At 44.0% G+C, this 243,793-nt stretch overlaps 1 protein-coding gene across 1 annotated transcript; it reads left to right on the forward strand.

Moving 5' to 3' along the window:
- Positions 1-49,383: 49,383 nt before the first annotated feature.
- On the forward strand, positions 49,384-243,379 carry SVIL (supervillin). Its single transcript, XM_066386805.1, has 39 exons — positions 49,384-49,403; positions 51,101-51,240; positions 125,046-125,103; positions 131,561-131,652; positions 149,367-149,424; positions 149,557-149,708; positions 152,503-153,163; positions 169,444-169,524; positions 172,138-173,034; positions 173,420-173,590; positions 174,257-174,291; positions 174,847-174,908; positions 175,210-175,349; positions 177,398-177,493; positions 179,976-180,219; positions 180,656-181,226; positions 182,008-182,233; positions 190,222-190,357; positions 205,374-205,521; positions 210,952-211,041; positions 211,133-211,219; positions 212,505-212,682; positions 215,447-215,619; positions 217,251-217,406; positions 218,540-218,676; positions 219,261-219,408; positions 219,536-219,681; positions 220,918-221,093; positions 224,541-224,685; positions 225,068-225,344; positions 228,862-229,013; positions 231,325-231,430; positions 232,310-232,517; positions 233,996-234,129; positions 236,705-236,860; positions 238,378-238,521; positions 240,119-240,243; positions 242,176-242,331; positions 242,429-243,379. Exons 1-39 carry the CDS (start codon positions 49,393-49,395, stop codon positions 242,513-242,515), a joined length of 6,960 nt encoding a protein of 2,319 aa, XP_066242902.1. The 5' UTR covers positions 49,384-49,392; the 3' UTR covers positions 242,516-243,379.
- Positions 243,380-243,793: the final 414 nt, after the last annotated feature.

Below are 243,793 nucleotides of genomic sequence, written 5' to 3' on the forward strand. Positions count from 1 at the left end.
TAACAAAGAATGTAAAGGACCTATATAATGAAAACTATAAACCATTGTTAAGGGAAATCGAAAAAGATATAATGAGATGGAAGAATATTCTTTGTTCTTGGTTAGGAAGAATAAATATAATCAAGATGGCCATATTACCCAAAGCAATATACAAATTTAATGCAATTCCCATCAAAATTCCAATGACATTTTTTAAAGAAATAGAGCAAAAAATCATCAGATTTATATGGAAGTATAAAAAAACCCCGAATAGCCAAAGCAATCCTAAAGAAAAAGAATGAAGCTGGGGGCATTACAATACCTGACTTCAAACTCTATTATAGGGCCACGACAATCAAAACAGCATGGTATTGGCAGAAAAATAGACACTCAGACCAATGGAACAGAATAGAAAACCCAGAAATAAAACCACATATATATGGTCAAATAATTTTTGATAAAGGGGCCAAGAACACACAATGGAGAAAAGAAAGCCTCTTCAATAAATGGTGCTGGGAAAACTGGAAAGCCACATGCAGAAGAATGAAACTGGACTACAGTTTGTCCCCCTGTACTAAAATTAACTCAAAATGGATCAAAGATCTAAACATAAGACCTGAAACAATAAAGTACATAGAAGAAGACATAGGTACTAAACTCATGGACCTGGGTTTTAAAGAGCATTTTATGAATTTGACTCCAAAGGCAAGAGAAGTGAAGGCAAAAATTAATGAATGGGACTACATCAGACTAAGAATTTTTTGCTCAGCAAGAGAAACTGATAACAAAATAAAGAGACAGCCAACTAAATAGGAAATGATATTTTCAAACAACAGCTCAGATAAGGGCCTAATATCCAAAATATACAAAGAACTCATAAAACTCAACAACAAACAAACAAACAATAAAAAAATGGGAAGAGGACATGAACAGACACTTCTCCCAGGAAGAAATACAAATGGCCAACAGATATATGAAAAGATGCTCATCTTCATTAGTCATTAGAGCAATGCAAATCAAAACTGTAATGAGATACCACCTCACACCTGTTAGATTAGCTATTATTAACAAGACAGGTAATAGTAAATGTTGGAGAGGCTGTGGAGAAAAAGGAACCCTCATCCACTGTTGGTGGGAATGTAAAGTAGTACAACCATTATGGAAGAAAGTATGGTGGTTCCTCAAAAAAGTGAAAATAGAACTACCTTATGACCCAGCAATCCCTCTACTGTGTATATACCCCAAAAACTCAGAAACATTGATACGTAAAGACACATGCACCCCCATGTTCATTGCAGCATTGTTCACAGTGGCCAGGACATGGAAACAACCAAAAAGCCCGTCAATAGATGACTGGATAAAGAAGATGTGGCACATATACACTATGAAATACTACTCAGCCATAAGAAATGATGACATCGGATCATTTACAGCAAAATGGTGGGATCTTGATAACATTATATGAAGTGAAATAAGTAAATCAGAAAAAAACAGAAACTGCATTATTCCATACGTAGGTGGGACATAAAAGTGAGACTAAGAGACATTGATAAGAGTGTGGTGGTTACGGGGGGGAGGGAGGAGAGGGAGAGGGAAAGGGGGAGGGGGAGGAGCACAAAGAAAACTAGATAGAAAGTGACAGAGGAAAATCTGACTTTGGGTGATGGGTATGCAACATAATTGAACGACAAGATAACTTGGACTTGTTATCTTTGAATATATGTATCCTGATTTATTGATGTCACCCCATTAAAAAAATAAAATTATTAAAAAAAATAAAATAAAACATCGTTCAGACTTAAATGTAAAAAATAAAATAAAATAAAATAAAATAAAATAAAGCCTTGTGCTTTTATGACACTATAAGAACTTTCATTATCTAAGTGAATGTTAGACATTCCAGAATACTAAGTATTTTTGTATAATAAATGTATCAAACATAGGAAAACTCAGTCAACTTGATTGTTCTTAGGTGAAGTTCAGACCATGAGTTATACAGAACCACAGAGAACTGCAGATGCTTGAATTAATCACAATATGCAAATAAGCAACTATTAAGACCTTTATGAAGATTTTTTTCCCATGGTTTTGTTCAAATAAAATAGGATATTAAATTGGACATTTAATTACTTAATTCAGTAATTAATAACTTAATTCATGGTTAAATACATGATTATACTTTCACACTTTTAAAATAATTGAAACAAATATAGCCAGTTTTAATTTTTTTAACCTTTCTTTTTATTTTGTATGAAATAAAATGTTAAATGCATTATTTTTTAATGAGAGGCCAAATGAAAACATGGGGTTCCCTATTATTTCATATTCTGGACCAAAGTGCCTGCTTCTAAAATGTATACTTGGCTTGAAATGATATAAATAGCATTCAAATTACTGATTATACTTCTAAAAACACTTTAAACATTCTACAGTAGGTCCTTGTTATCCAAGAATAATTAGAACCAGAAAGGGGCCATTTAAAGTAAATCCACTTAAGTGGGACCAAAATTTCATAATATAATGAAAAAAAAAAAAAAAAGCTTGGGGATTTCATCTTGCAAAAATAAAAAGGACAAAAAAATTATAAAAATATATTTATTTTAGTTCATATGTAACAAAATTTAGATGATCATTTGAGCATGGCTCTCTTGAAATGAGAAATGCAAAAATCAAATGTTGATTGTTTTTGTGAAGAGTAAACTTTTGGACAAAATTGTGTGATTGTACAGAATTTTTTAAAATCCCATTTGACATTTACATCAAATCTTCAAGATGGTCAATTTTACACTAAGAGTTGAGGTCTTAATCGTTTTTATTTGGGCCTTTTGCATTCTTGGACATTAAGCCCCATATGTATTGAAATCTCCACCTTGCCACCAACTTAACATTTTTTTCTTAAATCATTGTTTCCTCATCCAACTGCTCAGTTCCTATTTGCCATTGTTTTAGCTGTTACTGGGCACATTCCCTACTGTCATTTTGGGTAACCTCATAAAGTTTGGTATTTGGGGGGAATATTTGCAACTTCGCTTTGCAGTGGATATGCGCCCAGGACTAACAGCTTTAGGTGTGGATGCTGATAGTGGACTAGGGCAGAATTCAAGTGGGAATTCAAGTCCTAAAATGGTTGGTTATGAAGGAATAGCTTAGTGTTCTGAAGGCACGCTTCCCTGGAGCAACTCCGGATTGTGTAGGGATTTGGGTCACGACTTCCTGGACAGCCAGGATGCCCTGACTTATTTGCATGGCTCCAGTGCAGTGAGCTCTGTAGGAAACAGGACAGACCCGAGTGCAGAGAGCCTTGTGATGGTCTCAGTTCCCCTGGTGAGCGAGCTGTGTGATCAAGGGCAAGTCACATCATTTGTTCTGGTAAAAATTCATTAATTTGTAGAGCAAAAGTTGAGCTCAAGTCCCTTCTAGTCACAACATTCTGTGACTGGATACTTTAAGCCTGGCAAGAGCTGTATGCTGCCTGTTTTCATAGAATCCTAGAATTTAATAGTCATCAGCCAACTCCTTCTTTTAGTTTTATATACACACATCCATACACACATACATATATTTATAATTTTAATAGTTACATTCATACTTTTGTTAAAGTTAAATTTTGCTCTTTTCAATGGTGTTATCTCTTTTGTTTTTCTATTTACTGTAATCTTAATAGCTTTCTCTTTTTCACATTTAGCTGTTCTAATGGCTGCTCAATACTTCATTTAGTCCATGTGTTTTAATATATTTAAATATGTGTTGACCAGTGTATCCTGGCAACAAATCATCTCTGTAGTTTAGAGTTTTGGGGAATTTGGGGGGCCATGTTACTATGGACATCTCTGTCAATAGACAGCTCTGTCTAAAAAGTGTCTCCCGTGTGGCACAGTTCTGGGGGCACTTTGGTGCTTCTGCACCTATGCTGCTGCTGTAAACAGGAAGAACCAGATTCAGGCAAGCGTCTGGTTGTGCAAAGCAGGGACAAGGACAAGGAATGCTGCACAACATTGTGTTTGCTGCTGCCACGCAGGGCCAATCCTGGGGAGCCTGGGTTCTGGGTGGCATCTTTAGGTGCCCGGATGCCCCTGCATGGCATACTTAGTGTCTGATTACTGGGCAAGGGTGGGGACTGGTGGCTCCTGAAGTCGCACTCAGTCTGGTCCAGAGAACAGAACCAGAGGGGTGGTCATCTGAAGGAGCAGATGTGTGCCCAGCTGCCAAACCGCTACAGACTGAATGGGCTCATCTTACGTTATTAAACACTGCAGCACTTTCCATTTTAACTCACCACCTTTGACATTTTCAGCGCATCCTTGGGGAATAATAGTTTGTGCATCCATGATAATTGAATCTGCTATCTGCTACCTCTTCTCAAAATAAAGGAAGCTTGAAACTAATACAAAATAATATTGTATAATTGAAAAATGTAAAGAAAAAAAGATAAAGGAAGCATACTTGACAGATTTTCCTTCCTACTTGTAATATCTGCTTTGGTCAGGGTATGTGGTCACTTCCTCTGCATATGTGGGTGATCTGTTTACAATGCTTGTTTGACATAACTTGCCACAGTACTGAGGTGGTTATTGGGCAAGAAAGAGAACTATGCTTTGGTGAAATTGGAGAACCTCATTGTTTACAGTGGCTAATGGCAATGTTTCAAGTGAAGTCAGGTTAAAGTAGACTCAATCAAAGGCCATTTTAGTCATGATATAAATGGCCAACTAGAAGCACTAAAGAATTATAAAAATTGCATGTCAATTCCAAATTTCACTGTGCTAGGTCATAGGGAATGAAGATTACTGAGAAAGTAAGATGAAGTTCAATATTTTGAGAGGTTAACTTAAACACAGCTTTGAAAGTTTCATCTTACAATTTTTTAATCTTTTTTTTTTTTTTTTTTCAGATTCTAGCTACATTGACGACTGGTTGTTTTCTAAAACTAGAGAAGAAGCCAGCCCATGAATGATAGTGACTTCTTCCTGAGTTTCGAATAATAGACTAACAGGTAATTATCGATGATTTCAGAATGTGTTTGTAAGACTGTGGTAGAGGCTGGCGACCATCGCAAGAAACAGAAACCCAAGAGTCTGGATGTTTTCTCCCACCAACCAGTAACTGGCACCATTCTGATTTAGTTATGTGTTTAAAAAAACAAACCATAGCATGTTCTTCTTCTAGAAGCTTTTTCAGATGAGTGTGCCTGAGGATTAAGGTGTGACCCAGCTCAGCAGCTCTCTTCCAGTTTTTAGACCACATCCCTGGTCAGGTCTCCCCTGCCTGTTCTGTGTGGCATGTAAGAATCCAAGACCTAAGTTACAGAAAGACAACTACAGTGTATGGATGCGTTTTTAAAATTTTTATTTATAGATTTAGTGAGAGAGGAAAGGAGTAGGAAAGAGAGAGAGAGAGAAAGAGAGAGAGAAAGGAACATCGATATGTTCCTGTATGTCCCCTGACTGGGGACTGAGCCTGCAACCTCTGTGCTTCGGGACAGTGCTCTAACCAACGGAACTATCCGGCCAGGGTGGGAGGACTTACTTGAATGACACATAAATTTGGTAAAACTTAAGAACCAGAGAGAAAAAAACAACTGCTTCACTGCTTTTCCCAGCCCACGACACCGTGGCCTCGCAGCGCCACCAGGTGTTTCTCCGGCTGGACTCCCAGCGCAGCCCCTCCCCCGCCAGGTGTTTCTCCGGCTGGACTCCCAGCGCAGCTCCTCTCCCGCCAGCGGCCGCGGTCTGGTTCTCTCCAGGTCAGAATTTTTTATGTGGATGCCCTCATTCTCCTGTTTCCAGAATTCTTAGCCAAGAGGTCAGGTCTCAGAAACAACTGTTTCTGAGAAAGATTATCTTTCTAAAATCTAGCAACAATATTTTGTTTTTAGAGACAATGGCAATTCCTGCTCACCATGCTCAGAGTAGCAGTTTATTTTCCCCTCTTCTCTAAGAGCTCTCCTTCACGACTGGATTCAGCCTAAAAGAAACCATATTTAAATTCCTATGGATATACTTTTTTAGCCGCATTGGTCCCAGGGCCAGTTGGCTGAGGATGTCAAGAAACATCATGAGAATTTTGAAACCTCTGGCAGTCTAATGAGCAGGTTTCTTTGCCTGGAGAATGATGTCCCTGGATGGAGTTATTTCTATAGAAACCAGATACCTGTCTGACCAGATTATTGCTGAAGGGGAGTCTGACTGCCTGGGGAAGAAGGTTCTCTGGGTCTGTTTCATCCCAAAGGAATTCTGCAGTTTCTTAATTGATGGCCCATAGGGAGCAAAGTTTAGTTCTCTCCCTACACGCGCGCGCGCGCGCGCGCGCACACACACACACACACACACACACACACACGCTTAAAAAATTAGGCAAAGATAGGTAGATTTTTGCCCTTGTAATTTCTGGTGCATCTATCATGCTTTGGGGATGACTTTCTTGGTACTCTCATTCCCAAGCACATTTCTTGAGTGGCTTCCCCTTAGCCTTCATGACCTTGGAGGGCTGTCCAGAGAGAATATTTTTGTGGACACACTTCTGTGCCAATTTGGTGCCCAGAGGGTGCTCCCAGGCAGCTGTCTGAAGCATGTGTGCATCTGGCTAGATTGGGACAGAGAAGACAACCCCGAGCTGATTATACACCTGGCTGTTGGGATCTTATCTTGGCCTTTGAACCCCGCCCTGTCTGCCACCCTGGAACCCCTCCTGTCTGCCTCCCACAGCCAAGTCTCCCGTTTACCATTCCTTGGAGACAGCAGTGGCATCGACGTTAAACTTGAGATAAAGCACCATGTACTAACTATTCCTGAAAATGTCTAAATGTCCCATGACCATCCCCAGAGGTAATATAAACTTGAGACTATAAAGGTGTATTTAAGTTTGAACCAAGTTTTTATGCTCCCATTTCTCATGATGCCTCCCTTATTTTGGCAGGAAGTACTTTCTCCTCCTTTCTTCTAAATGCAGCATCATGTGGTCCTTACCTTATGTCCTTGGTTTGGTTTCTTTTATTAACTGTGTATGAAGAAGGTGTGTCCTCACATTAATAGTATGTCAGCTCCACAAGGCAAAGAATTTCTGTTGTGCTTGCTACCTTATGCCAAGTAAGTAGAATAGTGTTTGGTGCACAGTAGGTGCTCAGTGACCATTTACTTAATGAGGTCATGAATGCATCTCCTGGACCAAACCAAAAGTTCCCTGAGGACAGGACCAGTCCCTTCCGTAGTGAATTCCTTGCTAGGCTGATACAGCAGCTTCTCCCTTCACTGACCTCAGGTCTGTGGGATGTGATAACACACATTGGTCCCCTTTCTCAGAAGGGCTGAGGAAGTGGTGTGTTGCACTGTCACTAGATGGGATACTACAGGTTAAGCTATGCCTGTCTGCTATTTAAAGCATAAAAGATTCTTTCCAAGATGTTTAAAGATGAGATGTGGGAGGGACACAAAGAGCCAGCAGCTGTGTCCATGCAGGACTTTCTAACTTTGTGTGCACCAGCCCCTCCCAGGAAGCCTCCCTGATGGGCTGCAGTGGGATGGCAGGGGGGCAGGGAGGCCAGAAGGGTGTGTCCTGGTGTCACAGTGAGGCTTCCCCTCTCCTTAGGTCTGAGAGGAAGTGTGTGGTAAGCCACATGGAGGCAGAATGTCTGTTTGCGCAGGGGCTGAGGTGGACTCTTGGTGGCCCCTTCAGCCTGTCCTTGAAGCTCTACCTTCATTGAAACAAATGCCTGAGCATAGAGGAGCCTGTGGCCATGAGCCTGCTTTGATATGGAGCAGGTACGAAATCTGGCTGACAGGAGTTCATGTCTAATCTGATGATCTAACAGTACCTTGGAGAAGGTGCCCTGAAGGTAAGTTTTGGTCTTTAGGCTCTCCCTCCCAGGCGATTAGAGGGAGCAGGGCGGTGGCCAGGTTTTCTCAGAACCTCTATGCTAAGCGGGATCTGGAAAGGAAATTTTAGGTACAAGGACTCTAAGACACAATGATAGTTGTCTTTTTGTCAGCTGATGGATAATTTTGAGACAGTCATGAGATATTAATTTAATGAAACCATGGGCTTATGCTCCTTCCTCTCCTCTCTCCCTCTTTGTCTCATGCACACACACACACACACACACACACACACACACACCCCATTCTGACTGTACAAAGTACTATGCCTGTGCATGTCAGGTTGTGTGCTGAGGTAGCTGGAGCTACCTCCTCACTCCAGGTGCTTAAGAGGTTCTCATTCTGTGTCACACGATTGCTGCCAGCTCCTCCCACCTCCCCTGCCTCCAACTCTGCCCAGTTCCTTTCTCCGTGCCTGCACCCTCCCAATTTACAGTCAGAACCCTGCTCCCTTCATGCCAATGGCAAGTGCAAGCTTTCCTGTCCCTCCTGCATGGAGACTCCCCTCATTCCAGCCGTGTAGTGACCATACTTCCCTCGGGTCCCTCCCTCCCTCCCTATCACAGCTGGTGGGCCAGCCCAGCAGGTAAGGTCTAGCATGCTGGCTGAGTTGGGTGCCTCATCTGGACCTACCTTCGCCCTCCCTCCCTGTTGCCTTGCCCTTCTTGATATGGCACTGTGCTGTCAACTTTCCTAAACACAGGAGGACTTGTTATAGCCTAAATACAGTATGTCCGTAAAGTCATGGTACACTTTTGACCGGTCACAGGAAAGCAACAAAACATGATAGAAATGTGAAATCTGCACCAAATAAAAAGAAAACCCTCCCAGTTTCTGTAGGATGATGTGGCAGCATGTGCGCATGCGCAGATGATGACATAACACCATGTATACAGCGGAGCAGCCCACGGCCATGCCAGTCGAGATGTGGACGGTACAGAGGAAAGTTCAGTGTGTTCTGTGGCTTGCTAAATTTGAATCTGTGACCAAAGTGCAACGTGAATATTGGTGCGTTTATAATGAAGCACCACCACATAGGAATAACATTACTCGGTGGGATAAGCAGTTGAAGGAAACCGGCAGTTTGGTGGAGAAACCCCGTTCTGGTAGGCCATCAGTCAGTGACGAGTCTGTAGAGGCTATACGGGATAGCTACCTAAGGAGCCCTAAAAAATCTGTGCGTGAGCCCACATCGAACTGCACTGAATAGGTATGAAACTGGGAGAGTTTTCCTTTTACTTGGTGCAGATTTCACATTTCTATTGTCTTTTGTTGCTCTCCTGTGACTGGTCAAAGTGCACCATGACTTTATAGACACACTGTATGATGTCTGAGCCTGGCACACAGGGCCCTTCTGGTGTGGGCTTCCGCACCTGTCCCGTTGTACCGCGTTCTGGTCGTGCATTAGTACTACCACTTGCTGAAATGTCAAATGTCAGGCTGTTTCAACATGTGGCCTTGCACGTGCTGCTTCCGCTTTCTGGAATGCCTTTCCCCTCCTTCTCAACGGGCTAAAGATGACTGATTTCTAACAATGTCATTTTGGTGCCTCTTCAAAGAAGCTATCTGTGTCCACTGCACCTGTTGGAGAGGGGGCCTGTCCTGGACCCCAGGACAAAACTCATGTTAGAGCCTGTCCTACCATGTGGTTTAGATGTTCATTTCCAGCTAAGTGGATGGCTGTAAAGGCAGGACTGTATCCTCTGCCTCTGTCACTGCACCTTATACATAGGTGTTTTAGAAAATGAGCCCTGGCCAGTTGGCTCAGTGGCAGAGCGTCGGCCGGGTGTGTGGAAGTCCTGGGTTCAATTCCCAGTCAGGGCACACAGGAGAAGCAATCATCTGCTTCCCTATCCCCTCTTCTTCCCATACCACAGCCATGGCTCGAGTGGTTCGAGAAAGTTGATCCTGGGCACAATTCTCAATGTAGGTAATTTTAATTTTACAAACAGGCTGCTAGGAGAAGACTCCTGCAAGGAGATGGCCATGCATTCAACCTCAGTCAACAACCCCCTTCCAACTAGAATGCCAGAGGGGAGCCATGGAGGAGCAGAGGACTAGGAGGGACTGGGGTGCCATGGTCACCAAACTCTTGAGGCTCCTACTATGGGTAATCATTTCTGTTTGGACAAAAGCTTGTTCTCCACACTCAATCTTATTTTGCTACACTGTGTTGGACATAACTGCAGGGAACAGTCTTATAACTTGCCTCTGACACACGACTGTCACTCACACATGCAGAGCTCCGGCAAGACTCAAGATCAGCTGTCTTCCCAGTAAGGTGGGCTGTGGTTTCACTGCTTGGATCTGTCCCAGACTAATGACTTTCTCAAGATGTTAATCCATTTGTCGCAAGCCTTCTTCACCCATCACCAAGGTGGTCTCCTTGCATGCCCATTTTTGGGTTCTCTGGGTGAACATAGAATAGTAAGACATGATGGATGCAAAGGCATCGAATAGGAATGGCCTTCTCTTCACCTGGAAGTGAAAGACCAGTGCTCCCACAAAATGCAGTGTTCCTCTCTTTCCTTGTGGAGCTGGGGAGGTTGGCAATAAATAGCCAATGAAACTGTGCTCAGGTGTCACTCATCGTTGCACTAATAGCATATGGGGCTGGGCAAGGCCTGCTTCTCCTGATAAAATTTTTTCTTTGGTTTGGGGATATTTTAGTTCAGAGCCAACAAGGGAGCAAGAGAAATGGAAATCTTCCTTCAGTTCCCACCTCTCTGACATAGAAGCATTTACAGGGTGCAATGTGAACACACCTTCCAGCATCTGTGTTCCCAGGCCAGGGGTAGCAGTCGAGTTGAGGGGAAAAGGGAAGAGGGAGAATTAGTGGAAAAGGACATTGGGTGTCTGGAACAGTCATTTGGAGACTCTTTCTTTCCTTAAATTTAATTTTTTGTTTGTTTGAAATTTTGAAAGTGATCACAATAAACTAGCAGTTATTAAACACCTAGATGATCAAGGTATTTTACAAACCTTTTTTTGTCACCTTTGTTCCTAAGGTAAATGATCCCCCGCTAGAGGATGGATGGGTCTAACTGACAGGGGAAGAACTCTTATACAAGTGGCTGGGGCTGATTAACAGATGCTCCAGGACCCAGGGTCAGAGCTGTGTGCCGACAGGGAAGGGAGCTGGACAGTCGGTTCCCTGCAGCCACATGGGCGCTAAGTCCTAGATGTGTGACAGCTGCAATGGAGCACCCTATGTGGCCGAAGGCTGTTGTCACAAGGAGAAGAGCTGGCTCCCAGTTCCTGCAAGCCTGGATCCCTCTGTTGCAAGAGCTGGCTGCTCTTGTCCCCTGAGGTGTGACATCTCAGGGTCCAGAATGACTTCCCTTTCCCTGCTGCAGCCCACCACTCTGCGAAGCTCTTACCTTTGACAAGAGGAAATCTTGACAAGGCTCTGTGTGAACTCTCAGAGCACATCTTATCCTATTGTCATGGTCAGAGACTGCTTAGTCTTTGGTTAGCTGCCTAGTAATCACTAACTATCTGTGTTTAGCAAGTTACTTTGCTCTCTAGGAATCTGTATCACATACATGCGTGTGCACACATACACACACGCCTATTCTCTGAACTTTATAAACAGACGAACAAACTAACATAAGTATGTTTAGCTAACACAGCAACAGAACATAGTTGAATAAATCTTTAGTATCATTAACAAGTCTTTGTGCAACACAGGCAACAGAGGTTTATCCTTTGTTAGACCAGCAAGATGGAGGAGAGGCATGGTGTCCCCTAATTTGGAGTAAGGCAAGAGGAAAGTCGTTAGTTTTATTGTTAGAAAAGCTAAGGCCATGGATAGACTATGGTTCGATGATGAGGAAGTGGCCACTTCCCGGAGTGGAGCTCGTAGAAAAACACAGGTGGCATGCCCCTGTGAGGCACTGGTGACTATGTGGGTGAGAGGGACATGCAGGTTCTAGGCTTCATGCAGGGCCACACATGTGACTGGGCTCATTGACATGATTGCTACACAGATACGTGTGGCAGGAAGAATCATGGCTCCCTGAAGCATCACTGTTCACGTCCTTATCCTCAGCAGTTGTGAATATGTTAGGTTACATGGCAGATAGGATTTGCTAGTCAGCAGACCTTGAGGTGGGCTGGTTATCCTGGGTAATCCAGTTGGGTTCAGTGTAAACATAAGGACCCCCTGAAGTTGTCAGGGTCCAACCACAACAAGTATATTCCAGGGTCCCGAATGGGAAAAGGTATGGAATTGAAATAAGTGATAGACAGGGACTTAAAGATAGATAGATAGATGATAGATAGATAGATAGATAGATAGATAGATAGATAGATAGATAGATGAGTTCAGGAGAATGTCACGGCAAATAGTTTCTACTGTTCCTTAGCTGTAAAGCCCGCGCTCCCAGAAGCACACCCACTTTTATTCATAGAACAAAATGTGGTCTATCAGCAATTCAATTAAGTTTCCAAGGCAACTCAAAGACAACCCCCACCATACCATCCAAATCTACTTTACACTAATAAGAAACTAGCTTCCAGCCTCCTCCAGAGAACATGGGTGAGACAAATGAGAATCAGGTGTAGCTCCCTGTCAACCAGGCAAATGAGGTGGGGTTTGGGCCCAGCACCTCTGTCCAGATTGCAAAAATATTCTGTTTATTTATTTGGTCTCCAACATATCCCCCCTTTTTATTTTTATTTTTTAAAACTTCAATTCTTGTGCTGTGATTCATGCTCATCTGAATTCCCATGTTACGATTTGGAGGAGACTGGAAAACTATAAAGTAAACAACAAAATTGAAATAACCAGTGCTAACAGATACTATAACAAGTATCCTAATACAATTAAGTAATTAAAGCTTATTAGATTATCAAGCAAAGTCTTAACTAATACAAAAGGATCTATAATAAAATTCTTACAGTCTTAAATGTCCTTAACATGTTAATGAACTTTCACCAAGTCCATGTTGACACCATCATCACTTCATAGTATTTGTAAATGTAACCCAACCCCACTTCAGTCTGAGAACTGTCCCAAGGAGTAGGAGTCACACACATTCAGGAAAAGTCCACAAGGCACTGGAGTTGTGGTCACATTTCCACACTTTGCAGCTAGAGTCCAAGTCCCAATGACCACTGCTTCTAGCTGGTAACAATTGAGATAGACTGGTAAAGCCATCTGCAGCACGTATGGAGACAGAGCTTCTGTTTTAGAGATGAACCCAGGGTGCCTTTCCCTGGAGCTCTGCAACCGTAGCATGGTGAAGAGAACCTTAGGATACACTGTGCTGGGTGGCAGAGGTAAATTCGTCTAAATTAGGAACAGGTCTGAGCCTAAAATAGGCATGGGGCATTAAGGCAGGAGGAATAAAGGAAACACTATATATTAAACAAAGCAGCAGAAAATAAAGACTATCAACACCCACAGAGATCTTTGAGGGATGAATAAAAATCCACATATTTAGGCAAGGCATAGTAAGTGGCCCTCATGTCCACAAGAAATGAGATCAGATTACCTGCTACTTGGAAGAAATACCCAGGCTCATCCACGGTACATGAGATGGTGCCAACGGCTCTGGATACCTTTTAACCTTCAGTGGCAAGTCCCAACAGGCTGGGCAAGGTCAGGTTACAGATAGCTGGAGCAGGGCTGGAAGAGACTGAACCCTCCCTTAGAGGAGTGAGAGGGCAGCTTACCTTCCAGTGTCCCACAGCAAAGGTATGGCCCTGGTGGGGTCAGAGAAGCCTGGCAGGCTTTAGCTCAATCACCTCCTTTCCACTCTTGAAGCAGGGCCCCAGTGAGTCCTATGAGGCCCCTTTGGAAAGTTGGAGCCTTTAAGGGTGTGTGCCAAGAGCTGGTATTTTTTCTGATCTCTTTTGGGCTTTGTCTGCCTTTTCTTTTCCTCTTGGTCATTACAGACCTTAAAAGCCAAGCTCAGAAGATCTTGCTGAGGGTTTTGAGGGTCCACATCCACCTATATAAACTTTTTCTGTATATCTGGAACTATTTAGAAAAAGACAAAACAGTGTTACTAGCTGGATCAAATAAAAGAGGGTAGAAGTTTGCAAAAGAGAGGTTTGGCATCTCCTGTACATCAGCATTCAAAAGAAATTCTTTAAAGTTAATAGATTTGCAGAAGTTCCAGGACATGACTCCCCCCTCTTTTTTTATATATATTATTTACAATTGACCCTTAAGCATTTGTTGAGTACACTCCACAACACCTTGACCTCAAAAACTGCAAGAAATACCCATCTCAATACCAATGTCCAACAAAACACAGCAAATGCACTTTCAGGTAGCATTCCCATATCCATCAAAACACTTCTACCCAATCAATCAACAGGCAATTCAAAGAGAAAAAAATAATAATTTACACCTTTGTTAAGCAGATCCACCCTGCTTCAAGCTTTGCAGCTGCAGCAACTTTAGCTTGGAACAGTTTGGCTAAATTAGGAAGTCTTTAGGATCTACATTTCATTTTATCCAAATTTCAATGAGCACGCTTTACTTGTTCCAATTAAAGTTTTAAATTTGTAGGGATGATATTTTTACAATATTAGCTCAGGCATTTCCAATTTTTTGCATGCATAAACTTAATTCAGGCCTTGAAGACAGACACATTTAGACATTAAACAAAGACTTCACATACAATTATACAAATCAAGAAACCCGGGATTTTAGAGGTTAGAATGTGGCCTGTTTGATCTTACATAGGGATGTTTTAATAGCAACGTGGTAAGGATGAATACTAAACAGAAATCTCTCTTGAAAAATCTCAATTCAGCCGTATGAGGTTTTTGTTTAGGCACATCCAAACAGGCTCCCCCTCCACCCTCTGTCCAGGCACAGAACAGGAAAGAAATGAAATGATCTAATAATACAACTTTAAGAAGCATCTCAGTCTTCTAATTATTCTCAACAGAAAAAGGGATGAAAGCATAGTAAAATAAGTCTTATACAATTGTTCTTGTAAAGTGAGTCTCTCATTCAGAATCATGGTGTCTCACCAATCGTTCAGGAATCCACCAGGGAGCCTCAGCAGACCTAGGAAAACACACACACATATCCTTGGCCCCATAAGAGAACAGGGTCTGGCCCTTGTCAGATTCCTGTGAGTGGTCCCTCCATCACACTTCAGGGAAGGCTTTTCTTGTAGGATTCCAGAGTCTCTCGGCTACTGAAATACCCTGTACATCAGTATTCAAAAAATTTAAAATGAAAAGAGCATGAGAAAGAAGATTTGCAGGAGTTCAAGGGTATAATTCCTGTTTTTTTATTTTTTCTAATTGATTTTTAAATGTTTGATTTGCACGTTCTACAATGCCTTGACCCTGGGGATTGTAAGGAATTCCCGTCTTTAGGTCAATTCCAAAAGTCTGACAAAATGTAGTAAATGCTTTTCCTACATATGCAGGAGCATTGTCAGTTTTAATAATTTTAGGAAGTCCAATAATAGAAAATGCATACAGACAATGAGCTATAACATGCTTAGCAGCCTCTTCTGTTCTGGCAGAGGTTACTATAAATCCAGAATAAGTATCCACTGTAACGTGGACAAAGGACTGTTTGCCAGATAAAGGTATATGAGTAACATCCATTTGCCAAAGTTGTCCCAGTAGGAGTCCTCGAGGGTTAATTCCAAATGAAGGGACAGATTGTAGTATAGGACACCTTGGACAGCATTTACCAATCTGCTGTGCTGCCTCCTGAGAAAGTTGAAACTGTTTATGCAGGGCTGCAGCGTTCTGGTGATGAATAGTATGAGACTGAATTGCTTGATCTGTTATGGTTGCTCCAATAATTTTATTTTGGGTAGCTTGATCAACAAGGGCATTCCCTTGTGCTAAAGCTCCAGGGAGCATGGAGTGAGCTCGAATATGTCCTATAAAACATGGAGCTCTATGTTGACGTAAAAGTCTTTGAAGAAGGAGAAATTGTTGAAATTGTGCCTCATCGGCAGTTGTCCCTAAGACAGCAGTGTCCATAGTGGAAACAACCATAAGTAAATATTTGCTGTCTGTGTACAGATTAAAGGAGGAACATGGTAAATGCTGAAAAGCCATAATAATGGCATGTAATTCTACTCTTGGAGCTGATTTTAAGGTGACTGTTTCAGTATAAACTTGTCCATCGATTATTAAGCCTGCTATTCCTGAGCTGGACCCATCAGTAAAGACTGTAGGTGCTTCAGGAATGGGCTTATTAACAGTTGTTTTAGGAAAGACAAATGTAGTAATTAATGAAAATTGAACTATTTTATCAGCAGGGTAGTGAGAATCGATTTGGCCTGTAAAATTTGCAAAAGCATTTTGCCATTTTGTGTAAGTTTCCCAGAGCCATTGTTGTTGAGCCTTTGAAAAAGGAACAACAATAATTTGAGGTTCATAACCTATAAGCTGTAAGAGTCACCTACACCCCTTGATAATCAAGGACAAGACAAAATCAAAATACTGAGATAAAACTTTCTTAGGGGTAACAGCTAAATGAATCCATTCAATAGTACCTGAAGCTTGGCACAATAGTCCCGTTGGAGTGTAATTTGAGGGACACATTAGAAAGCAATTGGTTCTTCAGGATTTATGCATTTTAGTTGTGCTTGTTGCAAAGCTTTTTCTACAAGCTTTAAAGCTTGCTGTCCTGCAGGTGTAAGTAGTCGAGGAGATGCTGGTTTTTCAAATGATCTGTTCTGATTTCTAATTTTTGTGGACGAATTTGTTGTCCCTCAATAATTTGCCCTAAATAAGAGAAAGGCAAAGATTGTTGTATCTTTTCAGGAGCTATATAAAGTCCTGATTCTTTCAAAGAATGTTTTAGTTGTTGCAAAATAGTCAGCACAGTATCTTTATCTGGAAGAGCAATATGAATATCATTTATATAATGAATTATGTACGCCTTAGGGTGCTGCCTTCCTACTGGAGAGATAGCTTGAGCAACATATTTTTGGCACAAGGTGGGACTGTTAGCCATACCTTGAGGCAAAACTCTGGATATTAAGTGAAGGAACACTGAATGGAAAATGCTTGCCATCATGAGGGCTTAAAGGAATAGTAAAAAAAACAATCCTTCAAGTGAATAACTACAAGGTGATAATTCCATGGAACGGCAGTAGGAGAAGGGAGTCCTAGCTGGAGAGGACCCATAATTTCCATAGTCTTATTTATTGCTCTCAAATCTTGTAATAGCCTCCAGTTTCCTGATTTCTTTTTAATGACAAATATAGGTGTATTTCATGGGCTATTAGAAGGTTCAATGTGCCCAAGCTGTAACTGCTCTTGTACCAATTGAGCAGCTGCCCTAAATTTCTCCTAAGAAAGGGGCCATTGGTCTATTCATACAGGATTATCTGATTTCCAAGTAATTGGGTCTGCACAATGCATTATTGGGGTAGCAGGAGCTACCAAGGCCCCTATGTTAAATTTTGATATCCTAATCCACTCCTTCTGGTATTAGGTGCCACTTTTATGGGGGTGAGAATTCCCTGCTGTTCTTTTCCTAATCGCTTTGTGGGCAAAAATCCCTGATCAAGCATTTGAACACTGACTAAGCTATTAGGATTGATAACCAACACTCCCATATTTTTCAAAACATCTCTACCCCACAAATAAACTGGCAATCCAGGGAGCACATAAGGCTGAAAAAAATCCAGAATGACCTTCTTTATCTTCCCATTTTAAAAAAACTAGAGCTTTGTTGAGGGGATTTGCTCTGCCCTATACCTTGTAATTCTGTGGCTGCTGCATGAGTGGGCCAGGAAGGAGGCCATTGTAGCTTAGCAATAACAGATACACCAGCTCCAGTATCTAAAAGTCCTTTAAATTTATGCCCTTGTATTGTTACTTCCATTTCAGGGCATTCATGACCTATTTTTTGAACCCAATAGGCAGCACCAGTGGAGCGAAATTCTCGATTCTTTCAGGGTCCCTTTTGCAGGGTTTGGCCTTGTCTTAAAGGAGGTAAATGGATTAATTGAGCAATTTTCATATCAGGGGAGATAGTGACTATATTCCTCAGAGTGTGAGCCATTACTTTAACTTCCCCTGTATAATCTGAATCTATTACTCCAGGGAGAATAAAAAATTCTCTTATAGTTAAACTACTTCTGCCTAATAAGAGTCCTACTGTGTTACTGGGAAGTGGCCCCAAAATTCCAGTGGGTATGGCTTGAGGTCCCATCCCTGGAGTTAACACGAAGTGGGAGGTGGGACTGAGGTCCAGTCCTGCACCGCCTGTTGTTGCCCGGGATAGTTGGGCATGTTTGGCCTGCTGGAATCAGAATTTGCTGAGGAAACACCCACATCGCCCCAGTTGTTTGATGGGGCCGGGGAGGGCCCCATTGTCCGTTTCCCTGGCCTTTGGTAGTATATTTAGATTTACACTGAGAGGGGAATGCTTCTCCACCGCCCTCTGGGTCTGCCCCGCCCATCGCCGCCTGGTGTCCCGACATGTCCCGCGGTGGCTTGCGCTCCTAAGAGGGGACTATGGTGGCCCGCGTGGCGGCCACTCAGGCGCAAGGCGGCAGTAGCCTCCGCGGCTCCTCTGAATCCTTTGCCCTTCGGCATTAATCTAGACCTATACTCGTTTGCCCAGTGTTTCCCTCTCCTACAACGTGGGCAGAGGTCCGGAGCCTTAAGGGCTGGCCGTCCTTGAGGGAGAGGCCAAGACTGATATCCAGGGGGAGCAGGGCAGTTTCTAGCAAAATGTCCCACACCCCCGCACTGGAAACAAGATCCACGGGCAAAAGCACTTCCCCAACTTTCCTTCCTTTGCTTGTTCTGCTTTTATTAAAGTATCATCCTGGAAATCTCTCCCTGAAGTCTGTGGCAAAAGCAAGACCTGCATTTATGAAGTCCTAACATCAGCGCATGTTCTGATATAGTCCTCTGTATCTCCCTTCTTGTGGTGAGGCTGAAGTGCAGCCTGACAAGCCGAATTAGCATTTTCATAGGCTATTTTATCAAAATCTTTCCTACATTTTCATCCTCTACTATTCTTTCAACTGCTTAAATTAGCCATGAAACAAATTCTTGATATTGCTCATCTGAACCTTGTCTAATTTTTCCAAATTCTTACGTTTTGGCCCCTGAAGTAGGCAGGCATTTCCATGCCTTTGTGGCTATCTGATTAATTATATTATAAATAGTTAGTTGAATCGATTTGCCATATGAAGATATTGTTCTTCTCCAGTTAATATATCTACAGTAAAAACAACCTCCTCTTGCTGATTTTTCTCATCCTGCTCCATGGCCTTTTCATAAAAGTCTGATTTCCATAGCAAATAATCACCCCCTGAGAGACAGGCAAGAGCAATAGCCTTCCAGTCATTAGGCGGAAGAGTCTTTGCACTAATAGTATCTAATAAACCAAGTGTAAAAGGGGCAGTAGGCCCACACTGAGCACAAGAAAGTTTAAGCTCTTTCAGAGTTTTAAAAGGTATAGGTTCATGCTTTCTCACTAGTTTCCTCTTATTGTTTTGTCTTTCTACAACAGGAAAACAGGCAAAGCTGTTTATTGTTTCCCCTATATTTTGAGCCTGTTCTACAGATTGTTGGAGAGGGGATTTTCCAGATTTTGAGCTATAGACTGTGGAATCAGCCCAATAAGGGAACGGAGGAGCAGAGGGTTGAATGTAGGAAGGAGCCAAGGGCGGTGGAGGTCCTGCGGTTAAGGCAGCCATAGCCTCAAAAATTTTATTGCCTGAGTCTTGCTTAGACTCCAGGTTGTTCCCACATTCACATCTCTCCGCTTCCGGCTCACCCTGATACTCTTTCTCATATGGAAACATTTCTACGAGAAACTCCCTTATTTTTGATCCTAGCACTCCCATATTTATTTGTCTCTCGAATTATTTCTTATTATAATTTCTCACCAAACTCTACTTTAAAGCTTAACTCTTTAAAAGCTTTATACTTAATTTGTATGCACACTTCTGTAGAGTTCCACTACCTTTCCTCTCCCTTTTTCAATGACCACACGTATGGGCACCAATTGTCGGGGTCCAACCACAACAAGTATATTCCAGGGTCCTATAGATAGATAGATAGATAGATAGATAGATAGATAGATAGATAGATAGATGGGTTCAGGAGGACGCCACGGCTAATAGTCTCTACTGTTCCTTAGCCGTAAAGCCCGTGCTCCCAGAAGCACATCCACTTTTATTCATAGAAAAATTGTGGTCCATCAGCAATTCAATTAAGTTTCCAAGCAACTCAAAAACAACCCCCACCATACCATCCAAATTTACTTTACACTAATAAGAAACTAGCTTCCAGCCTCCTCTGGAGAACACGGGTGAGACAAATGAGAATCAGGTGTAGCTCCCTGTCAACCAGGCAAATGAGGTGGGGTTTGGGCCCAGCACCTCTGTCCAGATTGCAGAAATACCCTGTTTATTTATTCAGTCCCCAACATGAAGTGAAGGATAGAGATGGCAGAGTCTGTGTCAGAGTGAGGCTGTGTGATAGTCTCTCAACATTTGTTGCTTTGAAAATGAAAGAATGGGCCATTGGCCAAGGTGTGCAGGTGAGCTCTAGAAGCTGGAGAAGGGAAGGAAATGGATTCTCCCCTAGAGCCCTGGAGGAAAGGAACTAGCCCTGCCAACACCTTGATTTTTAACCCCACGAGACTGCTTTCAGACTTCCAGTCTCTAGAACACTAAGATAAAAAATTTGTGTTGTTTTAAGCCACCAAGTGTGTAGTGATTTGTTCTAGCAACAATAGGAAATAATCCAATAAGGAAACCTGTCTCTGTTTTGGACACATAAAACCCTCTTAGTTATTTATGGTATACAGTGCAATGGAAAATTTATGGAATATAAATAATTCAAGGAAGAGTTTTGTGAAAATTAATTCTAAGATTTCTCCAAGCTCCTTTATGTTACTAGAGAGAGGGCAGGATCTTCACTTCTTGACTCTCACATCCTCACTGCCTAGTTCAATGCCTGACTCGTTTTTAAATGAGTGGATCTCTTTTAACTAAATCCATGAAAAACCAAAACAACTATCTTTTCAGAGAGCTTATTTTATAATGTATCACTATTATTAGAAATATTAAGTTCAAGCTCTTGTCATCGACAAGGAATATCCCACTTTACACTGTCACTCAAAGACGAGAGGTTTGGTTAGAGAAGTTGTTTTTTTCAGTTGTGGGATTTAAACAAGAGTCATTATTGCTTCTTTGGGTTCTAGGAACTTCCTTGTACCTGCACATGGTTGGAGTATTAACTTGCCCTTTGCCTGTTCAGTAACACTTCTGTAATATGTACCAAGGTGTCACCTTAAATCAGTAACCAGAAATTGCTCACTATTTGTGGAACTCAGTTTGGGAAGCCTGGTGTTATTTACTAATATTAATAATCTTTGCATGACATATTTTAGAATTAAGAATATTTCTAGTGTTGATTTATTATTTCTTCACTCACTCATTCTCTGAAAACATCTCTGCTAGGACCTTGGTATTTGGAGGCACTGGAGAAATGAAGGGAAGTGAGCTCTGGCACTTTCTGGGACGAGCCCCCAGTCTAGGTGGGAAGGAAGACAAGTGGGTGGGTGATGAGAACATGGAGAAGCTGGTTCAAGTAAATGGTGCTGCCAAGGGGAGGGAACATCCTGCTCTTCAGACAGGAAGGACCCTCAAACCAGGGACCAGTGGACCAGAAGCAGCATGGCTGGTAGAAGAAAGTTCATACAGTATTGACTGCTACTGAATCTCAGGCACTGTGCTGGGCACTTGGGAAAATAACTCTGTCATTTAATTTTTACCTTGAGGAAAATTATATTCTCATTAGGTCATTTTTCAAAACCATATGGAGTGGGATTTATATTATCTTAGAAGTCATGGGTTTATAAAGCAGAGGTGGGCAGACCTCTTCTGGAAAGAATGAGGATTAATATTTTAGGCTTTGTGGGCTGTATGGTCTCAGTCACAACTATTCAACTCCACCACCACAGTGTGAAAATAGCCATAGATAATATGGAAACAACTGAGCATGGCTGTGTTCCAATAAAACTTTATTGATAATAGGCAGTGGCTGGGTCTGGCCCAAAGGCTGCCATTTGCTGACTCCTGTTCTTTTTTTCCCTCTTCTTTTACAAGTGAGAGGAGGGGAGATAAACAGATTCCTGCATGTTTCTGGACCGGGCTTTACCCGGCAACCCCTATCTGGGGCCATGCTGGCAACCAAGCTATTTTTGGCACCTGAGGTGGAGGCTCAAGTCATCCTCAGCACCCAGGGCTGATGCAGTGGAACCAATTGGGCCAGGGGCTGTGGGAGGGGAAGAGAGACAGTAAGAGAAAGGGGAGGAGGAGGGGTGGAGAAGCAGATTGTCACTTCTCCTGTGTGCCCTGACCAGAAGTCACACCTGGATATCCACACACCTGGCCAGTGCTCCACCACTGAGCCAACTGGCCAAGGCCTGCTGACTCCTGTTCTAAAATGGCAATTACCCTACCATTTTTGCTTCGGAATATTTCTGGAGAGGGCACTGATATGTTTTATTTGCTTCTCAAGGGTTCAGTGACAGCTTCAGCATGGGCTAGAGACTCTCACCAAGAAACAACAGCAGATAAGATGAACCCTTTGAGTAGTACAAACGTTCATGTTCATCCTTGTGCCTCCTGATCATCCAGAGTATGATCGATTTATTTTAAAAATGTGTAAGACAACGTTAAAAAAGGCAAATGTATGTTCTTCTTGTTTCCATAAATTGGTTGTCAAATAAACATGATTTTAAGTTAATAAAACTGTAACTGAAACTAATCACATTTTTTGAAAAAAAAACCTCACTCTCGGGGGTCAGCGAGCATGAAAAACCTCACTGCTCGAAGGTTTAATGGTGGATGTTCAAACTGACCCAGTATTCTAACCTTTTACATCATTGTGATTAATATTTAGCAGGCCTCTGAGAATCCAGATAGAATACATCTTTAGGTCATTATAGATGAGTCTGAAGAGAGAAAACCACACTAATTTGATCTTGGCAAAGGATTTGACATTGTGAGAATCTGTCTGTGCTTTAAGATTAAAATAGAAAGAAAGAAAGAGAAGATTTGTCTGGGAAACCCTGGGGGAAGAATCAGGTAACATTCTGACCTGAGGACGTGGGCAGGGCCTGGGGGCGAAGCCCACTGCTTAGTCTCTGGGGAACTGCAGGAACCTCTGGTGCATGTCATGCTGAGGGCTGTGGGAGAGGAAGCCCCAAGCCCAGATGAAAAAGCAGAACACATCTTGACATCTTAAAGCAACAAGCCAAAAAATTCTGTCTGCCACAGCCAACACTGTGGGGAAAGTCACTAACTTCAGAGAGTTGGGTAAGGAGTCCAGAGCAGTGGTTTTCAACTTTTTTCATCTCCTGACACAATGAACTAATTACAAAATTCTGCGGCACACAAAAAATATTTTTTGCTGATCTGACAAAAAAAATAGGTATAATTTTGATTCATTCACACTGGATGACTGTTGTTGTTTTTGGTGTTGTCCTTTTTTTTTTTAATTCGACAAGCTAAGGGACAAGAGGTAGTGCATGTTTTAGTTTGTGTGTGTGGGGGGGACACAGGAGTGCCTGCTGTGACACCAGTTGAAAATCACTGTTTTTGAGAGAAACTGAATTCTTTGAACAGATCTTTCCAAGGGTATATCCTAAGAGATAGAGAATGGTAGGGAATAACCGTGAAAGGTTTTCAGAAATGTTACAGAAGGAAACATTGGGAAGCTGTTCATGTCACCTGTTCTGACCCTTTTTTCTCTCAGCTAACAGTGGGAGCTGGATGAGTATGGCTACTTTGGAGAGCTAATTCCTGTCATGCAAAATTTAGGAAAAATAGAAAACAGACTAAGTTTAGGAGATGGTCTCAAGTTTGTATGGTTCGAACGGGACTGAAACATTTTCTCACCAACAGGAATTGATTAAAAGTGATGTCTGTGGCTATTGTCTCAGGAGGTCCCTGTGTCTGGCATCCCAAAACGCTTGATCTAGTTCCCCACCAAGCTCTGTGCTGTTGCTCTTATGAATTGGAGTGCGGAGGTACAGGAGGACAAGACAGAAAATGTGGGAGTTGATAATCTTCCTGAAAGACATTGTGTGTATTAGCAGGCTATAGTTATTCCAATCAAAACAATTTAAACTTTTTCATGTGTTTTGCATACTGGGCATGATGAGTCTTGTCTTGGATAAAACTGATGTGATTTTGGAACATGCACAAAGTCTCATCATTTGGAGGCTGAGCTTTGCCGTCTGTCCTGCTACTGCACCTCACTCTGACTAGCAGGCATCAAATTTGATCCTGCTGTCCATTTGTGTGGGTGTTTTCCTGGCCTCTTTCTAGGGTAGATGCAGCTTCATAAAACTCAGAAAGGGCTTCCTCAACATAGACCTCTTAAGGCAGCTGAAGAAAATAATCGGTGAAGCAGATAAATGCTTTTCTGTGGATTATGTCAGGCAAACAGTGTTTATACAAAAGGCTTGAACACATAAACCAATCGAAGAGTCTGATTTGACTCCTCTTTTACCCATCAGACAAAGCTTTTGTACATGGTACATTTAGAAAAGACTATTCACGTTCAGCACTCTGGCTGACAGTCTTTTCCTTTAGCCTGGGTTAAGTAAAGGGAATCTTCAAAGCATTGTTGAAATACTGGAGGAAGCTTTGAAGCTTTTATTAGCTTCACTGGAAACCTTTGTTTCCTGGGAAGTTCACTCATGGAGTGTACAGTCTCTTCCAGAACCCTTTTCCTTAGTTGCAGGTAGTAAGTGACCTAGTCAGTGGGGTGCTATGGTAAGGTAAACTCAGTGTCTACGCTGGTTCTGAGTCAACTGTTTCCTTTATCTTAATTCACCTATCTCTCTGATAGCAACATTATATACTCTTTCTGGTGACTCAGATGGTGGCTGTTAAATATGGAACTAACTGCTCCCCCTCGGCACCTTTCATCTCACTCAATGACACCATCACATGCCCAGTTGTCCTGTCCAACCATCTATCTCCTCCACTGTCACCACCCAACCTAGGGCTTACTGTCACCACCCAACCTAGGGCTTACTGTCTGCTTTGATGGTTGTGGTGGCCTCATAGCAAGTTCTCTGCTGTTTCCTGTCTGCTTCCACATCTGGCTACCCTCAAAGTCTATTTTCCTCGGAAAACTAGAGTGATTCTTTAGAACTAAATCAAGATTATGTCATTCCCTTGCCTGCACCCCACAGTGGCTCTGGTGACTCAGACTGAACCCAAAGTCCTTCTTTGGCACAGGGCCTACATGATCTGTGCTCAGCCATTTTTGACCAGCACTCCAAGCACTCTCCCCTGCCCTCACTCCCTCCAGCCACACTGTCCACCTGGCTAGTCCCCTGGACATATCAGCCACAATTCCATCTTAGACTTGCCCTGGCTGGTTGGCCCAGCAGTAAAGTGTTGGCCTGGCGTGTGGAAGTCCTGGGTCTGATTCCCGGTCAGGGCACACAGGAGAAGCACCATCTGCTTCTCCACCTCTACTCCTCCTTTCCCATAGCCATTGCTTGAATGGTTCAAACAAGTTGGTCCTGGGTGTTGAGGATGGCTCCATGGCCTTGCCTCAGGTGCTAAAATAGCTCAGTTACCCTGTAATGGAATAGTGACCCCAGATGCGCTGAGCATCACCCAGTAGGGGGCTTGCTAGGTGGATCTCAGTTGGGGCACATGCCTGAGTCTGTTTCTGCCTCTCACTTAATAAAAAAAAGACGAGGATTCACTGGATCTTATTTCCTCTTCCTAGAGACACTCCCTTCAGGTCCGCACCGGCGTTCTTCCCCAGTTCTCCCAGGTCTGTGCTCAAATGCTCCCTCTTCCAACCACTTGATCTAAAATAGAAGTGCCCCTCCCCAATTCTCTTAACCCTGTTTTTCCTTCCTAGCTCTAATTAGCTGACATTCAGTCTGTTATTGACTGATCAGTTTATTTGTTCATTCATTTATTTATAACTTGTCTACCACTTCAAAGACAATGTGAACTCCACAATGATGGGGACTTTGGCGTATCACTGTATGTCTTTGTGCTAGGAACACGTAACTAATCAAGATGTCCCTGCTGGGTTTCTAATAAGGCAGAGAACCAGAACCATCCCCACTGGTTTTGGTCTGCATGTAGAGACCAAATCTTTGTGCGGTTACGGTGTTCAATAGTATATATGTTTTTAAAAATATTTCCTACCCTACTAAAGGTTTTCCATTCAATAGTCAAAGTTTGTCTTAGATTAAGTTCCCTAAGGACTTCAGCGGTGACCTGGGTTTACCTTTAATGTAAGGATCACAGTAACTGAATTACTTGGCAATTTAATGGTTTTACAGTGCTGATCTGTGTAGACAGACAGACATTGAAACCTGCTTGCCTTCTTTCCTTGGTGATTAGCAGGCACATTTTTAGCACCAGAAGAAACAGCCACATACTTATCTATTTTTAAAGTAGGAGATTTCCCATAATTATCTCAACACTCAGAGGTTACTTTAAAGAATTTTATATAACTAAAGGAGTTTTTTCTAGCAAGTTCTCTGCTGTTTCCTTCTGCTTCCACATCTGGCTACCCCCAAAGTCTATTTTCCTTGGAAAACTAGAGTGATTCTTTAGAACTAAATCAAGATTATGTCATTCCCTTACCTGCAACCCACAGTGGCTCTGGTGAGCAACCAATAGTCTTCCTACAAATTCTGTATGAGAGAAATTGGAGGTTGGAGATGGTAAAGGAAGTTGGATAAATGGTTTGAAGAACCTTGCAGAAGATAAAATAGCCCCATTCCATGAAATAATTTTGGGAGCATAATTGCTCTGAGCTGCTTTTAAAAAGTCAGGTGTATTGATATATAATTTACATGCAGTAAAGTTCAGTCTTTTAAAGAGTGTACAGCTGTGCATTTTGTTAAGTGCATACAATTTGTAACCACCATAATCAATACATAGATTTCTGTCACCTGACCACATTTTTTATGCCCCTTGGTAATCAGTTCTTCCATTCAACCTTTGGCTACTGCTGACCTGTTTTCTATCCTTAGAGTTTTTCCTTTTCCAAAATGTCATATAAATGGAATCAAACAGTATATAGCTTTTTGAATCTTACTGAGATTATTGCACTTGAAATACACTTGGGCAGCATGTTATCAATAGCTTGTTCCTTTTTGTTGCTGTGTAGTATTCCATTGCACAGATATGATGTTTGCTTATCCATTCACCAGCTGATGGATATTTGGGTTGTTTTTAGTTTATGGTGATTATGAATAAAGCTATTGTGACACATTTTTTGTGGGAACATATGTTTTAATTTTTTCTTGAATAAATACCTATGGGTGGGGTTGCTGAGTCATACAGTGAGTATATATTTAACTTTATTTTAAAAATGGCCACACTTACTTCCAGTGTACCCATGCTATTTTCTGTCCTACCCATAAGATTTGAGTTCCGCGCGCTGCTTTTAACCCCCCAGTACTAATGTCCAGAACACTTTTCCTCCCAGAAGTGAACCACGGGATTTCTCTGTCCCCTTCGTCCATCAGTTTGGTGTTCCAATCTCTTATACAGTATTTGGATCTTTAAATTACTTTTATTTAAAAGTCTTTTAGCCCTTCCCTATTGCCTGAGTTTCTGTTTCCTGTCTTTGCATATAATAGAGTTCACAAGTGTTTGACTTGCTTGCAATGAACTAAATTAAACTGAAGTGGAGGGTAGTGACAGCCCAGGGTGGGATTCTGCTGCGAGTGTAGCAGGCTCAGTGGCTTCTGTGCCAGCTGGCTGAGCCCTACGCCAGGGCTGGGGAGAGATCCTAGTATTTCTCATTAGCAGTGGGATACCATACCGGATTTTCATAGAGGTGAAGATTCATTTTGCCTTGGGCGGAGAAATCAGAAAAAAATCTGTGATTGCTCAAAGATACATAGATTTACCTTGGAGATACTAACTATGAAGTGTGTAGACTTGTGAACAGATTTTCTCTGGAGCTAAATGCTGCTACTAACCACCTGCATGACCTTGGCCAACCTCTCTATGCCTTAGTTTCTTCATCTGTAGAATGGGGATAATAATAGTAGCTATGGCCTTGGCTGGTTGGCTCAGTGGTAGAGTGTCAACCCAGCATGTGGAAGTCCCAGGTTTGATTTCTGGTCAGGGCACACAGGAGAAGAGACCATCTGCTTGTCTCCCCTCCCTCTTCTCTCTCTCTCTCTCTTCCTCTCCTACAGCCATGACTCTATGGATTCGAGCACGTTGGCCCCAGGCACTGAGGATGACTCAAACCTCCACCTTATGTACTAGAAATAGCTCAGTTGAAAGCATGGCCCCAGTTGGACAGGTCACTGGCCTCAGATGGGAGTTGCCAGATGAATCCCAGTCGGGCCACATGCAGGAGTCTGTCTATCTCCCCTCCTCTCACTTAAAAAAAAAAAGTAGTTAGTAGTGGTGATTAAGTGATTAATATGTGCATCATGCTTAGAACAGCCTGGAACTATTAAGTGATATATGAGTGTTAATTGCTGCTGCTATTGTTATTAACTAAACTTTATTCCCAATAAAATGTGGTTTTCATGCATTTGTCTCACTTTCACAACTGCCAGGAATTATCTACCTATTCAAAGAATGACTAACATTCAGTTTGCAGTGAGAACCGGAATTTGATGGCATTACCTAGAATAATGTCCTGTTTCTGATTGTCCTCAGATGCATGTGTTTATACACACACATGTTGACTTGAGTCACATGATCAACTGACATCGGTTCTTGGGTCTAGCTGGCTTATTTCTCTGATCTTGGACGCTCAGGAGGCAGTTGTGATTTCTGGGGGACACCGTCCTCCTCCTCTGTCCCTGCTTCTTCCATCTGCAGGGTTAAATTCACCATAGTTTGGTCACTACATCAGGGTTAGAAGTTTGGGCACAAGATTTTTAAGCATCGCTCTCTATCTCCTTCGTTTTTTTGTTTTTGTCTCTATACAAAAAATGGTTATCTTTTAGCATGGCTTAGCGACTTTTTTTTGACATTTCTTTTCAGTGGCCATGTCTCCAGGGACCAGATATGGCTCGGCTTTCCCATCGGGAGCTGTGATATGTGAAAGTCCAGTCAAGTTGTCCCTGTTTGGAGGCACCACCCCTGGCTAGAGCATGGGGTCCCAGGGAATGGTGAGCATGAGTACAGCCAGCACACAGGTCCATCTGTACCCCTCAGGGACCAGGTGGGCTTGCCCATGTGAGCACTGGCACTGACACAGGGCTGCTTCATTCATGCATGCCAGACTTATCAGGGGAGTAAAGAAGTTTATGTTGTTCTGAGCATTGTCTGCAGGCTAGCTCAGGTTTCACACATGCCCGGTTACTTTCGATGCTCTGAAAGCTGGGACTTAGAAAATGTAAAGTTGTGAGATGTACTACTGAATTTATAGCAGCCTTTCAGTTTGTCCTTCTGTAATGCCGGTGGCCAAGGCCAGGCAGGTCCACACTGGATTCAGGCAGATGGTAGAGAAATGGTGTTGGGCCATTCCATTTAATAAGATCTCACAATGTAGGATGAGCACACAGGCAAGGGGAAACCTCTTCTCCAGCACACAACCAGCAAGAATGACTCTTCACAGTGGCGACAGGCAATCCACCATCCACAAGCTCCCATCTCTCTCTGAATGCAAACACCCTTAGCCTTACCTAGGCCATACACACGTGGCTCAGCCACACTCCCATGCACCAGTCAGGCAAAGTGCTTGCAGCTGGTAACCATGCAGCAAGCCTAACACAGCTGACCCACACCTACTAAACATGGTGTAAGGTATTTTTCCCTGCTGAGAAGGAAGGAAGGGGCTGGGGCCACAAAATGTGGAATAACAAAAAGCTTTATTGAGTACAGAGCACACATCCCGCCTGACGAGGTTCCCTGGCCCCGAGGAAAGATGAAGGCCAGGGAAGTCGCAAGGATTAAACTGCATGGGAGATATTTAAAGGGTCCCTAGGGTGGTTGAGCTAATATGATGTGGTGAAATCTCACTGGCTGGCAGACGGTCGCTGTTTTCCATAGGGTTCCTGGGAAGTTTCTTTTGGTGCCCTTGGTTGTGGGCGGTCCTAGCCAAAGTTCCCGGGCCTGAGCTTTCCCCATTATCCACCGACCTTACACATGGAACTACTGGAATGGGGGAGGGGAGGGTCACAAGAAAGTTATAACATTACAGAGGAGCTCCTTGTACTTGAAGGAGTTGTGGTCCACCTGTAACATGCAACCAGAGACATTACTTAAAAGGAGAGAAAGGAGGTGAGAGGGACCCAGAGGCAGGCAGGACCCATCACTCCCTGACCTGTCAGGAGGGCTGAGAAGCGCAGTGTGCAAGAGTGAACTCCAGCCCTCTGTTCTTATCAAGTGCAGCTTGTGAATCTATAGGATTTTTATTTGGTATTTGTTATTCAGCTAGGAAAAAGAGCAAGGCCTAGCATACTAATCTGAGTTTTGTGAATATACGCACATGTGAAGCCAGTAAAGAGCAATAGGAAAGATTTGTCATCAGCAAGTGCTGAGCTGCATGGATCAACCCTGGCTAGGAAGCAAAAGAGGGACCAGGATGCCATGAGTGCTGCGAGCCCACTGCTACCCCTGGGGCACCACCTGCCTCTGGCTGAGGACATAGAGAATGTTCCATTCTGCGAAGAGTCTTCTGTCTCTTTTTCTTAGGGTAGCCATACATTTTGAGTGCACCCTGAATTGCCTGTAAGAACACACTTCTGGCCAGTTGGGTCAGTGGTAGAGTGTCAGCCTGGCATGTAGAAGTCCCAGGTCTGATTCCTGGTCAGGGCACACAGGAAAAATGACCATCTGCTTCTTCACCTTTCCCCCTCTCCTTCTTTCTCTCTTTCTCTCCCACAGCCATGGCTCAAGTGGTTTGAGCAAGTTGGCCCCTGGTGCTGAGGATGGATCTATGGCCTCACCACAGGTGCTAAAATAACTCAGTTGCCGAGCAAAAGAGCTGCAGCCCCAGGTGGGCAGAGCATCAACCAGTAGGGGGCTTGCTGGGTGGATTCCGGTTGGGGCACAAGTGGGAGTCTGTCTCTCTGTCTACTGCCTCTCACTTATTTAAAAAACAACAACAAAACACATTCCTGTGGTAGAGTTCATACTTGCTGAAGTTTAAAGACACCTGGAGGAAGTCATGGTGCTCCTTGAGGCACCTATGTCCAAGTGTTGCATTCTGTTCCTCTGTCTTGCAGCCTAGAACATTATGTGTTTGGGTATCGTGTATACTAATATATGTGTGTGTGTAATATATGTATGTATATATACATCAGTGTACTATCATCCCCCTTACCCACAGTTTCACTCTCTGTGTCAGTTATCTGCAGTCAACTGCAGTCCAAAAATATTAAATAGAAAATTTTAGAAATCAACAGTTTATGTAAGTCCTGAATTGTGTGCTGCTATTCATTCTTAGGGTTGTGATGAAATCTCATGCCATCTCACGTAGACCCACCCAGGACATGAATCATACTGTTGTCTGACGTCTCCACGCTGTCCACCCATGAGTCAGCAGCCATCGTGGTTGTCAGACTGTCCTGGTATCACAGTGTTTCTAATCAAGTAACACTTATTTTACTTAATACAGTGACCTGAAAGTGCAAAGTAGTTTAAACTGTAACAGAGGTGTGTATATGCAGGAAAACACACAGTATATACAAAGTTCAGTACTACTTGCAGTTTCAGGTATTCACTAGGGGTCTTAGAGCATACCCCCTGCAGATAGGAAAGGACTACAAGGTTGCTAAATATAAAGTTGGCTCTTTCTGTATGTTTTAGTTTAGGCTGCTATAACAAAATATTACAAACTGGGTGGCTTAAACAACACACATTCATTTCTTACAGTAGTTGAAATGGGGAGGTCCAACATCAAGGTACTGGCAGATTGAGTTACCAGTGAGGACTCACTTCATAGTTTGCAAACAGCTGCCTCCTGGCTGTGTTCTCACACCATACAGAGCAGAGAGAAGAAGCAAGCTCTCTGTGTCTCTTCTTTTAAGGGCACTAATCCTGTCATGAGGGCTCCACTTCATGACTTATTTACCTCCCAAAGGCCCCACCTCCTAATGCCATTAGGGGTTAGGATTTCAACAAATGAATTTGGTGGGGGGCACAAACATTCAGTCCATAACACTGTATTTGGATGCTATAAACAATATAAAATCATATTTACAAGCTCCTATCTCTATCAAACACCAAACTGAGTTTTCCACCAATGTCAGCTTGCTACTCCGTTATTCATTTGTGGTTGCTATCAGGCAAGTAATAAGAGGCACCACCAAGTTTGAAAAGAAAATGATGAGCAAGCTTAACATCGAGAATTCTGCCCATTAACTTAATTTTTCCACCTGTGAATTTGGATAATACTCATATCCTTTGAATTTGGAAGCAGAAGACCTCCTAGGGTTTTTGAAGAAACAATTCAAAAATGTTCAAAAAACTGACTTCCTTCTAAAGACCTATGCTGTAATGCAGTGTATGGGAAGCTCACCCAGCAGTGGCATAAAGCCCATACAATGAGACCTGTGTCCCCATCAGAAGATATCCCCAAGGACAGAGGGTGGGGTGTTTCTGGATCTCACCAGGGAGAGTGGTGGTGCTTAATTTAGCTCCCTCTCCTTCATGTGTCCCCACATCAGTTGCTATTTTGATGATGAGCATCTTCCTGCAGCTGGTGGTGTGCTGATTGCCAGAGCCATCGGGGGGTGGGGGCGGGGTGATAAGCTGTCCCTGTCACTCTTTCAGCATCAACGTGTTGAGCACAGGACTCGTGCCTATGAAATAATAAAATCATACAATACAAGATAAGAGTCCTGCTTACAAAAACCCAGTTTTGTTTTAGAGAAAAAAATATATACACATGAGATACAGATAACCCTTAAGACAAGTGAAGGCAAAAAGGTCATTACACAGTCAAATTGTACATTGATATGCACATTAATCTCTGACTTAGTGAAGACTATTGACATTTAGTTAGTAAAAAATGTAGTGTTTAGGAAAATATTCCCTGTTCTGTGGGTATTATGCTAATGTGTAAAAATATCACAATCATAATAGTCCAGGGTCACAGAATATCCTATAAATTTCTTCACAAATAAAATGGGCTGGTGTTAGTACTCTTAAAATATTCTATTATTTGTTTTATTTCAAGCTTTCTTTACTCCCCCCAGCATTAAAATGAAGCCTCGGCTGTTTAGCGTGTCACTGAGAGCTGTCCTTCTCTCTTTCCAAAGGCATTGCAGTGGGCCCAGTGACCTTGGAAGGCATTGCGGTGGGCCCAGTGACCTTGGAAGGGCTCTCCCACTGGCCCTGCCACCCTAGCCCCTACCTCACCTTCCTAGTGCGGTCATTGCTCCTTTGCCTCTAACCTTGGCTCCTACACATGACAGATAGTCACTAACAGTTTTTCCATGAAATTGTGTGGCCCTAGCCTCAATGTGAGCAGAGTGGCACCTTGGGCACCAGTATAGTAAGCATATGACAAGAGGTGGGGGTAGAGCGAATGGGGTTGTCCCCACACTGTGCGGGCATGCCAGGTCTGTGGCTATTGTGTGTTTCTAGTCATTAGACACCTTCTAATAGGTACATGGTTGTGATGCTTTGAAGGCACTTTATTGTTTTTTTACAACTGCTCAAATAAAAATAATAGTTTCTGTTGACTGATTGATTGATATGGTTAGTCCAACCCTGGATGGTTGAGAATTAACTGTAGTGGTTATTTATAATCCGATGTTTGGCACGGATTCACGAGAGAGAAAGGTCCCCGAGGAAGAGATTAGGCAGTCAGGGAAGGCCACATAGAAATTTGGAGGTGTCTGAGCTCATTCCTGAAAAACATCTTGAGACATATATGAGGGTAGGGAGGAAACGCCCATGGCTCTGGGAGTCCGTGCTCACGGCTCTGGGAAAACATCTTGGAGAACTTTCTTTCCTTGCTCTCGGCGTCTCGGGAGAGAGAGGCAGGAAGCAGAGGCCTGCAGGGTAAGTGAGGCATCACAGGCTAAGTTAGGCCTTGCCAGGTAAGTCCGGTCTTGTGGAGCCTCGTCCTGACGGTCTGAAATGAAGTTCCTTTGGATTCCTGCTGGAGGGGGCCCAAGACCCTGCTAAGTGCTCTGGACCTAAAGCCACTTGATACTGTAGTTGTTGAGAGCACTGGACTGGCTCTTCACTGTGGGCACCTTCATGGGCACCTCCTGTCCAGCCTAAGTCGTCTGGAGCATGAAGGTAAAAGTGTATCTTTCTCTGGCATGTGTCTTCCCTCCAGATGCAGTTGGTTGGGAATCAGTCACAAAGTTGTGTCAGGGTTTTTGCATCGGGATTGGTCATTGTCTGAAAGTCAAGCTTAAGTTTATTTTTTTACCTGGAAGAAATGCTTAAGAAAGGTGGAGAGAGGCCTGGAGAGACAGGACCAGGTAGGTCTCCTGGGTCTGACCCTGAGGGGTGCAGCTCTTCCTGCCTCATGAGCCATATTGATTCTTTTTTTCCTAATGTCCTGTGTTTCTCGAGGTTTTCCTGCTTTTTTACATGTTTAACTTGTTTACTAAATTTCAAACTATCACTTAATTTGGACCCTTTCTTGCTGTGATCTTGCTCTTTTCTTTTCTCAATGTATCTTGAGTGTGACAAAGCTGAATTCTTGTTTTGTTTTTCTCTAAATAACTATTCTGAAGTTTTACCATCTAGACCAGGGGTCAGGAACCTATGGCTCGTGAGCCAGATGTGGCTCTTTGATGGCTGCATCTGGCTTGCAGACAAATCTTTAGTAAAAAAATTAATAACATTAAAAATATAAAACATTCTCATGTATTACAATCCATTCATTTCCTACCGCTCATGTTCATGGTTGCGGGTGGCTGGAGCCAATCACAGCTGTCCTCCGGGACAACACCAAATTTTTATTGGATAAAGTGTAATGTACATGGGTCATTGTGAGGTCAGGAAGTAAACTTCCCTCCTTTTAATCAAGTAGTCAGCTAGCTGATTGCAGAAACCCTTTTGACGAAGAAGATGGCTAAAAGAAAAAAAGATGATGAGTATTGTACTTTTCAGCATGAATGGACAGAGGAATTTGCCTTTGTGGAGAGAGCAGGTTCTGCATGTGTCTAATATGCAATGATAAAATTGCATTGATGAAACGGTCAAATATAAAGCGGCACTTCAACACATGCCATACTACATTTGCATCGAAATATCCAGTGGGAGACAGCAGGAAGAAAGCATGTCAAGAGCTACTGTGCAGAGTGCAAACTAGTCAGCAGCAACTCCATGTTTGGACCCAACAAGGTGACTGGAATTTGGCTAGCTTTGCTGGTGCTTTAGCAATTGTGAGAAACGGAAAGCCATTCACAGATGGGGAGTATGCCAAAACATTCAGGCTTGATATTGCCAATGAACTTTTTGACGACTTTTCAGATAAAGACAAGATAATCAAACAAATGAAAGACATGCCTCTGTCGGCAAGAACTGTTCATGATTGTACCATCATGATGGCAAATCAAATTGAGGCAACACAAGTGAAGGACATAAATGCAGCACCATTCTTTTCTCATTCTTTGGCTGAGTCAACAGACATAAGCCATTTATCCCAGTACAGCATGATTGCAAGGTATGCTGTCGGTGACACACTACGTGAGGAAAGTCTTGCTGTTTTGCCTATGAAAGAGACAACAAGAGGGGAGGATTTATTCAAGTCTTTCACTGAGTTCATTAAAGAAAAAAATCTACCGATGGATAAACTTATTTCGGTGTGTACTGATGGTGCTCCGTGCATGGTGGGGAGAAACAGAGGATTCGTAGTGCTTCTTCATGAACATGAAAAGAGACCCATCCTAAGTTTTCACTGCATCCTACATCAGGAGGCACTTTGTTCTCAGATGTGTGGCAAGCAGCTTGGTGAAGTGATGTTGCTGGTCATTCGGGTGGTCAACTTTATTGTTGCCCGAGCTTTAAATGATCACCAGTTTAAAACACTGCTGGATGAAGTTGGGAATAATTATCCTGGTCTGCTTCTGCACAGCAGTGTGCATTTGTTGTCAAGAGGGAAGGTGCTCAGCCATTTCACGGTTTGTCTGAGTGAAATCCGGACTTTTCTTGAAATGAAAAATGTTGAGCATCCTGAGTTAGCTAACACTGAGTGGCTCCTGAAGTTCTACTATCTCGTGGACATGACTGAACATCTGAACCAGCTCCATGTGAAAATGCAAGGCGTTGGAAATACAGTCTTATCCCTCCAATAAGCAGTGTTCACATTTGAAAACAAGCTGGAACTCTTTATCACGGACATTGAAACAGATTGTTTACTACACTTTGAAAAACTGGGAGAGTTTAAAGATGCATGCACAGCAAGTGACTCTGCTCAACATCTTGATCTCCAGCAGGTAGCAGGCTTCACATCTAATCTACTGCAGTCATTCGAAGCGTGCTTTGGAGAATTTCATGAGTCACTCGTCTTTTTAAGTTCATCACCCCTCCACACGAGTGTGCAGTGGACAGCGCCAACTTGAGTTACATCCCCGGTGTCTCCGTCAGAGATTTTGAGCTACAAGCTGCTGACCTGAGGCCTCAGACATGTGGGTGAATAAGTTCAAGTCACTGAATGAAGATTTGGAATGACTTGCACGACAGCAAGCAGAGTTGGCGAGCAAACACAAGTGGGGAGAGATGAAAAACTTCAACCCGCGGACCGGCTGATTGTCAAAACTTGGAACACTCTTCCCGTCACATACCACACACTGCAGCATGTGAGTATTGCTTCACTGACAATGTTTGGCTCTACGTATGCATGTGATCAGTTTTTCTCATATCTAAAGAACGTTAATACCAATCTATGATCACGTTTAACCGATGGAAGTCTTAACACCTGCATGAAGCTTAACCTCACCACGTATCAACCAGAGTACAAAGCCATCAGCAAAACCAAGCAGCACCAGAAGTCGCATTAATGGTAAGAAGTACTTTATTCATCATTGGTTAGCAACAACATAACAACGTTATTAAAAAGAATTCAGAGACTTATTGTGCTTTAAAAGTGTTGGTCTTACATAAAATGCACTCATTTACTTGTATTTAGTGTTAAACCTATTGTATGGCTCTCAGGGAATTACATTTTAAAATATGTGGTGTTCATGGCTCTGTCAGCCAAAAAGCTTCCTGATCCCTGATCTTGAGACTGAGATTTTTCCTTTGTCTTTGGGCAAACCAGATTTCTTGAACTAACGCTTCAGGTACAGGCCTTTCAGATTCCTTCTGTACCCTTGGGCTCTTGATCTCCACTGTAGATCTTCCTTCTGACAGACGAGAGAGTGGTATGGATTCCTCCTCTGCCCTTGCCACTGGCTTCTTGTGGTTCTCTTAGCATTTTCTCCTTCTGAAGAATTTCTTTCTTCTTTCTTTTGTGGCCAGTACAGAGAGAGAGTCCCCTTTTCCAAAGCCGAAAAATTCTTCCCCAGTTTAGTATCCTGAGGAGCCTGAGAGGAAACAGAGGCTTAAATTGGTCTAGTCTTGCTCACAAGGCTGCAAAGCTTTTTAGCAATAAACAGATTTATGGGGGAGGAGGAAAGAGGACTTTATTTTTGGCACAGAAAGCAACCTACTTAAACCCAAGAGTTTGTCTATGTTTACCACAGCCACCTATGTGGTTTCCCGTTGTGAGTCGTGAGTTCATGAATTTCACCAGGCAGTGGTGAGGATACTGTTTCTTTGTTTTGAGTGAACTTCAAATGAGTCAACTCCTCTGTGGCCTCTTCACACCATGCACCAATGTCCTTATAAGATGCTTCAGCTGGGGCTCCTGGGGAAGAACCCCACTCTTGCAGTAAAGGTAAGACAGGCTCTGACACTGTATCTCCCATTTGCTTCTAAAAACCGAGAACTAGTCCCATTTGTGGTCTGTACAATGCTGGCGTGTCACTGGCTGCCACCAGGTGTCCCCAAACTACGGCCCGCGGGCCGCATGCAGCCCCCTAAGGCCATTTATCCGGGCCCCCGCTGCACTTCCGGAAGGGACACCTCTTTCATTGGTGGTCAGTGAGTGGAGCACTGTATGTGGTGGCCCTCCAGCAGTCTGAGGGACAGTGAACTGGCCCCCTGTGTAAAAAGTTTGGGGAACCCTGCATCATAGCCCATGTGCATGAGCAGACTGATTCCTTAAATGACTTTTTCAAAAGGTAATACAAGGAAGTTCTGAACAGACATCAAGAGGACATAGCAGGGTGTGCCTCAGTAGCTTAAAATAAAATATTTCCGGCTCTGGCCAATTGGCTCAGTGGTAGAGCGTCGGCCTGGCGTGCGGAGGTCCCGGGTTCGATTCCCGGCCAGGGCACACAGGTGAGGCGCCCATCTGCTTCTCCACCCCTCCCCCTCTCCTTCCTCTCTGTCTCTCTCTTCCCCTCCAGCAGCCGAGGCTCCACTGGAGCAAGGGTGGCCCGGGCACTGGGGATGGCTCCTCGGCCTCTGCCCCGGGTGCTAGAGTGGCTCTGGTCACAGCGGAGCGACGCCCCGGAGGGGCAGAGCATCGCCCCCTGGTGGGCGTGCTGGGTGGATCCCAGTTGGGCGCATGCGGAAGTCTGTCTGACTGTCTCTCCCTGTTTCTGGCTTCAGAGAAGTGCAGAAAGAAAAAAAAAATTTCCCCAAATCACCCCTAACCACTAACCAACTAACCCACTAATGTACCCGAGGGGCTTCCTCTCTTGGGGCCCTCCAGGCTGGAGCCTCGCTTGTGTTCATTAGTGCCCCTGTCTCAGGCTGAGTCACCAGGATTCCACATAGGCAGTCAGCTATTGGGGGTGAAAGGAACGAGTCTACTGCCATGTGAGTTGCCCTGTGTCCAGACTACTCGCCATTAGGAAAATCACACGAGTAAATGTGTGTTTGTATTAGCACTGATCCATTGCACTTCCAGTACGAGTGAGGTTCTCCTTCATATCCCACCTTGGAGGAGAATGAATGCTGAAGATTGTGTTGCTCTGGAATTAATGGCATGACGAGGTTCCAACCCAGTCACTCTCCGCGCCCTGGGCCATTACTCTAGTGTCCTAAATTTTGTATCCACTGTTTCTCTTCTAAGGAATGGGGTTTTTGTCGGTTCCTCATGGCCATACATGAGGAGTTCTAACACTTGGTTTTCTCGAGTCTCTTTGTTACAGCGCGTCTCTTCCTCAAGCCCCTGATTTGGATCTGATGTAAATGTGTTCTAGAAAGTACTCACATTTATTCAAGATAACTCGTGTCTTCAGAACAACTATGTAAAATTTCAGTTACCACAGAACCCTTAGAGCTTTAGAGAATCATTACAAAGAAATGATTTTATTCACTGAGTTTAAGATGGAGAAAATAAATACTTTTTTTCCCTTTATTATTAATTTTAATGGGGTGACATTGATTAATTAGGGTACATAGATTCAGAGAAAACATCTCCAGGTTATTTTGACATTTGATTATGTTGTATACCCACCATCCAAAGTCAAAATGTCTTCCATCACCTTCTATCTGGTTTTCTTTGAGCCCCTCCCCTACCTTCACCCCCTCCCTCTCCTCCTTTACCCCCCCCCCCTGTAACCACCACACTCTTGTCCATGTCCCTGAGTCTCATTTTTTCTGTCCCACCTATGTATGAAATCATATAGTTTTTAGTTTTTTCTGATTTACTTATTTCACTCAGTATAATGTTATCAAGGTCCATCCATGTTGTTGTAAATGATCCGATGTCATCGTTTCTTATGGCTGAGTAGTATTCCGTAGTGTATATGTGCCACATCTTCTTTATCCAGTCTTCTATTGAAGGGCTTTTTGGTTGTTTTCATGTCTTGGCCACTGTGAACAATGCTGTGATAAACATGGGGCTGCATGTGTTTTTACATACCAGTGTGTTTGAGTTTGGGGGGTATATACCCAGTAGAGAGGGTCATATGGTAGTTCTATTAATTTTTTGAGGAACCACCATACTTTCTTCCGTAATGGTTGTACTACTTTACATTCCCACCAACAGTGGATGAGTTCCTTTTTCTCCACAGCCTAACACTTGTTATTACCTGTCTTGTTGATAATAGCTAATCTAACAGGTGTGAGGTGGTATCTCATTGCAGTTTTGATTTGCATTTCTCTAATAGCTAATGAAGATGAGCATCTTTTCATATATCTGTTGGCCATTTGTATTTCTTCCTGGGAGAAGTGTCTGTTCATGTCCTCTTCCCATTTTTTTATTGGATTGTTTGTTTGTTTGTTGTTGAGTTTTATGAGTTCTTTGTATATTTTGGATATTAGGCCCTTATCTGTGCTGTTGTTTGAAAATATCATTTCCCATTTAGTTGGCTGTCTGTTTTGTTGTCAGTATCTCTTGCTGTGCAAAAGCTTCTTAGTCTGATGTAGTCCCATTCATTTATCTTTGCCTTCATTTCCTTGCCTTTGGAGTCAAATTCAAAAAGTGTTCTTTATGGCCAAGGTTCATGAGTTTAGTACCTATGTTTTCTTCTATGTAATTTATTGTTTCAGGTCTTTGATTCATTTTGAATTAATTTTAGTACAAGGGGACAAACTGTAGTCGAGTTTCATTCTTTTGCATGTGGCTTTCCAGTTTTCCCAGAACCATTTATTGAAGAGGCTTTCTTTTCTCCATTGTGTGTTGTTGGCCCCTTTATCAAAGATTATTTGACCATATACATGAGGTTTTATTTCTGGGCTCTCTATTCTGTTCCACTGGTCTGAGTGTCTATTTTTCTGCTAATACCATGCTGTTTTGATTATCGTGGGTCTATAATATAATTTGAAGTCAGGTATTGAATGCCCCCAGCTTCATTCTTTTTCCTTAGGATTACTTTGGTTATTTGGGGGTTTTTAAAGTTCATATAAACCTGATGATTTTTTGTTCCATTTCTTTAAAAAATGACATTGGAATTTTGATGAGAATTGCATTAAATTTGTATATCGCTTTGGGTAACAAGTGTCCGTCAGAGGACAAGTGGATTAAAAAGCTTTGGTACATATATACTATGGAATACTACTCAGCCATAAAAAATGATGACATCGGATCATTTACAATAACATGGATGGACCTTGATAACATTATACGGAGTGAAATAAGTAAATCAGAAAAAAAACTAAGAACTATATGAATCCATACATAGAAGGTACATAAAAATGAGTCTCAGAGACATGAACAAGATTGTGATGGCAACAGGGGTGGGGGGTGGGGGGAGGGGGGATGGGGTGAAGAAGGAGAGAGGGGTTGGGGGAGGGAAGGGGCACAAAGAAAACCAGATAGAAGGTGACAGAAGATAATTTAACTTTGGGGGAGTGGTATACAGCACAATCAAATGTCAAAATAATCTAGAGATGTTTTCTCTCAACATATGTACCCTGATTTATCAATGTCACTGCATTAAGTTTAATAAAAAAAAAAAATTTGTTTTGAGAAAATACAATGAAAATTCTATTGTGCTAAGTGAACAAAAACTACATAGAACGGAGGGCCTGCGTTGAGAGGAAGTGACAAAGAGACAAAAAACGAGGTAAAAACCCACAAAATGCCACAAGGAAAAAATTGAATCAAGAATAAAATAATTTCTTTGTAAATGATGTTCGAATGAAAGAAAAAGTGAAAGAGAAAAGAAGTAAAAGAGAAAAAATAATACAGTGAAAAATAAAAATTCTCTTGTATTAAATGGAACAAAAACTATGTAGAATGGAGAGCCGGAGTTGGGGGGAAATGATAGTGATAAAAGTGAAGTAAAAAGCACACAAAATGCCACAAAGAAAAAATTTGAATTCAGAATGAAAATTTGTTTGTGAATAAGGATCGAATGAGAGAAAAAGTGAAAGAGATAAGAAGAAACAAAGAGAGAGAGAAAAAAAAAAGAAGAAAAAAAAAGTTAAGGTTTTTGGAATGTAACCCTCATAGAAAAAAACAAGAATGGAAAATATAAAACCTATTGGTAATAAAGTTCAAAATGAAAAGGAAAGAATAAAACAGAAAGAGGATAAAATGACCAAGGTCGAAGAATAAAAGGATTAAAAATACAAGAAAAAAATGGAAAAAGTTATAAAGACTGTGGATTTTTTCTGGTTTTGAGATGTTATCTTCTTTTTCTTTTTTCTCTCTCTTTTTGGCTGGTGGTGCTTTACCCCAGGTTCTGCCTCTGTGTCACTCTTAGGCAGAGATTTGTAGTTGATGTGTTGCTGTGGTGATGACATAAACTAGGCCTCAGTCCCGTTGGTAGGCGGGGCTTGTTAGTGTTTGCAGGCTCCCACAATGGGGGAGTTTGTTTTCCCAGTGCCTCTTCCCATGTCTTTTCTTCCTGAGCCACAGCCTGGGGACCCAGCTGTGATGTTGCCCCAGCCATTGCTTGGAGAGCAGGAGGCTCTAAGAGCTGCCAACTCCCCCCTCTATTCCTGCTCAAAGCCAGGTTCTGGGTAAGGCTTTGTCAGCCAGAGCTACCAATGTAATCAGGCAGGGCTGGGAGCCGATTGCATTTCAGGTGTCTTTCTATGAGCCTCCGTGCATGTCTAGTGTGCCTCAGCACTCTGCGGGTCTACTCTCCCCAGGCTTTTTGCATTTTGTAACCTGTATCGGCTGGCGGGAAGATGCCCCAGTCACTGCCTGCAGAGCAAGAGGTCCTAAAAGCTGTCAAGTCCCTCTTCCAGGTTCGCTCAAAGCACAGCTCTGGGTAAGAAGGCTTTGTCAACCACAGCCACCAGCTTAAGCAGGCAGGGGAGTGAGCTGACTTCTGGTCAGGCTCCTTTCTAAGGTTCCCCAGGTATGTCTAGTTAAATTTGCCTCAGCACTCTGCAGGTATGCTCTCCATAGGCTTCTCCCTTGTTGGGGAGCTTACAGCCCAGCCCACCCAACTTCTGCAGTGTTCTCTAAGGTCTGTTCTGTGGGAATGTGCTTTTTAACCTGTATCAACTGGCAGGAAGTTGCCCCAGCCACTGCCTGCAGAGCAAGAGGCCCTAAGTACTATCACATACCCCCTCTGGGTCTGTTTAAATCGCAGCCCTGGGAAAGAAGGCTTTGTCAGCCAGAGCCGCCAGTGTAAGCAGGCCGGGCAGTGAGAAGGCTATTGGTCAGGCTCCTTTCTAAGGGTTCCAGGGTATGTCTAGTTTGCCTCAGTGTTCTGCAGGTCTGCTCTCCAGAGGCTGCCTGCTCCAGCAAGCTGCCTGCACGCCTTACCCCCACCACTTCCTCAGCTCTCCTCCGTGGGAATGTGCTTTGTAAGCCTGTATGGCTGGTGGAGGTGCTGTGCCCAGACAGGTCCAGGTGTAGGGAAGCCAGCTGTTGCACACTTCCCGTGTGCTGTTGGTTGGGGAAGCCGAGATTATATAGAAACTCTGGCTACAGACCACACAGAAGGCCACTGCTGACAGTCTTTGACCTGGCCCCTCCATCCAGGAATGTGGGCATCCTCACCCAAAGTGCCAGGTGGAACCATGGAGCCACTCACAAACCGCCCGCGATTGCATACCAGGAAACCGGGAGTGAACTGCAGGCAACCCACTTGGCCACCTATTCTGGGGTCTGCTTCTGGTGCTAGCTCCGTGTCAGCGATCTTAGGCTGAGCCGCCTGAACACTCGCTTCTTCCCTCTTCCCTATCCCTCCCTTCCTCTCAGTTCCAAGTGAAAGCAGCCCTTCCTCAGGTCAGTGAGGGAAGTGGAATACTCCATTCTCTGTCTTATTTCCTTCAAAGTGGATTGTATATTCAGCCACCTTTTCGCCCAATCATACCTTTGTTTGGTGTATGTGTATTTCAGATGCTCCTGGGATTATTTTTCTGTCTCTAGTTGTTGAATTTGTTGAAATTTCAGGGAGAGGTATCAGGAGCACCCCTCACGGTGCCATTTCTCTAATGTCACTCCAAATATATATACTTTTAAATTATTCTGTCATGAAGTAGAAGGAGATGCTCTAACCTCTGCCTGTCATCTGTAGTTGCCGATGTAAATAAGTAATTGAAAGGGAGAAAGCTCTTTAGAAGCAGAAAATTAATCACAGCAGTGCATCATGCTTTGCTCATACACATGGTCATCTTGGATTATTTGATATTTTCTCTTTTTAGATTTTAAAGTAGAAATTTTCTTTCTCCTTTTTCAGAGGGAGTTCAAGAAGGCTGAAAAAGCTGGGATGAAGATTTTGAAGTCATTCTGCATCTGAAGCCATGATTTAAATATCGGCACTACGGTGAGTACTTAGAGAAGACATGCAACAGTTTTCCGGTTAACACATCATTGGTTGTTTTTTTTTCACCTTCAGTCTGAGCATAGTTAAATGTATGTTAAGAAGAGTAAATGTGAATCATATTCAGCAACCCAGAGCTGTGAGGAAATGAACGCTACCTCTCTGATTGTGTTTTTTGTTTTCTTTTTTGTTCTTTAACTGAGCCGTGGCCGTGAGAGACCTTTCAGGGACTCTAAGTGAGACTTTCTAAATGAGGGCAGATTCAGCAGCAGGAAGGGGCGCGGAAGCTTCTTTCCAGGAATGGTTCCTTCTGACCGCTGCTCTGGGGCAGTGGTTTTCAGAGTGTGTTGCCTACGTTATTATGCAGTGGGTACAGGGCTGGGAAGATAGGTCTGTGCTCAAAGAAGTTTGGAAAGCATGGGGTTAAACTTAAACAGTCTTCCTTACTGAAGGATCTCAAAAATGAATGAGCCTTGTGAATCTCCAAGGGTGTGTGTTATCACCAGTGTTTATCAGAGTTCTCTTCAACTCTCTTCTCATGGGGCATCTTGAGACCAGTGCTCTATTTTTTCATTAAACAAATTATTGAACATCAGCCATGTATGGTGTTAGGATTCTAAAAAATACAACAATAAATGAAGTTGATGATGTCTGTGTATAGATAGTAAATAAAGTGGTAAGAAGTATGCAATTTTTAAAAAAATTTTTATTGATTGATTGATTTAGAGAGGAAGGGGGGAGAGAGAAACATCAGTTTATTGTTCCACTTATTTATGCATTCATTGGTTGATTCTTTTTTTTAAATTTTTTAAAATTTATTGATTTTAGCAAGAGAGGAAGGGAAAGAAAGAGACAGGAACATTCATCTGTTCCTGTATGTGCCCTGCCTGAGGATCAAACCAGCCACCTCCGTACTTCGGGATAGGCGCTACAGCCAACCAAGCTCTCCAGCTAGGGCCGGTGGTTGATTCTTGTATGTGGTCTGACAGGGTTTGAACCAGCAACCTTGGTGTATTGGGACTGGTGCTCTAACCTAGCATTTTTCAACTGCCAGTCTGCAGATAGTCTTCACACAACATCAGTGTGGTTAACTCTTTCACAGACTGGCACAATGTGACTAGCAGTCTGGCACTGTCCACGGACTGGATTGGCAGCTGAAAAATACTTCTGAGCTACCTGACCAGGGCATGATAACATATTTAAGAGAATGGTCTGGGGAGCTAGGGAGCCTGGGTCTGCCACTTATAAATTGCATGACCTTGAACAAGACAGTTGACCTCTCTCTTAATTTCTACATCTGTAAATTGGCAATAATGGCACCTACCTAGTAAGGTGGTTGTGAAGATTAAATTAATGAAAAACATGTTAGTAACTCTTACACAAGTGTTATCCAAAGGCATGCTTACAATAACAATGGCTGAGTGCTTTGAAGGTCATATGATAGACCGACTGGGGAAGAGACAGTGGAGGATGGGGACTTTTGAATCTGATGGTCTAGGACTGCCCAGAAGAAGAGCCCTATAAACATGAGAAATACTGACCTATAGAGATAGCACAAAGAGGTCTACACAGGGACACACAAGTGCAAAGGTCTATATTTTTTGCAGAGAAAGCATTTGACAAAATCCAATAGCTCTTCATGATACTAAAGAAAAAAAAAAACCTCAAGACTAAACAACAGCAACAAACTAGGAATGAAGGAAACTTCTTTAACCTAAGAGATCTGTGAAAACCCACAACTTACATCACACTTAATTTTGAAGGGCAGAAAACTGTCCCCTGAAGCTCAGGAGCAAGATGAAGGTGTTCAGTCATCACAGCTCTTCAGTGTGGTGCTGAGCAGGCCTAGCCAGGGCTCTTAAGAAGGACTATGGAATCAGAAATTTCTAGATTGGAAAGGAGGAAGTAAAACTGTATTTGCAGTTGACATGATCTTGTATATGGAAAACCCATCACATTGTTAGAACTAGTAAATAGGTTCCGAAAGGTTGCAGGATACAAATAGGAATTGTAGTGCTATACACTTACAGTGAACCTTTGAGAGGATTAAGAAAATAATTTCTTTACAATAACATAAAAAATAACAGTTCTTAGGAATAAATATAATCAAAGAAGTGTAAAACTTATAGTCTTAAAACTACAAAACATCATTTTAAGAAATTTAGGAAAATCTAAACAAGTATAAAAACATTCTATGTTTATTTACCAAAAAAGACTTACTGTTGTTCAAATGACAGGATTTCCCAACTAATCTATAGATTCAATATAACCTGTATCAAAACCTCAGGTGGATTCTTTGCACAAATTGAAGCACTAATCCTAAAATTTAGACAGAAATTTAAGGGATCTAGAATAGTTCAGACTATCTTGAAAAAGAGCAAAATTGGAAGACTCAAAACTTAACACAAAGTTACAGTAACCAAGACAGTGGGTACTGTCATAAGGATAGGCATACAGATCTTTGGAACAGAATTAGTAGACCAGAAATAAAATCATACATTTATGATAATTGATTTTTTTACAAATGTTCCAAGACAATTCAATGGGAAAAGAACAGACTCTTCAACAGATGGTTCAGGGACCAGTGGATGTCCACATAGAGAAGAATGAAGTTGGACCCCTACATCACACTATGCACAAAAATGATCTCACAATGGATCACAGGCCTAAGTGTAAGAGCTAAAACTGTGAAACCCTTGGAAAACAACATGGGGGTTAATCTCCATCCCTTTTGCTCAGGCAGTGATTTTTAGTTATAACACCAAAAGCACAAGTAACAAAAGAGAAATAGGTAAGTTAGACTTCAACAAACTTAAAAACTGTTGTGTGTCAAAAGGCATTCTCAAGAGAGGGAAAAGAACCCATAGAATAGAAGAAAATATTCGCGAATCATATAATCTGATAAGAAACGTGTGTCTAGGATATATCAAGAAACCTTACAACTCAACTGTGAAAAGATAAGCCAATTTTAAAATAAGCAAAGTTCTGAATAGACATTTCTTCCCAGAAGATATGCAAATGACCAATTAGTACCTGAGAAGATGTTCAATATCAGAGAAATGCAAATAAAAACTGAAGTGAGATACTGTTTTATTCCACTGTGAAAGACAGATTGTAACAAGTGTTGATGAGGTTATAGAGAAGCCAGAGCTCTCATACCCTGCGAGCGGAAATCAAAATCTTCCCAAAGAAGCTGACTTTGGGAAACAGTCTGGCAGTTCCTCATGCGGGGAATCACAAAGGTACTTTATGACCCAGCATATCTGCTCTTAGATATATACCCAAGAGAAATGAAAACTTATATCTACAAAAATTGAAATGGTCATAGTGTTGTTATTATTATTATTATTATTATTATTATTATTATTTTGTAACAGACAGAGAGAGGAACAGATAGGAACAGACAGACAGGAAGGGAGAGAGATGAAAAGCATCAACTCTTTGTTGCAGCTCCTTGGTTGTTCATTGGTTGCTTTCCCATATGTGCCTTGACCAGGGAGGGGGCTACAGCAGACTGAGTGATCCCTTGCTCAAACCAGCAACCTTGGGCTCAAGCCAGTGACCTTAGGCTTCAAGCTAGCGACTCATGGCCTCAAGCCAGTGACCATGGGGTCATGTCTGTGATCTCACACTCAAGCCAGCAACCCCATGCTCAAGCTGGTGAGCCCGTGCTCAAGCCAGAGGAGCCATGCTCAAGCCAGCAACCTCAGAGTTTTGAGCCCGGATCCTCTGCATCCCAGTCCAAAGCTCTATCCACTGTGCCACCACCTGGTCAGGCCATAGCAGTATTATTTTAATAATCAAAGAATGGAAATAACCCCAGTGATCATTTGATGAATGGACTAATAAAGTATTGTATATCTGTATGACAAGATATTTTTTGGCTATAAGAAGGAATGGAAAATTAATGCATGGCACAATGTTGATGAATCCTGAAAATATGCTAAATAAAAGAAGCCAGACACAAGAGACCACATATTTTATGATTCCATTTATATGAAATTTCTGGAGCAGGTTAATCTGCCACAGAGACAGAAAGTAGATTAATGGTTGCCCTAGGACTGGAGTGTTAGGGGGAAATTGAAAGTGACTGCTAATGGGTACGGTAGATGGTTTCTTTTTGGGGGTGATGAAAATGTCTAAAATTACTTTGTTAATAATGATACAATTCTATGAATGTATTAAAAACCATTGAATTGTATGTTTTAAGTTGGTGCAGTGTATGGCATATAAATTATATAGCAATGCAGCTGTTGTATGCACAGAACAGGAGATGCTTTGCAGTTGTAACTATCAGCAGTTGGTAGATGAACCATGGGAGCGAAGACAAGGGAGGAGTTAACACTGACCCTTACATTTTGGCCATGGCAACTTCTGAGGAGAGAAAGGCTGGGAGACGTTTTTGGGTTTTGTGTGTGTGTGTGTGTGGGGGGGTTTAAACAGGGAGGGCCAGCTTTGAAAATTCTGTGTGGACACATTAAGTTTGAGTGTCTGTTAAATATCCAGTTAGAGATTTTAAGTGGACAGTTGCATGTACATCTGGAACTCAGAGGGACCATATCGACTGGAGATCAAATTAGGCGATAGGTAAATCCATAATAGGCAAGGATGGAAATGGGGAGAGAGAGGAGGAGAGACCCAGAGGATGAGGGGATGAGAGGGAGCAAGGCTCAGGGGAAGGAAGGGGAGGACCACAAAGGAGGCAGGCGGGGCAGCAGCCAGGGAGGAAGCAGAGGGGAGAGTGCTGGGCCCCTGAGCCCAGACTTGAGAAGGAGGGAGGAGCCCACAGAGCTGGCATGATTGAGAGGTCAGTGAGAGGAGGACACAAGTGTCCTTTGGAACTGCCAAGGTAGATGGTGCTTATGGTTTTGGTCAGAGTAGTTCAGCAGTGAGACTCCAGGACTGAGTGGGTTGAAGGAAGAATGTGAAGTGCTGAAGCCGAGAGCTAGGCAACAGGTGCCAATTGTTCTGGGACCCTTTCCTGCTCTGCTGAAACTCCAGCGCCCTCCCTTCTGTGGAGCCAGCTCTCAGGGCAGAGCCTGCATCTGGGGAGCTTCGACTTGTAGGCAGGGTGGGGCAGGAGGGTAGTGTGGGGCTGGGGTGAGGGAAGGGTTCATTCTTTGCTTTGTTCTCTAATAGTTTTTATTTTCTTCTGTTATTTTGATTGGGAGAAAGCTAAAAGCCGGATTTTACTAATGTGCTTTTACAAAGTTTCAGTGGAATTGTTTGAAAATCTTCATTTAAAATCAGAATTAAGGGAAAAGACATCTCATGCTTTCAGATACAGGCTTTATAAAGCCGAGTCCTGGTTGTACATTTGTCACCACATCTCTGCAGACATCAGCAGAACCCAGTGTTTGGACAGCCCAGACTATAGTGGGTCCAGAACCAAGGTGGATGGGAATGAGGTAACATTCTCAAAAGGATCATGTGCAAATGCATTTCACAAACCTCAGAAGCTTGTGACCATGCCTCTTAACATTGGCATTAGCACAGTCTTTCCTACCCTTCTTTATTAAGTTAGAGTGTGTGGAAACAGCTTTTACAGATACATGTTCCTTGAAGTAACAATCCAGACTGCTACTTCCAGGCATCCCCAAACTACGGCCCGCGGGCCGCAATGCGGCCCCCTGAGGCCATTTATCCAGCCCCCATTGCACTTCTGGAAGGGGCACCTCTTTCACTGGTGGTCAGTGAGAGGACCACTGTATTTGGCAGCCCTCCAATGGTCTGAGGGACAGTGAACTGGCCCCCTGTGTAAAAAGTTTGGAGACCCCTGATAGGCTATGAAGCCCATTTGATGTTTTGGGCAAAAGTCATGTTTTGAGCATGTGTTAGTTGACTGCTCCTTTTGTATGAGTTCAGTCAGTGTGGGTTTTTTTGTTTGTGTGTGCGTGTGCACATGCATGCATACAGACGTATGCAGACACGTGCACACAGTTTGGTGAGTGATTTCTAAAGTTATATCAGTGTTTTAGCTCAAATTTTTACTCCATCTTATATGGCATATAAGTGGCCTATCATAAAAAAAGTATTTTTCTTTTTTTGTATTTTTCTGAAGCTGGAAACGGGGAGGCAGTCAGATGGACTCCCGCATGCGCCCGACCGGGATCCACCTGGCACGCCCACCAGGGGGTGATGCTCTGCCTATCTGCAGCATCGCTCTGCCGCAATCAGAGCCATTCTAGCGCCTGACGCAGAGGCCATGGAGCCATCCTCAGCGCCCCGGGCAAATTTTGCTCCAATGGAGCCTTGGCTGCGGGAGGGGAAGAGAGAGACAGAGAGGAAGGAGAGGGGGAGGGGTGGAGAAGCAGATGGGTGCTTCTCCTGTGTGCCCTGGCCAGGAATCGAACCCGGGACTCCTGCAGGCCAGGCCAACGCTCTACCACTGAGCCAACTGGCCAGGGCCTCATAAAAACAGTATTTTTAAAATCTACTGTTAGGGCACAAGATTAGAAAACATCTTTGTTTTGAAGCCATGGTTACAGTCCCCTTATACGGATTTTTCTTGTGTGTGTGTGTTTTAATAAAAGATTATATGATTGTTGTTCAGTTGTGTTTTATTTTATATGGAAGGGACATGCATTTGTGGACTTTGAGGGAAGAACTTTCCAGTGTTACTTTCATTACAACATTCTTGCTCTGAACAAAGCATCCTAACTTGTCCAAGAGCACAGATCCGCAGGGTGTTAAATTTGTTATCATGAGAAAGCAATGTCTGTGGTATGTCCTGTTTGGTTAGAAGCCAGACTGTCATCCACAAGAAAATCACTAGCTTTAAAAAAAAAATGCTCTGACTTTAGAGTCCTGCTTTTTACAGCTGTCCTCTTCCCTCGGTTTAAAGATTTTACTAACTTCTGGCCACTTCCAATCTTGGGAGAATGAGAGTGGCTATCTGGAGGAATCATTTGAATCTCAACCTGTTATTTTGCCTGCAGGGCCTCTGCTCACAAGTAAGTGCTTTTGAGAGAATCCTCCGAGGAACCCTCTGACCAGGGCAGGGCAAGTTCAGTGCCGGTGTCCCCTGATGGTTTCAGAGGTGTGGGCTGCATTAAGCAGGTGCTACTGGCCACATTCCAGATCTTTTTTTTTTTTTTTTGCTCAGGGCAGTTCTGTGCAAGCAGCTTTGTTTCTCCAAAGCTGTGTTGTTGGTCTTGGGGCGCGGCCAGGCTTCTACTGTGGGTGCTGTGCTGCTGTGTCACCGACCTCAGGCCCCAAAGCCTGAACGTGGCTTCCTCAGACCAGGTAAGTTTGTCGGAAGCAGGCAGCTAGCGTACCTAACAGGGATGCTTGTGAGGCTGGGGGGTGGGGGGGAGCCTTCGGGCAGATCACGTTGCGATGCAGGCGTCCTGGTGACCTGAGGAGGTGAACAGAAGAGTGCAGGTAGGGACTTCTGGTGATTCTGAACTGGTTCCATGTGGCAGCACTTAGGAACCTGGTTCGTGTCTTGCGAGCTGGTGGGGGGTCTCGTGTCTCCGTTTGGGAGGTGTGTGGTGATGATCTTGGGGTGTTAATAGTGTACTTAGTGTAGAGCATTCCAACTAAAAATGCCAATAATTTGACTTTTTAAGTAAAAATACAGTTTTATTTTTTGAACTGGCTGTCCTGCTACCAAAACCCTACTACCATCCAACTCTTTAAATAGGAAAAGCCAGCACAGAGAGCTCCGTAGGGAATCTCCCTCTGTGTGCTTTTATCAATTCCCATGTAAGATATGGGCTGTGTTTATAATAAAGTTTACCATCCAATGGGAGATAGTGTTATAAAGTACCGCACCTCAGATTCTGAAAGGCACTGTACCTCATTTCATCAAGTTCACAGAGAGACACCCAGTCCAGGTGAATTTTGAAGAGTTTTATTAGAGGAGGAGATTTATTAATATGCTAGCTGCATATGGTTGACACGGGGCATCTGCAGGCCCAAATCGTGCAGTCCTAAAAATAGTTCAGGGGCTGCTTATATACCCTTGATCACACGTGGGCGGGGGAGAATATGACATCATGGCATGGGCTGACAACATTTGTTTAGGGCAGTGGTCCCCAACCTTTTTGAGCCACGGACCAGTTTAATGTCAGAAAATATTTTCATGGACCGGCCTTTAGGGCGGGATGGATAAATGTATCATGTGACCGAGACAAGCGTCAAGAGTGAGTCTTAGACGGATGTCACAGGGAGAATCTGGTCAGTTTTTAAAAATAAAACATCGTTCAGACTTAAATATAAATAAAACAGAAATAATGTAAGTTATTTATTCTTTCTCTGCAGACCAGTACCAAATGGCCCATGGACTGGCTGGTACCAGTCCATGGCCCGGGGGTTGGGGACCACTGGTTTAGGGGATACACAGAAACATTAAGACTTTTGGCCCTGGCCGGTTGGCTCGGTGGTAGAGCGTTGGCCTGGCGTGCGGAAGTCCAGGGTTCGATTCCCGACCAGGGCACACAGGAGAGGCACCCATCTGCTTCTCTACCCCTCCCCCTCTCCTTCCTCTCTGTCTCTCTCTTCCCCTCCCGCAGCCGAGGCTCCATTGGAGCAAAAGATGGCCCAGGAGCTGGGGATGGCTCCTTGGCCTCTGCCCCAGGCGCTAGAGTGGCTCTGGTCGCGACAGAGCGACGCCCCGGATGGGCAGAACATCGCCCCCTGGTGAGCGTGCCGGGTGGATCCCAGTTGGGCGCATGCGGGAGTCTGTCTGACTGCCTCCCCGTTTCCAGCTTCAGAAAAATACAAAAAAAATAAATAAATTAAAAAAAAAAAGACTTTCAAGGTAACACAATCAAAGATGTGTACAAATCTTTCAGAGTTTGTCTTCCCTCACTGGCCTAGAGGTATTTTACCCTCAAGATTCCAGGAAGGGGGAGGAACTACAGTCAATGCAAGGTGGTATGTAAATTCTGCCTCCTATTGAAAGAGAAGTTTCTAGGTTAACCTTTATTTTAGATTTAAAACTGAATGACCCATTGTTCTTGCAAGCCAGAAACTTCTACATTCTTCTCCCTCCCCTTCTTAAAGGAGAGACAGGACAGGAAAGCCTGACCTTTCCTCCCAGAATATCAATATTAATTTTCAGCTTTTTGGTACCTTACAACAATAGAAGCCATGAAAAATACAAATACATCTTTGAAATTCTCCATTCCTTACCTGTTCCCAGTCTCTCTTACACACATACACATACACACACACACAGACACGTGTTTGCATGAAAAATGGGTAGCAGATATCTTGCAGGGCAAACTGAAGGTATAATGCAACCAAATAAGAGGTTGCCTATAATTTGGAACAACTCTTAACTTTTTATTTCACTTTCATTTGTATACTTTTACTAATTCTCTTTGCCGGGTTTAGGCTTTTTAAGCATTCTTTGGCCCTGGGAGAGGGAGTTGTATAACCATAAAACTTGAGAATCCTGGCCCTGGAATAAATGTTCCTTTAAAAACCCCAAGGACAGAAAATTGAATGCAGCTGTGAGAAAGAAAAGGGGGGGAAGGAGCCAAGGGACGGTTTGGCCCTGAGGGCGCCCTGACCGGCTGGCCTGAGGGTACCGTCCTCAGGGTACCAGGGCTGTGGTTTCTGGGGGGTGCTTTGGTGGTCTTTTTGAAAGTTGCAGGAAAAGACCAGAACTGGGTGTTTCTGTGATGTGGTTAAGAGAACATTCTGAGTGGGTTTGTTTTTCATTGTCCTGCTTGTCCTGTGCATATTCTATTGTTTCCCCTGATTATACAGTTCCTCCTTAGACAGAAGCTTCAGAGCTGAAGCGGTTTCTACTGGTGAGAAGATAGAAGGGGAATTTTAGCCCCTAATTCCTCCTCCACTGCCCTCATTGTCACAGAATCTCTCAGAATAGACAGTTGGAAAGTGTGGTCCTGGGAACACGGCATTGCTCCTCCTGGCTTCTGCTCCCCTAGGATGCCAACTTCTCTGGTGCTGGCCTGGGGGCGGCACTGTTTGGTTGGCAGCTCACAGGGAGCCATCAGTGGGGACCTGAGCCTCGGTGCAGCCTAGGATTCATCATTTTGCTCTGTGTCAGACCATGTAATGATGATTCATACTTTTTCCTTGGCAAGATTAGATTACTGTAATTTTCATATCCTGGACCATGCACTAGGGATTCTAGTTAATACTTGTTGGTATAGAGAGCAGTGTCATGTTTCTGGGCAAAAGGGACTGAACTTGCCCACTTGGACATCGTGAGAAAACGTTTAGAGCCAGCCTGTTGTAACCCTGCGTTCAGGTTTACCCCGTCAGTTAGCTGACCTCAGAGGCTGCCGGCAGAGCCGCTGCGTGGGGGGTGTGCACTTGCATTGGCATCCAGGCTTAGATCAGAGTGTATGAGGTTTGCAAGGGAGTCTTAACGCTGAAATTAGGCACTGCTAGTGAGGACTCCAGAGGTCCTGGGAAGGAAGGAAGATAGTTCTGACTGTGGGCTGCTGTCACAGATTGCAGGGTGCTGGGAACAATGACAGTGCAAGTAGCCTTTGTAAAATCTCTGTGTTTTGGGGGCCGTCCCTGTGAAATTGGTATTATTAATTCTGTTCTTCCAACAAATATTAAATGAACACTTCCTAGGTCCTAGGTGCAATTCTGAGAACTAGAGTTTAACAGACATCTCCAGAACAGGACAAAAATCTCTTATCTTGGTGGAAAGTGTGTTGGGGGCGGCAAGGAAAGCCTCAGCAGGAGTGAGGAGGGCAGGAAGAATGGGGTGCGTGGAACGCCTCCTCGTGTGAGGGTGTGTTTGCCTGTCTGTTTCAGGTCCTTCCTCTGACACGATGCACACGACCCACTGATCTCACACTCTTCGCAGGGAGTTCTTCCTGTGTGCTGACAAAGCGCAGGCTGGGGCAAGGACAGAGGCAGCTGCGGGGGCCCCGAGGGGCCTGTCTGCTCTGCACGGGTCTGTGTTAGGGGGACACTAAGGGGAGATCGAGCGCTTACTGTCTTTCTAAAGTTCTCACTTCGGAACACCTTATGTTAAGGTACTTTTTCTCTCTTGGGATCCTCCTGTCTCTAGTTCCTTTTTTTCTTCCTCCTCATTCTCTCTGGTGAATTTTTCTTTGGTGAATTTGAGATGATGAGCTGCATTTCTCCCCAGAATTACAGACTCTCAAGCTTTGTTTTCAGAACGGGGTGGGACTATGGGGTCTTTATCTAGATAATGTGATTTTTTGGTCTCTAGGCTGAAACCAAGTTTTCACCTGATGTGGAGAGAATGAGAAATATAAGAAATGAAGTAGATGTTTCAGAAAGTTAAACTTAATGAGTTGAATCCTGTGTCTTCCCATTTATTTCCTTTGCTTAAACTTTTTAGTTCTTAGTGTCTTCCACTATCTACCCCCGAAATGACTCTTCCTCCCAAGCGCAGCCCCCCCCCCCGCCCTGCGCCCCCCCCCCCCCGTTGACTCCACCCCCTACTTCATTCTCCCACATGGGGGTTTCCTGACAGTGCTCTTCTCTATTTTGTAGTCCCTGCCCCAAAACAAGAGCTGCTGCCCACCCCGTAGGGTAGGAAGCCAACATTTGTGCTGCCAGGAAGCTGGGTTTTAGGATCCCTACTTGGAGCCACAAGTACATTCTAAGCTATAACACACAGTGGTTCAGTTTTATAGAATTATTGGTACTGTGGTTCCACTTTATTAGAGGTTTACCAGGCTTTTGTGGATTGGCCCAAGTGTGCAGCCCTCACTTGTAACTGTTTCTGGAGGAAAATGAGAATGAACTTGACATGGGGTCCTACTGAGCTGGGGAGTGCATGTACTGTGCCTCCAGCCAAGGGTGGGGCTTCCAGGTGTGGAGGCGGGAGAACGCGGTCACCAGAATAGCTGCCCAGGCCCTCCCTGTTCCAGCACGTCTCTGGGTCGTCTCTGGGTCTGGGCGTTGCTCTGGCTTCTCCTTCGTAATGTGGTGCAGATGTTTGCCTTCTTGTGTGCTCCTTAAGAAACAACATAGGTTCTCAAATTTCCCATTTCCTCTTGGTGTTTGAGATCAGCCGAGGAAACCGCTTATGTTGCAAAGCCTTGTGCCCACAACAGCATGGACAGGAAAGAGCCTCAGGAGTCTTCTGTAGGGTGGGGCGTCCTCCCTCCACCCACTGCATTGCTGAACTACTCGAGAACTTCATGGTTCTGCCATTCCATGCGGTGAATGGACAAAAATCCCTTATTTTTAGATATATGGTGGCCTCAATGGATCATGTCATTCTTCGTGCATCTCCGATTACTCTCAAGACTCTGAGCCTGGTGGCCAGGAATGTGACGTTGGCCCAGCTGTGCAGCAGCCCACATCACTGCGGCCAGGACTCATAAACACGGTCCGGGCTCCCCCCTTGGCAAACTAACATTTCATCTTGACCATGGGGTCAGCAGTTCTTTCATGCTGAGCATTGCTACACACCCATGTTCTTGAAGCAGCCACAGAGAAAGAATTGGCTTGCTCATTTGTTGTTCAAGCCAGTGACCTACACATGACCTTGGAGCTTGAAAGATAGTCATCTAAAGCCAGTGAAGTTCTTCCTATACTTTGAGAGAAACAGAGAAACAGACTCATTGTTTGGTTGGTTTTGATTATCAAGGGTGGTGGGGGGGGGGGGGAGATTTGTTGGTTGAAAAATATTGTTAACCAAAAATAATATCCCTTCTTTTTTGCTTAAAAAAATCTACCCCCAAATATAAGTACTTGTCCATGATGCAAAAGACTGCAATCTCAAATTCACTGTGGTGTGTCAGTGTGGGTATTAGGAGACTGAGGACCAGCTCTCTTTACTTATAGATGTCACAATTCTAAGATCATGGAAAATGAAATGATTCCACGTCTGGTCCTGTGAGAGCAGAAGTTTGGACATAACGCCTACAGGTCCTGCTTGCCAAGTCTTTTCATCCACTGGAAATGAGCAGCTTAAAAAAATACTTGGAATGATTACTCAAGTCCATTGCCATTTATGAAGCAGAACTTTTCAGAAGGCAGAGAAGCTATACAGAAAGCTTTGCTGGCTTGCTGTCCCTGCACTGATAGGCCAGTGCCCGGACATCATCCTTTCTGGAAATGGATACCATATTTCCCCGTGTATAAGACGCTCCCATGTATATAACATACACTTTAATTCGGGGGCCTGAAATTTGGAAAAAAAAAAAAGTGTTATATAAAGTTATTGAACTTAAGTTTTATTCATCATAAAATTCATATAACTCCTCATCACTGTCAAAACTCCCATCCATTAGCTTGTCCTCCTCTGTGTCTGATGATGAATCACTGACTTCAACAATAAGCACAAAAACAAGCGCAAAAAAGCGAGAAATTCAAGTAAAAAAATCTACAACCACTGTGTAAGACTCACCCAGTTTTTAGACCCCACATTTTTTGAAAAATGGTGCATCTTATCCATGGGGCACTTCACAGGGGGCAATACAGAAGGCAAGACTGCTGTCCCAAAGCACTTGCCAGCCAGGTCTTTTTACTTTCTGCCCGTGAACTCAAGAACCAACTTGTCACTCTTATCACTCTCTAGTTTTTTTTTGGGGGGGGAGTAATAACTGATTATTGATTGGTCAAACCTGAAAAGAAAGAGAATTCTGTTGCTGAATTAAAATTAGACTACAAGAACTAACTGCAAGGTGTGTCCATCTTTGTGTACAAACCCTAAGACCTTTGCCACATGGCAGACCTACCTGGCCAGGTCACGTGGATACAGAGGCAAGGCACAGGCCCCGGCTTCTGGACAGCGACAGAATGGAGGCTGAATATCGTAGACCATGTCGGGACGGCTTCATAGGAGAAATAATGTCAATGGAGCCTCGCAGAACAATGAGGGGATTTCTAAGTGCAAAGGGAGGAAAGAGTACAGCTTGCACATGGCAGCCACGGTGACTGTATTTTCTCATAGTCACCTGCTGGGGGGGGAGCAGCAGGCTGTGCAGCTGAAGAGGTAGGCAGGGGGTAGGTCAGAGGCCAGGGGCTTCGGGTTGTACCCAGCAGGCCGGGTGTTCTCAGCTCTCTGGTTTCCACCAGCTCGTGTACACTGGATGTGCCACACACCCTGGGTGTGTCCACATGCGATGTTTGTAATAAAGTGAGACACTAAAATTCCTTGTAACATCTCACAACTATTAGTGAGACATCTGTAAAGTAAGTCACTGCAGATCTGGTCTAGATGAGATCATCTCTGGGTTACATGCCGTTTCTTGAGAATTTATTTGTAACCTGATCCGTCTTTCTTGTACTGATGAATACCTAAATGCAAGACGGTGAAAGTGACTCTTTTACACAGACATTCTTATGTTGACTGTCCAAGAACATTTAATTCAAGAAGTTTATCCAGAGGCTTTCATCACTGGGGAATGACCGGCTGCCTGGCCCTGGGGGCCAGGGGATTGCTGCTGGAGCGGCTGCCCAGGTTGGGGTTGGGAATGATACACTGGGTTGGGCTGGGTAGAAGGCATTGCGAAAGCAGTGGAGAGGATGGATTCGGGGAGGTGTTGGGGTGTGAGGGACAATTGCAGTGGGAACATGATGAGAAGTGCAAGTAGTGGGGACAGCTAAGCTTCAGGCAGCAAGACTTGGTGACAGTTGGGATGGGGGTGATGAGCCCGAGAGAGGCTGTGGTCAGCCAGGTAAACCAGGGCACATGTCATGATGGGAGAGGATGGGGGTAGCATCATTTGTCTTGAGTCGCATGTTCCTGTGGAAGAGCTGGTATTCTGAACCCCAGAGAATGACCACCTTCCTGAATTCTGCCTCAGGTGAGGCGGAACCCAATCTGGAGGGAGGTAGAGCGAGAAGAGTAGCTGCCAGGGTCAGAGTCCTGGCGAATAGACATTTGAGGGAGATGAAAGGAAGAAGGGGCCAGGGACCAACTGAGGATGGTAGGGGTCAGCAAGACGAGGAGAGAGGCAAGAGATGTTTCAAAAGAGCATGTCCTGTGGAGGTGGAGGTGGTCTGAAAGGGTCAGATGCTTTGCAGGGCCAAATCCACTCAGAGAGCCTGTGGTTGGGGGTAGCAGTTTCTGAGTGTGAAGAAGCTGGAATCAAATCAGAAAACTGATAGGGGAGCAAAAGGGGGCTGAGGAGGGGAGACACTGGTTGTGGAAGATTAGTGCTGATAAAAAGCTGCAGTACATTTGCACAATGGACATGAAAAAGAAGGAAATCTTACCCTTTGTGACAGCCTGGATGGACCTGGAAATTATTATGCTAAGTGAAATAAGTCACTAAGAGAAAGTTAAGTGCTATATGATTTCACTTATATGTGGAATCTAATCAACAAAATAAACAAAATAGAAACAGACTCATAGATACAAAAAACAGCCTGACAGCTATGAGAGGGGAGGGGCTTTAGGGGCGGGGTAAAAAAAGGTGAAGGGATTAAGCAAAACAAAACAAACAAACAAGCACTCTAGACACAAAGTGTGGTGATTACCAGAGGGAGGGTTGGGGGGTAGAAGAGGGTAAACGGGGATCAGTGGTGATGGAGGGAGACTTGACTTGGGGTGGTGAGCACACAATTCAATATACAGATGATGTGTTATAGAACTGTACCCCTGGAAACCTGTATAATTTTACTAACTAATGTCACCCAATAAATTCAATTAAAAAAAAGAGAGATTCAAGGCAGACAAGCACTTGAAGGGGCTGGGCTAAAGGAGCTTGGAGTAGGGCTGAGAGGGGCTGAGCATGCTCTTGAGCTTGGAGTTCTGCTGTTCTTCAGAAGCAGGAGCAAAGCTTTGCCTCTGCTGTGCACTCCAGGGCATGCTCAGAGCTCTTCTAACATGTAAGTCCTGTGGAAGTAAGTCTGGCCCTCAGGCGGCACAGGTCAAGATTCGGTCGAGGTTTGATGGAATCTGAGAGGATAAGCCCCTGAAGCACTCTCAGTTGGCCCATCCTACCACCTCAGAGGCTGAACTTTTGTCTTTCCATTTATAAGACTTAAAAACTGCAAGACTTCTGGAGTTCAAACACTTGTTTTCTATAATATTTATAGTAGCATCATATTTGAGATGGCCCAGGCCCTCTCTTAAAGAGTTATTTTCTTGTTATTTTTCAACTGTAGGCCAGGTTTTGAAAATTAATCATCTTGGGCCATGGATTGAATTCCTGGAACATGGTAGAATCCCGCTCTATCTTTAGAGACACCCTGGGTACTAGAGGTGCTCTTTTAAGTGCCCATATCACCTGCCAAATAAACATTTTTTTTTATTGAAAAACAATCCTTGCATTTCTTATTCTGTATCAAATACTTTACTTTGGATCCATGACTTCCTTGTGGAAACATTTCAATTGGAATTTCTTAAGATGGCCCTGATGACAAGAAAATCTCTTTCGATTTATTGAAAGTATAATTATGATAAGTAGCCCATTTACAAATGGGTTACATTTGGAAGTTTCATTTGAAGTAGGGTTTTCTTTAATGTCTAAGTTTTTAATTTTGAGATAATTATAGGTTCAAATGCAGTTGTAAGAAGTAATGCAGAGAAAGTCTGTGCATCTTTTAATCATTCCCCCCACCCTCCCTCTACCCCCAATGGTAACATCTTTCAAAACTATAAAGCAATACTAGTAGCAGGACATCGGCGTTGAGACAGTCAGTAGAGCAGAGGAAAAAGTTCCAGAACAAGGTGCTCATCACCCACATCCCTAACTGATTACACTACTGTGCGCCTCATCTCTGCAGCTTGTCATCTGGGGAAAGTCCTATGGATGGAGTCACAGAGCATCTAACTTTCACAGAGCACGCCTTTCTTTCACCCAAGGTGACGCCCTAGGTACTCGTGCCGGCTGGCGATCAAGTTCCTTTCCTTTTACTGCTGAGTAGTACTCCATGGTATGGAGGCACCCTGTTCAGTAATGTATTCATTTATTATCGGGGTAGTTTCCAGGCCTGGGCTACTACAAATGAAGCTACTATGAACGTTTGTATTTAGGTTTTCATTTCTCTGGAGAGACTCTCTAGGGGTGCAGTTGCTGGGCCCTACGCTAGTTTGGTTTGGCAAGCGTAGGGGCACTGCCAGGCCACTTCCGAGAGGCGCTGTGCTGTGTGGTGTTTCCACAGCACTGGGGGAGGGGGCCAGTTTCTGTGCTGCGTGGTGTTTCCACCAGCACTGTGGGAGGGGGCCAGTTTCTCCTCGCCACTTTCGTAGTATCACTATTTTTTGTTTACCATTCAAATAGGTGTGTAGGGATGTCTCACTGTGGTTTTAGTTTTCATTTCTCTAATGTCTGATGATGCGGAATATCTTTTTATGTGCTTATTTGCCACCTGTGTCTTTTTTTAAAATTAATTGTCTCTTTATTTCTTTTGCCCATTTTCTAATTGAATAGTTTTTTGTTTTGTTTTTTTTTTTGCTGTTGAATTTTGAGAATTCATATATTCTAGATTGTTGGGCAAACAAGTTTATAACAAATGTTTTTTAGGTTTGCTCGCTTGTATTGACTGGGTCGCGGAGTGTGTGTGTAGTCTGTGGAAGGCTGCCGGTGCTGGTCCTCAGGGCGGCAGATAGCAAATTGCAGATTGCTTTTTAGCTTGAGAAGGGCTATTGTTTGCTGTTGTTTGCTGGAGAAGGGTTTTTTTCTCAAGCTTGTTTTGCTGGACAGTCTGCAGAGAAAATGAGAGAGAGCTGAGAGGAGTCCAGAGAATGAGTCCTGGGTATGGAACCAGAGACCGAGTCAGGGTTTGGGAGCCCTGAGAGAAAGGGAAGCAGTCTTCCCTGCCTGTTTGCTGGTCCACCTCTACGAGACTTTAATAAACGATACGGCCCACCATCCTCTGGCTCCACAGTTCCTTTACCATCTGCCCGAATCCAGTGGGAACCTGCATGTCCATGGCAGCAGCCATTGGCCTTACACTAGATACTTGTTGTTTTTCAGATGTATAATTTAAAATATTTTCTCCTACTCTATAGCATGCTTTTTGTTTTTATTTTTCTTTCTTTTCCCCTTGAGATACAAAGACAGAAAGAAAAAGAGACAGGAAGGGAGTGAGAGGAGAAGCATCAACTCGCAGTTGTGGCACTTTACTTATTCATTGATTGCTTCTCAAAATGCCTTGACCACCACTGCTCCACCACTGATCAGACTCTGTAGCATGTCTTTTCATCCTCTTAACAGGGTTTTTCCCAAAGTTGAAGTTTTACATTTTGTTCTGTTTTTTCCTAAAAGTTTTATAGCTTTATATTTTACATTTAATTTCTTCATCCATTTTGCTTAATTTTTATAAAAGGTGTGAGGATCACCTGACCAGACAGTGGCGCAGTGGATAAAGCATTGGACTGGGACACAGAGGACCCAGGTTCGAAGCCCCGAGGTCTCCAACTTGAGCGTGGGCTCATCTGGTTTGAGCAAGGCTCACCAGTTTGAGCCCAAGGTCGCTGGCTTGAGCAAGGGGTCACTTGCTCTGCTGTAGCCCCCCAGCCAAGGCACATATGAGAAAGTAATCAACAACTAAGGTGCTGCAACAAATAATTGATGCTTCTCATCTCTCTCTTCCTGTCTGTCTGTCCCTATCTGTCCCTCTCTCTGTCTCTGTCACACACACACGCACACACACACACACACAAGTATGATGATCAGGTAACGTTGTTGTTTTTGTTTGTTTGTTTGTTTTTTGCCAACGGCTGTCCAATTGTTTCAGCACCATTTGTGGAAAAGGCACCTTTTTTCAAAAATCATTTGGGAATATTTGTGTTGATCTATTTCTGGGTTTTCTAATCTATCATTGAAGCTACACAGTAGAGCTCCATATGGATAGATTGATTACTCTTACTTTATTTACGTCTTCTTTGCTATCTCTTATCAGTATTTTATAATTTACAACATACAGATCCTTTGTGAATTCATATCTAAGTGTTTTATTTTCTTGTTGTGTTTTCAGTTTTGGTTTCCACATATTCATTGTTGTTATAAAATAGGAGGTAAAGAGGCATGAATGTAGTTACCCTTAGAAATAAATACCATAAAAAAGATATGGCTCCTGGATTAATTAGTTCACAAAAGGCAGATTAAAATTTGTACCAATGCTACCATAATGAACAGTGACTAGAGAGAATAGTAAATTATCATATTGTTACAGTATTAAGAATGTGAAATAATTATCAAGTGTCTTGGAAATGTCCAAGTTGAGTCTAAGTCTGGTTCTCACTTTAATTCTCATTCATAATAGATGATTTTTCATTTTCTTTGTGGTAATACCATGCAGATTTCTCTCTTGCACATCAGGTCTGATTACTGTCATTTTTTGGAGAAACATGAGCATAACAAGAGTTTGCTGAGTTTGTCAGATGGCAGAAAAATCGAAGAAAGTATTTAACAGATTGCACAGGTAGAATTAACTGAGATTAGAACAAAGACAAAAAGAAAAGGCATACAAAACAAGCATCCATGAAGAATTATTGTTAGACTCTAGTGGATTCATCTAGACCAGCTTGGTTGCTACAGGGAGCAGTGAGCCACAACTTAAAAGGCATCCAAAAGTTAGATGTTCATTTTTATGGGAATGAATCATTTTTTTGGAAAACAACTGCATTGTTTCAGTACAGTAATAGCGATTCATTTTCTCCTCCTCTCTTTTCTTAAAAGACCCTGTGGTCAGCTGTTTTACATAAGTTTTGGTTTATTGTTATGCTGCTTTGCCCCAGAGGAGTTTCAATCAGCTTGCATAAATATATTAAACCAGACAAAATAAAATTTAAAAAATGGCTGAAAGGCAAAATTGGTCAAAGGGAAAATAAGATGAAGGCCAGGACTGAGGCTGGGTGGGAAGCAGAAGCCAGGCTGTGAAGTTCTTGTCTGTCACCTTGACATGAGGATGAAATTTGGCTTGAGCAAGTTGTTTTTAACCCTTGCACAGAACAGGCAGGAAGCTGGTGCTTGATTCTCACAGCTGTCTCCGGTGCCTGCTGTCTTTTCACCTGGCCCAGGACTGTCTGTTTAGGGGGAGGCATTGTCCTGTGGGCTTAGTTCAGAGCAGGAATCTGGATCCCGCTTTATGAGGCCTCTGGTGCCTGCTACAGCTGGGGGTCTTGGAGGGACACCGGAAGACACCCCCCCCCCCCCCAGGCCTCGCAGCAGGACGCACAGCTCTGCTGCTACCCGGAGTCTGGCTTTGTGGTTTGTAGTGAATTTAGGACGAACAACTGAGACCTTCTTTTATTCTGCCTAACAACAAGGACACCTACAATTGTAAGTATTTTTGTAAGCAGAGTAGTCATTTAGTTTTAAGATCAAAAACACACATATAGCTTTTTAAGAAGTGTATACGCTTGATAGATTTTTTTGTTTGTTTAGTTTTTTTTCTTTTCTTTCCTTCTTTTTTTTTAAGTGAAGGTTTTTCTGGTTTATGAGTTGAGTGACCCGAGATCTACATATATGAGGACAGATCTGTGAGTTCGGAGCTTTGTCTTTGGTTGTGTTAGAGGAAGTACTCCCAGCACCATTCTTTCCTCTGGTGACTCCTTTTCTACAATGACTGGAAGTGGGAAGGAACCCACAGGTGCCTGCGGAACTCTAAACTTGTAAAGAGACCCGTGCCATTCTAGCATGCCATTTCCTGTGTACATACATGTATTTACACATGTGTGTTAGTTTGTGTGTGTTCAGATTTGGAGCTTTATCAGTGATGATTTGTTTTGGATTTTTTGTGTGATTTTTTGGTTTGTTTTTAACCCAGAAACGGGAGTTAGAAATGTATGTCTATCCCCTGCTGTACTGCTGAGCCTGTTCAGTAGATAGAGGTTGCATTTTTTTATTTCTTATATGAGAAGCCAAAAGACAGTGTGAACCAAGTCATTACTTTTGAGGTAGCTGCTGGCCAGGTCTGTTGCAGCAACAGCTGATGGGCTCTTCTGAGTGCCAGGAGCTATTTTGGTCAATTAGCTGGGATCAGGGCTTCTCCAGTTCAGGCCATAAAAGGCCCGTCCCCTGTGAGCTGCCCCACTGCCTCCGGCTGCGAGTCCTCCCAGGCTGCAGGGTCCTCGGGTTTCACCTGGATTCGCCCAGTAATGGATGGCCATAGCAAGGCTGGGTCAGGAGAGTTCAGTGGCAAGGACACCGGGGGACTGGCCACTTCAAAGAAAAGACTCTTTTTAATAATATTTTGGCGATCTTGTTTCCGAGAAACTTTTGGGATGTCGCCTTCTCCTGTGTCCTGCAGTTGGCACCCAGTCACCCTGTGGAGAGCACCGTTCTAAATTTATCCCCTTCTGAATCATCACCTCGAATAGATAGTTGCACTTGCCTGGTTTGTGCTGCGATATTTGGTTTCCTACAGTGTTTCTTGGCCTGGCTTTTGATATTTTACTTTTTTGTTTAGAATTTGAAAGTAGCATTCATTGAAAGGAGGAGACCCAAAGGAAATACTTGGCGGACACCCAAACCCAGATCTGAGGATATATCGTGTTTTGCTTTATTTATTATTTTCAATTAGAAAAATAAGGAAATGCAGTTTGATTGCCCCCACCACCACCACCACCACCACCACCACCACCATCTTTAATGTAGAGGAGCAAGGATTATACAGAAACTCGAGTAAGTGAAGCCTCTTCCTGTAAGTCTCTCTGTGCCGTCCGTCTGACATGATTCCAGAGCTGGCATGACTTCAGCCACCGTGGTGCTCTGCAGGGTCCTAGGGAGTAGACTTGCTCCACTAGGTTCTGGTGGGCATGGTTTTGGGGTTTGGAATGATTGGTATTTTGTTGTCGTTATTTTTTCTTAAAAACAAAGGAACTTACTTTCTAGAACGGAGAAGTTTATACTAACAATTTGATTCATATTGTTTTCTAATGACATTCTGTCTAAATGCTAGTGCTTGAGCCTTGGAATGACAAGTGTGTTCACAAAAGTCTCCAGTGATTATGCCTCAGGTCTGGGGGTGGGGGACAGAGAGGCATGTTCGGTTTTGTTGCTATTGCTAATACCTCTGGAAGTAGAACTAACCAGTGAGCCTGTCAGGCAGTTTGTGTTTTGAGGGTTCCTTACCTCTGTACTATGATTCTTCAAGTTTGAAAGATAGAACCTCTGATGTTTCAGAATTTTTTTTTTAATTTTGCTTTCCCTTCTATATTTTGGACTGCATTTCTAAATTACTCAAGAAGAAAAATGCTGTAGTAACCTTTTTAAGCCCTAGAGAGCCGTGGTCTCTGTAATTTAGCCTGGTGATTCGCCTTTGCTAACAAATTTCAGTGAGCTGCAGGAGATTATGGCTTATTTGACATATCATATTTCTCTTAAAAAAAAAAAAAAAGAGATTGTTTTCTTATACTGAATCAAATGGACCGGAAGGAGCAGCAATTATTTTTATCAGGTAGAAAAACAGAATATTTATAGACATGAGCTTCTTGATGAACACTGACTGCTCTGGCTCTCAGCCCAGGGCAGGACCACAACTGTAGAATGTGGAGATGCTTGGGGGTGTTTCTAGTTCTAACAACTATAACCAGGGCTGGCATTTGGGTGAAGGTGGTTAAGAATTGTACATGCCCTGTAATGTGCAACAGTCTTACATCACAAAAGCCATTGCCCTAGCCAAAATGCTGGTGGACTTCCCTGCTGAGAAAATGCTAGAGTGTAACTGCCCCCAGCAGTGGGCTGGAGGTATCCTGCTGCCTCTTCTTACCGAACTGGGGGGGTGGCACTGGAGAAGCCAAGCAGTTGTGTGCCCTGCCAGAGTGGGTCACCCCTGTCACTCCTCTGAAAAAGAGAGGAGGTAACACTAACAGGCAGAGAGAGTCCTCAGGAAAATGCTTTTTTGAAATTAGTCTGTCTTGTGCCAGGAGCGTATTTTCAAAGAAAAATTTAGTGAAGGCGCCTAGCGCACATTATTGCGTCCAGCACACCCAGGCATCTCTGCTTGTCCTTTGAGACATGCTGTTGCCTGGTCACCTCAACCCTGGAAGATTGTGAATTGCAATTAGACTGAACATCTTTGGCAATGCCCGGGGTCATTAGAAATTCTACAGTTGAAAAAAGAAAAGGTGGCATTCAGGGTCATGGGTTCAAGGCTTCATGGAGAGGTGTGGGGCTAGGAAAGCAGTGGCCTTTTTTTTTATTTTGGGGACATAGGAAGTCCTCTTCTTACCCTGGGGCTGCCTGGGCTTTCTGAGCATTCACTGGAATTTTATGTTAACACACATGTTTCGGAGGCCTCCCTGGGGTCAGGAGTGTTCTCCCATCTGGAGTTCTTGCCGTTCAGCTCTTCATTGTTCTGTAATTGAACCAGAAACTATGTTTGTCACCTCGACTCCTCTTTCTATTGGCCACCAAGGCCACTAGGTCTATCTCTGAAGTGATGCTCCTGCCTGCTACCTCCTCCTGAGCCTCCTTGTCCCTTACCCAGCTGGTCCTTTGAGACATTGCCCTGAATTGGTCGTTTTGCCCCCGGTTTCTCTGCCGTTCAGTTCATCCTCAGAATGACCTTCCTACCAAAGATCTGAGCACATCACTCCGCCAAAGCCAAACCCTGTGGCTTCCCACTGATTAAAGACTGAAGCTCAACTCCTTAGCCTCCCTCCCGGGGTCTTTGATGCCACTGTTTCTGCTGGCTCTTCTCCCTGAAGTGTTCTACCTCCCTGGAAAGACTGCATACAGATGCAACCTTCCCAGAAGCTTCCTCTGACCTTCTGCCTCTGGGCTCCTGGGTCCCTAGCACTGTGTCCTGGTGCTCAAAGAGGCACCTAGATCCCTGCCCTCTTGTGACCTCCAGTTCTAGCCTAGTGCCTGCCGCCCAATACCCGCTGCCCAGTGAGTGGGCGCTCCACGAATGTGCATTGATTGAATTGGACTACATTGGTATGTCTTGTGGGTTCTTCTTATCAAAATTTAACTGTACTTGATAAAATGATTCTGCCAGCATTATATACAGTATTATTCACTGCAGAAGTGGGTGTTCTGTGTTACAAGTTATGTTACCTCCCCCATATATAATAACATGAGCAGAACATTGGTCTTACTGTTACAAGCCTGTTGGGGTTTATGTATGTGTGCTCCCACCAATACAGGAAATTAAGGTATATTCAATAATGAAGTCGGCCACTTCATTATTGGAGCCTTGCCTAAGATGAAGAAACTCCTCCAGTGGTGTGGTTTGACTTGTATACTTTCCCCAAGCACTCAATTTTACCCTTCAGGTGAAACACCTCAGAGTGGTTTGCTTTGCTGACCCCAGAAGGGATGCCTAGCACCTTGATGTCTGTCTAGAGAGCTTGGTCTCACTTTCTGATGGCTCTCCCTATTATGGGAGATTTCAAAAGAGGAATGTGTTTGGCCCTGGCCGGTTGGCTCAGCGGTAGAGCGTCGGCCTGGCGTGCGGGGGACCCGGGTTCGATTCCCGGCCAGGGCACATAGGAGAAGCGCCCATTTGCTTCTCCATCCCCCCTCCTTCCTCTCTGTCTCTCTCTTCCCCTCCTGCAGCCAAGGTTCCATTGGAGCAAAGATGGCCCGGGCGCTGGGGATGGCTCCTTGGCCTCTGCCCCAGGCGCTAGAGTGGCTCTGGTCGTGGCAGAGCGATGCCCGGGAGGGGCAGAGCATCGCCCCCTGGTGGGCAGAGCGTGGCCCCTGGTGGGCGTGCTGGGTGGATCCTGGTCGGGTGCATGAGGGAGTCTGTCTCACTGTCTCTCCCCGTTTCCAGCTTCAGGAAAAAAAAAAAAAAGAGGAATGTGTTTCGGTTTGTAACATGGTTATTCTCTTCTGAAAGTTGATCCTTTAATCCCAAACTAGTTCATAACCTATTTCTAACTGGCTTTTGTGTCAACATCGTCAGGGAAAGAGCTTTAATTGTTGCTTTAGGACCACTGAATGACTCGTGTCACAGCCCTGGATTCACCTCAGCAAATTCAATACCTCTTGTCAGTGTAGCATACCTACGTGCAGGTCTCCAGGTTGGATGCCTTCAGGTGGAACTGAGGTGTGTTTCCTGCCCTTGATGAACTCCTTCCCTACATAGACATGGCGAAGCTCTTATACAAGTAGGTTGGAAAGGATGGACAGTAATAACATACCACCTAAGATTACTGCTGAGCTCTCTACCTGAATTAGCATATTTAATTTTTTACGGTGGCCCCTGAGAAATATTACTATCATTATTCCCATTTTAGAGAAGACAAAATCAGAGCTTAGAAAAGCTCTCCCAAGGGCACATGCCATGGGGTCAGGGTAGAGCTGGGTTTGAACCCAGATATATCAGACTTCGGTTCCCATATTTATAGCCACTGCTTTAAGCCAGTGCTTCTCACACTGTAATAGGCATCACCCGCAGTCTTGTTAATGTGTGGATGCTGATTCCGTAGATCTAGGTAGGACCAGAGATCAGCAACCAAGCCCCCATGGTACTGAGTCCTCTGGTCCAAGGACTGACTTTGAGTAGCACTGTTTGACTCCCTTGCAGAATCACCAGGGGGTGAGAACCAGGTCAGGTGGGGATCTGAGGGCTTCTCGGGGGTGGAGGTGGCCTAGCGCTCTGTTCCTTTGTGCTTGTCATGCTGTCCTTCCCTGCTCTGCCCACACAGTTATTCCCTGTCTCTCTTATGGCCACTTTCTGCCTTTCTCCTGGCTCTTCCTCCTCATGTTGAAAACATGCTCAGGTTTCCTCCATCCTAAATACAGCTTCCTTTGACCTCACGCTATCAACTATTTCTTTCACTGTCCATTCTCTCCTTAATACCCACAGCTCTTTGGGCACTGTTCTCCGGATCTCCCTTTCCTTTGACCTCCCTGAGCTCTACCTCTGAGTGCCTCTTTGTGAGGGCTCCATCTCAGGCAAAGGTTGGCGTGCTCTGGTCTCCGTCTTGACCGACCATGGGCTGTGAAGCAACCTTGTCACCTTATTTTCTGAAATTGTCTCTTCTCTTGTCAGTCCTCCCTCAGGGTCCATGTTAAGATAAAAATTCTTCTTTTATATTTATAAATTAAATTTAATGAAGTGATATTGATCAACAAGAGTATATAGATTTCAAATAAATATTTCTATAGCGGTTGAATTGTTGATTGTTTTGTGCTCATCACGCAAAGTCAAATAATTTTCTGATACCATATATTTGTCCCTCTTTCCTCTCCTCCCCCCAAGATAGACATGCTTGTGCTGCTTTTTATGCTGGGAATTAAATGTCCTGTCCATTTCAGATGGAATATACTCACTTGGGCTTTATAGCTCATTTCCTTTTTTTAAAATTAGGCCCTGGCCAGTTGGCTCAGTGTTAGAGTGTTGGACTGGTGTGTGGGTGTCCCGGGTATGATAATTTAGAAGTTGTTCACTTCTTACTAGCTGTGCTAGGATTTGTATCTTATATAATCAGTACTGATAGAAGAATAATGCATAAAAAATTAGTTTCTAAGTGATGACCTAAACGGCTTTTATAAATAATGCACCCATAATTTGTGGGCTGTGTTTTGATTAATCAGAGATCTCTTGTTTCTTTCTGGATTTTCAGTTACCTCCAGAGTATGGAAAGTTGACAAATAATGTAGGCTTAGACATAAACTGCCATTAAATAGAAAAATTATATTGATATATTGATATTTTTAAGCCCTCATTTTTTCATACTTTCTGAAAAAATATATATCCAATTTTATCTCATTTTAACCAAAAACTTAAAATATACACATGTTGCATTTGCACATTCAACTAAAGCAAAGAAGGTACTCCAGCCAAAAACTCAATTAGGTAAGCAGTTAGTTTTCATAGTGAAAAATATATTAAGTTAAGAAGTATGTAAGTTATGAAAAGTAAAATAACCTTTGAAAAGTTTTAGTACCATTTTTATATACAGATTTTCTTGGGAAAAATATTTTTTAAATTTACTGTATACAAGGACAGTCACAAAATTCAGCTATATTCATTTACTTTGTAATAGTTCATTCTTTTAACAGCTGCTATTATGAAACCCAAGAACAAATTACATTTTAATGTCTGTTATCTTTTTTTGCAAGTATGGCTTTCGGTTCCTAATGCAGTTAATGACTCTAAGTGTGAGCCAGGTTAGAGAGAAAAACAATGTGGGCATGTTAAGGTGTGTGGCTCTCCAAATTATGCTCAGAATCCTAATTTCCACCAGATGTTCACTTTAGCCACACACACGTAATCATTTGGCTTTATGATTTCATACATTTTTGATTGAAAGTGTTGAATATTTTAAAATTTCATGAGTAGATAAATATTGTTGTGCTGTAGTTGACTAGCATGAGTAAGCTTCATGTAATGTGTAAGTACCCCAGCATGGGGTCCTCCCATTTGAGAGGGAATTTATTTATTTGGATTTGTATCAGTTCTCTTTTCTGGAGGCTTCAGCGAGCTTTCAGGCAGCTAATAGTTCTTAAATATTTTAGAAGAGAATTGCGGTAAGAAGGTGGAGTGAATGGGGAACCCAGGGAGGAAAGTAATGTGAAAGCCAGGAGAGCACACAAGCTTTGTGCTCTACCCGCGGGACCCCTCTCAGGGCTTTCTCCCAGGAAGTGTTTTCCCTGCTCTCCATGGGGGAGGAACTTGGAAATGGAAGGTATTTGACCTTGAGGCGTGTTTGGGCAATGGAAAAGAGGACACTGGAGCAGCCCTGATCTTACTTATTACCCAGCTGTATGACCTTGGGTAAGTTCTTAACCTCTCTGAGCCTCATTTATTAAAATGAGTGTTGGGCTGATGATGGCTTTCTAAGGCCCCTTCTACTTATTTGAACTCTGTAATCCCAAGATTTTGAAGCCTGAAAACATTCTGACCTTCCTGGAGATGGAGACCCTGTATCTGGAAGGTGGTGGTTCAGGTGGGAGCAGGAACAAGTTAGAGATGTCTCGAGCAAGAACACACATATATATTCTAAAATGCCCTACAGCACTAGGACTTTCTGGCTTCCGGGAAGTGTGTATAGCCACTGCCTCCTTCTCCATCGTCTTCATCACCATCCTTGATTTTCAGTTCTTTATTTTTGGAAGTGTCTGCCATCTCTTCAGACTAAGCTCTCATTTCTTTTGTGTTTTTTTAAATAATTAAATTTTCTTTTCTCAAACCTGATTTATTCTTATCTTCTTTGGGCTTTTGCTTTTTCTTCTGATTCCTGAGACAAAATTTTTCTGCTCACTCAGCCCCCACCCAAGTTGCTCACTGTTAGGCATTCATTTTTTATCAGCAGTTATTTTATGGCATGGCTGTGGGGAAGGAACAGTGGAAAACAAAATCTCTGTTCCCGTGCCACTGAGTTCTAATGGATCACACAAAGTGTGCTGACTGATCTCTGCCTCTTCAAGCTCTGTCCGTGACGTGTTTAAATGAAAGAGCTGGAAACCCCTGCCGTGGTTCCTAACTCAAAGAAGGTGCTTCTCAGGTTTAGTATCTACCTTCTGTTTGCATTTTCTACCTCCCAAAACTCTCTCCTCCCCTATAATTTATACTGATAGAGTTCAGTATAAAAAAATATCTATTGAGTTTAGGCAGATACAGGCTAGAGGCGCGTCTCTTTTCTTCAGTCCGTGTTCTCTGCACTGTCTGTCACACAGTGCTGTCCATAAAATGTCCATTCGTGGCCAAGGCAAAGGTTGATGCTAATATCATTCAACCAGGATGTTCCAGAAATATCATTTAATCAACCTGGACTTCTGTCTTACTTTTCAGACGTTGTTTCCCTCGCAGCTTTTATTACAAAAGCTAGCATAAATTTAAAAATAAAGGTAGTTTTACCCAAAGACTTTGAAGTGAGTTTAGAAAGGGCTTAGTCACATCAGCTAAACTAGTGTGTATCACAGTAGTGCAAGAGAAGCTGTTTTACAACAGAAACTTTGGAATTTCTGTGTTTTTTTTTAAAAGATGATTTATCTGGTCACCTCTACTCCTGGTGAAGTTCAATTTATTCAGACTAGTATTTTAGCTGCCTTCCTGCCTACATTGTATGCTATTTTTACATTTAATCTTGCACAAGTTGTGGCGAGCATGCCTGGTTGACAAGGCTGTAAACATTCCAACATTCATCCTTCACAAGATAATTATTTCATTAAAAGTAAATTACACTTTATTCAGCAGCTCCAGATAAAAATAGCAATTAGATGGTAAATGGATGCTCTCAGATTTGAGGAGAACAAATTACCTTGGTTTTTAATGGAGAAGGTTTGGTGAGCTGAGAGTTTTCTGAGTAGTATGCTGTACATAATTCTTATGCACAGTATCTCTTTGGCTAATGTGAGAGAGAGCTGCTGATGCTTTCTATAATTAATGAGCTCAAATTTAAAAAAGAAATAAAAAAAGACTGACAGGTAGATACCATAGGGCATTGTGAAGATGAAATTGTTATTGCAGGGAAATTGTGTTTCAGAATACCACTGTAAAAATGACTTTGTTGAACATATAATTTTAAACAGGTTTGTAAACAGACTTTAGAAAGTTAGAAGATCTCCCAACAACTATATGAAAAATATTCCTTTATTTGAAAACTCATTTAATGGAAGAGAAGACCTTTTGTTTTCAGATTGTTTCTTAAAGGGGCTATGTCCCCCAAAATATTAAGAACAAACACTTAACTTTTTTGTTTGTGTCAGAGAGAGACAGATAGGGACAGACAGGAAGAGGGAGAGATGAGAAGCATCAATTCTTCATTGTGGCACCTTAGTTGTTCATTGATTGCTTCTCTTATGTGCCTTGACCAGGGGGCTACAGCAGAGCAAATGACCCCTTGCTCAAGCCAGCGACCTTGGGCTCAAGCTAGTGAGCTTTGCTCAAACCAGATGAGCCCATGTTCAAGTCAGCGACCTCGAGGTTTCGAACCTGGGTCCTCTGCATCCTAGTCCAATTCTCTATCCCCTGCACCACCGCCTGGTCAGGCAACACTTAACTTTTTGTCTTTGGAGACTAAAGTCTCGGTGTGAATATTTGTATAGAAGTGAGATCTTAGAAGTATCTGGAGGTCTTTAGGTGATGCCATCTGGAGTACACAGCTATGTGGTGTCATATCTGCCCACTGAAACACAGTGTGGACCACTCTCTGGTGCGGTTATCACTGTTCAGTCTGTGTTGATGAAAACACTGTCTAGTAGTTGGTGCTATTCTATAGGGTAACCAGGTGTCTGTTGAGCACTTAAAAATGTGGCTGGTGCAACTGAGGAATTGAACTTTAACTTGACTACGCAGACAATGCAGGTGCAGAGGAAATGGGTGTGCATCTTATGCATCTGCTGATATGAGCTGGAGAACCAGGGTGTATCACTTGCTGACATGTCCCTGTAAGTTGTGAGTCTTTGATTGCGAGGAAAAGAGAACAAGATGTACCTTTCAAATGGAATTGAAGCTTAGAGGAAACTTTTCTGTGCCTTCTCCAACCCTCCCAACTATCCTCAACTACACACCCCCAGTGCAAGCATGTACACATGCACACACACACACAAACACACACACATGTGCACTTTGTGGCCCTGAGCACATTAAATATTCATTTCCACACTCTGAATTTTATATGCAAAGACCCTTATTCTGCAGTCTGACTATAGCTAGCTCTGGAGTCGAATCCCTGAGGCTGCTCTCTGAGGCGGCACTTGCTTAGTGATCAGTGTGGGTGTAGGAAGTGCTGGGACCACGGAGGGTGTGGGGCATGTTGTATCCCATGTTGCTAGCGTGTGCTTTGGCAGTTTCACTGTCCTTTTCCTAAGTTGTGTCTTAGTTTCAGGCCATAAGGTTGTGTGAGAAATTAGTTTTAATGATGTGCTTGTTTTTGCTTTTAACTTTTTCACACTTCTGGATACAAACTAAGGATGTCCTTTGAGAAAAGGGTCCAGAGGTGAATTAAGGTCGGTTGAGGCCCCAGGTGCAGAAGAAAATATTAGGCCCCTTAAAAAAAGGAGAGAGACAGGGACAATAAAAATACATGTTAACCATATTTTTAAATAAATAAAAAATATTATGTACTATTAATGTTAACATAGCACATATGAAACCAAACTTGGTGTCATTAGAAAAAAGTGTAAAGTTTGGGTTTTGCGGGGCCCTTCAGAAGTCGGGGCCCAGGATGCGTGCCCAGAGTTCCCGCTGTTAAATTCACCTTTGACAGGATCATGATATGTGTGTCATTAGGAGACAGTGTTGTGATGGCGGCTTGTGGGAGGTCTTGTACTTACCAAGCAAACCATACAAAACACTTGTTGGTTCCTCACTCATGCCTGTCATTTTTGAGTTCCTATTATGGCTACTAATGAGTACTTTGCCCTGAATGTCTGCAGATGGCCAGCCTTTGACAGTTTAGAATGTGGAGGGGGACATTACGATGCGGGCTCAGAGAAGCCCTGTGAACCTGCACAAGCCATTTAACCTCTTATCTGAAAAGCCACCTGTTGACCCACCATTTCTAAGGTTCCTTGTGCTCTGAAGCCTCTGACTTCCATGTGTGTGTTCTGATTTTCCCCAGAACCTTTATTATTAGAATGAACCACTAACAGAAGAGAATGGGAACTCTTGGGTGTTGCAGGATCTGTAGGGCTGGAGGATGTGTTAGGTCAATAAGGGGACAATGAATGTCCATGGGTCCACAGCCCCGGTGGCTGGTGGGTTGTCCTTTGGAGGCCTGGTGAATTGCTTTTGAGGCACTCGTGGATCCCTCTGCACCTGGGCTCCGACCACAGTGGCAGCCCCGTCCCTAGGTGCCATGGCCTTCCCCACTCTGCCTTTGTGTGAGATCCTCCTTGGTCTGGAGTGCCCTTCCTGCCGGCCTGTTTAGCCTACCAGCCGCAGAGAACTTGAGGCCATCACCAGGGAACCTCCTCGGGATTAAGCTGCCCTTCTGTCACCCTCCTGTAGCCACTGGCTAGTCTGAACAGGCCCAGGAAAGAACGGATCCTAACATCTGGAATGACACAGGAGGCCAGATCACCTCCACTGCATATCTTGTCACATCAAGTCAGCATTCCCTAGGGTGAGTGTTCACAAGGGCAACCTGTTTCTTAAAAGAACGTGGTAAGCCATTCCTGAACAGAATAAAGAGGTAGGTCTGTTTCCTCACTTCTCCTGTTTTAACCCATGCGTCACGTCTGGATGAATAAGAGTGGTTAATTGGATTAGATGACTGTATATCAGAAACAATTCAGTTCAGCCGTTGAGTTGAATGGGTGTTTTGAAAATAACCAACACAGTTGACTCTCCGAGTTAGCACCTGACCTTCTTTGGTTTGTCAGAGGGGTGGGTGAATATTTAGGGACAATATAAGGAGAGTCAGCCTCCTCCTCTGCCTCTACTACCCTCTTCTCTCCTTTTCTTCTCTCCCTTCCTCCCTCTCCCCTTCTCTCCCTTCCATCTTCCCTTCCTTCCTTCCTTCCTTCCTTCCTTCCTTCCTTCCTTCCTTCCTTCCTTCCTTCCTTCCTTCCTTCCTTCCTTCCTTCCTCTCTTTATTCCATGTTCATCTCCTTACCTCCTGTTTTCTATTTCTTCTATTTTCTCATATTTTCTCTTCTCTTGCTGCCTCTCCTCTTTCGTCTTCAGCTGATAAGTCAAGATATCAGTAATCTAGCCACGGAAATCTGTAAGTTCTACTGATTTATTTCTACATATATTTCTACATATATATATGTATAATACACTGCTCACAAAAACTACAGGATATTTTATCACTTCATTTTCTAAAAACTCCCTTTACACAGTTCTGATAGCTTTTGTAATGCTGAAGACACCTAGAAATGATCTTTTAAAAATTACTGTACCATTCTGAAACTGACTCTGACTCTTAAGCATTGTTATAATGTTGCAGAAAGAGATTCTCCTTTTTCATTAGCTGAATTATCTTTCCTCCACAGGTATCTATGTTTATGGTATATATACTATATATGTACATGGGAATAGATGTAAATAACAACCCTCAAAAGATCTACTCATTTTTTAAATGCCGTTCTCCAGGAGTGATGAGAAACTGGGTGCATGACGTCTGGGTTAATTTGAGGAGAGCAAACATTCAAACCCAGCCTACGCTCGGCTTCAGTGTTGGCTAACTGGAATGTAAAATTAGAACCGTGGTCATGATTTGGCTGTTCTGCTTTTCCAAAGGAAACCATATCGTGTTGTATGCGTGTGTGCTGGCCTCTAAAGATAGATACTGAGGGGAGGAGATGCACCTCTCCCTCCTCGTCCGTGCCGTGCGTGGGAGCGGTGGCCTTTGTGACTGGTGGCGGCGGGGAGGGTCCCTCTCCCGAGGGGGGCACAACACCACGATGGCTGCACTCGGTTCATCTTCAGTCAGAGCTCTTCTGTTTTCAAAGCTCACTGCTAAAGAGTAAACACTCTTAACCCCGACTGTAAACATTTGTCAGAGGTCTGGTTAGTTTGAGTTTTCACAGAGCGAAACCATTTTGGCAGAGGAGTCTTTGAAAATTGACAGCCCAGCAAATAACACAAAAATCCCTTGTGTTTTTCCTTACACAACACAGGCATCGCCTGGGGCCCACTATCCGTTTGAAAACGTGTCTTCTCTTATATTAAAAATCTCCTGGAATATGTATTATGAAGCAAATGAAGGACATAAAACAATGTAGGCATGGGTGACCTAGAGAAAGATTCTGTGCCTGTTTCTTCTGTTGGTCCTTAGGGATTCACAGAGGATCATTAATTTCAGCGTTTCCTTTTAGGTTCTAGAACCTTAGGTCACAACCATTGTTTATCCTCTGATTGATCATCTTTCATTGGGGGATATGACCATTGTCATTCTGGCTACTTGGGTGACAGCAAAGCCACCTGGATCTTGAGTTGTCATTATCAGCACGAATCTCCTCTCCCCACCCCTGTTTGTTTATGGAGCCTTCAAGCCCTCAGTCAGCCCCTTCACGTGTCCGCTAGCCACCTCTGTAACCCAGAAGGGAAGCGGCAATAGAAGGTTTAGGGCAGAGACTGTTGACTGTGAAAAGACCTAATGGTTTTCTGGTATCTGCCCGGACTATTGTATCCGCACAGTTGCATGTGACTAAAACCAAGGCATCTGGGTCTGTCAGTGGCTGAGAACGTCCAGACTGTGCCAGGCACTGTGGGTTCATGCAAGCAGAGCTGAGGAGGGCGTGGGTCCGACCTGGCTTTGACCTGCGCTTTGTGCAGCCACTGACTCAATAGTTCTGCTGAGGCCTGAGGCTCTGCCTCTTCTCTAGGTAGGATCTTGTTTGCCAAGGACTTGCAAATAGCCGATCACAATTAGAAGAGATTGTTTTCCTGTCCATGGCCGGATGGACGTGAAGTAAATCTTGAATTTGACAAACTATCCAGAAATTCCTCCTTCCTAAGAATTATGTGTTCAGGTCTTGATTTTTAATCTGAACTGTGTGCAGCTGTTGGGGTTTGGGCTTATTAGAGCGCTTTTTGTAAAATCAAATTTATTAAACATTCTCAGGCTCTGGCCAGGTAGCTGAGTTGGTTAGAGCATTGTCCTGACATACCAGGGTTGTGGGTTCAATCCCCAGTCAGGGCACTATAAGAGACAACCAGTGAATGCATAAATAAGTGGAACAACAAATTGATGTTTCTTATTCTCTCCCTTCCTCTCTCTCTCTAAAATCAATAAATTAAAAAAAATTAAACCCTGGCTAGATGGCTCAGTTGGTTATAGCATTGTCCCAAAGCACAGAGGTTGTGGGTTTGATCCCTTATCAGGGCACATATAGGAACAGATTGATGTTCCTGTCTCTTTCTCTCTCTCTCCATTCTTCTCTTGCTAAAATCAATAAGTAATTTATTTTTTAAGTGAGAGGAGAAAGAGAGACAGACTCCCACGTGCGCCCAGACCAGGAATCACCTGGCAATCCTATCTTGGGATGATGCTCAAATCATCCGAGCTATTTTTAGCACCAGAAGCTGATCTGACACACTCAGACTAACTGAGCTATTATCAAGCCCAAGGCCACATGTGAACCAACCGAGCCACTGGCTGTGGGAGGGAAAGAGGGAGGGGAGAATGGGGAGAGAGCAGGTGGTTGCTTCTCTTGTGTGATATCCATACACTGGGCTGACACTCTGTCCACTGAGCCAACTGGTCAGGGCCAAATATTTTTAAAAAACTTAAAAAGGAAAGAGAATTCTCCTATCCTGCAGAAGACTGGATTAACGAGCCTCCCATGAGGACATTCCTCCCATGTGGTTTTTGTGAGCCCCTCAGAAGCCATCTTATGTCTCTCTGGATGCTGCCCACAATCATTGTATCACGTGACTGGAGGTGACAAGGACAGTTCTGTGCCATGACATTGACTGTGTTTTGGGGCTTGAAAACCCAAGGATGTTAATCTTGGCCAGATGGTGAAATATTTAAGCAGACAGCAATCTTCTAAATCAGATATCCTCGTTTGCTATCAGGTTTAGCCCATTTAGTCAGGCCCCACACAGACACTGATTGAGGACAAGTCTACTCGGCCCGAGGAGCACACCTGAGGGCACAGGAGCCTCCTGCCATCGTCTCCTAGGAGGGTCTCTCCAAGGAATCTCTAAAATGGGTTTACTTTCACATACCTCAAGGAGACTTTTTAGATGAGTGTATTGAATTTTTCTTTTCTTTTCTTTTGTGTGAGTGTGTGTTTGTGTATTTGTGTATTTTTCTTAATTGAGAAGCAGGAAGGCAGACAGACAGACTACCGCATGCACTGGACTGGGATCCACCCGGCATGCCCACTAGGGGGCAAAGCTCTGCCCATCTGGGGTGTTGCTCCATTGCAACCGGAGCCATTCTAGCACCTGAGGCAGAGGCCATGGAGCCATCCTCAGTGCCCGGGCCAACTTTGCTCCAATGGAGCCTTGGCTGCGGGAGGGGAAGAAAGAGACAGAGAGGAAGGAGAGGGGGAGGGGTGGAGAAGCAGATGGGCCCTTCTCCTTTGTGCCTTGACCAGAAATTGAACCCGCTACATCCACATGCTTGGCCGATGTTTTACCACTGAGCCAACTGGCCAGGGTGAGTAGATAGAATTTCTTAATGTGAATTTACTTGTTCTCTAGTTGACTTAGATTTAAATAGCCTGACAGTAGCATGGAGAACATGTACATGCATGTGTGTGCATGCACACACACACACACACACACACACACACACACATCTGTGGAGGAGCTTGGCACATGACAGAATATTCTAGTGCTGACCAGCACTCTGTCCTCTGTGTGGACCTGGCCCAGGTGGAAGAATAGCATGTAGGTGTACTCAGGCTGCACTCTGTACTGGGTTATTTTAGGATTGGGCAAAAGAATTGACTAATCTATTATCTGAAACTTAAAATAAAATTTATTGCTCTTAAGAGAAATACACGACCTGTTATGCACTTTGCATAAAAGCAGTCAGTGCAGAATCATAAATCCTGATGTCAAAATAACACGTGTTCCATGTGAGGATATAGATGAGATCTGTCTTGAATATCAATTTATTTTAGATTTTTTTTTTATTTTGGAACAATTTGCTCATATATACCATGATTGCTTGAACTCTAAGGTGATATTTAGCACTTCTAACCATTACTGCCCCAATAACAGGTACACAGAAGGTATTCGATAAACAGTTGTAGAGTGAAGAAATCAATGAATGGAACATACACACACACACACACACACACACACACACACACACACACACACACGAGTTCAAAGTACAAGGAGCGGAAAGCATATTGGATGCCCTTGTCTGACAAGCTCCATAGTGAAAATCTGCTTTGTAAATTTCATTCAACCTTTCTCTGGAAGGAAGGTAATTGTTTTTGTTTAAAACAGTTTCATTTGTATACTGCAAGTGACAAGTGAGGAGTGACCAGTTTAAGCTTGTAACAAAATGAATAATAACCACAGAAGGCACTGCCAAGTAAAATGAAATTAAGTTTGGCATCTAATCCAGTGCCAGTTTTGAGTTAACCTTGTGTATTTGATGGGGAGAAGACGTTAAGTAATATGCCACTTAACTTCTTAATGTAACCATGAGAATTAGGATAATTTTAAAGGGTTTGAAAACAAGGTGGCAGATGTCTAGAGAATGGTTTAGTTAAATCTGAATCAAATGAGATAAAAATCATTGTGATATGATAGCTTTTTTAAATAGCTATTTAAAAACTGGGTATTTTTTTAAAGTAGATGCTGTCTTGTACCTTAAAAAGTTTGCTAACAAAATTCACTTGTTTGAAAGTTCAAACCTCACATCTGACTTGAAGTTCTTTCTGTGGCACCTGGAGCCAGGCTGTATGGGTACAAATTCCAACAGTTGTCATTGCCATTGTGTTAGTCTGGACAGGTAACTCGCCTCTGCCTCAATTTCCTCATCTGTAAAATGGGAATGATAATGGGACATGGCACAGAAGCTTGGTCAGAGGATTAAATGGGCTGACACGGGTTGAACACTTAGAGCAGCCCCTGCGGGGTGACCATGTTTGCTGACACTATCATTATTAATCCTCCTGAGGGCAAGGGTTTGCAGGTTTTGATGTTTGCCTCAAGCTGTAAGGATTTTCTGTAACTAAATTTTTTTATTGCAATGTTTCCTATAACTTTGGTATTAAAAATAGATGGTTTGAGGCTGTTATTTTCTTGAAAGCTAGGGAAATGATTTAAGAGAGCTTGGGAAGTGATTTAATACCCTTTAGTATAAAACATTGATTGAAAATGTTATTTTAGTAACAGTAATAGAAAATGACTACTTCTGATGCCTGAGTCATACTGACGCCACATTCCTGAGGAGGGTATATCTCAGTCCACCTCAGGCCACCAGCGTTCTGGGGCTGGGGCACACGGAGAAAGCTTTGGTCAAATCTCTTAGACATTCCACAAGGGGCAAGGAAAAATTTTCAACTTATGGGGGTTGGGTGGGTTTTTGGAACTCATATGTAAAATGGCTATCTGGATTTTAGTATCCTTTGGTGGGTTTCTTTAAAAAAAAAAAACCTAAAAGAAGAAAATATACTTCAGGTTCAGAAGTCAAATTGTCAATGAATATCTTCATTTTATTCCTCTAAAAGAAATTCTGGGTTAATTGAAATAAAATATTTCAGCTAAAGTTATATTGTCGTCAGTTTGAAATAGATGATAATTCATCAAGGTGATTGTTTTTTAAAACTGAATGATCATTAAAATTGTTTGACAAATGGCTTTAAATCATTTGTTGGATGCTACCTCGACATATTTGCTGATAATTAGAAGGCAGGAATTGTAATCCTTCTTCAAGTGATTCTGCTGTACAATATGGTGGGTGTCACCATGGAGACCCTCTGGGCCTCTCCCTCTGAAGCATCCAGCCATCAGCAGTGGAACTTTGATAACATTATTCTAGTGAGCTGTATAGGTAGGACATAGTGTGACTAGGAAAATCACTTACTAAGGATTGAAGGATATTTAAAAGCTTTCTGTGTTTCTTTCTTCCTTCCTTCCTTCCTTCCTTCCTTCCTTCCTTCCTTCCTTCCTTCCTTCCTTCCTTCCTTCCTTCCTTCCTTCCTTCCTTCCTTCCTTCCTTTTTTTTTCTTTCTTTCTTTCTTTCTTTCTTTCTTTCTTTCTTTCTTTCTTTCTTTCTTTCTTTCTTTCTTTCTTCCTTCCTTCCTTCCTTCCTTTCTTTCTTTCTTTCTTTCTTTCTTTCTTTCTTTCTTTCTTTCTTTCTTTCTTTCTTTCTCTCTTTCTCTCTTTCTCTTTCTCTTTCTCTCTTTCTTTCTTCTCTTTTTCATTCATCTATTCATTCATTCATTTTTCCAAAGCTAGAAGCAGGGAGACAGACAGACTCCTGTATGCATTCGATCGGGATCCACCTAGCATGCCCACCAGGGGGCGATGCTCTGCCCATCTGGGCTGTTGCTTTGCTACAGCTGGAGCCATTCTAGTGCCTGAGGTGGAGGCCATGGAGCCATCCTCAGTGCCCGGGCCAACTTTGCTCCAATGGAGCCTTGGCTGCAGGAAGGGAAGAGAGAGACAAAGAGAAAGGAGAGGGGAAAGGGTGGAGAAGCAGATAGGCGCTTCTCCTGTGTGCCCTGACTGGGGATCGAACCCGGGACTTCCACACACCGGGTGACGCTCTACCACTGAGCCAACCAGCCAGGGCTTTTTTTTCTTTAACTGTGTAACATCTTTTAGAAAAATCATATTCAAAATCCAAGAGCCCTCTTGATTTCCTCTTCCTATTTTTACTGGATCCAAAGCTCAGTGCCATTTCTTTGAATATGGAATATTTGTTGAACTGCACAGTGCACGGGCAGAGTCCATGGGGCAGAAAGCTCTGCTCCCAACCCCTGAGTTTTCACGAGTCAGGAAACCATGGCTCAGTTTGCACGTGATCCAACTACACCTCGGCTCAGCCCACCAACTCTGTCACCGCTTTCTTGTCTAATATGAAGAACGCCCAGTTGTAAGACCAGTGACCATTGCTGTTGTGGCCATGCAGGTTCACATTGGATTCGGGCAGACAGTAAAAAAACTATGGAGCCAGAAAATGGTGGGCTATTCCTTATTAAAATCTTATAATGCCCCAGCTGTAGGCAGCTGCCTAGGTTGCCTTGTACCTAGGCAAGTGTTACACTGCTGGGAGAAGCTGGTTGGCATTCTGGGCCTGGTTCATGCCAACTCTGTTGTTAACTATACCAGGATGCCAGCATAATTGCAAAAAAAAAAAATCTCATAATGACAGACGAGCAAACAGGGAAGACCACCCCCCTTTCTCCCATCTCAGGACCCCACTGGTCTCAGCACTCCCTCGCCAAAGAGGCCAGATGGAAATCAGGGCTCCCAAGCCCCAACTCAGTCTCTGGTTCCATAACCTGGACTCATTCCCCAGACTCACCCTCCGGACTCTCTCTGCTCTCTCTAGATTCTCTCTAGCAAAACAGTCTGGGGTGGGGGGACCTTCTCCAGCAAACAACAGCAAACTGACCCCTCCCAATCAGAAAGGCAATGCGCAATTTGCAATCTGCCACCCTGAGGACAAGCCTCCCTTAATGGCAGATGAGCAAACAGGCAGGGTTCCAAAGCCCCTTGGCATTCCAGAATCACAGGCCCCCACCAGCCTCAGCACACCCCAGCCAAACAGCCTGGGCCAAAATCTCAGGGCTCCCTTAGCGCGCTCTCTCTCTCTCTCTCTCTCTCTCTCTCTCTCTCTCTCTCCAGCAAAACAGGCTGGGGGAAAATTTACCCAACACCGCTCAGTCTATTAGCAATACATGAGAAGGGAAAGGAGGAGGAAGAGTGCTTTCAAAAGGTTTCCCTGAGAATAGCAGGAACAAAGGGATTATGTTTCTGTTGGCCATTAAGAACCTGCAGCCTGCTGTTACTGTCCATGAGTCCCCAGGTTCCTGGGGACCTTTGTTCGATTGACCTCACCACTCTGCTGGCACACACGAGGCCCGCGAGGTCCAGGCAGAGTCTCTTGTTACTTGTAATGGGAAGGGTTGAGAATTGATATTTTCTGAGATAGCGGAGGAGGTGAGCTGTGCCCACAGCTGGGCTGCCGCCTAGGAAAGGTAGAACACTTCTAGAGAAAAACCAGCCAACAGACTTCATGCCACTCCTGCTAGGCGGTTGGGAGTCTCCTGGAGCCTAACGTCCATGGAGTGGTAGATTCTCCTCCTGGTTGCTGGCATGGTCCCTTTTCCTTATAATCCAGGTTAACTTTGAACCTTTAGGCTGTTCCAAATGTAAGGGTCCCAGTCACCTTGAAGGAGTTACTCTATATTCTGCTGGTCATAACCACAAATTCTAAGTACTGTTTTTCCCCATGTATGAGACACACCCTTTTTTTAAAAAATTTGGGGTCTAAAAACTGGATGCGTTTTATATAGTGGTTGTGGAGTTTTTACTTGCATTTCTCTCTTTTTCATGATTGTTGTCTTTGCACTCATTGTTTAATGATGAATAATAAAACTTGAGTTTAATAACTTTATGTAGTACATTTTTTTTTCAAATTTCGGGCCCCAAAGTTATGCTGTGTCTTATACATGGGAGCATCTTACACATGGGGAAATACGGTTGTTGCTTTGCTTCTGAGAGAATCCTTTCCTTCACTGCAAAGTACTAGAGGGCTGAGGACTCGCTGCTTTGTAGCCTTCCTAACCGAGGCCTGCCCTACCTCTGCACACACTTGAATTCAAGGCTTCTCTTGACATTGGTTTCCTCCCTGCTCTTCCCCAGAATATCCTAGGATGTTATAAATGCAAGTTAACTTTTATTTTATTTTATTGGTTGATTGATTTTAGAGAGAGAAGAAAGGAGAGAAAAACATCAATTTGTTGTTCCACTTATTCATGTATTCATTGGTTGATTCTTGTGTGTTCCCTGACTGGGGAGCCAACATTGTCCCTGGAGTAATGGAACGTGTTCTAACCAATTGAGCTACACGGGCAGGGCAAGTGAATTTTATTTTAAATAAAGGTGGCATTTGAACCATCGTATGTCATAGGGACACACCTTCCAAAGCTAAAAGGAGATGCTTATCATATCCTGTTCTGGCTTGGGAGCAGATGTGGATGAGTAACCACTTGACAGTTCATGAAGGCTGGCTCCTGAGATGACCTGGAGCTGTGCTGCACCCATGCCCAGCCCTTACATTTAAAGCAGATAAAGCCTTTAAAAACAGGAGCTTTTGAGTACTTCTTGACATTTAAAAAAAAGGTGAAAGAGATATACACTAAAGACTGGAAAAAATTATCCTTCTCACTGAAAAGAAGCAAACCAAGAATTACGGTGAGGGATTTAGGAGAGGCCAGGGAAAACTGTCGGGTCGTAGAGACTGTCACTAGTGCAATCACGACCTAGGAAGGAGAAGGGAACATTCTTCTCGGGCACTTAGTGTCATATAAGTGTTACCTATTATCCAAAGAGGCAGAAAGAAAGCAAGATGTTATGTATGGAAACAGCAGAGTAACTGTAGAGAAATCTAATATGCAGGCAAATAAGAGAGGGCTGACTCCTGGCTGCACAGTGACTCCTGCGTGCACCAGTTTTTATGAACAAGTAGTGCAGTGCATTGGGTACTGCAGAGGCTCCTGGGCAGCCCAGAAGCTCCAGTGAGCATGCACACATCAGCACAAGTGGGTAAACGTTGATGAGGTGTAGGGGTTGAGGAGCAGGAGACTGGTTGAGTCCGGGAAGACATCATGGATGTAAAGGATGGGTGAGACTTAGATAAGTGGAAGGATGGAGGGGGAACCACAGATGAAGGTGTAATAAATGCACTCTGGGCACTGGAAAGCCTTGAATGACAAGATAAGTAGTGTGTGCTTTTTTGGCCATAGGAAACTATGGAAGTTTTGATGGGAGGAATGCTCATGGCCAGTGAAGGATGAGGTGGAGGGACAGGCGCTGAGAAGGCAGTTAGGGAGTGACTGTGATTGTGCACATCTCCAATGGCAGCAGGAAAAGAAAGGGGGAGGGGGCAGAGGGCTTGAGGGAAGACTTGCCCAGGGTGCTGCAGAGATCTGACACTGGGACACTGTGGGACGCAGTGGAACGAATCCCTCAGGTTCCCCAGGGAGCCACAGGACACACCTGAGATAAAGGCCAGGCTGCTCCAACTTCAGAGTGGTGAGCTTACTCCTTCCTCAGGGTCCACCCCACAGAGGTCAGTCAGGGTCAGCAGGATCGCAGGCCGAGCCCGAGCCCGGTACCCTGGGTACGAGAAGGGTTTTGTGGAGGGGGAACTGACAGCCACCCTCCTCTCGCAGACTACCTTGCCATTCCTCTTCCAGTGGAGAAGCTGTTTCTGCCCAGGCTGGAAGTCTATGGGTGGTGATGAGTGAGGTGTGGGGCTCCAAGCCGGCAGGAGGGCGGCGGGGAGGGGGAATCTGGAGCTCAGAGGACCGCAGACCCAGGCTATGCTGTGGCTGCAGAGGGTCATTACCCGTTTCCCCGGGAATCTGAAAGCATCTCCCACCAGAGGCCTGTCATGCAGCACAGCTCATCACAGCAAACTGTTTGGGGCATATTAGAGGAAGTTTAGCTTCTGCCAAAGCTCAACAGAAGATAAGGGAGCTCTTGGCTCCAGAGTTTCTCTGCTTACTCCAGACTCCCAGCCCGTCGGCCCTCCTCGTGGAGGGACAGGATGAGGACTGGAAGGCTGTGGCTTGGTTTGACTTGCTCCTAGCTCAGCTTCAGGGGTGTGGCCTGGTTGTCACAGATGGGGATCACCTGCCTCTGAACTTCTAGAACAGGGGTCGGGAACCTATGGCTCGCGAGCCAGATGTGGCTCTTTTGATGGCTGCATTTGACTCGCAGACAAATCTTTAATAAAAATAATAATAACGTTAAAAATATAAAACATTCTCATGTATTACAATTCATTCATTTCCTACCACTCATGTTCATGGTTGCGGGTGGCTGGAGCCAATCACCGCTGTCCTCCGGGACAACACCAAATTTTTATTGGATAATGCGTAATGTGTGTGGGTCGCTGTATGCTCTCACGGAATTACATTTTAAAATATGTGGTGTTCATGGCTCTCTCAGCCAAAAAGTTTCCCAACCCCTGATCTAGAAGCAAAGAACAAGAACCTGAACACTGTCAAAAGCCCTAATTCCAAACTTAACTGTTTGAAAGCTGTAGAGGAAAAGACCACCTTTATTAAAGCAACAAAACATGAAACACCAAGGGATTGCTTAATGTCAAGTATGTAAAATCTGTGTGTGGACAATGTGAAATATGCCTAAAGAATACAAAGAAGTTTTAAAAGTGGGAAGGTATCCATCATAATCTATATCCACCTTCATAAAGACCATGAACATACCAATTCTTCCTAAGTTAATTCATTAAACCTAACATATTCTCAATAAAATTACAACTGTTAAGAAAACAGAAATGTAGGCAAGTTGTTTCTGAAGTTCATATGCATAAATAAACAAGGACTGTTGCTTCAGAAAGCCTTTGTAAAGCCCATTGTTAAAGCCCTACTTGTTAAAAGGCGGTGCTGGCATGGGAATAAACAGGGACAGTGGGACCGGTTAGAAAACCAGAAAGAGTCCAAGTTTATATTGGAATAAGTAAAAGAAATGGGGAAAAGTGCCTTTTAAAATCAATGGGGAAGTGGGTGACTAAATGTTAAGACAACAAGGTAACCACATGGAACAGTAAATAAATTGTACCATACACCAAGGATAAATTTCTAGTAGATCAATGTTTAAATAGACTTCTGGTCAAATGCATGACAGGTAAATGTGGAACTTGCTTCCTCCAACAACCACATCAAAATTACAACTAAAGGACTGAACAGCCATCACTCAGAACCGCCTGAAATCTTGCTGAATGTAAGTCCTACAACTAGGGAATTAATCCACATCAAGACTGGTAGGAGGAGCAGAGATGCAGAACGGGCAGGTCCCACACCCACATGGTTGATAAAAATCAAGGGGCCATCTCCACTGTCAAGGTTTCCCTCGAGAAGTGAAGGGCCCCAACCCCACAGCAGGACCTCCATCCAGCTCAGGATTCCAGTGCTGGGAAGAGAAAAGCCTTTATAACTTCTGACTATAGAAACCAGCAGGGATTATGGCTGAATGAGACAGAGGCTGCTGGAATCCCAGGCATTCTTCTTAAAGGGTCCTCACACAGACTTACTCGAATTCACTCCCTCTGAGCTCCAGTGCTGGGGCAGCTGCTCAAAAGGCACCAGGGACATATGGGGAAGAACTGACTTGTCTGACATCAAGACAAGAGTTGGCGGGGAGGGGAGCGCTTTCTCCCAGGCAGACATGCTGGCAGAGTCCATTGTTCCTTTGATGAGTTCTCCCCCACAGAACCACAGAACCAGCAAGCAGGTGACATATCTGAGTCTCCATCAACCTGGCTAGCACTGTTTGCCCTGCCCGGATGATTCCCTGAGACCCTACCCCTACCCAATTTTCAGGCCCACCCAAGCTGCTTCCAGTGACTTTTCCATACAAGTGGCCTCTCTTGGCTAATGCTTCATGTTTTACTAAAGATACTCAAGCAAACAGAATCTGGCCTCAGTGAGCCCTGTACTTTTTGCAAAGCGGCTCCAGGCGCAACACTAGCAACAGCTAGCCTTGGTTTGCAGCTTGGCTTTGCCTGGGGACCTCCCAGCCAAGCAGAAGTAGCAGACATCAGGAGATGGCTTTGTAGCTCATGTCAAGCAGCCCTGGGAAAAACACAGGTGGCAGCTGACCTTGGCCAGTACCTCCCAGGAGGCCCCAAATTCAGTGTACCCAGTGGACAGCTTCAGATCAAGTCACCTAACCACCTCCACAACCAACACACTCAAGGGGCCATCTCAGTGGCACCATAGCCCCGCCAAATTAAGTACTACTCAGTGGGTTGGCCCCTGCACAGCTGATCCTCCATGGTGGTTAGAAGTTGGTGGTAGGTTGTGGCCAATCCTCATAGCTTATCGGCCTGGGGAGTAAATCCCTCCCACTGATGTGCCAATAGTATCAAGGTTCAACTACAAGAGGAGGGTGTACAAGGGGATGTCCCTTGGATTTCAAGCTTGGTGATAAGGGAGGCTGTATACCACTGGACCATACAGACACCTACTCCATTAGGCCACTCTGCGCCACCTGGGAGATGTAGCAGCTCTACCTAATGCATAGAAACAAACAGTGCAACTACTAGAATGAGGAGAAAATAAAAGTTGTCCCAAATAAAAGCAAAAAACAAAACTCCAGAAAATGAACTAAACAAAATGAAGACAAGCCGTCTACTAGATGCAGAGCTCTAAACACTGGTTATAAGGATGCTCAAGGAACTTAGTGAGAAGTTCAACAGCATAAAAAAGAACCAATCAGAAATGAAGGCTAATTGAAATGAATAATTTACATGGAATCAATAGTAGAGTAGATGAAGCTGAAAATTAAATTAGCAATTTGGAATTAAGGAAGCAAAAAACACCCAATCAGAACAGCATAAAGAAAAGAAAATCCCATCCCTAAAAATGAGGATAATGTAAGGAACCTCTGGGACAACTTCAAGTGTTCCAACATTCCCATCACAAGGGTGTCAGAAAGAGAAGAAAGAGCAAGAAATTGAAAGCCTGTTTGAAAAAAACAATGACAGAAGACTTCCATGACCTGGTGAAGGAAACAGACATACAAATTCAGGAAGCACAGAGTCCCAAAAAGATGAACCCAAAGAGGCCTATGCCAGGACACAGTATAATTAAAATGCAAAAGGTTAAAGACAAAGAGAGACTCTTTAAAGCAGCAAGAGAGAAGCAGTTAACTGCCTATAAGGGAGCTACCATAAGACTGTCAGCTGATTCTCCACAGAAACACTGAATGCCAGAAGGAGTCAACAAGAAATATTCAAAGTGATGAAAAGCAAGGACCAACAACGAAAATTGTTCTACAGCAAAACTATCATTTACCATGGGTCCCCAAACTTTTTACACAGGGGGCCAGTTAACTGGCCCTCAGACTGTTGAAGGGCCGCCACATACAGTGCTCCTCTCACTGACCACCAATGAAAGAGGTGCCCCTTCCGGAAGTGCGGTGAGGGCCGGATAAATGGCCTCAGGGGGCCGCATGCGGCCTGTGGGGCCATAGTTTGGGGATGCCTGATTTAGACTCTAAGGACAGATTAAGACCTTCCCAGATAAGGGAAAGCTAATGGAGTCTGTCACCACTAAACCAGTATTATATGAAATGTTAAAGAGTCTTCTTTAAGACAAAGAAGAAAAAAAGATTAAAAAATATATGAACAATAAAATATCAATAAATACATATCTATCAACAATCAAATCTGAAAAACAAAATAAATGAATAAGAAGAACAGAAACAAATTCATAGATACAGAGAACATTTTGATGATTGACAGATGGAAGGGGCAGTTAGGGAGGTGGGTAAAAAAAGATGAAGCAATTAAAAAGTAAATTGGTTAGAGAATAATCATGGGAATATAAAGTATTGCATAGGGAATATAGTCAATAATATATTAATAACTGTATGGTGTCAGATGGGTGCAAGATTGATCAAAAGGGTTACTTAGTAAGTTATATAGTGTTGAATCACTGGGGTGTACACCTGAAACTAATATAATACTGTATGTCCACTGTACTTGAAAAATAAAAATAATTAAAAATGTAAAACAAGAAAAAATAAACAGGCTCTCTCTAAATAAGCACTCTGATATCTATCTTGCCAAAAAAAAAAGTTTGAGTAGTTAAATGTTTAAAACATTAACATACTTCCTGACCAGGCAGTGGCACAGCATATAGAGCATCGGACTGGGACTTGGAGGACCCAGGTTCGAAATCCCAAGGCCATTGGCTCGAACGTGGGCTCATCCATCTTGAGCACAGGCTAATCCGGCTTGAGCACGGGTTCACCAGCTTAAGTGTAGTATTGCGGGTTTGAGCATGGGATTCATAGACATGACCCCATGGTCACTAGCTTGAGCAAGGGTTCATCAAGGCACATGTGAGAAAGCAATCGATAAACAACTAAGGAGACAAAATGAAGAAATGATGCTTCTCATTTCTCTCCCTTCCTGCCTGTCTGTCCCTATCTGTCCCTCTCTCTCTCTCTCTCTCTGACACACACACACACACACACACACACACACACACACACACACACACACCACGTTTGAATACAGACATATCCTGATTTGAACAAATCAACTGTATAGACATTTTTTAGGAGATAGAAAGAAACAAAATGTAGATTAAGTGTTATATGATACCAAATAACACTTTAATTTGGTGTATTTGATAGCAGCATGATGGGTAAACAAGGAAATGTTTGTCGTGTTTTTAAGTGCATACTGAAATATGTATATAAGGATAAAATGACTTGGTAGCTTGGGTGTGCTTTAGAATAATTCTGTAGCTAGAAAAGAGATAGAAGAAGCAAGTTGACAAAACCCTGTTGAACATAGTGTTTGTTCTAGCATCATCTCTATTTTGTGTGAGTTTACTATTTTTTTTTTTGAAATAAAAAAATAAATAACAGAATAAAACATGGGGCGAATTCCTTTATAGCTGTGGGTTTACAGACCTTTCCAACTGATTTACAATCCAAAAGAAAAAAAATATTGATAAAAATCAACTATATTTAAAAAAAATGCTTTCACAGCTGAGGGGAGGAAAACAAGAAAGAAAAAGGAAAACTATAAAAACTATTCATAACTCACATTAAAGATATATGGCTAAAAATTAATATGTACTCTTCTAGAAATCTTACAAAGAATAATAAATACAGTAGCGTGGCAGAGTATTGAAACCAATGGCGCACACACACACACAAAAGGAAATTTAAATGAATCTAAAACACGTGAGAAGATGACCAGCCTCATTCATAGAAAGAGAAATGAATGTGGGCTGTGACGTGGAGAGCCCACAGCAGCTTCGTCTGTCATCCACTCCGACTGCGGAGACCAGACTGTGGGAGCAAGAGCGGTCACCAATGGGATGGCAGGCAGGAGTCTGTGAGGAGCAGTTGGCCAGTTTTCATCAAAATCTTCTCAGATATGCTGACAGCTCCAAGGTTATGCTCTGAAGCTTTGTGTGAACTAGCCAGGGATCAGCCATGTTGATGCCCACCAGGAGGGAACTCTGCAGCTCTGACCCAGTGAGGCTGCTGTCTGCTTGCCTACATGGCCACATCCTCAAAGGACATGCTAAGTGATCTTTATATTTGTGTATAAAAAAGGAAATAGGCATTTATTTGTATTTGCTCAGAGAAAGAAGTCCTGTAGCGACAAACAAGAGGAGTTACTGGTGACGAGGTGCTGAGGGGAAGACTGCACAGTCTCACTCTGAACCTTCTACTTTTCCGCTTCCACAGGATGTCATGCATCAAGGAATTACCCACCTTATGCTGGATTTTAAAAGCCTGTACTGTAGGCACCGTCCACAGGGAGTCCCCCTTTGCAGACCACCGCTGACTTTGTGTATCATGTCTATTTCGCAGGAGAATTTTATATGAATTGAGTGAAAAATCCAAAAATAACAGGTCATTTGAGAAGAGGCACCTCAGGTGCTCATTAAATGTGCTTTCAATCAGTGCTTTGTCTGGGAATGTGTTCTGACCAGCCCTGTGCGGATACTTGGATGAAGTAAGATGCTGTGACTCTTGAAGGGACACTCCTCCTCGATCACTCCTCTGTCATTCTGTCACCTTCCCATCTGGCCAGCTGCTCCATTAACTGGACATACCAAGTATGTTTAAGAACTACAGGTGAAGACATGAGGTGAATGGTCTGACTCTGAATTTTTTTTTTTTTTTTTTTTGGTGACAGAGACAGAGAGAGTCAGAGAGAGGGACAGACAGGGACAGACAGACAAGAAAGGAGAGAGATGAGGAGCATCAATTCTTCGTTGTGGCACCTTAGTTGTTCATTGATTGCTTTCTCGTATGTGCCTTGACTGGGGGCTACAGAAGACTGAGTGACCCCTTGCTTGAGCCAGCGACCTTGGGTCCAAGCTGGTGAGCTTTGCTCAAACCAGATGAGCCTGCGCTCAAGCTGACGACCTCGGGGTCTCGAACCTGGGTCCTCTACATCCCAGTCTGACACTCCACTGCGCCACTGCCTGGTCAGGCTTTCTCCCTTCTTGTCTGTCTGTCCCTATCTGTTTCTCTCTCTGGCTCTGTCTCTGTCAAAAAAAAAAAAAAGCCACATGATGTATACATCTTTCTTCTTAGAAGACATGATCCTATCAGCATGTGTTTTCTATTCATGAATGGAAGCATTTGTTTTCTTTCAAAAAAAAGTCATTCAGGTGAGGAACACTTACCTGCCACAGCCATTTTATGGAACAGCATACTCTGTCTGGGCTTGGAGCTGGCAGGGAAGTCGAGGCAGGCATGCCAGCGGTGTGAGATCATGTACCATGTTACCATGTCAGGAGCCCTTCATTGAACAGCCCACAGTGTTCTTGTTTATAAATTATTGCAGAATAATCAAAATTGTGGTGGCATGAACAGCATTTCTTCTGTAAGTGATTTGGATTGCTAACAGCTCCATAAATTGTTATAAGCAAAAAGACTGCAGTAAAGGGCACAACTAACTCTATCACGTGGATACCAAACACTGCCCTGGTTTAGAGCGGAGGGATATTTACCATGATGCCAAAAGGGAGTGAACTGGTAGAAAGAGAAACAATGAGAAGAGTGGAGCAAACTGAATAATGGTTCGAGTGAGGGTCACATGTACAGGGGATAGATTAGAAGGGAGTCTGTGTGATGGGAAGAAGGAGGTGGACAGAGAGGAAAAGGAGAGAGGGAAGTTGTTGGGAACAGCAGATGCTGCTGCCCAGCAGTGGTATCTAGAGACACCTTCACTGAGACATGGCAGCTGTGAGAGTCCTCGATCCTTGAAACCACCTCCTACCCTTCCCTGTTAGGGAGAAAATTGGCCCAACAGGTACATGGCTAGAAAAACCCCACAGAGCTGGGCTTTGTACTTCTGTCTGTCTCTGGAACACAGTGTCTGAGCTGCTCTTTGCATTTTCTGAGGTATGTCACTGGTCACCAGCCCCTACATTAGAACCCAAAGCAGTAGGCTCGATCCTGAAACGTACTTCACCCCCTCCCAAAACTGGGGCTCGAGTGGCTGGGTGCTGGGGAGAAATGTTGCCCACAGCTCTACTGGCCTGAACACAGCTCCTCTTTAAGAGAAATGCATGTGGACACAACACCCTCTACTAATGGTTGAGAGCTGAGCATTCTTTTCATGGATAAAGCATAGCACATTTTGGTCTTCAAAGTCTCTGTTAGCGCCAACTCTGGACTTTGGTAAATTGAAGTGTGCATGGCTTTTAGATTAAAACATGGCATGGAGCGTTCTGGAAAACAAAGTAAAGAAATAAAACTCCGGGGGGATTTTTATTTTTTTATGCCTTTCTCTGGGAACTGATTTATGTGGGTATTGTTAGCTGTTTTCCTTGGATGACATACTTGTATAATTGCAGTAACATGTTTCTAAGATGCAGGGGGTGAAAACCACAACAAGATGGAAACCTCTCAAGCAAGCTCATGAGTAATGTATATTGACTGAGAGAAATGAGCCAAGAGAAAGGATTTTCAAGAAGGAATAGCACAGACCTCAGGGGAGTGTGCCTGTGTCCTGGGGTTGCATTATCTGATTTCTGGAAGGACGTAGCTCACCATCTGGGGATTGGAAATGAGCTGGAACATAATCGTCATACGTGTTGGTGTACTTTGGGTCAGTCAGTCATTCTAACAGTAATCCTCTACAAAAGGGGTCCCGTGTAGGGAGGCCTGGAAGGGGCTTGCAGATGCAGGCAGCCCTCATGTTAGTTAGGATGATCTTTTGTTGTCTACTTTCCCTGATTCACTGGGAACTTGTTTGGTTATGTTTATCATCCTTTGACCCCGTAATGTTTAAGAGGGGCTGTAAGGCCGGTGACCGTGGCCATGCAGGTTTGCACTGAGTTTAGGCAGACAGTAAAGGAACTGTGGAGCCAAAGAGTGGTAGGCCATTCCCTTTGTTAGAGTCTCGCAAAGGCGGACGAGCAAGCAGGCAGAGAAGACCGCTTCTCCCTCTCTCTTAGGACTCACCAGCAGAACCGGCCAGTGTGGTGGAATAAGTGGGGGGGAAACGCCCCTTCCTCAGCAAACAATAACAAACAATCGCCCCTCCCAAGCTGGAAGGCAATCCACAATTTGCAGTCTGCCCCCCAGAGGGCAGTCACCCGCACACAGCCTTACATAGACTATACATGGTGCTGCCCAGTGCTCATGCACCAGTCAGCCAAAGTACAAGGCACGCAAGCCTAACACACTTGTTACACACTTGTTTGCCCAACGGGTCCTTCCCCACCCACCCCAAACTCTGGGACTGATCAAATGGGAATTATATATTCTCTAATCATATTGGTTTAAATGTACCTCCAGGCAATCAAGTTAACTGTGTCAATGATGTTAGTGTTTTAAAAAAACAAACCATGAGTCTCACTGTCCCAGTAGAGCCCGAGCTCTACATCTATCAGGCATCCCTGATTCGACTTCCCTGTGCAGTGGGACACTCCTGCTTATCAGCAGCGCTGGCAGCCTCTTCGAGACTACTCTTGAGGCGGCTATGAGAATGCTACTGATAAGTGCCGAGACCAATTGCCACCGGAGGAGAGACATGACCGACACACAAATTAGTTGCAAGAATCACACAGGCAGTTTATTACGGATCCTTTTGGCATGCCTCGGTACAGTTTAAGGCAGGGGTCAGGAACCTATGGCTCGCGGGCCAGATGTGGCTCTTTTGATGGCTGCATCTGGCTCACAGACAAATCTTTAATAAAAAAAAATAATAACGTTAAAAATATAAAACATTCTCATGTATTACAATTCATTCATTTCCTACTACTCATGTTCATGGTTGCGGGTGGCTGGAGCCAATCACAGCTGTCCTCTGGGACAACACCAAATTTTTATTGCATAATGCATAATGTATACGGGTCATTGTGAGGTCAAGAAGTAAACTTCCCTCCTTTTAATCAAGTAGTCAGCTAGCTAATTGCAGAAACCCTTTTGACGAAGAAGATAGCTAAAAGAAAAAAAGATAAGAAGTATTGTACTTTTCAGCAGGAATGGACAGAGGAATTTGCCTTTGTGAAGAGAGCAGGTTCTGCAGTGTGTCTAATAAGCAATGATAAAATTGCATCAATGAAACGGTCAAATATAAAGCAGCGCTTTGACACACACCATACTACATTTGCATCGAAATATCCAGTGGGAGACAGCAGGAAGAAAGCATGTCAAGACTACTGTGCAGAGTGCAAGCTAGTCAGCAGCAACTCCGTGTTTGGACCCAACAAGGTGACTGGAATTCGGCTAGCTTTGCTGGTGCTTTAGCAATTGTGAGAAACGGAAAGCCATTCACAGATGGGGAGCATGCCAAAACAAACATTCATGCTTGATGTTGCCAATGAACTTTTTGACGACTTTTCGGATAGAGACAAGATAATCAAACGAATGAAAGACATGCCTCTGTCGGCAAGAACTGTTCACGATCGTACCATCATGATGGCAAATCAAATTGAGGCAACACAAGTGAAGGACATACATGCAGCACCATTCTTTTCTCTCGCTTTGGATGAGTCAACAGACAGACATAAGCCATTTATCCCAGTTCAGCGTGATTGCAAGGTATACTGTCGGTGACACACTACGTGAGGAAAATCTTGCTATTTTACCTATGAAAGAGACAACAAGAGGGGAGGATTTATTCAAGTCTTTCACTGAGTTCGCTAAAGGAAAAAATCTACCGATGCATAAACTTATTTCGGTGTGTACTGATGGTGCTCCGTGCATGGTGGGGAGAAACAGAGGATTCGTAGTGCTTCTTCCTGAACATGAAAAGAGACCCATCCTAAGTTTTCACTGCATCCTACATCAGGAGGCGCTTGGTGCTCAGATGTGTGGTGAGCAGCTTGGTGAGGTGATGTTGCTGGTCATTCGGGTGGTCAACTTTATTGTTGCCCGAGCTTTAAATGATCACCAGTTTAAAACACTGCTGGATGAAGTTGGGAATAATTATCCTGGTCTGCTTCTGCACAGCAGTGTGAGTTGGTTGTCAAGAGGGAAGGTGCTCAGCCATTTCACAGCTTGTTTGAGCAAAATCTGGACTTTTCTTGAAATGAAAAATGTCAAGCATCCTGAGTTAGCTAACACTGAGTGGCTCCTGAAGTTCTACTATCTTGTGGACATGACTGAACATCTGAACCAGCTCCATGTGAAATGCAAGGTGTTGGAAATACAGTCTTATCCCTTCAACAAGCAGTATTTGCATTTGAAAACAAGCTGGAACTCTTCATCTCGGACATTGAAACAGGTCGTTTACTACACTTTGAAAAACTGGGAGAGTTTAAAGATGCATGCACAGGAAGTGACCCTGCTCAACATCTTGATCTCCAGCAGCTAGCGGGCTTCACACCTAATCTCCTGCAGTCATTCAAAGTGTGCTTTGGAGAATTTCGTGAGTGCACTCGTCTTTTTAAGTTCATCACCCATCCACACGAGTGTGCAGTGGACAGCGCTGACCTGAGTTACATCCCCGGTGTCTCCATCAGAGATTTTGAACTACAAGCTGCTGACCTGAGGCCTCAGACATGTGGGTGAATAAGTTCAAGTCACTGAATGAAGATTTGGAAAGACTTGCATGACAGCAAGCAGAGCAAACACAAGTGGGGAGGAATGAAAAAAGTTCAACCTGCGGACCAGCTGATTGTCAAAACTTGAACACACTTCCCGTCACATACCACACACTGCAGCGTGTGAGTATTGCTGTACTGACAATGTCTGGCTCTACGTATGCATGTGAGCAGTCTTTCTCACATCTAAAGAATGTTAAGACCAACTTACGATCACGTTTAATGGATGGAAGTCTCAACGCCTGCATGAAGCTTAACCTCACCACATATCAACCAGACTACAAAACCATCAGCAAAACCATGCAGCACCAGAAGTCGCATTAATGGTAAGAAGTACTTTATTCATCATTGGTTAGCAACAGCATAACAATGTTATTAAAAAGAATTCAGAGACTTATTGTACTTTAAAAGTGTTGGTCTTACATAAAATGCATACATTTACTTATATTTGGTGTTAAAGATACTGTATGGCTCTCATGGAATTACATTTTAAAATATGTGGCATTCATGGCTCTCTCAGCCAAAAAGGTTCCTGACACCTGGTTTAAGGGGTCCCCGTCAGTGTGCTCCTCTTGGCTGTTCTTGGTCAGAGCTGCGTGGAGACAGTCCATCAACCATCAACGTTGGAGTCTGGGTGACTACAGCAGCAGGGGGGCCCTTAGCTTTAGTACCTTTTCTGGCCAGTGCCTTCTAACAGGGGTCAATCTACAAGATTATCACCTCAAACCACCTTTTTGGGAGTTTCTCCCAGGGAGCCCCTTTTATGTTTATCTACTAAAGTGTTCATCAAGCCACTTTTAAAGATGTTCCTAGGGAAGCCTCCTGTCTACCTCAACCCATAGAGTTATGACAGCAAGCCTCTTCTTATCTATATATAACTTCACACACCCACTAACTGGGCCCTACATGAAAGGCAGAGTCCATTTATTATATCTGTAAACACTATATTAATTCCTATCCAGATGGCATAACTTTATTTTCCTTAATTGCTTTTAATAATATATCCTAATTATTTTTATATATATTCCATATTTTTCTATATTTCTATATATTTAATTACTATAACATTATATTACTGCAACATTCACAGCCTCAACTTTGCTCTTCATGCCAGCTTAGCCAGCCTGTGCAGTCCTCCATCAAATGGGGAACCATGGTTTTCACCCCAGGCTACACCCTGAATCACCAGGAAAGCACTAACAGGATTCCCTGGCCCCGGTCTTCCTGGAGAACCTGGGGTGTGCCTGGGGTGTGGGGAGGCTGCAGGGTTTCCTGGGAGAGCCCACCATTCAGCTACAATGGAGAACAGCTAAGCCCGAGGAATCCCAAAGCCCTCTCCAGCCCTAAAGGTCATTCTTACAGCAGGTCCCAGATGAATTTGCCTTCCTCTTGCTGGTTGGTAGTCTGTGTCTTATGTATGTACTAAGGACCAAAATTCATTGAAATTTTTCAGTGATTTGTTGTAAGAATCTCATCTAGCCCAAAATACTAAAGAGTAGAGTGCCTTTTTTTTTTTTTTTCTGTGTGTAGCATATTTTATCAATTCATTCATGGGCTTTGTGTAAATGACCTCAGCTTCTTCTATTCAGAATTGCAAACAACCCAGAAGAGGGCTCTAACAATACTCTATTTGGTACATACTTGAAGGACTTCTTTTCACATTTACTGTGAATCACATTCATCCGGTGGGCATCTCACGAGAAATGAAATCTTGTCTGTGTTGACTATCTAGAAACTGATTTTGTTACTTTTGCTTCCCACTGGAAGACTCCAGAAATTTTTTAAAACAAGAGTGAACAACAATAACAAAGTAGAAAAAAAATAAAAGAAAGGAAAAAGATTCTGTGATTCAGAATTTGCTTCTAAATTGTTCAGGCAAAAGGAGAAAAAACAGCTGTTCCCCTGTGCATGTGCCCGGAGGTCCAAGTCAGGCTGAGGAGTTAACTGGGGTCCTGGAGTCCACCATGGGACCCCAGCGGCTTCCGGGGGCCCAAGTTCAGTGTCTCATCCCTGACTTGCTCTTGCTCAAACTAGTTCCTGCAGTGATGAAATATTCCTGTTATGGAACACTTTTTTTTTCCTTTGCCAAATCAGTGGGATCAGATATTTCTGATGCTGAACAGAATGACATAATGGCTTGCAAGGTTCATCCACACCCTTGCAGTAATAAAAAATAAAATAACTGAGCTTCTGGTGGGAGAGAGCTGTGAGAGGCTATTTTATGTGCAGGAAGATGCCCGAGGCAGCTGTAGATAGCATTGTTTTTGTCGCATTTTGGCTCTGGACTGGTGTGTGCATTAGCTCATGTTCCAAATCTGTTGCCCAAAGAATGTAGCAAGAATTTTGTTTCCATCTTCTCTCTCTCCCTTCACCATTTCTTTAGCCAGCGTCTACACAGCCCACATCACCAAGGCTAGAAAACAGCAGTTCTGAATAAAGCCCAACAGGCTTTTCTCATGACTCATGAGAAGACAGAGGCGCTTACCCCCAGGCCCCGGGCCCTGGGCATATGCTTCTGGGCTCTGTGCCCTACCTGCCCTTTAGGGCAGTTGCTGCTTTCACAATGACATCTGCAACCCTCTGCTGTCACTGGAGAGGGGGAAGAGAGAGCCTGGGGCAGCCACGGGCTCAAACTTGAACTTATAGTTCAGATTGCTTCTCTTTGCCTTTCAAGGCTCAGACGGGGAGTCCGGGGTTTGGTGCCACTTTGTGGGGGGGAGCCAGACAGCCCTCCTCAGTGCCATGCCCTCTTGGGCAGGTGAAGCACTTGTTTTCCTTATCTCTCCCTGGCCCGGCCTTGCGTTGAGCCTCTTCAAAGGTCAGTGTCCTCATCTATGCAATGGGGCAGGGTGACTCACCTTTCTGGCAACAGGAGCGCACAAAGCCACACTGACCAGAGTACTTTGTAAGTTATCAAACACTGCACTGTGTCCATTTTTGTGAAGACAGAGCATAGTTGTGAAAGCACTTTGCATGCAGCTGAAGGCGTTGTTAAGTAGAGAGTGAGAATTAATGACTGATGCTCACTGTGTGCACTGCTGCACTCGGCACTGGGGAGAGCGGGTTCTCCACGAGAGAGGATAGGGTGGCGGAGAGTGCAGCAGAGGGTAGGGAGACCCCTCTGGCTGCAGCCTGATGCCCATCAGCTGGGGCACCATTTCCCATGCCCCTTAGCTGCTCTGTGGCTGGTGGCTTGCTGAAATGCTCTCCCAAGGAACTCTGCATCCAAAGGGGAAGGAATTTTCAAAAGACCAATGCAGGTGGGTGCACGGGAGCAGAGCCCTCCTGGCACAGCCAGGTTCTCGGGGAAGGAGGCGTCCCCACTAGGGCAGGCACCTGGGGCGCTACCCACGTCAGACCTGAAACCTGCTGCCTCAGCCAGCATGACCGTGAAAATGTGGCTGCACCCCCAAAGGAATCATCAGGAAGGCGTACAGATAGCCTACTGCAAAGGAGAAGACAGTCATCAATGATACATCTGATAGGGGTTAATATCCAAAATTTATAAAGAACACACACCAAAAGAACAGAATCCAATTAAAAATATTGGCAGAGGACCCAAATAGACACTTCTCCAAAGAGGACATAGAGATGGCAAATAGACGTATAAAAAGATGCTCAATGTCACTAATCATCAGAAAAATGCAAATTAAAACCACAATGAGCTATCACCTCACATCTGTCAGAATGGCTATCATCATTAAATCAACGAACAAGTGTTGGCAAGGATGTGGAAAAAGGGAACCCTTGTGCACTGTTGGTGAGAATGCAGACTCATGAAGCCACTGTGGAAAGCAGTATGGAGTTAGCTCAAAAGATTAAAAATGGAACTGCCTTATGACCCAGCAAATCTACTTGTGGGAATGTATCGGAAGAAATCCAAAACACTAATTTGAAAGAACATACACACCCCTAGTCCACTGCAGTGTTATTTATAATAGACAAGATTTGGAAGCTGCCGAAGTGCCCATCAGTAGATGAGTGGATAAAAAAGCCATGGTGCAAGCCCTGGCCAGTTGGCTCAGCAGTACAGTGTTGGCCCGACATGTGGAAGTCCCGGGTTCGATTCCCGGTCAGGGCACACAGGAGAAGCACCCATTTGCTTCTCCACCCTACCCCCTCTCCTTTCTCTTTATCTCTTTCTTCCCCTCCCACATTCAAGGCTCCATTGGAGCAAAGTTGGCCCAGGACTGAGGATGGCTCCATGGCCTCTGCCTCAGGCGCTAGAATGGCTCCTGCCACAACGGAGCAACGCCCCAGATGGACAGAGCATCGCCCCCTGGTGGGTATGCTGTGTGGATCCCAAACAGGTGCATGCGGGAGTCTGACTGCCTCTCCGCTTCTAACTTCGGAAAAATACAACAACAAAAAAGCTGTGGTACATTTACAAATGGAATACTACATGGCTATAAAAAAGGAGGAAGTCCTGCCTGACCAGGCGGTGGTGCAGTGGATAGAGCATCAGACTGAGACATGGAAGACCCAGGTTCCAAGTTGCAGGCTTGAGCGTGGGCTCATCTGGTTTGAGCGCAGGGTCATTGGCTTGAGCGTGGGATTGTAGACATGACGCCATGGTTGTTGGCTTGAGCCCAAGGTCATTGGCTTGAGCAAGGGGTCACTGCTCTGCTGTGCCACCCCCCATCAAGGCACATGTGAGAAAGCAATCAATAAACAAGCAATCAACAAACAACTAAGATGCCACATCAAAGAATTGATGCTTCCCATCTCTCTCCCTTCCTGTCGGTCTGTCCCTCTCGCTGACTCTCTCTGTCTCTGTCAAAGAAAAAGAAAAGAAAAAAAAGAAGAAGGAAATCTTACCTTTTGTGATAGCATGGATGGACGTGGAGATCATTATGCTAAGTGAAATCAGATAGTTAGAGAAAGACAAGCACCATATGATTTCACTTATATGTGGAATCTAATGAACAAAATTAACTAACAGGCAAAATAGAGACAGACTTACAGATAAAGAAAACAGACTGACAGCTGTCAGAGGGAAGGGGATTTGGAGGCTGGGTGAAAAAGGTGAACGGATTAAGCAAAAACAAACAAACAAAACAAGCCTCTTAGACACAGAGAACAGTATGGTGATTACCAGAGGAAAGAAGAGGGTGGGGAACATAGAAGAGGGTCAAAGGGGTAAATGGTGATTGAAGCAGACTCGACTCGGGGAGGTGAACACACAATACAATACAGGCAGTCCCTGGGTTACTAATGAGGTAAGTTCTGTGGATTGGAAAATAGTTAAGTATTTACATGCACAGAAAGGTAAAAATGAATAATATGTTAAGGCAAACATCTGTCTAAGTTGCAGTTAATAGGTAAATGTTTGTAACCCTGTATACAGATGATGTATTATATAATTGTACACCTGAAACCTATGTAATATTATTAACCAATGTCACCCCGATAAATTCAATAAAAAATAAAAAGAAAGAAAGACATGGTTATGAACAGTGCAGAAAAGGAAGTTCTGGAATGGTCCCTGACCAAGGCTTGTGGAGTGATGCACCCACGGGCTTTGCAGCCACAGCACAGTAAGCACAGCTACTGGTTCCCCCGTGGCCACAACCCATCCAGAGTTAAGGCCAGAGGTAGTGCGTGTGGAAAGCAGGGGAAGGCAGCTTCCTGACGTGGGGACTGCATCTGCACACCACCGCTGGTGGCCCGGCACCCTCATCCTGCACTGAGGGCCATGGGGTGGGGCGTAGCCAACCGCACAGATCCACCAGGCATTCGGAGGGTGTGCGGGTGCGGAGCTGGGTGAGGGCGGGACAGAAAAGCCCTGACGTGAAGAGCAAGATGAGCTCTGCAGGCCTTCTCTCTTTGCAGTCTCTACTTCTGTCTTGAAACAGTGAGTTTCAAAGCTTGGCCCACTGAAAAGATATTTTGTTCTGTTTCTATATTACTCTGTTCTTTCCCCATTAAGAAACTGGTTAGCAGAATGAATGGAATTTGCTTTCTTTGCTACTCAACCGAGTGTTGCTCATGTGCTCCAGTGTCACCTTCCTTTATAGATAACAGTGCCCTTGCCGTGGCAGGGGTGCTCCGTGTGCATGGGCTGAGGGCAGCCTTCCCTGCGTGTGTCTCTCCTGTGGGAGGCACAGGAATGGCAGGGGTGCTCTGTGTGCATGGGCTGAGGGCAGCCTCCCTGCGTGTGTGTCTCCGTGTGCATGGGCTGAGAGCAGCCTTCCTGCGTGTGTGTCTCCGTGTGCATGGGCTGAGGGCAGCCTCCCTGCGTGTGTCTCTCCTGTGGGAGGCACAGGAACGGCAGGGGTGCTCCGTGTGCATGGGCTGAGGGCAGCCTCCCTGCGTGTGTCTCCTGTGGGAGGCACAGGAATGGCAGGGGTGCTCCGTGTGCATGGGCTGAGAGCAGCCTTCCTGCGTGTGTGTCTCCGTGTGCATGGGCTGAGGGCAGCCTCCCTGCGTGTGTCTCCTGTGGGAGGCACAGGAATAGCAGGGTGCTCCGTGTGCATGGGCTGAGGGCAGCCTCCCTGCGTGTGTCTCCTGTGGGAGGCACAGGAACGGCAGGGGTGCTCCGTGTGCATGGGCTAAGGGCAGCCTCCCTGCGTGTGTCTCCTGTGGGAGGCACAGGAATGGCAGGGGTGCTCCGTGTGCATGGGCTGAGGGCAGCCTTCCTGCGTGTGTCTCCTGTGGGAGGCACAGGGGAATCCCCGATTCCCAGAAAACCTATGTAGATGGGACTTTCCATTCCTGGTTCAGCAAATACGGACAGCAGAGGCATACTAAGGAGATGTGAAAGGGCCCTCCACCTTTAGGCCCCTCCCCTCTTAATCTTCTAGAAGCTTCTTAGCAGAGGCTAGACAAGAAAACAACCAAACTTTCTAGAACTGGGTATATATTAAAATAAAAAGGCTTCTTGAATCTCTGATAAGGTTTGGAGTTAATACATATAACCACATACTATCTTTTAAAAAAACCAAGAAACTATAGGATTTATGTAATATATATATTGATTATATCTTACTACATGATTGGTGTTAAATATTAATAAAATTTGACACTAAAATATGGGTGAGCAAAAGTAGGTTTACACTTGTTCTTCTGGAAAAAGACACGCTGTTTATAATTATTACATAGCCTTATTAACTCAAAAGACTATCAGAATGGCAGCCCTGTGTTGTGTTGCTAATTGGGAAAGTTTTGTAATGCATCATTCTTTTCCTTAGAGAGTTTGGGCTGGAGGTGAATTGCCCAAGCTCTGTGAACCTCTCTGAGCAATAAAGGAAGCGGGGAAGGAGGGAGGAGCAGGCGTGTGACAGATGTGGGTTTCCATAACCATCCGTCAGAGTTGAGTGGAGACAACCTGGTTTCTGATGGAACAGGTAACCTTGACCTGGAAACTTCCTGGAGGGCAAGGAGGGCATGAGAAATGTCCTCAAGTTCCACAACTGAAACATTTAGGGAGCTTAGGGAACAGCAACCTGTATTCCTGTGTGAAGTTTTCAGAGTAAGTTAGAGCCTGCCAAGAACTCGGGAACAGTTTATGCCTTGTTCGTACTTTTAAGTAGTTGAAAATTTTTAATGAAATATTGCATTAAATACAGTATTAGTATAAAGTTACAGAACTTTTTTTTCACATATGCTCTCTAACTATACAAATATTAACATGGCTGCTATCAAAAATTTTAGGCATAACACAGAGATTAGGGCCACAATCTTTAAGGCATGTTGAAACCTGGATTACCATATTTTATAACTTTCAATGTGACCTTGATTATCCAAAATCCTCCTTTTGTTTAAACATTCAGTACTATATAATAAATCAATAAATGAGACTTTAAAAAAATACAACACTGAGTTAAATTTTTTTGAGTTAAAATTAAACATATTCCCACCACCCTTTTATAGCCCTAAAAAAATAAAGAAGAATGTAAGTAGAATGAACTTTTACCTAGGCTTTGGCCATGAAAGAAACATTTAGATAAGTTATTTGAATTTTGTTTCGACTTGTAATAAACACAGAGATATTGCTTGAAAATCAACAAGACTTTTCTAAGAGAACATTGTTTCTAACAAAGCTCACTTTGCATATTTTAACAGTGGTTGTGAATGTTCGCTGTTAATTTGGATCATATTAGGTCTTGCCAAATGCCACCTGCCCTTTCTTGCATAACTCAGAGAGCCTGTATCTATGGTCCCCTTAACGTTTAAATTGATCACAAGGAGCCCTTGCAATTAACTGGAAGACTCTTGGCAGTAAGAAACTGTGTGAACAGCACCTTGGTGGTTTAGGTGGAATTTTAATTTTGGAATTATAGTCAAGCGTAACCTATGTGTATTCAGCTTTTGTGAGTTTATGCTCCTCAGAGAATCGCTTGCCTCTTGTGAAATATCCAAGTGGCTTCATTTCCATATTTGAAGATACATATGTTGAAAATGGAGTATGTGGATATCACAAACACTTAAAAGCATTCATGTTGTTTTCAAGAAACCTCTTAACATGCATTAAGCATAAGTGTAGTATCTAGGGCTGTGTAAAGTAGCAGAGATAGTGAATGCAGGTAGGCACCCTGCCCTTCCTCCCTCCAGCACTTGGATCCCCCATCCCTTGTAGGACTGGAAGAACCCTTCTCAGCATGGACCTCCAGGCAGCCATGGTCAGCTGTCCAAGCTGACACCCATGTTGTATCCCATGTGCCATCCTGTAGACTGACATGCAATAAGAATTCACATACATGTTTAGGAAACATTAGTTCTTCCCCTGCCAGGTTAAAAGAAGCAAAGGAGTAAAACAATAAATAGCGTTCTTCTACCTTATGACCCAGCAATCCCTCTACTGGGTATATACCCCAAAACCTCAGAAACATTGATACGTGAAGACACATGTAGCCCCATGTTCATTGCAGCACTGTTCACAGTGGCCAAGACATGGAAACAACCAAAAAGCCCTTCAATAGAAGACTGGATAAAGAAGATGTGGCACATATACACTATGGAATACTACTCAGCCATAAGAAATGATGACATCAGATCATTTACAGCAAAATGGTGGGATCTTGATAACATTATAAGGAGTGAAATAAGTAAATCAGAAAAAAACAAGAAATACATGATTCCATACATTGGTGGAACATAAAAATGAGACTAAGAGACATGGACAAGTGTGTGGTGGTTACCAGGGGTGGGGGGAGGGAGGACAGGGGGAGAGTTAGGGGGAGGGGGAGGGGCACAGAGAACTAGATAGAGGGTGGCGAAGGACAATCTGACTTTGGGCGAGGGGTATGCAACATAATTTAATGACAAGGTAACCTAGACATGTTTTCTTTGAATATATGTACCCTGATTTATTAATGTCATCCCATTACCATTAATAAAAATTTATTTAAAAAATAAATAAATAAATAAATAAATAAATAATAAATAGCGTTCTGTAACTTAGGAATTTATTATGTTGTCGTATGTGAGATTCTGAGTAGAATGTTCACACCATTGAAAGGTTTATATAGAAAAGAGTACATTATTGTGGTACATTATTGCATTAATTATATATATAGGTCTATGACTTTTTTATGAGACTGACTCACTTTTATAACTATCAATATTTTAGTTTATAATATGGACAACTAAAACCAGCAAAAACCCTTTTATTTAGCTGATAATAAAGCCTCCTCAGTTTGGGTTCCATGAGTACTTATGGGCCATGGTTATTTTATTGAACAGATACTTTTTGAGGGCCGGGGTGGGGGGAAGTGACAACAGACAAGGAGTTGAAGAGAGAAGCCTTCAATACAAAATCACTAGCATTTCCAGAATGTTTGGTATTGCACTCATATATTATACATGTCACCTGCATTAAAATAAAGGGCCACTGGCATGTGGACATTATACTATACCTTTGTTTTAGTCATGAATGACTAGAATGGAATTTGCTGCAACCTCAGATTCCCATTGTCTCCCAGCCCCAGAACCGGGTTTGGCTTATAGATTTCTCAATACATATTTGTGGAAGTAAATAAATGAAAATTATTTGCTAACATTTAAGCCCTTACATATCTCAGAGATATTAAAATGGCTATAAACAAGAACATCTTGATATGAGGATTTCTATTAAGAGTGGCGTTTGTAAAACTGACTTTGTAAAGTGCATCAGTTCCTCTCGGCCACTAGGGGACAACCTAGTGCAGTTGAGGAATCAGGTTTTCAATGACTTCTTTTCAAAAGAAAAGTTAGTGGTTGAGCTGATACTCTCAGACGTGGGTCACTGTGGCCAGGCTACACCAGTACTGCAAGAGGAGGTTTAAAGCTAACTCAGCACATTCTGAGCTTAACACAAGTAAAGCATGTGTCCAGGTTAAAAATAAGTCTATAAACATAGCCTGATAATGTGCTTAAAAATACAACATTATATAAATAGGCAGCAAATGAAGATTTAGCTCTTAATTATTTTTTTCTTTTTCTTTTTTTCTTTCTTTTTTTTTTTTTTTTTACAGAGACAGAGAGAGAGTCAGAGAGATAGATAGATAGATAGATAGATAGATAGATAGATAGATAGATAGATAGATAGGGACAGACAGATAGGAATGGAGAGAGATGAGAGGCATCAATCATCAGTTTTTTGTTGTGGCACTTTAGTTGTTCATTAATTGTTTTCTCATATGTGCCTTGACCAGGGGGCTACAGCAGACCGAGTAACCCCTTGCTCAAGCCAGTGACCTTGGGTCCAAGCTGGTGAGCTTTTTGCTCAAACCAGATGAGCCCATGCTCAAGCTGGCGACCTTGGGGTCTCGAACCTGGGTCCTCTGCATCCCAGTCTGACGCTCTATCCACTGAGCCATGCCTGGTCAGGCTAGCTCTTACATATTTCAAAATCACTTTCTGCCACCTGATCAAATAGCATGTAGAGTCTAATAGATAAAAAGGTGTCATGTCTATTTTTTGTGTGTGTGTATGTGACAGAAAGAGGAACAGATATGGACAGACAGGAAGGGAGAGAGATGAGAAGCATCAATTCTTTGTTGCGGCTCCTTAGTTGTTCACTGATTGCTTTTTCATATGTGCCTTGAATGGGGAGCTACAGCAGACCTTGGGCTTCAAGCCAGCGACCTTTGGGCTCAAACCACCAACCATGGGGTCATGTCTATGATCCCACACTCAAGCCGGCAACCCCTTGCTCAAGCTGGTGAACCCACGCTCAAACCGGCAACCTCGGAGTTTTGAACCTGAGTCCTCTGCGTCCCAGTCTGACTCTCTGTGCACTGCACCACCACCTGATCAGGCTGTCATGTCTATTTTAAAAAGAACACTCTTCCCTCTTGCAAACAGGGGAAAATCTGATAAACAAATTCATTCTGCCTGTGGTTGGAATGGTTTTCATTTCAGGGAGAAAACGCCATGGTTCTGGTTCTGCCGAGTGGATGCTGACTAAATATATACCTTCAACACCAGGGTCAGTTGCATGTTTAATGTAATCAAGTTATGAATAGTTCTCTTGTGTTGGAACCTGTTGGACAGCCTAGCTTAGAGTAGAGATGCCAATGGAGGGCAAGTTCGGGAAGGTCTTTATTGTTCAGGGAAGAGCTACAGGGAATAAAAGAGAGAAGTTGCCTTTTACATCATCGACTTAAGATTACAGCTTTGTAGCCTTTGCTGATTATTTGAGAAATAAATTCCTTTTTTTTCACTGTCTTCAGTTTACAGCAGCTAACATCCTGAGGTTTGTCCCGTAGGGACTGCACAGGGGTCCAAGTCACCCTGGAATGCCATGCTGCCCTTTGCAGCAGGCTCCTCCGCCGTGGCAGACAGGGCCTGCCGGGAGACAGTGTGGTCACCTCCTGTTCTCTTTCTGACCTCTTCTCTGGTGGAAGTGCTAATTAGAAATCAGACAGCCCCAAACACTGACAGTTAGAGATGAGAAGGGAATAAAAGTGTTTCCATGCTCGCTAGCATAGCCACAAATAATGGGAAATGCGTTGCTTGGGAGTCGGATGAACAGAGCCAGCTGGTTCAGTGGCTGTGGGCAGCAGCTGCCCTGCGGACTCCTCTGCTTTCTGAGGGGCCCAGAGCAACCCGACACCCGCCAGAGCCTGGCCACACCTGTCGGCCACCTGTGGTCGCCTTCCTCTTTGCCTAATTTAGAGCTTGAAAAGGCCAATTCTAGTGGGTTATCCTTAGAGCAGAGGTTGTGAGGACAAAGGCCTGTTGGGGCGCTAAGGGGGTTGTTACTTTTTGAAACTCCGCTTTCTAAGGCTTTTTTCACAGGCAGCTTTGGTTTGAAGTAGCCCATGTTTCTCACCTTCTCTTTGCCAGATAGGAGTTTCTGAACACCAGGCTATCAGGGAACCCCTAGGGAATGAGTAGGTTAAACCTACGCAGTGCACACTGAAAATTGGTCTAATATTTACATGCCCACCATGTTAACAGGGACCAAGCATTCAGTTTTCATACCTCCTGTTTCAGACCCACCAAGCTCCATTCCTCTGAGAAGCAAAAAACGGCTGTCACGTGATAAATGTTGGGGCTCTGAGAAATGGCGAAGGGGTGATCTCTTAACACACACACACACACACACACACACACACACACACACACACACACAAGTTCACGCTGAACACTAGCCCAGAAGGAAAGGTGAAATAAGGAGGCTGTCAGACTAGTTTCTGCTTGCTGTAACACATATTTTGGCTGTCTATTTGCCCATGTGACTCGGAACTCGTAGTTTGGTGGGTACTGTCCTCAAAGGCTTGCTTCTTTTTGCCCCCCCCCCCACCTCCCACCCCCTGGCTCAGCATCACTGTCCACTACTGAAACTGAAACTGGAAATACAGGTAGTGCTCACAACTCTGCGGACAGGTATCAGGTTTTGGTGGAGCAGTGGGCAGGATGCCTTGTGAATGACAGGTGGTTGGTCCAAAGCTAAAAGGGCATGTGTGTGCTGATGACTGCTCTGCAGTTACTCACTAGGGCTCTACTCTTTTCCTTATATGTGTAGTAGCCCAAGGAGCCCAGGGCGGGGAGCGTCTCCAAGCCCAGACCACCACAGAATGAAAATTATGCGTGTTTGTAGTCAATCAAGAAGCGTGGTTTGGCCAACGTCTCAGCCTTTCTTATTTGAATACAGCTTATTTTTCACGAGCACGTACTCATTTTCTGAACTGCTTAGGATTGTTTCTGCACCTGACCCAGTTGACTCCCTTTTAATGATCGAGGACATGGCGATCTATTTGGAGACAGTCGGTGGCTGTTTTTGAAGTGTGTATGTGTGTGGGGGGCTCAGCAATTCAGGGTGCAGGCTGTTCTCTGAGGGAGCTGGGGAAGGGGCTGGAGAAGGGGCTGGAGAAGGCCTAGGAATCAGAGGCCACATTCCACCTGCATGGCACAGCTTCCTGCTGACCACAGCTGAAGGCCAGTGACTTTAACCCTGCAAGAGGACCCTACCTCCTGGCTGGCCCCTTTGTGGAATTTATTATTATGTAAATAGAGTAACAGTGCAGGCCTTGTAAGAGCTTTTGGCACAGGGTAACCCTTTGTCTGCCAAAAAGGTAGGCTCTTGGCTTTGCTCGCCAGCCCAGTCCAGGCCAGTGAACAGCGGGTGACCTATAAGCCAGCCAGTCAACTTGCACATTGCCTTATTAGGTAGGCCGAAGAGGCTGGCGTCTGGGGACAGCCCCGTAGTGCCACAGCAGCAGTGGGCTCTGGTCCTGTAAGGAGTCCTAGAGCCCAAACCCTGGAGATGTGGTCTAGTACTGCTCAATTAACTCTCATACCCTGTAGGGGCAGGAATATGTACTCTCCTTGGCACACATACTGTCTGGTATGAATGAAGAGCAGGAGGGGACCTCCCCAAGGACCGATGGCATATCGCATTTTCCTAGGGTTTCACCTACTGAACAGCATGTTCCATCACGTCCTGTTCCAGGGCTTATTCTGTGGGGTAAGGGCTTCAGCAGGAAATGGTTAATGGTTCCTTTTAATCCACACTGGTTTTGGAGATTCTTAGAATCTTGTTTGTGCGTGACAGTACTGTCTCGCTCTTGCTGAGGTCACGTGTGAAAGGTGGCTCCTGCTTGCTGCCCGTCACCACACGTAGCAGGTCCGCTCCCTCCAGAAGTCCTGTGGAAGCGAAGAGCACCTGCTCGGTGAGAGCAGGCTGGCTCCCAGCGCTGGGAGGTGCGCCTCTGTCCTGGACTTGCTGTGGTGAGACAGGATGTCTGAGGGGCTGGTGTCTAGGTGTCTGTTTTGACCTTGTCATTCATCTTCTTTTAGTTGAGATGTGTCTGCTCCCTGTGGTTCAGGGAAAGGGTAAATTTACTGTTGCCCTCCTTCTGAAGCCCTTAAAAGTCTGTTGTCATCCCTGTTGAGTTCTTGGGTCCCCAAGGCACAGGCTGTGCCTTGGAAACTTGTTCTTATCACATGACCTTGTGACCGGCACAGAACGGGACTTGTTCACTTGGTGTTGAGTGGCCCTGGGACTTTACAGGACCCCTGAAACTTGATACAAGGCTTCTTGGCCAATCTTTTCTCTTAAAGTGACAAGATTAGCTGTGTGTCCAGATCTAGAGGGAGCAGAGACAAGCCTGGTAATGAGGATATTTTCTCTGTGTGTCACAAAGACATTAGGAGCAGAGAAGGGGCTTCTGGTTGAAGCATAAAGTAGATGTCCCTGCATTTGAAGGCACCAAAGTCAACCACATTGTAATTCCCAAGTCCGTTCCTTGAACTTTTTAACACCTTAGTTACGTTGAACTAGGAAGTCAGAATTCTAGCAGGTAGGTAGGCAATCCAGTTTTCTGATTTAATGTTTAAGTATGCCTGTAGCTTTAATGATACAAAATTGATTTTTTTTTTTTTTTTTTTTTTTTCTGAAGCTGGAAACGGGAAGAGACAGTCAGACAGACTCCAGCATGTGCCTGACCGGGATCCACCTGGCACGCCCACCAGGGGCGACGCTCTGCCCACCAGGGGGCGATGCTCTGCCCCTCTGGGGTGTCGCTCTGTTGCGACCAGAGCTACTCTAGCACCTGGGGCAGAGGCCAAGGAGCCATCCCCAGCACCCGGGCCATCTTTGCTCCAGTGGAGCCTCGGCTGCGGGAGGGGAAGAGAGAGACAGAGAGGAAGGAGAGGGGGAGGGGTGGAGAAGCAGATGGGTGCTTCTCCTATGTGCCCTGGCTGGGAATCGAACCCGGGTCCCCCGCACGCCAGGCCGACGCTCTACTGCTGAGCCAATCGGCCAGGGCCACAAGATTGATTTTTGAGGAATAGTCATAGCTTCTGGAAAGTTAAAAACACTTTTGCTTTTTTTTTTTTTTAAATATGAGTAGGGGGAGATAGAGAGACAGACTCCTGCACATGCCTTGACCAGGATCCAACTGGTCAGAGCTGATGCTCTGACCATTTGGTGACATGCTTGCAACTGAGCATTTTTAGTACCTGAGTCAGAGGCTTGATGGAGCCATCCTCAGTGCTGAGGGCCAACTTGCTCAAATCAATTGAATCATGGCTGCAGGAGAAGAGAGAGAGAGAGAGAACAAAGAGGGAAGGGGAAGGAGGGAAAAGCAGATGATTGCCTCTCCTATGTGACCTGACTGGGAATCAAACTGGGAACTTCCACATGCTAGGCTGATGCTCTATCCACTGAGCAAACCAGCCAGGACAAACTTTTGCATTTTTAAGAGGAGGAAAATGATGACCACTGATTCCAGTGGATGATGCTGTTTTCATTGGTGGTGTTTGAGTCTTCTTTAATTACTTCAATAAGGGATTAGCTCCAGTGAAGCAATAATGAATAGTTCATGCCAAATAAGCATGAATGTAAAAAGTCACATGATAACTTATATTTGTTTAGGACACAACAGTTTGCATTTTCATCTGCATGCGTTGTCATTAGCTCATAGCATCAGGTATTTTGAAGGTCAGAGGAGAGGGGAGAAGAGAAACGTTCTCTGTTCTCAGCAGGAGGGTCTAGCTGCACTCACAGTGTGATTCAGCTCTGCCTGTGTTCCCGTTTGGTTCCCCAGCTCAAGGGAACTCTCTCTCATGTTACCCAGGGAGAATGTGTCCTACAAGGAAGACACAAACAAGGTAAAAGGAAGAAGCAGGGATACTTCAAAAGGGTCAGCAATCACAAGGTGGAAAAGGACCGTGGCACTGTGTACAAATCTCCATCCTTCATCTGTGAGGTGATCTCCTCATCTAGACAGTGAACCCACGGAAGGTGGGACTCTTCCAGAATACCGATCTCCCTGATGTCCTACCTCTAGTCGCTGCTCCGCAAATCCGGTGTCCGTGGCAGGGATGGGTCTGGAGGCGGAGTGACTGCACACTGCAGGGCTGGGTGGAACCCGTGGCATTTGTCTTTTGCATAGTGGGTTCATGTACACAACTGAGTATCTAACTATTATAAAAGTGTTATGCCAATAACAAAAAGTGTCAGCCTCCAGTTCTCGTCTCCTCCCAATGCTGATTCTTCCCGGTGCCTGACATCCTCTCGGCAGTTAATATGTGTCAGCGCTTTAGGTGGCTGCACTGGGATGGCTGGCCAATCACGTCTGATAATGGAGACTCGCAGCCAGTTAGCGTTGGTCAGCCATGGACCACGCTGAGGGATCACAGCAATGAGTTTATTTATTTTCTTTTAAATAAGTTGGCTTTTATAAGCTTGTCATTCTGCTGTCTACAGTCCCACATAGGAGACATGCAAGACTCATGCTAGGAAATTGGGAAATAACTTGCACTTCCATATTTCCAAGAACGTGTTCTGCCTGCAGCACAGGACCACACACAGTGGTGGGTGTCAGGTTGGTGGCAGGGTGGCGGCAGGGGAACCTGAGGTCTCTTTCCGTTGGCCTTCTGGGGCAGCTCCCACGCTTCTGCAAGGCAGATCAGCCTCCTTTTGCTGGAGGCTCTTTGTTGCCCCTCCCCATCTCTGAATGGTCTATCTGGTCCCCTCTCAATTCCCTATGATTATGGCCCACCACTGAAGCTCATATCTCCTCAAAGCATAGCTCTTACTCCATTTCTCATGCTTACGTCCCCTCTTTCTACTGATATGTCCAGCGTGTCCAATCCAGTCACAATTTTCACAACTTGGCTGTCCAATCACCTTGTCCTGAAGATTTCCTTTATCAGACTGACCCACCTGGCTATCTCTCCTGCATTTGCACGGGCATACCACTGTCAATGGTGTGCAGTCATGGTTGTGAGCTGTGGAGCATTTCTTACGTGCCTGGGGTCGGGGACATTCGTTTTTCCCTTGCGCCCATGTGACGTTGAGAGGGGCCCAAAGTTTGATGTCTTCGACCTTATATCAGATGTTAAATGTACTCATCAGTACAAATCTATCATGAGTCATTTCAACAAGCAGAATGTGTCTTTGAGTTCTTTGTCCTAACTTCTCATGCCACTGCTCTGAGCACACAGCCTGTTCTCCTGTGTGCTTTACGGTGGTTACTGCCCGTTGTGAAAGCTGGCAGAATGCATCCAATCCCACCAACCCTCCTCCCCCTCTCTGATCGATCAGCAAACACATTGGGAACCTCTTCTGAGACCCTAGTAAGGTCTGAGGCACCAGTTCTGTAACCGTGTGGGAACATTAGAGATGTTGGGATCGCACGCTGCTGAACTGCTCTTGGGTTTCTGTACTGATGCTGTTGTTGAGGTTGCCGTTGATGTTTTTATGAAGATGCCCTTCTGAGGAGAAGGAGGCCCATAAATAATATATTCAATACTCTCTCCTTTAAATCATCCATGGTATAACTCCAGAACAGCTATCAGGTACCAACGCTCATTTTATATATTTACATGGCTGCCATATGGATTTTTTAACTCATAAAAATCCTCATATCTGATGACTCAGTATTTCCTAGCATTCAATTCATGTAAAAACCATCACTCAGTGAGCGTCGAATGACTGGAGTTGGCAGGGAACTCCTCAGACCTCCCAGATAATGGTAATGGTGCCAGCTCCATTCCTGCTGTCTGGGTTCCCCTCAGTGAGGGGGCCCTTGGGTCCTCCGCTCTGAAGATACAGAGTTCTGAGCCTTACAATGCTCTAGGATTCAGCTTCAGAGTTTATAGAGCAAACACCCGGGTGTATATATATTTATTTGTCAAATCATTGTTTAAGGACCTATTGTGTGTTGGTGTTGTAGCAGGTGTGAGAATTTCATCCCTTTTTAAGGATGAATAATATTTCATTGTATGCGTATCTCAGTGTATGTTTTGAACATAGAATTATCCTGCCTCTTCCTTACCCCTTGCCCTGAGAAGCAGCTGACCAGCCTGTCTTTTCCCAAACTACCTGGATTATGTTCCCCAAGAATCATTAGCTTTACATTCAGAGTCACCCAGGAATTAAATGATTGGAGATAATTTTCACTACAAACTTTAACCTTGCCTGTTTGAACATGTATTTTAAAGATAATAGGTTTTTGGGGAGATTGCAGTCAGCCTTTTCTTTTTTGTGACACAGAGAGAGAGAGAGACAGATAGGGACAGAGAGACAGGAAGGGAGAAAGATGAGAAGCATCAATTCTTCATTGCGGCTCCTTAGTTTTTATTGATTGCTTTCTTGTATGTGCCTTGACTGGGGGGAGGGCTATTGCAGAGCAAGTGACCCCTTGCTCAAGCCAGCAACCTTGGGCTTAAGCCAGCGACCTTGAGCTTCAAGCCAGTGACCTTTGGGCTCAAACCATTAACCATGGGGTCATGTCTTTGATCCTGCGCTCAAGCCAGCAACCTTGGGGTTTCGAACCTGGGTCCTCTATGTCCCAGTCCAATGCTCTATCCACTGTGCCACTGCCTGGTCAGGCAGTCAGCCTTTTCTTTAAAAAGCACTTTTGAGGCCCTGGCCAGTTGCTCAATAAATAGAGCATAAGCCTGGTGTATGATTGGCCTGGGTTTGATTCCTGGTCAGGGCACACAGTAGAAGTGACCATCTACTTCTCCACCTCCCTCCCTCCCCCTTCTTTCCTCTTCTCCTCCTGCAGCAGTGGCTCGATTGGTTAGAGTGGATAGCTCCCTTGGAGTGCATCAACCTCAGGCACTAAAAATAGCTTGGTATTCGAGCATCAGCCCCAGTTAGGGTTGCCAGGTAGTTCCCTATTTGGGCACATGCGGGAAACTGCTTATCTCTCCTACTCTCACCTAAAAAATTAAAAATTAAATAAGTTAAAAAATAAAAAGAACTTTATTTGTGACTGGCATGGCTCTTTCAACACAGCCTATAAAGACATACCTGTGAGTCATAGTATGTCTTCTTGAAAGTGCTTTTGCCTTTTCACTTCTCCCTCCACCCATGGCCTGCTTTAAGTTATCTTGCATAGTAATGCAACACAGAATTTTATTTGCAGACCTGTCCTAACTATCACCACTGCCCAGAACTCACTGGGCCTTTCACAAGGCGTGCAGGCGAGAACTACACTCCAACGAGGGACCCAGAATGTTTGAGGAATGTGGGTGTGATACAAGGGAAATAAAAAGCTCTCCATGGCCCCCGCTGCTGGGATTACATCATGTCAGGCAGTTCTGCCCCAGATTAAGAGTCTCCACAAATAAAATCCCCCTGAGAAAACGAAAATATTATCTGCAGCTGCTGCTGGCATACGAAATACTTCTTTATGAGGCCATAAAAATACATCCTTCACTTCGGAATTTCAATCCAGCCATCCTTAGTCTATAGTGGCTAACAGCAGATTTCATTAACGTTGCTCTGTGGCCCTTCTTTAGAAATGCACCAGTAACTCACAGCGGCATGCATTCAGACAGCTGTGAGTCATGATGCCACCATGCCTGGTACTTTGCACCTCCATTCCAGCCAGTCGTCCTGTAGACTGGGAGCATGCAGGTACTGTGTGGGGAGCATAGCCAGGAGATGCAGGACTATGCCGTGTGGCCTCAGCAGGTGTGCGTGGACCCTGTGGCCCATGTCTCTCTTTATCATGCCAGGTTAAGTAATGCGGTCCCCTCCATCTTTCTTTTTAATTAAGTGAGAGGTGGGTAAGCAGAAAGACAGACTCCCACATGCTCCCTGACCAGGATCCACCTGGCAAGCCCTCTACTGGGCAATGCTCTGCCCACGTGGGGCCATTGCTCTGTTGCTTGGCAACCGACCAACTTGCTCTAACCAATTAAGTCATGGCCACAAGAATGGAAGAGAGAAAGAGAGAAGGAGGAGGGTGGGTGGAGAAGCAGATGGTCATTTTTTTTTGAGAACCCTGACCAGAAATCGAACCCAGGACATTCACATGCTGGGCTGATGCTCTACCACAAGCCAACCAGCCAGGGCCATGCTCCCTTTTCTCAAGAGTGCTTCCACATTCCTTTCTCTCATTTCATTGTGTCCTCACCTGCATATTCACTTCTTTGATTTTATTGGGGCTGGTCAGGGAAAGGTGGTTTTGCCAGTGGAAACACATTTCAAGTGGTCCTTCTTGGCTTGTGTAATTATCACCTGCAAGCTCAGTCTTCTGGCCTGCACACAAGGACAGTGGTAATATTTCCTGCAGGCTCGGTGAGGACTACATGAGTTTCATGCTCTGGAGCACTGAACATCGTGCCCACCCCCGCTGGTGTGTCAGTGAGAGTCCCCACCTCCCCTCTTCTGTACCACACACACCAAGCGCAGCAGGGAAAGGGCTAGCTGTCTCCCTCCCCACTGGCTTTGTTTCCACTTTCTTCTCTGTGACAGCGACCCCAGAGCGTGCCTGCCCTCGTGATGGTGGTGGGGGTGGGGTGAGTGTCACCAGCCAGAACAGTTAGTAGGGCAGGCCTCTCATTGTCGCCTCCATGTGACAAGCCGCAGATGTGCACTGCGCACTGCTCCCTCTGTGAGGGTGTGACACCTTGATCCTGGGTCATAACCCTTGGCTTTTGACCTTGGCAGTGTAGGAGGTGATCCTTCTTCCCCGGATCAGTTGCTCTGGTTTTTTTTGTTCCCTCCCATCCTGGGAAATTCTAACATCTTCTCGTTTCTTCCAACACACACAAATATTTATGTTCTACTTCATGGCTTCACATTTTAGAGAAAAAACAAGCAAACACAAGGCTTTAGTGGGAATCTCCAGTTAAGAAGGACTGGTAATGCTTTTCCTCTGTGCTGCTGATTGAAGAAATAGAATTGGCTTATTAAAGGTACACTATAATTTAAAATAAATAAAAACTAAACTAAACTGAAGAGCTTGGCTGAGGACGAAGAAGAGTAGAGGAGACTGCATGGCTTGTCTGCTTGAGTGACTCATTCATTCTGTCATTCCTCCAGGCTGTGTCTCACACACACACACACACACACACACACCCCACTCTGAGCCAGGCACTGCGCGGGCGTTGACCCCAGGGCTGAATCTCAGGTGTTGCCCTTAGAGATCTGTGATCCTTAGTGAGGAGGTAGGGGACGTTTTTGGGCAGGAACGTTTTGGTTTGATGAGCCACAGAGGAAGCACAGAGAGAGAAGGAAAGGTGTTTTTCCTTCTTGACCATCAAGCCATATTTAAATCTGTCCACCTTGTGTCATAATTGATAGGTAGAGCAAGGCATCCTAGTAAAATACTGTTGCCAACTTAACGAGGATATCCAAATTCTTTTTTATTCCATACTGGAATGTCAGCTTAAAAATTTAAGTTAGAGTTAATCCTTCATAATTCAAAGAAGCATTTTCATTCACTTAGGATAATTCTAATTGAGAATTCTAGGAACAGAGTCATTTTCAGAGACATAAATTGTGATGCACAAGTGATACTCTGTTTTTGTTTTTATTTTTTACTGTTTTTATAAAAGGTTATTTATGAGCATACTACTATTTATCTCACCTGATTATTCATCTCTAGAGTCAGCTGCTGCCATGATGTCCTCCCCTCCCACCTCCTCCCAACACCTCCCTCTTCCTCTGTGTTCCCAGTTAGCCCGGGCCTCTCATCCAGGTTTCTCCCACAGTGTCATCAGCAGCACGTCGGTGTTCCTTGCTGAGTTTCCTGTGACTGTTCGATTTGCCCTGTTTCTTCCCACTTGATAAGAGTTGGAGTGGTCAGCAGCACAGAGAAAGCACAGTGTCACCCTGGCCCCTGCAGCTCCTCGCTGACGTGCCCTCTGTGGACGTGCCTGCATTCCTTCAGCATGTCATTCTTCCTTTTCAAGTCATTTGTTTGTAGCTTAGAAATTAGTTCAGGTCAATATGGTTTGAAAGCAGAATATAAAATCATTTCAAATCATTTTTGTAGTGTGATCTCTAGCTTTTAGAGAAGATGGTTCCATTACTTTGTACAGTTATTCAGCAAACATTCACTGTAGGCCTGCTATGCACCAACTAAAGTTCAGTACTAAAGATGCAAAGATGGACATACGCAGGGTCCCCTGCCTCCTGGTGGGGGCATGTGAGGGCCAATCATGTTCTTGATGTCACCTCCCCAGGACCCGATGGCTGCATCCCTAACCGAGCGACGCCCAAGAGTAAGTTTCTCCTCTAGTCCTGTGTCTCTTCATCTTGTTAGATTCTCTTTAATGTCCCCTTGAGCACTAAGGGTCAATATCTAATTATTGTACATTTTTCTTGGAATTGCATGATCACAGCATGGTTCTACCAGCTACAGGTTGCACTTAAAATAAACAAGGGGGCTCCAGGGTGACTGGTTCTGCAGGAAGGAGCTTGGAAGTCACTGCCCCATCCTAACACATAAAAAGCTGAACAGACTAAAAAATCAACTCTTCTTGAGTCCATGGGGTGGGGGGACACAGGGCACAATACTGGACATACAAGCCCATACAAGGAGTGGTGGCTTCTCAGTGCAGAAACTCACAAGCAATACAAGAGAGCAAAGGCTGTCTCTTTAACCAATGGTGCTGAAACAGCTGGGCACCCAGGGGCAGACAAAGGAATCCAGACCTGGCCTTACCCCTTTCACGATAATGAACTCAGAATCGATCTTGAGCCTAAATGTAAAACACAAAAATATTAAAGTCCAGGTGATGGTGTAGAGGAATCCTGGAGTGCCTTGTGTCTGGCCATGACTGTTTAGGTGTGGTGCCAAAATCATGATTCGCAAAAGAAATAACCGATAAGCTGAACTTCATTAAAATAATGTTCTGCAAAAACAATACCAAGAGAAGTGGAAAAGCCACACACAGACTGGGAAAATATTTGCAGAGGACACATCTGTTATGTAAAATGCACAAAGATTCCTTAAAACTCAACAGTCAGAAAACAAACAACCCGAGACAAATGGGCCAAAGGCGTAAACAGACCCCCTCACCAAACAAGATATACAGACGACAAATAATCATATGAAAAGATGCTCCCCATCATGTGTCACCAGGAAATGCAAATCAAAACCATGATGAGACACCACTGCACACACATTAGAATGGCAAAAACCCAGAACGTTGACATCACCAAATTCTGGAGAGGGTGTGGAGCCGCAGTGCTCTCGTTCATTGCTGGTGGGGATGCAGAATACTACAGCCACTTGGGGAAACAGTGTGGCAGTGTCTTACAAAATGATACACACTCTATGACCCGGCCATTGTGCTCCTTGATACCCACAGAGTTTGAAAACGGATAGCTACTGAAGAACCTGCATGAGAATATTCATACCAGCTTTATTCATAGATTGCCAAAACCTCAAAGCAGGTGAACAGATAAACGAACTGTGGCCCAGCCAGACAACGGAACAGTATTCAGCACTCAAAAGAAACTGAGCCGTGTCCGGCTATGAAAAGACATGGAGGGATCTTAAATGCATATAACTGAGTGAAAGGAGGCAACCTGAAAAAGCGACATACTGTAAGGTTCTAGCTCCATGACATTCTGGAAGAGACCAAACTATGGAGTCATGAAAAAGATCGGGGAGTACTTCGATGAAGGCAGTGCACAGGGGATTTTTACGGCAATGAAAATAGTCTGTAAGATGATGTAAAGGTGGATACATGTCATTATGTGTTTGTCCAAACCCAGGGAGAGTAGAGCACCAACAGGGGCCTGAAGGCATAAACTGGGTCGTGGGTGTGTCATGTGGGTTCATCCTTGGTGAGCTATGTCCAAGGACATAACCAATACAAGGGAGCGAAGGTTGTCTCTTTAACCAGTGGTGCTGAAACTCACTACTCTGGTGAGTGATGTTGATGGGGGAGGGCTCTGCATGTGGGGCGCAGGGAGCACTCAGTTCCCTGAGAAACAAGGTCAGACGAGAGAGTCTCTGTGCCTTCCCCTTGGGAAGCAAACGGGACTGAAACCTGCCCTGAGAACATCAAGCCTCTTTTTTGAGAGATGGTAATGAAATACACAAAGGGCAGTCAAACAGAGAGTGCTTCATTTAAGAGCTTCTGCCTCAAATTTAAATTTCTGAGCCTCTCATACAATCTGCTTTTCTCTTTCCCCATAATTCCATTCATATGTTGTTCATCAACGTGAACTTTGGGGTTTTGGCTCCCAGTTAGGTAAAATATTTCATTTAACCTAGCAGAACCCACTCCAAGCAGCCTGGGAGTAGTTAGGCAGCCTCCCTCCTTCCCAGAACATCGAGAGGCTGTGTGTGTGTTTGTGTGTGTTTGTGTGTGTGTGTGTGTGTGTGTTTTGCTTGTTAGGCAGCCTCCCTCCCTCCCAGAACATCGAGAGGCTGTGTGTGTGTGTGTGTGTGTGTGTGTGTGTGTGTGTGTGTGTGTGTGTGTGTTTTGCTTGTTAGGCAGCCTCCCTCCCTCCCAGAACATCGAGAGGCTGTGTGTGTGTGTGTGTGTGTGTGTGTGTGTGTGTGTGTGTATGTATGTGCCTATTCCAGGAGCCAGTGTGCCCCAGCCTCCACCAGCCTGATTCCCGCTCACAGCCTGACAGCCGCAGCCTGTCGCCATGCCTTCACGATGCTCTCAAGGACAAGGACGCGGGGGCATGATTGCGCTTGCCCAGCTCTGGGAGCAATCTCATCCCAGAGCTGGTGAGACGGCCACGGGCTACTGCTGGCAGGTGGAGAATCACGGTAGAGTAGGCTCTGTGGCCAGGCTTCCCATGTGTGACCATGATCAGGAATCCAGGGTTTTCCGCCTATCTAGGAGCACTCAAGTTCCCTGAGAAACAAGGTAAGACGAGAGAGATCGTAAATGGGCTTCTGTGCGTCTTTTTTTTTTTTTTCCTGAAGCTAGAAACGGGGAGAGACAGTCAGACAGACTCCCGCATGCGCCCAACCGGGATCCACCCGGCACGCCCACCAGGGGGCGACGCTCTGCCCACCAGGGGGCGACGCTCTGCCCACCAGGAGGTGATGCTCTGCCCCTCCGGGGCGTCGCTCTGTTGCTACCAGAGCCACTCCAGCGCCTGGGGCAGAGGCCAAGGAGCCATCCCCAGCGCCCGGGCCATCTTTGCTCCAATGGAGCCTTGGCTGCGGGAGGGGAAGAGAGAGACAGAGAGGAAGGAGAGGGGGAGGGGTGGAGAAGCAAATGGGCGCTTCTCCTGTGTGCCCTGGCCGGGAATCGAACCGGGAGTTCTGCACGCCAGGCCGACGCTCTACCACTGAGCCAACCGGCCAGGGCCTTCTGTGCGTCTTTTATAAAATAAAGAATGCCTTCCAGTTCCCCTTGTCTTCCCTGCCTCCAGTTAGCTCTGCTGTTTTCCCAGAAGGCACTGTAACTAAATTGAGCTTATAAATGAGCTTACCTTGGGATTGCTGAAAAACGTGATTTTTTTTTCTTTCTCTGTTATAACTTAAAGATATTACAAAACCACAAAAGCCTTCCTGTAGGGGAAAAAAAAGTCAGTTCAGTTGGAATGCCCAAACTTTGGATCAAGTTCTGAACTTTAGCTAAACTATTTTTCTAAACCCAGTGCTATATATTAAATTATTTCCAGTAGGCGGTGGTGAGTGTCTTTTTATTAAATCTTCATAGGGAGCAGTTTGGAACAAAGTGTTGTCTTTTTCTTTCTTTTTTTTTTTTTTAGAGGCTTTCTTTGCAGCACAGGCAAATCTGTGCTCTCGATTTAACCGCTGAAGGGGTGTCACAAATTCAGGACTCTGACCGTGTGCAAATGAAGCAAGCGCTGAGGTTGTTTTGAATGTCACATGTGAAATTCAGCCACAGTATAGAAAAGTATATTCTAACACAAATGCACTGTTAGGTAGTGATTGGGATCCTTCAGGCCTCAGTAATTCTCTTCTGTAGTATGTGATAGCTTTTCAACTGAGTGCTCATTGTAAAACATATATATATAACAGGGTATTTCTATAATCAGGATAAAAGCAGTATACTTTTCATTTTCTCCTATTCCTCTAGTTGGTCAGACTTTCCAAATTCTAGGATACTGAATATATTTTGATGGATAATGACATGTCAGCATGTGGTGTGTTTTGTACCTCCTCTTCCTTGGGCTTCTGACCCCAAACATTAACCAGAGAAAGGCATGTCCTTGCGGAAGGTTTCTCTAAGTGTCTACCTGTGGCTTTCTTGGTGGACAGATGATTTCTCTGCCCAAAGCTGCAACACTGATGACTTGCCACCAGACCAGTGATAACTGCACGCGGTTTTGATTAACTGGTTCGCTTGGATGTGTGCTTTTGCTGTGTGGGATTGTTCCCAACTGGCATTGCGTAGCATCTATGTTGTCTTCACAAGTAAATGAGTGGTTTATTTGATGTGTTGTTATTATTTAGGATTCAGTGAGGGCAGTAAAAACATAGCAGAAGCATTCCCCAGCTTTCCTCAGCCCCTTCCCAAGCCTCCTCCCCACACAGCCTTTAAAAGCATCTCAAATATTCCAGACGGTGATGACCTTTCTGGTTACCTTGGCCAAAATTTAAAACATTTTTTCTCCTGAGTATAAGTGTATAACTGTTACTCTTGTAGCTATATGAATTTAAATGATAGCATTTAAATATGTGATTTTTTTTACCCTCAGATTATGTTGAGATTCTTTTACTAGAGAAAACCAAGCAAATCTCGCCTGTGTAAAATGTGTATTGTTGAGTTTGTTCTTAGAAGGTGTCATTTTTTTTTTATTCATTATTCTTGTCTGGTTAATGGTTTTCTTTTTCTTAAATGATACATTTAAGAGGAGTTTAAAGAATTTTCTTTCACATTGAGTTTTTTTTTAACTGTGTAGTTTTCTCAATCTTTCTTTCTTTCTTTCTTTCTTTCTTTCTTTCTTTCTTTCTTTCTTTCTTTCCTTCTTCTTAGATTTCAACAAGAAAAACTTATGCTTTATTGGATTCCCATGTCAAAGAAAAGTTCCAAGGTAAAGTGCTCTTCACTCAAGGACTTTTGTTTTGCAGATTTGTAGTGGCTTTTAAATTTATTTCCAAAATTTCCAATTTATGCATGTAAGTGTTTGTCAGTATATGTTCTCTCCAGAGTTTGATTTGTGAAAATAGAAACTCATTAGCCAGCTCATTTCACAGCACGTTCAGCCAGCAAAGATTCTTTCTCATGCACTTAATACTGTTTACAGAACCGCAAACTCATGAAGAGCTTTTATCTTGTTTTTCTCATACCTGCCTCTAAGCATGGGATGTCCTTTTGCAATCAGTCCATCAAGTCAGGGAGCTTTTGATGTTTTAAGAAAGGATTTAGAACAGCTCCAAAAGGAGAAATGCACCCCCATGTTTGTGGCAGCATTGTTCACAATAGCGAAGATCTGGAAACAGCCCAAGTGTCCGTCAGAGGACGAGTGGATTAAAAAGCTTTGGTACATATATACTATGGAATACTACTCAGCCATAAGAAATGATGACATTGGATTATTTACAACAACATGGATAGACCTTGATAACATTATACTGAGCGAAAGAAGTAAATCAGAAAAAACTAAGAACTATATGATTCCATACATAGGTGGGACATAAAGATGAGACTCAGAGACATGAACAAGAATGTGATGGCAACAGGGGTGGGGGGTGGGGGGAGGGGGGATGGGGTGAAGAAGGAGAGAGGAGTTGGGGGAGGGGAGGGGCACAAAGAAAACCAGATAGAAGGTGACAGAAGACAATTTAACTTTGGGGGAGGGGTATACAGCACAAATGTCAAAATAATCTAGAGATATTTTCTCTCAACATATGTACCCTGATTTATCAATGTCACTGCATTAAATTTAATAAATAAATTTTTTTAAAAAAGAAAGGATTTAGGCTTATTTCTCCTTCTTTTCTCCCTTTCACTTTCCTTCCATTCTTTCCTCCCTCCATACCTCCACCCATCTGTCTACCTGACTTCATCCCTGCACTTTTAACCTTTCTGCATTTCAGTTCCTTTGGCTATAGGATATTATAGGTACTAATTAAACTTACCTAATATGCTAAAACTCCATGGTACATAATCCCTGATATAAGATAATGTAAAAGTTAGAGTTTGTGCCAAACAAGATAGCTGTATCTCAGGTGCTTCTTAGCTTATCCCTCACACACAGGCATGGATCTCAACCTACCTTTCCTTAAGCTAAGGGACCCCTAACTCCACTCAGATGTTCTTGTTCCTAATGTTTATGTATGATACTATTTCTTTACTTTAAAAGGTTTGCATTTCTATAGCATTGGAATACACAGTTGTCTGCCTTCTGTCCTCACCGGGCTAAACCTGGCTTTGCACTGGAAAATGTCAGGATTGATCTTGTGAACATAGGAGAGGGGCTATCACCTCGATGAATTTCATTCACATTTCAGTATCAGGTAAACTAGAGCAGTGATGAGCCAGGGTCATCAGGAAGGTTGTTTCATTTGACTCATGAAATCTTCTTTTTCTAGTGCTTGACACAGTTTCCCCTACTTCTTGTCTTTGCCATGTTTTGGACAGGATCTAAGGCTTCTGTTTTAGTCTGTTCAGACTTCTGTGACATATACCGCATAGCTTACAAATACCAGAACTTTGCTCCTCACAGTTCTGGAGGCTGGAGTCTGAAATCAGGGTGTCAGCACGGTGGGGGGAGGCCCTCCTCCAGGTTGTCAACTGCTGATGTCTTGTAGCCTCACTTGACAGAATAGTATAGGAGACTGTCTGGGTCTCGTAAGGGCACCACTCTCATTCATGAGGGCTCCATTCTTGTGACCTAATCATCTTCCAAAGGCCCATCTCCTAATATCATTCCTTGAGGAATTAGGATTTCAACAGATGGATTGAGAGTGAGACACAGATATTCAGACCACAGCAGCTTAGTTCCCAGTATGTCCCTAGCAAGTTGGTTTAGCTCTAATGGCAAAGAAAAGGGAATACGTGGGAAGGGAGACAGGAAGTTATTGCTCATTCAAGGATAAGAAAAGCAGACAATGTGAAGGTCAGACACTTCCATGGAGAGAGGCTCAGAGAAGCATAGACTTTCTAACATGGTGGGCATTATCCCCCGTGCACCTGTGAGAATGACAGCCTCCTTGCCGTTGTGCTGCGTGTAGAATGGGCTGCAGATACCAGAGCCTGCCTCCTTCAAAGAAATCGAAGCAACCAGGCACCAGAGGTGAAAATGTGAAGTAATGGGTTTTGGATTCCCATATCTTGTCATTTAAACTTCAGTAAGGGCGTAAGGAGATTGCAGAAGAGTTATTGTAATAGCAGGTCCCACATTTTCTAAAAGATAGAAGGTAATGACAGCAGAATAGCCTGCTCTCACTTCAACAAAATTTCTCCTTGTTGCTACTGCTGGACATTTAAGTAGGTTAATGGGACACATTAAAAAATATATCATGGAAACTGGTGGCAAGCTCAGGTTATTGAAGCAGAGTGAGAAAATGAGTCATGAAGAGGGAGCTCTATTTCAGAGGAAATGGAGATAGATAAAAATGTAAAAGGTTCCTCTTAATATTAGAAACTTTTAAAATTATAATTAAAAAATGAAAACTAGAACTTACTTTAGTTCTATATGGGGATATGGTTTTATACTGAAATATGGGACCATTTGGTTGAGCTATGGAATCCACTGAGGCCTGCGAAGGTGGTCCGGGCAGAGCCCCTTCTCCCAGAGGGGACGACCCTAGGGAAGAGTGGGGTGTGGCATCAGGGACTTAGTGCTCAGCTGAGCAACTGAGTCTGGAGTGGGCCAGCAGCAATGCCACTCCTGTTCCTCTGACTCAGGAAAGGGAGGGGAGGCTGCTGTTAGGGCGCTGTTGGGCGTGTGTGTTCACCAGCCATCAGATGATCAGAAAGAGCTACTTGTTCAGAAGTGGTTCAGAATCCTTTAGTGGCATGTTTTACCTGCATTTACCCTGCTGACTTTACCCTTGGATATAAAAAATCCAGAAAAGAGGCATGACTTTTTTCTTTTTTTTTTTAAGTAAGAGGAGAGGAGATACATAGATAGATTCATGCATGCCTGACCAGGAGATACCCAGCAACCCCCGTCTGGGGCTGATGCTCAAATCAACTGAGCTATCCTCAGTGCCTAGAGCCGACACTTGGACCAACTGAGCCATTGGCTGCAAGAGGGGAAGAGAGAGAGAAGAGAGAAAGGAAGGGGATGAGAAGCAGATGGTTGCTGCTGTGTGCCCTGACCAGGAATTGAACCCGGACGTCTGCATGCTGGGCCGATGCTCTATCCACTGAAATGACTAGCCATGGCCAAGATACGACTTTTTTCAAAATATGGTTTCATAATGATTTGAGGGGTCTTACCTCAGTTACAGCTTTTGTTACATGAGTCAGAGCCACCCCTTCTAAGCCATTCTCCTCTATCTTTCTACCTGCTCATCTGCTTCATCAGATGTTACCAGACCTTTAGTTGGAATAAGAATGAGGGAGATGATAGAAGCAAGAACAAGATGTAAAGGCAGCCACGTGATTCCAATAATAAAAGTTTACCTTCAAGGTGGAGACTTACATATAGAATGACTTTATAAACATATGCAGATATGCTGATTTCACTCACACATGTGAGGTGAGCCAAGGTAATAGGAGAGGTGTCTTCCCAATCATGTATTCTAAAGATGAAGGAAGGAAATGAAGGAAGGAAGGGAAGGAGGGAGGAAAGAAGCTTATAACTGACATTATTAAATATATGCCCTTCTAATTATTCTCGGTATTTAAAATTCTGTGTGCCCCTATCACACCAATAGTGTGTAAAATGTAGATGTAAAATGCTTCCAAGTATGCTGTAGCATACATTGAAAGTGTTTTGTTGTAGTCATTCATTCATTCATCCAACACATTTTTATTGATTTCTAAAACTACTGTTACGAACCAGTTATTTTAATGAAAACAGACACTTGTGATATGTCCTACAAGTAGAAATAAGGGTACAGTGCGAGAGAATAACCCCGGGATGCATAATGTGGATTCGGTGCCAGGTGGGACAGGCACCAGGTCAGAGGGTCTTCCCTGAGGAAATGGCCATCGGCGGAGGATGCAGCCAGGTTGGACAGACTGCGACACTGGAGAGGCGACAATGTTTACAGTGAGCCCGTTGCAGAGGTCTGAATCATGTTCCTAATAGTGCTCCACTTTTTTTTGCTTTCCAGCCAACTGTGAAAGGCTGTTGTGTTATTGGTGCTGACACTATTTGCAGCCTGTTTCAAGAACGTAGAGTGAGCATGGAGCCAGGGGCTGGCGGGTGACGATTTGTGAACTCCACTCTAAATGTTCGGCGGAATCTTTAACTTGGGGGTGATTTCTTAGTCTTCATTAGTGGCTTTATGATAAGCAGGATAAAATAAAGAGGGGAAATAGAAACATATAGATGTTTGTTTTTGAAAATAATGAGATAATATTTGCCCCCCCAAGTCAATGGCTTAAGAAGCTGAATATTTCAGGGATTGAATCATTTTCATGTACTTTTTTTTTCCACTGAGATTTTCAGTTTCCCAAACAAAGTACAGACCTTAATGAAGATGTCTAACAATTGGTTAGTCCATTAAAATAGCATGTTGTTCCTTAAGTAGGCTCATTTCTGTGGTTATTTAATTTGTTAGGTTTAAACTAACTCATGCACCTGAAAGGAGTCATTACTGCATTACAACTCACTGTTCAAAAGTCTGTGCTAATTCTATGTATCTGACCTAAGCAGGAGCCCAAGTCTCTTTTTAAGCCATCTGGAGCATGGTTTACAAATACGACTTATTTCAAGACATTTTATTAAATTATATGAATGCACAGCACTCCTATTTGTGAATAAAAGCCATACCACACTCAAACAATGATGAAGGCTTCAGAACCTGGTTCTAGGAAGATGGGATGTTGTGCCCCACTGTGGAATGCATGCAGGTTCCTGGACATTTGATTTTTATATGGGAGAGAAGTCATCCAGGTGACCCATGTATGCAGGATGCACAGCGTCCTCCTCCATCTACTCTCAGGCCCCTGTGAAGGATACCCTATAGAGCAGGAACACAGGTGGAGGACCAATAAATACATAAGGAATGTCAGCTTGGCACTGAGTGCATTTTTAGGCCGATTGCTCACCTCTCTGAAGCTGATCGGATCACTAGGGAACACTAGTTTTCCATTTTCCTAGGTGTGTTTTCTTCCTCCGAGGCAGCAGCACCAGCATGCCCAACCCCAGGTGCGTTCCCATGGAGGACCGTGAGGTTGTGGGTACAGCAGTCCTGGGGCTGCAGCTGCCACCAAGTTAGAGCAGGGGCTAAATTTGTATCTCATGTACCCTTCTTGCAAATCGATGTCCTTGGGCAAGTCATTTAGCTGTTTCCCAGCATGTAAACTAAGGCTGACCATCGTTGTGGCGGTGTGCCGGGGCCAGCGCATGGTGCCTGCACAGCCACGGTGCGTCTGTGCCAGGGTCTGCGCTCAGTGAGTCCTGTGGGCGCCTGAAAAGAGGCCATAGTGGGGTATTTACACAGCCAGGCATAGTGCACAGTGGGTGACTTGGGATGGAGTAGAGGTGCACAGAGGGCAGGAGGCAGTTGTTAAACATCTACTGAAGCAGCACTGGTTCCTGCCGCACAGCATCTGGTGAGGATGAATGAGTTGAAGCACCTCCCTCCTTTAGCACAGCAGGGAGGATGTAGCAAATGCTCTGTCTCTTTACTTGTGTCCTTTGTCTTTTCCTCTGTGGTTCTTCCCAGACACATTTTTATGAGGCTATTAGACCTATTCTCCTTGCTTTGACTTCTTGGTTGTTACTGTAATGTAATTTTAGAATAGGAAAGCATGTACATCACCTAAACCAGTTGCTGGGTTTCTGAGAAAGAAGGTGTAGCCCAGAGAAGTCATGTGGTAATCCACACCGAAGCTGCTGTTGGTGACTAGACCAAGGTGGTGCCACCCTGTGCCATGCCGCCTGCCTCAACAAAGGAAATGATTCAGTTTGCCTGAGCTGTGATGGCAGTAGATCAAGTGTAGACCTGGGATGCTGAGGTCACCGGTTTGTAACCCCGGGCTTGCCCGGTCAAGGCACATACAAGAAGCAACTATTACGAATTGATGCTTCCCACTCTTCCTCCCTTCTCTCTCTCTCTCTCTCTCTCTTCTCTCTAAAATCAGTAAATAAAAATCAAAAAAAGAAAAAGAAAAAATGATCAGTTGTATCAAAATATCATATTAGCATGACTAGGTTACCAATAAATTCCCACAAATAAAACTTTTTACTTATGACCTATATATGCATATTTAAGTATATATAACAGTAGCATAATTTTTATGTTTGTACATTGTTTTACTTAGTGTCATGTATCTAAATTATATCATCTATGTTGATTTACATAGTATCATAGATCTTGATCATGTCTTGACTTTTAACATTTTATTAATGGAGAAATTTTTAGCTTTCAGAAGGAGTTCTTGCTTGAAGATAAAGAACAACTTGCTAACTGCAAAAGAAGTGTTGATGCTAAGCTTTTAACTGCACTTCCTAAAGGTAAGACTTTTTCTAAGTGGTTGACCGGCATCCTGGGCACATAACTCTTGTGATATGTGGTTTCCTTTGAGAACTCTTTAACTAACTTCCAAGCTTCTATTTTCCTTTGGGTCCCTTTCTGCTTCATCCAAGGATGCACCTCAATTAAAGCGCTTCTGTTCTTGCATTTTTTAATGGTATTTATTTTTATTTGTTAAATTTCTATTATTATTTTATTGTGTTAACATGGATTCAAGTGTCTCACTCAATATAACTCCCCTACCCCCCCACCCTCATGTCCCCCATAACACCCCTTTTGCACCCGTCCCCCAAACTCCCTCCCCTCTTCCCTCTAGGATTTGTGGTCCTGTTATCTGTACATATGTGTTATGTATATATACTTTCACTAATCTCTTCACCTTCTCTGATGCCATCCCCTCATCCCCCTTCCCTCTGACAGCTGTCCCTCTGCTCCCTGTGACCCCGCCTCTGCCTCTATTCCATCCCTCAGTTCACGTTCTTCATTAGATTCCACATATAAGTGAGATCATACGATATTTGTCTTTCTCTGCCTGACTTATTGCATTTAGCATAATAATCTCCAGGTCAATCCATGCTGTTGCAAAAGGTAAGATTTTCTTCTTTTTCATGGCCATGTAAAAGCTTTTTAATTCACTTGTCCACTGATGGATACTTGAGCTGTTTACAGATCTTGGCTATTGTAAACAATGCCACAGTAAACATGAGAATGCATAACTTCTTTTGAATCAGAGATTTGGTAATCTTAAGATATAATATGTTCCTAAAAGTGGGATAGCTGGGTCAAAAAGCAGTTTCATTTTTAATTTTTTAAGGCAATGCCATACTGTTTTCCACAGTGACTGTACAAGTCTGATTCCCACCAGCAGTGCAGGAGGGCTCCTTTTTCTCCACATCCTCGCCAGCACTTATTGTGTGTTGATTTGTTAATGAGCACCATTCTGACAGGTGTGAGATAATATCTCATTGTAATTTTAATTTGCATTTCTCTGATGATTAGTGACATTGAACATTTTTTCAATATACCTATTGGCCATCTGTATGTCCACTTTGGAGAAGTTCTATTCAGTTCTTTTGCCTATTTTTTAATTGGATTATTTACCTTCCTGGTGTTGAGTTTTAGAAGTTCTTTATAAATTTTGGTTATTAACCCCTTATCAGACATATTGGCGATTATGTTCTCCCATCATGTAGGTTGTCTTTTTATTTTGTTAATGGTGTCTTTTGCTGTGCAAAAGCTTTTTAGTTTGATATAGTCCCATTTGTTTATTTTGTCCTTTATTTCACTTGCCCGTGGAGATAAATTGGCAAAAATATTGCTATAAGAGATATTGGACAGTTTATTGCCTATGTTTTCTTTCCATATGTTTATGGTTTTGTGACTTACACATTTAAGTCTTTTATCCATTTTGAGTTTATTTTTGTGAATGGTGTAAGTTGGTCATCTAGTTTCATTTTTTTGCATGTAACTATTCAATTTCCCAACACCATTTATTAATAAGACTGTCTTTGCTCCACTGTATGCTGTTACTTTATTTGTCAAATATCAATTGACCATAAAAGCGTGGGTGGATTCCTTGTTCTGTTCCATTAGTCTGTATGTGTATTCTTATGCCAGTACCTAGCTGTTTTGATTGCTATGGCCTTGTAGTATAACTTGATATCAGGAAATGTGATATCTCCCACTTTATTCTTCATTTTTAAGATTGCTGAGGCTATTCATGTTCTTTTTTGGTTCCATATAAGTTTTTTGGAATATTTCTTCTATATCTTTGAAGTATGCCATTGGTATTTTAATAGCAATTACATTAAATTTATAGACTGCTTTAGATAATATAGTATAGACATTTTTATGATGTTTATTGTTCCTATCCATGAACATGGTATATGCTTCCACTTGTTTGTATCTTCTTTGATTTCTTTTTTCAATGTCTTATAATTTTCCGAGTACAAATCTTTTACCTCCTTGGTTAAATTCATTCCTACATACTTTGTTTTTGTTGTTGTTGTGACAGTGAAGGGGATTGTTTCCTTAATTTCTCTTTCAGACAGTTTATTGTTGGTGTATAATATGCCACTGATTTCTGAATATCAATTTTATATCCTGCCACCTTGCTGAATTCATTTATCAGGTCTAGTAGTTTTTTGACTGAGACTTTAGGGTTTTCTATGTACAGTATCATGTCATCAGCAAAGAATGATAGTTTTATTTCTTATTTTCCAATTTGGATGCCTTTTATTTCTTTTTCTTGTCTGATTGCTGTGGCTAGGACTTCCAGAACTAGGTTGAATAAGAGTGGTGAAAGGGGGCACACCTGCTCTGTTCCTGATCTTAAGGGAATTGCTTTTAATTTTTGCTTGTTGGCTGTCAGTTTGTCATAGATGACCTTTATCATGTTGAGGTATGTTCCCTATATTCCCACGTTGCTGAGAGTTTTGATTAAAAATGGGTGCTGGATTTTATCAAATGCATTTTCTGAATCTAATGATATAATCATGTGATTTTTATTCTTCTTTTGTTTATGTGATGAGTCACATTTATTGATCTGCAAAATTTGTACCAGCCTTGCCTCCCTGGAATAAATTTCACTTGTTCATGATGTATGATTTTTTTAATATATTGCTGGATCTGGTTTGCTAATGTTTTATTGAGAATTTTAGCATCTAAGTTCATCAGGGATATTGGCCTATAGTTTTCTTTCTTTGTAGTGTCTTTACCTGTTTTGGAGTGAGGATCATGCTTGCCTCATAAAAGGACCTTGGAAGTCTTCCCTCATCTTGAATATTTTGAACTAGCTTGAAAAGAATAGATGTTAGTTCTTTGAATGTTTGGTAAAATTTGCCTGTGAAACCATCCAGTCCAGAACTTTTGCTTGCTGAGAGTTTTTTGATAACTGTTTCAATTTCATTTGTTGTAATCGGTCTGTTTAGGTTTTCTGATTCTTCCAGAATGAGTTTTGGAAAATTGTTGGTTTGTAGGAATTCATCCATTTCACCTAGGTTGTTCAATTTTTTGGCATATAGATCTTCATAGTATTTTCTTACAATCTTTTGTATTTCTGCTGTGTCACTTGTTACTTCTTTACTCTCATTTCTAATTTTATTTATTTGAGTCCTCTCTCTTTTTTTCCTGATGAATCTGGTTAATGGTTCGTCAATCTTGTTTACCTTTCCAAAGAACCAGCTCTTGGTTTCATTGATCTTTTGTATTGTTTTTTTAGACTCTATGTCATTTATTTTCACTCTAATCTTTATTATTTCCTTCCTTCTACTTCCTTTGGGCTTTATTTGTTGTTCTTTTTCTAGTTCTTTCTTTTTTTCTTTCTAGTTCTTTTAAATGCAGGGTTAAGTTGTTTACTTGACCTTTTTCTTTCTTCTTAAGGTATGCCTGTAATGCTCTGAACTTCCTTCTCAGGACTGCTTTTGCTGTGTCCCATAAATTTTGAGTTGCTGTATGTTCATTTTCATTTGTTTCAAGGAAATTTTTTATTTCTTCCTTTATCTCATTAACCCGTTCATTATTTAATAACATGCTATTTAGCCTCCAAATGTTTGAATATTTTTTAGTTTTTCTATTGTAGTTGATTTCTAGTTTCATGCCATTGTGTTTAGAGAAGATGCTTGATATGATTTCAGTCTTTTTAAAGTTATTGAGACTTGTTTTGTGTCCTAACATGTGGTCCCTCCTAAAGAATGTACCATGAGTACTTGAAAGGAATGTATATTCTGCTGCTTTGGAGTGAAAGGTTCTGAAGATATAAATTAAATCCAGTTGATCTAGTATGTCATTTAAGCTTCTGTTTCTCCATTAATTTTCTGTCTGGAGGATCTATACATTGATGTTAGTGGAGTATTAAAATCCCCTACTACTATTATAGTATTGCTGTCGATATCCCCCTTTATATCCATCAAAATCGGCTTTATATATTTAGGAACTCCTATATTAGGCATATAAATATTTACAATGGTTATATCCTTCTGTTTGATTGCTCCCTTTATCATTACATAGTGACCTTCTTGATCCCTTACTATAGCCTTTGTTTTAAAGGCTATTTTGTCAGAGATAAGTGTTGTTACCCCAGCTTTCTTTTCATTTTCATTTGCATGAAATACTTTTTTCCATCTCTTCACTTTCAGTCTATGTGTATCTTTTATTCGGCAGTGGGTCTCTTGTAGGCAGTATATGTATTGGTCCTGTTTTCTTAGCCATGCAGCTACCCTATGTTTTTTTGTTTGTTTGTTTGTTTGTTTGTTCTTTTACAGAGACAGAGAGAGCCAGAGAGAGGGATATATAGGGACAGACAGACAGGAATGGAGAGAGATGAGAAGCATCAATTATTAGTTTTTCATTGCAATACCTAGTTGTTCATTGATTGCTCTCTCATATGTGCCCTGATTGTGGGGCTACAGCAGACTGAGTAACCCCTTGCTTGAACCAGCAACCTTGGGTCCAAGCTGGTGAGCTTTGCTCAAACCAGATGAACCCGTGCTCAAGCTGGCAACCTCAGGGTCTCGAACTTGGGTCCTCCACATCCCAGTCCAATGCTCTATCCACTGTGCCACCACCTGGTCAGGCTACCCTATGTCTTTTGATTGGAGCATTTAATCCATTTACATTTAAGGTTATTATTTACATTTAAGGATATGTACTTATTTATTGCCATTTTATTCTTTAAATCTATAATCCTCTTTTTCTCAAATTTTTTTTCCTTTTCTCTTTTTACAGCAGGTCCCTTAACATTTTTTTGCAGTACTGGTTTGCTTGTAATAAATTCATTGAGTCTTAGTCTGTGAAGCTTTTTATTTCTCCTTCAATTTTTAACAATAGCATTGCTGAATCAAATAGTCTTGGTTATAGGTTCTTGTTTTGCATCACTTTGACTATTTCTTGCCATTCCTTTTTGGTCTCAAGTGTTTCTGTTGAGAAGTCAGATGTCATCTCTATGGGGGCTCCACTGTAAGTAATTAACTGCTTTTCTCTTTCAACTTTTAGTATTCTTTCTTTGTCTCTTAACTTTGGCTTTTCAATTGTGATGTGTCTTGGTGTAAGCTTCCTTGGGTTTCTCTTTAATGGGACTCTCTGTTCCTCTTGAACTTGTTTGACTTTTTCCTTTATCAATCTAGGGAAACTTTCAACTATGATTTCTTCAAACAGGTTCTCTATACCTTGTTCATTCTCTTCTCCTTCAGGAACCCCTATGATGCAGATGTTGCTTCTCTTTATGTTGTCACAGAGGTCTCTTAGAGTTTCCTCAGTCTTTTTGAGCCTCTTTTCCTTTTGCTGTTCTGCTTCTATGCTTCTGTTTATCTTGTCCTCTAATCACTGATTCCATCCTCTGCTTCATCCAGTCTGCTGTTGATTCCTTCTAATGCAGTCTTCATTTCTGATATTGTATTTGTCATTTCTGACTGATTCTTTTTTATGATTCAATGTCCTTTTTGAACTTGGCTATGTCTTTATTTAGGTGCTCATTATGTCCTTCTTGGTTGCTCTAAGATTCTTGAGCATCCTAAAATTTATTATTTTAAACTCTGCATCTGGTAGTTTGGTTACTTCCATTTTATTTAGTTCTTTTTTGGGGGATTTCTCTTGTTGATTCACTTGAGTCACATTTCTTTGCCCATTTTTTCTGTGTATTAGGTAGCACTGTTTGATTTTGAAATTTGTGTGTTATATTTATGAGGAAGTTGGGCTTGGTGGTAGTGCCCTCCAGGCCACCTTGTTCTAGGAATGCTTTTGGAGGGTACTATTTTCCTTCTTGTTTTATGTGAGTATTGAATGCAGTTGGTTCTTCCATGGATATGTTTATTCCTTCAGGCTGGCTGGCTTTAAGGGTCATTGATCATGTATATTATAAATTGTGCAATGTCTGTCCTATGGGGAGTATTTATTGTCCACAGTGTATGGCACCTACTAGACTCCTCTTTGGGTTGTGCTGCTGTGTAGCTAGCTGAGTCTAAGGTTGGTGCTGTCTGCCACCCACTACCAGTTGTGCTGCTTCTGGATCTTCTTGTGTTGGCATTAGCCATTGTTTGTAATCCACTGTAGGCTACCTGTTGGCAGCTACTACTCTTTTCACTGTGTCTGCGTTTTCTGTGCCTGGGTAGTGTGGGAGGGGCCAACCTATGTATAAGGATCAGCTTCATTCCACTTAGAGATGACAGCAGCTCCGTAAAAGCCCTAAGCTCTGTAAGATTTGTCTCCACTTTTGAGCTGCTTCACCTCCTCTTGCAGCTGCCTGGTCTTCCCACAGAGTCTTCTTTAGAAAGATTGTTGTGTGGGCTCAGACTGGCCTCACCCAACCAAGCCCTCTACAGGTTGCAATCTTGTTGGGTTAGGGCAGCTAAGGTTGATAATATGACATTAGTGGGACTCACTACATCAGGGGTCTCTTGGTCAGGAGCTCAGTACAGGGAATGTAGCCCCTAATCCAGAGCTTAATTCCTCAGCCACTGCTGGTTACTCAAATTTTATTTCTCCTCATCAAGGTAAGCAGCGGGCTCAGATTGAGGCCAACAGTCCCCTCTGCTGAAGTTCTTACAGCTGATGAGACCCTGGTCTTAGGGAGAAAGACTGAGATTGTCCTTTCCTGGGATTGACTCTTCCCCCCTAGAAAGTGGCTAAGCCCCTCAACCAAATCCAACGATAGGCTCACAGGGACCCATACTTTAAATCTCCATGTTCCAAACCTCTCTCCCTTCCCCCTGTGGAATCTTGCCCATTGGGGCAGGATATCCAGCACCCAGGCCAGGTGACTGTAAAGCTCCACCCGATCCAATGCACATGAGCTGCTGTGCTCATGCTCATCACAAAAAGCGGAACTCACCTCAGCTGGGCCGGGTGTGAGGTGCTTTTCCTTAGGATTCCACTCTAGCAAGGGTTGTTAAATCCTGAACCAATGCTCTCCACAGCTGGCTGCTGGATGTGCCTGCCCTGGGCCTCCCTGGCAGGAACCTGATGCAGACCAGTGGAAGACACTGCCCATGAGTGGCCCTCAGCAACCTTCTTGGAGCTACAAACAATCCAGAGTTTGTGGCTGCCTCTGCTGGGCCCAGGTGCTCATGGAAATACCAAGCTGCCCACCTAGGCTGGCTTTTACCCACACTGAACCTGGGAGGATGTCCACTTAGAAAGTCAAAGTTCCCCGAGTCCTGCCTCCTGCATCCTCTGTCTGCTGGCTGCTTGTTGGGCTCGAACACTGAATAAACCTCTGCTAGAGTCTAGAGCCTGGAGCAATTCAGAGATTAGGAAGGGTGATGGGTGTGGCTTCACCCCTCAGCCCCAGCTGTCAGTCTGTCCAAACTTTTTTACAGATCTCAGTAGGATGTGGTCCCTGAGACCCAGGGGTGTGGTCTGCCCACTGTACAAGAGTTTCTACTGAGTCTTCTGTGAGGTGGAAACACCAGTCCTAGTCTTGGAAATGTGTGGGGGAAAGCTCCAGCCTCTGTACCAGAAAACTGAGTCACTGATGCGCCCACTGCTTCTTGGCTTCTCAGCATGACCCATTCTTCATGACTGGGGCAGGAGTGACTCCTGAAGGTGGAGCCATTGCTTTTCCCCAGGCTGATGCTGCTAAGATGGGACTGCTCCACCCAAGAAAGATGGCGACTGCAGTATTGGAGAATGACTCAGCACAGGGGTTCCGGTGGCCATCTCCCACAGTGTCACTCCCTGGGTCTCCAAATTTACACTCTCCTTATGCAACTTTAGTCCTCTCAGCTCTCCCTCTGCCTGAGCCCCTGGTACATGGCTGTGAATAAGATTTTCTGTGTGGGCCCTTTAAGACAATCTGCATCTCCGAGAGCTCCCTCTTTTTCTCGCAGACAGAAACCCAGCTCTTCTCACATCCACATGCTGTGTGGGTGCCTTTTCTAGGCTTGGGGTTCTAGGCTGGGATGCCAGACCTGGGGCTGAGGACCCACACCTCTCAGACGAGAGTACCTCCAGACCCTTAGCCGCCGCTCACTCCTGGGAGCGGGACAGCCCTTTCCTCATCTCTGCCCTTCCTACCAGTCTCTGTGTGGCTTCTTCTGTGATCCGTGGTTATAGATTCCTCTTTGTTGAGTCCAAATTTGGTTTTTCAAGATGATTGTTATTAAATTAAGTTGTAATCCAATTTGGTCCTGGGAGGTTGTAGTTGGAATGTCCGCCTACTTCGTCACCATCTTGGAATCCAATCTGTTCTTGTATTTTTAATCCTCACCTTTCTACATGTTCTTTCCCTTGCATTTTAGGCATTCTCAGGTTTTCGGTGGAGGCTGGATTGGGAGGGTGGTTCCTAGAATCAGCCTTCCCTGTCTCTCCCAGGATTCCCCCTCTCCCAGGTCACCAACTTCTGCTCAAAGGCACAATTCTCCCCCTCTCATGCCTCCCCATCCCTCCAGCCTTTTGAAGGTTTCCAGAGTCATGGCATCCACACCAAATGTCTTGTAGCTCCCCACTGGGCCCCATACTGCACCAGAGCAGACTGGCTCCTCATCCCTCTCTTCTTTCCTGAGTAGGCACTAGTGTGGTTGATGAATTAGTGTTTTATTGGTAATGATGCACATGCAGTAAAATATCTATATATTTTTATCTGCTATCTGCCAAGGATCCCTAGTTCTGCCTGGGAAAGGAACAAACATTCCCTGATCCATTTCCCTATTCACCATGACACTAGCACAGGGCAGTGCCAGCCCACAGACTGCTCTAACCCAAGTGAGCTGTGTAACCTTTGCTTCAAAAGAAACAGGTTTGGTGCAAGGTCAGATTGTTTTTCCACTCAGGAAAAAAAAAAAAAAACAAAAAAAAACACCTCACAAGATCAAGCTCAAAAGAAATTAGACCAGATTGCTCTGGACAGATAGTTTGGTTGGTTGGAACATCATCCCAATACACAAAGATGGCGGGTTTGATCCCTAGTCTGAGTACATCCAGGAACAGATGGATGTTTCTGTCTCTCTCTCTTTCTCCCTTCCTCTCTCTCTAAAATCAATAAATAAATTAAAACAAATTATACCAGAAAAAAAAATTCCTTGTAATAGAAATTGAAAGTGTAAAAGGCCTATTGGTGAATTGAGATGCACCCTAAGGAGCTGAGTGGACGATGCACCTGGACATAATCTGATAAAGCTGAACACCTGAGGGTCCCGGCTGGGGTTTGTCCTGGTGGAGGAAACGGAAACAGGGCCATTTTGTCAAGAATTTACAAAAGTGTCAGATGAAATATAGGCTTACTCCCTGTTGATCCAGAGGCTAAACCTGCTATTAATGTGTAGAATTACAAGGAGGTAGGTGAGGTTTCCTATGAGAAAGAAAATTCCAGTAATTTGTAGAACTGAAAGGTGAAATGGACTTCACCATGATCTATCTCACCAGCTCTCCTTATTAAGGGGAAAGGAAGGTCACATGGCCACAGACTCGAGCACAGAACAGAGGCTGTGCAGGGTTGCCACCCAGATGGTGGTGTGGACCAGGGGTGGAAGGGCAGGGTCCTTTTAAGTTTTAAGACTTTGTAAAATACAAAGAAACTCTGTTAAATCTGACCCAAATTTAAAATCTATGAAGATGACTGGAACAAAGGAGAAGACTGAACAGATTGATTTTAGAAATGGCTTAGAGGATTTGACTGATTAGGCAAAGTTCTACAGAGTACAAGTTGTCTTTCTACCTATCGAAGCCTCCCTCTTCATCTCTACCCCACTTCTTTTTCTTTAAATGGCATAGATAATTTTAGGATAAAAAAAATTAAAAACAATATGAGCTGCTAATTTCCTAAAGGTTCAACAATTTGTAACTTTATAGATAACACAATTTTAAAACACATAAACTTATTAAGCCATTTTATTAGAAATTTTACTATAATTGGTCATAAAAACATGATTTTCATTTACCAAAGAGGATGACTTCATGTACTAACCAGATTTATATTTCTAAATTAACAAGGTCTCTAAATCATGCTTAGAAAGTGACAGAGCCCTGCCTCCCCTGAGTCTCATCCGAGTTCCCATGTACTTCACCGTGTCTATGACATGGGCAGGTGTCTTTGGAAAGATCCATTATTATAGGAAAGCCTCAGTTTCTCCGTCTTCACAGATTTGTGAATGATTCTATCAGCTTTTGGCAATAGGATATTAAAAATAGAAATTGATCATGACTGTTTTAATGGCAGAGTTTTAAATTTGTTTAGAAATTTCTTTCTCTTCATTTAATGAGAGATTTGAAATTGAGCATTAGATTGATCATTGCTTTTCCTCCCAGGGACTTCCTCTAACAGTGTGTCACAAACAGGTAATCTAGGGATTTAAAACCTTTACCTGTGTGAAAACTATATTAAAATATATTTTTTATTTAAGAATAATGAAATGGACCAAATATATTACTTTACTTTTTTTATTTTAAGACTTTATTATTTTATTTTAATTTAATTTATTATTATTATCTTTTTTAAAGAAGTGAGATGTGGGGAGGTAGGGAGGCAGAGACAGACTCCCACATGCACCCTGACTGGGATCCATGCAGCAAGCCCCCTCTAGGGCTATGCTCTGCCCATCAGGGGCTGCTGCTCTGTTGTTCAGCAACTGTGCTATTTCAGCACCTGAGGTAAGGCCATGGAGCCATCCTCAGTTCCTGGGGCCAACTTGCTCAAACCATTTGAGCCATGGCTGTGGGAGGAGAAGAAAGAGAGAGAGAGAGAGGTGGAGAAGCAGATGGTCACTTCTCTTGTGTGCCCTGTTGGGGAATTGAACCCAAGACTTCTACATGCTTGGCTGAAGCTCTTCTGTTGAGCCAACTGGCTAGAGCATATTTATTGATTTTAGATACAGGAGAGAGAGAAAGGTGTGGAGGAGGAGCAGGAAGCATCAACTCGTAGTAGTTGCTTCTCATTCGTGCCTTGACAGGGCAAGCCTAGGGTTTCGATCCAGTGACTTCAGTGTTCCAGGTTGACCCTATCCACTGCACCACCACAGGTCAGCCTACTCTACTTTTTAAAATAGCTTTATTGAGCTATATTTCTTTTTCTTCTTTTTTCATTTTGAAATTAAATTTAGTGAGGTGACATTGGTCAATAAGAGTACCTGGGTTTCAGATGAGGAGATCTATTTCATCCCATTTAATTCATCCATTTAAAGGATACAGTTTCAGGGGCATTCACAGGTTGTACCTCCATCACCACAGTCAATTTTAGAACAGTTTCATCACCCAAAGAGAAACCCCACACTTTGTAGCTATCACCCCTCCCCCTTATCCCTCTAATTTTGCAATCACTTATTTTATATGCTGCTTGTCTTTACATTAGTGTAAAGTTGAAGTGCTCCCTCCTGGGGCAGAGGAAGGTCCGTACACAGAGCTTCGGGCTCTGGCTGTGCTCTGAGGCTGTCAGATGCAGGGGGAAGGAGATGCATTCTTGGCAGCCCCTGCCACTCAGGTTGCCATACAAGGTTCTGTGTACTCAGGTCTGGAGGGCTGAACTCAACAATAACTTTACCAGAAAGCCTATTTCTCAAAACTATTGGAAGAAATTATGTCTCCCAAGAAAAGTACCTGGCAGTAAGTATTAAGTATTATGACAAAGCAATCTAGGCAGTTAAATAATTTTATGAAGTATCATAGCCTGATGTCAAACCTTCTCAACCTGTCTTACTTGGAAAATAACAAACAAATTCCCACTGGAAATAACTAAATAGATTCATAAAGTACATATTGCTCCAACAAGGGCCATAGACTACAATATGGATATGATAAAGGGATAATTTAGTGCATGTCTAAGTCTTCTTTGAAAACAAAGTAGAAAATTTATTGCAACAAAAGTTAGGTCTGGATTACTGTTAATCAGCATTACCCTTTTCTTAACCATTTATGAATTATATACATTGTGACACAACATACAATCAATTGAATTAGGGCTATGTAATATAATGTTAAAAACATTCTTAATCCATATTCTTAGGAAATATACGGTAAAGAATTTAGAGACAAAGGTTCATAAAAATTAATATGTAAACACATGTGCACATGTTTTTTTGCACATGTTTTTACACACATACATACAGAATATACATATGAAGAGAGAAAAAAGATGACCAAATGTCATAAAATGTTAACCTATTATGAAGGACATTGTTTAACTTTTCTATAAGTCTGAAGTTATATAAAAATTTTAAAGGAAAGAATAGTTCTTTTGGTAGGTCATAAACAATATAAGCTATGCTCAAGACTATTATTAATCAGAAGATAACTGTGGTAGAATTGTAGGGAGTCTTTATAAATGACAACATAGATTTCCACACCGAGGAAGTATCAGCTTTTTCTCAATGTTTTATGATAAACCTGATCAAACTTCAGTGAGAGGAGCTAATGAGGACTCCAAGTGCCCATAGGATGATTTTTTATTTGTTTGTTTGTTTGTTTGTTTTTCCTGAAAGGAATGAAAAAACCACACACTAGCAATTCAAATAAATGACCTTTTCTTTTATACAGCTGAAGTGTTTTCCACGGGATAGATACACTAGCACAATTATGTTACAGGTTGTTTTACTGATTTTACTTTTAACTTACAGACTTGGGGAAAGGAAGCCAAATTCAAGGTGTGTGTTACTTGTTTTTGTCTTGTACGTCCTTTCTTCTCTAATCTCATATCTATAGGAACAAGGCAAATGTTGATAATTAAAAATATATTTGTAAGAAATAATGGACTGAGGTCATTTACTGGAGGTTCTTTTTTTGTGAAATGTTCACTATACATTTTCACTAAGAATCAATAAGCTCACCAATACATTTAAAGTACAATTTGCCATATGGCCTCGCTGCATGTCTCAGCACATGATCAGAGAGGACGGGAAAATGTCAGGCTAGAAATAGTTATGAGTTTGAGTCTAGGCTTGATTGAAGTGTTGGATTTCTCGGTGCTGGGATCAATGATTCTCACCCAAGGCAGGACCATTTCAAGGGGGCTTTAGAAACACATACAACTGTTTTTGTGTCACAGCATGTGGGGACAGTTTGGCAGTTAGTAGGAGAGCCAGGGCTATTCAGCAGCCTACAGTGCAAGGCTCCCAACAAACAAATCGCCCAGTCAGAAGGTCATGAGTGCCCCTACGGGGTCTGTGATCCACTCCAGAGCCAGCCTTCTGTGGGTCTGCGACCCTGAGGAGCTGCCCCTCTGTGCCTGCTAAGTGGCATCCTGAGACTCCTTACACCCAGCAGTGAATGGCTGATGGCACTGTGCTCACTGGTGCATTGTCCAGCTGGTTCTGTCCAGAAAGCAACAAAGATTCCTATGTACAGTAGGATGATGTGGCTTTCGTGTCCCACCCCTCTCTTTCCTGTCACTGCCCAGACTTCTTGGGATTCAGTTTCTGTGATGAACTATGTTCTGACCATCAGCCTTTTCCCTCCTCTTACTGTCTTGTTCCTGGTAGGACACTGAAACAGGGTAGTGTCAACCATAAAGAAAGTACAGTTGTGCTGTGGGTGGGACATCTGTCTACATAGTCTGTCTCACTGTTAGTTGATTTTTTCTTCTATGTAGAATATGGTGGGGGAAGGATTCAGGAAGCAACTTGTTGCTTTGCTTTTTCACTGGACTGCTGAAGTCTCTTTTTGTCTTCAGTTGCATGATTTTTATAGAAAAATTGAAAATTTAATGTCATGAAAATAATTTTCAGAGTCTTAAATTAGGACAAAAATAGTGTATCTTAACTGTTCCCAAAGAAAGTCACATGCCATTCTGTGAGTGTAGCATTAATATTTTGTCATCAGCCAGTCACATGTACTTCGACTGCTATCACAAAATACTGCCACCTGGGGGGCCTGTAAACAGCAACATTTTGCTTCTCATTGTTCTGGAGGCTGGAGGTCCGATCAGGGTGCAGCCCGGTTGGGTGCTGATGAGGACCTCTTGTCAAGGTTGTAGACGGTCTGGCTGTTTCCTGCCATGGTGGTAGGAGAGAGAGCACTCTCTGTGGCCTCTTTTATAAGAGCACTAATTCTAATCATGAGTCCAGAGCCTAATGACTTCCCAAAGGTTCATGCCCTAACACCATCACTTTGGGGAATAGAATTCAATACATGAAGTTATGGGGGGCAGGCATAAACAATAAGACTGCAGCATACCTACCTGAAGTAATTTGGGGGGAAGCAAAGGTAAGTGTCATGCGTGTGTCGCTGTGCTACTCAGGACCCTGAGAAATACTCTCTTTCTCAGTGATGGGTTAGAGGCATGGACTGAACACACAGCCGTCAGAGCACTCGGAATGTGGTTTCAATGGCTTCTTGAGCAGTCTTCTGAAAAAATATAGCTCCATCCTCCACTTTAGGGATTTAAATAAATAATTGATACTATTTGGCTTATAGCATTCTTGGAAATATTTTCAAAATATTAATTTAATGGCTCCCCGCCATTAAAGTTTTATCCCCATAATCTGGCTGGAGCTCACTTGCTAACTGGGAAGCTGTGATTCGCCAAGCTTCCCTGAAAGGTGTTAGGAAAGGTGCACTGGCATCATTACACTCCTGTCTTCTAGACAGGAATGGGATTGACAGGTCAGGGCACACACATGTCCGCCTTTCACTACTCTGCTTCCTGAGAAGGCCTGGGGAGAGACAGATTCTCTTGAAGCCAACAACAAAAGTCAACCTGACTTAAACTTTAAAGTGGCTATCATTTAAAAAATAAAAAAACAAACCAGGCTTGTATGTCTGAACATAAAGGGTAGTATAAAAGCTGTGTGTGTGGGGGGGGGGGGGGGTGACTTATTACTAAAAATGACCACTTCAGAAAAACCCAAAAGAACAAAAAACAAAACACCAAAAAAAAAACAAGTAGAAATTGAAGCAGCTGAAAATTAAATTCCAAACATTCATATTCCTCTTTTGAGTTTCTCTGACTCAGCTTTTCTAAAAGTTATGGGCCCCAAAGCTGTCACTGACTCCTCCTTCCCACCCCTACCTGGGACCTCAATGGGAGCCACTCAGAGCAGCTGTCATGAATTCCCATGACCTGGGGGGTGAGGGGGCGACCAAAAGAGAGATCTTTATTCTACACAAAATTGGGTAATTTCTCCAGGAAACAATTATTTGACATCTTAGTAATATCCTCGTAGTCAGTATCACATGAGACCCTCCTGACATCAGCGGAACAGTTGTTGGGTCATTCGGTGTTGCTAGGAGAATCACAATACTGTATTTCCATATGTATAAGATGCACCTTAATTTTGGGGCCTGAAATTTGAAAAAAAAGTGTATTACATAAAGTTATTGAACTCAAGTTTATTCATCATAAAATTCATACAACTCCTCATCACTGTCAAAACTCCCATCCATTAGCTTGTCTCCATCTGTGTCTGATGATGAATCACTGTCTTCATTTCATATATTGCTTCGTCCTCAGTTCCATCTATGGCATTTGAAATGCCACACTTCTTAAATGACTTGACAACGATCTCAATCTTGATATTATCTCAGGATCTTTTCACCCAGGTACAAAATTCTCCTATAGTTGGTTTCTTTACTCATCCTGCTGATGTCAAATTGTCCCCAGAAGACGTCATCCATTGGTTCCATTTGTCTCTCATGGAAGCTTTGAAGGGTTTGTTAATGCTGACATCAAGTGGTTGGAGCTGGGATGTCAAGCCTCCAGGTATGATGGCAAGTTTTGTTTTTTGCTCTGCCACTGCAAGGACTGTTATGTGTGTCTTCTTTGTGTTTTTTGTTATGTGTGCCCTGAACTGATCAAGCACCAATAGGGCAGATTTGTGTAAGAGCCCACCTGGTCTCCTCCAGACTTTCTCAAACCAGATCTTCATCCCATCCAGACCCATCCAACCCTTGTCATGAACGTGGACAATACTCCTTGAGGAATGTCTTCTTTTGGCATTGTTTTGCATTTGAAAATCAGCATAGAGTCTGCTTGGTTCCGTCGGCACAACAAGCTAGAACAACTGTATAATGGCTCTTTTCATGTCCACTTGTCTTCACAGTTACAGTTTTCATCCCCTTCTTATCAACAGTTCTGTTACTTGGGACATCAAATTGAAGGGGGACTTTGTCCATATTTGCAATCTGTCCCAACTAAAACTGCTGATGTGTCTTCTGACATTGAATGACAAAACAATGAAATTCAAGGACCTTCTGCTCACAGCTTTCAGGCATCTTTTGGGCAAGTCTGGTGCATGTACGCATGCTTAGTCCATTCTGTTTCATGAACCTGAAGCACCAATTGTGTCCTCCTTTGAGATCTTTGACTTCTTTTTCATCAGCAATTCTTCTTGCCTCATGCTGAACCATCTTTGTGGACACAGGAATTCCAATTGCCCTTTGCTCTTCAATCCATATCTTCAGTTCCCTCTCTAAATCAGGCCATTTTGCTGACTTGCCTCTCATGGCCTTCTTCTGCCGTGGCGTTTTCAGTAGGGTTTCTTCTTCCCACAGCCAGTCTCAGATTGTGTTCAGCAGCAGCATTTCCATTCACTTTTGCAAACTGGACCACTTTTAACTTGAATTCAGCATGGTACAAATATCTTTTCTGAGCCATTCCTGGGCAGAATGTGGCAAAACGTAACCTACTGTAATATACCGGTAACAATTGTGAAGCAATGAGTGCAAAGACAAGCAGCATGAAAAAGAAAATGCAAGTTAAAAAATCTACAACAAAGAGTGCAAAAACAAGCACAAAAAACTGGGGAAATGCAAGTGAAAAGAAATCTGCAACCCACTGAATAAGGCACACCCAGTTTTTAGACCCCAAAGTTTTTTGTGGTTTTTTTAAATTTTTTATTTATTTATTCATTTTTTTAGAGAGGAGAGAGAGTTAGAATGAGAGAGAGAGAGAGAGAGAGAGAGAAAGGGGGAGGAGCAGGAAGCATCAACTCTCATATGTGCCTTGACCAGGCAAGCCCAGGGTTTTGAACCGGTGACCTCAGTGTTCCAGGTCAATGCTTTATCCACTGCGCCACCACAGTTCAGGCTAGACCCCAAAGTTTTTGAAGAAAAAAGAGTGCATCTTATACATGAACAAATATGATAATTAATTTTTGTAGCATGTACCTAAATTATGTCACGAAATCATGTGTTAACATCTCCTCTGGTGAAAGCCTGTAGGAGACGCTGAGGAGCTGTATTCATGTACACGCTGCCTTAGGCATCCCGGGAAACACAGTTTAGGTAGTGACTGATACCGACAGGGTAAATGACAGGGTGAAACAGGGATGCTGTGTCCTGGCTGTCGTAGTTTGCCAGTGGCATGTGGGGGATGGGGAGGTGGGGAGGGCGTAGTATTAGGCTCTACTGTTGCAAATGTCAGTGAAAAGCTGAAAATATTTTCTAAATCAGTAACAGTTAAAAATAATTACTGAGAGTTCTGCTTGCTAGGGAGATCTTACTGGTCCATCCTCTCCTGCCTCTTCTGGATGAACTAAAACTTGCTCCTGTCACACTGTTTTTTATGCTCATGGTTTTACTTCTCAGCTCAGCCTATGCTGTGTGTTTGTGTGCACACACACCTCTCATCTGTGTGTGTGCACACTTCTCACCGGGCACCTGCCTTTCTCACTAGAAGACAATCACCATCCAGGAAAGCAGGACCTGTGTCAGTTTTGTGTGGCATGGGGAACCGGGAACAGAAATAATTCAATAAATGTATGTTGCATGAATGAGAAAAATAAATGGACGGCTAGTAAATGCTGGATTGTCTTTTTATTCTTTGACTTTGTTTTAGTTGCAGAATTAAGAAAAGTCTTTGAACCAAAGAAGAAAGAATTTTTAGACATGAAAAGGTAAGTTCCATGTTGCATGAAGGTAACTTCCATGTTGCATGTAACTAGCAAGCAGAAGAGCTCGGCAAAACAGCGTATTGTTCTCCCTCGGACTTGATTGCTGGTGCATAGTTTTTTGGTTGTCTTGCACAGAAAAGAAAGAATTGCCAGGCGCTTAGAAGGAATTGAAGCAGATGCCCAGCCCATCCTCCTGCAGAGCTGCCCGGGGTTGGTGACCCACCGGCTGCTGGAGGAAGACACACCCAGATACAGACGAGCCTCGGACCCTGCCAGCCCCCACACTGGTGAGCACACCTGGTGGCCCATCCTCATGCGGCTGCCAGAGCTGTTCCACATAACTTTTTTTATCTCATGATATGAGAAAGTGAGATACTCCATGAAAGTGAATTGTGCAGATGTGATTATTTATGATTAGACATATGTTTGTTAAAAATTTCAGCCACACATTCGTGTTAGCTCTGTCCTGCCTCACAGGTGGTCCTCCGGGACCACAACAGTGGCACACTGTATGGTGATGGACGAGTAGACATTTCTCCTCCTAACCTGGGAAGGAACTGGGTCTCTCTCTTCATACCCACAGGGCCCTCCATAGGGCCTGCTTGTGGTCAGAGGTCCTCAGGAGAAGTTAGTTTGGAAAAGGACAGAATAAGACATATTTAAACAAAATGCCCAAGTGCCCAGGACAGGGCATAGCTGTTCTTGGGAAGAAATCTTAGGGCAGAGCTAAAGCTTGAACAGATTAGGCTTCTCATTCTATGTGTTTATATAACAAACATTCTATTTAAGTTACTTTGATATGTAATTTTAAATGTATTGCATATATATTTTCATATTGAACAGGATGTCAGGTGGTACTTAGCTGGTCCTTGATTGCTCACTCATTGTTGGCGTGAGCAATCACATATTCAACTTGACCTTGAGAGAAGGTGACACATTCAGGGCTCTTCTGTCCACCCCGGGCCCTAGTTCTATAGCTCTACGATGCTGCTTTTTATGCCCAGTAGCTCCTAGTTTCTTCCTCAGAAAGGGCTGTTGATCTCACTTCATGATACTATTGGCTTGCTTATCTCCATAGTTCCTAATCTTTTATGGCAAGAGAACTAGAGAGCTAAGATTTTAAAATTACATACACAGAGAATCAAGAATAGACAAAGTACCAAGTTGATAGCCAGAAATAAACTCTAGTGCACATAAAATGTTAATCTATATATTATATAATCATTTAAGTATCATATGTTAATGAGAAAAAGAGTTAATAACATGGTCTTAGAAGAACGGGTTGTTGTGTGGTGGGGGAAGGAACACATTTTCCTTCTTACTTCTACTGAACACAAAATACGTTCCAATTCATTAAGTGATTAATTTTAATAAAATTAAAAACATGAAAATGTAAGTGAGTGCATAATTCAAGTTGCAAAGAAAAGGACTTTCAGAACTCAGAAACAGCTGTTAAAACTACAAATGACCAGGTCAGTTGTCTGGACTGCACACCAATTAACATCTGTACTCCACAGAAAATCTTACAGGTAGATCTCACAAGAAAATTAAACAAGCAGGTTTGAAAAAAAATATTTAAAGATAAAGACTCATGTCCCTATAAATGTTTACAAAACCAGTAAAAATGACATTAACAAATTAATAGAATATAGTACAGTAAGCTTGACCAGATATTTCAGAGAAGGAAGAGATAATATAAATGGCTAGTAAAGAATTCAAAAATGTATTTATTCTCTTCTAGTAATTGGAGGAAATTTTTTAAATTGACACAATGTTTACAAGAGAACGTGTTTTGCAGATTCATGTGTGTAAACTGGCACAGACTTTATGGAAATTAATTTGACAGCCCAGTGTGTATCTTCTTTTTTTAAATGAGAGGAGAGGAGATAGTGAGACACACTCCTGCATGCGCCCCAACCAGGATCCACCTGGAAACCCCTATCTGGGGCTGGGGCTCGAATCAGCCAAGTTATCCTCAGCGTCTGAGGCCATGCTGAAACCAGTTGAGCCACTGGCTGTGATAGGAGAAGAGAGTTAGAAGGGGGAGAGGAAGGGAGAAAGAATCAGCCGTCATTTCTCTTGTGTGCCCTGACTGGGGAGCCCAGGACGTTAGCACACAGAGCCAATGCTTTATCTGCTGAGCCAACCGACCAGGGCCAGGGTGTCTTGAAATGATGCACCTGCTTATGAACAACTTTACAAGTCTATCGTGATAGTAATCAGAAAAATCAGACTGATTAAACGTTAGAAACAACCTAAATGCCCAGTAATAGGGAAAGGGTTATTGTAAATTAATTATGGAATGCCTGCTGGAAAGAATGTTATCTTCAAAATAAGATTTCCAAATACCTGTATAAGAAAATGTTTTATATAGAACAAATTATTTTATATAGAAAATAATAAAGAAGAAATCAGTTATACAAAAGACCAGAAGAACTATATAGAAATGTTAGGTAAATTACCAATATATTTATTATTGATTATTATAAATTAGTGACTACTGGAGATTTGGGGCTTTAACTTCTTATATTTTCATGGTGATCATTTTCTCCATCAAGTGCGTGTGCTATAACTGGAGAGACCCACTTCTGTTTAATGCACACACACAGCAACAACCTGGAGAATACTGACACAGGCCGTTATTGTAATGGTTGCTATCGGGCCCCATGAAACCACAGTCCCTCACTTGTCTGCTCACAGCAATTTGAATATCTGTTATCTTTTCCTAGAGGACCCTAAACTCATCCTCTGGCCTCACACATGAAATAGTAAATTCAGAAACAAACAAACAAAAAAAGTGAATCCCAAAGGGGAACTCAGCTGTGGGCCAGGACCAAGGAGCCCTCAGGAGTGAGGGACAGCTTTAGTGCAGCCAAGCTCTCCACAGCATGCAGAGCCATAGTACGCTCCCCGCCTGCCTGTGTGTCACCACAGGTCTTGCTTCTCCAGCATTCCTAACTGCACCTCCGTGAGACACTGTCCCTCACCACCTGTGCGCTCAAGTGTGTATTGTGCACAGAACTGAGTATCACCAATGTGTCTTTACTGAAATCTGTGTCTGTTACCCATATAATTTTGTAGGCCGGTCAAATGAAGAGGAAGAAACTTCTGATTCTTCTTTGGAAAAGCAGATGCAACCAAAACACTGTGCAGAGACCTCAGGTGTCCATGGTGAGTTGTCCTACAGCTCAGGCATCATGGACACCCAGGGTCTGGAGTCCAAAGCGGAAAGGATCGCAAGGTACAAAGCAGAGAGGAGGCGGCAACTGGCAGAAAAATATGGGCTCACCCTGGATTCCGAGGCGGACTCCGAACCGCTGCTTCGCTATACCAAGTCCAGGAGAGAGCCTGACACTGCTGAGAAGAGGGGAGGGAAGAGTGACAGGCCGGCGGAGCCCAGCAGAGACCTCAGCTCTTCATACTCCAGGACCGAGATCCCAGGGCTCAGGACCTGCGTGGCCGAGTCCCAGGACTATGCCCTGCACACCGGGGATGTGTCCAATACAGACATGCTACTCAACATGGAAAACCAAAGACGAGGTCAGGAGCCAAGTGCCACCCACAACATACCCCCCACTGTTGAGAGTTCCTCATCCTTCTCATTCTCCGGGCAAGATTGCTCCTTCAGTGAAGTGCCAAGGTCCCCAAAGCAAATGCACAGCATGTCCCTCTCCTCACCTGGGCAGCCAGCCTCTCCAAGCCACTCTGGTGACCCACCACTCCCCGCTGAAGCTCGGCCCAGGTAAGCGCTCGGCCCTCACTGGGCACCATTAATGTGGAAGCACCGCAGTCACCTCGGCCTCAAGGTGTCTTAGAGTTGGGTGTTGGCATTCCGGGGAGTCTGGGCTCACTGCAGAAATAACAGGACATGAGTTTTTAAATTCTACAATCTCGAAACAGGTTCTATGAAAGCAGGAAGTCAGTTGTGGGGGTTTTTTTTGCTATTTTTTTTTAATAAAATAAACTGAACAGGCACCATGGGGACACTTTCATGGGTGCCTTGTTTTATGACTTTCTTTTCACTATTTCTCATCTGCCTTTTAACAGTTGTCTTTTTTATTATTATTATTTGTTCTTCCATAATTATCTATAAGACTTTTTAGTGATTGCTGGTATTGTTATTTAAAATCCTAAAGCAGAAGGACCACCACTAACCAGTGGAAGGGGCGCAGTTTAGGGTATGAGGTGTAACTACAATATATACTGACTATTACTGTAACATAGTTATGTAAGTATAACAACACACTAAGGAAATGGCTGTTTACAAGAATGCCTTATTCAATAGATCAGCCATTAAGAATGTAATGAATCAACCAAGGACAAGAACAGCTCTCATCTGCAAAAATCAGAGAAAAAGTCAAATACCAGAAGAGAATATACTGTATTTCCCCATAGAAAAGATGCACCTTTTCCGAAAAATTTTGGGGTCTTAAAACTGGGTGTGTCTTATATAGTGGTTGTAGATATTTTTTACTTGTGTTTCCTGCTTTTTCACGCTAGTTTTTACACTCATTGTTGAAGATAGTGATTCGTCATCAGACACAGATGAGGACAAGCTAATGGATGGGAGCTTTGATAGTGATAAGAAGTTGTATGAATTTCATGATGAATAAAACTTGAGTTCAATAACTTTATGTAATACATTTTTTTTCCAAATTTCAGGCCCCAAAATTAAGGTGCGTCTTATACATGGGAGTGTCTTATACATGGGGAATTACAGTGTGATATTTCTTTCTAAATTAAAACTAAATTTAATTTAAATTAAAATGCTAAATTTAAATTAAATGTAATTTTCTAAATTTAAATTAAATGTTACATTTTAATTTTTTTTAAGTAAGAGGAGGGGAGACAGGGAGACTCCCTCATGCGCCCTGACCAGGATTCACCAGGCAACCCCCTTCTGGGGCTGATGCTCAAATTAACCAAGTTATTTTTAGTGCCTGAGGCCGATGCTTACACCAACCAGGGTATCCTTAGTATCCGGGGCTGATGCTGGAACCAATTGAGCCACTGGCTTTGAGAGAGGAAGAGAGAGATAAGGGGGAGACAAAGGGAGAGAGAAGCAGATGGTCACTTCTCTTTGTGCCCTAACCAGGGATTGAACCCGAGATGTCCACACTCTAGGCCAGCGGTTCTCAACCTTTGGGTTGCGACCCCGGCGGGGTCGAACGACCAAAACACAGGGGTCACCTAAAGCCATCGGAAAATACATATAAACACAGGCCACCGCAACCCACAGGTTGAGAACCACTGCTCTAGGCCAATATTCTGTTCACTGAGAGAACCTGCCAGGGCCACATTTCTAAATTTAAATTAAATTTAAATATTTAAATGTAAATTTAAAAAGTGTAATGACCATATTTAAAATGTAATTTACTTAAACATCCTGCTTGAAGGTGTGGGATAATTATCTACATCCATAACTAAGTGAATTTTTTGGCTCAAACAAGCATTAACTTCACAGGTGAACCTAAGATCAAGCAAATTTATTCTGAAGAAAAAAGATGTTGAAAAATATAGATCATTTTAGTTCTTGAAGTTTATTGAGCCAAAGATCTGTCTTGACTCAATCATCCACACTAAAATATTTAGAGACATCAGCTTCTAAGAGAAATACTATAAATCCTGAGACTGCATTTTGAAGGTCTTTGGTTAGCCTTTGGACTTTACTTGATATTTAAGGACTGTGACCTGTTGTCTCACATTTGAAAAGAAAGCCTGTTGTTAGGAAAGTTGCGTTTCATAGTAGAAACAGTGTTCTTGGCTTAATCTCTATCAAAGAAAATTTTTCATGTGCTCTGTGAGTAGAACAAAGAAACTTGATGTTCCAATTTAGAAAGAAAGCAATTTACAATTACCTGGGTTGAAAAATAATGAGGAATCTAATTTTGGGTTGCCGTATTATAAAAATGGTTTAGGCTGCGATCACGTCGTCTAGGTTAGTCATCTAGATCGGTGGTCCCCAGCCCCCGGGCCATGGACTAGTACCGGTCCGTGGGCCATTTAGTACCGGTCCGCAGAGAAAGAATAAATAACTTACATTATTTCCATTTTATTTATATTTAAGTCTGAACAATGTTTTATTTTTTTTTAAATGACCAGATTCCCTCTGTTACATCCATTTAAGACTCACTCTTGACGCTTGTTTCGGTCATGTGATACATTTATCCGTCCCACCCTAAAGGCCGGTCTGTGAAAATATTTTCTGACATTAAACCGGTTTATGGCCCAAAAAAAGGTTGAGGACCACTAATCTAGATCACATATAATAGATTCTCAGTGGTATTTTGAATCAGTTATAATAATAATTAAAACTTGGTTGCATACTTCAGGTAAAAAGATAGGATATTTAATAATTTTGTGGAAATTGTAAAGGATTTCTTGAGGAGGCACATGCTTTATTTTTTTTTAACCATTCAAGGCATACAATTCTGTGTAATAGAAGCAAAGAAATACAAACCATTTTGTATACACTATATAGACAGGAAGTACCTGTCAATCTATATGAGTTATGTTTACATGAAAAAGAATAGAAAATAACGTGTGACAAGAATGACATTAAAAACGATTCAGAAAAACAGCAGGCTTAAAGGACACACTAGATCAACTCGATTTAATAGATATCTTCAGAACCTTTCACCCTAAAGCAGCAGAATATACATTCTTTTCAAGTGCTGATGGTACATTCTCTAGGATAGACCACATGTTAGGGCACAAAAGTGGTCTCAACAAATTTAAGAAGATTGAAATCATATCGAGCACTTTCTCTGATCACAATGGCATGAAACTAGAAATCAACCACAACAGAAAAACTGAAAAAATACTCAAACACTTGGAAACTAAATAGCATGTTATTAAATAATAAATGGGTTACCAATGAGATCAAAGAAGACATAAAAAAATTCCTAGAAATGAACAATAACGAGCATACATCAACTCAAAATTTGTGTAACACAGCAAAAGCAGTACTGAGAGGAAAGTTCATAGCACTGCAAGCATACCTTAAGAAGCTAGAAAAAGCTCAAATAAACAACATGACTCTGCATCTAAAAGACCTAGAAAAAGAACAGCAAATAAAGCCCAGAGATAGTAGATGGAAGGAAATAATAAAGATCAGAGCAGAACTAAATGACATAGAAGCTAAGAAACAATACAGAGGATCAATGAAACCAGAAGCTGGTTCTTTGAAAAGGTAAATAAGATTGATGAACCTTTAACCAGACTCACCAAGAAAAAAAGAGAGAGGACTCAAATAAATAAAATTAGAAATGAGAGTGGAGAAATAACAACTGACACAACAGAAATACAAAATATTGTAAGAAAATACTATGAAGAACTGTACGCCAAAAAACTAGACAACCTAGATAAAATGGACAAATTCCTTGAAACATATAATCTTCCAAAAATTAATCTGGAAGAATCAGAAAACCTAAACAGACCAATTACAACAAATGAGATTGAAACAGTTATCAAAAAACTCCCAAAAAAGAAAGGTCCTGGGCCTGATGGCTTCACAAGTGAATTCTACCAAATATTCAAAGAAGAACTAACTCCTATCCTTCTCAAGCTATTTCAAAAAATTCAAGAGGAAGGAAGACTTCCAAGCTCCTTTTATGAGGCGAGTATAATTCTGATTCCAAAACCAGGCAAAGATGACATAAATAAAGAAAATTATAGGCCAATATCCCTGATGAATTTAGATGCTAAAATCCTCAACAAAATATTAGCAAACCGGATCCAACAATATATGAAAAAAATCATACACCATGATCAAGTGGGATTTATTCTTGGGAGTCAAGGCTGGTACAATATTTGCAAATCTATCAATGTTATTCATCACATAAACAAAAGGAAGGAGAAAAACCACATGATAATTTCAATAGATGCAGAAAAAGCATTTGATAAAATCCAGCACCCATTCATGATCAAAACTCTCAGCAAAGTGGGAATACAGGGAACATACCTCAATATGATAAAGGCCATCTATGACAAACCCACAGCCAACATCATAGTCAATGGGCAAAAATGAAAAGCAATCCCCTTAAGATCAGGAACAAGGCATGGGTGCCCCCTTTCACCATTCTTATTCAACATAGTTCTGGAGGTCCTAGCCACAGCAATCAGACAAGAAAAAGAAATAAAAGGCATTCAAATTGGAAAAGAAGAAGTAAAACTATCATTATTTGCAGATGATATGATATTCTATATAGAAAACCCTAAAGTCTCAGTCAAAAAAAACCTGGACCTGATAGATGAATTCAGCAAGGTGGCAGAATATTAAATTAATACTCAGAAATTAGAGGCATTTTTATACACTAACAATGAACTGTCAGAAAGAGAAATTAAAGAAGCAATCCCCTTCACCATTGCAACCAAAAAAATAAAGTACCTAGGAATAAATTTAACCAGGGAGATTAAAGATTTGTACTCGGAAAATTATAAAACATTCATAAAAGAAATCAGGGAAGATACAAACAAGTGGAAGCATGTACCTGCTCATGGTTAGGAAGAATAAACATCATTAAAATGTCTATATTACCCAAAGCAATTTATAAATTCAGTGCAATACCGATTAAAATACCAATGACTTACTTCAAAAATATAGAACACATATTCCAAAAATTCATATGGAACCAAAAGAGAACACAAATAGCCTCAGCAATCTTGAAAAGGAAGAATAAAGTGGGAGGTTTCACATTTCTGGATATCAAATTATACTACAAGGCCATTGTACTCAAAACAGCCTGGTACTGGCATAAGAACAGGCATATAGATCAATGGAACAGAACTGAGAATCCAGAAATAAACCCACACTTTTATGGACAACTGATATTTGACAAAGGAGGTAAGAGAATACATTGGAGTAAAGACAGCCTCTTCAACAAATGGTGTTGGGAAAATTGGACAGATTCCTGCAAAAAAATGAAACTAGACCACCAACTTACACCATGCACAAAAATAAACTCAAAATGTACAAAAGACTTAAATGTAAGCAGTAAAAGCATAAGCATCTTAGAAGAAACCATAGGCAGTAAGCTCTCTGACATCTCTCGCAGCAATATATTGGTCGATTTATCTCCACGGGCAAATGAAATAAAAGACACAATAAACAAATGGGACTATATCAAACTAAAAAGCTTTTGCACAGCTAAAGACAATAAGAACAGAATAAAAAGACAAACTGCACAATGGGAGAATATATTTGACAATACGTCTGATAAGGGGTTAATAACCAAAATTTATAAAGAACTTGTAAAACTCAATACCAGGAAGACAAACAATCCAATCAAGAAATGGGCGAAAGAAATGAATAGACACTTCTCCAAAGAGGACATACAGATGGCCAATAGGCATATAAAAAAATGCTCAACATCACTAATCATTAGAGAAATGCAAATTAAAACCACAAAGAGATATCATCTCACACCAGTCAGAATGGCACTCATCAACAAAACAACACAGAATAAGTGCTGGCGAGGATGTGGAGAAAAGGGAACCCTCCTGCACTGCTGATGGGAATGCAGACTGGTGCAGCCACTGTGGAAAACAGTGTGGAGATTCCTCAAAAATTAAAAATCAAACTGCCTTTTGACTCAGCTATACCACTTTTAGGAATATACCTCAAGAACACCATAGCACTGTTTGAAAAGAAGAAATGCACCCCCATGTTTATGGCAGCATTGTTCACAATAGCAAATATCTGGAAACAGCCCAAGTGTCCGTCAGTGGACAAGTGGATTAAAAAGCTTTGGTACATATGTACTATGGAATATTACTCAGCCATAGGAAATGATGACATCGGATCATTTACAACAACATGGATGGGCCTTGATAACATTATACTTAGCGAAATAGTTAAATGAGAAAAAACTAAGAACTATATGATTTTATATATAGGTGGGATATAAAAATGAGACTCAGAGACATGGACAAGAGTGTGGACTTATGGGGTGGGGGGAGGAGAGGGAGGGGGTTGGGGGAGGGAAGAGGCACAAAGAAAACCTGTGACGAAAGACAATTGGACTTTGGGTGATGGGAATGCTGCATAATCAAATGTTAAAATAACGTAGAGATATTTTCTCTGAACATATGTACCCTGATTTATCAATGTCACCCCATTAAAATTAATTAAAAAAAAAAGACTCCTGGCCAAAAAAAAAACCAAAACAAAACACGATTTAGATTTATTTTGTACTAACACCATTTGTTCATGTAGTAAAGATCAATTTTAGAAGATCACCATTCTGCTAGATGTCTTCTCTCTAGTGCCAGTAATTCGAGTGTTAAAAAGTCACTGTTACCCGATTTCCATTTGTGGGGAAGAAAGACAAAAATATACGTTGTGAACTAAACTCTAACCAAATAAACATCAGTTACCCAACAACCATGAGTGAAAATAAGATGTCACCCGATATGGGAATTAGGCAACAGAAGAGTTGAAGAAGATAAAGGAAGGACAGAAAATCGTCTACATATAACAAAATAATAGCATGCTTCACTGTGGTTCTTCCTGTCATTGACATAGAAAGTTTCTCTCCCTGCTCTACTGTACCAATCACCCAACACACTGCCAGGATATTTGGTTGTTATCTCTGAATTAGCTCATTGCTTTCCCATCGTTTTATTTCGAGCTCACTAGCAGGAGGCCATTATTGTGTCATTAATTACATATGAACACATCCTCATGAATATACAATTACAAGACTGCCTACAGTAGCCTGAAAGTTCAAATACGAGCCAGATGTCCAGTGCTCTTGTTTATACGTCTCATGGACACTGACACATGTCCACACGGAGCCATTGTCAGTTCCTGTACTTCACTGTGTGACGCTGTTTGCAGGCATTGTAAGTTCAAGAACAGCTGTTAGGGCAATATGTAGCTGAGTGAAAAGGTTTATTTTAGAATCATTTAAAGTTCAGTTTATTAATAAAGTAGATATATATTATGTTTGTACAGGATGGGGCAAATTAAGTTGTGAGTACTCAAAACACACAGTTTATTCTTGTGTTAGTGTTTTCTCATTGTCTTGTCATTTTCCATGGGAACAATTGTACACCTACTTTTGTGACACCCTGTAGGTGTGTGGGTGACAAGGTGTTTAGCTCAGAAATCCTGTTACTTGCCTGGGAATCAGACAAACACATTGCTCTGAAGCAAGTTAAAAATACATATAGTAACAGAATAGAGTGTGAGACACCTCCCACCCTCCACTCCCCAGTCCCTCCAAGGCTTGCGAACTTGGAATTCAGAGGTTGTCTTTTCTGGAGAGGAAGGGTTACTAATATGAACCTATCTTTGTGAAGTCAGCCACCTGTGAATTTTAGAATAAAATTAAAAGTCATTCAGGTGCCTATGGATTATTCAAATGTTTAAAAATTAGAGCTTCTGCTATTGGTAGAATTCCTGAATCAAAGCTCTTATTGAATTTGCTACTTTGTGCCCCTCTCGTTATTAAAAGAATAAAAATAAAATGCACTGTGTTTCGGTGGCTCTATGAGTGGAGACACTGTGCCCAAGCTCACGGCTGCTGTTCCTGAGTAGCCACTGTGACCCCTACTCTTGGTGAGGTATGTGACTGACAGAGGAGAGTGACATTTAACTGTGTAGCTGTAATCTGCTCTCGAAAACCCTCCTTCATGCATTTTCATTACTTTGCTGCCATCCTCAGCACTCCTTCTCCCACTGAACTAATCATAAAGTCAGCGACCAGGAAATGGCCATGGTGGTTGCATGTAGCACCAACACTGAAATTTGACCCGGGACGGCTGCCATTGGTAACGGATGGTTTGAAAAGGCTCCCCATACCACTGGATAGCTGTGGATTTGTCAGGAGCATAGAACAGGGCACCCTCCGGAAGGAACTTTTTCTGTCACCCCAGGACGTGCAGACTGGGCCACCCAAGAAGGGATGGGACCTGTGCTGCGTTCTTGTAGTTTATTTCTGATTGCATGTTTCTCCTTATGAGAGGTGTGATTCTAAACACTGTCCCCAGAGCCTTAAACTCATCGTTATAACTGTTCATTTCCTGCTTCCCTGCACTGGCAGAAATGTCTGCAGTGGTGATGCTGGAGGGAGGTGACTGCTTCTTGCCCATCAACACCACTACCTCTGCCTGTCTCTCTGGGGACAGGTTCCACGTTCCAGTGGAATGTCCCGAGAGACAGATGCCTGAGGGTCCACTCTCCAAAAGGGAGACCTCAAGGTCTCTTCCGGTGTTGGGGTGGAGCCCTTTCCCCTCCCACCCCCTGTGCACTGATATCTGTGGTCCCTGCCCTGCTCTCCAAGCTCTGACGGTTGCCATAGGCTCCACCCGCTCTCATTTCCTTTTCATTTTATCCTCTTCTCGCTGGCAAGCATCGTTTCTGTTCATTGAATTCAGTGTGAACCTCCCACCCCAAAATACTTACCGCTATATCCTGAAAGTGCACATCTGCCAGATTTTAAACGTAGGCTCCTGCCCGTGCAGGAAACCCTGCCCATTCCGGTGCCTGTGCCTGTGCCCTCCACACAAGCAACTCTAGCAGATAAACTGCTTTTGATGAGATCTGAGATTAATAGCCATTTTTCTTAAGCTGAATCATGTTTTATAATGAGGAGCTGTTACATAATTAGAGCCGGATACCCACAAGGTGAAACTAATTTTACTGTGCTGGACTGGACCTCACTTTGGTAGCCAGGAAGCACTGTTTTTGTCTATTGACTCTTCGGGGTTTAGGGAGTGAAAGTGTATCATTATGTACTGAGACAGGAACCAAGAGCAACTCCTGTCCTCTATGACAACCGAGGGTGAGTTCTTATTTCCTGGTAATATAATTCTCTGCCAGCTCGTTGCCACATCATAAGAAAGGGCTCTGTTACACCCAAAGCACCGTCTCCCCACTCCGTCATCCCCAGTAACCCTACAGTCCTCTCCCAGGGAAGGGCAGCCTCTGCCCTATGGGGTGTTAACTCCCCCTAAGACTCCTACTAAATAGATACTAGATATGAAAGAATTTTTAGTTCTTGGAACCAGAAATAATCCCAAAGATTATTTACTTTAAAAATCTGTTTACCCCTGGCTAGCTGGCTCAGTGATAGAGCATCAGCTCAGCGTGTGGAAGTCCTGGGTTCAATTCCCAGCCAGGGCACAAAGAAGAAGCGCCCATCTGCTTCTTTACCCTCCTCCTTCTCCTTTCTCTCTATCTCTTTCTTCCCCTCCCGTAGCCAAGGCTCCATTGGCAAAGTTGGCCCGGGACTGAGGATGGCTCCATGGCCTCCGCCTTAGGTGCTAGAATGGCTCCGGTTGCAACGGAACAACACCTCAGATGGGTGGAACATTGTCTCCTGGTGGGCATGCCGGTGGATCCCAGTCCAGCATATGTGGGAGTCTGTCTCTCTGCCTCCCCACTTCTCACTTCAGAAAAAAATCTGTTTCCTACATGAAGAGTCTAAAGATGAAAGCACTACGTAACTAGAGTGAAACCATATGGCTACTTTGACGAAACTGAACCCATTATCCATTGTCCATTTGCTCATTTACGTTCCCTGCATCCATCAGTCCTTTCCAGTATATTCTGTTCTTATTGTTTTTGTCAGTTCTCATTTCCATCACAGTGGAAAGAGAGTTTGCTGTCTTTGCCCTTTGAAGGTTAGAAATTTTAGGGAGGAAGATCCAAGGGTATTATAAAAACAGTTTATATTGATTTACAGAAGGTATTAAATAGCTTAACCCTCAGAAACAAAATGAGAACTTGTAGGCCAGGAGGATTCCACCTCAGTACCATCTATCCATATCTTGTAGGTGTTGATTTATATGTTAATTTCAGCTCTGAGGTAGTTTTGAAGAAAATTATATTGAGCCATTGAACCTTCTGTGTGCCAATCATTGCTTCTATATCGGCACATCATATTTTTTAAGTGTGGGAAATATATAGCTCCAACACTGGGGTAATGAAGGTTCTAGATGCCAAGGTTGGGTGCCATGAGGACACCAAATAGTGTATTATTTCTTCCTCCTTGGAGAAGTGATAATAATTAATTGAACCAAGTCCTTAAGAATGTGGTGAGTTCGCATGACCGGAGAGGTGGTTGCTGCAGGCACAAAGGCAGAGATGTCTACTATAGACCTAAAAGGAAGGGGATGGATGAGGCTGACAACCAGGTGGGGACCAGTCCCTGAAGGCCTCAGATGACATGTCGAGGCATTTGGCCTTTGCCTTGTGGACCATTGGAAGTGCCTGAAGGATTCTAGAGCGAAGGTGATTGGTTATGTATTTTAGAAAAATCGCTCTGCAGGAGTGTGGAAGCTTGGTCTGAAGGAGAACTGATTCCAGTTCTTGCAATTACCCAGAAATGGGATAATGAAGTCTCTGGGTCCAAGTTAAGCTTTGCTGTTAACTTGGTCTTATCTGGCATTTCAGTAGATAATCTGGAAGTACTGATGGTAGGGTGATCGGATTTCTGGAAGAGGAGTTGTGCATAAAGAGAGAGGCACAGGAGAGATGGAGCAGGAAGAGAGGTAGGGGGAAAGGCCAGAGAGAGAAGAGGGAACAATTTCTCCAAAACAATACCAGAAATTAATTTTGTACTTTTATGCAGAGATGTGGTTTTGCATCTGGGTGTGAGCACCCCTGGAGCACGCTGCAGTGTTATAGTCAAGCCGTGCTCCACACTGGTAAGCCCAGCCCAAAACTTCCACCGTGTTGCATAGTTTGGGGATGTCTCCGAAAGAGCTAGGTCAGCTCTGCACTCTGAATCACCATTTTTGGGAGCCAAGCACCTTTTAATCAATTTTCCAAAGGAAGAATTTAGCTTCTTTCCCAATACCCACTCTGGGCTCTCCTCAGTGCTTAGCTCAGGTTTCTCAGTCTCTGGGCTTTGGGAGAAAGTCTGAAGGAAAGAAAAAAAAGATCCACCACAGAATTTGTGGAATTGGCCGTGTGTGGTCCACACTTTACTGACTTTTCATTTATTAATTTGTTTTGTTTTTAAAGGATGGAAAAATATATTTGAATGTAAATATCTCATTAACTGCCCTAAATTTCTGTGTCAAAATAAAACTTTAAACTGTGACTCTTGTCTAGATCAGTTATGAAGGTAGGCTGAGTAACAGATTTTAGAAGGCTTAAGTTTTTTTAATATTATTTTCATTGAGGTATAGTTTACGTAAATTCCCCCTTCTTAGTAGAATTCTGTGCATTTTGACAAAGATGTAAAGCTGTGTAACTATCACTACAATTAAGACAGAGAACAGCTCTATCAGCCCCAAATTCCCTTGTATTGACCCTGCCTTTGCAGTTGACACTGCCCACCCCCAGACCCTGACAACCAGCAACCCATTTTCTGTGCTATAGTTTTAGATTTTTAATACATAATGTTAACTATGTTAACACTAATGTTTCTCCTATGGTTAGGAGAAACATTAGTGTTAACTGTTTATAATCTTAAATGGTTGCAATTTAAATTTACAAGTAGTTTATACAGAGTTGATATTTTTATTTCAGCTGTCCTCATGAATTTTCAAAACCCAAGTCAGGTGTACACGCTGAAATGATTTTCCATGATGCTGGCGTTACTGATCTCACAGCCAATGTGCATGAATGTTAATTGATCAACAGATGACGTTTAGCGATTGTGATGTTGAAGCCTACAAAGTGCCTAAGGAAGTGGGACTTCATTTCGTGCATCAGGGGTCATGGCACATCGTTATTTTGTTCTGCTTGAGGAGCAGGGCTGCTGAGAGGTCTGTCCAGCTGAACTGAAATGTCCCCTTAGTCCTCAGAGCATTTGCTGTTCTCCCACATAATGTCCAGTCTCACCTGTTCTGGGTTCATTCCTCCCATACCCTTTCTCTTTTCCAGATGGGTAAGTCTTGCACATGTCCTCTGGTATAGATTGCTTTGGTGGGAGAAGGAGACACAAATTCAGTCCACTCGCCAAGTCTGGGCCCCAGCATCCCCCTTCTACTCTCAACCCCTGGAGCACACGAGCACTGGCTCCTCAGCTGCATCCTTACTCACCAAAGCCAGGACACTTAGAGGCCCAGACAGCGTAGGCTTGTATCCCCTAACACTGGTTTCAGTCCACACTTTCAGTAACAGACTTGTGATTCTTGGGCTGTTAGTATACAGGGGACCTTTTTGGGACCTTCCTTTCTTCACCTATAAAATGAGGATGAAAACTGTTGTGGGGATTATCCACTCCCCAAACACTTAGTGAGACCTACTGTTTGCCGTTCACTGTTCTGGGTGCTGATGATGCAACAGCCTGTTTTTTTCCCAAGAAGTGTATGTGACCTGGCGGGTGTGAGACAATAAATCAGCATGTCACATGGTTGGTGTGCTAGGTGCTATGAAGGAAGTTCAAGCAAGTCAGCAAAGGCAGAGGGAGAAAGGTAGGAGTTGCTACTTGCTAGAAAGTGGCTAGCAAGGTCCCTCTGAGAAGACGGAGGTTAAACAGAGCCCTGTGTAAAGTGAGGAAGCGAGCCATGCACCCGGTGTGGGTACCATGCGTGGATGTGTGAAGAGGTCCCAGTCACTAGCAAGGCAAGAGCATGGGCTGGAGGATGAGATGGGAATGAGATGTGTGGGCACGTGAGGCAGATCTGGAAGGACCTGCAGCCATCGTGGGGGCTTTGGCGTTTGCTCTACATTAAGCCATATAAAGATCTTGAAAAGAAAGAAGACAGGTCTGCCTTCCATTTTACATAATTCCCCTGGTTGCTAAGCTGAAAATAGACTGCTGGTGGGCAAGCATGAAAACAGGTAGGATAATTAGGAGGTCATCTCAGTGATCTAGGTAGGAGATGGCGGTGACTTGAATCCAAAGGATAGCAGCAGAGACAATGAAAAGACGTTATATTTGGAAGGTAATGCTAGGATTTGCTGATGACTTAGATGTGAGGTATGAGAGAAAGAGATGAGAGTCAAAAGTGACCTCAAGTTTTTGGTCAGGGCACCTCACAGCAGGAGTGGCCATTTGCTGAAGGAGGGATGGCCTCAGGACGAGTGAAACTTGCAGGGAAAGGAAGAGTTTGTTGTTTAGACATGTGAAAGTGAAGATGTCTGCCAGATATCCCAGTGCAAATGTCAAGTCGCCAGTTGGATCCAGGAGTCTGAGTTCAAGGGGGAGATTGGAGTGGAGGTGAAGGTTGGAAGGTGGTTGGCGTGCAGTGAACTCTGGATGAGGTCCTAGAGGCTGAGGCTGCTGGAGGAGAAGGAACAGAGAGAGCAGATGCCCTAAGCTGAGGGACACGGGTGGTGGAGGAGCTATAGAAGACAGGTGACAACAGTATCTAATGCTGTGTGGAGGCGAGTAAGGAAAGGATCAGGAAGTGCCCACACTCTGCAGAATGGTGGATAGGAGTGCCCAGGATAGCCTTGTTGACTTCAACTGTTAGCTTTTCAGTGAATTTAGGTCTCTCCCCACCACCTTGTCTTTATTTTCTGGTTTGGATGACAAAAAACCTCACCCAAATAAATGCCTTAGCCAACCTCAAAGACCCTGAAAGCGTTACTTGGAGAAATACTGTTCTAAATCCTCCTGCTTTTAAATTTACTTGAGACAAACTGACTTACTTGGGACAATGTCTGTAACATCTCTTTAACATATAAAAACAGTAATTCATAAATAGTGCCATGCTCTGTTGTCTATGAAGAAGGAAGAGGAGGAGACCAGCATTTTGAAGGGTTTATGATGTTCTCAGCACAGTACCTTTACCTATCTTATTTCTCATCAAATAATTTGTGGGCTCTATGAAATGTCAAAATTTGAGTATCCCGTCCCATGGTAGTAGTTACTTGGTTTTTTGCCCAGTTCCTTATCTAAGTTGTAATGATTATACGGAGCCCAGAAAGTCCTCATGTCTATGATTTCCATTTTACAAAACGCTGACTAAACATAGTCTTAACTCTCCTAATAATTTTTTTTTTATGGTGAGGCTAATCAAGTTTTATTTTTCTCAATGGAGGTCATATTCAGCAAGTTGTTGAGCACTTCACAATTTACAAAGTACTCTATTATTCAAAAAGCTCTTGAGCCTTAAAATAACTCTGTGATGTAGGCATATTGATTATTTAAACTTGATTTTCAAAAGCAAGTATCCACTAGTTCCTCTTCTTCCTCTATATTCCGTGCAGTGTTGCATTGTGTCCTTTCTTAGCTGTACACAATATGCCTGATGATTTCTATGTTTATCTAAATGTTAAGAAATTAGACCCTTAATAGTTGGAAATAAGATGGCGTCCCATACATCTGAATTGTTTATTGGCTACAGGCTAAACCTATGTTAATACTGGAAATGGGATGGTGGAGTGGATAGGCTTGGGTGTAGAAAGCTGGGGGTATATTACTGGAGAAACAGAAGTTTAAGCCTGACTGTGACAGATGTTAGTGGTCACAGACAGATTCTTGCTTTTCAATGCAAACTATAAAGCAATTTTAGAAAATTCAGAGAATTTTATTGTATTATCATTCTATTCTTTTGGAAATTGCTTTGCTCTAAAAATGTGTTTGCTGCCTGGTATTGAAGAATTCTTGCAGATAGGTTGGTAAGCATTTTAACTCACATGTAGAATTTTCCTTTTTTGTTTTTTTCTTTCTACATTGTAAAAAGATGTGAGTCAGTATTTTCCTCTTGTGTTTGCTTTCCATAGTTACCACTTAGTTGTCCTTGCCTAAGATTTTTCTCTGAAATACCTTCAGCCTGGCATAGGTATAACCGATCTTTGAACAACATGGCGGTTAGGGACACTACATTTAACTTGACTTCCCAAAAAGGTAACTACAGTCATCCCTTGGTATCTGCAGGGGATTGGTTCCAGGACCCCGCCCAAAGGAGACCAAAATCCACGGAAGCTCAAGTCCCTTATATAAAAGGGCATTAAGCAACACACACAGTCAGCCCTCCACATCCACAGTTTGTTCACTCCACAGATGGGACACCTAGGGGTACAGAGGGTCAACTGTATATTTACTGAAAAAAATCCACATATAAGTGGACCTGTGCCTTTTAAACCCACATTGTTCAAGGGTCAGATATACTTTGTCATATTCAACTTTGTTGTATATTCTGTTGCATATTGAGGAATGAATGTGTAAAAAAATATTGTATCTTGCCTAGTATGTTATAAGCTTTTTAATGGCTGGTGGATGCCTGATTCACCTCTATTACTTCTCAGAGCTTAGCTTAGCACCTTATGCATGGTAGGAACTCAATCAACATTTGTCGAACACACCGAGTTAGTATTGGTAGCTGTTGTGTCAGTGGCATTATTCAGTGATAAATATGTATAATATAATAGCAGTTAAAGATGCGATCTCATTGACTTTTTTTTTCTTACCTTTGTTTGATGTATATTGGACACTATTTTTATATTTAGCTACTTACCAATGTGCTTTAACAAAACTCATGGGTGATAAATTGCCTTATATTTTTAATACAGCTTTTTACAAGAGAATTGACTAATATTTGAGGGCCAACTGTGACTATTACAGATTTGTAATATTTTCAAATTACCTGAAAATTTCTATGTTTGTTGGCTTTAGATATGTTTATCTCTATCTCTTGATTTTAGTAGTGAATCAGATGTCCTGGGAATTCCATGGTGTGAATATAAACACCAGGGCAGAATGTGCTTATATATTTCAAAACCCAAGATTATGCTTTACTTAACAAAAATGAGCCTTTAGGTTTTAAATTATCATCAATTTTCTACAATTGCCTTAGTTTGAGTTTTGGTTTATGCTGACAAGCAAGAACCTGTCTATAACTACATTTGTACAGTTTGCAGTGACCATTGGAATCTGTCACAACCGGACTTGAACTTCTGTCTCTCCAGTCATCGAACCCCCATCTTCCTACACCCAAACCCATCATCCCTCTCCCTGTCTCCAGTATTACAGCAGGTTCTCCCGTAGCCAATAAACAGTTCAGTCTTATGGGATGCCATTTTATTTCCATCTATAAAGGGGTCAAATTTTTGTGTATATGTTGAGATTTTAATAGATATTTTCTGAAGCTTTTTTTTCTTGTACACAATAGTACAGGGAAACTGAAACATGAGTGGTTTCTCCAGAAAGATTCTGAAGGGGACACACCATCACTTATCAACTGGCCTTCCAGGTAGACCCAGTGGCAAGCCTTGGCTGCTGTGTGTTGAGTGCTTGCCCCCCCCCTGCCTCCTTGCCCACCCTGCCGGTCTGCACACCACCCACAGCCTAGTCTCCTCTTTCTAACAGCAGAGTGTTTACAAACTGTGTGTTCAAAGCGGACTGCTGGACATCACTGCCTGAGTCTTTGCTTTTCTCCTTCAACTGTCCTGACCCCCTCTAATGGCATTTCCTTTTATCCTCTTTTTGAAAATCTTTTGAGCTCTTGCATTTCTCTTCTCTCGAAAACTGGCACGTGCCATGCTCCCCACCCTTGGGCTGCTCCCAGCACAGGCCTGCGAGCCGACTGTGTCAGTCTGATCAGCACCCCTCTACCAGGCACGTCTGGCCTTTGTGTTCTTGTGTCTCCTCATCTGGAATCCAGTGGTTAGTTTTCAATATTTTAAAAGACGTTTTCTGGAGCTTTTTTTTCTTGTACACAATAGTACAGGGAAACTGAAACATGAGTGGTTTCTCCAGAAAGATTCCAAAGGGGACACACTGTCACTTGGAGGGCCTGTGGTTTTAAAAGCAGACAACCTCCCCCACCCCTATCATTTCATTTTTCAGGTTGAGGGCAGGGAGAGGCGGAAGGGTAAGAATGAGTAAGTAGTTGGCAGGACAAAGCAGCCATCTATTGAGTTCCTAGCAGTCACTTTGTTCTCCCGCAGAGGACAATGTGTAGATTGTCTCGGATTAGAAGGACACATTCCACAAGGGAAGTTGAACTGCACTTCAGTCTTCTTTTGATGAACAAAAGCTTGTAAATATAAAAATGCCCAACCCTGGCTAGTGAAAATAACAACTCAGAATCCGTTTTTCCCCCTAAATTGTTCATAGTGACTGCCCTTCATGTGTGCCTTTGATTTTCCTTTAATGAAGTTTACATAGATACCCTGTGTCTTATGTTGAAAAACATGTGGGAGTTTATATCAAATTTAGCCGGGACATTGGTCACTTAAAGAAATAGTCTCTTCCAAAGAAATAAGTATCAGAAATAACTAGTTTTGCTGACTAATATTAAATAAATAAAGGTTTTACATTTCCCAAGAAAAATCACTTTTCCCACACCAGAGACATTCTTCTTGTTTTATTATTCCCAGTTAGTAATCCATTCCTAAGCAGTTTCAATGATTTCCCCTTTCTCAATCAGGTACAGCATCTTAAAAAATAAGAAGAAGAACTAGCTAGGACTATGAAAGCCATGTGCTTTGCAAACATCACATTACATTTTGTCATTATTCTTTCCATTTAAAAGATACAGCGACTAAGCAGAAAGTTGCCTGAGTCCAACCATAGAACAGTGAGGCTTGTTTTTGGGGTTGTTTTTTTTTTTGTATTTTTTTCCAAAGTCAGAAGCGGGGAGGCAGTCAGACAGACTCCCTCATGCGCCCAACCAGGATCCACCTTATGCCCACCAGGGGGTGATGCTCTTCCCATGTGGGGCTTTGTTCCATTGTGGCCAGAGCCATTCTGGCGCCTGAGGCAGAAGCCATGGAGCCATCCTCAGCACCCGGGCCGACTCTGTTCCAATGGAGCCTTGGCTGCGGGAGGGGAAGAGAGAGACAGAGAGGAAGCAGAGGGGGGAGGGGGGAGAAGCAGATGGGCGCTTCTCCTGTGTGCCCTGGCCAGGAACCAAACCTGGGACTTCCACACACTGAGCCGATGCACTACTGCTGAGCCAACCAGCCAGGGCCTGAGGCTGGCTTTGAGCAGATATCTCCCAGGACCCCTGGCCAGAGCTCTTGGCTACTTTGCTTCTGCAGTAATTAGAAAAATAGACACTTGGCTTTTTAAAATGGATTTCAGCTTTGCTCTCAGATACTTAAATAGCTCCAGAAACAAATAGAGCAGTCTCTTTGTCACGTTGCTTTTTAACAACAGCCTAGGAGGAATTGCTATGCCACAGGAGAGAACCTGTTTCTTTCTGTTATTTCTATGCTCAAATCTATTTTCTCTAACATTCTTCTGGGTGCTACAGTTGCTCATGGTGATGATGTTCAGACTGGTGATGTGTCTTCTGAGTTGATGAGTGATGAATGCCGTCTGCATTGAATGTTATGTATTTGAAAGAGGTGATTATTTGTTGTGTCTTGAGTCCAATAAAAATAAATAAATCATCATGACTGCTCTTACACAGTTCAAGGAGATGATGAAATTACACTAGGCGAAGGCCTGCCTGGAAGCCACCCCACAGCCCCGTGCTAGGCCTGCACCTGTGGGAGCCCCCCTCCCGCTCACAGCAGTGGCACCCGGGGGTCGTGCACACCTCTGATGTATGTCCAGGGCGTTGCTGTGGCTTCTGGGTGTTTGTTCAGTCTGAAGGCAACAGTTCGCTCCCAGGACAGCCTCCGACCGCTCAGCTCTGCAGAGGGTGCCGGGAATTCTGCAGCCCCCTCCCAGCACATCAATGCACCTTTGGAAACTCATTCGAAACCATCCCTCTCGCAGGCAGTGGGTTTCTGACATTGAACACCCAAAATGCTTTCCCCCCCATAGTCCTCTGGTGACCCATGACGCACGCATGCTGCCTTCCCACTAAGTGGTTACCGTACTTCACAACTTACACCCTTTTTCTTTCTTCAAGAGTTAAAGTTAGAGAGAGATTGGTGAAAGAGGAGAGTGCACACAGCAGCCCTGACCTGGCAGCAGAGTCCTTAACTCGGAGGGGACATCAGTCTGGGCCGGCGCGTCCCCTGTCCTTTCATCCCGAGCACTCGGCCTCGGACAGGGTCCCCAGCCAGGCAGCTGGCCCTGCCCAACAGCCGAGCCGTGGCTATGTCCAGCCAGCGGACTCCGTGCACACCGCGCTGCTGGCGACCTCAGATACCCCAGAGAGCATGTCCGAGTGCAGCTGGGCAGAGTTGGCCACCCAGCACATCACAACACCTCCCGCTGTGAAGGCTCTTGAAGGTGAGAGGAGGGTGGCCCCCGTTCTCCATATTTACGAGCCCCGAGCAGAAGAAGATATGCCCCTCACAGAAGCACTTGAGCAAAGCAGGATAGCCCTCTCGGCTTTGAAGGACGGAGAGCTCCAGAGAAGCCATGAAAACCACACTGGAAATGAGGACTTGGGTCAGCCGGCTATTGGTACCATCATCTTGGACCATCAGAAGGAGCCAGAAAGCCTGGCCCACGCACATCAAGTTCAGCATCAGTTTCCTGAGAGAATGGGCAGGAGCGAAATGGTTTTATATGTTCAGAGCCAGCCTGTGTCCCAAGATGCCGGAGTGACAGGTCACCACAAAGAAGCACCTAGGAGGAAGCACAAGGTCCTCACCCGCTCCCTGTCTGACTACACAGGCCCCCCTCAGCTCCAGGCCCCACAGGGTAAGGACCCAGCCGCAAAGCGAGAACCCGAGCAGCCAGGTCCCAAAGCGGAGGGGCCCCACACGGACGTGAGCATGCTGGACACCAAGGTCTCCGTGGCCCAGCTCCGAAATGCATTTCTGGAGTCTGCCCGTGCGAGCAAGATACCTGAACTGTAGGTGATGTTTCCAACATCCTCCCGATGTGTCACTTGCACGTCCTTGGCAGAATTATTCACTTCTCAACTTGTGTTGTGTTCTGCATTGAGTCATGGTTAAGCTTAGCTCACAAGTATGCAGGGCAGACCATAGAGGACATGGCCCCAGAACTACCATTCTGCTTCGCCTACTAATGGGGAGCTGGAGGATTGGGTCTCTGGAATGCCCCACCTCCTTTTCATGCATGGGACGGGCATGCAGCGGGATTTGGTGGTACCTGTGCCTTGATTCACTGAGATGCATAAACCTTTACTCTATTCTCTCTCTCCTTCTCTCCCTCTCTCTCTCTCTCTGTCCCCCCCTTCTTCCCTGCTGAATCCTCTTTCCTGATGATTCTAATAGCCAATCACGGCTTGAGAGGCCAACCAAGGGAGGTGGCTTGCCTACCAGTGTGGAATGGGAGAGAGGGTCCCGGAAACCACGACGCTATTTTTCTCCTGGTGAAAATAGGAAAACTTCTGAGAGATTTAGAACTCAACCTGTAACCTCAGCAGAACGAAAGGAATCGGATAGGTAGGCACCTGTGTGTCAGGAAACCCAGGGAGCTCATCCAGGGGTTTCGCCACAGGGACAGTCCTGATGCTAGTTAAGTGGCGTGTGCAGGTTCTATAATTTCTCCCATCTCATCCATAAGCATTTCTGTTTGGCTTCTGTAAATGTATTTTTAAAGAATGTCGTCCATGACAACAGTATCCCAAGACACTGCTCTGAATTGCACTCAGACTGGAAGAAGTAAGGAATGTTTTTTAATTTTTTAAGCCCTTGTTATATTAGAATCCAAATTGAGTATTCACCTGATTATACAGTGAAAATAAATGAGGGATACTTATTTTATAAATGTCTGCCTACTTGTTGCATCTGAGTTTTATACGATCACTCGATCATCTCTAGACACAATAAGGGTTGTCTAAGAAATTGTCATTGGCCGTGCTCATTAAGTCATACTGGATGCTGGCTTGTCTCTACAAAAGTGCGCACTCGGCTGGTCTGTGTGCATATGTATGCTCTGGTGTCTGTTAACTGGACGTGTGTATTCACAACTAGAATTGCCATCAAGGTGATAGTCTTTAAGAAAGTTTACTTGCATTTTAATTTCACTTTTAATATGATATTTGATATGGCTCCTCTACTCCCGCCAGCTAATCTTTTGTCATTATTATTTGCTACTGTCTTTCCTAGGTCACCATCAAATTCAGAAATGCCAACTGCTGAGGGCAAGTATCTGTTTCCCTTTCGCTTTTTTATCCTCTCACCCAGATGAGATTTAAATAAGATTTTTTGCTTTTGGAGAATGAGATTATCATGCATATCTATTTCTGCAGGCTTCCTTTCTGTGAATATAATAAAACCAAACTAGAGTTTTCAGATGATCTTTCCCTTATTTTTGAGTTAGAGAATTGCTATGTGATAATAATATAACAACAGATTTAACCAAAGAAGCAGGTTTTTCTTATTACTGCTGCTATTGAACGATAAAAAAGAGACATTTCTTTACCCCCACACACACACCAAAAAACCATTAAATATCAATTTGTCAAATAGCACAGTAGAAAATTATGGTCTAGACAGAATTTTGTTTGATCAATTGCAATGGAAATGAACACCTTTCGCTGAGCAGAAGAATAGGTTCCTCACAAGGGAGCCGATTGTACTTTTTAGTATGTCTGTTCTTCTAGTCAAAGGATTTCTAGGCCAGCCATGGGAAACTTGTTAGAATCTTTACCTACGCTTGCTAATGATGTCCAGCTTTTATCTGTGGCTTTTTACAGATGAAGGAAAGGTGGATGAACGAGCCAAGTTGAGTGTTGCTGCCAAGAGGCTGCTTTTCAGGGTAAGACATTCTGTTGTATTTGAGTGGGCACTGTCACCTCTTAAGGGAGGTATCCACTGCTCTGGCCTGTGTCTTGCACCTGAGCCCTCTGCACCCACCTCGCTCTGGGCCACCTGTGGTTCTCCTCAGACCCTTGGTTGTTGCAACCACCAGCTGACCCAGCAGCGTGTTGGCTTCCCGTAATGATTCGAACCTCACGGACTGTTCCCTGGGGGGTAGCATGAGGGAACAGAGTAGAGACATTTTGCTGCCCCAAGATTTTTTCCTCAAATTCATGAGGATTTTATGTTTTTGATCTCAGGAAATGGAAAAATTGTTTGATGACAAAAATGTCCCAAAACGATGTTCAAGAAATGCGGCCGTGGAGCAAAGGCTGCGGCGTCTGCAAGATAGGTCCCACACACAGCCCGTGACCACCGAGGAGGTGGTCATTGCAGCCACGTGAGTCTCCCTTCTGCCCTCTGGGCTCTGGGCAATGTCTTCTTTAATTAAAAAAGGAAAAGACCTTTCTTTAAAGACTTTTAAATAAAGTGAGGTGATTGGGAGAGGGTTTAGTCAGAAGCCATAGAGAAGTTGGTATTTAGGGATTTTTCTTACTGGGGTCTCTCTGAACCTCATAATGGGATGTGTTATCTAGTGTATCTACTAGAAAAGCCTGTGGAGGAAATTTGTAATTTGTCTCTGCTTTTCTATTTATTTATTTATTTACTTACTTATTTATTTAGTGAGAGGCAGGGAGGCAGAGACAGACTCCCACATGCACCTTGACCAGGATCCACCTGACAAGTGCCTCCCAGGTGACACTCCGCCTGGCTGGGCTGCAGCTCTGATGCTTGGCAACTGAACTATTTTAGCACCTGAGGCTAAAGTCATGGAGCCATCCTCAGTACCCAGGACCAACTTTGCTTGAACCATTGGAACCATGGCTGTGGGAGGAAAAGAGAGACAGAGAAATGGGGAAAGGGGTGGAGAAGCAGATGGTTGCTTCTCCTGTGTGCCCTGACCAGGAATTGAACCTGGGACTTCCACACGCTGGCCGATGCTCTACCTCTGAGCCAACTGGCCAAGGCCTTTTTTTTTTAAATCTTTTTTACACTGGAAAATCTCCAACACGAAAGTAGATGGGTTATATAATGAACCTCATGTACCCTCACCCAGTCTTCACAAGCATCAGCTTCTGCTGCTCCTGAGTCCCATCCCACTTCCCCTTTCCTTGCACATTATTTTCAGGCAAACCCCCAATATCTTTTCTCTCACAAATATTTTAGTATATATCTTGAAAAGTGAAGGGTTCTTTTTGTTTTTAAATAACCAAACATTTTTAAAAATTAATTGGAAGGTTGATAACTTTTCAAGCTATAGAGGAAGTGATTTTTGGAGCACTATTCTAATATATTCAGCGTGGATTTACCAAAGTCATTCATTCAGGGATAATTATTTCCATCAAATGGAAATTTGTATTAGGATTTTTTAAAAATTGTTTTGTGCTTCCCCTGGACACACACACATGCATCACACTTGGTGTTAACTCCCTGAGGTGTTTATGTCACAACGCACACCTGTTTGATCACTTGCCTTCACATCCTTCCTCAGCTATTTCTCAACATTTTGGTATATATGTGGATAAATATATCTTATAACCTATTAGAACTTGAAACAAATCAGTTTTCTTTTTCATTTAAATTTTTATTTTTGAGGGGCTATTGTAAAATACTATGCAGCTACCCATGGTAACAGTAAATATAAGCAAAACAGTAAATATTAGCAAAAATTATCACATTGTAAGGCTTGCTGGGTCTACTTTGATGTGCCTCTAGATAATAGGAGGGCATGGATTCTTTAAAAAAAAAAATCAGAAAAACATTCTAAAAATGAGCATAATCTACTGATAGCCTGGCAGTTGACATCACTTTCTTTTGAGATTACTTTTTTTTATTGATTTTAATTCATTATGTTTACATAGATTCTAGTGTCCCCCTGAATGCACCCCCACCCCTATGTTCCCCTCAACATCCCCCTGCCCCCTTCCCCCAACGCCCTCCTCCCTTTTCTCCAGGATTGGCTTTTCTGCTCTCTATAACGCTGTGTTATGTGTATATAATTTCACCAGTCTCTTTCCAATGATCAGTGTGAACTGAGGAACAGAGTTGAGGCAGAGGCAGAATCAAAGGGACCAGAGGGAAAGCGGACAGAGGGAAAGGGGTGATAGGATGGGATCAGAGAAAAGAAAGGGAATGAAATTACTTCTTTAAACCAGGACATTTCTTCTGAAGGTAGCCTGTTCTTATTGCACTTACTTTGAGTCGTGTCTGTCTGTTATTTCCTAAGTTTGTTACTGCTTTTCAAGTTCTTTTGTGATCCTCTCAAAGTAATGAGCAAATGATGTTGAAATGTTTGATTTCACGTTTCTGGATGGGAAACTGTGCTTTCCTTAATGCTTCTTTCCTTTTCTCCTTATGAATGTTCCTTCTTTGGCTATTGCTTTAAAGTGAACCTCTCCCTGCTTCCTGCTCTGTGGCCACCCACCCTGTAATGACGAGACTTCCTAGTCCCACTGTAGCTAGGAGCACTGTGCAGCCCACCAGGTACTGGACAGCACCAGCAGCATGCGGCCCAAGGGCAAAGGGGCTAGACAGCAGATGGAGCCTTAGAGCCTTGAATGCCTTTTGTTTGTTTGACAAACAAGTCAGTGCAATGAGTTATTCCAGGAATGTGTGCCATAGTTTTTATCACAGTGCAAGATAACTTCATGTGAACTGCATGGAAAACATTTCATCTACCTGCCTCTGTGACGTGTTGGAACTAGGATCACACTAACTCGTCCATTTGTTTTGTTTTGTTTCATAAACATATCCATTCCTAAGAAATGTCCTTCTTCAGCCTAAAACACTAGCACTTAATAAAGATGAATAGAAAAATGGGAGTTAATGTAAATATTGAAATTCTGATAATACTCAGCTGTTGTTTTTTTAATGTGTAGAGACAGGTAGATGTTAAAAACAACCCTGTCTGTTTCAAATGTATAGACAATGCCATCATATTTGGGGTTAAGATATTAACAATGTATCATGTCTAAAAGATGTTTCATTATTGTGTTTTAAAATTTTGTCCTCAGGCATGTAAATACCCCATCAATGTTACTATTATGGGCCAAAACATAAAGGTGAAAAATAGGAATAAAAGAAGTAACAGGACAGTGCAGAAATAAAATTGGCACAAGCCGGAAGCTGAGACTTCGTTGGGGCAGGAGGGTGAAGTCAGCATCCCTGTTCACCTGTTGACCTTAGGGAAGACACCAAACAAGACAGGGTTGCTGTCTTCAGTACATACCCGGGAACTCCAACTCCGCTCGTTTTTCCGAGACAGTGTGTGCAGTGGGGATTGACAGGAGTCGGGGTGGAATAGACCTTTGCTGGAGTTGAGAATTGGATTGCCAGTGTCAGCAAGGGCCTTCTGAGGAGCCCCTGTGGCCATAGAACTGGAAGTCTGCTCTGCCGGAGAGCTGAAGGGACTTACCACTGTCTGAAAGGTCCTTTACTTTTCAAGTTGCTGGGAATTACAAATTTAAGTGCCTTAAAAAAATAATAATAAAAGCTGGCACCTGTGAGAGAAAGTGCTAGAGATAAGGAGTGAAAGGTTCTTTCTAACTAACCCATATGCACCCGTTTGCATTCCTACCAACAGTGCACCACAGTTTCCTTTTTTGCACACTGGTAGAACCACTGTGGAAAGCAGTATGGAATTATCTCTAAAACTTAAAAATGGAACTGTGTTATGACCCAGCAATTCTCCTGAGAATATATCCAAAGAAACCTAAAACACTAATTTGAAAGACTATGTGCACTACATGTTCACTGCAGCGTTATTTAAAATAGTCAAGATCTTAGAGCAGCCTAAGTGTCCATCAGTGGATGAGTAGATAAAAAAGCTGTGGCACGTTTATACACTGAAATACTATGCAGCCATAAAAAAAGAAAGAAATCTTACCCTTTGTGACAGCATGGATGGACCTGGAGATTATTATGCTAAGTGAAATAAGCCAGAGAAAGACAAGTGCCATATGATTTCACTCATAAATGGAATCTAATAAAATAAACTAACAAGCAAAATAAAGACAGACTCATAGATACAGAGAACAGCCTGACAGCTGTCAGACAGGAGGGGTCTGGGGGCTGGGTGAAAAAGTGAAAGGATTAAGCAAAGAAAAAATAAAACTCATAGACACAAAGTTAAAAAAAAATTAAACCATTTGTGTTTAGCAAGTGAAAATCAAAACCCAGTGTTGTGAATAACGTTGTTGAAAGCATGATTATCCTATTTCAGGTGTCGGGAACCTATGGCTCGTGAGCCAGATGTGGCTCTTTTGATGCCTGCATCTGGCTCGCAGACAAATCTTTAATAAAAATAATAATAACGTTAAAAATATAAAACATTCTCATGTATACAATCCATTCATTTCCTACTGCTCATGTTCATGGTTGCGGGTGGCTGGAGCCAATCACAGCTGTCCTCCGGGACAACACCAAATTTTTATTGGATAATGCGTAACGTATACGGGTCGTTTTATGGCTCTCACAGAATTACATTTTAAAATATGTGGCGTTCATGGCTCTCTCAGCCAAAAAGGTTCCTGACCCCTGTCCTATTTGCTAATTATATAAAATGAAAAGACCTTCTGAACTACATTTTTAGGTAATGTCTAAATATGCCATAAGTGATGCCTGAAGACTCTTTTTCGCTTAATAATTGATGCTAACTATAACTTTTCTCTCTAAAATAAACTATGTCCAAGCTGACTTTAATTTCTTTTTTAAATAGGAAATTCAGGCTTTTACAGAGCTTTAAAAAACTTGCTCTTTGTGAAATTGATAAGGCTAGTGTACCTAAGTGCCTCTGCTTGTCACTGTGTCCTTTAAGAGCTAAACAATTGCTTGCACCTGTTCTAACTGTATGTGGGCAAAAAATAGAGCCTTTTCAAAACTGACATTCAGGAAGAAAAGTAACATACAAAGTTAGTGGTGGGCTTGTGTTTGTTTTTATCTGTTACTAACTTTCCCTGCCTTTCAGATTACAGGCGTCTGCTCACCAAAAGGCGTTAGCCAGAGACCAGGCAAATGAGGGCAAAGATTCTGCTGAACAAGGTGAACCTGATTCCTCCACACTAAGCCTGGCAGAGAAGTTGGCCTTGTTTAACAAATTGTCCCAGCCAGTCTCAAAAGCTATTTCTACCCGAAACAGAATAGACACGAGACAGAGGAGAATGAATGCTCGCTATCAGACTCAGCCGGTCACCCTCGGAGAGGTGGAACAGGTGGGTGCGCATGCCGCTGTCGCACTGCAGTCTTCCAGTGTGTGCTTAGAGATGGGGCGCTGGGATCGCTCAGGCTAGTGGCCTAATGAAGGCAATCAATGTGTTACTGTGCTGCCTGTGGATGACTCAGTAATGGCTTCACTCCTAAGTCACCACACCAAGTATGTGTCTCTTTTCTTGCTGGCATAATCTGCTTGCTGAAATCACCTGGATGGAAAGCATCTGTCATGGAGAGAAAAATAGGACACACGGTGTGCTGTTCACCCTGACGATCTGACTAATGAGACACTGGATAACCTTGTCTAGGATTGGTTTCCCACAAGACAGCAGTGAAATTGCACCAAATGTATATTTTAGTCTAGGTCAACCCATACACTGGGACTGACAGAGCCAGTATTTTTAATCAACTCTCTCCTTTGTTACTGTGTCCTCCCAGGTGCAGAGTGGAAAGCTCATTCCCTTCTCACCCACTGTTAACACGTCCACGTCCACCATGGCATCTACAGTCTCTCCAATGTACGCAGGGGGACTTCGGACAAAGCCGTCTGTGAATGACAGCACCAGTGAGAGGGACTATAAGTTTCCTTCTTTGGTGGAAAATCCAGACTCCACAGTTAGAAGCATTCTGAAGTCTGCAGCCTGGCAGCCTTCAGTAGAGGACAGCGGGAGCAAAGGCATGTCAAGAGAGTTTGCAGAGACAGAAGTCAAGAGAGCCTTGACAGGTAGAGATGGTGGTGTTAAAAAGTACGGGTCCGTGGAGGAAGCAGAGCCATCCTACCCCATCCTCAGCCGAGTCCAAGAAGGAGACAGACATAAAGAACCTAAATATACCGTTCCAAGAAGAGGGAGCCTGGAGCCAGCTCAGGCTCCTGTCACCCACCTTGGTGATGAGGAGTTTGCCACTGCTAAAAGCGTGGCCCAGGGGAGCAGACACTTGAAGGACAGGCAGCCCTTTGAAGAGAAGGTGGATGTGGAGAATGTCACTAAGAGGAAGTTTTCGCTGAGAGGTGAGTTGCTGCTGCTCCTCAAGTCTTAGAAACCAGCTGGGTTTTTAGTTTATGTATGGTTGTTGGTAGAAATTATGAAGGCAGTTTATAACCAGCACTAGTTAACAGTTTACTGTGAACCCTACTCTGCCCCAGATTTCTCTTCCTCTTTAATTTGACTTTCAAGTGGATTATCAACTTTTCAGCAGTAAAAAAAGAAAGAAAGAAAGAAAGAAAAAGAAAAGAAAACCTGAAGCTCTTCCTTCTTGATAAGGGTGTTTGATGACTGGTCACATTAAAGCCTTGTAAACTGCCAGCTCTGCTGGCCCCTTTTGGAGCCAGTGACCCCGAATGCCCCAGGCAAAGGAAGCAGGTCTGAATTTCCAGGCTCTCCTGCAGACCAGCAAGCCACACTGCACGGGATTTACTCTTTCTGCATTTATGGCAAATGATAGTGTATCAGTTACCATGGTGGTTTCGGCTTAGAAGTGTGGCACATTTTGAAAGTATTGTTTGGAGGAGCAGAAATGTTAGTCAGTGTACCATGAAAGCAAACTTCCTGTCTCTTGCACACAGGAAGAGACCAATTGTCGCCAAATGACTTGCTATGTGGAGTCGCCCATTAGGGAGCCTGGTTTTCTCACAGAATGTAGCCTGCCACAGATTTGCATAAATCCCAGTGGATTGGGTAACCAGCCCTGTGCCCACACGATGAACTCCAAGTGCAGGACTGTGGTGGGGTGAGTAGCTGGAGGAATACTTGCTGCAGCGCTAGTGCTGACGCCGCTCCCTTTCTTCCCAGCAGCAGAGCTCAGGGAGCCTACTTCGGAGCAGACCGGCACAACTGCTGGGAGGACTGTGGCTCCGGCTGCAGCCCCAGGGCCCTGGAAGCAGCAGGAGCCCTCAGAACAACCACAGGAAAAGCCTTATAAGAATCCAGCTGCGATGTTTGCTGTTGGAGACATCAGAGTACCCACAGAGGAGTGCATCCTGGACTCACCCAGCAAAACCATGTCAATTAAAGAAAGGTAATCAGATTTAATGACGGCAAAGTAATTCTGTTGGGGAGGAATTGCAACTTGCTTTTAAGAAAAGATCGGAGTGATGGGAGAAGAGATGAAATCCCAAGTCCGGCAACGTAAGAAGAGGTGTTGTTATCCTAGAAGTCTTGGGGAAGTCAAGATATTTGAGAGTGGCCTGACCTGTGGTGGCGCAGTGGATAAAGTGTCAACCTGGAAATGCTGAGGTTGCCGGTTCAAAACTCTGGGCTTGCCTGGTCAAGGCACATATGGGAGTTGATGCTTTCTGCTCCTCCCCCCTTCTCCCTCTCTCTCTTTCTCTCACTCTCTCTCTCTTTCCCCCCTCTCTATAATGAATAAATAAAATCTTTATTAAAAAAAAAAGATATTTGAGAGTGAAGGGCAGTCGCTCCTGCCTGGCTGGAGAAGGCTGGCGGAGGGCTGGTTCCAGACTCACAAGGAAACCACAGCAACAGACATTTGCCGGCTTCTTTTGTTTGCAGTTTCATTTTCTTTTTTTATAGTAAATTCTTTGACTTTCCAGTGATGGGAAGAGAGAGCTTATCTCTTCATTTCAACTCTGCATGGCATCAAATCAAATGCCCTTACTATTGGTGACTGTTTCTTTATGCAAAACATGAGAAGGGCATGTCTGCATACAGAGGATGAAGATAAGTTCATTTTTAGAATATAAATCTTGAGGATGGAAATGTAAAATTTTGTTTATTTTACAGAAAGTAAATTAGAGGACTTTTCTGAATTACCCTCAGAAATTTTGTATCCGGTAATAGCTGAGAAAGGTTCCATTTGAGTACCAACATCATAGCATCACTGCATGCAAAAGAATGGTAGGGGGACTGAGAAGAGATATTTGAATGGGACAGATACAAATAACAAGAGCTAAATACTTAAGGCTGTATTTTCCTTGTCAACATTCAGCCACCTTGACTTAAGCAGTGAAAGAGACCACGCTGGTAGGAGCACTGCATGCAGAGGTCTCATCCGTCTCCCGGGATGATGGGCAGAGCTGTTTCCACTGCCGGCTCCTTCTGGTTCTGTCCACCTGGACTCTTCCTGAGCACCTCCCGCCACTCTGCGGTTTGCTTGCTCCCTCAGCCTCTGGCTCCTCTTCCTTTTCTGGTTACACTTTTGTAGTTTGTTGGACCTATCCAACCACAATGAAAATTCTTCATCCTGGTTTTCAAACCAAGCTTTTGAACAATAGTCTTAAAATGTACTGCTGACAAAAATTAGGGGATATTTCAAAATGAATATGAAAGGATAAAATATCCCCTAATTTTTGTGAGCAGTATTAACTAGATGGAACATTTTTCAATTCATGAATTGTTAAAGTTTGTTACGTCTTATTTACTTTCTTCTTTATCACTTAAAATTCACACTAAATTAGACCCACTAGACTGAGGGGGTCTGTTAAAGGTAAATCTGGTGAGAGGACTGGTGTCCTGTGCATGGGAAACGGGTCAGTCCCAGACTGAACGCTCCTCTGAGGAACCAACTCACAGAAGTCGGATCCCTGAGATCCAACTACTGATAACCGGTCAGGTGAGAAGAGAGAGACTTCATAAGGGAATTAATGATAAATGTCACTAATACACAGTTCTGGTGTTTTATAGATCAGAAAATATTTCTGGGGTAAAATTCCAGTGGGAAAATACTAAGATGCCCCTTCTCAAAGATTCTTAAAGGTGATTTCCCTGTCTTCGGTATCATCTATCTGTTGGTACTTAGAACTTCCAATGAAGTTTTGTGTCTAGCCACAGTGCAATAATTATTGATTTATTAGCTGTGTTTAGTAAATTGTAGAGTCTCTGTATTTTTCTGGAAGCAGTTTTAATCCTACTGTAAAGTTTTCATTCTGGAAAACATGAGCTGTTATAAAGGTGCAGCTTCTTACCCCGGCTCTGTGGATGGCTGAGGAGTTTGAGGACAGCTGTAAGATTTCCTTCTGGATACTGCTTGCAAGTGTTCGAAGTCAGCTGTGCGCACCTTCTGGCTAGTGGGAGACAGAACCTCTCCATCTCCAAGAGTGACCCCACACTGTTCAGAGCCACGATAATGAGGAACGCTTGTTAAAGAGTCAGGTCTTCAGTTTCACTGTTAAAATATACAGACATACTTTAGATTTGATGTGGGTTGGGTTCCCAACCACTTCAGTCAGGCAAGGATTGCAGTGAAGAAGCACATAATAATCTTTTCACTGGTGGAGGATCTTGCCTTCAATTTGTAAAAAAACAAAACAAACAAACAAAAAAAACCCAATTCAACATCTGTGAGGTTCAGTACAATAAAACAAGGCGGGCCTGTATGTTGGAGAAAGAAAAAGGATGGGGGCATTTCATTAGCAGCTATGTTTATAACAAATTATGCTAATACAAAGTATATCACCAGAGACTCTTTTTCCTGGTTTGATGGCATTTTTATTTGTATTCTGCTGAAATAACAAAACTGTATATATCCTTACAATCCATTTGTGGTAGCTTTTCCCTAAATTGGGCTTCTAATCCCTCCCTTCTGTTAAAATGAGACAATGAAGCCTGACCTATTTAAAATAGGACGGCTCTTTGCATATTTATTTGAGCTTTACTTTCCTTTTTTGCAAATAGAACTTTTCAACCTTGTCCTAACTTCCTCGGACTGCCTCATCTTGCCAGAAGAAGGGGTTCCGTTTCAGTGGCTGCCAGGGTCACCTGGGGAGCAGAACTAACAGTGGTCTCTGGGCTCCAACTCCCCTCAGTCCATCCTCTTCTGGACCATGTTTGATGCTCAAGGACAAACATACAAAAGTTTTTTTCTTCTTTTTTCATCTTTTCTGACACCTGGAATGTCAAGTTTGAATCCTAACCAGCATAAAACTTAAAAATGATCTGCTTTTCTCCCACTGGATTGATAAAACCACTGTTTCATAACTGTCCGAATGACTGGAGTATAAACTGTCCTGTTTGGGAACATCTTTGAAAAGCATTGCATGTCAAATAACTTCGATGTTATATAGGAATAAAACCTTTGCTACCTCTTTAAAAGTGTATTAATCTTTTAGAATTGTGAAATCTTATTTTCACAATAACTGACACAACTGCATCCAAGCTTTTATATTTGGGAAGCAGATTATTAAAAAAAAAGGCCAAGGAGCCACCCCTTCCCTTTGGGGAATTGGTGGAATGTGAGGACTTAGGTACAGTATGTTGCAGAGCTCACCCCAGGACTCCTGCCAGCCTGCAGAAGTCTGATGTTCGGGGGCTGAGGTCCCCCTGCATTGGCTGCAGGCCCCTCCATCCCCACTCTGCCCTCCACTCAGGAGAGGCTGTAGTCCTGCTTCCCCAACCAACTGCCTGTTCCTTCCTAACTTGTAGCAGGGAGAGTTCAACCGCTAGAGGGCCCCAGATCTGTGTAAGAACTAGGAATAAAGGTATCACTTCCCTTTGACCATTCTTTTCTGATCACTGATTTGTCCTCATTTAAGAGATAGGTTACTTCACTTTTCCAGCCTGCAAACCAGCTAAGGCCATTATAAATACAAATTCGTGCTGTCAGCCCTATCTGAAATCTCTGTGGTGCCAGTGATTCTCTGAGACTCAGGGACATTTGTAAAGAGGGAGGAAGAAACATGGACAATTAGGGGCATGTCCCATATTTGACCCTGCTCTGACTGGCATGAGCCTGAAGAACTTGTTCTGGTCGGCCGGGCTGTCAGATCAGTGCCCCTGAAACAGCCACTCAAGCCTGTATTCTTTGCTAGAGGAGTGTGGGCTGTGGCAAGAGAGGTGAACTTCTCCCCAGGCAGCCTGGCGAGCACATGGCCCGGGGCTAATAGGCTTATGCAGTGCCACTCACCAGGGTCTCAGCCTAGGGCTCAGCAGATGCTCGGGCTCTCAACATCACAGCCCTGCAAATAGCACTTGGACTTGGCAGACGTTGAAAGTGCTGACAGTTGTTTGAATTGCGCAGGCAGTAATTTACGTCGTGTGTCAGAGCAGACGTTGAGCTCCTCGGGCCTCTCCAGTGCATGGTGGTCTGTGGTGAGTCAGGAAGGTCGTGAGATTGTAGGAGGCAGGAACGCATTTGGAAAGGTCTTTTGCCCTCCTCTGATCATTGAACACCAAATAGGAAATCTAAAGGGACAGGAATAATACATTAAAGTTTCAGTGTGTGTTATTTTTAAGTTATCCATCATTTGCATTCCATAGGTTAGGGCTGGGTCAAAGTACCATGTGCGCTCAATTGAACCACAGTTTCTTCCATATAATTTTGGTCTCTCTGTAGTCTTTGGAAGGCCTGGATGAGGGCCCTGCCAGCACATCCAGAAGCAAGATTCCAGTTCTTGGAATGGAGGAATCTTTGAAGGCCAACTTGGATGGGTTGGGAGGACATTATAATAAAGCCAGAATACAACACCGCTTCCTGAAACCTTAGCAGAAATGGATCTGGTCCGCTCGGCACTAATGCTGTGAGACAGGCGTAGACTGGAGGCAGGGCATGCCTGGGTTGGAACCACATCCCCTGTCCCACCGGCACCCTTTGCCTGTGTGTGCCTTGTTTCTTGTCTGTCGGATTGGAAATAACAATATTGAGTTTCTTACAGGTTGTTGTGTAGATCAGCAAAGTATAAGGTAAACTATACAGTAATGAAGATTCCATGATTTTTTTTAAGTCAGTTTTTCATGCCTCACATCAGCCACCAAGGAACCCAAATGATGATTGAGATGATGTTGTCATTGCACCAAATATTTGGGAAGCTTCTTTTTGGTAAATTCCTCAGAAACTATAGCATATTATTTTTAATAAACACAATTCACAAGGATAAATCTTTTTTTTTTTCTTTTGTATTTTTCTGAAGCTGGAAACGGGGAGAGACAGTCAGACAGACTCCCGCATGCGCCCAACCGGGATCCACCCGGCACGCCCACCAGGGGGCGACGCTCTGCCCACCAGGGGGCGATGCTCCGCCCCTCTGGGGCGTCGCTCTGTTGAGACCAGAGCCACTCTAGCACCTGGGGCAGAGGCCAAGGAGCCATCCCCAGCGCCCGGGCCATCTTTGCTCCAATGGAGCCTCGCTGCGGGAGGGGAAGAGAGAGACAGAGAGAAAGGAGAGGGGGAGGGGTGGAGAAGCAGATGGGCGCTTCTCCTGTGTGCCCTGGCTGGGAATCGAACCCGGGACTTCTGCACGCCAGGCTGACGCTCTACCACCGAGCCAACCGGCCAGGGCCGGATAAATCTTTAATGTATTTTTTTTATTCTCCCGAATCATTTGGAATCCAATATGATTGGATTAAAAGGGTAGGTGGCCAAGATGAGTTATTGCTGGTCTGCATCAAAGGTGAGGAGACAGAGTTGGTTCTACGATCAGTTTGCATGAAACGTGTCAGGGTGACGCCTGTCTGTCTCCACAGGGCGATGAGTTAGAGGCACCTCTTCATTTGAGTGTAAAAGGACTGGCTTACTGACTTTTTGAAAGTCTCATTTCTAGATACTTTGAAACCTCTAAAAGCTCTACTGCAAATACTAGTTATATCTTTTAATGATTTAGTTTTGTTAGATTCTTTTTTCTTATTGGAAAAAGCTGACTCATTGAGAATAATTGAAGAAAAGATAAACCTTAGTCATATATAAACTGAACTTCAGACAAAAACGCTGAAAGGAATTCACAATTTGTTTTCAAGCACATGAACTAGCCCTTGTCACATGCAGTGTCCTGTCCAACATCACTGATGATAGAATGTAAGGCCAAATGGGTCCTCGAGCCAAACGGGGCCTCTCTCAGCAAGATTCTGACTCCAACATCCAATGCATGTGTTTTCCCCCTATAACCAGGCCATTCTGACACCAGTTGTGTGCCCCTCAGTTCAGCTCAATTCTGACACTTTCTACCCGGAGTTAGCATCAGACCCCACAGGACAAGGGCTCAGTCCTGCAAAACTGTTTCCTACCCCAGTCCACATGCCAGTCACAAGTTCAGGTGTTGTTACCTGTACTTCTTACCTACTGGCTATATAAATCAGAGGTTCCCACAACCCTCACTTTGGGTTGAGTTAATTTACTAGTGAAGCTCACAGAACTCAAAGAAGCGCTTTGCTTACTAGATCAGAGGTTTATCATAAAAATGGATAGCTCAGGAACAGCCAAAGGGAAAAGATGTTCGGGCAAGGTATGTGGGAGGGGCATAGAGCTTCCCACGTCCTCTCCAAACCCACCACTCTCCCCAGATCTCCATGTTCCACCAACTTGAGAGCTCTCTGAACCTCGTCCTTTTCGGTTTTTATGAAGGCTTTATTGCATATGACTTTTAAGTTCAGTTACACATTGCCAATGATTTAATCAGTCTTTAGCCATTCTTCCCTCTCCTGGAGGTCCTGGGCTGAACATTTCAACCTTCTAATCCCATGGTTGATTTTCCTGGCACCGGCCTCCATTCGTAGGTGTGTCCTGAAAGTCACATTAATAGAATAGAAGACACTTTATGGCTCTCATCACTTAGGAAATTCCGGGAGCTTTAGGAGTTCTCTGCCAGAAAGAGCGACAAAGACCAAATATGTATTTCTTATTATAAATCACACTATCACAGATAGACAAGGTGGCATTGTGCTAGGTTTATAGGATGGTCATTGGAGGTCTTATCTGCTGTCTCATAACAAAAAGGGAGAGATTAGGGTGGGGGTTGGTCCAGAATCTGAAGCCCCTGTCCACTTCAGGGGGCTCTTTTCTTTGTGACTTCCCATTACTTGACTGAATGAACAGACGTGTAAGGTGTGATCGTGTGTGAATTTAGTCTTGTTTAAGTACTGCAAAATGTTTCTCATTTGCGTAACAAAACTTTCATCATGAAGCATGATATATCTCACCCCATTTCCAATTCAAATATTTTAATAAAATCAGGAAACTTAATCAAAAATTCTTTGAGACCATCCAGCTCGGTTTCCAGAGTGACCAATAAGGAAAGAAGACCAAGCTACTTGACCATGGTTACCGGCCTGGCTGGAGCTGATGTGCTGCTTACAACACACCCTGTGTGTGGACATGTGTTGGGGGTATTTAAAGGACATGGCCCAGCAGGCTGGACGGACAGGGCGAGGGGTCTAATCATTCTTTTCCCCTAATCTTTGAAGTGTTTCAGCATCAAGCTCATACGAGTTTACTGATCACCACTTTCTTGCCTGTTATCTTTCCCACGTTTATCCAACTTAGACGCCTAAGACTTCTTCATTCGGTCTGACAGAGTTAGCTGAAACGGCCTCACTCTCACCAGAGTAACCCTTCCCAGGTGATGCCACCCAGGCAGGTTTGTGTCGAGTCACACTGTGGTTGAACAAAAGTAGGTTAAGTAATAATCTCAGCTAATTAGATTCTTTTTCTGTGTATAGCTTGTCTCTGAGGGAAGTTGAAGTAATAATTTTTAAAGTGGGTTTGAAGAGAAGTTTCTATAATAAGAAGATAGATTGGAAAGACACGTTTATCTGGAGGGGAGAAAAAAACAGGGCTTAGAATTCAGGAACAGAAACAATCTTAAATGTCATCTTTTACCTGTCATTAAAAGATAGGATATTAAGAAATTGTCAGTGTCTTATAGCTTTAAGTTTTTAAACCTATTTCTGCCTGAGTTTCTTCAAATAAGTTACCATCTAGCATTAGTCATTACATGTTATTTCATCAAGGGACCAGAAGGGGTCACTAGCAGGCTCTTTTTTTTTTTCCTTTCTGGGGAACCCAAGGAAAAATCACAGCTATTCCTTTGGCGGAATGATGATGCTGTTTTTATCCGGGAAATCAGATTTCAGCTTTGTTTTTCAATCAGCGTTAAACTTTCTGGGACCATCTTACAAAAGGGACTCCTAAAATATGTTTTCCAGACATACTTCAGAATAGACGAAATGCAGAAAGATTAAAATTAGGTAACTGTGGTCATCTCCTCCCTGACCCACGTCGCAGTTCTATTATGAGTGAGCATGTGGCATTGACTGTCCGGTTGGTATGTGTCCCCTTAGGCTGGCTCTGCTGAAGAAGAGCGGCGAGGAGGACTGGAAACACAGGCTGAGCAGGAAGCAGGAGTACGGCAGGGCGTCCGTCACCACCACCAGCAGCCTGCACGTGCAGGACACAGAGCAGTCTCTCAAGAAGAAGGTAACGTCCTCCCGGTAGAAAGAGTATTTGCACTGACTCCACACTGCGCTGCAGCAGTTGGGCACGCATGACACTAACGGCCGTCCTGGGCGCCAGTGCCCCCTGCCCTTCACGCCTGTCTCACTGATCTGGAGGTGAAGTCCTGAGTTGTCACTGAGCTGGCAGCAGTGCCACCTGAGATGTCACTGAGCTGGCAGCAGTGCCACCTGCGTAGTGTACCCGCAGACGGGTTCCTGAGGTGTCACTGAGCTGGCAGCAGTGCCACCTGCGTAGTGTACCCGCAGACGGGTTCCTGAGGTGTCACTGAGCTGGCAGCAGTGCCACCTGCGTAGTGTACCCGCAAACAGGTTCCTGAGGTGTCACTGAGCTGGCAGCAGTGCCACCTGCGTAGTGTACCCGCAAACGGGTTCCTGAGATGTCACTGAGCTGGTAGCAGTGCCACCTGCGTAGTGTACCCACAAACGGGTTCCTGAGTTGTCACTGAGCTGGTAGCAGTGCCACCTGTGTAGTGTACCCGCAAACAGGTTCCTGAGTTGTCACTGAGCTGGTAGCAGTGCCACCTGCGTAGTGTACCCGCAAACAGGTTCCTGAGATGTCACTGAGCTGGCAGTGGTGCCACCTGCGTAGTGTACCCGCAAATAGGTTTCTGAGTTTTGAAGTGTGTACTTTTACTTTGTTTTAAAACCTTCTTAAGGGAAGTCTGACTCTATAATATTACAAAAGCCTTTACAACAAAAAATTTTAATTGGCTGCCAATACTTTATTATGCTACATATAAAGTATGGGCTTACATGTCCTACAATGAGGTTTAAAACCCAAGTATGCAAAATAAGGACATATTTCTGTGGTCAGCGAGACCTTATTTCACAGCTATAAGCATATTCCACAATGAGCAGGTACGCCTCTTATTGAGAATATTCAGGAAACTATGTTGCCAGTTTAAATAAAGTTAAGTCCCATGTTGCTATCATTCCTGGCAAGGATTTCATATGCAAAAGTATTGATGAGTTGTTAAATTAATGATTGAATGATGACCAGCTTTTGATCAGGTAGTGCACGGTTTCAAAAGGGATAGTGACATTGCTGCTGCTTGGCCTGGCAATTGCTAATGCACTTACTGCCCAGAGGCAAGGAGACACTGGTGACAGACACAGCCACAGGGCAGCTTCTAGCACCACAAATCTTCCAACAGAAAAGAAAAAACACTTTCTACCCCATGATCACCTGGGCCCCTTCTAGTTCTAAAAACTTGAGCATCTGTAAAAGAGAGAAATGGTGACCATGGCCTTTTTGCACTAAGAAACTTACACAGAAAGGAAGTGAGCATGTGCAACCATGAGGCGGGAGTTTGGCCACTAGAGTATGTAGTATTTCTGTGTCGTTTATGTTATGTTGCAACAGCAACTTGAATTCTCATTGAAACATGCACGATATTAAAGATGATGCCTGAAGACATTTAGTTCTCGGTCACTGGTAAATTTCTCAAATAGAATTATGTATGGGTTTTGGATTTGCATAGATGTGAAATTTGGATTTTAAGAACGAGGTCCTGAAGTAACAGAACGTTAGGGCCTTCAACGAGGTCCTATTGCCCATAAGCTTTATTTAAAGGGGTCTTGAAAGCTCAAAAATATCTTTAACACTTAACGTCTTATTGGTCATTTTGGAAGATTACAAAGAAGCCTTAGACGCTGGTGGTCCCATATCCAGGTGAAAATGAAAATAGAGCCACCAAACACAAAAGCCAAATAGACTCCTCAGAAAGAGCAGAAGGAGATATGTGCTGTGCCCACTGAGAAAACAGGGGTCACTTGAGGCTCTGAATCCCGGAGGCTGTGAGGAGAGAATGTGATCTGAACTGCCTAACGCTGGGCCAAGGGGTTCAGAAGTCCAGCAACGGGAGAAGGCGACTGCAGGGGACCCCCGTGTGGAGACCCCCAGCAGCCTGCTGCTGTGCACGGACTCCCTGGCTGATGGAGCTGCAGATCCCGCAGCATCGGTGACCCAGTTCACTTTCGCCTGAGACAATCAGCTCTTTGAAGTTATATAAGCAATAAGCTGGTCTATTTTAGGCTTGTGTAGCAGACGTTGGGAATCTCAAGTTCTCCTGGGGTCAAGTGGTTTTCACATGGCCCCAATAAGCCCTTGGCTTGATTTCTTCCCAAAGGCCAGCAGTATATTTCTGTCACACCTCTGGTGTGTTCGGATGTGAGGCCTTTTAAGACACAGTCCTCATACAGCTGCGGAGTGCTTGAGGACTGCCACAGCTTGCAGGGTGTCTGAATGCCGCCCGGGAGCGCCAGGACGGTCATGAGGTGTGGTGCACGCGGGCGGGGTCTTGCCGCATGGGCTGGTCTAGCCTTCCCGATGGAGAGCTGCTCGGGGAGCAAGCGCCAGGACCTTCGACCTTGTCTGCCCCAGTGAAGGGGGCTGGCGGGACACTCAGATCATCGCTTCCTGCACAATTGCCGAGTTCACCAAACAGCACATGTCTGTGGTCCCCGTGTGTTTTGTGGTTTCTCTCCTCAAGCTTTTGTTTGCTGTGAGCGTAGTCCCGTGAGCCGCAGCCTTAGGAACGTGGGGGGAGCAGGAGGTAGGGACAGTAAGTCACTTCCACTGCTTCTGTGTACACTCTTGCTGCCCAATAAAAATATCGTGTGAGCCGCATAAGCAATGTGAGGTTGTCTAGTCACCACATTAGACAATGTAAGCATTGCCTTAGAAATCCTGCAACTGTTTTGTTTCTATCAAAGGGTTTGTCCCCAAAACATAAACAAACGTGTGAGGCAGTAACCAGCATCTTTGTTTTGGGTCTTATGTGGTAAGAAAAGATTCTTTTGGCCAAATTAATAGATTTGGTGAACTAAGGCAGAGTTGGCCTTTCCCTACGGAAAGGTCAGTCCTGTGTCAGAGAATTTGGAACTTCACGGCAGCCGCTTGCTCTCCACATCTGTGCCCTACAATCAGGAGGGATGAGCTGGAGCTCACGAGAGCTACGCATCTGCTGAGCTGATGCTGCCGTTTGCTGTGACAAATAGTCCGGCTTCCTTCTCTCTCCTCCTCTCCCCCTTGCCACCTGTCTTTTCTGCTCTTTTCTTCCTCCTGTTCCTGGCTTAGTCGCGGGCAGTGCTAACCTGATTTGGACATCTTTGTTTGTAGCACATACACTTAGTTCTGAAGACCATGGGCCATCAGGCTGGGATATTTGGCCTGGTCCATGTCGTGTCTCTGTGCACTTGGGCACGGTCTGGGGACAGTTCCCTGCAGAGTAACCCGTCCCATCAAAAGAGCGAATGACATGAAACAAAGTGGAGTTTTAAAGAAGTGATTTGGCAGCAGTCTCTTTGTTAAAACTACATTACAGTTACTTATTTTCACCAATGATTCCTTTAAATTGCAACCCCGTTGCTGGCTTATTTATCATGAAGGCATGGGTAGTGAACCCCATGCCCTCTTGTTAAGATAGTCACCGAGGAGCTCAGACTTTTCCAGGAAATAAAAACTTTGCATAGAGTTTGCCATTACAATCCTGTGCCTACTCCTGAGTCACAAATTAGAATTTAATATTTGCTGGACTTCAGTAGGATCGGTCAGTGGATCAAGCAAAGATCTGTGCTATCCCTGGAACAAATCCTTGAAAATTCGAGGAAGGGACACTTGCCACATGTGTACTCTCCTTGCCTGCTGTCACTGAATTCCTGATCAAGTTCAGGAGAAAGAAGGCAATTTATTTATTTATTTATTTATTTATTTATTTATTTATTTATTTATTTATTTATTTTGAATGAAGGCAATTTAAAGAGCAAGGGGAAGAGAGAGTTCCTGATTAAAGATTAGCATTCTGCTGACGGCGTGTGTCACTTACCTGGTGTCACTGCCACCTGACTGTGATGTGCATGCTTCTCACTGGACCCAGGCACAAAATTCTAGAAAATTACTGTGACCCTTAACTGGACCCTGACCTTCCAACACTCTGCAATGTTACCTATTTGTTTTAACCTGTAGGAAGAAGGAGGACTTACAGATGATAGTACCATTTCTAATCTGCTTTGGGTAAGCCTGACTCTAACACATGTCTCTAGATTATGGCCAATCGTGCCCACCATGGGTAATTCTCACAGAGAGGCTTTCCTTTTTGCCCTCCCTGTTTGGTTTCTTATCCCAAGGCAAGATATTGTCACCTTTATCCAGAGTGGAGAGCTATCCTCTGTCCTTAATTTTTTTGAATTGTGTAATGAAAAAACTTTAAAAGTTTATTTATTTATTTATTTTTGTATTTTTCTGAAGCTGGAAATGGGGAGAGACAGTCAGACAGACTCCCGCATGTGCCCGACCGGGATCCACCTGGCACGCCCACCAGGGGGGACGCTCTGCCCACCAGGGGGGACGCTCTGCCCACCAGGGGGCCATGCTCTGCCCCTCCGGGTCGTCGCTCTTTTGCGACCAGAGCCACTCTAGCGCCTGGGGCAGAGGCCAAGGAGCCATCCCCAGAGCCCGGGCCATCTTTGCTCCAATGGAGCCTCGGCTGCGGGAGGGGAAGAGAGAGACAGAGAGGAAGGAGAGGGGGAGGGGTGGAGAAGCAGATGGGCGCTTCTCTTGTGTGCCCTGGCCGGGAATCGAACCTGGGACTTCTGCACGCCAGGCCGATGCTCTACCGCTGAGCCAACCGGCCAGGGCCAAAAAACTTTAAAAGTTTAAAGAAGATGTTTTATGGTAAGTATTAAAACTGTCAATGAGCATAATGATTCCCCTTTTCATAACTGAGTATCTTCTATGTATAAATAACCATGATCTTGACATTAATTAACTTAATTACTACCCAAAGCTGACTCAGAGATACTTAACTGTGCTCATGTGGGTTTATATCAGCATTCTAAAAAAAAAGTTGAACAGATGGAAAGGATTCTTATGAAAATATACCTGAAATTGCAATGAGAAATTAACATTCATTGGAGAATTTACTGTTGTCTCTCCCCCTCCCCAGCTGGCTCTTACAAACTCTCCTCTCACCTCTAACCCTCTTGCTTTGCTCTCTATAGGAACCTGTGTATGCTTCTACTTATTCTCCTGCTCTACCTGCTGCCCATAAACACCTGTCTTTTGTATCTATTAATCAGGTGAGGAAAAGCCTACCCGTTTAAGCCTCATTGCAATTTCTGAGTCATAAGGCAGCACTTGTTTCATTTGCGGAAGTCACTCCTTCTGTGTGTGTGTGTGTGTGTGTGTGTGTGTGTGTGTGTGTGTGTGTGTGTGTGTGGTCAGTTCACGTATTTAGAGTCATTCACATACATCACATCCCTGGCTCAGACTTTCAGGTAGATCTGATGACATTAATTCGCCTCATACTCACAAAACTGGTTTAAGAAGAGTTTCCCCTTTTAATCTCCAAGCTTTATATCCTGAATTCAGTCAGAAGCCCAAGGAATACACCAGAGGATTCCTCACCCCGGCTCAGCAAGGATGCCACCATGCTCAGCTTAGTAAACAAGGAGGGTGTGATGGAGGCAGTGTGGGGCATGGAGGGGACAGAGAGGGGGCCAGAGGGACATCAGCTGGCTACAGTGGTTCTATTGAAATGAGAAACCAGAGCCTCCTGCCCCCTACCCTCCCTCCACTCCAGAGGGGAGACCTGGTCTGGGCTGAAGGATTCTGGTAGTGCGTAATACATGATAACCTTTAAAGCTGAAAATATTCTTGATTGTTTCTTATTCCCCTTGGAATGTCCCTGATGTCAGAAGAGCTCTGATAAGTGCTCCCCACGTTCTCCTCTCCCTGGGGGACCTGGCCCCATCACTTTCCTCTTGGGGCCTCTGTCTCCCCACCAGGACCAGTACTTTATTTGTTCTAAGGTGACCTCTACTAAAAAGTTCATGGCTATGCTGTCCCTTAGGGACTGGTAGTGACAAAGCAGGTGTCTGAGTGTGAGGCGCAGAGTTGCAGATGTGAAATTGACAAAGGGCTGCTGGATGTAGCATCAGGGGTCCTGCTGTCTGTAGCTCCCTCTCCCAGGTAGAGGCTCCCTCCTCTTCTCCTGCAGGGAGACTTTTCCCCGTGCTGTCCTTGGTCCTTCCCTCTGAAGGCAGGGAGGTGGGTCTGCACGCCCAGCCTTACACGGCCAGTCAGGGTTCACCCAGAAAAGAGGCTGAGATGTGGAGCCAGCCTGCTCTTCCATTACTAGGTGGGTCATGACTTGTTTCTTCTAAATAATCCAACTTGAAGTGAAAAGACATATCATGGAACTCTTAAACATAATATATATATTATTATATACATATATACTTTTTTTAGCAAGAGAGACAGAGACAGAGAGAGAAACAGACAGGGACAGACAGGAAGGAGAGAGATGAAAAGCATCAATTCTTTGTTGCAGCATCTTAGTTGTTCATTGATTGCTTTCTCTTATGTGCCTTGACTGGGGCGCTCCAGCAGAGAGAGTGACCCCTTGCTCAGGCCAGCGAACTTGGGCTTCAAGCCAGCAACTTTGAGCTCAAGCCAGCTGCCATGGGGTCATGTCTATGATCCCACACTCAAGCCAGCGAACCCGTGCTCAAGCTGGATGAGCCCGCGCTCAAGCTGGCGACCTTCGGGTTTCGAACCTGAGTCCTCTGTGTTCCAGTTTGATGCTTTATCCATTGAGCCACCGGCGGTCAGGCTATACTTTTTTTAATAGACTAGTTTTTTAAGAGAAGTTTTAGTTTCCCACCAAAATTGAGTGGCAAGTACAGAGATTCATCACACATGCACACGCACACACACAGCCTTTCCCATGATCAGCGTCCTCCATCAGAGGGGTACATTTGTTACAATTGATGAACCTACATCAACACATCATCATTCCCTGAAGTCCATAGTTTATATTGGGGTTCATTATTGGCTGTTGTACATCGTTTGGGTTTGGACAAATGTGTGATGGCTTGCATCTATCATTACGTTATCTACAGAATAGTTGTATTGCCTTAAACATCCTCTGTGTTCCGCCCACTCATCCTTGTCTCCTCACTCATCCTTGACAACCACTGATCTGTTCAGTGTCTCCATAGTTTTGCTTTTCCTGAATATTGCATAGTTGGAACCATAGAGTATACAGCCTATTCAGATTGGCCTCTCTCAGTCATATGTAGTTAAGGTGCCTCCATGTCTTTTCATGGTTTGATAGCTCATTTCTTTTTCTTTTTTAAAAAATTTTATTTATTGGCTTCAGAGAGGAAAGAAGAGAGAGAGAGAGAAACATCAATTTGTTGTTCTACTTATTTATGCATTGATTGGTTGATTCTTATATATATGTGCCCTGACCGGGGACTGAACCCACAACCTTGGCATATTAGAACAATGCTCTAACCAACTGAGCTACCTGGCCAGTGGCAAAGCTTATTTCTTTTTTAGTGCTGAATAATATTCCTTGTCTGGATGTAACAGAATGTGTTTATCCATTTACCTAACAAAGGGCAACTTGGTTGCTTCCTAGTTTTGCCATTTTGAAAAAAGGTTCAATAAATATTCGTATACAGTTTTTTTGTGTGTGTAGCTGTAAGTTTTTCAATTCCTTTGGGTATTAATGAGCACATTGACTGGACCATATGATAAGAGTATGTTTAATTTTGTAAGAAACTGCCAAAAACTATTTTGCATTCCTACCAGCAATAAATGAGAGTTTCTGTTGCTCCTCGTCCTCACCGGCATTTGGTGGTAGCAGGTTTTGGATTATTGCTGTGATAGATGTGTGGCAGTGTCTTCTTGTTGTTTTAACTTGCATTTGCCTGATGATGTATGGTGTGGAGCATCTTTTCACATGCTTATTTACCATCTGTATATCTTCTTGGGTGAGATCTCTTCAGATCATTTTACTATTTTTTAATTGGCTGGTTGTTTTCTTATTGTTGAGTTATAGGAGATCTTTGTACATTTTGGATAACAGTTCTTTATCAGATGTGTCTTTTGCAAGTATTTTCCCCCAGTCTGTAGTTTGTCTTAGTCTTTTGATATGTCTGTCTTTGACAGAGCAGAAATTCAGTTTATTACTTACTCTTTTCATCATGACTATAGTGTTGTTCAAAGTCATTGCAGAGCCCAAGGTCACTTAGACTTTCTTCGATGTTGTTTTCTACAAATTTTGTAGTTTTGTGTTTTTGCATTTAGGTTTATGATTTTGAGTTAATTTTTGATAGGTGTAAGTCTATATCTAGACTTCTTTTTTTTCAATATGGATGTCCAATTCAGTTTTTCCATTTGTTGAAAAGACTCTTTCTCCATTGTATTGCTTTTGCTCCTTTGTCAAATATTAGTTGAGTAGATTTGTGTGGGTCTATTTCTGGCCTCTCTATTCTGTTCCATTGATCTATTTTCTATTTTTGTTTTTTTTCCCCACTTATACCCACACTCTACTAAAAGTACCATGACTGACTATACTATCACTTTATAGTGAGTCTCAGCATCAGCTGGTGTCAGCCTCTGACTGCTATTCTCTGTCAGAGCTGTGCTGGCTACTCCATCTTTTGCTTCGCCACCTAAATTTTAGAATGAGTTCATCAGTAGTCACAAAATGACTTGCTGGGAATTTGATTGGCATTGCACCAAATCTATAGATCAAGTTAGAAAGAACTGACACCTTAACAATACTGCTACATTATCCTATTCATAAACATGGAATAACTTTTTATACTTTTTTTTTTTGAGAGAGAGAGAGAGACAGAGAGAGTGAGAGACAGGAAGGGTGAGAGAGGTTAAGAAGTATCCATTTGTAGTTGCTTTCACTTTAGTTGTACATTGAGCTTCTTGTTCATGCCTTGACCCGGACCAAGCCAGTGTCCCCTTGCTCATGCCAGCAACTTTTGGGCTCAAGCTGGCAAGCTTTAAGATTGTGTGGACAATTCTCCTATTCAAGCCAGTGACCACATGCTGATGACCCTGTGTTCAGAGACAGCAACGTTGAGGCTTCATACTGGAGATCTCAGCATTTTGAGTCAATGCTTTATCCACTGCACCACCATGAGTAAGGTTCTTTCCATATTTGTTTTTATTGTGACAGAGTCAGAGAGAGGGACAGATAGGGACAGACAGACAGGAAGGGAGAGAAATGAGAAGCATCAATTCTTCATTGCAGTTCCTTAGTTGTTCAGTGATTGTGTTCTCATATGTGCCTTGACCGGGGGGCTACAGCAGAGCGAGTGACCCCTTGCTCAAACCAGCAACGTTGGGCTCAAGCCAGCAACATTGGGCTTCAAGCCAGTGACCTTTGGGCTGAAGCCAGAGACCATGGAGTCATGTCTATGATCCCACAGTTAAGCCAGCGACCCCCGCTCTCAAGCAGATGAGCCCACGCTCAAGCAGGTGACCTCAGGGTTTTGAACCTAGGTCCTCTGTGTCCTGGTCCAATGCTCTATTCACTGTGCCATCGCCTGGTCAGGCTCTTTCCATAATTTTAAGTATTTTTTTTTAAAAAATGCATTTAGCCTGACCTGTGGTGGCGCAGTGGATAAAGCGTCAACCTGGAAATGCTGAGGTCACCGGTTCGAAACCCTGGGCTTGCCTGGTCAAGGCACATATGGGAGTTGATGCTTCCAGCTCCTCCCCACCTTCTCTCTCTGTCTCTCTCTTCTCTGTCTCTCTCCCTTTCTCTCTCCTCTCTAAAATGAATTAAAAAAAAATTTTTAATGCATTTAGCAAAGGCAATCTATGTCTTATTACTTCAAAGTTAAAATGTCTTCAAAATACCGATTTTTACTTCTTGAGTTCTTCCCAGGTAAATATTTTATATACCAGTTATGTGATACTAGCTTCTCAGAGTTCCCAGAGGTCAGGAGACTCCTTTCCTCTGCAGTACTGGTGTCAAAATTCAGTAATGCCAAGGCATCAAGAAGAAAACAGAGGACTTAAACAGAACACAGGCTAGGGCTAAATGGACCATTTGTCTCTTTTTCAAGCTTCCACACAATTTCTTCCTCACATACCCTAGGGCTGTGCCAGAATAAGATTTTCCTCATTTGCCCTCCTTTCATCTTAGGAGTTGGTAGATGGTGACAAGACCCAAATATGGTCACATTGAGGTCTACTCAGAGCTGAGATCTTTTTCATGTTTTACTGAGGCTACTTGAGGCTATGTGCACTGAGGATGGACAGAAATCACTTAAGGCAGGGGCAAAGCTATATTTCTTTACCAGTGCACGGAATTCTTTCTTTTTTTTTTTTTTTTGTATTTTTCTGAAGCTGGAAACGGGGAGAGACAGCCAGACAGACTCCCGCATGCACCCGACTGGGATCCACCCAGCACGCCCACCAGGGGCGATGCTCTGCCCACCAGGGGGCGATGCTCTGCCCCTCCGGGGCGTCACTCTGCTGTGACCAGAGCCACTCTAGCGCCTGGGGCAGAGGCCAAGGAGCCATCCCCAGCGCCCAGGCCATCTTTGCTCCAATGGAGCCTTGGCTGCGGGAGGGGAAGAGAGAGACAGAGAGGAAGGGGGGGGGGGTGGAGAAGCAAATGGGCGCTTCTCCTGTGTGCCCTGGCCAGGAATCAAACCCGGGTCCCCCACATGCCAGGCCGATGCTCTACCGCTGAGCCAACCTGCCAGGGCCGGGAATTCTAAATGGTGATAGCATCTTTGAAAACTGAGAAATACCAATTTGTCACTTATTTCTGTTACCTAACCTGTGCTTTGATCATTTCTTTCTATAATTTAGTTTAACTCAATGTGACTAAGATAAAAATTTAAAAGCCACGTCACAGTATTTTTCACCCATAAAGATCTCCAGTTGTGGAAGAATTTTACCCTCAAATCTGCACTAATCCAAAGACGACAGGTTGGTTCTACTCTCCTTTGTCTCAGCTCCTTGGGTCAGAAACATTTAGTAAGATTTGCAGTAGTTTCTTAGCACAGTTGACCTTTGAACAACACAATGTTAGATGCACTCCCCCCCCCCCCCGCACAGTTGAGAATCTGCATATAACTTTTTTTTGGTGACAAGAGACAGAGAGAGGGACAGATAGGGACAGACAGACAGGAAGGGAGAGAGATGAGAAGCATCAATTCTTCGTTGTGGCACCTTAGTTGTTCATTGATTGCTTTCTCATATGTGCCTTGATAGGAGGTGGGGGGGGCTACAGCAGACCGAGTGACCCCTTGCTCAAGCCAGCGACCTTGGGCTCAAGCTGCTGAGCCTTGCTCAAACCAGATGAGCTCGAGCTCAAGCTGGAGACCTCGGGGTTTCGAACCTGGGTTCTCTGCATCCCAATCCGACACTCTATCCACTGCACCACCGCCTGGTCAGGCTGCATATAACTTTTCACCCCCCAAAACTTAACTACTAATAGCCTACTATCATTGTCTAGAAGCTTTATGGATAAAATGAACACTCACTTAAAACATTTTGGATATTATACGTATTTTTACAGTAAAGTAAACTAGGGAAAAGAAAATGCTGTTAAGGAAATTCATAAGGAAGAGAAAATGTGTTTACATTATTTATGGGGAAAAAATCATGTGTTAATGGACCCACACAGTTCCCACCTGCGATGTTGAAGGGTCAGCTGGAGGTGTACAGAGGCAAACTCACCAGTAACAGTGTGGCAGCCTGGAAACATCCCTGCTGGTTGATCCTCTGCACAGTTTCAGTCTGTGTCCTGCCAAGTCTCTGGCCATCCCTAAGACCCTTCGCTCTTCTCGACTGCTCCCCTGCCTGTCACACGCACACACTCGCACTCCCTCCCCTCCCCTCTCCACTGTCTGCACTGCATTCACGGAATCTGTGTTGGAAAGGTGGAGGAGAGCTTGAGCAGGGCTTCTGTTTCTGTTCTGACAACTCTCTCACTGTTCCAGTGCCCCTGCCTGTCACACACACACACCCGCACTCCCTCCCCTCCCCTCTCCACTGTCTGCACTGCATTCACGGAATCTGTGTTGGAAAGGTGGAGGAGAGCTTGACCAGGGCTTCTGTTTCTGTTCTGACAACTCTCTCACTGTTCCAGTGCCCCTGCCTGTCGCTGACTGACCTGGGGGAACCTGGGGAAGTGGCACAGTGCTCATACAGCAGGTGCTGTGGCCCTATCTAAACAAGGAAGGAAAAACTTAGAAGGGAAAACAGTTAAATAATGAAGTTTTAAGGTAAAAAAAAGAACAGTTAGTGGACAAAGATGCCCATCTTACTTGTTTTTACAATGTGAGTTCAATGATTTAACAGCAATTTGGGATACATTTTATTAGATTTTCTAGTGAATAAATAAGTTCTATATTCCATAGCTCATTATAGAGCCATGGAAAGTGAAAATAGCAGGAATGAGTGGGCCCCAAACTAGCCTTACTAAGTAGTAAAGTGAAGGTAAAACTTCTTGAGAAGCAAAATTTTCATGTCTGATTTTCTCATTTAGAGGGGAGTAAAAAATACGCCTTCTTAGCACAGATCTGCTAAATTACTGGAAGCTTTCATCTTAAAACAGCTGTAGCATTCCAAGGCTCACATGTGTCACATTTTCACAGGAACTCGAGGGGAATCCGTGTGTTTTGGGGAATGGAATTGCTGACTAGGGACACCACTTTTCTGAGTCAGTCACCACACTCCACTACCACACCAAGGACTAGGGAGATGCTCCTGGGTTCACTACAGAAATAGGATGTCTGGATCTGTGGACAAGCAAACCTCATATATATATATATATATAAAAAATCTTTTCCCAAAATATTTTAAGCCAAGTGCTGTATTGATTTGATTAAAACTCACTCCTGAAACTTTATTTTCAAACAAAACTTATTCTCTTTTTTTATGAATTTTGAGGAGTCCTCCTAGCAAGTCAGCCTCATAGCTTATAAGAAGGGCATGTGATTCATAGTTACTTGTAATTAGGGTCATTTCAACAGTTGTCAGTGGGAAAGTTAAGGAAAAGGATTTTTTTAATGTTTGATCATTCTTTATTTTGATAAAATCTAAAACTTAAAAGTCCTCATACCAGACCAGGCACGCTCAGGTGTCTTTTACCAGATGCATCCCTGCCATTCGCTCCCTCCTGCACGCCTCTCGCCTCCCTCACCCCCCAGCGCTGCCCGCTGCTCTCCCTGGTCCTCTATTTACATCACCTTCCATTTCAGCCAGTGAGCATGGGGGTGGGGGCACAGACATTCAGTCTGTAGCACACTTATATAACCGTCATGGAGATGAGGGAATTGCACGCTGATACAATGTTTAGTCCATGGTTCATATTTCAGCTGTGTCCACTTCTTCCATAATGTCCTTTTCAGCCCCACAGCCAGCCCACTAAGGAACCAAGGCCAGCTCATGCATTGTTGTTTGTTGTCATGTCTTTTTTGGGAAAGGTGTTTAACCGAGTTTGAGTGACCCAGTGACTCAGAACCAGGTCTGGCGCTCTGCAGAATTCTGTAAAGGAAAGATTCATAAACTAGATGATGGCGCAGTCCACATTCATGGCTCAAACCAGCTTGTGCCAGGCAGCCACGGTTCTGTGTGCCGGCTCCTGTGCCGCCCTCCTCAGCGCATCTGCAGGTGATCTCCTGTCGGTTAGTGAGGGGAAGCTAATTTGCCACAGAGGATGGCAGATGGCATTGTGGAGGGAGATCACCAGCCCCCAGGATGCACTTCCCCTTTGGCTCTCCTGGCTCTCCCGCTGTGTCCCTGGAAGCCTAACCCTCACTATGACCTGTGTTAGTCAAAGGAAATACCTCATGAGAGAAGAGGAGCAGGGGAAATGCCAGATGTCCTTGAAGAGAGCTCAGCTGTCGTTGAAGGCAGAGCTTAGCTGAAACGGCATTCCTCAGTCTAAGAAGGTCTTGGGGTGACAGCAGAAGCACAGTCCAGGAAGTTGGCCGCCACCAGCTTCAGAGCCCCTTCCTGGACCGACCTGAGGTGGACAGCCCACAGGGCCCTGCTCCAGGGTGCTCTCCCCTCTCCCTCCGCCTGGGCCCACGGCTCTGGGCCCGCTCCCCGAGGCTCACCCGACCCTGCCTCTCCCACACGGAGAGGGATTGTGTGGTGAAAGGAGGGGTGAAATGGAGGAGGAGAGAAATCAAACTCTGTGCTGGAAGACCTCCCATCTGGTCCACCCTGCTGCCAGCACCCACACTCTTTCTCCAAGTCCACCCTGTCCTCTGGGTGCTGAGAGCCTGAGCCCTGGGGGCTGCTCCCTCCTGCTCCTCACCCTGTCACCTTGGCTGCGCCCTGCGCTCCCTCTCTGTCCCCCTGAGCTCTCCCCTTGGGCCCACTGAGCATCACCAATGGCTTGGGAAGCCAAGAGGCAGGTTATCTCCAGAAGATCTCCTGAAGCCCAGTTGGAAAATTAGAGGAGCATTTTTCTCTAGGTAAAATGTATGTAGGTGATGTCTATAGCATAGTGCACTCTCACAGTCAGATACATTATGACTAAAAAGTTAGGATCTGGGGGCCTAACTGTCCGTGTAACATAGTCATTCTAGGAAAAAGCACGTCAAGTTCCCAAAAACCTTTTTACACCACACGTGACTCCTGATTGGCTTTCCCTACTCTGCAATTGACCGTATTCCTGTGTATCTAGTGGACAAGGCTTTCTAAATCGATCGTGTTCTCTGGGATACACACATACACATAAACACAAACAAACACACACACACACAAACACATATATATATGGATAAAATTTTCTCATCAACTGAGATTAACCAGATAGGTAAAAACCAAGCAACTTTAAAACCCTGTAAAGTTAATGGCATGGAGGTAGTCTCCATTTTTGTTTATTTTTGCAAAGTATCATTCTGATGTTCCAGTGTTCCAAAGAAAAATAATAATAATATAAAAAGAGTGAGAAGAAAAACCACAAAAAGTTACAATGTTTTAATTTAAAGTGCCAGTACTGTAGATGTGGGTCTCTGACCCACCTGGGAATGAGGAAGCTGTACCCCCTCAGACAGAGCAGCTGTGGCTGGAGTTGGACAGGGAGCCCTCTGCGTTTACCTGTTTGCTAGCGCACACAGTGCTACAGGCCGAGACTCACCTGTCTTTCACTTCTCTCTCCTATTTTCTCCTTTGTACGTGTTAAAAACAGCGGGTCACAGAAAGTCGAGAGAGCCAAATGACGATCGAAGAGAGAAAGCACCTCATTACGGTGAGAGAGGAAGCCTGGAAGACGAAAGGCAAAGGAGCAGCGAACGACTCCACCCAGTTCACGGTGGCCGGGAGGATGGTGAAGAAAGGTCAGCGTGTGCGAGTGTGTGCGTGGTACACGCGTGTGTGTGTGCACACGCATGTTCCATCACTCCTGGAGGGCAGGGGCCTGTGACAGCTCAACTGAAACAATCTAGCCACAGTGTTTTTTAGTGTTTAGTCTCACTGATGTTGGTTTGGGAGTAGGTTTTCTGAGATATTACTACTGAAAACTTTTTATATATACATAGCATCTTTGATATAAAAAGCGTAATTTGGTCAGTCACATTTCAAAACTTAGCAGTTTGGAAATTCAGTTCAGGTTTCAAAAGCAATTTCAAATCTGCTAAGAAACCTTAGTTCTTTCCTATAGTTGCTTTTAAATTTCTATTTTCTTGCAATCTGGCAACCACTTAACCCAAGTTAGCCCTTCTTGGTGAAGGAGTTTCTCTCTCCTCCCTTGTAGGGTAATTTATAGGTCCCTTTCCATCAAATCAGAGCTCTCTAGGTATAAACCCGGACTTCCAGGTATGTTTCATAGATATTTAAAAGATATGTCCAATTCAAGGCAGTGGGATTTCCATGCAGACAGTCATTTCTCTTGCGTCCGAGTTCTTTGAACTGGTTTGCAGCTTGTATCTAAAGATTTATGAAATTGAGGAGTCTCGTGGTTAGTAAAGTCACCAGATCCTCCTTATTCTGTAGGAAATGGTTAAAATTCAGGAATCCCTTTGTCTCCTGTATGCACACCTTCATTTTCTAAAGTATTATTTGAAAACAGATTTTCTAACTTAGTGATAAAGATCTTCACAGTCTTATGCCCTGGCCGGTTGGCTCAGCGATAGAGCGTCAGCCTGGCGTGCGGGGGACCCTGGTTCGATTCCCGGCCAGGGCACATAGGAGAGGCACCCATTTGCTTCTCCACCCCCCCCCCCCTCCTTCCTCTCTGTCTCTCTCTTCCCCTCCCGCAGCCGAGGCTCCATTGGAGCAAAGATGGCCCGGGCGCTGGGGATGGCTCCTTGGCCTCTGCCCCAGGCGCTGGAGTGGCTCTGGTCGCGGCGGAGCAACGCCCCAGAGGGGCGAGCATCGCCCCCTGGTGGGCGTGCTGAGTGGATCCCGGTCGGGTGCATGCGGGAGTCTGTCTGACCGTCTCTCCCCATTTACAGCTTCGGAAAAATACAAAAAAAAAAAAAGATCTTCACAGTCACTTACAGTTCATTTATAGCATCATCAGCTCTTTAGATTCATCCTTCCCCTTTCTCATAATCTTTGGAGGATCTTTACTCATAAGTAGTGCCTACCCCATTGTAGTCTCATAATAAACATTTGCAGAGGGAGGAGAAGGAGGGAAAGACCCTGAATTGTGATTAACTCAAACCTTGGTGGAAAAATCTTCTCTCACAAATTCTTCCCTATTCTTGGAATTATCAAAAGAGAACCCAGATAATGTACTCCCACAGAATGAGGTAGCATGTATCATCACCAAGTCGCAGAATTGTGTATCAAGTTCAACTGCTTTATCATGAGTCCCGCCCTGTGTTAACAAAAGCATCCCCTTAAGGGCCACGCTCATCAAGAACGACTCAACTCACACTGAGAACTTGAATGAGAGCTCCGATCTCCCAACCTCTAGCCTGGACTTTTAGCCTGATGACTTTCTATTTTGTTTTTTTGTTTTTCTCTTCAATCTTAAAAATCACAATTTATTTGTAAGCATCTCTTACTACCAAACCTGCCCTCGTCCACATCCAAGTCAGGGAAAGAAGATTTGCTCCTATGTGGGTTTAGAGAACAAGGTCCAAGAAGTTCCTGTCCCTTAGTGGATGTTTCATTCATATTTTCCTGAATGAATCAGGGATCTTTATATAACAGATGCTGTATTGCTGGCTCAGGAAACAATGTTCTTATACTTTTTTAACCTAATGAAAAAACCTTTGCACCCTATTTTTCTAATATTTGTTACTACCTCCTGGGTTGTGTATTCCACGTGAGTCATTAGCTCTTTTTGATGGGCAGTACGGTGGCATCCAATGGGTACTCCAGAATAAAATCGCCCCCCACACCACAGCCACGGAGACAACCCATTTCATCAGGCCATAGTGGTTCATTCACAGCCTCGAGTTCCTCTGCATCTAGGAATTGCCAGGAGGCAAATGGTGCCCTCATTTTCATGCCAGAAAACAACTCTCCCCTAGCCTCATTTTAGGAACTTTCTCCCTTTTTTAGATACTCCTAGAATCTCTGTAACAATTAGTTCTCCAAAAGGTGTCTGTGGCATTCCAGTATTCTCCTGGAAGAAAAGTACCCAAGCCCTGGCCGGTTGACTTAGTGGTAGAGTGTCAGCCTGGCGTACGGAAGTCTTGGGTTCGATTCCCAGCCAGGCCACACAGGAGAAGCAACCATCTGCTTCTCCACCCTTCCCCCTTGCCTTTCTCTCTATCTCTCTCTTCCCCTCCCACAGCCAGGGCTCCATTGGCCGAGGCGCTGAGGATGGCTCCATGGCCTCTGCCTCATGTGCTAGAATGGCTCTGATTGCAACGGAGCTACGCCCCAGATGGGCAGAGCATCGCCTCCTGGTGGGCATGCTGGGTGGATCCCCATTGGGCTCATGCGGGAGTCTATCTCTCTGCCTCCTGCCTCTCACTTCAGAAAAAAAAAAACAAAAAAAAACGTACTCAAAGTATGCCTTTGGACAAGATGGATGTGACAATGTTCCCAAAGAGAGTGAGTGACTGGTTATTGCCCAGACATCATTGGAATGAAGTACTACTGGGAGTGTTTTGTTTTAACAATATGTAATTTAAATCTATTTGTCCTCCCCCATTGCAGAGAAATACTTGTCTCGCTGGGAAAGAGATGGCCCAGGTCCGAGAGCTCTCCTGCGTGCCTGTGCCTGGATGGGCAGCAGGGGTGCCCTGGCAGCGCCGAGGGCCAGGTCCGGTTGTCTGAGGAGTCTGGCCTGTTCCATGCCTGGATGGGCAGCGGGGGTGCCCTGGCAGTGCCGAGGGCCAGGCCCTGGCTGTCTGAGGAGTCTGGCCTGTTCCATGCCTGGATGGGCAGCGGGGGTGCCCTGGCAGTGCCGAGGGCCAGGCCCTGGCTGTCTGAGGAGTCTGGCCTGTTCCATGCCTGGATGGGCAGCGGGGGTGCCCTGGCAGTGCCGAGGGCCAGGCCCTGGCTGTCTGAGGAGTCTGGCCTGTTCCATGCCTGGATGGGCAGCGGGGGTGCCCTGGCAGTGCCGAGGGCCAGGCCCTGGCTGTCTGAGGAGTCTGGCCTGTTCCATGCCTGGATGGGCAGCAGGGGTGCCCTGGCAGCGCCGAGGGCCAGGTCTGGTTGTCTGAGGAGTCTGGCCTGTTCCATGCCTGGATGGGCAGCAGGGGTGCCCTGGCAGCGCCGAGGGCCAGGCCCTGGCTGTCTGAGGAGTCTGGCCTGTTCCATGCCTGGATGGGCAGCAGGGGTGCCCTGGCAGCGCCGAGGGCCAGGTCTGGTTGTCTGAGGAGTCTGGCCTGTTCCATGCCTGGATGGGCAGCGGGGGTGCCCTGGCAGTGCCGAGGGCCAGGCCCTGGCTGTCTGAGGAGTCTGGCCTGTTCCATGCCTGGATGGGCAGCAGGGGTGCCCTGGCAGCGCCGAGGGCCAGGCCCTGGCTGTCTGAGGAGTCTGGCCTGTTCCATGCCTGGATGGGCAGCAGGGGTGCCCTGGCAGCGCCGAGGGCCAGGTCTGGTTGTCTGAGGAGTCTGGCCTGTTCCATGCCTGGATGCGCAGCAGGGGTGCCCTGGCAGCGCCGAGGGCCAGGTCCGGCTGTCTGAGGAGTCTGGCCTGTTCCATAGCTTCAGAGTTAATGACATCTGTTTTAATGAACCTTTCCATATCTCTTAGGCATCCTTTTAGTAGGTAATGATTTTACTTACTGCCCGAACCAGTAATAACATTTCACCTATCTTTATTATCCTTCAAGAAAATTTACTTTCTCATTCATACATAACCCTTTGCAGGTTTGGTAACTGAAATAAGTTTTGAAAATTGTTTTGACACCCTCAAGCAAATCTATGCACATTTTGAGGACTTGTAGAATAGCACCTAAAACTTGTTTTAAATTATAGTTCAGTATTTTTTCCCTTAAAACTTTTATGCTATCATGCATCTTTCCCTTGCTCACAGAAGGAAGAAGCAAAGCGATTCAATTATGTATTTGTCCTTGTCAGTGATTGTGACTCACCTCTTCCTCAGAGGTTGTTCTTTGAGGGGTGCTCACAGTGGCAGTGTCACCTGCGATTTCACAGTTACTACAAATGGATACAGAAAACATTGACACCTTATTTTGTTCTTTGTAAATGTACTAATTTCCCTTTTGAAATGCTTCTACTTAAATTGGTGAGTGGGGGGGGAGTATACTGATTTATGTTTTTATGAAAATATCTCATTCAAATGAGACACTTTTTTATGCTGGAATTCCTCTTTCCCTCTTGTATGTCCCTCTCCATTTCTTCTTTTAAAGCTCACAAATCAATTTCAATGTATAAGCTTCTGTGTCTTTCATCTAAAAGGTTAGCACTCTTGAGTTCTTATTGCTTAATAGAACCACATTCCTCTAAGGCAGGGGTCTCAAACTCAACTCAGCATGTGGGCCGCAGAGCAAGATCACAGCCGTTCGGCAGGCCGCACTAGGTCTACAAAAGGCAACTGTTACGCAACACTTTTCTCACTGCAGTTGAAAACAAAAAAAAATCAGTACAACATTGTTCGGCGGGCCACATGCGGCCCGTGGGCTGTGAGTTTGAGACCCCTGCTCTAAGGGATGCCCCCAAAAGTGGGATGGTCCCCCTCACCTTAGCCTGGCAGGGAGCTGCGGTGCTGGGAGCCCCTTGCCGGCCAGGCCAGTGGTGCCCAGCCTGTTCTCCTCTTCCTCGATGGGAGGTGGTGCAGATGCGCTGTCTTCAGGTCTGTCCACCTCCACAAAGGGCCTTTGGAACTCACACGCCATTCGTTCAAGCGCATTCTGATGACCTACTGTGCTTCCCTATTCCATTTACATGTGTGGACGTGTTTTTCCACATGTCCTCACTGTCCCTTTTGGATTAGCAGCTTATCAGCTACCACTGTCCTTAGAAACTCCAGATTCTCTCTACGTGTGCAGCTGTCCTACACAGTCACGGTGCCTGCCAAACATATATGTGTGTGCACACATGCATGTGGGTGTGTCAGGTTTTTTTCTTTTTAATTTTTATTTATTGATTTCAGTGAGAGAGGAAGGGAGAAAGAGAAGGAGACAGGAACATCGATCTGCTTCTGTATGTGCCCTGCCCTGGGATTGAACTGGCAGCCTGTGCTTCCAGATTATGCTCTAACCAACCGAGCATCCAGCCAGGGCTGTCAATTCTTTAAGTTTTAAAATCTATGTTGCAGATAAGAGAGAGTCAGCAGAGGCCAGGGACTTTCCAGAAGTGACCTTGGCATACTAAACAGCTCCCCTCTTTGTTCTGCAGGTCTGGCATCACCCACTGCCATAACGCCAGTAGCATCCCCTATTTGCAGTAAATCAAGGGGTACGACACCCATTTCCAAACCCCTGGAAGGTAAGTTTCCAAGGCAGGCGACACGCCAGCGGCTCTGGGATGAGAAGAGTCCTCCGTGGTACTCTCTTACTGATGGTTTCTCCGTGCCTAGATATCGAAGCCAGACCAGACATGCAGCTAGAGTCGGACCTGAAGTTGGACAGGCTGGAAAGCTTTCTAAGAAGGCTGAATAACAAAGGTATGTGCCAGAAGCTAGAGGGAAGCTTGGGTCGTCTGCCTAGAGCACACTGTGTTCATATCTCAGCGAGTAGCTGAGGGAACCTACAAGGAACCCGCTCTTCTCTCAGACTCTCTGAACCCCAGTTGTGATGGCTCTCTCCTCAACTAAACTGTCTTTCTTCTAGATGACTGCACCGATTTGTACTATGAGTATTACCTTTGCTGTTATCTTTTTAACAATGAAGTTACTGATCAAGTCTGACTGTATGACAAGCTCTGGTCCATATGATAATGTACTACATTGAGGACCCCAATCAGATATCTTCTTAAATTAAATCCTTGAAATGTCATCCCATCAGAATTGTGATTTATTTTTGCTTTACCCCTGAAAGCAGATTATTTATACTTACACAAAATCAACATGATGTTGGGCCTGATGAACTTTAAATTGTATGTGTCAATTCCCAGTAAGGTAGCAGCTGAGATATCTTCTAATCACAAATGATTTCTGAAAGAAAATTCTGGTAAATAAGTATTGAAATAAATATCTCAGTATAAACATCAAGGGAATATACAAAATAAAACAATAATGTACAGTAATATTCTTATCTCATAATTAAAATTTCCAGTACTTGAAACTTATCAAATACTGAACTTTGGGAATCCCTGTCATAGACACTGACCCCTAAAAGGTTGGAATAATACAAACATCCCCTTTAAACCAGAAATATAAAAGTATAGTAGGATCACTAACCTGGCTAAGCAAGCAATTCAAACAATTCACAGTTTATTACATGTATGTAACAATGCTCTAGCCCAGGGGTCTAATCTTGTATGCCACCTATTTTGTAAATAAAGTTTTATTGGAACACAGTCATGCTCACTTGTCACTGTATTGCCAGTAGCTGCTTGGCAGCCGAGCTCAGTAGTTACAATACTGCCATACACCCTCCCATGCAGAGCCTAGAATGTTCACTCCGTAGCTCTTTGGGAAAAAGGGTTTTCTGAGCTTGATCTAGAATGAGGCTGTAGCTACTTCTGCTCTGACTCACAAAAGGGACTTAGCAGGCTTGTATACAGCAAGGCAGGCCTTGTTCTCTCCCGCCGGGCCATGTGCAAGCTTTGTTCACATTGAAGTCCTTTCGTGAGACATCAGAGAAGGCCTGGGATGCATCCATAGGACCCTCGATGTCTATATCATGGTTTCTCCACTCCTGGATCTGAGGGGAGAAATAATTTGTAAGATATTCTGAGGTGCAGTTGGAATAGTGTTTTTACATGGATTTATGTCTTTGATGTGACAGTTGGTGGGATGCAAGAATCTGTGCTCACTGTCACCGGCAAGTCTGTGAAGGAGGTGATGAAGCCAGATGATGACGAGACCTTTGCCAAGTTCTACCGCAGTGTGGACGACACTGTGCCAAGGAGTCCCGTGGAGCTGGAAGAAGACTTTGATGTCATTTTTGACCCTTATGCCCCCAAGTAAGTGACTGTGCTTCCCGTCTTTCTCCCACTGAGAACAGACTTTCACCAGCCCCCACCCAGGATTTTCATGAGGACCTTTTCTCTCACTATGTTACTCCTGTGACAGAGATTCATTAGAGCCAAATTATTATGGTGCCACCCCTTATCCATGCAGAATATGTTCTAAGACCCCCAGTGGATGCCTGAAACCATGGCTAGTACCAAACCCTTCATCTACGATGCCTTTCCTGTACTAGATGCCCACCCTTTACTTCAGGGAAGCATGGCACATCTCACTGGCATATCTGAATTGCCAGCGGCACTCCTCTTGTTCTTAGGGCCATGATTAAGTGAGATAAGGGTGAATTGCACACAGACACTGCAATACTGTGACACTCAATCTGGTAACCGAGATGACCACTGAGTGACTAATGGGCAGGAGCATCTACGGGGTGGACAAGTCATAGGACAGAGCAGAATGGCAAGCAGGTGTCCTCCTGCTGCTCAAAATGGCATGCAATTTAAAAATTACCAGTTGTTTATTTCTGGAATTTTCCATTAAATATTTTCATACCATGGTTGACCTCGGGTATCTGAAACTGTGGATAAGAGAAAACTAGGGTATTCTCGGAGCCAGACTCAGTGTGTCATGGGGGGATAGAACATGCGTGCCCCAGAACCACAGTACAGGGGTGCATCTGGGCAGAACGTCTCACATACATAGCATGTGCCGCCGATGTTTGCCCTGTTCCTAAAAAGGTCACTGGATTTTATACATAACTGCAACATTGTTCTGCATGTTTTTTAGACAAGCACCATTTAGCAGAGATTTTTGTACCTGTCTTTTATTTGGAAAAACATATTTGGATCACATGGGCTCAAGTTAATACAGCTAACTAAAAAACAATAAAGCATGTTACTTAACTTACAGGAATTTGTAACATCGGTAGATCTGAGGGTTTTCTCAGTGTTGTCTGAGGGCCTGTCTTCCTTCACATGGGAACGTGACTGTACCAGCTAAGGAAAGTGATTGTGGTGTACGGTTCCTTCTGTTGTGAGTGCCATAAAAACAATCCAAGTCAGATTGACATTGGCAGAAGAAAGGCGTGGGGAGCTTACAGGTCACTCGTTGACGAGATTAGGTGTGAACTTGGGGTCTTAGAGGAGCCGCAGAATGTGATGTCTCTCTGGCCGATTTTGCTCTGGGTTGGCCTCACTCTCAGGCTGTTACCATGTGGTGGGAGACAGCCACTTCTTACTCCGGGTTGTTAGCTACCTACTCGGCCCCTTCAGCATAGACAGCTTCCCTTCCCAGTAGTTCCAGCAGCTGTTCCAGGTTTCATTTTCTCAGGGCTGAGTCCACCCCTACTGCAATTGTGTGGCAAAGGGGATGGAGGACGGTGGCTGGCCACAGCTGGTCTCTGGATCCCCTCCTCAGCCAGGGTGGAAGCTAGGGATGGAGTGAGTGTGCCTCCCCAAGGGGAGTGACGATGCTCTCACCAGAAGCAGGGAAAGTACACTGGACAGGCCACACCCACAGCTGTCAATCATGTGTATCTATTTCCTGAGAATTTTTCAGTGACCATCTCTTCCTTATGTCTGTGTAGTCATCATAAACTTTTCCTTAAGCCACTCCCGATATATTTTTTGCATGTTTTGGTATGTTTCTGCTTTATTCAATTTGCTCCCCTAAAAAATAAATGATTTTTCATTGCCCATATTTAACTAATATTTTGGATATTTGCATACATAGTTCTCATTCTTCTCCCAACCCAAATGTTTAAATTGTTTAAATCATTATATATAGTTGAAATATATTTATGTTCACACACTCACACACGCACATACAGGGCAGTATTACGTATAAAGGAGGCGTGAAAGCACAGAGACCCGTGTGGCTGGAATTTGATAACAGCCACCAAAATCTGTTGGGAAGTCATGTGACTGGGTCCGCCCACTGCCCACATCTGGTCTGCCCTAGAGAGTTGTGTTAATTTGTGGCAGTCAAAACTGGTGTTGTGAGCCTATTTTATTTCAGAGGAGGGCAATGGGTTGCAAGGAGACTTTTGAGATAGTTGGTGAGGAAACTGAAAAATTATTGTGTAAAAAGAAAGGTTAGTCTAGAGGAAAGGGATAAAATGGAGAAGAAATGGCTGACTGTAAATTTTTTTAATTGATTGATTCATTGATTGATTGATTTTAGAGAGACAGAGAGGGGAAGGGGGAGAGAAATAAGCATCATCTGTTGTTCCACTTATTTATGCATTCATTGGTTACTCCCTGAATGTGCCCTGATGGGGATTGAACCTGCAACCTTGGCATTTCAGGATGACATTCTAACCGACTGAGCTATAAATTCTTAAAGGGCTTGCTAGTAACAGAAGTAGACGTGTGTATTGTTCCAGTGGGGAAAATTGGAATGGGTGTGTGGGCGCGATGGTTTAGAGAAGAACTTCCTGCCCTTGAGGGCCCTTGGGGTTGGGAGCAATGAGCTGCCCATTGGGCACTATACTCCTCAAGCAGAGCCCATGGGGTTGGATGGATGGAGGTTTCTGGGATTGTCTGGGCTCTTGAATGACATGACTCGCTCCTTGAGTATCCCTTTTATCCCCAAGGTTCTGTGACTTCCTGTCAGGGGAGTGGTGGGCGGGAGAAGGAGCTGTAAGACTACTGATGAAACCAGGAAATAAAACTGTGGCGCCTGTGGCTCCGGGTCAGAGACCCTCAGTGAACCAGCAGCAGGTGTCACAGACCCAGGCCGCAGCTCCGCTCTGCTCCTCAGGTTGACGTCCTTGGTGGCCGAGCACAAGCGTGCCGTTAGGCCCAAGCGCCGGGTCCAGGCTTCCAAAAACCCCCTGAAAATGCTGGCGGCAAGGGAAGACCTCCTGCAGGAGTATACCGAGCAGAGACTGAATGTCGCCTTCATGGAGTCAAAGAGGATGAAAGTGGAAAAGAGTGAGTATTGAGCGCCGCCACCCTGCCTCTGTGCTGGGGAAGTGGGACGCGGTAGATTTAATCCTCCTGTTTCCGTCTTGCAAAGGCCAGTAAGGTGCTCAGACCACACTCATCCAATGACAGTGACTGAGCTTGCACACACACATGCACACCTGCAGGAGCTCTGCCTGGATTTTAAAGGCTTTTCCTAGAGATTCATACTGCATTCTCGAGCATCTGTTACCTGGGACATTCAGATCACCCTGTTTTGCTGCGTTCTCTTTCAAGAGGCTGGAGAAGGGTGGTTCTGGGCTTTGTAATTTAACCCATTTCCAGCTCTGTACACAGTAACTCTACACTTCATCTTATTCTGGACAAAATCATTCGATCTCCCTTGGAAAGATGTTCCGCATCACTGTTTTGCCTCATCCTAGATTTTTGTATTATTAATCAGTGCATAAACCGGTGTTCTGTGCATTGTTTTTGATGGAACTTTCAGACTTCTTGAAGTGGGGTTTGGAGGTCAGTGAAAGGAGGGTGAGGCAGCTGGCCCCAGGCTGCCTGTCACTGGGGATAGCAACTGCTCTGCTTTCCTCTGCGGGGGTGGAGGTAGGGGACAGGGGTGGGGAGGTGGAGTTCCATAGTTTTGAAACAGAGGTTTCCTTGGTGGAGGTAATGGCAAGCATAATCTTGCTGCTTTGAGTATTCTTTCTATAATTTTTCTTTTCCTATAGCACTCAAAAGCCTACTTCCTAAAGTTGTTTTTAGAAATAGAGTATTCAGACAAAGGGATGGAGTCTTTTCAGTGTCACTGGTTTACTAAGAAAGTGGATTTCAAAATGACTATGCCACATGAACTGTCAAGGTGTGTCATACTTACTCAGTATTGGGACCTAATTCCAGAAAAATATTTTTTCTGAATCTCTCTCCAGCATGTACATTTAAAATACAAAAAATAAGACAAAACAAACAAACAAACAGAAAAGCAGTGAGTTGAAGAAGTAAAGGTTTGTTGGAATAAGCTTTCATACTTCTCCTTCACCTACACTTTTGGGGGGTGGAGAGGGTGCCTGGTGACAGGCTCATACACGTTTGCTGGTCCACACTGAACACTCAGTATCTATTATTACAATCTTAAACGGAGAGCAAAGGGGCCTAGGAGATCAACAACTTGATCACTTTGCCTCCAGAAAAAGATTAGAACTAAACCACCCCTTATAGAATGCCTGCTTTTCTATTTGGGGGAAGAAAATAAAGGCTTCTGGTAAAGGACATCTAATAGTTTTTTTTGAGATTATGCTGTCAGCATTTCAACATTGTCAAGAATTATAACAGCTTTGAGCGTAATTGCAACAAATGAGTCCAGCTCCTGATTTTATCACACGGTCACTTGATTTTTGCCTCTCTGAGGTGAGACGTGACACTTGTCAGCAAGCCATTCATACTCCCAGTACAGTGTTGAATTCTTCATACAGCGGTCGAGCACTGAACTGCATGGTTAACCAGACTTGGGTGTGTGCTCACCTTCAGGATTAACTTTAAAAGAAGATGATAGTGGCTATGAGTTATTTTTGATTGTCAACATTGCCATTTTGCCATAACATTGTACCTCTCCCTGCATTTTTGTGTGTTTCTTTATTCCATCGTCCCAGTGTCCTCCAACTCCAACTTCTCCGAGGTCACCCTGGCTGGCTTAGCCAGTAAGGAGAACTTCAGCAACGTCAGCCTGCGGAGTGTGAACCTGACGGAGCAGAACTCAAACAACAGCGCGCTGCCCTACAAGAAGCTGATGCTGCTGCAGGTCAAAGGTACTTAGGAGCAGCAGAGAGGAGCCACCACTGGGCAGGGGGTTGGCAGGCGGCATCAGGGGTCCTGACTGCCCTTCATGGCCTGTCGCCTTTCCTGGGAAGGATACTTACACTTTCTGAGGACTGGCTATGTGTCAGGCTCTGAGCTACCTCCTCTCAATTAGCTTTGTAAAATCCATGGAGTGTTGCACCCACGGAGGCTCAGAGGGCTGACTTGCGCATAGCTTTCTCCTCTCCAATTTGCTCAGTGTTAGCGCCTCCATCCCCATTCCCTGTGGCTCCACCACACACACTGCCTCACAGTTACCGGACCCCCAAGTCATCATAACATTCTCCCTACGCAGTGCTCCTGGTGGCGGCTTGCGGGGGGGCAGCGCCTCTGGAGGAGCACGTGCAGATGAGGCAGCCCCGGGAATCCACTCCACTCCCCTTCTGTCCAGGGCAAGGGAGTCTGAGCCCGGGGCTATGAGGACAGACCGTGGCGTCCAGAGGCAGCTGCTGGAGCCCAGTCATCAGGGGAGGACGAAGGAAACGGCCTCTTTGTCTACGCGGATCTCCAGTGTGTTTCTGTGTAACCACTGTCCTCAATGGTGGGCTCTGTTCCTTTTGATCCAGAGGCTGCACTGTCAATGTGATCCACCAGCAGTCACCTACGAGGTGTTGGGAGCAGCACAGGCAGAGCTGGCCTCTGGGTTGATCCCCCACAGGACTCCCCTGCGGTTTCAGATGAAAAGCGAGGCAGCCGATGCCTTACAAAGGTGGCCCTCGGCCGTGGCGTGGCTGGCCACAGCTACTAAATGCAGGGCATGGGCTGGATGCAGAGAAGGAGATGGAAGATAAGTGAATGAGGGGAAAGACATAGCTGCTGTCTGCCTTTCCTGGAGCAGGGAACCCTGACTAACCCACACTGTGCTATGGCAGGACACCAGAGTGGGCCTGAGAACATGGTACCCTTGGGAAAACACTACAGGGAACATGATCTGCCGTGCTGTCATTCTGAACCGCCCTCCACCACGCTCGGTCCTGACTCTTTGAAACTGAAAGGGATACTTCAGATGGGGCACTCCCGGTCCTTCCTGTGGCTGGGGGGCTCCCCTGTCTGCGCAGACGGTGACCCTTACCCTTGCGTGTAGGAAGAAGACACGTGCAGACGCGACTTGTGGAACCTCGAGCTTCATCACTCAACAGTGGGGACTGTTTCCTCCTGCTCTCTCCACATGACTGCTTCCTGTGGGTGGGAGAGTTTGCAAATGTCATAGAAAAGGCAAAGGTCAGTACCTGAAAATAAGGAGTTTCATTAAGCATCTCCTTCATGCACCAGTTGCCAGATGATGACAGAGCTGTGCACAACCCCAGTGTTTCACTCTCACAAGAAGGGTTAGATATTGTCCTGAGTGTTTCTCAAATGAGCTTGCATTAGCTACTTCCATGTGATATTTTTATGACCCATCCTGCAGGTGTTAAGTCCTGGGTTTGTTCTCACTCTTGTGTAAAAAGGGAAAGGACACATCACTTCAAAGTTGCTTATGGCAGGTACCTATGAAATTCTGATACAGACCTAATGAATGAGGATCTCCTAGGGAAAAGCCCAGAGAACAGGTAGTTTTTTAAAAATCACATGATCTGTTGAATTTGAAGATTGAGAACTCTACTTCTAAAGAGTGGATGCCACTGTTTGTTTACGTACATTCTCCTGACTTTGTTGAGAATGCCCAACAACCCATCCCTCGGACTCCCGTGGTCACAAGGTTTTCCTCTTGGACATGCCCCATTTCTGGTCCTGGGTTTTAGCGTGGCTCTCCAGGTAGCCACAGGCTTGTTGACCAGCGTAATTGGGTTCCTCCCTTTTTCCAGGCCTCTGAACTTGCAACGTTAATTCAGACAAAGAGGGAACTTGGTTGTAGAGCTACTTATATCCAAACTATCGAAGAAGGAATCAATACACACACTCATGCAGCCAAAGACTTCTGGAAGCTTCTGGGTGGCCCAACCAGTTACCAGTGTAAGAGTTTACTGTTTTTCAGAGAATGAAAAGACTTAAATGTCCATTCTTCTCCCCTATTTCATCTTTCTAAACCAGCCCATTACAGCATCTATTGTAATACCCTCTTATTGTTCATGTCCCAAAGCTGCAGGAGACCCAAAAGAGGACGAACTCTATGAAACAGCCATAATAGAGACAAACTGCACTTACCGTCTGATGGACGACAAGCTGGTTCCTGATGACGACTTCTGGGGGAAAATCCCAAAGTGCTCCCTTCTGCAATCAAAAGAGGTACAGTGTGTGGGCAGAGCACTCTGCCCAGGGCTACCCAGTGAGACAGATAGTAAGTGCCCCATAAATTCTAGCCAGTGTCGGCACCATCGTGGACTGGTGACATCTTTGGAAAGGATGTTTATTTGTGATTTCAAACCATTACTGCCATCTTCAGTATTATAGAATTTAGAATATTGTTCAGAGGAGGTTCAATAAATTATTGAAGGCTTTTTTGTTTTAGGGAAAATGTATCTGTTAGCCCTATCTCTTGATTTTTGAATAAATATTAAACAAAATATTTTTCAGTCTTTAAGTTTAGAAATAATAGGTGCATATATATAATTTTTTATATGTCTTTTTTCTCTCATACCACTAAATGTTTATTAAATACATACATTTCCAGTACCATTTAGTGTTTTAAGTATTGAGAAAGAAAAAAAGTGAAAAACACAAAATTTCATTGAATAGAAAAGTATTAAGAAGAATGTAATCTGAAGCTAGGTTGATTGTATAATATGTATTTAAATGAAAAATAAAGTCACAGTAAAAGAAATAATCAGGAATAATTTTAAAGAGAAAGTGAAATTGAGCCAAGTTGGAAATTAACTAGAATTTGGATTGCTGGAAATTAAGGGAGAAATTATTCTAGGAAGAAAGAGTAGAACAAACCACATGGAAATAAGAGAAAACACCACAGTCATGTGTTCATTCTGCAAACATTAAACCCTACTGCAGATAAAATTGTGGTATGGCTTTTGCCCTTGAGGGTCTTGAAATTGTATGGAGCAGAGATCACACACATCACTGGGTCCTCTGTGCCTGGCATGTATGAAGTGGCTTGTATATGCTTAGTGGATGGATGGATGGATAGATGGATGGATGGATGGAGGAAGGGAGAGAAGAGAACGAGCAAAGAAGGGAGGGAAGGAGAGAGGGAAGAAGGAAGGGAAGAGAAAAGAAGGATGATAGGAAGACATCCTTAACTCCTTGTTGACTCAGAATTTTTAGACAGTTTGAGCGTTCAGAGGAGGGAACATGAACTTGGGCATCTAGGATGATGAGACAGAATCCTACCCATGGGCAGAGGCTGGCTTGATAGCACCAGTTGGTCAGAGCTTGTTACGTTTTTGTGTTTGTATTGATTGCTCCATCTAGGTTTGTATCATCACCCATTCAACTCGCTGTCACTAGGGACCCTGATTCAACTGGAGCTTGTCCTTGAAATTAATACATTCTTCTGTCCTATGTGCCCAGGTACTGGTATTTGACTTTGGCAGTGAGGTTTACGTTTGGCATGGTAAAGAAGTTACACTGGCACAACGGAAAATAGCATTTCAGCTGGCAAAGCACTTATGGAATGGAACCTTTGACTATGAGAATTGTGACATTAACCCACTGGATCCTGGAGAGTGCAACCCACTTATTCCCAGGTACTCCTGAGATCTTTGGTGGTACTGTAGAGCGAGCAGATGCCCTTGGGGACCTCAGCTCTGACCCTGGTGTCTACTGTCGCTCCTCGTAGGTTTCTGTTCTCATAGATGCCTGCAATGCAGCACTACGAATATTCACAAAAGAACATTTCTGTAGCTTTTACCTGGCTAATACAGAAAAAAGGATTATTGTTGTTGTTGTCTGGAAGACTTTTGTTATGGGTTATTTCTTGAGGTGAACAAATAATTCTTACCTGTGGCATTCCAGGTGCTATTGTGACTGATGACTAGCAATTGTTTAAACAAATTACATGTTGATCTGAAAACTTCCCAGAGCCTGGAATGCAATCATTGATCTGAAGGAGCAGAAGCAATACATTTCTTTCTAATTTCACACTTTCCCAGCATAGCCCTTGGATTCCAGGGTTTGTCATTTGTTTGACAGTAGGTGACACTGATGCCTTTTCTTGGAAGGAGGGGGGAAGATGAGGTATTAAAATAATGATTGTAATTTTAATATTTTCTACCATGTACCAGACTTTTTAAAGTAATTTTGGTAAATCAGAAGGATAAGCACAAACTCTTAAGAAATGTGATCATAAGATAAATAATTCTTTATGCAAAGGGGCTTTTTATTTTAACAACCAGGGGAAAAAGTGTTTTTATACAATGAGTGCCATACGTAGGTTAGAAATAAACAGGTGCCCAGCAGACGGCACAGAATGTTCATTATCACAAAACTGCATTTTAATGGTTTCCATTGAACTAATGTACAAATTTCAACTCTCCTACCTGGTTTCCTGTTTTAAAAACAAATTATTGATTTTATTACTATCAAATAGAAACAATGAAAAATTTTGTCAGTATAGGTAAAACATTTTCAAATCCTTTTAAACAAATGCACACTTAACCTAAAATTAGTACCGTAATAATTAGTGTTTTACAGATGGAAGCTAAGTCTAAAAGGAATATTTTATTTATTATAATAAATATATAATGCTGAAGTATAATATCTGTGCATTGGACAATCCTGTTTAGCAATGATTTAGGTGAGGGAGTACTGACCCCCCGGTTTTCAACATCTCCTGGATCAGAATCAGCTGAGGAATTGAAGAAAAAAATGTCTGTGCTGGGCCCAGCCCTGGAGATGTGTTTGCAGTTCATGTGAGGCCTATGTGTTAGAACGTCATAAAAGCTCCCCAGAAATTTTAAGGTGCAAACCAAGGTTAAGCCTCCAGCCTGTCTTAAGAAACAAGGAAACTGAAACCACTGAGCACTGAGGAGCCATGACCTAGCCCGGTCGGACCATGTGCATCAGGACGGGGACACGCACACCTGCTCCTGCTCCCTCCTGCCACCCCACCCCACTCCCAGCCTCACATTGCTGCCGGTTCCCGTTGTGTTCATGCAGCCTCACAGCTTAAAGATCCATTTCTAAAGCAGAAACCAAGTGTAGTTTCCACAGGCGTCTTAGCAAATCTTCAGAGTCAAATTTGTATAAAAGACATTCATTCAGACATTTCTGGTGAAGACCACAGCCTCTCCAAGGAGCCTGCATTTCCCGTAGTTGCTGATACTCAGTTCTTTGAGTGGCCCAGGAGGATGAGGTAGCAGTATTTGTACCTGTTCCTGTCTCCTTTGAGACAGGTGGCCTCTGTCATGTGCCTTAGCTGTGACGTCAGAAGCTCTAGTCTGGTCCCTGGCTGGTTGGCTCAGCGGTAGAGTGTCTGCCCAGCTTGTGGAAGTCCAGGGTTTGATTCCTGGTCAGAGCACACAGGAGAAGCAACCATCTGCTTCTCCACTTCTCCCCTTTTTGTCTGTCTCTCCTCTTTCTTCCCTTCCCACAACCATGGCTCAAATGGTTTGAGCAAGTGGCCCCAAGCATTGAGGATGGCTCCATGACCTCTCCTCAAGTGCTAAAATAGCTCAGTTGCCAAGCAACGGAGCAGCAGTCCTAGATGAGTAGAGCATCACTCCCTAGTGGGCTTGCTGGGTGGATGCCTGTTGGGTCGCATGCAGGAGCCTGTCTGTCTGCCTCCCCAGTTCTCACCTAATGAAAGAAAGAAAGAAGAAAGAAAGAAAGAAAGAAAGAAAGAAAGAAAGAAAGAAAGAAAGAAAGAAAGAAAGAAAGAAAGAGGGAGGGAGGGAGGGAGGGAGGGAGGGAGGGAGGGAGTGAGGGAAGGAAGGAAGGAAGGAAGGAGGGAAAGGGAAAGGGAAAGGGAAAGGAAAGGAAAGGAAAGGAAAGGAAAGGAAAGGAAAGGAAAGGAAAAGAAGGAAAGAGAAAGAGAGAGAGAGAGAGAGAGAGAGAGAAAGAAAGAAAGAAAGAAAGAAAGAAAGAAAGAAAGAAAGAAAGAAAGAAAGAAAGAAAGAAAGAAAGAAAGAAAGAAAGAAAGAAAGAAAAAATAAACTTTAGTGGAACCAAAACAGGAGGTGATGAGACACAACACAGCAGGGCCTGGTGAACACTGCCCGTCGGTCCAAGGGGACATATGTATCCCAGTCACAATCAAAGACTCATTTGGAAGGATGAGAAGTACCTGTACCTTTTTCTCAGGCTGGACCCCCTGCAGCATATATTTTCCCAGTGGTACAAGCGGACCTCGCTCTGTTGCACTTCACAGATGCTGAGATTTTTACACAGTGAAGGCAGGCTCCTCCGCAGCAAACAGACCATGACACGCTTTGTTGCAACCCTCACTGGACTGTGGTGGTCTGGAATCCAGCTTGCACTTGCCCTGAGTGCACCTCTACCTTTTTCTAAGTCACTTTTTGTTTCTAGCAGTTTCAAATTCCGAACCCCTGGGGCAGGACCGGACCTCAGACCAGGCTGTGTCATTTCCTGTTCTGTGTCCTGGTCTCTCCCTGCCCACTGGCATGTCCAGTGGCCTAGACATAAACATGCAGACATCCACTTTGTGATATGCGAGAGGGTGTTCAGTTTAGTCACAGGAGAGGAGACCGGAGAGTGGTGTTGTAACCTGACTAAAGCACTGGAGTTCAGGGTGAACTCATCTAGTCAACCTGATGGAAACGGGCGGGCACCGGGAGGCGCAGGCAGCCCCAGAGGTGCTGAGGAGCACGGTGTGACTCTGGCCTTACCGCCCCCCCTCTAGCGCGCCACCCCCAGCCAATCCCAGTACAGGAATTCGCTAGCAGGTGAGAGACATCCAGCCGCCCAGCCCTGACATGGTCTGCACGGCACTGCATTCCAGCTCATCAACTCCATGGACACAAATCCTCGCAAAGCTTCAGGCTAGAATAATAAAAGGTCACTTACTCAGTAAAATGAGTAGAAATAAACCATTCATTCTGTGTCCTACTTACATATTCTGAAGCTTTGTTTTTCTTTTTCCATTAGACACATTGGTTCGCGTTAGGTTCCTTTCCTTTGTTTTATCAGAGCTTAAACCCAGTTCTTTTCCTGTCTGCACCACCCCTCGCCTGCAGGAAAGGACAGGGGCGGCCGGACTGGGCAATATTTGGGAGGCTCACCGAACACAATGAGACGATTCTGTTCAAAGAGAAGTTTCTTGATTGGACAGAACTGAAGAGACCTAACGAGAAGAATGCCAGTGAACTTGCCCAGCAGAAGGTATTACAGGTGGCCAGGTCTCAAACCTCAGGGTTCGAGTTGGGTCCCAACAAGAGGCCTAAAAGTTCAAAGCCGTCCCAGGTCTTACTAGGAGAACAGCAGAGTAGTTTCCAGTTCTATTCCAGCTCTATGAGTGGAAGCAGCCCTATTTGTAGTTTGGGGTTAATGGGCACCCCATTCACTGTAGGGGTGGGGTGGGCATTCAGACCTCTCCCTGAGACTTTCCCACAGTGCAGCCTTTCCCTGTTGTAGCCCAGTGCCCTGAGACAGGGTGTGAAAGCTTTGGATATGCTGTCCCAGCAACAGGGAAACAGCTCCGAGTATGAGATGGAACAGCGGGAGAACGAGGCAAGTGAGCAGACACTTTTATGTTCCCCTGTAGGAATATCCTAGGGCTGACGTCAAGCCTTTCGACGTGACCCGGATGGTGCCAGTGCCACAGGCAACGGCGGGCACTGTGCTGGACGGGGTGAACGTGGGCCGTGGCTACGGCCTGGTGGAAGGCGACGACAGGAGGCAGTTTGAGATCGCCAGCGTGTCTGTGGATGTCTGGCACATCCTCGAATTCGACTACAGCAGGCTCCCCAGACAGAGCATCGGGCAGTTCCACGAAGGGGACGCCTATGTGGTCAAGTGGAAGTACATGGTGAGCACTGCAGGTCAGTGACGTGCTTTCTGTTCGCACTGAGACAGGCCCGGCCCCAGCACGGAGGCTGCGAGCTGCAGGGCAGCTGGGGACGGACTCCCTGTGCACCACGGGTCACCCCAGCTGCGTGGGTGTGCTGTGCCAGACATACTCATCGGCTTTGAGATCCACTTAGTCAACCTATAGATGAGTTCCTAACAAGCCAGTATTGATGCCTGGGCTATTTCCTTGGAGATTAAACTTGCATGTTAAGGTTTTCCCAGGACCCACATCCCCTCCCCTTGCCTGTCCCCAGAGGTTTTCCAGGAAAGGGATGATTTACCTTCAGAGGATATTTGCCATGTGGCTGGATGCTGCTTACATTAAAGTCATTAAGTTAAACATACCTGGCTGATTGAGAAATGAAACCAAATAGTGTAGTAACGTTATAGCAAATACAGGCACAAAAAAAGTATTAGCAACGAAAGAACTATTTCCCATGGGGCTGAGAATCAAGTTATGTTTGCGGATCTGGTAGAATAAACCCACAGTCACATTCCTGACGGTCCACTGCTGAAGTTCTCTGTCTAGCGTAACACCCTGCTGCACGCTTAGCGCTAGAGACAGAGAGGGAGACCAGCAAGCAAAGTTTGAGGGAGAATCCCTTTATTTGCCAGTAAGCAGTCATTATCCACGTTAGACACAGTGTCCATTGTCCCTGCTCATTTAGCAGAGAGTTTGTCACAGCTCTGATGTTCAATTCGACTCCAAAAGCATGGATTTGCCTTCTTACAGTCACAGTCTCAGTTTGCTGATCACATACTTGCAGACTTGGAACCATTTAATTTCTTTCCTGATTTATCAAAAATAAATCTTTTCATCGACTGGACAGCATTGACTCTGTGTTAGAGACTGTTTATAGGGAGCCAGGAAGTCTTCCAGACCGTGCCTCCAAGAAGCACGTGCTATAAATGGCAGCAAGTTATGGGTGGGGATAGGCCACTGCTTTGTGCTGAGGAGGACAGCGTGGTCCTCTGAGATGGCACCTGCCCACAGTGGGAACGCAGGGCCAGGGGGCCGTGCGGGCCATGCCCAGTTCTGGGCTGTAGGCCTGTGGGCCACCCAGCCCACTATGTACACACGGGGGGCTTTACCTCAGGCTCCAGATCAGTGTCTGCATGGAGTTCATAAGATGTGTCATTAGCTCATTTTTCAGATAAGGAACAGTATACCAAGATAAGTCACTCACCTGAAGCCACACAGCTCGGAGAGAGCCGAGCTAGACTCTGAAACCATTTCCCCTTTTATAAGGAAGCCCTGTCACTTAGAGGGGAGTTCACGGGTCCTGAGCCAAACGTCCTGGGTCTCAGTCTTCTCTCAGGCCCTCCATACCAGCTCTGCACTTGGGTAAAGTTACTTAACTTCTCTGAGCCTCGGTTGCCTCACCTGGAAAGTAGCGCACAGAATATTACAATTGGGTGTGTACAGTGCTCGGTATGGGCCTTGAGCATGCTCGTGTGGTAGGTGCAAAAAACAAATGAAATAAATGTCACTAACGTCCTCAGCAGCAGCAGCACTATTATTAATTAACTTGGAGATGAGATAGCATAGACTTACCCAAAACAACAGCAGCTGCTGCGAGTCACTACAGTAGGTTTGAGCTCCTGGATGCGATGCAGAGTTGGCAAGCTGAAGGGGTAATTGGCACCATTGGTCAGCCATTAAAACAATAAGAGGGAATTTAATGGGGGAAAAAACTACTAACCTTTCGGCGTGTGGAACAGGGAACTTCAAGGAACAACCTTTAAAACATACCAGCTCTGTTCTAGTGACCAGAGTCACCTCTAATAGAGGTAGTGTAATGACCACCTCAGAGGCTACAGGGCATAGCTTACGCCCCAAAGGTCAGGAACCAAGATGCTTGAACCCAGTGATGCTGGGTCAGGCCACTCCTCAGCATGGTGTGTGTGTGTGTGTGTGTGTGTGTGTGTGTGTGTGTGTGTGTGTGTGTGTGTGTATTTGGCTTCTGACCTCTTAAGAACTTAAATAAGCTTTCTTCTTACCTTCAAACCTCAAGACTGCTGTGACTTGGTGAATGGGATTGAATCTGAGAAAAATTGAGGTAACATAGAACAGAGTCCAGTTACTGTCATTACTGTTTACGTGGTGGGTCTTAACCACGTGCATCTCCCCGTTGTTGACCCCCACTTGCTAGGCCACTGAGCAGTAGAGACAAATGCTTGATCTCCTGACCTTACTCAGCCTAAAGGTTACTGCCTTCTAGGTCAGTGGTCGGCAAACTCATTAGTCAACAGAGCTAAATATCAACAGTACAAAGATTGAAATTTCTTTTGAGAGCCAAAGTTGTTAAACTTAAACTATATAGGTAGGTACATTCCTTATCGAGGTAGGACCCGCACGTGGTATTCTGTGGAAGAGCCACACTCAAGGGGCCAAAGAGCCGCGTGTGGCTCGCGAGCCGCAGTTTGCCAACCAGGGTTCTAGGTCATCGTCCCCAGGCCTCCCCTGACCCACCTCTGCTGAAAGGCCCTCCTGCCCCAGGCGAGTGTCCCATGAGCGAGTGTCCTGCCCCACCCGTTTTCCTCCTAGTGACCGCTGTCTCAAAGGGTCTTGCTCAGGTTTGTTTATTAGAATGACAGCAGGGACGTTGTCTGTCCTGCTCATCCTTGTGGCCCCAGTACCCTAAAGGGTTCCCTGGCACCTCATAGGTGCTCAGTCAATATTTGCTGAACAAGTGAGGAGGGGAATTTGGAGTGAGCTCATTCCTTAAATGTAGCAACTTTGAGGTCTGAAATGCTGTCTACAATGACCGACCACTCGGCCAATGCACTTTCCGTGGCTGCCCTTCCATGAGCACTGCCTTCTGTGAGCTGCTGATCTGGACCGAACGCCCACAAGAGGCCAGACAGGAAGGGTAACCCGCCCTCAATCCTGGCTGCAGCCCTGGCGACAGATCGCACTTAAATCTTAGATTGTTTTGTGAAAGTGATATGTCAGCAATTCATATCTTGCATTTCTAACAGAACTTTGACACTTAAAATCTGTGGGGTTTTTTACTAGACTAGTTTTAATAGACTACATTTTTTCCTTCGTGCTGGAATCTGCTGCAGCTGTTGTTTCCATTATCTGTTCTCTACCAGCTAATCTTTGGTCAAAGAGCTGTAGAATGTGGAAAACATATCTGCGTCCTTGGGAGGTGTGGAGCCTGCTCAGGCAGTCAGCACTTTGTTGGTTACACTTGGAGTGTCTGCTGCCTTGCTCTGGGGTGACAGGTGTTGTCTTAGGGTATCAAGAGGGCTGTTAGGATCACCTTTTTTCGAGTTGGGGCTTCAGGACCAGTTACGGGAAATGCTGGTTTTCTCTTGTCCTGCAGTGTGATTTACATTCCCTTCTGGGATGAATGATCTCTCCTCAGCCCTGTTGTCCGGAAGCAATTTCTCTCCTGTTTGTCCTCAGAGGGCCCAAGAAGAAAGCCGTGCCCTGGCCCTCCCCGCCTCTCACCCCCTCACCTGCCCTGTGTCTGTTTGCAGTGGGCAGCCGGCAGAAGGGCGAGCACGTGGCGAGGGTGGCCGGCAAGGAGAAGTGTGTCTACTTCTTCTGGCAGGGACGGCAGTCGACCGTGAGTGAGAAGGGCACCTCAGCTCTGATGACCGTGGAGCTGGATGAAGAAAGGGGTGCCCAGGTACGTCCTGTGAGCGCAGCATGGAAGTGGGAGAGACAGCTGTTCCAGGGGCCCTAGCATCTGGGGCCTAGTCCCTTAAGGACCCGATTCTAAGGGACAAAGACACTTCACCAACACGCTGTCAGTCCTGGTCCGGCTTCTGCAAACTTCAGGCTGTGCCCACCTTTCTCCCCTACCACTGGGCCAGCAAGGCCCATCTGTTGTAACACGATCTTCCACAAAATGCTGCACCTGCGGATAGCCAGTCCACAAAACAAGCCCGAGGGCCGAGTGTTTCTACAAGTGCCCACTTAATTGCAGATAAAACAAAAAGATGCTATTTTCCACTTCTAAACTTGGTAGAGATATTTTTAAAGATGGGTTCCAGGGCTCAGTGGGCCGAGAACCTGTCCATGCATGCTTCCCTTCCATTGGACGTGGAACTTGAAACAGTCATCCTGAAAACAGTTTTGGCCCAAGAACCTTAAAATGCTCATAAACATGAGTCAGTTATTCCAGTTACACACGTATACCCCTAAGGAAGTATCAAAGGTTGATGTAAAAATTAGTATTTCCAACCTCTGCGTTCCTCAGAGGAGCCTGAGTGATTTTTCCCGAGTAGGCCGTGTCACGTCACCCGCTGCTCCGCCGCACTTGCCTGCGGTCTGGGCAGCCTCCCCGTGGTCTGCCAGCACCCTCCTGGGCGGCCCTGAATGTGCCTCCCGCCTCTCCTGGTTTTGCACGGGCCTCAGCTGCTCCAGTCTTCCTGCTGTTCCTCAGACACACCCCTGCCCACTCACCCCTGGGTCTTTGCACTGTTTCTTCTGTCTGGACCACTTGCCCTGGATGTGTATGTCACTCTTAATCCATGTGGTTCAGGCTTATAATTTTTTCATAGCATTCACCAATATGTAAAACTGTGTAGTCATTTTGTTAACTTATGTGTCTGTGTTCCCCATTGAACATGAAGGAGACCATATCTGTCCCAGTCTTCGTCACCACTGTGACCCCAGAGCCAGGCGAATAACGGGCAGAGCCACTGCCCCAAACCAAGGTTATGTCTGTTGGAATTAGATTTATTTTTGCCTCTCCTTTTTAGCATTTGTATTGTCTATGCCTCAGATTCCGTGCTTTAGTGCAGTGGTTAAGAGCTGACTCGAGGGTCTCTGAGGATATCATCCCATGTGCAAATGGTTTTACTGTCTGGGATGAATAATGAGCAATGGGGGGGAGAAGTATTTTCTCTGAAAACAGAGCAATACTCACTCAGCCTTCCAGATTCCCAGGGGCCAATCCCCTACGGACAGTATTTTGCCAATAGTCGTTAGTGACCCTTGCATTTTCATCTATTCCTAATCATGGGTCATTTCAACTGCCTTTTCTTTTATTTTTTCTTTTGTAAAGGCCATGAATGAATGTCCTCAAAATCATCTTTAGAGTTTTGAGTCTTAATCTCTCCTCATTGAAGCATTTCATTTTCTTATCAACCCAACAGATGGAAAATCACTTTAAGCATATGCACCATGGCCATAAAATGACATTATGCAAAGTGGGCCCTGAGAGTGACAAATTAATTCATGGTGAGAAATGCTTCACACCTTCAGTGCCCCCCCACTGCTAGCCTCAGTAAACAATTTCTTCTTTAAGGGACAATGTCCTGCCACAGTAAGAGTGAGCTGACTGGACCCTGGCGTCGTTACCCAGTGCAGCTAACGCTGAGTGGAAGACAGCACATCCACAGGAGCAGGTGGCCGCGCTCGGTGGGCGCAGGCGAGTGATTAGACTCTTGGAAAGGTTACAAAAGAGACAGTTCTTTCTGCCAGCATTACTATTCCAGTGATTGTGATTAGCATTCTCATTGCTCAGGGGTGTGCTTTGTTAAAAATGTGCTTGAATCAGTCATGCTGCATCTATACCATGAAATACCATTTAAATACCCAATTCACATTTAAAATATGTATATTAGATAATAGACTTTAAAGTGAAAAAATCGGGAGAAAACAACATCAAGCAACAGTCCTATTTTGTTTGGGGGAAAAATTTATATATATATATAATGTATATTACATATATAATATACATATATATATATAATGTATATTACATATTACATATTACATATACATTATATATATAGCTATATCCCTGAAAAAGACTTTGAAAGCAAAGCTATACACTAGAATTTTAATAGTCGTTATCTTTAGCTAATAGTTGTATCGTTCCTGGCTTTTGCTTGCATTTCTTGATGGTTTCTCAGATTGCCCGCAGTGGGGAACATGGTTCTGGCCTCTGAGAGCAGTGCGGTTACTGTGTGCTGTGTTTGACCCGGCAGGTGCAGGTCCTGCAGGGGAAGGAGCCGCCCTGCTTCCTGCAGTGTTTCCAGGGCGGGATGGTGGTGCACTCTGGGAGGCGCGAGGAGGAGGAAGAAAACGCGCAAAGTGAGTTACTTTTTCTGTTGGAATTAGATTTTTTTCCCTCTCCTGTAAGATATTTTTGTAGGTGTGGCGTCTGCTCATAAAGCAGCTCAATGGGGGCTCACTGGCCCCTCCTGCTGGTGGCCCCAGGCTCCAGAGCCAATGCTGGGGCTGGAAGTTCACTTCACCTAATACAAAATCCTCACAGAGACTTGGTCTCTCTGTAGGAGGAAAAAAGTCAGTGGATCTTCTGTTATAAATTATGAGATCTTTTATTGGCCAGCATCCAAAATTTATAAAAAAAAATAAAAAGCCTTACCTTTAGAGGTTTTTTTGGGTTTTTTAATTAATTTATTTATTTTTACAGCGACAGAGAGAGAGACAGATAGGGACAGACAGACAGGAACAGAGAGAAATGAGAAGCAGCAATCATCAGTTTTTTGTTGTGACACCTTAGTTGTTCATTGATTGCTTTCTCATATGTGCCTTGACTGTGGGCCTTCAGCAGACCGAGTAACCCCTTGCTTGAAGTGAGCCTTGCTCAAACCAGATGAGCCCACGCTCAAGCTGGCGACCTCGGGTCTCGAACCTGGGTCCGCCGCATTCCAGGCCAACGCTCTATCCACTGCGCACCGCCTGGTCAGGCACCTTTAGAGGTTTTTTAAATATGCCTGTTCTTTGACTTACTGAGGCATTTATACATTTTGTAAAAATGTTTCCTTTGTGTCACAGGCTTTGGCAGCCTGCTCTTAATTCCACAAGGGTTCGTGTCCTGGGCAGGCCGCATGGCCTCAGCCTCCACCCTCCCTGTAAGACAGTCGCAGAGTGGCGTTTGCTGGTGACAGGGGCCCTGCTCCCTGTGCTGGACGCCTCCTAACCCTGTGCCGCTGGTGCCCCCTGCAGGCGAGTGGAGGCTGTACTGCGTGCGAGGAGAAGTGCCGATGGAAGGAAATTTGTTGGAAGTGGCCTGTCACTGTAGCAGCCTGAGGTCCAGAACATCCATGGTGGTTCTCAATGTGAACAAAGCCCTCATTTACCTGTGGCATGGATGCAAAGCCCAAGCCCACACGAAGGAGGTTGGAAGGACTGCGGCAAATAAAATCAAAGAACAGTGAGTGTCATGGGTGTGAGGGCCTCTCCGAAGGGGCCGTCTATAGGACTCGGCTCAGGCTGAGGCCAGATGGTGCCCAGGACTCCAAGTGGACGCCCCAGTGTGCTTACAGGGACTCCGCCAAGGGCAGTTACGACCATTGCCGGGGCCTCTGACGTGTCAAGTAGATCTGACACATCTCAGCCAGCACCTCCAGTTTGAGGGTTTCTCCCACTTTCTGAGGATTTTCCTGCCTCAGTAAAAAGGCCGGTGAGGGGTGAGGAAAAGGACCCCAATGAGAACCTCAGTGTCTTGAAGAGGCATGATTCAGTCCCTCATTACTTAAACAGAACATATTTCACGTATCTTTTAGAAGTGCAGAGGTTTAGTTTTGTCAAAAGAGTGGAGTTTTGAAATGCATTTAGCTGACGAAGAGTTTGGTACAGCATGTCCCCTCTGCAGAGAAGAGACCATGTTTCTGCATTCTCCAGGACAGCCACCTGACAGTGTGTTATTGGGCGCGGGGACAGTTCTCAAACACCGCCTACCAGGTGTCGGGCTTTGTTCCTCTCCCAGGCGAGGACTGACACCAACCACTTACACAGAGGAAACGCACAGTGCTCTAGTGTGAAGTAGGACCTTGGGAGTGGGCTGCACCCATCGGTCCCCTGTCGCTGGGGCTCTGCACTGCCGGGCAGCCCATGCAACACAGGCTTTGGGAGCAGCCAGAGAAGTCCCAGTGTCCCCGGTCATATAGGAGATGCCTCCTCAGTGAGAACTGGGAGGACCTTGGTAATGTCTTATAGCAGAAATGACAAGTATCTCAGGGCCGCAACATACCACCAAAAGGCAATTTGGTAAAATCCATTCTCTGGGCATCAACACAGGATGCTACAGGGGTGCTTTCCCCATCACTGCTCCAAAGCCTGCACTACGTGGAGAGGAGGAGGTGGGCGAGTGACCCTTCAGCACACCGACGACTGAGAAGCAAGATGTTTCATGTCAAAACACCAGGCTGAGGGCCTGGGGCTGGGGAGGGATGATAAAAAATGTTCTGTGAGGTATCTGAAGGCAATCATGGCCCATTGGATTTTTTACTTGGACCCCTGAGGGGAGGGGAAAAAAAGGTCCCATTCCCTCATTCACTCAACATAAATTCTTGAGCACCTTCTTGGTGCCACGTGCAGATTTAGGGATGAAGAATTTGACAATAAGGGTACTCAAGTGTCTGTCCCCATGAAGTTTCTGTTCTAGCAGCAGAGGGCCGGGAATAGTAACTGTGTATTATATATAAACGTGGGTGTTGTGTTCATTACTTATTATACTAATTGTGCATTCCTCTGTAAGGGCCAAGCCAACCCCTACACCACAGAACAGCGTTTATGCATTAGTGAGAATTGTTTTCCTTACAAAGTAGAACTCACCTTAGATGTAGTCTTGAGTAACTATATGCTGCCAGCACTTCCAAAGCTTAATAAAAACATTTGGTCTCCACGCAGATGCCCCCTGGAAGCAGGGCTGCACAGTAGCAGCAAGGTGACAATCCACGAGTGTGATGAGGGCTCTGAGCCCCTGGGATTCTGGGATGCATTAGGAAGGAGAGACAGGAAAGCCTACGACTGCATGCTTCAAGGTAACGCCACATTCTGTGGCCTCTGGTCACTCATTTAGTCAATACATGTTGACTGAGCATCTACTATGTGTAACATATCATGACTTAAACGTAGGCTAGGCTCTCATAACTAGTTATAATGCCAAATAAAAATGTGTGTGTCATGAGAGACCCAGGTGAAGCAGATTGAGAGTTACAAAGAAAAAGACACGACTTCCCCCAGAAGAAATCAGACCCGGCGCCACAGAGACATGGTGTTTGCACAGGGCTGGGGTGGGGATGACTTGAAGAGAAGGGAGGAAGAGAAAATTCAAGTAAGCCAGATGAGTAATGACACAGTGTGAACCCATGGCACAAGACACCTCCAGTGTGACCAGCTTCAGGTGCACGGAAGGAGTGGAGTTTAACTTAAAGAATATGTTAAAAGTACAAAATACAGAAAGATCAACTTATATGCAGGTTAACATAAAAAGAAAAGCTAATAATTATCAAGCAGTTAGGATAATTCAGGCACTATCTGTCTCTAAGCACCTGATACATTGAGTCATGTAATTCTTACAATCCAACTAACACTCTGCCGTTTTCCCTGAAGAGGAAACTGAAGTACAGAGAAGTCAGTGCAGCTGAGTTCAGACGACAGTGGAGTGTATACAGAATGCCTCTATTATACTGCCCTCAACTTTTATCATTTAAAAAAAAATTTCCATTGATTTGAGAGAGAGGAAGGAAGAGAAAGAAGAGAAGGGAAAGAGAGAGAAAAGCATCAACTCGTTGTTCCACTTAGTTGTTCCATTTAGTGGTGTCCTCATTGGCTGCTTCTCACATGTGCCATGACTGGAGATCAAACCTGTGACCGCAGTGAACCGGGATGATGCTCTATCCACTATACATTTTTATATCGTTTTTTACATAAGGGATATTGATGATAAAGAGTGTTTGAAAATACAGAGAAATTAAGAGAGAAAATAAGTCACTTACAATCACACCTCTCAAAGATAACCAGAGTTTACATTTCTCTATGTTATATATACATATCTGTTTTCTAAAGATAAAATTTGGATAGCATTATACATATTATTTTGTAACCTGGTTTTTCCCTTTGATTTATTATGGACAATTTCCCATGTTGTTAATATTTAGACATTAAAGGCTTCAGGGTAGTCCATTGAGTATTCTATAGTACATGACATTTTCTACTGAGCCTGACACTCACAGTTGCAGAGGCGTTTCCAGGTTTTTCTCTATTATATAATAATGGAGTTGTGAATAGTTTTTAAAATTCATTTCTCGTTTAGGTAAATTCCTAGATAGGAAACTTCTGTTTTCAACTAATGGAAGTCTTCTAGGCCTTGTCCATGTCACCAAGCATATCAGCAGAGCATTTGCACCAAGATGCGTTCCCACCAGCAGTAGCCACAAGTGTGTCCCCAGCACAAACACAGTACACTACCTTTCTACCTTTGCCAACAGTGATGGAGGAAACAGATCTGAGCACTGTTTTCACCCAATATCTTAAGATAGGAGTATCATTAAATTCTTTCTTTCTTTCTTTCCTTTTTTTCTTTTTTTTTTTTTTTGGTATTTTTCTGAAATGAGAAGTGGGGAGGCAGAGAAACAGTCCTGCATGCGCCCGACAGGGATCCACCCGGCATGCCCACCAGGGGGCGATGCTCGGCCCATCTAGGGCATTGCTCCATTGCAACCAGAGCCATTCTAGCCCCTGAGGCAGAGGCCATGGAGCCATCCTCAGTGCTGGGGCCAACTTTTCTCCAATGGAGCCTTGGCTGCGAGAGGGGAAGAGAGAAATAGAGAGGAAGGAGAGGGGGAAGGATGGAGAAGCAGATAGGTGCTTCTTCTGTGTGCCCTGGCCAGGAATCGAACCCAGGACTTCCACATACCAGGCCAACACTCTACCACTGAGCCAACTGGCCAGGGCTCGTTAAACACTTTCTATATAAATTTTTTAACAATTTGTATTTTTATATTGATGAATGTTTTATTTGTGAGGGTTTTTTTTTTTTGCACATTTTTATTGAGATATTATATTTTCACTATATTCCTTGATATACTAAGGCAGTGGTCGGCAAACCACGGCTCGTGAGCCACATGCAGCTCTTTGGCCCCTTGAGTGTGGCTCTTCCACAAAATACCATGTGCGGGTGCTACCTCGATAAGGAATGTACCTACCTATATAGTTTAAGTTTAAAAAATTCGGTTCTCAAAAGAAATTTCAATCGTTGTACTATTGATATTTGGCTCTGTTGACTGAGTTTGCCGACCACTGCTCTAAGGATATTAACAAGCTTCCTTAGTTCCCATTTTGTGACTTAACTCTTCATTTTCTTTGTCCATTTGGGTTTTTTTCTGCAATGCAACTTTTATTTTTGTTTTCAATACATAAAATTCTTCTCCTTTGATTATGTTTTTTGCAGTTATGATTAAAAAGGCCTTCACCACCTCTGAGTTATGATAAAACCTACCTATTTTTATATGAATTATTTGATTAGTTTATGTTCTCTATATGAATTCTCCAATCCCTCTGGAATTCACTTTGGTGCATATTTTATCTTTAGCCTTGTTCTCTTTTCTTTCCAAGATCCTGGGAATTTTAACTTCACACCTCGCCTGTTCATCCTCAGCAGTTCCTCTGGGGACTTCTCAGCCACAGAGTTCCTGTACCCCGGCCGGGAGCCCTCCGTGGTCAATTCCATGCCCTTCCTGCAGGAAGACCTGTACAGCGCCCCACAGCCAGGTGGGCCCCTGCGAGCAGGGGTCGTGCTGAGTCGCGGAGCACACACTGTCCACAGAGCCTCCTGATCTCCCTTTTGCACTTGGCAGTTTTTATTTGTCAAGGACACAACCAAAACATCTGCTTATATCATCTCATTTAATCTTTGCACCTACCCCAAAAGAAATACAGGTGCTCAGTTACTTGTCTTGCCCAAAGACATCTGCTAGGAATAAGTTGACAGAGCAGCGTCCGGCCTAGAGTGTCTGTAGCCACCCTGACCTTTCCTCATTTTTCTTGCTTCCTGGCCCCCACTTGTCTGAGCTTGCTCCAGCCAAAGGTGGAAAGGGGGTCGGGAAAAGGGCAGTGATGGCCACATCTCTCTCTTTTATCAAAGGAAGTAAAAGCTTTCCCTGAAGCCCCCAGTCAATTGCAGCTTCCATCCCTTCTTCCAGAGCTCTGCCACATGGCCACCCCCACTGCAGGGAGCCTGGGAATTCCAGTGGCAAAGGAGCAGGAGGTTGGGAGGACCCACTGAATCTGGCAAAGAGCAGTGTCCTCCATCCCAAGGCCACAGAGCCATGTCTGTCGCCCATGTCTTATTATCCCAAGGGCAGGTCTGTTTCCAGTCGACCACCAGTTCCAGACAGAGCCTCTTTGCTCTCGTTCTGGCTGTGAAGATAGACACTCCCACCCTCCCTGCTGTCCAGCCAAAGGCCAGCCCCCCTGCACTCATAGCTTCTCCTTTCTCCCATAACCAGAGCCAGAGCCACAGCCTCCCTGCCACCGGCAGCCCAGGTCACCACCTTAGAAGCTTGATGCATACATACGGCACACTGTGGGATATCTTAGCATGTGTCTTAAAAAGAAAGGCTGTGGTCCACCCTCTTCATCCTGTGGCTCAGGATGCATTAGTCACCTCCCCTTGGCTTTTCAAGTGTGTGGCATGTACGGAACCCTGAAATGTGTGCTGGGACTCAGGGTGAGCTGAGCCAGCAGGTGAGAGCCCCTTTGCCACGAGGAGTGAGAGGAGGCTGATGGTTTGATAATGAGGAAGAGTGAGGAATGCAATTTTTAGAGCCTGTTCCTCTAAAGAAGCCATGAACTTACATCTCCTGCCAAGCAGTCACGTAGGCTTGAGGTGTGGGGCAAGCAGGACATCCAGTCCAGTTTCTCATGTTCTTTAGAGATGAGTGCTTCTCACAGCCCTCGGGTGGCATGTGCGTGATCCCTGTCACTCCTCCTGCCCCTGGGAACACCCACAGGGTCCAGGGAGAAGTATCTGGTAGAGAGATGAGACAGAAGGAAAAGGCAAATGGGGTAGATGCCGCCTGTCTCTGCCCAGAGACCCTTCCTGATTTTATCTAACAAAGGGCTGGGGTGTTATGAGGACTCTCCCCACCCCCTGAATTGAACTGCCACGGGGATGCTCCCCCGACACAGGAGCTGGGAGGGAAGGCCTCTGTTAGCTTTGGGAAGAGTGGCCTGGAAGTGTGTGTGAGAAGCTGCTGAAGGTCTGGTCTTCCCCTCCCCCCCCACAGCACTTTTCCTTGTTGACAATCACCATGAGGTCTACCTCTGGCAAGGCTGGTGGCCCATCGAGAATAAGATCACCGGCTCTGCCCGCATTCGCTGGGCCTCGGACCGAAAGAGCGCCATGGAGACGGTGCTGCAGTACTGCCAAGGTGAGCGTCCTCGGGAAGCGGCCGGGGTGGGCGCGCAGAGCCGTTGGGGACAGTGGCCAGCACCCAGCACTCAGCAGGGAGGGCCCGGCTTCTTTTCTGACAACTTGGTCCAAGCCCCAGGCCAGCCTTCCCGTGCTAATGCTGCCGGTCAGGAGAGAGCCTGGACGGCAGTGGTCGTTTTCCCTTTAACTTTTCGAGGCTTATTCATTTTCAGATTAGTGGATTCTCAGCTGCCGGCATGAATGAGACTTCATTTCTCTTTGTTATATTAGGAAATACTTTAATTTGTTACCTGGAGGTGAAAGGCTGTACAGCAGAGCCTTGAACAACAAGGTTTGAGCTGCACGGGCTCAGTTGTACATAGATTTTTTTCAGTAAATATACAGTCGGCCCTCCATATCCGTGGGTTTCATATCCAGGGGTTTCACCAACTGCAGATCATAGCAGTTGCTTCCTTTATGTGCCCTGACCAGGCACGCCCAGGGTTTCAAACCGGTGACCTCAGTGTTCCAGGTCGATGCTTTAACCACTGCGCCACCACAGGTCAGGCAACTGTGAGAGCATTTTTGACCCGTAATTGGGAACCTGCAGTTGGAGGGCCGACTATGTGTACAGTTGTAGGCTCTCTTTATAGAGGGGACTTGCTCATCCATGGAATTTGGTATCTATGGACAGTCTTGGAACCAAGAGGGTTCCAAGGGACAGCTAAGTTTTGGAAGAGTCAAAAGTTATACATGGATTTTTGACTGCATGGGGTGTTGATGCCCCTAAACCCACATGTTGTTCAGGGTCACCTATATTGTGGAGTGCCCTGGACTGGTGAAAACCCTCTGCACTCAGGGTTAATCACGTGGTAGGAACGAATGCCTCCCCTGCACACTGTCCACATGCAGCCTCACGCTGTCGGGACTAGAAAGTGCCCCACAGGCTGGAAACCCAATAGCACCCTTGTTACCATTCATTCTGACTTTTAGCGTGACATCTAAGAAAAAGGCTTTACTTTTTAACTATACTGGTTTTTAACTATACTGTCCACCTAAAATTTGTGGACTTTTATATAAACTGAAGATGCCACTAATTAATTTCTTATCTGAATATTAAAGGTTTTGTTGCTAGTGTCATTAAGTGTACAATGGATTCTGTTCTTGAAAAGCTCTTTAGTAATAAATAACATATGAAACTTCCCGCCGAATGTTTAAGCTGAAGTGGCTTTATAAAATGCTATCATTGGCTGTTTAACTCTCAGTGCACTTAAGGCTGTATTAGGGATATTTCTACAGGTGAGTGCAGGAAGCAGGAAGCGTCCCACCCAGACGCCCAGAGGCTTTCTGCATCCAAGGACCTGGGCACGTTCTGTTATGTTCGGAAAGTATAGAGTCAGGCGGGTTACGCGCAGTGTTGTGCACAGTCATGCGTGAAGTGCACATGTTCTATAAACCTCATGCCTGTGTTGTTATAAACTACTTATAACTTGCATCTTAAGTGTGAAGTCCAGAGGTCGAAAGAGAGAAGAAAAAGTTCCAAGGGGAGTCTGAGGAAAATAGAGTCTCCGGGGCCACGCTGGGTCTGCTGACCCTTATGCTCTATGTTACCACAGGAAAGAACATCAGGAAGCCGCCGCCCAAATCGTACCTGATTCATGCGGGTCTGGAGCCCCTGACATTCACCAATATGTTCCCCAGTTGGGAGCACAGAGAGGACATTGCTGAGATCACAGAAATGGTGAGCACACCCCTCACTTTCCCCTGTGAAGGTGGATGCCTGCCTGCCTTTGGGTTGTGTGTGGACTTGGCTTTCAGGGGGAGCATCCAGTTGCATTTCCAAAGTGAGAACGCATCTTTTCAGTCACAGCACGTTGACGGGTCTAGGGAGAATTCGCTCAGGAAGGGCCTAAGGAGTAATCAATTGAAGTATTTTTGGTAAATTTTCTACACATAGTACTCGGGTTAAAAAAAAAAGTCCTGAAAAGCAAAGGTGAATGTAATTACTTGGAAAATACCCATAAGTAAAAGCTGCTGAGTCTCTTTACCCTGTCAGCTGAAAATCTATTGCTTCTCAAGGTCTGAGGCATAATGAAGTCCTCATGTTCCAGACATTGGCCTGGTGTGAAAGGAGACCAAACTAACTCCCTGACGAGGGAATGTGGGCCAATAATGAAGTGAACGGATGTATTGTGAGAAATTCCCAGGAAGGTGCTGTTCCCCATCTCGTTCATAATCTTTTATGAGACCACCTGGCATTGCCACTTGTGGCCAAAAAAATATTGTGAACCAGAATATTATCATTTCCAAGAGCACAGGAAAAAGAGGGAGATTTTTGTAATACAGAATTTCTTAATTTATTAGTTTTAACATGGCTAGCAACTGCAGCTGCAACAGGTGTTTTTTGGTTTGGTGGGTAAGTTGGCCTGTAGGTCTGTTCATTTTGGTTTTCTTACTGTTGTAGGAGAGCAGCTTTTCGGGGAGAGGAGTGCAGAGATGGTGTGAGCGCATTTTATAGGAGGCCCAAAAATGAGTTTAAACAAAATAATTTCACTACTGCTTAACATGGGTGGAAGCCCGTTTCCCAGAGCGAGCGTCCCTGCCATCCTGCCCTCTCTGTGGCTGAATGGACGTCCCCTGCACAGACAGGGTTCAGACAGCCTGCCATTCGACACAGCAAGGGGCTCCGTTCATGATAAGTAGGGGTCCGCGGAACTTCAGAGCTCTGTGGAGTGGGAGCACTGTGGCTGCAGTCCAAGTTCAAGGTTCTACACCATGGCCGCTCTTCTGCATTCTCTAGATCCCTGGGGGCTGGTGCACTGTCTCATGCAGTCCTGCGGGCTTTCGACCAGGGCACGGTTGGCTTCCCACGTCGTGGACAGTTATGATAACAATGAACGCTCACTGGGGGCCTCCTCTGTGCCCGCACTGCCCCAACACTTCACAGTGGTTTCTCCTGTGGTTTTTGCAGCGGTGCATTATGATTTATGATGCTATTACCCCCAGTGTACCGGTCAAGGAGCTGAGGTGCAGAGACAGTAAGCAGCTCACCCAAGTCCCAGGCTGGTTCTGAGACCTGCATTCCCTGATCGCCAGGCCAAACTGGGTCTTACTGAACTGCTGGCCGTTCACTCCACCCACCCACCAGCCCGCCAGCAGGGCAGCCAGTCTGGGGTCCGCTTTCACGGAAGAAGCCAATTTACCTGCTTAGCCTGTTCAGATTAAATGCACACAGTGGTTTAAAAGAACGTCTTGATTCTTTTCAAAGTGTCTTCTATAAGCATTTTCTTACCTCCTTTTTCAATTGCGGGTAATTCCATTTAAGGTTAAATTATCATTAAATATTGTTAAACAAACATTATTATTTGGATGCTTTTGGTGTTTAGACTTCAAATTTAATAATCTTACGCCATAGTTCCCTCATAGGATATCCCCCAATCTTTTGTTCTGAGGCAGCCCTGACCTGAGACAGGATTTGCCTGACACTTTGGGCAGAGTGAGAAGATGCCTAACATCTGTGGAGAGACCTGGGGGGCTTTGAGCAATTCTTCTCCACCTTGGAGCTCTGTTTCCCCTCAGGGAAGGCCTCGGCTGGGGCACAGGAAGGACAGGGCTGTGGACTTGCGTGCTTAGACAGGGACACAGAGTTCTCTCTGCCCCTCCTCTTCTCCAGGATACAGAAGTTTCGAACCAGATCACCCTCGTGGAAGATGTGCTAGCCAAGCTCTGCAAAACCATTTATCCACTGGCCGATCTGCTGGCCAGGCCACTGCCCGAGGGAGTGGACCCTCTTAAGCTTGAGATTTATCTCACTGATGAAGACTTTGAGGTAAGTGTTTCTTCAGGTGGGGTAGCAGTGAAGCCCCACGCGGGGCTGGTGCTCGAGGCCCTGACCCGCTGCTGGGCGTTTCTCCCTGTTCCTCCAGTTTGCACTGGACATGACGAGAGAGGAGTTCAGTGCGCTGCCCGCCTGGAAGCAGGTGAACCTGAAGAAAGCCAAAGGCCTGTTCTGAGCAGAGGGAGGAGGCGGCTCCTCTTGTCCCTTTGAACACTGTTGGACCAGGAAAATGGATTTTTTTTGGACTGGTATTAAAAAAAATTTTTTTTTAAACAGAGTTTTCAAATCCTGAAGTTATTAGCTCTACCACCTAGAGTTGTGTATTTTGTAAATGTGTCAGAGAAGTTCGCGGGAACTCTGAGCCCACAGCCGGTGGGTGACGTTGGCAGCCCCTGCAGGTGCACGCCACCTGCTCCCCCCAGCAGCGGCCCTGGCACTGCCTTCCTGCGCCGGTGAGGCATGGCCTATTTTTTTAAGCAGTTCTCTTTATAAAGTGTTATTTTAATAGTTTGTGGATTCTAAAATATATATATTTATATAAACACCATATAAATCATATATGTATTTAACAAAGCAATATGTATTCGTTCACTTTTAAGATTTTGGGGGGAGGGTGTCAAAATGGTATGAAAAAGGCAGATGGAGCTGCTTCTATGGCGTGAGCTCTGCCACAGACACGCGTGTTCACCGTGCTCGGAAACACCATCTTCAGCCTGAGGTCTTAACTCGCTCTGCGTGCTGCTTCCGGTGCTAAAATGAACGGAAATGTGCCCTTCCTCGCCTGGGCTCTGTGCAGACCTACCTGTCTACCTTAATGTCACCCCAAAATGTATAGTGCCTTGTTTTTATGTACAGTTTATATACATAAAAAGTTTGCTCTGCATTTTTCGATGATGGTTTGGAACATTATCAACAATTTTACTCTAAAGCAGTAGAAATAAAAAAATATCGATTTCTAATACCTGTTGTAAATATCAAACATGTCATTTTGTGATCTAGGACTCTGAAATAAAAGCTTTGGCATAAGCACAGCAATTAATGGCGTGGTTCACATTGAATTCCAAGCACATTCCTTTCTGGGGGGGGGGAGAAATATATATATTTGTAGATGTTAACCTAGTACCTGGATTTCACCATTAAATATTATTTACTCTTTTAATTTAGCTTAGGGCAAGATATTATATAAGGTCATAAGACTAAGTAGATAGATATTCGACCCATAAAATTGGTTGTAAGTATAGTACCATGTTAAGGCATATTTTTGCAAATCATACTTTACCACATGCTCTTTGCCCTACAACTATATCTGCATCTCAAATTCAGGATCTCAGTGGCTTTTTAAATATTGAATATATAAGGCATTTAGAAAATATAAAGATGAGCCAGGAAACTCTTCACAGGCTCATATATTGTTAAAATCCCAAGTCCATAGTTTGAACAAATTCTATAGACC

Source organism: Saccopteryx leptura, chromosome 5 (assembly GCF_036850995.1).
Source record: "Saccopteryx leptura isolate mSacLep1 chromosome 5, mSacLep1_pri_phased_curated, whole genome shotgun sequence".
Taxonomy (NCBI): Eukaryota; Metazoa; Chordata; class Mammalia; order Chiroptera; family Emballonuridae; genus Saccopteryx; species Saccopteryx leptura.

Coding starts and splice junctions, on each gene's coding strand:
- SVIL (XM_066386805.1), top strand. Junction 215,620..217,250: donor GAGGATGAAAGTGGAAAAGA/GTGAGTATTGAG, acceptor CCATCGTCCCAG/TGTCCTCCAACTCCAACTTC. Junction 240,244..242,175: donor TTGCTGAGATCACAGAAATG/GTGAGCACACCC, acceptor CCTCTTCTCCAG/GATACAGAAGTTTCGAACCA.